Source organism: Xenopus laevis, chromosome 6L (assembly GCF_017654675.1).
Source record: "Xenopus laevis strain J_2021 chromosome 6L, Xenopus_laevis_v10.1, whole genome shotgun sequence".
Lineage (NCBI taxonomy): Eukaryota > Metazoa > Chordata > Amphibia > Anura > Pipidae > Xenopus > Xenopus laevis.
Window position 1 is genome coordinate 46,842,906 of NC_054381.1, and position 288,358 is coordinate 47,131,263.

The 288,358-nt window shown below is 36.7% G+C and overlaps 1 protein-coding gene across 2 annotated transcripts; it reads left to right on the forward strand.

The window, feature by feature from the left end:
* The first annotated feature begins 24,629 nt into the window (after window positions 1-24,629).
* LOC108718920 (potassium voltage-gated channel subfamily H member 8) lies at window positions 24,630-194,222 on the forward strand. 2 transcript variants are annotated; one of them, XM_041565998.1, is made up of 17 exons: window positions 24,630-24,846; window positions 113,323-113,556; window positions 125,191-125,322; window positions 130,632-130,759; window positions 137,212-137,461; window positions 142,277-142,437; window positions 146,081-146,089; window positions 147,829-148,033; window positions 158,209-158,406; window positions 159,250-159,449; window positions 162,009-162,258; window positions 163,276-163,490; window positions 169,429-169,467; window positions 178,086-178,429; window positions 183,283-183,389; window positions 189,638-189,717; window positions 191,289-194,222. In XM_041565998.1, exons 1-17 carry the CDS (start codon window positions 24,771-24,773, stop codon window positions 192,012-192,014), a joined length of 3,354 nt encoding a protein of 1,117 aa, XP_041421932.1. In that variant the 5' UTR covers window positions 24,630-24,770; the 3' UTR covers window positions 192,015-194,222. The 2 variants fall into 2 exon arrangements, with proteins under 2 accessions (XP_041421932.1, XP_041421933.1); XM_041565999.1 differs by having other exon boundaries at window positions 142,280-142,437.
* The last annotated feature ends 94,136 nt before the right edge of the window (window positions 194,223-288,358 follow it).

Genomic DNA, 288,358 nt, shown 5'->3' on the forward strand with positions numbered 1-288,358 from the left:
GGATTCCAATTACTACTATGAAGGGTCTGACTTCAGCTTCATATACACAAATGCATCTTTAGAGTGTGAAGGCTGATGGTCTCCCCAAGGAAATGATTTATGCAATGCCTCCACAATTGGACTGTCTTACAGCTTCTTCAGTTGACACCATGCTGCTCTATGTACTGTACACTGTAAATCTCACAGCTTGAAAGCAGACAGCTTCCTAAAAAAGACCTTATCGACTGCTGATAAACGAGAGGCTATTTTTATACACAGGCCATCACCCTGCTAGCCTTTTGTGTATGTATTTTTTCCCATATTCTTCAAAAGAAGGACCTTACGAACACTTTTGTTGAACAAAAACAATGCACATTTTCTATGCAAAATGAAGTGTGGGTCTTAGACATAGATTCATATGTCATATATAAAGGTAAATGATGATTAGACCAATGAGGGGCATTCAGGTGAGTTACAGAATGATACCAGCAAATATTTTCATAGTGTGTATGCATTTTGATTGTAATCTAATCCCAGTAACATACCAACAATGAAGCCTATTTGATAATATAATGGGACTACCATAGTCTATAAACAGTTACACATTTACATTTAAGTCTACTAAAGCAGAGATGAATGGTCTAGCATGGCAAATGATACACAGTGTATTAGTCAGTAGTAGTAGTAACTGAGATATCATCCCTGATGTGAGGGTCCTCCGAGCGTTCTCTGAGGGATTCTACTCTAACTTGATTTTATCCGTATTAAACACCTCCAGTGGTAGAATGCACATTTAATTGTAACTCTTCTGCTATGTTTGTTGAAGTATCGTACTGTTCTCATAACTTCTATCTTATTATACCTAAGTCTCACTCATAGGGGCAGATTTATCAAAGGTCGAGGTGAATTTTCGAACGAAAAAAATTTGAATTTCAAGCAATTATTTTGTGTAGTTCGACTAGGGAATAGTCCAAAGTTGATTTGAATTTAAAAAACAAATTGGAAAATTTGAATATCGAAATTTATCATGTACTGTTACTTTAAATATTCGACTTTGACCATTCGCCATCTAAAACCTGCCTGTCCTTTGGGGGACCTCCTAGAACCTATTTGGAGTTAAAGTCAAGGTCTTTTTTTGGGAAAAACTTTGAATCGAATTCGATCAATGCGTTATTAATTCGATTCAAATTCAGCCGAATACGGACCTATTCGATCGAAAACTGACCTATTCGGCCAAAAAAAAAACTTCGACTTAATTTCGGTTGGTCTTTTTGAATTCGAATTTCGAAGTTTTTCAAATTTAAAATTCGACCCTTTATAAATATTACCCTTAGGCTTTACACTTCCCACAGGACATGCCTACACCTCCAACACTTTTCCTTTCACCCAAACTTAGCACTTAAAGGAGAAATAAAGCTTAACTAAAGAAGTAGGCTAGAAATGTTATAACTTGTGTTTCAGGCTTCTGTACCAGCCCAAGGCAACCAAGTTCTGTGCCTCCAAAGATGCCCCTGCAGCTCCCCATTTTCTTTTCTGCTGATTCACTGCACATGCTCTGTGCTGCTGTCACTTACTGAGTTTAGGGACCCACTCACAATATACAGTACACATAGAATATAAATGTCACAATATAAGACTGATTAGCATAACTACTACATGGCAGCACAGAAACCAGTGCAACTAACATGATAATTTAATAATCAGACTTGTAGCATCAGCTTATATTACAGGCCAGCCTCATTTTCTGCTGGATAATTTGTGACATCCCCTTATCTTAGCTTCTCAACAGCTGCTCAGAGCCCACTGAGCATGTGAGTGTCACAGACACATACCAAGATGGTGACCCCCTGTGACAAGTTTGAAGTCCTGGATCATTGCTGCTATTGACAAACTGAAACTTTAGGCTGGTGCAATAAGTTCAGTATATAAAATATGACAATATCTTTTTTATGATTTAGTTCTCCTTTAAGTAATCCTCTATATAAGGCTATAGAGCTGAGTGGCGAAGTGGTAACCATAACCCCCTACTCTCCTACACCTACACAGTTCCATACTGTTCACATGTTGCAGAACATTCGTTATAAAATACAAATACACATTATGGACAATCCTTGACAGGCGGTCACAGACCAATAGAAAAGAATTCAGCACTCCTACTCCTCTCCCAACATAAACATGTGCAAAAGCCACACGTCTCGATTATGATTGTTTAGTTGCTAGACAAGATTCTTTTATATAGTCACCTATTAAATGGTCCCATGGCTTTACTTTTTGTTGAAAATGACTACCACTGTAAACATGTTTAATACTCCTTCCAACCAATCCTGTGAACTTATATTTTCAGTTCCTGGGTCAGCATGCACACAGAACTGTCATGGATGTATTTTGTACAGCATTGCACAGCTGGGAACAGAAACTAAGCTTAAACCACATAACTGACATTTCATATTACAGATTCCTCTGGGTCAAGTGGGTCATGTAGTTATTGCACAAGGTTCCACAGGAACAGAAAGCTTGTGAATATCAGATCAATCAGCTATGGAACATAATCATTATTTTGCTCTATGTTGTAAAAAAAAAAACATAGCTACAGCTTGAAATGTTAAATTAACAATTAATTGGATTTTTGCAGAGAAATTCAACAAACTGTACATTTAGCACTGAGATCAATTGGTGTCCTTTTGATTTTACAAGGTATCCAGAGGATATTACATTTGTTATAAAACAACAGGATTCTCTAAAGACATCCATTCGTATAAAATATTCATCTGGGACACAAAATGAAAGATACAGTGCTGTAGGAATAGGAAATTAATGTTACAGAAGTTCCTTATTAGCGATGGGCGGATAAATTCGGCAGGCACGGATTTGCCGAAATTTCCACCTTTCGCCGCCAATAAATAAATTCGATAAACTGTGGCGAAAATTAGACGGCACAAAAATCCACCAAGATATAAAAAATTACGATTGCGTCAAAATTGTTGCGCATCAAAATTATTTTGACGCCCATTGACTTCAAAGCGTTTTGCGAATTCTTTGCTAAATTCACAAATTTTTCGGCAAATTCGAAAACCCACATGTTTACAATGAGGAACAGTAATGAGCAAATTTGTGGCTTTTGCTTCGCAGAAAAATTTGCGAAGCAAAAGCCACAAATTTGCTCATTACTATTCCTCATTGTAAACATGTGGGTTTTCTCCTCCAGAATTTTGCCCAAGAAAAAGTTAAAGGAATGTGACTGCCCTACCAGCCTGAGAAAGCGGTGATATCAAAGTAGACTGAGATTCTGGGTTTTGCATCTTTTTTTTATTGGGCTTGTGTCCCTGATTTCTAAGCTGGCTTTTAGCACCATATTTTATTAATTATACGTCTTTAAAGGAGCACCTCACAGTACCATTGAATTTTCATCTTCTACAATATAATATTTGTTTCTATGTCAACGTTACCATTTTATATGCTGGTTGAAAATGCAAAACATGTTGAACAAAATATCTACAAATGCATTTGAGGTATTCAACAATTAAAAAATGAAGTGCTTGGCTGCCAACGTGCCTGATTCCAATGAGGTTCACAAAGAAACTTAAAATATATGGCATCTGGCATTCAATTCCCTAATGGGGGACAAAGGTTTTATTATATGTGGCAGGCAAATGGTTAAATGATAAATTTGTCCCGTAAAGGGGTGGTTCACCTTTCAGTTCATTTTTAGTATGTTAAAGAATGGGCAATTCTAAGCAACTTTCAATTGGTCTTCGTTATTTATTTTTTATAGTTTTTTTAAATTATTTGCCTTTTTTTTGGATTCATTCCAGCTTTCAAATTAAAAAATGTTTTATTACTACAGAGAAAAAGGAAATCATTATATTATTTAGATAAAATGAAGTCTATGGGATATGGCCTTTCCATAATTCAGAGAGTTCTGGATAATGGGTTTGCGGGTAACGGATTCCATATCACTTTACTTTAGCTCTTTAAAGAGATCAAAATATGTGCTGCAGTATGATACATTGCTTTTAAATGATAAATTGCTTTTAAGTACCAGCATATTTTTTTTTCCCTTTTCTAAGGGGACCCAATTAAAGTATTCGTTGTGACTCTCCATAACTAACAAGGGGTCTGACCTATAGGTTAACAAACCCCAATCTATTGCTCTGATTCTGTAACAGCTGGTAGGTAGCTCTCAATCAGAATGTGTCATCTGTGTTCTTGTTACCCTGAAACTGAGCAAATATATAGAAGATATATTTACACGGAAACTTAAAATATATTGCATCTCAAACTCAATTCCTTGATTAATGGTTCAAAAGGTTTTATTATATGTGGCAGGCAAAGGGTCAAAGGATAAAATTGTCCCTTTATTATTTTCTTGGAAGGAACATTTATTCCCATATATAAATTTAGTTCCATCCACAGTCTCTACTAAATAGTACTCTATCTCCATCTTAATCGCCAGGAAAGACTCTTTAAAATCCAATGGCTATACATATTTAAAAAGATCAGTGGGTTCTTTCCCTATAAATATTCTAAAATCCTATTAGTTGAATTGCCAACTTCAGGCTGTCGAAAACCATTCGCTTCTGTAGTTCAGATAAAAAGGACTACAAAATACAAATACAGGTATGCGACCTGTTATCCAGAATGTGTAGGACCTGGGTTTTCCAGACAATGGACCTTGTTTCAATTTGTATCTTCATACCTTAAGTCTACTAGAAAATCATGTAAACATTAAATAAACCCAATAGGCTGGTTATTGCTTCTACTAAGGATTAATTATATATATTAGTTTGGATCAGTACAAGGTACTGTTTTATTATTACAGAGAAAAAGAAAATAATTTCTAGTATTTGGATGAAATGGAGTCTATTGGAGATGGCCTTTCTGTAATTTGCAGGGCTTTCTGGATAACGGTTGTCCGGATAATGGATCCCATACCTGTATATCACTTTACTTTAGCTCAAAAAATCAGGTGCAGTACAATAAACTGCTTTTAAGTACCAGTAGATTCATTTATTCCTTTTCTAAGGGGACCCAATTTAAGCTGCAAGACCATTTCACAGTATTCATTGTGACTCTCCATAACTAACAAGGGGTCTGACCTATAGGTTAACAAACCCCAATCTATTGCTCTGATTCTGCAACAGCTGGTAGGTAGCTCTTAAGGACAATCAGAGTGTGTCATCTGTGTTCCTGCTAGTTACCCTGAAACTGAGCAAATATATAGAAGATGTGGGACTATAGCAGTGCTTGTAGTTACTGGTACGGGATTGCACTTTCAAGTATCCTCATTCCCCAACTCTATTAAGACAGAATGCAACATACTAATGGGTTTGATGCATTATTGTGTCATTGCAGGGTCTAGAATATCATTCATAAAACTGTATACGTACTTTTTTTTTGTCTCTATATTTCACATAGGTAAATGCACATTACTGATGTTCTGTTTTCTATGCTATAAATCTAAGGGGATTATTTATCAATGTCCGATTTTATCTCGATATTTTCTGCTACAAACTCCAATCAAATCCACTCTGTTTTTTTACGCTTATTTATTATTAAATAATTTTCCCGAAAATTAGCTTTGAGGCAAAAAATCTGATTTTTTAAAAGTCAGATTTTATTAAAAAAAAAAAAATCACAAAATTTTTGGGATGTTTGCATTCAGAGTTTAGTAAATAACTATATATTACTTCATAACTGTTTAATTAAACTACTTAATTTTTGTAGTATTTAGAATCCAGTGGTGTAACTATAGAGGATGCAGACCCCGTGTCTGCAGGGGGGCCTGGACTGCAAGGTCGGCTCCCTCTCTATAGTCTTTCCATACCTGGTTTGAGTGGTCAGGGCTAGTGTTGGGCGAATTTATTCGGCAGGCGCGAATTTGTTGCAATTCCAGCGATTTGCCGCTGTTGAATAAATTCGCGAAACCGCTGCAAAAATTTGCCAGGGACAATTTGCTGGCATCATCAAAAATGAGACGCCGTCGCCGTTTCGCAAATTTCATTTTTCTGCGAAACGCCCATCACTAGTCGGGGTGCAAGCGGTGCAAGATGGCAGGCGGTGGAAAGAGGGCCTGAGAAGGAGCTACTATATGCCAAGCTGCTCCTATGAATTTTTTTTTTTGGGGGGGGTGACACTGCATTGTAATACTACTGTTAGAAGCCACACATTTTTAATTTAATTTTTAATATACTGAAACATTTCCTTGATTTCATATTCTAGAATTTGCCTTTATACCAGATCTTTACTAACTACTAACTTACTAACAATATTATTATTATTACTACTAACTTGTATTTATTAAGCACCAACATATTCCTCAGGACTGTACAGGTATAGGACCTATTATCCAGAACACTCAGTGCCTGGAGTTTTCCAGATAACAGATGTTTCTCTAGTTTGGATCTTCATACCTTAAGTCTACTAGAAAATCAGAAACGTTAAATGAACCCAATAGGCTGGTTTTGCTTCCAATAAGGATTGCTTATATCTTAGTTTGGATCAAGTAATATAGTTATATATTACTGTTACTGAGAAAAAAAATCATTTTTAAAAATTTGTATTATTTGAATAAAATTAAGTGTATGGGAAATAACCTTCTTGTAATTCGGAGCCTTCTGGATAATGGGTGTCTGGAAAATGGATCCCACACCTGTACAACAAATGGGTTTATACATAAACATACAGATTTACTTACAAAGCACATTCAAAAAGAATTCACTGGCACTCCAAGGCAATTACAAGCAGGGACAGCCCTTGCGTGTTTATTAGCAGAAAACAGCAACGTTTCAGGGATAAAACCGGTTTTATCCCCGAAACTTTGCTGTTTTCTGCTAATATACACGCAAGGGTTGTCCCTGCTTGTAATTGCCTTGGAGTGCCAGTGAATTCTTTTTGAATATACTTTGGAGGTTGCCGATCCCTCCATCACCTGTGCATCAGGCTTTCATTTATAAGGCCAGGGTGTGTGAGCGGTTCTTAATATCCTGGATTTACTTACAAAGCAACCAATAACAGAGGAGTTGAAAAGGGGTAATGTTCAAAAGAGCGTACAATCTAAAAATGATGCTTGTAATTGTTGCTGCAGAGTGGCTGCATGTGTTAATGAGAATGCTGATTAACTACTAGAATTCATTAAAAAGAGTATATGAGGTATGGGCATCAGGGGTGCTCCTTGCCCCTCTGCCGCCTGAGGCAGCAGCAGTTGCTGCTGCCCCCCCTCCCCCTGAAATTTGCTCTTAAAGTACCAGGAGCAGCATTTTTGCTGCCCCTGGTACCTAGTGGGGCGCTGCCACCTGAGGCGACAGCCTCAACTCGCCTCATTGGCGAAGCACCCCTGATGGGCATGGCCAAGCAGCTTCAAGCTGATTTGCACCACTAAACAGGTAGCATTTGCATTGCAGTTGTGCAACTATATTTCTGTCCTCTTATAAAAATAAGTAAAGCTATATAATTTTCAGCTGTACATTTCTTATTTAATAAGGAATCTCTCAATATTATATGATTATACATACAATACAATGACATCTAAATATACAGTAATTACTACAACCCTACTAATTGTTTTTTTCAAAGGTATCTTTATGTCCCCTGTGGCTATTGCTTAGTTGTTATTGTCTAAATTACATTTCTCAGCATGTCTTGGGTAATTAACTTGAGAAAGGTCTCCTGTGAGAGAGGAGGCACAGATGTATACGTCACTGTCCCATTTAAGACTAAGGTTGGATAGATAATGCACTGCTGGAGCTCTATCCGCATGTTCATGTGCAGCGGTCTGTATAGGTAAGGGGGGGTTGTATAATGGTCTTCAAGAGTACTAGTGGCTACGAAAAGGCAAATGGGTCCCAGGGGAATTATAATGTACTAGGGTACTGAACAGAGTGATACAGGAGAACTGGGGTGTGCAATTCACTTAGCAAAACATGAATGAGTAGTATGCAAGAGAGTTAAGCAATATTTAGCAGTTTTACCAATAGCTGTAAAATATAGTATTTGTACCCTTCATCATGCATGTACCAGAGTTCTGGGGTCCATGCAATGGTTTACTGTGTGTGAGGAAGTACAGTATGATGTACTGGAGATCTGGGAAGTATACACATCAGTAAAAAACCTGGTGGCAGCCCCGGTGGACCCCAATGATCCAGTCCGACCCTGTCTGCAAGGACTTTGAAATGCACTGCACACACTGCACATCTACAGTTGTGTGCAACGACCAGATTTTACAGTGTGCCACTAATACTTTATCTCACTGAGTAAACTTCCAAAACCAAGGCAGCCACATAAAGTGCTATAGATATGCCTTGACTAACTAAGTGATGGTAGCTGCAGTTTTATGCTCTTCTGATTCTATTCTACTTTTGCCATGTTAGGTGCTAAAGTAATCTTGTAGATAGAAGATGAGTATTGGACATACAATGTTGTTTGATGAAGAGATTTGTCATCTGCAGTTAAATCTTTCCTGCCACAGGTGGTTTATGTCTCTCACTATGCAATTAACACTACTATCTTGATAAAGAGCTCTTTAGCCACACTGGTCACCCCAACCTTATATCTCACACTCCCTTTTAGATTGTAAGCTCTAGTGAACAGGGTACTCCTCTTGTTGTCTCTTAACTATATGCAATATGTAACAGTGTGCATCTACTCTGGTGAATTGTTATGCCTTGTGTTTATTTCTTTACTCTGTTACAGTGTTATAACTACCTCCCTACAGGCCCAAATGTGAATTTAGGCAAACTTAGGCAAAAGTTTGTTTTTAAGATGACAACTTCAGAGATCTAGGGGTTACAGTCGGGAGAGTGTTAGGGGAGGTTTATAGTATTACCCATTTATGAAATATATTGAGTTGATGTTTTACTAATGAACCCTAGAACAACATACATATTTTATATTGTACTCTCTTTGAACTAGTCGAAAAGAGGCTTGATATTCGATATATCAGCGATTCAACCATTGCCAGTCTTTGGGCCTTTCATTACATTATACTCAACATGCCATTGTATTGTCTGATAAAAGTTTTTGGATCGCAATTGCTAAATTTGGAAAAGCCTTTGTCATCACTTGATTCTGAAATTACACAGTATTTAGGATTTTCTCTCTAATATAAAAGAAGACATATCTCCCTAACGATATTATCCATAATCCGTCACAAAGGTGTAACTAATGAGACGTGTCTGAAAAAGACCCTGCAAGCTCATTAGAAATAATTATGTAAGGAAATGGCTTCAGTTGCCCTAGATAATTCAGGGGTGGGAAACACAAAAGATTCTTTTGGAGGCCTGCTAGGCTTTGTCTGCAGCTTACAAAAATCTCTGATGAGAACATGTTACTGTATGAAAAATGGCTAAATGAAACAGAAAAGGTCTCCATGTTCTGACTGCTATCACCTATCCCAGCTGCTGTCCTGGCCAGCCCCTCTCCCTCTGTCAGCTCCTCTGCCTTTGTGTTGCACCGTGAAGCCACTGCATGCAGGAATCTTCTTTTCTTTGCTTGTGCATAAATCTATATTTAGCTCCCTGGGAGGTTACGAAGCTGCACAATATTAGAGTATCGTTTTCCAGGTACAGTAATGAAAGAGCAATCAACAGAGGGTTTATAAAAAGGTTATGAAAAGAGCCAGCGAGGCTATTCCTTTGTATTGATCACCTCACACCCACTCTTCGTCGGAGAATAAAAATGATTGTGTTATTGTTCGTGGAGATTTATTGCACTGGGGGAATGATAGTACGGTAACTTTGGCTTATTAATATAAACACAGAGGTATTTTGCGGAGATTACAATAATCCATTGCATGGGTTTGGCAAGCTGGCCGGGGAAGGTCACAGCTGTGCAACAGCATTTAGGATAAAACTGACTTGTGGTGGATAATCAGGAGTCACTGGTGGTGTAGAGCCAAAGTCTGTATCCTCACAGAGCCTGTTTCAGGGCAGCCTCACAGGCGGGGTTTTCTTATGTGAACGAGCAAGGATGACTGCAAGGTCCTAGTTTAGAAAGACAACGTGGGCTTGTTATGGGAGCTACTGAAATGTATTCAAATACTCAGCACAGTGTTCTGAAACATGGATCTTCAAGTTGTTTAGCTTTCCCCTTGCAGTTTGATTGAGAGGATTATTCATTGAAACAACTCCATCATATGGATTAAGAAGAATTGTGCACCTGTAGCCCTGTTCTGCTACTGCAAGAAATCCTGTACTCATTTCCTTATTTTTTGGTGCTACAGAAGACCTAGGTCTCTGCTACATAGGAGAGCAGTTAAACTTTAATTTGGCATGCCTCCACCCAAGGTCAGGACAGACTTGACTGACCTTGGAACTTCTCTGATCCACAATCACACACAGAGGAAAGGATGGTAGATTTATTTGCAGGACACTGTGCATTGATAACATCGGGGGTGAGGCAGTGATGTAGGAACAGACATGATGACATCAGAGGTGGGCACAATGATGTTGGTGGAGTTATGACACCAGGGCAAGGTTATTGCATCACTTAGATGCAACTGGTTGGATTTCTATCCAATGTTTTAAAGTGTTGATGCCCAGTTCAAAACCACACAGATGGCAACCCTATATTCTGTTTGATGATTAAACCCAATCTTTTAATTGCAGGTATGAGATCTATTATATAGAAATCAGTTATCCAGAAAGCTCTGAAATACAGCAATGCTAATTTAGAAAAAAAGCATTCTTATTTTTGCTTGATTTGCTTTTTTCTGTTATAATAAGAAAGGCGAGTATCTTAGTATTTAAATGCTTTTCGTGTACAGTATTGGCCAGATAATTGTTTGGATTTCATAAGGCTGAAAACCGAACAAAAAGTTCAGACCCGAACAGGCCTTACAATAACCGAACTGTTCGGGTCAAAACCAAACAGATGGCAACCCTAGAAACCCTAGAAACAGCACTGAGGCAGAAACAGGATCATAGCCTCCCTTATGCACCCTTAAAAGAAAGGGCTGTGTTCGTGTATTAGCTACCACCTCTATTTCCATTTCCCTAAAGAACAAGGAAAGGCTACTTCATGGGGATGGGGGGGGGGTAGTTGGGCAACATGATGTTAGACACCCTTCTGTGAATTAAACAGCAAAGTGTTTCCCTGGGTTGGTGCTTCTTTTCATAAAAATACACTGTCCTAGATATCTTTCTAATGAAGCACTGCCCTTACATAGTAACATAGTAAGTAAGGTGGAAAAAAGACACACGTCCATCAAGTTGAACCTTTTAACTTTTTTTTAACCTGCCTAACTGCCAGTTAAAAAAACCCCATCTGAAGCCTCTCCAATTTGCCTCAGAGGGGGAAAAATTCCTTCCTGACTCCAAAATGGCAATCGGACCAGTCCCTGGATCAACTTGTACTATGAGCTATCTTTCATAACCCTGTATTCCCTCACTTGCTAAAAAGCCATCCAACCCCTTCTTAAAGCTATCTAATGTATCAGCCAGTACAACTGATTCAGGGAGAGAATTCCACATCTTCACAGCTCTCACTGTAAAAAAAAAATTAAGATGGCAGAGCATCTATTCCTTAGTGGCTGATTGGTTGCTCTTGCACTTGTGCAATTTAGCACCTATGTCCAAGAGAGGGACCAATTACTAAGAGGGCTTAGTATAATGCAACCCCTCCCTCATATTGTTCTATTTGGAAGCCATGGATTCCAGGATTTGATGTTTCTCATAGAGGGTGGTGCATAAACTTCAAGTTTTAGAATCCACCACGTCACAATGCAATGAGGTCAGGGAGGGATTGCATAACACTGTGAGCTTAAAGTAGAACTATAGTCTACCTAGCAACAAAAGCCTGCCCTTAACTGCCTGCCAACGGCCCCCTCCTCTCTCCCCCCCAGCACTGTGCATTAAAAAAAACCTGACTCTAAAATGCAGAGCAGCGCAGCAGAATTCCTGGGCACCATCTTCTGCCCGTTGCATTCCCTTCCAGTTTCATCACCGACACAAAACCTGTGGGAGCATGCACAGAAGCAGGAATCAGCTTCAACTGCGCATGCTCCTGCAGGCTTAGGGGGTTATTTATCAGAGTCCGAATTTATCTCAATAATTACTGCTACAAACACTGATCAAATCTGCTCAGGTTTTTTACACTTATTTATTATTACATTTTCCTGAAAATTAGCTTTTTCACGATTTTTTTTGGATTTTTTCATCCGATTTTCATAAATGTCACTATTTTTTTCAGAATTTTCGCCAGAAAAACTTTAGGGTATTGCACGAAATCCAGCGCACATTAAAAAAATCATTAGGACTTCTACCATTGACTTATATGCAACCTCGACAGGTCTGAGGTGCCAGGTTTTCAGATTCTGACTTTTCCATCCTCAGGGTTTAATAAATTCTGAAAAATGTGTGATTTTCTAAAAGCCTGATGTTATATATAAAAAATCACAAATGTTGCATGATTTTTGCATTTGGAGTTTAGTAAATAACCCCTGTAGTGTCAGTGGTGAGACTGGAAGAGAATGCGGTTGTGGAGAAGATGGTGCCCACTGCTCTGTTTTTTTTATGGAGCACCTTTTTGACTAATGCACAGTGTGGGGATGGAAAGGGCAGTGGGGCAATGGTAGGCAGTTAAGGCGGGCTTTTGTTACTGGGGGCTTTCGTTCTTGTTATTATCATTATTCAGTATAAAAATAAAAACTGAGTAAATAGATAGGCTGTGCAAAATAAAAATGTTCTAATATAGTTAGTTAGCCAAAAATGTAATGTATAAAGGCTGGAGTGAGTGTATGTCTAAAAGAATAGCCAGAACACTACTTCCTGCTTTGCAGCTCTCTTGGTTTCCACTGATTGGTTACCAGGCAGTAACCAATCAGAGCCTTGGGGGGGCACATGGATCATAAACATGGGTCATAACTGTTGCTTTTAAATCTGAGCTGAATGCTGAGGATCAATCAGCGTCAGACTGGGCCGGCGGGACACTGGGAAAAAACCCGGTGGGCCCCAGCCCTCATGGGCCCTGCCGGCCCAGACAGGACCATTAGACATAGCTGGCGATCCTGACCTCCCCCCGCCCGATCGCATAAGAAAGGCACGATACTTGAAGCAGGTACGCACCGGCGGGGAGGGAGGGACAGAGGGAGCCTGGCGGGGAGCCCTGCCACTCGGAGGGGGGAGTGGCGGGGGCCCAGCTACTGGGGCCATGGTGGGTCTTTGATGTGTCAACCCTGGTGGGCTCTGACCCTCCACAGTCCGACCCTGGGCCCAGCTCTGCTAGCCAGTGCTCCTGACCTCCCTCCACCCGTTCGCGTAAGGAAGGCATGATGCGCAAAGCAGATACGTGCCGGCGGGGGAGTCCAGAGATTGGGGCAGCGCATGGCCCTGTCACTGGGGAGAAGTGGCGCTGGCCTGCTACGGGGGCTCGGTGGGGGTCACTGCTACTGGGCGGGTGGCGGCAGGGCCCTGATGTGTCAGCCCGGTGGGCCTTGTACTTGATCCCAACTAAGATATCATTAATGCTTATTGGAAGCAAATTCAGCCTATTGGGTTTATTTATTTAAATGAATTTCTAGTAGACTTAAGGCATGAAGACCCAATTACGGAAAGATCCGTTATCCGGTAAACCCCAGGTCCCGAGCATTCTGGATAACAGGTCCCATACCTGTACAAAGTTGCTTTAAGTATGCATACCTATGGCTGTTGGACTACATTTCCCATCATGCTTTAACTCTTGATAACATGCTGCAGAAGATGGAAGGTTTGTGTTCTCTGTAAATAAAGATAGAACTTTGCTTGACAGATAATACTTCCTATTACAGATATAGTGCATATTATTCCTAAGTCCTGTCGAAAAAATGTCAGCTATACAATGTACTTCACATCTTACTGTGACATAGTTCATAGTTTGACATAGTTCCTACCATCCAATTATTTTTTTTGTTGCAAATATTTTCGTCCTATCACACATAGCGGGTTATTTATCAAGGTCTGAATTACGAACCTCGAAAGATTTTTTCGTAATTTAATAAAGTCCGATCTGAAAACAATTTGGAGCTCTGAAGTTTGGCCGACCCTATTTTTTCAGGCTTTTTTCTTCATAAATATGGTCTATTCTGGCAATCGGAGTTGCCCTCCGTGGGCTTACTTTCTATGCTCCCTGGCTCATCTGTCAGAGCAGTAATACCCTGTCATTGGAGGTCCTCTACTACCCATACTGTTACCGAATGGATGACGGAAATGGGTTTTATCAAGAGAATAAAAGAACTATTGAGTTACGCACAGGGAAAGCAAGATTTATTTGTTAAAACGTGGTCTCCCTGGGTTATTTTGATGGAGTCCGAATCTTATTCCCACTATTCAACGGACTAGGAGCTATTCTACCATGTTCTTGTCTAGTCCTATAATTTACTGTTAAGACCTGCTGGAATGTTAACCCTACTTGTAAGTATAATGATGTCTGGTAAGGCATCTCGGAACGACTGAGCACCCCTTTTTCTTTTCCTTTCTCTCTTTTATTGATCTTTTAGATTATTTTACTTTTGAAGTGAAAAAGCTGACTCTATCGTGCTTTATTACTTCCTGTTTCTTCCATTTTTATTAATGATACTTAGGGGCAGATTTATCAAGGGTCGAATTTCGAAGTTAAAAAAACTTCAAAATTCGACCATCGAATTGGGCAAATTCAATAGTCGAACTTTTCTTTTTGAATTTTTTGGCCGTTTTCGATCGTCCGATCGATCGTAGCAATTGTTCGAATCAAACGATTCGAAAATTTTCAAAAATAAAACTTCGACTTTTTAAAACTTAGCCAAATTTTTTTTTTAATCGATCGATCCAACGATTTTCAAAAATAAAACTTCGACTTTTTAAAACTTAGCCAAATTTTGGTTCTAGGTTCTAGGAGGTCCCCATTGGCTAACCTGCTATTCGGCAGGTTTAAAGTGGCGAAGTGTCGAAGTCGAAGTTTTTTAAAGAGGCAGTACTTAGATTTTCGAATGGTCGAATATTCAAAGTATTTTCGAATCGAAGTCGAATTTGGCCTATTCGATGGTGGAAGTACCCAAAAATTACTTCGAAATTCAACGTTTTTTAATTCGAAAATTCACTTCAACCTTTGATAAATCTGCCCCTTATAAAAGCAAAAAGCATTTATAGAGATAGAGATTTATAAATGGTGTAAGGATTGCACAAGTATTCGCTAGTATAATAAACACTCAACTAGATGACTGTATATCTATGTACTTGGCAACATTTGGAACCAGACACAGTTGATATTGTTTTTATGAGAACCTATGTTTGTTATAGGATATAATTCTATACTACTGTGGATTCTATTTTCTTACTTCATGCTGGTCATGTGCACAAGAATTGCTTTTTGTACTGGTTAAATAAATAATATATTTAAAAAAAAAGGTGGAATACATCGGCATAACGTTTGGGGGCCAGCCCCCCTCACAAGAAAATCTTCCAGGCCCCTAGATGGAGAGGTTGCCTTTTAGTTATCTTTTAGTATGTTATAGAATAGCTAATTCTAAGCAACTTTTCAATTGGTCTTCATTATTTATTTTTTATAGTTTTTGAAATGTTTGCCTTCTTTTTCTGATTCTTTCCAGCTTTTAAATGAGGGTCACCATCTAAAGAACAAATGTTCTGTAAGGCTACAAATGATTTGTTATTGCTACTTTTTATTACTCATTTTCTATTCAGGCCTCTCTTATTCATATTCCAGTCTCTTATTCAAATCAATGCATAGCTTGTTGGGTCATGTGGACAATAACAACCAGATTGCTAAAACTGGAGAGCTGCTGAATAAAATGTTAAATCACTCTAAAACCACAAATAATAAAAAAATCAATTTCTAAATTGTCTCAGAATATCGATCTCTCCATCATACTAAAAGTTGATTTAAAGGTGAACAACCTCTTTAAAATTCATTATAATTATTGAATGTGAATTTCTTGCATCTATAATTTAATATATAATATAAGTTTTCTGTCCGTAGAATTCTTATTGATGAATTGTTATCCATGTGGATTTCATTCATTTCTATAGAGAACTAGGGGGCGCTGTAGGACAGCTCTACACTTTTAGTGACCCTTTAAGGGGGGTTGTAAAGATTGTTAGTCAACCAAATTTTATAGACGACAAATATCAACAGTTTGCTGGGAGTTGTAGCCCAGCAGCATCAGGGTTGTATAGTATTCTTGAATCAACTTTGTCTGTTCACTTAAAAAAGATGTTTATTTTAAAGGTGTGAAATTTAATAGAGAGATCTTGACATGAAACCAGCATAGTCTGAAATATGAACGTCTTTCTCATAAAACCAACAATTATGCATCCTAAATCTACACCGGGAATGTTTTTATGCATGTCTTTAATGGCTTTTTATCTTTAGGCACGTTTTAAATAATGTAGGCATGAGCCTCATTTCAAGCCTCTTGAGAATCTCAAGAGAACAGAGCAGCTTGGAGGCCCTCATTTACTAACATGTTGCAACCGGTGCAATAAATCATTCAGACCATCCAGACATTCGCATTCAGTAGTTTAACTGCGCTACAATAATTATAGATAATATCTAATTGGTTGTTATGCATTGCACTGGAGGAAATACACAAAGAATGGCTAATGACTGCTACTACAAAATTAAAGAGAAGGCTAGTATGATACTTTGGTACTGCAAATAGATAGTTATTTATGGGAGAATACAACAGGCCACTTTTTTAAAGGAGAAGGAAAGCTTCAATACAAGGGGGTGCCAAATGTTAGGGCACCCACCAAGGATTGTAATCACTTACCTGATACTCTGGTATAGAGACCTGCGCGGGTCCATTTTTTGGAACCCGACCCATACCCGCAACCTGTCATCTGCAACCCGGATTCTTAATCACATTCAAACCCGCTTTGACCCGCTATCTGACCCACAAGTACCTTATCCGCAACCCAGACCCGCGACCCGCTAACCATCAAGAATCAGGAAGTGCTGTCATTGTAAACCAGAAGTGACATCATCGGAAGTAGGCGTGATCAGAAAAATTCAGTAAAACAGGAAGTGCTGTAATTGTAAAGCGGAAGTGACCTCATCGGAAGTAGAAATGAACAGAAAATAGGAGTAAAAATCACTATTGAGAAGACCTGCGGTGCCAACAATTTTTTTTCCACAAATCTCAAAAAATGTGTGTTTTTAAAAACCACAATTTTGCCAGGTAAAAGTTGTCGAGGTCCTATAGAAGTCAATAGAAGCTGTGCTGATCATATTGGATCATTTTTAATCAATTTGGGCTTTTAGAGGTTTTCTCATTTTTTTTCAGTTCGTTCAGAGCTTTTTTCATTCGTGCTTTTTAAACTGAGATCTTTTAATACATTTCATGACATTAGTGGTTTTAGAAAAAGTGAGTTTAGTCATGGTTTCAAAAATCTCAAAAACCACAAAAATGAGACTGACGATAAATAGGCCTCCAGATCTTACTTGTTCTCATTATTAATATCTTCTGACTTGCTTCTTAATTATTCTTATGATTGACATCCCTTGGCCTCTCACTGTTCTTGTGCTTTTTTTTACATGCACCATTTTTTACATGCAGCCATTCGCATCAAGTGTTTCCTGTATTACCCTGTTTGTGCTTACTTTCTCTCAGCTCTTTTATTTCTATTCTTTTAGTGGAACACCTTTTCTTTTAAAACTACAGCATATTCATTTCTTACTTGAACATACCACCGGGGAGCATTATTAGCATGTGTCTGTATTTCATTCATACTGAAACAACATATGGAGGCAGATGTGAATTGCTTCCAAATGCAGTGCCAAAAGTGCATATAAAATGTGCCCTGCTCTGCCTGTGGAACATAAGTCTGGTATTTGTTCTTGGGGTTTAATAGCATTTGAAAATAAATTATTATTAGGGGTCCCTAAGGTGTTTAATCATATGCTGGGGGTGCTGTGTTATTCACAGGGAAGATGAAGCATATTGATTTAAAGGTATGTCTTTAAATCAATATTATACCAACCATTTGGTTTTTTTGGTGTGCTACCACAATTAATGTGGACGTGGTCTTGTGGCAACATGGCTGTGTTTTAAAGTGGGTGTGGTTTAAAACAAAGGGAGTGGTCAACACTGGCTTCCATTATCGGCCCTCCACTATGTAGGCCAGAAACCTTTCGGCCCTCGGTACCACAGAAGTTGGACAGCACTGGTTTATAGTATTTTTCTGAGTAGGGGCCCAAACACATTCACTTTTATTGTAATGTCACCTCAGCATTACCATGGATAAACCTTTTCAAGCACATTGCATTTGTAGAGATATAACAGGGCACTAACAAATAATATGTATATTCATTTAATATAACAATTACTTTTGACCATATGGTGGCCACTTTGGCACTGTTCCTTAAACGAAAAACTGCTGTTTCCCGTTGCAAACCAGACAGATATTTCCTTTTAACATTGAACTACACAAGGCTGATGAAGGATAATTGCTGACTGACTACTCTGGGTTACTGCACTGGGGAAACATTTTACTATATAAGTGAGCTTTCCTAACAGCAGCACTTACCTACTTGCACAAAGCCAATTATCTGCAATGCTGTTTTAGAGGCTGGTGAAACTAGAATCTTCATGCCCATGAGGAAAAGGGAAATAAGCTTGAAATATCCTACCGTTATGTCTGCTATCACAATGGGATAAATTATTTCTCATTTTACTTCAAATGGTTATGGGCATCCTTGATGATTGATTAAATGTGTCTTGTGCAAACTAGTTAATAAACTACTATAAAATAGCATTACAAAGGGTATCTAGATTCACAGAGGAAACAATATACTTATCAGAGCAGGCTCATCCAAATGTAATAGTTAAGTAGTACAAAGGGTTGTTCAACTTCTAGTAAACTTTTAGGGGCACATTTACTTAGCTCGAGTGAATGAATAGAAGGAAAAATACTTTGAATTTCTAACTTTTTTTGGCTACTTCGACCATCGAATTGGCTACTTCGACCTTCGACTACAACTTCGACTCCGAATCGAACGATTCAAAGTAAAAATCGTTCGACTATTCGACCATTCGATAGTCGAAGTACTGTCTCTTTAAAAAAAACTTTGAAGGTCCCCATAGGCTTTCTAACAAATTTCTGATCGAAGGAAAATCATTTGATCGATGGATTAAATCGAATAGCGGTAAATCCTTCCACTTCGATATTCGAAGTCGAAGGATTTTGCTTCGACGGTCGAATATCGAGGGTTAATTAACCCTCGATATTCGACCCTAAGTAAATTTGTGTAATGTAGAGGGATATTCGAAGACAATTTGCAATTAGATTTCTTTAAGTTAACTTAAAGATGAACCAGCCCTGTAGCAACATTATCATTGCAATGGATGACAAGTTGCTTGCAAGGGATAAAGGTTTGACTATAAGGATATGTGCTCTATAGTTGCGTTTCCCAATGTGGCCACAACTCTGGTAAGACTGTTCCAAGTGTGCTATTCATAAGGCTTAGATCAGTCATCAAAATAAACCATGACCATCGAGAACAAAAGCTGATACCGGGACCAAAGAAACACTGATAGGCAGTACCTGCCAGTAACCTAGAAGAAGTGCTTAGACCAATGGTCATTGCTATATTGAGAACAATGTAAAATAATATTTTAATAAGGAGATGCAAATATATATATACACTATTCATCATTTGCAAAACAGGTGATTGAGTGACAATTATTGAACAACTGTTTAAAATAAAAGGAGGTTCTGCAAGTCTTATACTATAGATCATAATGGTAGAAGCAACTTCTTAATAACCCCCTCCTAAAGTGGCATGAAGGCTTATATGATTAAGGGAGATTTTGTTGCCCCCAAGCCAGGCGGCATTGTGTTGATTAAATATTGGTAAAGATGAGTGAGTTGGTAGGGATTTGATTTGCTCAGCAAATGAACTAAATTGCAGTGATTAAAATTTAGTGTGAACATGCAAAATGTAGTTTTCTTAGTTTTTCTAATAGATAACTAATAAAAAGGCTGTAATATATAAGTAGTCATGAGAACCCAAATGTTATTTCATAGGGACTTTCCATGGTTCCCAACATATTAAGACCCATTATGCATTCAGCTGTCTATTCCATTTGGAAGTGTTTGCTATACCCTATATTTCCCAGGCAGCAATGCTTGAGACTGCTAATTCCTCTGTATGAATTTAGCAGCCAAAACATGGTGGAGTTAAAAATAAAGATAAAAATGTTTCACAGTCTTCTGTAATTATTGTTAATTTGATATACCAGCTACCAATTTACTCACTCAAGAGGAGAAATGATCCAACACACTGTAGCAATCAAGACAAATTGTTACTCAATGTTTGAGAAATAATTTATCTATATATCTCTTTACACCTTTCTTGCTAAAAAGGATATATGGCTCCTCGACAGGAAATCACCCATTATTATCTCTCTGGGTAGGGAATTCCATAACTTGACTGCTAATATGTTAAGTAATTCTCTTACCTTGTTAAGCATCCTTTCCTTTATTTTTGTGGACGTCTTTTCGTTGGTTTCACCATCTTCTGGAAACAATACTTTCTATGGACATTTTACATATTGTTTGTTATGCAGCTATAGGACCTATTACCCAGAATGCTGGGTACATGGTTTTTCAGATAAGGAAACTTTCCATAATTTGGATGACCATATCTTAAGTCTGCTAAAAAAACATTTAAACATTAATTTAACCCAATAGAATTGTTTTGCCACCAATATGTATTAATGCAGCTTAGTTATCGTCAATTACAAGGGAAAAAAAGGTACAGGTATAGAACCTGTTATCCAGAATGCTCGGGACCTGGGGTTCTCCGGATAATGGATCTTTCCATAATTTGGATCTTATAAACAGTAAATAAACCAAGCAGGCTGGTTTTGCCTCCAATAGGTATTAATTATATCTTAGTTTGGATAAAGTACATGGTACTGGTTTATTATTACAGAGAAAAAGGAAATCATTTTTAAAATTTTGAATTATTTGGATAAAATGGAGTCTGTGGGAGACGGCCTTTCCGAAATTCAGAACTTTCTGGATAACGGATCCCATACCTGTAATGATTTGTTTAAAAAATGTCATTATTTGCTTAAAATGGACTTTTATGGCAGACAACTCTACCGTAATTCAGAGCTTTCTGGATAGTGGGTTTTTTGGAATCTCATATCAGTATTTAATTGTAGTAGTTCCATGTCTTACAGTTACTAGAAAACAATGACGTTTTACATAAAAAAAGAAAACCCTGGATGGCTTTGCCATCAATATGGAGTCATGCTAGCTTAGGTAAATGTTTGTGCATAGTACTGTCCAATTATAACAGAGAAAATGCAAATCAGTAAAAAAGAAGGCTTGTATAAATAGGACTCTATGGCAAATGGCATGTTTCCAGCTTTCTCGATTAGGGGTTCTTGGCCTGCTGTTCCATAGTTCTTTCATAAAGCCAGCAAATGCAGAAACCTACAGCTTGGAGACAATCTCCCATAGAGTCCATTTTAAAGGGGTTGTTCACCTTTGAGTTAACTTTAGCTTTTTATTCAGCAGCTCTCCTGCTGGTGCTTTCAGCATTCTGGTTACTAGGATCCTAATTATCCTAGCAACCATCCATTGGTTTGAATAAGAGACTGGAATATGATAAGTGGTCTTAAATAAAAATATGAATCTTAAAAAGTAGCAATAACAATACATTTATAGCCTTGCAGAGAATTATTTTTTGTTTTTCAGATCTGGGTCAGACCCCCATTTGAAAGCTCGAAAGAGTCAAAAGAAAAAGGCAAATAAATAAAAAAACTATAAAAAAATTAAGACCAATTGAAAAGTTGCTTAGAATTGCCTATTCTATAACATGCTAAAAGTTAACTTAAAGGTGAACCAATCCTTTAAGCAAATAATTCTATTTTTCTTTAATTACTTTCTTTTTCTCTGTAATAATAAAAAGTGCTTTCTACTTGATGGTTACTAAGCTGCATGTATTCATGTTGGAGGCAAAACAATCCTATCATTTTATTTAATGCTTAAATGATTTTTAGTAGATTTAAGGCATGAAATCCATAGCTACACTGGAATCCATTACTTGGCATCTCTGGATCGACATTTGATTGTTGCTTTGTGAACATTTGGTGCCAAAAACAGATGTGCAAACAAACCAGGATGTCACATGACTGCTAAATGTGCCATGTTTGGGATGAATCTAGTAATCTAGTAACAATGCAAATCATTATTGTATAGTTGTAATAAGGGTGTGGCTGTATATGGCAGTTGCTTTAATAAAAGTTTGACTATATATGGAAGTTACTGAATTCTGTACTATCTGTTGGGAACTGCCTTCATACAGTTAATACTGCCTTAATACATGAGTGTTAAGGTCAGAGAAAGCAGGTAACATTACAGCACTGTCAGCTGGGCTGCAAAAGAGAATTTGCTGTTAAAGTAGTTGTTTACGTTCCAACACTTCAGTTCAGTTGGTTTCAGATAGTTCACCAGAAACAAAGACTTTTTTCCAATTACTTCCTATTTTCTATGTATGACCGTTTTTCTAATATTGAAGTGTAAGTCTTATTTTTTACCTTTCCAAATCAGCTCTGGGAGGGGGGGTCGCTGACTCTCTAAACTGTTCTAAATTGATACATTAGTTGATAAATTTCTTATCTTTGTCCCTGCTGAGCAGAATCCCTGAGCTTCATTACAGGCAGCTATTAGAATTGATACAATAGTTGTTAATATTCCACAGATACTGCTAAGAAACTAAATGTTGCAAAATTGTAACAGTTCAGAATCTGCACCTGAATTACTGAGCTGCCAGACTGGAACACCAGAAACAGGAACGTTAAACTTTAAACTTTAGATTTTGGAAAAATGGTAAAAAAAAAAAAAAGGAAAGCAATTGAAATAATTCTTTATTTTTGGAGAACAATCTGAAAACAACTGAACTGAAAAAAAGAATGCTAAAGACCTGTGGTTTTCCTGATAATGTTTTTTTTTCCGAAATTTGGATCTTCGTACCTTAAGGCTACTAGAAAATAATTTCCACATGAAATAAACTCAATAGACTTGTTTTGCTTCCAATTAGGATTACTTACATGTATATCTTAGTTTGGGTCAAGTACAAGGTACATTTTTATTATTACAGAGAAAAGGAAATCTTTTTCAAAAATGTGGATTATTTGGATAAAATGGAGTCTAAAGATGGCCTTCTTGTAATTCTGATCTTTCTGGATAACAGGTTTCTGGATAATGGATCCCATATCTTGAGTATGTCATGAAGAGCAAAGGCTTCAATTTGTACATCCGATGATTATATGTCTTTCTCAGCTTTCAGAGAGGAGTCAATTTGGGAAATTATGTTGATTTAGAATTGCACAAAAGTTATGGAAACCAATACCATCAGCAATGGAATAGAATGTAGGATTTATCAAGGGTTTAACCATCAGGTGTGCCATTTTAACCATTCAAAATTATTGACTGCCACTCACTCTCTTTAGAGGAGCACTGTATTTGGGAGTTGCTAAGTATATGCATTAATGCAAAGCATAATTAAACTTGGAACCAAACAAGTTCCAGCAACTGAGTAAATTGTAATTGAGGAATGAGAGTTTTATAGAGCTTCTTATGCGAGAAAACAGAGATTACCCAGCAGACAGCTGTAACAAAATGGGAAACCAATTTTGTGACTGCATTTTCAAAGTTTATTCCCTACAAGCTATATTTTGTAAATGGTTGTATATCCCAAGATGGGTTCAATTGAGTAACACTTGTAAATAGGATTATATATATTGCACTTAAAGGGATACTGTCATGGGAAAAAACTTTTTTTCAAAATGAATCAGTTAATAGTGCTGATCCAGCAGAATTCTGCACTGAAATCCATTTCTCAAAAGAGCAAACAGATTTTTTTATATTCAATTTTGACATCTGACATGGGGCTAGACATATTGTCAATTTCCCAGCTGCCCCAAGTCATGTGACTTGTGCTCTGATAAACTTCAATCACTCTTTACTGCTGTACTGCAAGTTGGAGTGATATCACCCCCCCTCCCTTTCCCGCCCCCAGCAGCCAAACAAAAGAACAATGGGAAGGTAACCAGATAGCAGCTCCCTTACACAAGATAACAGCTGCCTGGTAGATCTAAGAACAACACTCAATAGTAAAAACCCATGTCCCACTGAGACACATTCAGTTACATTGAGAAGAAAAAACAGCAGCCTGCCAAAACAGCATTTCTCTCCTAAAGTGCAGGTGCAAGTCACATGACTGGGGGCAGCTGGGAAATTGACAAAATGTCTAGCCCCATGTCAGATTTCAAAATTGAATATAAAAAAAAAATCTGTTTGCTCTTTTGAGAAATGGATTTCAGTGCAGAATTCTACTGGAGCAGCACTATTAACTGATGCATTTTGAAAAAAACATGTTTTTCGAAGACAGTATCCCTTTAAGTAAATACAAATTTATAAAATTGTAATAACCTTTATTCTCACTAAATGGTTAAAAATGCAAACAATGAGCTTGAAAAAGTTAAGCAATAAAATGGCTTGCTTGGAAAAAATGGGGTTAAAGGTAATGCTCAACACACACACAGCAAAAATGTCTTTCAGCAGCTTCAGAATAAAAACAAGCCTTTCTCCTTTGAATTAGGACCATGCAGCTCTGCCTGCTCGTGCACAGCACAAAACCACACCTATAAGGCTGTCCAGACACAGAATCTGTCAGGATACAGACTTTGGCAACACTGCCACTTCACCCACCACCTCCTCTTCCTCATTTCATCCCTCCCCCACTGCACTTTCTCCCAAAACATCCTTGTCTATAAACTTTGATGGAGAATTACACACTGAGCTGGAAAAATGCCTGTTATGAAAGGATTATTAGCACCCCAGAACACCTTCCTAGATACAATAGCAACTAGATTCGATGGGACACGTAAGTCTGCACTTTTTATCTACCTTATTCATTCAAATCTAAATTGCAGTTATATTTCAGTGTTGGTATTTATGGAGAGATTTCCCTGAAATGTGATTTTTTGCAGTAGAAGTATCCATGGGAAAAGCAGCATGCTTGTATCATGTTTTCTCTATATTCTGGTAACTTTTTGTTAGTATAAAGTGCTGCCTTTTGCATTTCATCTTTCTATATGGTTTTTTTTCCGTAATAGGTGCTTGGAATATTCACTGTACTGTACTACAACCATCACGTTATTGCATTTCAGCACCATGGAGAGTTCTCAACTTTCACTGATTGTAGCTTCCCAGATGCTGCTACAGTATATCCATGCCCGTATGGTCATTCATTCAAATAAATCTGCTGGAGATTAAAAGATTATTTAACATTATGTTTTGAGGACAGTTTTGGGAAAGACTCTGCTTCTGAATTCTGCTTTTCTCACATTAGTTGTATTTCATTCTACCACCTAAGTGATGCTAGTCTGACTAAAGAAAAGCACACTGCTTCTAATTATTGTGTCAACCAAAGTCTTTGAAGGTGTAGGTGCAGCAGCATGCTGATGGTTACTTTGATATTCATCTGACTAAGAGAAAATCTGAATTGCTAAACATACCTGGTTGTGAAAGAATCTCTAAGAAACCTTTCAATTACAGTTCTCCCAGTAACATATGTAATGTATAATTGGCTTTCTAGCATAACCTATTTTCTGTTTATAATGCAATGCATTTATGTAGTTGCATTTGTTTGCGCCTCGTGCTTGATCATAAAATTATAATGCTTACTCCCGTTTGATAAATTAATCAAATGTCCCTGCTGCTCTCCCCCTCTTTTGTCCAACAATTCTGTGCAGTGGAAAGCCTTACTGTAAGTCTCTTTGCCTCTATTTATCCTCGGAACTCTGCACTAATAACCATCCTCATGACTGACTGAGCAGTGGTCTAGATAGAGAATGAGGTTATTTAAGCAGGTATATTGTAATATTTTTCTGCAAAGGAAAAACATATTCTCAATAGTTTGTGCCTTTATCACATTTCGCTTTATAAAACAGGAACCTGTTATGAAATGTTACTTTTCTCTGTGGATGCCCATTAAGTTCCAGTAACTAAATCCTCATTTCTCTAGGAATAAGCTTAGTGGTTCAGTAAAGCAGATTGAAGGGAACATATTTAATAATGATAATCCCAAGACAAATATTTTGAGGTATGGTAACATAAACATCCAGTTAAGTTTAATATTAGCAATGCTGAAGCAGTGTGACAGTTTAGTGCATACTTCATGTCTAATAAAAGAACACGTCATTATTTGTACAAATATTTAGGGCAGACTGAGGCTGAGCAATTTCTGATTTATTATATGATTTATTATGTTATGTTATTTATTTATTAGGTGAGGGCATTTATTTTGACTATAAATGATGGCAGTTATAAAGGTAATGTGACTATTATGTTGACAAATAAATATGAATTGAAAATGAAAACATTGCGGACAGCAAAAGAAACATGAATTTCCCTTTTAATTTCAAAACCTTGAGTTCATTTGAAATATTAGGTTTAAATAGAAATAGAAAACGGTTTTAAACATCTTGTGATTGTCTCCTAAAGTATAACTTTTCCATTTTATTGTGATTATGTACTCTGTTCTCTTTACCAAATCCAGCACTGGAAATTGCTGCTCATAGATTTATTTATTTATTTTTTTTAATTTACACTGGGGGAATGATGTATGCTGTCATCAGTGATAGACTAATCCACAACAGAGTCTCTAATCCAGCGAGAATTAATTATAATTCCACCCAACAGAGCAGGGAAAAAAAAGGATCTCAGATTTTCTCAATAAAAATACAAGCAAAATGCATAATGAAGTTCCTCTTAAAAAGTATTATGGACACTGAAATTATGCATACATAAAAGAAAAGAAAATACTTCAAAGCCAAGAAAAGCCTTGGTTTAGATATGACATAGGACAGAAACCCTTTTTTTGTGTTTCCAAAACATACTGCACATTGTCCTTCTGCAAGTGTTCATGCAGTGTCCTACCTTAGGGTGCAAAATACTAGATTTGTATATGTATCAGTACAACTGGCATAACTATAGAGGAAGCAGACCCTGCAGTTGCTGGGGTCCTGCTTCCTCTATAGATATTTAAGGGCAAAGTAATCCCCCATCTCCCCAGCCCAGCTCCTACTTGCATCCAGGGAGTAGGGGAAGTAGGTGTGGGGGACACCAGCAGGGGGCAGATGGGGGACATCAGTGGGGGGGGGCAGAGAGTGGGAGGCAGTTATAGCTAGGCATTGCTGTGTTCTGGGCAGAGGTGGGGGGAAAGAGGGCAATTAATAAGAATCAGAATAGGTATGCCTGGGCAACATAACCAATTTCAGCATCATAAGGCTGCTAACAATGGAAAGCAACAGACCAATATCCTATAGCCTATATCCTATAGCTATTAATGTAAAACAATACTGAAATGGGGCATTAGTTGCCAATCGTTTTTTTTTTTTGTCTCTTAACATGACACACAAGAAATATAGACTAAAGATATATTTTATGTGTTTATAAGTAGGAGACTGGCCCCATCGCGCAGCATCTGATTATTCTACCACTGGGAGGCGCACTCTTTATTAAAGTTGCTGTTGGTTAGTCCATAATTCCAGTTGCCCTAAATGAATAACATTTAAAGTTAACCTTACATAAACCTTAGCAGAATTATTAAGCCACAACAGCATTCAAATTGGGACCTATCAACCCATAAATTAGGTATGGTTTCTGAAAAACAATAATTATCTATAATCAATATCTATTTTTTTTAAAAATTGCCACCATTTGGTCACTTATCTACATTATGCCCCTATAAGTAAAACTGTTTATGCATGCAAATGCTTAAAAACAAATCCTGATTGAACATAATTAACTAGACGCTAATAACCGCCTGAGTACAAACAGCATTCTCTGCCATGTTATAATTCATTATGCCAGTATATGAAAAGTCACTCATTATGATTTTTCTGTACCCAGCTACTAATCCCCCCCCATAAATGCACTATATACAAATGAAACCAAATACAGCTTTGTTGTCGTGAAAGTTTGGTAATTGCTTGTATATGAATAAAAATTCTGCATATTTTTCTTTCTTATTACATACTGTATAAAGAAAGGTAGAACTTTAGAGTTAGTCAATGTAAATGTATGCAGGTGATATAACAATTGACTCAATAATCATTGCAATTGTATAATAAGGTATAGAGGGCAAGATAATGAGAGTTTCCATCTTAAAGTTCTTTTCCAAAATTGAAGCTAAAGGCATTAGCATTCTATTGTAATATAATTTCTCGGTGTCAAAACAAAAATACTTATTCATCACCGAACACACAATGCATTAATGCATATAAAATGTCATATGCTTATTCCCGAAGTGGCTCAGATACATAAGGGATTGTACCAAGCTAAGGGCAATACCATATTTACATATGGAAAACAATATTGAGGCATGCTAATAAGGAGTTTATAATATACTCGAATAAGCTCTGCTCACATGCACTGGTGCAGGAATGAAATCCAGGCAGCATAAAATGCACATAAAGCCATATATCAGTCAAATTTCTCTACGCCAGTGAACAGCCACTGAGTTCATTTCTCATGCTGTCTTCTATTGTTTGCATTAGCCACAGTATAATCTACTTTCTATTGTATTTCATGCATACACAGGGAGACAGAATCAAATGACACATCCATGGGCAAACACAGACACATGCACACCCATATATAGAGAGAGAAAGAGACGGTGAAGAGAAGTCAATGCACACAGGGAATACCTTTTATTATTATTTTTTATTGCATAAATGTGTTGGTCCTCCTAGGGGACTTTAGTATAATATAGTGCAAATATTGTCTACCATAAGGAATTTCATAAAGATTGCAATAGTAAGAAATGACTTCATGTCCAAACTCCTAACTAAAAATAGGATCTGAAGATGATTGTATGTGTCAATAAATACTGCACTGTAATAATAAGTACACTGAGGACAAAAATGCTTTAAAATATAATATAGGTTGAATTTCAAATTTCCTATAAATTTTTTTGGCCATCTGTACTAAAACATCTAGATGTGTTGACTTTTTTTTTTAAATAACACAATTTACCTCTATAAGCAGGACTGTACTGGTATAGTGATTATTTTAGTATTTCTAGGTAGCAGAATGCAATAGACAGTTTACTTTACTTTAAGACAGATTTTGGAACGAATTCCATATTGAAGAAAAAAAGAAAGACATGCTATTACTGTATATGCTTAATTCAGTACTTTGTATTCAATTTTTCTTTTGTACAGTGACTTTTTCTTACTTTCGTTTTGGTGTATGTCAAGGTAAAAAATACATTTTCGCTGACCGTGTGGAAAAATGTTCACTTACAGATGTATTTTAATAATTTAACCATAGGTTGTTTTAGGCATGGTGGTTTAATGTGCATATCCCTATGGAACCCAGTGGACACTTATGACTACCTCATGGTGGGCAGGTTTGAATACTTGACCCGAAAAAATATATAATGGATCTTTATTGGTCCTAGTGTTAGAAGTGCTGACAGCACGTGTTTTTTTTTGTCCTACCATACTGTACAAAATTGTAGTTATTGGTACTGGGATATAGCATTACCATGGACAACCCCAAAGGGGCCATAATAATAAAAGGTGTAAAGTTTGCAACTGATCTAGTTACTAGGGATGCACCGAATCCACTATTTTGGATTCGGCCAACCCCCTGAATCATTCGCGAAAGATTCGGCCGAATACCAAAGCGGATCCAAATCCTAATTTGCATATGCAAATTAGGGGTGGGAAGGGGAAAACTTTTTTTACTTCCTTGTTTTGTGGAAAAAAGTTATGCAATTTCCCTCTCTTAGAAACAATGTAAGCAATGGATGCCAGATAGCAGGCCACAGTTCCACACAGTACAATAAATAAAAGAGGTAGTTCGCCTTCAATTAAATAATGGTACATTGATAACCAACAAGGAGTGAGGTTTGAGGCCCAGTCCGAGGACACCCTGATGATTTACAGCTAAAGCACACTGAATTCTTATGAACATCCCTTCACCCCCCAATAACAGCACACACAGTGACATAACACTAATCAGCTCAAGCTCAACAACCCCCAGTCACAGCACAGTCACTATATTGCATTACCTGAGGCCCAGATAACCAGATAGACTTAATAAATGTGCCAGCTGCTATCAATCAGCCACATAAAATTAGCCCCCTTCTACATTGCCCCCATTTATTAGTGCCAGCACCATATCATATGGCTATATGTACCTGTGCCAACAGCAAAATCCATCATATTATTACCTCCAATGTGTATCTATGCCAGCAGCGGCTAAAAATCCATCATACTGGCCCCAATTATCTGTGTACCTATGCCAGCAGCAGCCAAAATATAGCCCCAAATTTGTATCTGTGCTAACAGCAGCTAAAATATTGCCTCCACATCTGTGCCAACAGCAACCAAAATATTGCCCCTCAAATCTGTGCCTGTGTTAGAGCAGCAGCCCAAATATTGCCCCCCAAATCTGTGCCAACAGCAGACAAAATATTCCCCCCAAATTGGTACCTGTGCCTGCAGCAGTCAAAATATTGCCCCAAATCAGTGCCAATCTCCAAAATATTGCCCCCAAATCTGTGCCAACAGCAGTCAAATATTGCCCCTCAACCTGTACCTCTGCCAGTCAGCAGGCAAAATACTGCCCCCAAATCTGTACCTGTGCCAGGAGCCAAAATATTGCCCCTAAATCCGTACCTGTGCCAGCAGCAGTGAAAATATTGCCCCAAATCGGTACCAGTGCAAGCCAGCAGCCAAACTGTTGCCCCAAATTCTGTACCTGTGCTAGCCTCCAAAATATTGCCCCCAATAACTCTGCCAGCCAGCAGGCAAAATACTGCCCCCAAATCTGTACCTGTGCCAGTCAGCAGCCAAATATTGCCTTATATCTGCGCCAGCAAAATATTGCCCCCAAAATTTATGCCAGGCCAGCACCAACAGCAAAAATATTGAACTAGATCTGTATCTGTGCCAGCAGCCAGCATCAGAAAATAAGCCCAGTAGTCGGGTTTTCTCTGTGCGCAGCAGTAGCTCTCTTCGATGTGTGGAACACCAATGCGCCAGGCCAGCAATCTGCCTCTCTCTGCTGCCCACTTCTGTTTCAACGTTGCGTGATGTTGACGTTGGCACGCCTCCTACATCGCATGCGCATTATGAAGGAGTGCAGGAGACTCCAATGTCAGCAAGTAAGAGGGGGTGGGGAGCGTTGCCAGAACCGCAGCGCTACAGTCTTCAAATAAAAAAATCACACAAACATGGCCGGTCAGTGTATTAAATCTATATACAATTAAACCAGGGTTTATTAACAAAAAATTAAAAAATCAAAAAAAAATCCCCTTAAAAGTGCGCCCCTTATGATTGCGCCCTAGGAAGGTGCCTACTCTGTCTACCCCTAGTTCTGGCCCTGCCAGTTGCACTTAGCAGCCAAACAGGTCTTTGCTTTAATTTTCCAACTTGTCATCAACCTTATAAAACAAATTTCTAATTGGTTCTACCTTACTCTACTTTGTACCACCTTGATGTACTCATTTCCTACATTATGAATAATGAATAGGTACAGGTACAACTGTGTTAATCCATGAAACACTGCAGTGTACATTGAGCTTTTTTTGCTTGTTTTTTAATTGGACATGTAACTCACTGCTGTATAATCCTTGCAAGAGATGCTAATGGAATTTTATGCATGCTGGGACATAAGAAGATTATAAAAGGTTATGCATTGTAGTTGACAATTTGTCCCTATTGTAATATATGATCTTCTCTGGCCTTATCTTATTTTGTGATAGAAAGATAGAAAGATATTCCTTTCTAAGAGATTTGCCCAAGGAGATGTCACAAGTACTTTAGCAAATGACTTGTAATTGATATCTTGGGCCTTATGTGCTATTAACAAGTACAAAGTCAGGCTTAAGATCATGCAAACACCAACACACACCCTATAAAAAGCCCTAATGTCTATCCTTTCTTGCACTAAGCTATTTTATAACCATTGTTATAAAGCACAAGGTAGAATCTTGTGTGGTTCAGTTGAGCCGATGCATGCCCAAACTAGACCAGCTGATCAGCAATCTGGACCAACACCCCACTATGCCTCCCTACCCAGACCCGCTGCCTGATCCGCAATGAATCAACTTATCTTCCCTACCAAGGGCAAAACCAGAATTGACATTACTCCAGAGGTTCATCAACTGGATAAGGATACAAAAATAGCTGTATCCTCTGGGGGTGGTGGGGAATATCACTCCTGCACTTTAGCTGGGTGCCCACAAAGGTTACCCATGGACTGGCCACATTCCGCAGATGCAGAGTGGAGAGGTTTATTTGCAGGAAAGGGTAAATACATACAGTCAGGAAAATTATAAACATACAGGCAAAAATTACTTTGCACAGGCATTCATCTTATTTGATCCATGGGTAACACCCACTGGCTGAATAGACCAAACTCGCCTGCACACCTTGGCCCCCCTTAGTAGTTGTTGCTAGGTGCTCAGTCCTTGGGGGATACGGCTCTCCCCACGAGTAAAGGATTCTTCAAACGAAGTACTGGCACACAATAGCTTTGCAAAGGGGCGATTCCCCTAAGTGTTTATAACGTCAAACAAAAGTTGGGGAATCACCCCTTTGCAAAGCTATTGTGTGCCAGTACTTCATTTGAAGGATCCTAACACCGCCTGGCTGGCAATTTCTTCTGATTTCCTTTAGGTTTATGTGCCTTGAAAAAGAGCACACTTTGATCTTCAGAGCCCTGAGAAGAGCTCCAATTGTTTCTGCGCTCTGAAAGGGCTCAATTTCCAACCACTTATTTACTGTACAAATTCATTGATATCAGGCACCTTACAGAATCATTCCTCTCTGCATGATTCTCCTTCTAGCACCTCCTCTTCCCCTGCAAGTCTTGCTTCCTGTCACCTCACAGTGATTGTGGATTCTTCCCATCTTCACAGAGACAAAAGAGACAATGTAAAATCTTGATTTTGCATATAGGTAAATCAGTCACTCACTTTGTAAATACAGGCAAGGAATCAGCTACCCTATTTTTATAAGTTTTACTTGCTGAATAGACCTTCTTACCATAACTTACCAAGTCGAAAGTTTGAATGTCAGTGCTGAGCTCTACTGAGCCTGCTTAGGGTCATTTGATTACTCACTTCCTAGATCATAATCAACATCATCATCATTTAATTTTATAATTTGCCAGTAAGTTATACAGTGCTTTAAATAAATTTGAAACAAACTAGGGTCTCACAATAATTGAACAAATATTATTTAAGCAAGCTTCTTCTTACATCAGCTGTATTTGAATATATCCATCATCTTCACCATGTAGTGAAGAGTCTCATTATCACTACTGGGTTAAGAAAAGCACCTACCCCTTAGGCTAGTATTAAGTGGTCAAACAACTCAAGGGAACACATTATTAAGCACTAAAATGAGCTGAAGGAAACAGAGCACAACTGCTGGCATAGTGGCAATTAACTAGCTGATTCCATAACTTTTGTGCAATTCTAAATCAACATAATTTCCCAAATTAACTCCTCTCTGAAAGCTGAGAAAGACATATAATCATTCGATGTACAAATTGAAGCCTTAGCTCTTCATGACATAGGTATAGGATCCGTTATCCGGAAACCCATTATCCAGAAATTAAGGAAGGCCATCTCACATAGACTAAATTTTAATCAAATAATTACATTTCTAAAAAATTATTTCTCTGTTGTAATATCAGATTACCTTGTACTTGATCCCAATTTAGATATCAGTAATCCTTATTGGAGGCAAATTTATCCTATTAAGTTTATTTAGGGGCCGATTCACTAACTTCGAGTGAAGGATTCGAAGTAAAAAAACTTTGAATTTCGAAGTGTTTTTTGGGCTACTTTCGACCTTCGACTACGACTTCGACTTCGAATCGAAGGATTCGAACAAAAAAACCCTCGACTATTCGACCATTCGATAGTCGAAGTACTGTCTCTTTAAGAAAAACCTTCGACCCCCTAGTTCGCCATCTAAAACCTACCGAGCTCAATGTTAGCCTATGGGGAAGGTCCCCATAGGCTTGCCTAAGTTTTTTTGGTCGAAGGATAATCCTTCAATCGTTGGATTAAAATCCTTCGAATTGTTCAATTCGAAGGATTTAATCGTTCGATCGAACGATTTCGGTAAAATCCTTAGACTTCGATATTCGAAGTCGAAGGATTTTAATTCCCAGTCGAATATCGAGGGTTAACTAACCCTCGATATTCAACCCTTGGTGAATCGCCCCCTTAATGTTTAATAGATTTTTTAGTAGGCTTAAATTACGAAGATCGATATTATGGAAAGACACATTATCTGGAAACCCCCAGGTCCCGAGCATTCTGCATAGCAGGTTCCTGTATCTGCAAACTGAAAGTTCCCTATATTTTTTTCATCTTATTTCAGATTGTGTCTCAAAACATATTACTTTACATTTATTTAAATGTTTACAAGTCTTACCTATTTATATATAAAGTTCCATTTTTTAATTTGCTATTGTTTTTGTATTTATGAGATGACAGTGGATTCATAGTGACAAATTTAAACACCATAAACCTTTTTACAGATAATGAGCACACAGTACACAAAGTACTCCTGTAGCGATGATGGTTAAAAATTAGAACCACCCACACTTTTGGTAACCTTGGTAAGGAAAGGCGTATTGTCATAAGTTTTCTTTAAGCAGGCAATACTCGCTTCTTTTGGATGCTCAAAATAAGATTTTCTTTTTTATATTCAACACCTGAATACATGCTGAGCCCGGAGGCAAGAGGTAAAAGGATCAGGATAACAATAGACATTTAAGTGAGCTTCACAATTTGTATTGAACAATGTGTGCTATCTATGTTGGGGATCATGGACGTTTTATTGTGCACAGTCAATGGTTGGCATTAAAATTGACAGTGCTAAACAACATCTGTTGTGAAAGTTGTATCATTTTTGCAAAGACTTTAAAAGCTGCTATCAATATATTGTTCTTTATGTCTGGAGAAAGAGATTTAGATGCAGGATTACAACAGTATGTTGAAAAGCAAGTGACTGTCATAGTAAAAGGCTATTTTTCCATTTCAAATTCAACATCAGATTAATATAAGTATTTTTAATGTCCTCATCGTGTAGGCAATGCAAGAATGTGATGGGAAAGGGATTAAAACAAATAAACAAATACAAAAACTATTTTGGTAAAAACAGAAGCAAGTGAAGCTTAACAAAATTAGGATACCTTGAATACATCTAGGGGGTTATTTATTAAATTCGGATTTTTTGCACCTTAAAAAAAATCTTTCAGAATTCATTAAAGTCCGATGGTATGAAAACTCTGAATCCGAAAACCCGGCATCCCAAAGCTCTCGGGGTTGTGTATTAGTCAATGGGGAAGGTCCCAGTGTCTGCGTTGCTCTCAGTACTGATATCCGGATTTTGGGCCAAAAAGTCAGAAAACTTTGCCCGAACATATTTTTTCAAATGATAAATAAGGCCCATTCAGGAATCGGAGTTGCTCAGATTTTTATCTTAGAAATACTGAGATAAATTCAGAACTTGATAAATAACCAGTAAAACATAGAGAGGGTCTCCACACAGAAAAAGAGTTTACTCATCACATTAGGGAAGTGGTCCAGGTGCACTGCCCTGAGCCCTCAGCATAGGGAGCGGACAAACGAAAAGATGAATCTGGAGCAGGCACTCAAAAGAAGGCAGTCTTGTACCAAATTGTCAAAACAGAGCAAAATTGATTGTGTCCTGCGGCTTACGCGTTTCGGGTTTTCAACACTTAATAATAGGCTGATAAATAACCCCCTTAATCTTTGCAAATAAAGTGATAGAATAGTTTTTAGTGGTAGAATAGTTTTTAGTGCATTACAAATTTCAGACTGCTGAATCCTGGAATCAGACAGTAATAGCAGAAGTCTGCCTATAGCCTCCCTAGTATTTTATTGTTGATAAAGTCACAAATAAGTTGTTAAATAAAAAAACTGATTTAAGAACAAAATACTACACACTATTCATGAATCATATTTATTAAACATCCATTTCAAATAACAGAGAATAGTGATGGGCGAATTTATTCGCCAGGCGCGAATTTCGCCGGCGTCGGAAAAAACGGACGCCGGCGCCGTTGCGCGAATTGTACGCCGTTGCGCGAATTTCGCTAATTTTTCTGCAAAACGGCGCAAATTCGCCCATCAATAACAGAGAGCATCAGAAATAGTATGAGAAAAAAAATCTTGAGAAGCGGCATGTAGCAAACTTAGGTTATAGAATCAACATTTTAATGGTTTTTTGCAACCACCATTAAACTCACAAACTCTAAGGCGCAGATTTACATAAATTACTATTCAGCTGCTGCAATCTATAAGGGCCTGTCAAAAAAGGGCCAAAAGATACTGGAATATAGCCCCCAACTCCAAAGGGCACCCAAGTCAAAAATCAAAGACATATTCCAAATCATTCTCTCAAAGTTAAAAAGTCACTCTTTATTCAACATAAATATTAAAAAGTAGGCATACAGACCAATTGATGCTCCGCCTTACGCGTTTCGCGCCCACAGGCACTTATTCATTGACAGATTTACATATGGTCGAATATCGAGGGTTAATTAACCCTCGATATTCGACTGCCGAAAGCAAATCCTTCGACTTCGAATATCGAAGTAGAAGGATTTACCGCAAATAGTTTGATCGAACGATGCACTAAAAAAAAGTGTGATTATGGATTCTGGAGTATTGGTAATGGGCTAATTGGTTGCATGCCAAATAACTGTTCCACGCCTTTTACCCGCTGTCTAGTTTTAGAAGGTCATTATTTTTTTAAATACTTGAAAACTTTAGCATCCAGAGTCATGTATTTCTTTACATCTAATCCTGAAAGCAGGTTAAATTATTAGGGGATCATTTGTGATTATGTGCTTTTTTCTTCAGTCTATAGACAATAGTGATGGGTGAATTTGCGCTGTTTTGCTTCGCAGGAAAATTTGTGAATTTCGTGAGTCTCGTTTTTGACAACGGCGCCCGTTTTTTGAAGCCGGCGGCTGTTTTTTGATGCCGGCGGCCGTTTTTGACGTCGGCGGTCGTATTTTTCCGACGTCGGCGAATTTTTTCGGGCGAATTTTCGCGGGTGTTTCGTGAATTTATTCTCTGGCGGCGAATCGCGCAAAATTTGCCGCGAATTCGCGCCTGCCGAATAAATTCGCCCATCACTAATCGACAATACTGCCCGATAGTATGCATACAATCTATTAGTAAATGCCATGCCTTTGTTTTGCTTAAACCTATGAATAATGTATACATATGCAGAATATATGCAGAATATGCATATAGCATAGGCATAATATAATGTTTATTGTTGGAGAGAGACCCATTTCAAACTATACAAATCCATGTAATGGATGTCAAGGGTAGAGTTACTAGGATTGCTCCAAACTAATATTTAATTGTAGTTTAGCTGATATTATTTGTTACAACTATATTAGTTTTAGTGATTAGTGATGGGCGAATTTATTCGGCAGGCGCGAATTCGCGGCGAATTTGCGCGATTCGCCGCCAGCGAATAAATTCGCGAAACTCCCGCGAAAATTCGCGGAAAAAAATTCGCCGGCGTCAAAATTTTTTTTCGAAAAACGGACGCCGGCGTCAAAAACGGGCGCCGGCGTCGGGAAAACGGGCGCCGGCGTCAAAAACGGGCGCCGGCGTCAAAAACGAGACGCCGGCGCCGTTTCGCGAATTTTTCGCCGTTTCGCGAAATTCGCGAATTTTTCGGCGAAGCGAAACGGCGCAAATTCGCCCATCACTGTTAGTGATATAAATATTTTCAGTGCACTGATTCATCCTATCCCAGATAAGTTTGTTTAAATAAGGTCTGTTTTTAATTTGTCAGTTCGTTCGCTCCCAAGTACAGGAGAGCCATTTACCAGAGAATACATTTTAAGCAAATATTTAAAAATGTTTTTGAATGATTTCTTTTATATCTGTAATAATAAAACTGTACATTAGGGTAACTCAGCTGCATAGATCCATATTGGCGACAAAACAATCCTTTTAGGTTTTGTTAGCAGACTTAATGGTGACCCAAATTACAGTTCCCTTATCTGGAAAACCCCAGGTCCCAAGCATTCCGGATAGTAGGTCCCTATACCTATATTGCAGTTATTCTTGTTTATGTTTTTCTTGTATGTGTACATGTGTTTTTTTTGTAATAAAACAGTAAAAGACCTTTCCAAAATTCTGTAATAGTTGTAACAATCAATCTTGATTTTTGTAAGATATGCCATTATATTCACCATATACTAGCCATATCATTGGCAAATCTCTGATGGGTCCCACTGGAATACTGAAAAACCATCAAATGATTTACTTTCATCAAGTAAAAGGACAAGAATAGACAGCCTATCACTATATCTCAGGATCTATCCAGCAAGTTTAAACCACACACAACCCTTGTTTAATCAATATCAATTAATTCTACAATCAGGTCTTACAGGCAAAGGCTAGAAGTTTGGAAAAGGTTATTTATGCTACTACAAATCAAAACAATCTATAGTCTACATAATATGTTTTGTAATTGGCTTTGAAAACATTAGTACATGTGTAATAAAAACAGATGCATCTTTGAGAGGAATAAATAATTTTGTATGGTTAATTATGGAATTATGATATGTAAGTACACTTACAGTATATAACATAGGCAGCTTGTAAAACAACCAAGTCTTTATCAGAATGATACATTCTTGTTTAAAATCTCTTGTAGAATGAAGGTGTTGAATGTGTCAAATACAGGTACATGTATATAATCTAAATGATGTACCTTATATGTAAAGTAATTAATCTCAAATGTGAAATGCTAATCGTTAATTACATATGTCTACTCTAATTTAACATATACAAGATGCTATTCAACCAAACCTTGTCAAAAGAATTGTGCTGAAATGTGCACCAGCTTCAAAACACATACAGTAGATATTTGTGCGCCTAAAATGTATGTTTAGGTCTTTATACAGGTATGGTATCCGTTATCTTGAAACCCATTATGCAGTAAGCTACGAATTACAGGAAGGCCGTCACCCATAGACTCCATTTTATCCAAATAATCCACATTTTTAAAAATTACTTATTTTTCTCTGTAATAATAAATCAGTACTTTGTAATTGATCCCAACTAAGATATAATTAATCCTTATTGGAAGCAAAGCCAGTCTATTGTGTTTATTTAATGGTTACATGATTTTCTAGTAGACTTAAGGTATGAAGAGCCAAATTATGGAAAGATCTGTTATCCAGAAAATACCAGGTCCTGAGCATTCTGCATAACAGATAAATACCTGTAAAACAAATTTCTAGATCATGTTCAGGTATTATTTTCAACCTTTTGAAATAGTTATCCTGCTCAGATTTAAGCCTGGTGCTTCCATACTACCAAATTAAAGTGTCTTCTATACATCTATAGGCAATGGTCCCTGAAAACTAAAATTAAAAAAATAAAAGCTACAGTAATACCATTTTAATATATTTTAATTGATGCATGGTTTTAAATGATGTACCTTGGCATTATAGTATTAATGTTTATTGCATTGATAAAATATGAATATCATTTTTAGTTTACATTGCTCTGGACAGAAGCAGGCAAGAAAGGTAGATGACATGGTGTTGCTTGTACAACATTTGTGCCATGCTACCCAGGTCAGTGCATTGAAGGGGATGGAAGGATGCAGAGTAGTGATGGGCGAATTTATTCGCCAGGCGCGAATTCGCTGCGAATTTGCGCGATTCGCCGCCAGCGAATAAATTCGCGAAACGCCCGCAAAAATTCGCGGCAAAAATTCGCCGGCATCAAAAAAAAAATTCCAGAAAAAGGGACGATGGCGTCAAAAACGAGACGCCGGCGCTGTTCTGCGAATTTTTCGCCGTTTCATGAATTTCGCCCATCACTAATGCAGAGGCATGCCAGGTAGTGAAAGGCTAATTTATTCGCCAGGCGCAAATTCGTGGCAAATTCCTGTGATTCGCCGCCGGCGGATAAATTTGCGAAACTGGAGTGAAAGTTCGCCAGCGAACATTTTTTTGGACACCAGCGCAATTTCGCCAAAAACGGATGCCGGCGTCCAAAAATCGGAAATTTGGAAATTCGAGAATTTTTTGGTGAAGCGAAACTCTGCAAATTCACCCATCACTAATGGCAGGAAATAGTAGGATATCAAGTAGGAATCTACTAATTTAGGATTCAACCAAATCCATCGTGAAAGTTTCAGCTAAATACCAAACTAAATCCGAACCCTAATTCGTATATGTAAATTAGGGAAACTAGGGGAAAGAGAACCGCATGCTGAGTGTGGCGTTAAAGCATTTTTGACTTTCTTCTTTGCGTGATAAAAAGTCACTTGATTTTTTGGATTCGGATTCAGTTCGGCCAGGAATTTGGTTTAGGTGCATCCCTAATATTTGGGGGCACATTTACTTAGGGTCGAATATCGAGGGTTAATTAACCCCACCATCGAAGTTAAATCCTTCGACTACGAATATCGAAGTCGAAGGATTTAGCGTTATTCGTTCGATCAAATGATCGAACGATTAAATCCTTCGATCGAGCGATTAAATCCTTCGAATCGAACGATTCGAAGGATTTTAATCCATCGATCAAACGATTTTCCTTCGATCACAAATTGGCTAGAAAGCCTATGGGGACCTTCCCCATAGGCTAACATTGATGCTCGGTAGGTTTTTGGTGGCGAAGTAGGTGGTCAAAGTTTTTTTTAAAGAGACAGTACTTCGACTATCGAATAGTCGAACGATTTTTACTTCGAAATGTTGGATTCAAAGTTGAAGTCGTAGTCGAAGTAGCCAATTCGATGGTCGAAGTAGCCAAAAAAATACTTCGAAATTCGTAGTATTTTTTATTCTTTTCCTTCACTCGAGCTAAATATATGTGCCCCATAGTGTATAACTTTTAAATTTACTATAAATAAAGTTATCTCCATTTTGTTGGCAAATGCCCTAATATTTTTGCAGCACTGCAAAGAAGAAGAATTACATTGGTTTCAAGCATAAGTAAAGTGTTTTTGTTTGAAGAAAGCGTTCTTAAAACAGATTTCCATACCATGCACTGTATCCCCCACAAATTACTTGTGCTTAATCACTATGAACCAAGAAACAAAATAAGTGGGACAGCATGTGAATTTTTTTACCAAATAACTGAATTTCATTATTGAGGAGAAATAGAATCTACAGAATCTACAGATTTATTTACAAATCTTAACAGCAGTAATGTTGAAACTTGCTAGATAGAGCTTCAAAGAGTTTCACAAAAAGTTGCAGGGACATTAAAGTAATTGTTGGGTTAGTACCCTTATTTCAAAAGCATTTTCATTACTTTGACAAAACTATAGATACACAGGAAATCATTTTACCAGGCCAACGATCTTCATTTATTTAGGAAAAATAGAATGTTGGGCATGTGTGTAGAAGTGGAACTGCACCTCTAGAGAATGTCAGTCAGCATCCACTAAAGCTAAAAAAGTACTTTCTTGAAAAAACAAAAGACACGGAGTGACAAAAAATAAATTTTTCCACTTTACAGCTCCCTGTTAAGACCTTGTCTTGAACAATTAAACTACAGGCATGGAATCCATTATACCCATTATCGACCCATTATCCAAAAAATCCAAATTACATCATGTTTACATCATCAAATTACATCATGTTCATCTCCTATAGACTAAATTTTTATCTAAGAATTACATTTTTTTATTTTTTCAAAATTAACACATTCTCTCTGTAGTAATAAAACAGTGCCTTGGACTTATACATATATATATATATATATATATATATATATATATATATATATATATATATATATATATATATATATATATTTAATCAATATTGGAAGCAAAACAATCCTATTGGGTTTAATTAATGTTTCAATTATTTTTAGTAGACTTAAGGCCTGGATATACAAATTGCTCCTTATCCGGAGCATTCTGGATAACAGGTCCCATACCTGGACCAGAAAAGAATAACAGATTTCTAGAGAAGAGACCTTTGTGGAAAGATAGAAGGGAATACATTTTAATGCAGAAATACTAAAGGACAAGATGACTCCTCATAACACTTAAGGAATAACATTTTACCCGAAAAATACTCTTGGGCTGATTCTATTTCATTTTTCCATTTTTCTATTTTCTATGTTTAACATATAACCTTATAGAGGCCCTTCAATTTAAATACAGAACATTTTGCATTTATTTTATTAAATGATTAAGAGGCCATAGACATGTAAAGAAATGTGCAATCATTACACCAAGCTACACGGAAACCACAGGGGATATTCTGAAGTAGATAAATCATTTATAGCAGGTACAATTGTTGTCTAAGATCAAGCATCCGCGTCCCTACAGTAAACTAATCAAGTCAATCTTTTCTCTATCAAAAGATTTTCTGTTTTACAGCCCTATCTATTATTTTTATACGCCAACAAATTGTTTACGTTTCCTACCTCGAATGGACCCAACAAATAATACAGATACAAAGGCAGATTTATGCATTTTTGTCTTAATGGTTCTCAAAGAAAATTAAAATAAAGATATTTATTCTTTTTCAAAAGCCCTCTGACATTTTATGAATAGAATGTGATGAATCATAATTGACACTATCTGTAAATGTCATAATACAAGATCAATAAAGGAGAAAGATTCAGATTTAGAACATATTACAGGGGAATTAAACCCCTTACACACATGGGTTACATACAATGGCAGATTGTCTGCAATATATTGATTTCAACACGGTGTTAACCAAGATACATTTTCTACAAATGTAATAACTGTGTAAATAACTCTGTAGTAGAGAGTCATATATATAGATCCATTATGCTGATAAAGGTCTTTAATGCGCATTCTTTATTTTACAATACACAAAATTGTTATTTATTGCCATGCCCCGAAGGCTTTGTGGCCAATGGCCAAAGTCATTAGAGGACTAGAGCAGTATGTTAATTATATTGATGGAGAATGTTAGAGGCTTGAGTAATGTAACAAAATTGCTGCATAGAGCATGGCTTTTTGGCCTCAATTTACATACATGTGGGAGTTATTATAATTGCTATTCACAATTCTGTACCTTTTTAACTAATTATGCAATGGGATTTTGAACTTGCTTGCAGTGCTCTACAGTTGAATAGTTTTAGCTGGATTAATTTGGCAGATGTGAAATGTTGCCTTCTGAACCAAGAAAGATGAACCTATTTTTTCAGACCAATTAAGTTGTTTTAGTCTATGTTGGTATTCAGAAGCAGGAAAACTATACCACAGTAAAATGACTGTATCTGTTGGTCTTCTAAAACTCTATATTTCTTTCATGCTTTTAAAGTACATTATTATTATACAGCATCTTTATTCTTTCTGTGCATTTGAGCAGGCAAGTCATGGAATACTGAATTTGTGCATTTGTTTAAAGTTATATTAAAATAGAAAATAATTATTTGTAATGTAATGATCTGAATAGATAACGTATATTCTCATAATTTAAGATATTATACTTTATACAGCTCATGAAATAAATGGTAGCAAAGCATAAAAACAAAGCTTTTATTCAATAGGCTCTACCTAAATTCTAACCTCTTAATTTATTGCTGCTGGATTTTCTTTTACTGGGAAGAGCTTTCTATGCCCAGCGCATGTTCTTACATAGATAGCCCTCTCTTTAATAACTAATAATTTTGAGAACAAGGACTTATGTGAAAGAATTTATATTCTGAAACATATCTCCTCTAATCAAGTGGTTGAGCAAACAGCTTCCATAATTTAGACTTCCACTGTCTAAACAGGATTGGATGCACTTCTGGATCTAAGGCTTGTCTCAAATCCAGTCAAACAATGGAAGCATCCCTGGTGGGTTTTTTTTCATCTAAATATATCCTGGGGTTAATCAACCTCTGCTTTAATATAATTCTATCTGTAATTAATCCTTTTAGAGGGGATATTATGTATTCATGTAGTCAAACCACCTTCCTTTACCCCACAATTTACCACTTTGCAAAGGGTGGGAGGTGATATCTATGCCATATTGAAGCTGATAATATAACAGCTATAGCTAAAATTCATGTTTTAAATAACCACTGTGTATAGAATGTACACTGTACTGTCCTTGCGGTATGTACCTTTCTTTTCTCCATGACTTTATTATTAGTGGTATAAAATGTATGCTATGTAGCATTCAAAGCACAGTGTAGGAATATAGCCTTGAATGGCCACTACCATTTCTTTCTATAGCTGGCCATCACTGGGTTGTTACTGTGTTACTGCCTGGGCAGACAAGGGAACCAAACATGAACTAGAAGAATGGGGAACAAGGAGTGTGGTCAATGGACAGGTCGAGTCGATTTCAATCTGGCAGAGCAATACACAATCAAAACATAAGAACGTAGTCAAGGTCACAGGCTCGGTCAAAAAGCAACAGTTTTGCAGTACAAAATAAGAATCTGAGAGAATGCTCTATAAACAGGCAGAGGTCAGGACAGGCAGCAAAGTAGGAATGGTCAGGAATATGCTAGGTCAGGAACAGACAAGACAGACTAGAAATCTCACCCAGGAGCTATTGAGAATAATCTTACATTGGTCAATCAATAATTGGCTGTGGGCCCTTTAAATATTAGAATTTTGGTCCAAGCATGATCCGACACACGCAGACACTCGCCGAAACCCAGAAGTGGCACGAGCGCGAGTCAAAGAGAATCGGCACGCAAGGGGAAAAGAAGCAGCAACCTCCCCCGCCGAGAGCGTGGCGGGCTCCAAGAGAATACACTGGGAGTTGTAGATGAGTGGGAATGAGCAGAGTGTTCTTCTGAACACATATACAATTTACAATGCTAATATTGTTAAAGGATCAGTAACATCAAAAAAAAATTTTTTTAAAAAATTGTTTGTACAGTACAAACAAAAACCACCAACACATATTAAACTTTAAAATCACAAAGTCTTTATTTAGAAATAACTTACCGAAACTCCACTTGCGCTCCTCTTCAGAAAAGGCGACAGGGAGAAGATCCATCGCGAGGCGCTCAATTTCTCCTCCCTGGCTATCTCCTATAAGAGAGGCAGGGAGGAGAAATCGAGCACAGCACAATGGATCACCTGATTGCCAATCAAATTTTTATAATTTTTTTTGATGTTACTTGTTCTTTAATGTGAAACACAAGTACTCCATTCTGTACTCTCTGGGTGACTGGCCAGACAGAACCACAATTATGTAGTGTAGAACTGCTTGGTCCTATTGACCTTATCACAATGCGCAGAAGAGCAAAGGTGCTGCCATCTCTACCACTCTTTGAAATGGGTGCCATGTCTGACCAGCGGTTGCTAGGAATACAATTAAGATTAAGTGGTTTGATTTCCTGTAGAGAAAAGAACATTTGTCTTAAATTGTACGCAGTTTATAGAGTTATATATTCTGATGCAGTTACAAAGTTGAAACAGTCAAACAGACATTCACTGAAATGCACAGATAGAGCTGATATATAATAGACGCAATTAGTGGACAAATGTCTTGATCAAATTTAAATGTGTATATAATAATGTTTTCCTGGGGGATTTCTCTGAAGCACAATAAACAATAAAGGTTCCCAGGTGCAGCTGTGTCCTTATGCAGTAAGCAAATTAAATATTTGCATTTGTTACTTAATGATGCAGATTGATAGACTCAAATGTGCTATACATAGCACACCACGCACGCAAACATACTGTGTATGCATCAACAATAATTCTTTTCTTTCCACTTTACTGGGACTATAAATCAGAACTATTTGTAGTACATGGAATGATATGCCATTTGCGATATTTTCAGCCAATTGAATTATTATTATTTTCATATTGGGGTCTCCACAAATTTACGGAAAGGTCATCTCCCATAGACTCCATTTTATCCAAATAATCCAAACTTTTAAAAATGATTTCCTTTTCTCTGTAATAATAAAACAGTACCTTGTAGTTGATCCCAACTAAGATATAATTAATCCTTATAGGAACAAAAAACAGCCTATTGGGTATACATGATTTTCTAGTTTACTTAAGTAATGAAGATCCACATTATGGAAAGATCCATTATCCAGGAAAACCCCAGGTCCCGAGCATTCTGGATAACAGGTCCCATACCTGTACTTTGTATAGGAGTATGAAACTGCTGACAAGACCCCCTTCTATTCATAGTTATGATGGTTCATTCTTGTGTTTAATACATGTGGGAGGTGCTGCAATGTTGAAGCTGTGAGGGGATTTCAAGTTAATTTTTATGTAGCCGACCCGAGGGTATGCTAGAGAAGTGTAGTTTGTAGTGTGACTTGCTACCAGTGTATCCTGGATACCCTTAGGCCGTGGGCAACTCCCGGCAGTGTGTAGTGGCCTCTTTTAGCACTTTACCCTCAGGTGAATCCTGAGTGTTTCCTGGTGCACAGATGAACCAGGTTGAAAATAGCAGCAGTCCAGTGGGTTGCTTCAAACAAATCAAATTTATTGAACAAGGCAGTAAATCTTGGTCACCGCATTCAGGCAGTATAAATCTTCAGATACATTCAAGATAATCAGTGGAAAACCTTCATACGTTGAAATATTGCTGCCTCTTAGGGGGTAGTGCAGCCTGTCTTGGTGATTTTCACTAGGGGTACCATGGGGCGCGCCGGGCCAACCCGGGCAGGCGCCCTAGGCTGCCTGGCCAGGCATAACGCCCACAGACGTGCATGCGCAGAAATACTAAATGTGCGCATGCGCGGAAATACCGGATGCTCGCATGCGAGAAAAAACTGAATGTGCGAAAAGCCAACGCAGTGCGCATGTGCTAAAAAGCATACACATGCCGGATTCATCTGCAAGCAGGGACCAGACTAGGGGTAGGAGAAGCAGAGAAGGTGCGTGCCTGGCGCCCCCCCCAACTTTGTGCCCTAGGCACGTGCCTGCTCTGCCTACCCCTAGTTCCGGCCCTGACCATGGGGTATCTTGTTCCTTGGCACTTTCTCTGCTCCTGAGCTCACCCACTCATGTCATCATTTGGTGGCTTAATCAAAAGTGCTAACCCCAACTACTCTTTGCATTGTAGCAAGGAAGCTGCTCACTAGCTAAACTGCAACTAATGTTCGCTCCTAGAGAGACTGTAACATAAACTCCTATCACTAGATAATACTGTCCCTATTTAGGGCCTGCCACCAGCTCAGACCCAGTCCTGTACCCACCTTCCCACAAGGTGCGATCCAGGAAAAGAGCCCTGAGCATTGTGCTCTCCCTTTTAAGCTTTTGAACAATGCCATCTACTGGGCAAGTATGAACCAGATCAGAATACTTTTATTCACAGACAAGAGAAGAGCCGCCTAGGGTGAACAACTTGTGTTCAAACTGAAAAGGGGACTGCCTGAGTAAAATACCTACCCTCAGGGTTTCTACATTTAAAAACTACAATTAAAGGGAAAAAATACCCCCTTTTTGGCATAAGCTCATTCATTAAAAAAAAAAATGCATAAACACAATCTGAACTGGCAAAAATATTTTTTTTTTTGCCTTGGTGACTTTTTTGTCTCAGCTACTTTATTTTGTCAAGATGCAGTAAAGTCAATGGGTGCTTTTTCTTATGGTGACCTTCTTGTCTCTGCGACTTTTTTTTCACCCTGAAATTCACTGCAGATTTTTGCTGCAGTTTGCTAAAGAAATCGCAGATGGGGTAGTGCTTAATTTCACCTCTAATCTATGCCTGGCAAAAAATATTTGCTCATCACTATTAGAGAGGGAAACACCCTGTGTTTTTGTTACAGCCAAATAGTGACAAGGGTTCTGTTTTATTTTGATATTGTACCAGATTTGTGTGGAACGTTATATAATAAAGGTGGATTTTTTCTTGCTAATGAGCTGTTTCTTTGTCTAATTCTCAAAATAGACATGAAAAAGCAAACCATGAAAGTCCACCTCTGACCAAGCAAACCATGAAAGTCCACCTCTGACCAAGCAAACCATGAAAGTCCACCTCTGACCAAGCAAACCATGATAGTCCACCAGGGACATTTCACCACCCCCTTAGGATGTCAGAAAGTAATTCAACTTCTCCCTAAAGCTGGCCATAGACGCAAAGATCCGATCGTACGAATCGTGGATTCGTACGATTTTCGGACCGTGTGTGGAGAGTCCCGACATTTTTCGTCCGTCGGAGATCGGTCGTTTGGTCGATCGGACAGGTTAGAAAATTTCTGTCGCCTGCCGATAATATCTCTGCGTGTATTGCCGATCGTACGATTTTCAGAGGGAGACTGTCACTAGTGTTGTCAGACATAAGTATCATACGATTGCTGTCAGGGGCAGAACATTGGGTGATCTGTTCTTATTTGATCGGAATGGTAAGACTTTGATCTGAATGGTTAGTGGAGGGTCGGGAGATGGGAAAGTCCGATCGTACGTTGATTCGTACGATCGGATCTTTGCGTCTATGGCCAGCTTTACCTTGTGTCATATTGAAATAATGGATTCTGAGACCTGAAGTCTCTCTGCCTTTCAAATAATCTGTGCACCACTAACAATGTATTGCAGAGGTACTGAGAGTTGCAGAATCTATCACTTCATTATGCAACAAGGTGAGGGAGGAGTTAAATACAAGCCATTGAAGGGAAAGGTCCCTATGCACCAGGGGAATGCGGAATTCTTCAAACAAGAGAACCTTTACTCCCCCCTCTGTTATGGAGTGCAAAAACTTGAGATCTGTGTTCTGCAGTACTGTATGCATGAGTGCTGTTCCTTAGTGGTCTGAACCTCTTCCTCTGATCTTGGTGAATGAGCTCTATTATCTACAAAATGGAGGTATTTCTACATTCTGTAAAAAAAATATCCTGGAGTTAAGTAATGTTTGTCCATAAATGTGATTTGTAAACACTGCATGTTTCTAAAAGCATTTTAGCTATTCGGAATTCAGTCACAGAATTGAAAAATGTGAACATCAGGATGGAATGAAATGGTCACTAACTAGCAATGCCAGAAACAAAATTTACAGCACATTTCATATATCTCATTTAGGAAAGCAGAGATCTTTCAAGGCAGACCAAGTAAATACAATTAAATGTAGAAGGATGAATCTAAATGCAAGTCCATGACTGATAGACCAAAAATAATAAAGATCTCCAAAATAATAGAAAGAACATTTTTATTGTACATTGGAAATAAAGTGTCCAGAATTAGATTTAATTGAAACTGCAAGTTTCATACTAATTATCTTCAATTAAGAGAAATTAAATGTCGAAAAATCACTAATGAATCAAAAAAAGTGGTGCGAATTACTGTGTTAAAATGTCTGTGCATGGTAGATGTTTATTAAGAACTGTAGATGGATCAGTCACTCATTCAGAAAGAATACCCCCTCCCATTTGCTAGCAGAAAGCTATTAGACTTACAAAAAGCTGCTATCCACACCCAATAAGCTCCTCTAAAGCTTACAAGGGTAAATCAATTACCGTCCATACTATTGTAACCTACATTTGAATCCAAGATACTCTCGTTTTTGCATTATGCCTAGTTTTTTTGTAGAAATAAAATCTTAAAATATTTTATTTTATAAATGCCATTTTCTAGGCTGAAATCCAGCTGTTTAACAGTCCTTCTCTTTCTGCATCATTTGAAATCCTGGCAGGGAAGGAGGGACTAAAGCTGGCCATAGACGCAAAGATTTCCCTGTAATATCGGATGAATGATCGTACGTCCTCATCTCCCGACCTACCACTAACCATTCAGATCAAACAAAGCAGTAAATCGTAGCAATCGTAGGAAAGTATTTGTCCGACAAAGCTGACAGATATGATCGTCAGCCAACAGAAATCTTTTAACCTGTCCGATCAACTGAACGACTGATCGGCATGGCAAGATAAATGTCGGGACACTCCACACATGATCCGAAAATCGTACGAATCGAGGATTCTTACAATTGGATGTTTGCGTCTATGGCCAGCTTAAAACACTGATGTTACAAATTACAACGCCACAGCTTACAGACAGCATGCAGGAACTACATAACCCAAAATGCATTGCACTGTGATGGTCCATTACTTATTTAAATCACGTGTGCAGGGAATTGTGGGCTTTGGAGGATGCAGGCAAAGGACAGTTGGCTGTTGATACAAAGTAACAGTAGTCAGCCAGCTCAGCAAAGTAGTAGAGATCAGCAGGAGAGCAGGGGGCGAGGCTTAGGGAAATGTCAGAAACCATTAAAAATCATGAAAAATCTGCATATTTTTTAAATGATGTATATTGCAAAGTTGCTTGTAATTAGGTTTACTTTTCAAAAAGCTTAAGTTATGTTTATGTGGTGTTCCCCTTTAATGATAGATTTTACCATAGCTCTCTGAATTGCTTCAAGACTAGCTTGTCTATACAGATTCTTTGTTACAAAGGAAACATCAGTGCTGCAAAGACTTAAGCATATCTCTTAAGCATATTTAGACACTGGCTGCTTTTGTACAGTTATAGACAATGCTCCCTCTACAGTAATCAAACCAGTGGTGGAAGAGTTAAGAGAACATAATTATGGGAAAAACTGATTTGGCTGTGTGTCATTGTAAGAACATGTACAATGAAACTCTGCCAAATAGATTTTTAACACTGAAGTCCTTGATTTACTGTTTCACTGCCAGTTTGCTGACTACTGATAGAGCAGATATAGAAAACCCTATTTTACCTTTTTTACACTTAGCAAAAGGAGGTGGATGGGTGCAATAAAAAGCATGTAAGCCTAGGAAAACTAGAGGGGGCAAAGTAATAAGAATAAGAAAAAGTACAAGGCTATACAAAACTAATTGTATACTTCTGCATTAGTGAATGGAAAAAAGTGAAAAATTAGTGGAATTAAAACAAAGAATGAGAACCAGGTAGAAGCACAATAGAGAAATAGGCTTCCTTGTTTTATTATCATTAGGTTATTATTTTGGTTTCCGTTGTTTTACATGGTATTCTAATACTATTTATAGGTTTATGTAATAAAAAGCATTACATTTGCCCAGGAGAAGTAACCCATAGCAACCAATCAGCAGGAAGTATTTGCTAGTCACTTGTTTAAAAACAAACATCCTATTGGTTGCTATGGGTTACTGGGCAAACATAATGCCTTTTATAACATAACTATAACAGCTAATGCACAATGTTAAAGATGCAAAACTATGCTTCAGACCTTGTATTAGCTCTTAATGAAGCACAGAATGTAAGCTGTTTCCAAGGTACAATTTATGTGCAATTATCTTTAAAAATCACAGTTATAAAAATATTATATTCTGGGAGTAATTCATCTACCTATCTATAATATTATGTATTCTTATTATTATATTATGTTATATATTGGCAAAAATAATGTAACAATTCAAAGTAAAAGCTGTCACAAAATAAAAGGAAAATAACTTGTATTGACCCTCATTACAAGAAATAATAGAAACTGTACGCTCAGTAGATATTCAGATATCTATATTTTTGCATTAAACCACTTTGTTTCATGCTGACCCTTATTCTGGAATATAAGTAGAAAATTTAAGACCTGCTCTGAAATTTTGAAATGTGGTGGGTGCAATGCTTACTTCATGGAGTATTGGTTTGTTGGAGTTTAATAAATTACTCAAAAGCATTAAGATGGATCAGATTAGTGTGTGTGGCATTAGAAAACTAAAGTGAGTAGACATATTCAATTCTATATGATAAATGTATATTAGTTCCAGATTTTCCTATAGATTTCAGTGGAGTTTTTCATGAGATAAACTAAGAGATATTTTTCTCATGAAATTGAATATCAGAGAGCATTACCATTTGAATGATAGTGATTTCAGTGAAAATGATATTTTTAATGACATATACACTACATAATTTACACGTATGATGGCAAAGCCCCTGAGGCAACTTTGCTGCTGCAATTTTGGTTTATTGATCTACAAATATTTATTTTATGTATGAATTTGAAATGATGATGAATCATTCTGCCACTCTACATGACCCCTTTTTCACACGGAAGTCCCAAGATCTTCTTATTTAAGCCTAAAATACCAGGCGCCAGATTGACTTTAATTACATCCTCCAGGGACAGCATGGGCACTAAGAAATGCAAGTTAGCAAATGTAGATATACACATATGTAATCCAATAGCAATATTTATCTGGCCATACCCATTTTCATTGTGAATTTGTAGTTATAAACCCTTATACTTGTGTTATAAGACGACTGTAAAAAGTAAAGTGGCTCATAGAAAGAGTTATGGACTTTTAAACATGCTGCCCTGTTCTATTGTGCCCCTTAAATCAAACAATTGCTTTATACTAGTCAACCATCTGCAGTTTACCAAATGCACATACATAATATCAATATTCCATCCTGATATGCAGTTCTCAGGGAAGAAGCATTTGATAGTTTTCAAGTAAGGGTGGTAAACCTGTAAGCTTGTAGCACACTCCTATAGACGATGTCCAATGAATCTAGATGTGTCTTCCCAGTTTAATTCTACTAATCATTAAAATACAATTTAAGCTAAAAAAAAGTCATGAATTATGTAGTGCACCTATTGATAGGGATGTCGCGGACTGTTCGCCCGCGAACTAATTCGCGCGAACATCGACTATTCGCGTTCGGCGAATGTTCGCGAACGTCGCGCGACGTTCGCCAATTTGGGTTCGCCTTAGCTGGCGCTTATTTTTGCCCTCTCACCCCAGACCAGCAGATACATGGCAGCCAATCAGGAAGCTCTCCCTCCTGGACCACCCCCACACCCCCTGGATCACTCCCCTTCCATATATAAACTGAAGCCCTGCAGCGTTTTTTCATTCTGCCTGTGTGTGCTTGGAAGAGCTAGTGTAGGGAGAGAGCTGTTAGTGATTTGAGGGACAGTTGATAGTAACTTTGCTGGCTAGTAATCTACTTGATACTGCTCTGTATTGTAGGGACAGAACTCTGCAGGGATTTGAGGGACATTTTAGGTTAGGTAGCTTTGCTGGCTAGTAATCTACCTTCTACTGCAGTGCTCTGTATGTAGCTGCTGTGGGCAGCTGTCCTGCTGCTGATCTCTCATCTGCATCTGTTCTTCAAACAACTGCCACCTAGCTGTGTGATCTTTTTCACATTCTGTCTAAATATCAATAATAATACCGTCTCCAGAAACACCACCTGAGTGACGTTTTCCAAGCAGCAATAATATATTCCGTATCCACTGCTGTAGTGTATACGTTGCCCTTGCAGGCATTGTTTGCCCAGTCTTTAACCAAGTGCCACCTAGCTGTGTGAGCTTTTTCACATTCCGTGTCCAGAAACATCACCTGAGTGACGTAGTGTGATTTCTGCCCTTTACAGCACAAAACGCAGCGCTGTGTCAACAATGGATTTTTCAGATACATTTTTGCCCTTGATCCCCCTCTGGCATGCCACTGTCCAGGCCGTTGCACCCTTTAAACAACTTTAAAATCATTTTTCTGGCCAGAAATGTCTTTTCTAGCTTTTAAAATTCGCCTTCCCATTGAAGTCTATGGGGTTCGCGACGTTCGCGAACTATTCGCATGTTTTGTCGCAAGTTCGCGAATATGTTCGCGAACATTTTTTCCGCCGTTCGCTACATCCCTACCTATTGACACTAGCTCCTCCAAGTATTTGATGCAGTGCAGTAGTACAGGAGTTTATGTATATTGTATATACAGGGAAAAGAAAGCTTCCATTGCTAGTGGTAAGCGAGAGAGAGTGATAAAGAAAGCTGCATGCTCACTCATATGCATAAGCAATAAAATGATGCCACTGATAAAAAATAAATCATCATATAATGCTCTCATAGGATAAGTAAAGTTACTGTTTATATCCTTCACATACATCACATACATGAAGAAGATCAAACAAAATGCCTACGAAACTCTCTACCATAGAAAAAAGGTCACAGAGTTAATAATACCATCATATAAAGTAAATGAGACCACAAAGATCAAATGCATTATCTCACAGACAACACTATAACTTAAAGAGAAAACACTAGGGGTTTTGTGGATAACAAACATTTATAGGCTACTAAAAACCCCAAAAATGCTCCGTTATAAATACGGACAAGGTTATGTCTTCTTATTAAAGGAAAAAGCTAAGCTGTCAAAAATAAAGAACTGTTTGTTTAAATAGAGGAGTGTATGAAAACTGGTAATCCAATATTTCAGAGCCTTTGGAGTATGGGTCAATGCATCTCATGTCTGTATAGCAAAAGGTTTTAAAAATTGCTATGAAACTCAAAACAAAAGAAACAAGTCCTAAACAAGAATAAATATTATTATATATGTCATGTCTCTGGTGTATAGTCTATAGTTCTGTTCAGAACAACAAACAGCAAGAAATAATAATTAAGCACCATTATAAAGATAACGTATGGCTAATAAACATATGTTCAATGGGGAATATGATGTACATAGCTCCATATTTTATACAAATCTAATATTGGTACATATATTATAGAATATATTGAGACAGTATCAGGTTTACACCTCAGGGAACCCCCCCCCCCCTTTCTCCTAGTTGTCGGGTAATAAAGCATCATAATATCATAGATGTTTGAAAGCTTAAGCCAACAGAGTAATAAGAAGACTATAAGGGGTAGATTTATCGATATTCAAATTAGATGTTTGTGATTAAACTTGTTTGCATTAAATTCTGCAAATTTGAGTTTTCAAAACTCCGATTTTTTGAGATTTATTATGTGTAAAAACCTTGTAAACTCAGTGTACAATTTCAGTTTTTGAGAATAATTCAAAATTTGTAAATAATGGGTAGAAAGTTTCACTGTGTTCAAGTTGCTTTTTCACATTTGTACACCACCAAGTTTTTTAGATTCAAGTTGTTTAATAAACAAGCACACATTTAAGATTTTTACATTCCAAAGCTTTTTCCAATTAGAAAAAAAACTTGAATATCTGAAAATTTAATTTTTGATAAACCGGCCTCCCCAGGTTTGCATTTGGCAACTAAAATTTTAACATTTGCCTAGGTCTTGTTACAGTGGCAACAGTACAGTAAAGTAGCAGTGGCAACAACATATTGGAAGGCCATAGATGTTATATACTATACAAATCAACTACATGATGATTCTTATTAAGGGCCAGATTTATCAAAGGACAAGTTTTGTTTTCCCAAAAAAATGTAGTTTTTCTAGGGTAATTTTCAGTCTAACATTTTTGGGTTTTAAAAAAACAAATTTTTCAAGATTTATTATACCCAAAAGCTGGAAATAGCTTGAATTCGAAAATACTCCAGCTAAAACCTCTCATGGTCATGTAGAAGTCAATGGCTCAGGTCTCTTGAACCATTTGAAGATGTAAATAGCCTTCATGATGTTTGGTTTTTTTGGTGGATTTCGCTTGCAAACCCCTATTAATTTGAGTAATTTGTGGTTTTTTTCCACGAGAACCTCAATTAATTTGATTGTTCTGTTTTTTTACCCATAATTCACCGATTCGAGTTTTTTACATACGAGTTTGGTCATAAATTATAAAACATTCCAGTTGTGAGTTCATTCGAGGTATAAAAAACCTCACAAATCTCCCAAACTCGACCATTGATAAATAACCCCCTAAGTGTTTTTAATATTGATGATTAAATATGAATATATAAATGTAAATATGATTAAATTAGAAAAATATTATATAATTCTGTAATTGTGGCTGCTGTTTGTGCAAGATTCCAGTGGCTAATATTTTTTTTCAAGCTACAGGTGTTGTGTTACTGCTTCAGTATTTATGGGTCTTCTGCTTTGTCTTCCATTCTAGAGCCCAGTGTGAGAATAACACCATCTTCTTTTTATACACTGGAAAAATATAGTATAGAATATAGAAAACAAAAAAAAAACAGATTACACAAGGAGAACATAAAAATGTATAGGTTAAACATGGAAAGCTAAAATTGTTACTATGGATACAGAGGCCAGTTGACAAAAGAGGAAGAGCAAAATAGTAAGAAAAAATATGCAGCTTAACGCAGCTGAACAGTGGAGGAACGGGGTGAGAGGTTTGGTGGCAATAAATAAAATGTAGGGCCAGAATGATGGGATTCTGGCCAGATAAGTACAAATAACCTTTTACAGAGAACAGAAAGAATCTCTGACAGACAGAATAGCCAATAATAGAATGATTCATAAAGTAAAGATAAACTTAGTCTAACCTCCTTTGCAAAGCTTAGAGACATTTATATTATAAAGTCTATCTGTTATTAGTATTTTCTTTTCTATAAATGATTTTTTCTATAGAGCTGTGCAATAATAATGCTGACAGGTCAGAAAAAATGTCACTTGTAAAGAAAATCAATCGAAAAAAAAAAGTCAGCATTGTTAAAGTATACAAATACACAGTTTTTTCCATGCTTGTTTTGAGCTTAAACTGAAGGTTACATTTGCAGCTGCCCCTTTATATTGCAAGGTCTATATTTTTCAGTTACAAGAAAATTACTGTTTTAATATAACAGTGTCAGCATATTCCCAGACTTTCAAAGCTTTTATGTTCATACTGTGCAACCGTAGCTTCACAAGGCCAGTGGTAAAAGGGAAACCGAATAAAATGACCTTTATTTTGTGTACAGCTATAAGAGAGGAGGCAATTATTTTTTGAAAGGCAAGCAAGAGCTGAAGATATTGTTCAGAAGCCAAACTTTATTAACAAACAGCAAGTAATAATTTCCAAACCCTACAAAAAAAGTACTGTGCATATATAACTCACAGCTCAATTGACATTTTAGATTGAAACATTTAATTAATTATTGAAGTATACATCATGATCTTGTATATGTCTATTTACTTTTTTTGTACAGTGTATCTTTTGTCCCTTCTGAAAAAAAAAAGAAATGAGAGAAATCACTTTCATTAAGTGGTGTCCAGAGACTATATTAAGAAATTCCAAGTCGTGGTAGATAAGCAGGCAGAAAATCCTGTTGCAAATTGATGGGTTTTGGACCTAAATATTTGATACTTTTTCTATATTGAATTAATACGTGTGTCTGCATAGGTGCTCGCCTTATCACTTCAAAGGTGCAATAGATATTGGTATGAAATGTGATAGATAGATAGATAGATAGATAGATAGATAATAGATAGATAGATAGATAGATAGATAGATGATCGATAGATAGATAGATAGATGATAGATAATAGATAGATGATAGATAGATAATAGATGGATGATGATAGATACTGTAGATAGATAGATAGATAGATAATATATAGAAAGTTAGATAGATAGATAGATAGATTTACAGATTGAACCATCACTCACTAGATGGTTAATTAAGGGTATTGTGTGTGTTCTTTAATCCTTGTTCTGTTATAAAGAAAGACAGGTCATTAGTTATGAGAGCATATCCTTATTACAGATGTTTAGACGCCCCCTTTGGTATTATACTGGAAGCCAGCCAATATATAGAATATGTTGGTGAAAGCAGATTTGGGGCCCTCTTTGTGCAGAAAACGTTAACACCAATTAAGAATGATATGTATGCATGTTTTACATGGGCTCACTGCATCACTGCTACTAAATGTGGTAATTTTCACATCCCTACACAGCTAAAATTTATACCTTTAAGATTCTATACATATGTACAAGTTCATACGTGGAGGCCTATTTATTGGTGGTCGAATTTTAGTGGTTTTAGAGGTTTTTGAAGCCACAATTAAACTCCACAAATGTCACTCATTTATCAAAAGATCCGAACTGAAAAAGCACTAACAAAAGTTGCAGAAAAGTTGTGAAAATTACTTTTTTGACTTGTCGCACGATAAGTGTGACTTTTTCAAATTGTCGAGCAAAAGCCAGCATCAAAAACAGCTGAAAACCTCATAAACTGAGAAGCAAACAAAGATCATCCAGTTGTAAATTAGACACTTGCCTTTGATTCCTACATGATTTCTGTAGTTTTAGCCAGAGTATTTTCGGATTAGGAATTGTCGAAGTTTTGTCACATAATAAATCCAGAAAAAGTTGTGCTCTTTAGTGATGGGCAAATTTCGCCATTTTGCTTCGCTGAAAATTTGCGAAACGGCAAAAAATTTGCTAAATGGCGCCAGCGTCTCGTTTTTGATGCTGTCGTCTGTGTTTTACGCCAGTGTCTGTTTTTTTGGACAGCGGCATCCATTTTTTTTTACGCCGGTGAATTTTCGCAACCATTTTTATTCGCCAGCAGCGAATCGCACAAATTCGCTGCGAATTCACTCCTGCCGAATAAATTTGCCCATCACTGCTCTTTTTTCCTACTACTTTTTTGTGTTTTTGGCCCAAAAACCCAATTAAATGTATTTGTGTGCATTTACATATCACGGCATCGGTTCAGGGTACATAATGGCATTACAAAATTACCAATTCAGAAACATTTTGTAGTTGCAGGTCATACTACTTCACAATAGAGATATATGGTAATAGATTCTGTAACGGCTTTGAAAAGTGCTGGTAATAGATACGTTTTTGAAAAAAAAAAAAAAAAAGAGCAGCCTTTGGATACACATATTACAGACTTTAAATCCAGAAGGTTAAAATCATGACTAACATTAATATGATTTTATTTTATTTTATAATGAGATGCTTATGTTATTTTTTTAAAACTTTGGGAACTCAGAGCCAGCAGTAAAGAGAAGGAGTAAAGATGAGAGATTAATAATTTTGGGAATCCTAAAACATCACTTCAATGTTTTTCTCATGCCATGCACGTGGTGTCACCCTGTGTACATTCAGCCTTCATTTACTTGAATACTAAAACAAATACAATTGCAGAGGTTAATAAATCTTCCCCTGCTCCAGAGACGTAAACAACAACTATTTATTGGTCTGTGCAAGGAAAGGGTAGGGGAAGACTATGTTTACACTAAGGCAATATAAATCAACTTGATCCCATCTCATTTTGTCTGAGAGTTTGATTGTAATGTCTTTATAAACCCCTGCAGACTAAGAACACCCTACAGCTACTCCTGCTATAAAATTTGCTTTTGACAGAGTTCTCAATTTCTAGATTCTGCTGAATTCTACATAAAAAAAATGTGTCTTTTTTGTTTTATTGCACTTTGAAGACACATGACATGAGGAGGCAGAATTATTAGTTTTCAAGCTTGAGGAAAAAAAGTTGCACTTGTAACTCTTGTAAATGCTACCTGATGATTAGTTGTTGTGGGATATAAGACCTGTATCAAACATTGTCTCTTATGTATATGGCTAAAATAGTATCTTGCAAAGACAGAACCATACTCTGTATTCCCTAGTTAATATCAGGTTTCCTTGATCTATGAATGTTTTCAATGTGTGGCTGTATTTGAAAATGCACAATTAATTGCAATATGAGGGCAAATTCTGATGACCCTTTACAACAACATGATCAAAGTTGACTTGAGATATTTTGCTCTGCAGTTACAAGTTAGTTATAGCTAATATTTTTGTCCTTGTGTTCAAGCTGAGACATATGCACTTTGCTGTCCTGAAGGGAACCTCCCTGTTTTGTGTATTAGTTTCTCATACGTCAGTAGCAGGCATAATATTTGTATTCACTATATTGCTAGCATGTATCAGCTATAAAAACAAATCTGAATTGAACACTCTCAACGTGAGTTTCTAAAATAACATGACATATGAATTTTGTAGACACACTAAAAAAGCAAAAACAGGGGTCCAGTTGCACCAGCCCCAAGACCCTCAGCATAGGGTATTCTGTAAATGACAACAACACCGGCTTATAGGCACTCAGAAGTAGGGATGTCGCGGACTGTTCGCCGGCGAACTTGTTCGCGCGAACATCGGCTGTTCGCGTCCGCCGCAAGTTCGCGAACGTTGCGCGACGTTCGCCATTTTGGGTTCGCCTTACCTGGCGCTTTTTTTTGACCTCTCACCCCAGACCAGCAGATACATGGCAGCCAATCAGGAAGCTCTCCCTCCTGGACCACCCCCACACCCCCTGGACCACTCCCCTTCCATATATAAACTGAAGCCCTGCAGCGTTTTTTCATTCTGCCTGTGTGTGCTTGGAAGAGCTAGTGTAGGGAGAGAGCTGCTAGTGATTTCACTGATTTGAGGGACAGTTGTAGAGATGTCGCGAACTGTTCGCCGGCGAACTTGTTCGCGCGAACATCGGGTGTTCGCGCTCGCCGGAAGTTCGCGAACGTCGCGCGACGTTCGCCATTTTGGGTTCGCCATTGTTGGCGCTTTTTTTTGCCCTCTCACCCCAGACCAGCAGGTACATGGCAGCCAATCAGGAAGCTCTCCCCTGGACCACTCCCCTTCCCTATAAAAACCGAAGCCCTGCAGCGTTTTTTCACTCTGCCTGTGTGTGCTGAAGAGATAGTGTAGGGAGAGAGCTGCTGCCTGTTAGTGATTTCAGGGACAGTTGAAAGTTTGCTGGCTAGTAATCGTTTTGATACTGCTCTGTTATTGGAGGGACAGAAGTCTGCAGGGGTTTGAGGGACATTTTAGCTTAGGTAGCTTTGCTGGCTAGTAATCTACCTTCTACTGCAGTGCTCTGTATGTAGCTGCAGTGGGCAGCTGTCCTGCTTCTGATCTCATCTGCTGACTGCTGCAATAACAGTAGTCCTTGTAAGGACTGCTTTTATTTATTTTTTTGTTGTTTTACTACTACTACTACTACTACTACTATAAGAGCCCAGTGCTATTAGTCTAGCAGTGTTGGGGAGTGGGACTGGTGTGCTAATCTGCTGCTCCTAGTAGTTCAGCAGCACCAACTTTAATTTTTTTTTTTTAATATTCATTTTTTTTTTATTTTACTTTTTTTTATTTTACTACCGCTGTAGTAGTGTATAAGTTGACCTTTTAGGCATTATTTGCCCTGTAGGCATTATTTGCACACTGTTTTCTTCAACCCGCCATCGAGCTGTGTGACCTTGTTCCCATTCTGTCTAAATATCCATAATATTACCGTCTCCAGAAAAAACACCGGAGTCACTTTTTTCAAGCAGCATTCATATATTTTACGTAATCCGTATCCACCGCTGTAGTAGTGTATACGTTGGCCTTGTAGGCATTATTTGCACACTGTTTTCTTCAACCCGCCATCGAGCTGTGTGACCTTGTTCCCATTCTGTCTAAATATCCATAATATTACCGTCTCCAGAAAAAACACCGGAGTCACTTTTTTCAAGCAGCCATAATATATTTTACGTAATCCGTATCCACCGCTGTAGTAGTGTATACGTTGGCCTTGTAGGCATTATTTGCACACTGTTTTCTTCAACCCGCCATCGAGCTGTGTGACCTTGTTCCCATTCTGTCTAAATATCCATAATATTACCGTCTCCAGAAAAAACACCGGAGTCACTTTTTTCAAGCAGCCATAATATATTTTACGTAATCCGTATCCACCGCTGTAGTAGTGTATACGTTGGCCTTGTAGGCATTATTTGCACACTGTTTTCTTCAACCCGCCATCGAGCTGTGTGACCTTGTTCCCATTCTGTCTAAATATCCATAATATTACCGTCTCCAGAAAAAACACCGGAGTCACTTTTTTCAAGCAGCCATAATATATTTTACGTAATCCGTATCCACCGCTGTAGTAGTGTATACGTTGGCCTTGTAGGCATTATTTGCACACTGTTTTCTTCAACCCGCCATCGAGCTGTGTGACCTTGTTCCCATTCTGTCTAAATATCCATAATATTACCGTCTCCAGAAAAAACACCGGAGTCACTTTTTTCAAGCAGCATTCATATATTTTACGTAATCCGTATCCACCGCTGTAGTAGTGTATACGTTGATCTTGTGGGCAGTATTTGCACAGTGTTTTCTTCAAACCGCCATCTAGCTGTGTGAGCTTGTTCACATTTTGTCTAAATATTGATAATATTATCGTCTCTAGAAAAACCACTTGAGTTACTTTTTTTCAAGCAGCATTCATATATTTTACGTAATCCGTATCCACCGCTGTAGTAGTGTATACGTTGACCTTGTAGGCATTATTTGCACAGTGTTTTCTTCAAACCGCCATCTAGCTGTGTGAGCTTGTTCACATTTTGTCTAAATATTGATAATATTATCGTCTCTAGAAAAACCACTTGAGTTACTTTTTTTCAAGCAGCATTCATATATTTTACGTAATCCGTATCCACCGCTGTAGTAGTGTATACGTTGACCTTGTAGGCATTGTTTGCCCAGTTTTTTTGGCCGCAGCCACTGAAGCACAGAGGCCAGAAAAAATATGCCATATAAATGCTGAAAATACTCATTTTTTGCCATACGTTGACTCAACGTATATGGCAAAAAATTACTATTTTCAGCATTTATATGGCATATTTTTTCTGGCAACTGTGCTTCAGTGGCTGCGACCAAAAAAGCTGGGCAAACAATGCCTACAAGGTCAACGTATGGCAAAAAATGACTATTTTCAGCATTTATATGGCATATTTTTTCTGGCAACTGTGCTTCAGTGGCTGCAACCAAAAAAACTGGGCAAACAATGTCTACAAGGTCAACGTATGGCGAAAAATTACTATTTTCAGCATTTATATGGCATATTTTTTCTGGCAACTGTGCTTCAGTGGCTGCGTCCAAAAAAACTGGGCAAACAATGCCTACAAGGTCAACGTATGGCAGTTGTTTAAAGAGAACAGTAGATTACTAGCCAGCAAAGCTACCTAAGCTAAAATGTCCCTCAAATCCCTGCAGACTTCTGTCCCTCCAATACAGAGCAGTATCAAGCAGATTACTAGCCAGCAAACTTACTATCATCTGTCCCTGAAATCACTAACAGCTCTCCCCCTACACTATCTCTTCCAAGCACACACAGGCAGATTTTTCAGATACATTTTTGCCCTTGATCCCCCTCTGGCATGCCACTGTCCAGGTCGTTGCACCCTTTAAACAACTTTAAAATCATTTTTCTGGCCAGAAATGTCTTTTCTAGATGTTAAAGTTCGCCTTCCCATTGAAGTCTATGGGGTTCGCGAACCGTTCGCGAACCGCTCGCATTTTTGCGCAAGTTCGCGAATATGTTCGCGAACTTTTTTTCCGACGTTCGCTACATCCCTAGACAGTTGATAGTAAGTTTGCTGGCTAGTAATCTACTTGATACTGCTCTGTATTGGAGGGACAGAAGTCTGCAGGGATTTGAGGGACATTTTAGGGTAGCTTTGCTGGCTAGTAATCTACCTTCTACTGCAGTGCTCTGTATGTAGCTGCCTGCTGTGGGCACTGATCTCTTCTGATCTCATCTGCTGACTGCTGTAATAACCCAATAGTCCTTGTAAGGACTGCTTTTATTTTCTTTTTTGTTGTTTTACTTTGCTACTTTAACAGCCAAGTGCTATTAGTCTAGCAGTGTTGGGGAGTGGGACTGGTGTGCTACTGTGCTGCTCCTAGTAGTTCAGCAGCACCAACCCGAGAATATTTTTTTTTTTTTAATATACATATAATTTTTTTTTTTATTTTACTTATCTTACTGTTCTTTAAGGTGTCCAGTGCTGTTTGCTGTTCTTCATAGTAGTGCACCAATAGTAGTGCACTTGCAGGCATTATTTGCCCAGTGGCCATCTAGCTGTGTAAGCTTGTTCACATTCTGTCTAAATATCAATAATAATACCGTCTCCAGAAACACCACCTGAGTGACGTTTTTCAAGCAGCAATAATATATTCCGTATCCACCACTGCTGTAGTGTATACGTTGACCTTGTAGGCATTATTTGCCCAGTGTGTTCTTCATTTTCAAACCACTGCCACTTAGCTGTGTGAGCTTGTTCACATTCTGTCTAAATATCAATAATAATACCGTCTCCAGAAACACCACCTGAGTGACGTTTTTCAAGCAGCAATAATATATTCCGTATCCACCACTGCTGTAGTGTATACGTTGACCTTGTAGGCATTATTTGCCCAGTGTGTTCTTCATTTTCAAACCACTGCCACTTAGCTGTGTGAGCTTGTTCACATTCTGTCTAAATATCAATAATAATACCGTCTCCAGAAACACCACCTGAGTGACGTTTTTCAAGCAGCAATAATATATTCCGTATCCACCACTGCTGTAGTGTATACGTTGACCTTGTAGGCATTATTTGCCCAGTGTGTTCTTCATTTTCAAACCACTGCCACTTAGCTGTGTGAGCTTGTTCACATTCTGTCTAAATATCAATAATAATACCGTCTCCAGAAACACCACCTGAGTGACGTTTTTCAAGCAGCAATAATATATTCCGTATCCACCACTGCTGTAGTGTATACGTTGACCTTGTAGGCATTATTTGCCCAGTGTGTTCTTCATTTTCAAACCACTGCCACTTAGCTGTGTGAGCTTGTTCACATTCTGTCTAAATATCAAGAATAATACCGTCTCCAGAAACACCACCTGAGTGACGTTTTTCAAGCAGCAATAATATATTCCGTATCCACCACTGCTGTAGTGTATACGTTGACCTTGTAGGCATTATTTGCCCAGTGTGTTCTTCATTTTCAAACCACTGCCACTTAGCTGTGTGAGCTTGTTCACATTCTGTCTAAATATCAATAATAATACCGTCTCCAGAAACACCACCTGAGTGACGTTTTTCAAGCAGCAATAATATATTCCGTATCCACCACTGCTGTAGTGTATACGTTGACCTTGTAGGCATTATTTGCCCAGTGTGTTCTTCATTTTCAAACCACTGCCACTTAGCTGTGTGAGCTTGTTCACATTCTGTCTAAATATCAAGAATAATACCGTCTCCAGAAACACCACCTGAGTGACGTTTTTCAAGCAGCAATAATATATTCCGTATCCACCACTGCTGTAGTGTATACGTTGACCTTGTAGGCATTATTTGCCCAGTGTGTTCTTCATTTTCAAACCACTGCCACTTAGCTGTGTGAGCTTGTTCACATTCTGTCTAAATATCAATAATAATACCGTCTCCAGAAACACCACCTGAGTGACGTTTTTCAAGCAGCAATAATATATTCCGTATCCACCACTGCTGTAGTGTATACGTTGACCTTGTAGGCATTATTTGCCCAGTGTGTTCTTCATTTTCAAACCACTGCCACTTAGCTGTGTGAGCTTGTTCACATTCTGTCTAAATATCAATAATAATACCGTCTCCAGAAACACCACCTGAGTGACGTTTTTCAAGCAGCAATAATATATTCCGTATCCACCACCGCTGTAGTGTATACGTTGACCTTGTAGGCATTATTTGCCCAGTGTGTTCTTCATTTTCAAACCACTGCCACTTAGCTGTGTGAGCTTGTTCACATTCTGTCTAAATATCAATAATAATACCGTCTCCAGAAACACCACCTGAGTGACGTTTTTCAAGCAGCAATAATATATTCCGTATCCACTGCTGTAGTAGTGTATACGTTGACCTTGTAGGCCTTGTTTGCCCAGTGTGTTCTTCATCTTCATTTTCAAACAACTCCCATCTAGCTCTGTGAGCTTGTTCACATTCTGTCTAAATATCAATAATAATACCGTCTCCAGAAACACCACCCGAGTGACGTTTTTCAGGCAGCAATAATATATTCCGTATCCACTGCTGTAGTAGTGTATACGTTGACCTTGTAGGCCTTGTTTGCCCAGTGTGTTCTTCTTCTTCTTCATTTTCAAACAACTCCCATCTAGCTCTGTGAGCTTGTTCACATTCTGTCTAAATATCAATAATAATACCGTCTCCAGAAACACCACCTGAGTTGTTGTTGTTTTTGTTTTAAAAATAATGCCAGGCAAAGGCAGGCCGCCACGCAGAGGCACTAGGGGCCGTGCTGCTATGCTATCCTGTGGCCCTAGGAAATTGCCCAGTTTTAAAAAGGCAATGACCCTGAACTCCCAAAATGCTGAATAGGTAGTTGACTGGCTTACACAGCACACCCCATCCTCTACCGTTTCTAACTTTACCACAACATCCTCATCCTCCACTGCTATGGGCACCCCACGTAACACTTCCTCCACCACCGGCGCCCCTTCTTCACTGGAGTCAGAGGAGTTATTTTCACATGAGTTTCTTGAACTGAGTGATGCGCAACCATTATTGGCAGAAGAAGATGAAGGAGATGAGGACGTTACACCAGATTTAATTCTGGCAGAGAACACAACAGAGATGGACATAATGAGTGATGACGAGGAGGTCCCCGCTGCTGCTTCCTTCTGTGAGCTGTTAGAAGAAATTGATGCATCTGAGGAGAATGATGATGAGGAGATTGATGTTTTGTGGGTGCCCAGTAGAAGAGAGCAAGAGGAGGATAGTTCAGATGGAGAGACGGAGAGTCAGAGAGGCAGGAGGAGAATAAGACTTAGAAGAAGCAGGGAGGACAGCTCGCAGGGAACAGTAGGGCAACAACATGTATCGGCACCTGTGGTCAGCCGGCCAACGCACCCGCCATTGCCGCCAACGCCGCCGACTTCTACTTTTACCCCCAGATTGCCAGCCTCAAAAAGGTCAGCAGTGTGGGATTTTTTTAATGTGTGTGCCTCTGACAAAAGCGTTGTAATTTGCAATGAGTGCAGTCAGAAACTGAGTCTTGGGAAGCCCAACAGCCACATAGGTACAACTTCTATGCGAAGGCACATGAACGGCAAGCACAAAGCACTTTGGGAGCAACACCTCAAAGGCAACAGGCAAACTAAAAGCCACCCTCCTTCTGGTCCAGCATCTTACTGCTCTACCTCTGCTGTCCTTGACCCGTCTGAACCACCCTCCACTCCGCCTTCCACCTTGACCACCAGTTCCCATTCCCAGTCATCTGCCCCCAGCCAAGTTTCTGTGAGGGCCATGTTTGAGCGTAAGAAGCCAATGTCTGCGAGTCACCCCCTTGCCCGACGTCTGACAGCTGGCTTGTCTGCACTCTTAGCCCGCCAGCTTTTACCATACCAGCTGGTGGACTCTGAGGCCTTCCGCAAATTTGTAGCATTTGGGACACCGCAGTGGAAGGTACCCAGCCGCAATTTTTTTTCAAAAAAGGGAATACCACACCTGTACCACCATGTGCAGAGCCAAGTCACCGCATCTCTGTCACTTAGTGTTGGGCCAAAGGTCCATATGACTACTGACGCATGGTCCTCCAAGCATGGTCAGGGCAGGTATGTCACCTACACTGCCCACTGGGTGAACTTGGTCATGGCTGGGAAGCAGGAAATGTGTGGCTCAACAACGACAGTGGAGTTGGTGTCACCGCCACGGATTGCACGCGGTTCTGCCACCACCTCTACTCCTCCTTCGCTCTCTACCTCGTCTTCTTCCTCTTCTTCGTCCTCTGCTGCTGGGTCCTCCTCCTCCTCCACACCTGTGCACCCCCAGCTCCCCCTAGGCTATTCAACGTGCCAGGTACGCCGTTGTCATGCTGTCTTGGGGATGACGTGCCTGGAAAGCAAAAACCATACCGGATCTGTACTCCTGTCATCTCTGCAGTCACAGGCCGATCGGTGGCTGACCCCACACCAACTGAAGATCGGAAAAGTGGTGTGTGACAATGGAAGCAATCTGTTGGCAGCACTGAGACTGGGCAATTTAACACATGTGCCCTGCATGGCACATGTTCTGAATTTAATAGTACAACGTTTTGTCTCAAAGTACCCAGGATTCCAGGACGTTCTCAGGCAGTCCAGGAAGGTGTCGGCCCATTTCAGACGTTCCTATACAGCCATGGCACGCCTTGCTGACATTCAGCAGCGGTACAACATGCCAGTCAGGCGTTTGATTTGCGACAGCCAGACTCGCTGGAATTCAACGCTCCTCGTGTTGGAACGTCTGCTGCAACAACAAAGAGCCGTCAACGAATACCTGTTTGAACTGGGTGGTAGGACTGGATCTGCAGAGCTGGGGATTTTTTTCCCCCGTTACTGGGTGCTTATGCGCGATGCCTGCAGGCTCATGCGCCCTTTTGAAGAGGTTACAAATATGGTCAGTCGCACTGAAGGCACCATCAGCGACCTAATACCCTTTGCTTTCTTCCTGGAGCGTGCCGTGCGACGAGTGACAGATGAGGCTGTAGACCAGCGTGACGAGGAGCAGGAAGCGCACGATTTCTGGTCGGAATCACCAGAACGAACCCAGGCACCTGCTGCAACGCAGGGAGAGGTGTCAGAAGTGGAGTCAGAGGAGGAAGGTGGCTTTGTGGAGGAGGAGGACCAACAGGAGCAGGCTTCCCAGGGGGCTGGTGGTGACCTTTTGGGGACCCCTGGTCTTGTACGTGGCTGGGGGGAGGAGACCGTGGATGATGCAGTCCTTGATAACGAGGAAGCGGAGATGGATACCTCTGCATCCAACCTTGTGAGAATGGGGTCTTTCATGCTGTCATGCCTGTTGAAGGACCCCCGTATCAAGAGGCTTAAGGAGAAGGACCTGTACTGGGTCGCGACTCTACTAGACACTAGACTCGGTACAAGCATAAAGTGGCAGAAATGTTACCAACATACCACAAGTCTGAAAGGATGCTGCATTTACAAACCAGCCTGCAAAACATGTTGTACAATGCTTTTAAGGGTGATGTCACTTCAGGAACTCATCAACATTCCAGGGGCAGAGGTGCCAGTAATCCTGCCACGAGCGCACCTGCAAGGACAAAGCACTTTGGCCACTCTGTAATGTCAGACATGCAAATGTTTTTCAGCCCAAGGCAGCGGCAGAACCCTTCGGGATCCACCCTCAAAGAACGCCTCGACCGGCAGGTAGCGGACTACCTGGCATTAACTGCAGATATCGACACTCTGAGGAGCGATGAACCCCTGGACTACTGGGTGCGCAGGCTTGATCTGTGGCCAGAGCTGTCACAATTTGCCATGAACCTCTTGTCTTGCCCCGCCTCAAGTGTCCTCTCAGAAAGGACCTTCAGTGCAGCAGGAGGGATTGTAACTGAGAAGAGAACTCGCCTAGGTCACAAAAGTGTGGATTACCTGACCTTTATTAAAATGAATGAGGGGTGGATCTCGGAGGGTTACTGCACGCCGGAAGACTTGTTCTGAGTTTCTGATTCTGACTCCCCATGCAGCTGTCCTTCTCTGCACGCCTCATGACTCCACATACAGCTGTCCTTTAGCGTCCTCCTCCCTCCACCACCGTTACAAACTAGGGTGCAAACCCTACTGGTTTAATTTGAATCCAGGTAAATCCTGAGTTTTTCTGGCCTCTGTGCTTCAGTGGCTGCGACCAAAAAAAACAGAATATTTTCAGCATTTATATGGCATATTTTTTCTGGCCTCTGTGCTTCAGTGGCTGCGACTAAAAAAAACAGAATATTTTCAGCATTTATATGGCATATTTTTCCTGGCCTCTGTGCTTCAGTCCCTGCGACCAAAAAATTGAATATTTTCAGCATTTATATGGCATATTTTTTCTGGCCTCTGTGCTTCAGTGGCTGCGACTAAAAAAAACAGAATATTTTCAGCATTTATATGGCATATTTTTCCTGGCCTCTGTGCTTCAGTGGCTGCGACCAAAAAAATTGAATATTTTCAGCATTTATATGGCATATTTTTTCTGGCCTCTGTGCTTCAGTGGCTGCGACCAAAAAAACAGAATATTTTCAGCATTTATATGGCATATTTTTCCTGGCCTCTGTGCTTCAGTGGCTGCGACCAAAAAAATTGAATATTTTCAGCATTTATATGGCATATTTTTTCTGGCCTCTGTGCTTCAGTGGCTGCGACAAAAATAAATGAATATTTTCAGCATTTATATGGCATATTTTTTCTGGCCTCTGTGCTTCAGTGGCTGTGACAAAAAAATGAATATTTTCAGCATTTATATGGCATATTTTTTCTGGCCTCTGTGCTTCAGTGGCTGCGACTAAAAAAACAGAATATTTTCAGCATTTATATGGCATATTTTTTCTGGCCTCTGTGCTGCAGTGGCTGCGACCAAAAAAAACAGAATATTTTAAGCATTTATATGGCATATTTTTTCTGGCCTCTGTGCTTCAGTGGCTGCGACAAAAATAAATGAATATTTTCAGCATTTATATGGCATATTTTTTCTGGCCTCTGTGCTTCAGTGGCTGTGACAAAAAAATGAATATTTTCAGCATTTATATGGCATATTTTTTCTGGCCTCTGTGCTTCAGTGGCTGCGACTAAAAAAAACAGAATATTTTCAGCATTTATATGACATATTTTTTCTGGCCTCTGTGCTGCAGTGGCTGCGACCAAAAAAAACAGAATATTTTAAGCATTTATATGGCATATTTTTTCTGGCCTCTGTGCTTCAGTGGCTGCGACTAAAAAAAACAGAATATTTTCAGCATTTATATGGCATATTTTTCCTGGCCTCTGTGCTTCAGTGGCTGCGACCAAAAAAATTGAATATTTTCAGCATTTATATGGCATATTTTTTTCTGGCCTCTGTGCTTCAGTGTCTGCGACAAAAATTTTTTATATTGTTAACATTTATATGGCATATTTTTCCTGGCCTCTGTGCTGCAGTGGCTGCGACAAAAAAAAAATTAATATTGTTTGCATTTATATGGCATATTTTTTCTGGCCTCTGTGCTGCAGTGGCTGCGACAAAAAAAAATTAATATTGTTTGCATTTATATGGCATATTTTTTCTGGCCTCTGTGCTGCAGTGGCTGCCACAAAAAGCTCTTTGCGTCTTTTTGCGTTGCAGTAAGCACCGCGTTTCGTCTTTGCGTGTGAACAGGCTGTAACTTTTACACGACTTGATTGGCATGTAGACGCCGGACCTTTTAAAGCATTTTATTACACAGGTTTAGAAATGTAGTGTGATTTCTGCCCTTTACAGCACAAAACGCAGCGCTGTGTCAACAATGGATTTTTTAGAAACATTTTTGCCCTTGATCCCCCTCTGGCATGGCACTGTCCAGGTCGTTGCACCCTTTAAACAACTTTAAAATCATTTTTCTGGCCAGAAATGTCTTTTCTAGCTTTTAAAATTCGCCTTCCCATTGAAGTCTATGGGGTTCGCGACGTTCGCGAACCGTTCGCATTTTTGACGCAAGTTCGCGAATATGTTCGCGAACTTTTTTTCCGACGTTCGCTACATCCCTACTCAGAAGAACCCACAAGGGCCACAAAAAGTGGAAAAAGTAAGTTGCCCATAACACACAAACAAATGAAGATGTGTAACTTTTTAATGTAGCTCTGAATATTCTACTTTTTGTGGTCCTTGTGGTTTGTTTTGAGTGCCTATAAGCCCAAGTTGTTGCTGTTTGTGTAACTGCATCAGCCACATAAAGGACAAAGTTATTATGTGTCAAGGCGATGACGATCCTGAAAACATACACCTAACAAACAAAACTGTTAAGGAAGAAAGGAAAAAGAAACACCAGTCAAGCTCTTTATTATGACTAGACAGTCAAAATGATAATGGATAAAACAATAATTTATCAACATTAAATTTTCTGTATTGCTGAATCTGCACCGTTATGACCCACTTTCAGTAAAAAAAAAAGGTATGTCGTAAACACCATAATGCTGTATTTATGTCTGTTTTGTCATTTAGAAGCAACTTTTAACCAAATTAGTTCAAATTGAACAAAATCACAGGCTATAATCTTGCCTAAATGGCAAGATTAAAGATTGCAGAAAGTTTGCATCTTCAAGATACTGTATTTTCACATTTCAAGGCAGTTATGACCCACATACTCAGCCCGAAGCATTCAGTGTTTTTGAGTATGTCGAATAATTTATAGTTTTTTTTCAAACAACTAGAGACTTTCTTTACAGTGGCCCCATATCCATCTAGAATGTTTTTAGTACTGTATTCCAAGTATGCCTAAAGCTGCTGTTAAAGGCAAATAGGATCTCTGCATGTACAATAAATAATGCCAACCTCCATTTTTATGTACCCCAAAATAAATCCATATAAAGGAGAACATATGACTCTTTTATATATACTTTAATATTTTGGAATCATGGTGTAAGATCAGAATGCTTTAATTCTTTTCTGAATACAAATTATAAAAACATTTCTTAAAAAAACATTTTTAATCCCTTAAATCTTTTAATAAAGCTAAATCTGCTGTTTAATAGCAGTCCTTTCAAGTAAATATTTTGTCTTTCTAGTCTACTTTAATCACATTTGTTGCAATAATTTTGTTAATCTGAAGTTATTTGCATAGTTTACAAAATGAAGCTAATATACTAATTTTAAAAAGTGATTAGTTGTTAATTACAATAAACTGCACACAGAGAAATTAGTATTTGCTGTTAAAACAGTTCTGTTGCAGAATAATTGACATCTTGTTAAAACCCTTGATGACAATTACATTTGTAGATATATGCTTTTTTGGTTAATAATTTATACCTATGGGGTTATTTATAAAGGGTCAAGTTGTGTTTTCTCAAAAAATATACGTTTTTGAAGGTTAGTTTCACTAAAAAACTAGAAAAACAACAAAAAAACTAGAATTTTTCGAGATTTATTATGTCCTGAAACTGCTAAATGTCAAAATCAGAAAATACTCCAACTAAAACCTGTCGAATTCATGTAAATGTCAATGTCAGCAGTCCCTTTAACCATTTGAAGATGTTTTTTGCCTTTAAGATTTTTGTGTGTTTTGCTTTCAAAAAGGTATTAAGGTATTCAAGGTTTTGTAGCCTATAAACTTGATAAATTTGAGGGATTTTTCGAGGGATTTTTCCTCAATTGCATTGGACTGAGTTTTTTTAGAAAAAAAACCTCACAAACTCGACCTTTAATAAATAACCCCCAGTGTATGAATTCTACTCATAAATAATAACAGTATTTGAATACTTCCAGATACTTAGATAAAGCAGCATATAGCTAAGTATGTATCTTTATTGTTATTGGGGTTGCATTGAATTCTGGTTTAGGTTTGGGAAGAATTTGGGCTATTTCAGAAGGTGTGAAATCCAAATGCCTGGCTGAACCCAAAATTACATGACTTTTCATTGCACAAACATAGAGATTCAATTTCTTTTCCATCCGTTGTCCTGTTTAACACTTCCTTGCCATAATTTGCATATGAAAATTAGGGTTCAGATTAGGTTTGTGATCTGGCCGGATCCTACATGAAAGATTCAGGATTTGGAGACCCAAAATAGTGGATTCAGTGCATTTCCAATTGTTATTCTCTCTTAAGGCTGAGTAATTGGAATTGATTCTGTTTGAATAATGTTAGATTGACTGACAAATATGTTTACAGAAATGCCCTTAAGAGATGACAATTCCTGCTTGAGGTGGGTAGGAAGACATCTTGTTGAACATTTCTAGTGATACTGTTGAACATCCTACAGGACAAAACTGGGGTCATTTAAAAAGACCACCCACACTTGCACCTGTGCAGTAACTCATGACAACCAATCAGATGTTTGCTACTTGCAGCTTGCTATGGGTAACTGCCCAGGTGCAAATTTGCCCAGTATTTACAAAAATACAGTGTTGGTAAGCCAACATCTTAATAGCCCTATTCAACCTAAAAACAGCACATCTATTAAATATCTATCTGGAGCCAACCAAAGCTTTAACGTTTTCCAGATTTCATAAATGTATTTCATGCTAACAATTGATATGTGTTTTATTCTTTGTTTTAACAAAAAAAAAACTGAATAAATAAATTAAATATAAAAAAAAAACAATTGAGTCATCTTCCCCATATGTTTTATTATCCTAGGAACTTTGGGCAATAAAACTAAAACAACATTGTTTTGCTACAAATAGAGATTTTGTTAAGTTCACTTAACTAGAGACATTACTAAACTGGAATGTCTGCATATTTATGAAAATACTCAAATATAATAAAACTCAATAAAATGAAAACATGAAAAATCTAATTATTTTTCATGGGTCTACCAACTATCAACAGTTTTTAAAAAATAAATAAAATTTAAACTTCTATACAAATTCACTAGCATTTTGATTTGTAGTTTTTACATTGGAGTTTTTTGAGTTTTTGTGCTTAATTCATTTTTAAAATTCAAATTTTGAAACCTTTTTTTTAAATATGCTATTGCTCTGCTCCTGATACTGCATCTCATAAGGAAAAACTACAGTAGGTCCATGTTGGTGACAATATCTTTTACATGTCTAGAACATGTCTAAGACCCTCATGTCCATATTTTCCTAGATCTGGATTTTATTTGTTTGTTTTTGGTAGTTCTTAGGTGGCTAGCTTTTTATATTTTGGAAAAGGAAGAAAAAAATGCTAATTATGCTTATCCCAGTGTATGAATCATAAGACGTTGATCCCTTTGTGTTTGTCTAATGGACATGTTAGATTATTTACTAAATAGCTATAATTGTTTAACCAAATAAATATCTGTTCCATTATAATGGAAGTTACAAGTTTATAATGTATATCATACCATAATATATTAATTACATTTTTAAATATAAAAAAAAAAAGACTTTCATACAACTAAGATGTCAATCTTGTAGTGATGCAGAACTGCTTTTTGATTGTGAAAATCCATATGCTCCCTTTTGTATACGTTAGTGCAAAGTTATAAAGGGTATAACAATAAGAAAAAGGTCCCAGGAGCATAAAAAATCGTCTGGGGTCCTGACTTCTGATGTTTCCCAATTTGGCGGAAAAAAAACCCCTGTTACAACCCTGTTAAAATTCAGTTAAAACTCCAGTCCAGAGCATTCTAGATAATTCTGCATAGGCAATTTCTTCATGACAGTAGGTTTTCTTATGTTTAATCACATCATTTTTACACATATAACTACAATTACACAATTGATTATTCCCAGAGTAAAGCTTTTAATAAAGGGAAACATTTTTTTACATTTATATTATTGTCATAGGAAACCTCAATCATCGATTGAGAACAGTGCTATGACTGCAAGAAAATTGCTCTAGAAGCTGTTCTTTCTGTAACAAAACACATGCTCATGTATGTAATTTATCAGCACTTTCACAACATGACCCACTTCTTTAGAATTTAATTGCAGCGACTGGATAAAGTACCATGGGTACGCAATAGCATTACATGGATCATGAGAAATAATCCTTCTCTTATGACAACCTTTTCCAAAGCTAAAATGAGAAATTACTTTATATATCATCTTATTCGGTATATAAGGCATTCAATTTATTACTAACATATTTCATGAGTACGATTACTGTGTTAATCTTTTTAATGTTTTCATATATTATTTTGCTTATCCAAAGTACAGTATTTTCTATTCATGTTGCCTATACTAATAATGCTTTTCAGAATATTTCCCTGTAAAACAGCTTAAGAGCAAGTGGCTTTTAATAGAAATATCAAATGATTATTCAAGTCGAAGGATTTAACTTCGACAGTCGAATATCGAGGGTTAATTAACCCTCGATATTCGACCCTAAGTAAATGTGCCCCTTCTGTGTTGTAGTTATCTTTGTCCTGACAGATAATTTTTATCCAAATCTATATTTTATTTGGATGATAGAGGCACATGCAGACATGGAATGTTTAGCTCTCTGTTGTGTGAATTATAGGTTTGGGATCTGTGTTAGTTAGTATATTGTTGAGGAGAATGAGCTATGTTTCCATTTTTATTAATAATTAAGGGGTAGATTTATCAAGGGTCGAATTTCAAAGTAATGGGAGTTTTTTTGAACTCCCATAACTTCGAAATTCGAATAAAAAAAGACCAACCGGAATTTATTGAATAAATCCAAAAAATATTTGCGGGTGAATAGGCCGTGTTTGATTGTTCGCATCGAAGTAAGATCGTATTCGATCAAATTCAATTCGAAGTATTTTTTTTTTTTAAAGAAATGATTTTTCAAAGTTTCAAAGATTTTTTTCTTTACTTTGAATTTTCAATTTGACTTTTGATAAATCTGCCCCTAAGTATTTGTGCAAGTGCTTACATTTTTAATCATCTGATTGGTTGTCAGGGGTTACTGCCCAGCTGCAAATTTTCCCAGTATTTATAAATGACCCCCAATGTTTTGGTCAGAAAAAATGGCTTCCTCACAGCCTCCCTGGAAGAGATTCTCCCTGGAAGAGATTTTATAGGAGAGAAATCTCCAAGACCAACAACCATTTACAAAGCTAGTACAATGCAACTACATAGAGAGGCCCATTTATTAAAGGTCAAATGTTAGTGGTAATAGAAATTTTTGAAACCACAATTAAACTCTATCACTCTAAAACCACAAATGCCATGAAAGTTTTTTTTATAGATTCGATTATAAAAAGCACAAGCGAAAATAACTGCTGAGTAATCCGAAAAAAAAAATCCAAAAACCTAAACATTTTTTGAACAGCTTTTACACTTGATAAATAATGAAAACCTTGTGGATTAACGATCTATCAGAAAAATATGGTTGTGCTAAAAAGTAAGAATCAGAGAAACGAAAGTTGCCAGAACATTTTTAAATTGGCTCCAGAGTGTGTTCTTTGTTTTGATAGCATACTGTATGTTTTCAAAATCTGGCATGACCTTAACATAAAATCATTTAACAAACTCGTATTAATGATATTTTTGTTTATTTATTTTTTTAATTTAACCCTTCCATGTATGGATGCATGAGCCAATGTATCTGTCGTGTTAATAAAAAAAACATAAGGAAATAGTGGGGCTCATAATAAACTTCGCACAAGGCAGATTGGTTCGCAAAGTGAATATATTTGCCCTGAGCATGGTTATATTTATAAAGCTGTATAAGTGTGGTGCAAACAGAATTGTGATTTTTTTTTCACAATGTGAATGTTTATGAGAGCTTTTTAAATATGTCAAAAATCGCAAAATAGCGAATATTTATTTTCACACTCTGCAATTGAATTAAGCCACAACTTCGGTGATGGAGAAAATATATGCAAAACAGTTTTGCAAAGTGCGAAATGACCTCCACTGTCAACCCTATTTTTGTGCACAACAACTTTGCAAATTTGGTGCGCTCACGCAAACTCCCGTCTTATTTGCGAAAATTTATTCACAACGCGAATTCACAAAAACCGGAAAGGCAGGCACAGCAGTGCAATATTTTAGCGCTCCTGAAATTGGCATGGGCAATACAACCATTTGGGAATTAAAATGGGCTGCGCAAACTTTATAAATGACCCCCAATGTGTGACTGGGAGAGAGGGAATCTTCAATAGCTGTGTAAACAACCCTGTTCAGCATAAGGGTTCAAATAATATATATTCAGTAGGAGTAGTGTTTGCAGACATCTTAGTAAAATGATGCACTTTTAAAACAACAATAATATACAGTGTAATTGAAATAATGTTTCATGTTTAACAATTCATTGATCGCTGCTAGAAAGGACTGAGCATGACACCAACTCCTCCTGGAGCCCCTCCCATGGCTTCCCACCCAGTTCTCCTGCCATGAAAGCAGTGGTGTTAGATAGTGTTGGCTCTTGACGGTACCTTAGAGGTACCTTATAGATGTTGTCAGGATCGTCAGAGTCTATTAGGTGAAGAGTCCAAGCAACGATGGCTACTAAAGTGTAGGCAGAGATTTGAAGAGAATAGTAAGCGTAGTCAAGGACAGGCAGAGGTCGGTAGGTAGGCTGATGTTAGACGTAGTCGGGGACAGGCAGAGATCAGTAGGCAGGCTGAAGTCAAATGTAGTCAGGGACAGGCAGAGGTCGGTAGGCAGGCAGAAGATCAGATGTATCCCGGGGCAAGCTGAGTCAAAGAAGAAATAGTTTACAAGTTCAGGAACACAAGCTAGGAAATAACCAAGGGCCGTTTACTTCCTTAAACGTCTATTTATAGGGACAATTTTGCCGCCAAATGTCAGGGCGCAGCTTGATGACGCTGTGCGTCAAACATAGCGTGTCCGCGTCTGACGCAATGCACGGGCGTCCAAATAAACGGTTGCACACGCGACACTCGCGCACAGGCAACAAGCGCCAAGAATGTATAGAAGTCTGCACACCCCTGTGCCTTTGCTCAAGCAAAGACTTTACTGCATCCAATGGTGCCTTACAGATGTTGAGCCAAATTCAGGGATCCTTCAATTTAACATTTAGGGGGTTATTTATTAAAATCTTGAAAAATTTTTGGTTTTTTACTAGAAAACTCGAATTTTTAGAGAATAAAACTTGAATTTTTTGAGATTTATTATATCATGATGATGCAAAAAGCCTGAATCCAAAACTTTGCCACCTCAGACCTGTTGAGGTCCTGTATAAGTCGATGGGAGAGGCACCTATCTCAATTTGAAGTTATTGTGGTCTGTGCTGGCTTAGCCCGGGCAAAATCTCTAAAAATTCAAGCTTTTCAGAAAAAAAAGCCAGAAAAATTTGAGCAATTCAGTAAAAAGCCAGCGAAATTTTAGCGATTTGGGTCTTGTTTGAGTTTTTCCGTGATCTGAATAAATAAGCTTGGTTTTTTTTAAATAAACTATGAGATTAATTCAGATTTTAGTAAATAACCCCCTTAGTTTACACGTTTTACTGCATTCTTAAAATGTATGGTATATGCCCCCTTTAAATTAACTGTTTTTGAACACATGTAGAATATATGTTAAAGTTTGCTAAACAATCTGTGCACTGTGTTGGCTGTTCCTCCCAAAGTAGTAGGTAAGCAGTTCTGGAACTGCAAAATAGGTTGTCTGAAAAGTTATCAACAAATGATGTTCTTATACTGGTGGTAACCTGCTTCAGTTACTAGATTTCCTTACAGTCTCAAATCTGTATTCCATATATCTTGTTTCTATAATTTCTACCTAATGTAGAACTGCATCTGTGACAATGTGGTGATGGCAACTTTCTCTTTATCTACTGTATGGGGCACTGTATGGGGCACATTTATTATGGATTGAATTGAAAATTTGAATTTTCTATTTTTTTCTATGGTCAAAACTGTCAAATTCGACTAGGGAGTTATCCAAACTCGATTAGAGGTTTTTTTTAAACATTTGAATTAGAATTTTGAGATTTATCACACTCTGGCCCTTTAAGAATTCAAAGTCAACTATTCGCCACCTAAAACCTGCCAAATTACTGCTTAAGTCAATGGGAGAGGTCCAGGGATCAATTTGAAGTTTGCAGCCTTCCTGACATTCAAGGTTTTTTTTGGAGAAAAAACTTAAGTCGACTTGTTTTGAGTTTTCTGGTCTTTTACATCCATCCGAGTTGTATTAATTCATTTTTATTAATAAATTTCAACATGTCGAATTTAAAATTTATGGGAGTTTTAAATAAACTCACATGAATTTGAAATTCGACCCTTGATGTATGTGCCTCCCCGTGTTTTGCTCAGTGTTTACCTGTATCCCAGTTTCTTGTTAAAGATTCAACTTTTTTAATATGTTATAGAATGGCTAAAACTAAGAAACTTTCAATTGGCCTTCATTTTTTCTCTTTTATAGTTTTCGAAATGTTTGCCTTCTTCTTCTGACTCCACTGATCCCATCTAGAAAACAAATGCTCTGTAAAGCTAAAAAAAATATTGTTATTGCTACTTTTTTTTACTCATCTTTCTATTAAGTCCCTCTGCTATTCATATTTAAGTCTATTATTTAAATCAATGCATGTTGCTAGGGTAATTTGGACCCTAGCATCCAGATAAGAAAAAGCTAAACAACTCTAAAACCACAAATAATTCTAAATTAAACCCAATTGCAAATTGTCTCAGAATATCTTACTAAAAGTACATTTAAAGCTGTATCCTTCAATTAAGGATTAGCTTTTACAAAATGTGAGATTAGAGCTCACCACATAAAAACTCACCCACTTTCTGTTCATTCATTGCTATGGGATTTTAAGAATTGTATTTATCAAATGGTGAACTCTGACTTTCACCCATTGATAAATACACTTTTAAAAATCCCATAGGTAGGAATAGAAAGTTTTTCTGTTGTGAGCTCTAATCTCACATTTTGATCAATATGTCCCTAATTGTCTTCTATCTGGTGGCTAATGGAGGAATAGTACTGGTATTCTAGCCTACTGTATATCTGCTAGTACTTGTGGAGAGAAAAACTTTATTAAAAATATAACATACTTACATATGTTCAGCACCAGTGCAATTCTACACCTTGCACCACCCTGAAACCGTCCCACCCCCATGTTCATACTTTTTCTGTGCTTTGACAAGGGATGATAGGGGGCACATTACTAGTGCAAAGAGTGCAGTTATGTTCTCTGCACTAGAGGAGTCAACTTTCCTATTTAAAAATAGCATTTCGACTCTTAGGGGCAGATTTATCAAGGGTCGAATTTCGAAATTCGACCATCGAATTAAAATACTTCAACTTCGAATATCGAAGTCAAAGAATTTTTCACCGATTTTGGCCATTGAAAAACCAAAGTAAATCGAACGATTCGAACGATTTTAGCGTACGATCGAACGATTTTACTTCGATGTGTAAAGACTTAGAAAATGGTTGTAGAAGGTCCCCATAGGCTAACATAGCACTTCGGCAGCTGTAATTTGGTATTAAAGTATTAAAGTCGAAGTTTTTTTTAAAGAGACAGTACTTTGATTATCGAATATTCAAACTATTTTACTTCGAATTCAAAGTAAATTCAAGTCTTAGTATCCTATTCGATGGTCGAAGTATCCAAAAAAAATATTTTGAATTTTCAATTTTTTTTACTTTGAAAATTCCCTTGAATTCACTTCGACCCTTGATAAATCTGCCCCTTACAGTTACAAGGGGTGCCTTTTTACTGCCTCATGGCAGGAGCTGTCCCGTGCAGCACAGAAACATTGAGAAACACACCATATTTATCCTTGCTGTTCTACAGTAATGTTATAACTATACATCAGAGTTTTTTAATAATGGGCTAAGCACCAATTTTTTACTTTTTGTTCAAGGTAGCCTACAAGTGACCCTGCCTAAGGCAAAAACACATAGCATACAGATTTCCCCAAATGAATTTTGCTTTAACAGAGCCATCTGTAAAACTGCTACAAGGTATCTGAAATGGGAATTTTTAGTTTAATAGTCTGCCTAAAGCAAACTGTTGTCGGATATCTGTTTCTTATAATTAATGCACTTCATCATTTGGCTAAATAAATAAAATCAGTCACTTCATTTGATTGACAGCGCAAAAAGTATTCACTGATGTTGTTTCAACTTCAACAAAAGTTTAAATACATTTTCACAGTCACGGCTATTCAGTTCATTTCTTGAAGCAACACTTCCCATTGTTGTGCTATTTGCTTTATTTATTTCAATATAATTTTAGATTATGTATGATTTATGATTTGTTTTAAAGTTCTATAGTATAGTATAGTTGTACTGCTATATTTCTGGCTTGAGAAGTTATCCTTAGTTAGGTTTTGCACCTTTACTGTGGAAGAAGAATTATAATATAACTACATTAAAAAATGTGATGGTGTGGCAATGGGGTGAGACAATAAAGTAATTTAGACATAAGATATAATATGACAATTATACGATATGATATGACAGTTGTGGGAGATGAATGTAACCATCGTCAGTAAAGCACACATCTTCATGGCAGCTGTCCTTTTTTGTATTATAGTTTGTCTTAATTCTGAATTACAGCAGTCAATCGAAATGGTCCCATAGGCATACGTGTCATGGTTTTGCAGTACTGTGGACATTAGAAGCATCAGAATCATCAAAGATTTGTTTTTCTTTGGTCGTGGTGCACTTTATACAGTGATTCCTTGGCTTGATTGCTATTTCTTTATAACCAAAAATCACCTACTCTAGGATGATACTGTAGCTCTATTTTCTGCCAGTGAATGGTTAACTTAAAGGTGACACACTCTGACTCTGCAGCTATTGTACTAGGAGCTATGGCAACTTCCTTACTCAGCAGTAAGTGGATGTTACTTGCTGCTCCTTTCAGATTTGAGAGCCCTAGGACCTCAATTGCGACTTCTAATAAGACGTTGAGGATACAACCAACTTTTTACAGTAGGGTATTTCTGTTTTTGACCATCTGGCAGGACATATTGCTGCATGCTGCTGCCCTAAGTCTCTCCCCCTGTGTACTGCTTTCCTGTCTCCTCCCCCGCATTGATTGACTTATTTCAAGGGTACTGTATTATTTTTCAGCCATATCTCCATTAATATAATGCATATAAACATGAATGCATGGTACTTGACAAGTTATTTGTTTTATCTATTATCATGAACCTGAAAAAAACACAGTGAATTTGGTAGTTCTCCTTTTACTGATGCTTTACGGTAACTTAGAAAAAAACAAATATATATCAGATAATTGGAATACATCTGGATAACACTGACCATTTTTCATGTATAACCTACATGAAAGATATTGTAATTCTTTTTCCTGATTTTATCAAGGTTGTATGAACAATATTTTGGTACTAAACTAAAGCATATCCTGGTCTTCTAACCATAAACATTTCCTTCCTTGCACTACCTAGGGCCAGATTTATTTAAAAATGTGAGACTAGAGCTTACCATAGAAAAATTCCTCCATTTATATGGGATTTTTATAAACATATTTATGAAATGGTGAACTCTAAGGGGGTTATTTACTAAACTCTGAATGGAAAAAACATGAAAATTTGTGAGGGTTTTTTTTTAGTATAAAATTAGAATTTTTAGTGGAAAAAAATCACAAATTTATTATACCTGAGCATGGAAAAAGTCAGAATCTTAAAATCCAGCATCTCAGACCGATTGAGCATGCATATAAATCAATGGGAGAAGATTTTTTGATTTTGGTTTTCAGACAAAAATCCGAAAAAAATCTAAATTTTCAGGTGGAAATTCTGAAAAATCCTTAAAATTCGTATTTTTCAAGACTTTTTTGGATTTTTTCTTGCAAAGGGAAAACTCAGCTGTCCTTCTACACCTAAAAGACAAGGGACGCTCCTTTGAAGATAGCAAGGTCCAAATCTTGGATAAAGAAGACCGCTGATTTGAACAAGGTGTGAAAGAGGCGATTCATGTCAAGGTAGAGAAACCACCTTCTACACCACTTGTCTGCTACATACAATGCTGTTCTAACATCTGTACCCCAGCGGATTCAGAATACTTCACAGATCCATTCATGCAACTCCCACAAGTAACACCTCTTTCTAGGAGTTGCATGACACATTGGATAATCCATAGCAAAACAAGAAACCTGTGGCACAACTGATGCGGTTGATTCAGTGATCAGTGTTTTATTCATCTGAATAAAACACTGATCACTGAATCAACCGCATCAGTTGTGCCACAGGTTTCTTGTTTTGCTATGTACAGTTCTTGGGCTTTGGGCAGCTTTGGGCCCGATACCTGACGGCACCTGACACCAATCTGGTGTTTCAGACCTGGAGCAGCACTCCATTGTTGGGATTGACATTGGATAATCCACTCACAGTAAATACACAGAATCTACACCTCTGTGTACTTTTAACCATACACAATATTTATAGGACTGGATCAATTTCACGTGCAGTAAAACTCTTTTAGACAATGGGAGAATATATAAACCCCACATAGCTTGTACCCTGGTCAGAATCAAACCTCAGACCCCCTCAGTATAAGGCAACCATCTTTCTGGTGGCAGTGTTAATGACTGTGCCATTCACATTTTTTTATTTTAGAGATTGTAAAGAAATGGTGCTTTCAGTATAAACATGCTATATAATCATTACAAAAAAAATGTTTTTCCAACCACACCACTGATCATCTGCTACATTTTTGAAATGTCTATTTAACATCAGTTATTTCTTCAGAGGAGGCAAACATTTTATTGATTCACCATAGCTCAACATGATAATATGATATTAAACCTGTAAACAAAAAAATATAGCCATTCCATTGTTGAAGCCATGCATCTTCAGCATTTTTGCAAAGCTGAAAATGCACATTTTTCAAAATAATCCCAGGTTATGCCTTCTGCCTCTAGAAGAGCTTTGCCATAAATATTATGCATAGAGGTTATTGTATTGACCCTTTACATATTAATTTAAATAATAATAATAATTTAATAAACATTCTCATCCCTCATGCCATTAATATGTTTGCCCTTTCATTAGACTCTTTTTAGTCCATTATATCTTATTTGTATATCAGACCAGAAATACTTAGCTCCCCTTTGAAGGTTTCAGAAAGAAAGAAGAAATTCCTTGATTGACTCCTTATATTATACATCCTTGAACTTTGCTTGCTTTAACTGTCACACATGCACTTTGATTACAAATCATATTATTACTGAGATGCATGATTTTACAACTGAACCCATACTCCCCTTTTGTTCATTTAGTACATAAGGGCTTACAGTAATACACTTTGTTACAGACTATATTTACCGGTTCATATACTGTCATTCAGGGCCACCATTAGAAATCACGGGGCCCCGTACAACAAAAATGATGGGGCCCCACCACCCCAAGCCCCACCCACCCCAGACCCTAAGCCCCACCCACCCCAGACCCCAAGCCCCACCCCAGACCGCAAGCCCCACCCCACATCCCTCCAACACCGCATTTAAAAGACCATACAGACATCAACGCTAAAAACAGTAACCCCCCCACACACAAGTTAGAAAAAAATCGTGGCGCCATGGCCCCCCATAAATCTTTTTTAAAAAAAAAATACTAGTTAAAAAAAATTGATGACCAGGGTCCCCCTAGAAGTTAAAAAAAAACATTGGTGCCAGGCTCCCCTTATAAGTTAAAAAAAATTGGGGCCCCAGAGAATATTTTTTAAAAAAACATTGGTGCCAGGGCCCCCTATAAAAGTTTTTTAAAAAAAAACATTGGTGCCAGGGCCCCCCTTACAAGTTAAAAAAATTGGGGCCCCAGAGCATTTTTAAAAAAAAAACATTGGTGCCAGGTGCCTATAGACTATTAAAATAATACATTGGTGGCAAGGGGTTTAAAAAATATAAAAAAACATGCATTGGTGTTCAGTAGAATTGAAGTAGTGGCTTTTTTCGGCTCCTTTCATGACTTCTGGTCTTTTCACCGCTTCAGGACTTCAACTTCAACTCGAGACTTTGGGTCTTTTCGTCTAGGCCTGTATTCAATATTTCACTTTATGCATTCACCCTTTCAAACAGCCAAGAAGACTAAAACTTTGCAGCATAATAATACAAAAAACTTTCATTTTCTCACAGAATTTAAGCAAATCAACAATTACTCTGGTTTCTGCATAAAGAGCTGGTTATATTGCACACATGCAACCTATCATTTAGCTGTGTAAGGGAAAATAACATATTTGATGAAGCTGCATCAGTACATTATAATTTGGAAAATATCATACAGACTTCACTGACAAGTATGCTGATGTTCCACCAGTGATTATCTTCCTCTGCAAAATCTTCAGGTATTGAAATGTATTCATTTCATGGGTTATTTTCTTAGAAGTAAGTTAATTGTAGCAGGAAAAACACAAGAGCTGAGCAGCTCCTTACATTTCAAAGAAATGGCATAGAGCTTGAGAGACTGCTCTTTCATGTTCAAATGGCCAGTCTGAGTTATAGTTTTATAGGGAGTCCAATCATTTGCCAAGCAGTATTATTTAATAATGATTGCTATATTTCTAGGCTAATATTCAGAAAAAGTAATTTAGGCTTTGCAGTAAGTGTTTTTCTGTCTTCTATGATGGCTTATATAACTGTACTCAAAAATTCAAAATGAAATATTACTTTTCTCAGGTTAATATTGTTATGATAATTGCAATGCAAGAAATGTGATTTCATTGCAAATATTACATTTGCATTTAGCTTCAAAACCTGCTGAAAGGTAATGTTTTTTTTTCCACCAAAATTGACTTTCAGATTTATCAAAGTATGAAGTTAGAGCTCACTACAGTAAAATTCCACCACTCTCTATTGGTTCCTATTCTTTATTAATCATTAATAAATACACTTCTAAAAACCCCCCTTGGAATGAATAGATAGTGGCTGAATTTAACTGTGGCGAACTCTAATTTCACACTTAAAGGGGCAGATGTAAGAAGGGTCGAATATCGAGGGTTAATTAACCCTCGATATTCGACTCGGAACTAAAATCGTTCGACTTCGAATATCGAAGTCGAACGATTTAGCGCAAATCCTGCGATCGAACGATCGAAGGATTATTCGTTCGATCGAACGATTAAATCCTTCGTATCGAACGATTCGAAGGATTTTAATACAACGATCGAAGGAGTATCCTTCGATCAAAAAATCACAGGCAAGCCTATGGGGACCTTCCCCATAGGCTAACATTGACTTCGGTAGCTTTTAGCTGCCGAAGTAGGGGGTCGAAGTTTTTCTTAAAGAGACAGTACTTTGACTATCGAATGGTCGAATAGTCGAACGATTTTTAGTTCGAATCGTTCAATTCGAAGTCGAAGTAGTAGTCGAAGGTCGAAATAGCCCATTCGATGGTCGAAGTAGCCCAAAAAACACTTCGAAATTCGAAGTTTTTTTAATTCGAATCCTTCACTCGAGCTTTGTAAATGTGCCCCTTAAATAAATGTGCCACGAAGAATAAAATGTGTTATTACATACTTTGGCACAGCGTATCAGCTGACTGATATGTCAATAAATAACTTTTCCAGATAGATTAAACTGTAATATAAAAATAAAAAATATGCAAAAAAAAAATTCCTTTGAAACCACATTCATTATATTCTTTATGTCCTTAACAATGACCTATCTTAATTAATAGATTACCACTTCTCAAGTAGCACTAATTGGAGATTTATTTAAATTACACTGGTTAGATTTTGTATAGATGAAGTTTCTCTAACAGCTTCAGAAAGAAAACAAATCTCTTGAGATCCATTAGCTGGCCATACCATGTAAAGTATTATAAAATCCTCTAATGCCATCTGATATCTTGGATTTCTATATCAACAAACAGTGGACATATAGACATGGTGCACCATGTAGAATAATTAAAATTAGGAAAACAGTGAGCTCACCAAACAATGGGCCACTTTCCAGAATTTATGGACTTGCTAAACAGGTTGAGATTTGGAACTTGAATGCATGTAACATGCATGAGCATAGACATACAGCTACATATGTGAGGTTTGAAAGATAGGATGCAACATACAGTAGTTGCTGAGACCTGCTACCAAAATAAGAAATAAGCACGTTAATACTCCAGTCCCAACTGTTAAATAACTAATTCAAGGATACACAATTTCCCCTCTTATATTGTGCTTGGGGAGCCTAGCATTGGATAACATATACAATATATAGAGCATATAGCTATTGGTCTCTTATTTTGAATTTTTTATTTGAATAAACTCAAATATTTACCAAACTCGAATGTTTGCTTATTTATTAAAAAATTTGAATCCAAAATCTTGATTGATTGAATAAAACCATGACAAAAACGTCAATGCTTCAAATTCATATTCTACTCATCATTTTCAATGGGTATACAAACTGTCAAACGATTTAACAAATTTGAAAAACTTGAATTTAAAAAAAGTTTACATTTTGTGTAGGACAATTGCCATTGACTGCTACATGAAATTGCAAGCTTTTAGATGCTTACATTTTACATTCTAGGTTTTTTTTAAACTTTTTTGCACTTAAATATTGAACATTCCTGTTTTGGAAACCCTGATTCCAATTTAGCTAAAAAAAATTGAACAGTGGTAAAATTCCAAATTGGAAAGTTAATAAATCAGCCCCTAAGCCTTACTAAATCCTCATTATTCTTTGCCTATGGGTAGAGTATTGTAAGTCTGTTCTTGTCTGTTTCAGCACATAAAAGTAGAAATTTCTGAATGCCACTTGTTTATTCACCAGCGCAAATTCACGTCGAATTCCCCCGATTTGCCGCCGGTGAATAAATTTGCGAAACCATTGCAAAAATTCGCCAGGTGTAAAAAAATGGACGCCGGCGCAATGTCACCAAAAATGGACGCTGACGTCCAAAAAAACGAATGCCAGCATCAAAAACGAACGTCGGCGTCAAAAATGAGACGCCGGTGCCGTTTTGCAAATTTTTTGCCGTTTTGCAAATTTCGCTGGAAATCACAAATTCGTCCCTTAACTACTAGTATGAATAGACTATTGCAGCTTCTAACTAGTAGTAGTAGACTGTTGCTGATGTTCTACTATTTCTTACTGCATTGAACATGTATTAGAATATAATTGCCAAGTTTTTTTAGTTCTACTGAAAGAAGAAACAAAATTTTTTTCATAGTCTTTTTCGAGAAACACTGGGAAGAGTTATCAAATATTGAAATTCCATTTTCAAAGCTGAATGGCACCATGCAAATTGTATTTGCAAGCACAAACAAAAATTGATTTTTATTACATTTTTTTCAGGAAAATGAATAAATCTCCTCCCTAGTGTATTGTAACAATTTAACATTTGTAATAAAAAGCACACTTTCTGCAGCCATTTGTTCTATTTTAAAATTCCTAGAAGGAACGCAAATTACACTGAACATTATTTAAATTTAAAAAAAATTGTTTAACAGCATTGTACATAGTTTATTGAATTAGGACAGTAAAGGAAAAAGATGATTGACCTTGACATCTTCTCTGCGTAAATGTCCTGTCATATAATTCTAGCTTAATTTCACCCAGAAACTGAAATACCACCCACCCATTGATTTGTTTGTACAGCATGATTTCAGGGCCTTTTTAATTTCCATTCTCTCGATATCCTGCAAAGCAAGAGTTGGGGATTATCATTTTTTCAACACATTATACCCGGTACATATATAATTTGGTTGTACCTTCTCAAGAATTAGCTTACTACCAATATGAGAAAACAAAGGCCACAATTCACAACTTGTCATCTAGTAAAGGAAATTCTTTAACAATGCAAGACAGCTTGGTTGACACAGGTCAGTTGTCAGCATTTCAGGGTGATGTTCACTTAGTTCAGAAATGAAATGTGTTACTGGAAAATGTTCTGTGCAGAATGTATAACTAATGCAAAATAATGGACCCAGAGAAAGAGGCAAAGAGCATATGTGATTCTCTAGGATCAAAAAATAGTTGCCTAAATGTACTGTACCTTTCTTTTATGGTGTACTCTATGGGGATCATTTACAAAAAATGTGTGGTTTTCCTATATTTCTATAAAGCTCTAAAAAAAATTGAGATTTATTAAGTGAAAAAAATCACCAAATTCATCAGAATTTTAGTGTTTTTTGGATTTGTTTTTGCTATGAATTGTCCAAAAAACTTGAATTTTTAGAGATTTAGAGGTATTTATATCTTTTTTTTGGATTGTTCAAGCTTTTTTTTTAATTAATACTTTTTTTATAAATTCAATGACAATCCTTTAGAGTTTAGTCGTGGTTTCAAAAACCTCAAAAACCATTAAAATCTGATTTTCAACATTGGTTTCATAAGCCTTTTCTAAAAGGCAATCCAGAGTCAGCTACATTTTAACAAGTGGGAACTGGATATTCCCTAGCCCCAATCCCCATATTGTCACTGCTACATTTGAGTGAACATTTATGGTAAATTGGTGATTCAGCAAAATCAAAAATATTGGTGGTAACTCTAATAACTGACAGAGCAATTCCAAATGAATTTTGCATGAAACTACTGATGTCACCGGTATATTGATTGTAATGTGCTTTTTTCTTGTGTGCTTTTGCCTTCTTTTTCTGCTTTAGTTGAAAATGTGATTATATATTTTGTAATTTGACATGCTCCCAAATAGAGGTTGATTTACATACTCACCTAATAAAACAATCGCAAAGTGATTTTTACTTTTTCCGATGCGACTACCATAACATGGAGCTGCCTTTGGCTCTCTATAAATAGGTCTCAATAATTCATCAAAATACTCCAACACACCTTAATTTAATAAAATTCTGTATGAAATCTACACAAGTTACTGAGATAAGATTTCAAGTGTATCAGAAATTAAATCGCTCCACCTGTTTGACTGTTCATAAGCACAGCTGTGTAGCAGTAAGAAAGCTGATCACTGTTAAGAGAGATTTTAAACTACTATGCACTGCAATATTTTTCCTTTACTACCCATGTAATAAGAAGAAAGAAATTAATTAATAAAACAAGTCAATGATTTAAGCAATATGAGAACACTCATACAAACAATAGGTTCTCATTTAAAAATGATATACCTCTGGGTTTTACTAGAACAAATATAGTTACATAGTTACATAGTTAAATTGGGTTGAAAAAAGACAAAGTCCATCAAGTTCAACCCCTCCAAATGAAAACCCAGCATCCATACACACACCTCTCTACTTTTAATTAAATTCTATATACCCATACCTATACTAGCTATAGAGTTTAGTATCACAATAGCCTTTGATATTATGTCTGTCCAAAAAATCATCCAAGCCATTCTTAAAGGCATTAACTGAATCAGCCATCACAACATCACCCGGCAGTGCATTCCACAACCTCACTGTCCTGACTGTGAAGAACCCCCTACGTTGCTTCAAATGAAAGTTCTTTTCTTCTAGTCTAAAGGGGAGGCCTCTGGTACGGTGATCCACTTTATGGGTAAAAAGGTCCCCTGCCATTTGTCTATAATGTCCTCTAATGTACTTGTAAAGTGTAATCATGTCCCCTCGCAAGCGCCTTTTTTCCAGAGAAAACAACCCCAACCTTGACATTCTACCCTCATAATTTAAGTCTTCCGTCCCTCTAACCAATTTAGTTGCACGTCTCTGCACTCTCTCCAGCTCATTTATATCCCTCTTAAGGACTGGAGTCCAAAACTGAACTGCATACTCCAGATGAGGCCTCACCAGGGACCTATAAAGAGGCAGAATTATGTTTTCATCCCTTGCGTTAATGCCCTTTTTTATGTAAGACACAACTTTATTTGCTTTAGTAGCCACAGAATGACACTGCCCAGAATTAAATAGATTGGCTGTTAAACAGTGCCTGATTAATAAAATGGTGAAATAGTATCACCCTTACCAGAAATCATTAGGTGTGACTGATCTTCAATCCTTTCATTTCCTCTGAGAGAATTAAACTCTGTACAAACCAATAATTCATAGCAAAGTGACCAGCCATTAGCATGCTTTACTATTCCAATTAAGTAGCAGAAACAATGATGCACAACAACTGATTGCAAAAAAAGAAACTAAAAAACATGAATATAATTGTATTCATTTATTACCACACTGAGAAATAAATAAATAGAACAGTTATTACAAATCATGTGAAAGTATAAGGCTTCATTTATACTCCTTCTCATCTGGGTATTAACAATCCTTACAGCTATGTCAGTCAATATTATTTATCTGCCTGATGTTGTGTACCAGCGCAATCAGCCAAAATCACTCAGACGAGGTCAAGATGTATAATCCCATATTTACAGTAACTAATAGGAAACAAGTCAGAACTACCAAATCTCAGAAGTTGGCTCAGGTGTAGACCAAATCTGTACTTTAAAGTGGTTGTTCACCTTCAAACAACTAGTTGTTTTCAGATAGATCACCAGAAATAATGACTTTTTCCAATTACTTTCTATTTTCTATGTGTCAATGTTTTACTAATAATTAAGTGTAATTTTTCACCTTCTAAAGCAGCTCTGGGAGGGGGGTCGCCGACCCTGTAAACTGTTCTAAATTGATACATTTCTTATCTTTGTCCCTGCTGAGCAGAATCTCTGGGTTTCATTTCAGGCAGCTGTTAGAATTGATACAATAGTTGCTAATACTCCAGAGAGGCTTCTCAGAAATGTATCAACTAAATGTTGCAAAATTGTAACAGTTTAGAGTGCGCCTGAATTACTGAGCTGTCAGACTCAAACACCAGAGACACGTACATTCAACTTTAAACTTTTGGAAAATTTAGGAAAAACAGTAAAAAAGAAAAAATGGAAAGTAATTGAAAAAAGTCTTTATTTCTGGGGAACAATCTGAAAACAACTCAACTGAAAAAAGTGTTTGGAAGGTGAAGAACCCCTTTAAGGCAGAATCCACACATCAAACTTCTTAAACATCACCTGGAGTCATATACTTGAAACAACCTGAGGTGTTTCACACACACAAAAAAAAATTATCAAAAACACAGAATACCTAGGGGCAGATTTATCAAGGGTCAAAGTGAATTCGAGGGAATTTTCGAAGTAAAAAAATCGAAGTAATTTTTTGGATACTTCGACCATCGAATAACATACTATGACTTTGAATTTACTTCGAATTAGATTCAAAGTAAAAATCATTCGAATATTCAGATATTCGATAATCTAAGTACTGTCTCTTTAAAAAAACTTCGACATCAATAGTTGGCCAAATTAAACCCGTCAAAGTGCTATGTTAGCCTATGGGGACCTTCTAGACCATTTTTTCGATGTGTCTTTACACATCGAAGTAAAATCGTTCAATCTTACACTAAAATCGTTCGATCAAACAATTTTACTTTGATCGTTCGATGGCCAAATTCGGGGAAAAATACTTCGACTTCGATATTCGAAGTCAAAGTATTTTAATTAGATGGTCAAATTTCAAAGTATTTTTTACTTAGAAATTCGACCCTTGATAAATCTGCCCCCTAATGTCCCAGACCAGAATTAACCCCATTGAATAGTAAACATTTTCAACTGAATGAACTAAGAAATATAAAAAAAAAAAAATTAGCTGCCAAACTAAATTTATGTAACTAAGTACATTTGTGGTGGCCACAAATCTACAGATATTACAAGATTTGCTGTATTGTAGTCCCCCTTAGCATTGTCCCAATACGACTCCTCCAGTTACATTGAGTAGGAGAAACAACAGATTATCTGAAAGCAGTTCCATTATGAAGTGCTAGCTCTTTCTGAAAGCATTGGATCAGGCACACCAATATTACAACTAAAAAAATTAATTTGTTGGTTCAGGAATAAAATTTTATGTTAGAGTAAATTTAATTGTAATGTAAACAGTGTAATTTAGTAATTAAAAATTACACCATAAAAATCATGACAGAATCCCTTTAAGGAAAATGCTAGAAAATGCCATGTCCCAAGCATTCTTTAACAGATCGCATACCTGTATGTATTATGCTCATATACTATCGAAATATCTAGTTCAATCACCAGTAATATATATTATATATTTTAAATTCTATTGTGTGTTACATTCCATTTCTTAAAGTTTAAAATAAGTGTTAAAAGACAAAACAACAACAACAAGTGAGGCAGAACAAAAGATAAAATCTAAAAGTAAAAGTACTTAAAGAACAACTGCAAAGTGTCACGGCCGGCACCCAATACCAGAACAGGTGCCAAGTACCCTGGTCTCGGCTCGGCTTCACCAGTAGTGTGACCACCGTTGGGCTTCGGGAGGAGCCCTCAGCTTACTTGGGTGCCACCTGGACTTAACGAGGGGTACAAGGCGAGATGTTCTGGCTAGCAGAGGGGCACGGCAGGTAGATAGTCTTTTAGGCCGAAGGTCACGGTACAAATGGAGCAGGCAAGAGAATCGTCAGACAGGCAGGATCGAGGCAGGCAGATATCAAGAATCGTCAGGCAGGCAAGGGTCAAACTGGGTAATCAAACAGATGGGGTCAGGCAAAAAGAGTAGTCGAGATGCAGGCAAAGGTCAGGATTCGGATAACAGAATAGTCAGGAACAGGCAGGGATCAAAACCGGAATAGCAGATACAAAATACACAGGAACAGACAGCACAAGGCTTCAGGAACCACCAGAATCAAGATTCTATCACGGGCACTGGCTGGGGGTCAGAATGGGCTTTATATACATTCGAAATTGGCGCCAAAACGAGCGTCAATACGTGCTGGCGCAATCACGCCAGCGCGCCTGTAGCTTTAAGAGGCGCGCAGGCGCGCCGTGCGCGCCCTAGAAGAATCAAGATGGCGCCGGACCAGGAGCGCGGCAGCGTGGCGGCCGTCCACGCCACCGCACACCAGGTAATTTTATTACACAAAGCTATTTGGATATTTGTTATTCAAAACTTTTTTATTGGAGCCCAACCTTTAATCCCACCACTGAACTCAACCTGATCAATGATAATGTAAGGCTGGGAAGGTAAAACTGGAACATAACATTTACATGCAGAAAGGAAGTTGATTGGACTTAAATGTGAAACACATAACATGATCCTAGAAGTATATATTGGTAGAGTTCTTTAAAATATTTCAATGTTATTATGACTTTGAAAGGTAGAGGGCAATACATGGTTTTGTTACTGGACTGAAGTACTGTAACATGATTTATTAGTGTTGTATAATTTATTATAATATAACAGCTAGCATTTATAAACATATCTTTTAATAAAATCTAAAGCTATTTTACTGCCAGATCAGTTGTTTTAATGTAAAAGCAATGAAGCAATTTACCATTAGCTACAATTCAAAAAACACAGATGTGTCAAACATATGGTTTCATGCTAATTATTTAAGCATTTTGATATTAAATTTAGCAATTTTTTAAACTAGTAAATAATTATGCAAGGGATTAAGCAAAAGTCTACATATTGGGGTGCCTATATAAAACAGATACAACAAATATAAATCAGTGAAAGATGGTTCAAAAATTTCAGTTCAATAAAACAGGTGATATGAATGCAAATAAAGAAAACATACAAAGGGGTTTAATATTGTTCTACAACATTTTTACAGTATATACACAAATGGAAAAAGAGACAGTACAATAAGAACAAATGAGAGACAGTCCGAAAAATGTTTCCTTGTAACTTCAACAGGGCTCACAGGCGATTAATCTAACAGCTCTTTTAAAGAAGCTTAATTACACACGGAAAGTAATTTGCCAACAAGTCATTTTAATTATTTAAAATTTTTAATTATAAAATATTAGAGTTATGTATAAACTGCAGCTGCAATGTACTTGCTTAGCCACTAATATTGCTTTACATATTTCTCATTATCATCGAAGGTACATGGATATATACAGTACATGGATAAATATCCCTAGAATGTGAATTAACCTTTACATTAAAGGGGATGAAAAGGCAAAAAAAAAATCCCATTTTTACTTTCTTCAATGAAAAAGAACTCTATCTCCAATATACTTTAATTAAAAAATATGTACCATTTTTATAAAACTGTATACAGTGAAATTCCCCCTTCGTTTTACTTGCTCTGTCTGCTGCAGATAGATGGCCCCTAACTGCTCTGCAGGGAAATGATCTTACTTTCAAACAGCTGGGGGGAGCCCCTACCACCTTACTTCCTATAACTCGAGCAGCTTTGTTTGTTTCCCTGTAAAGCAGCCAGCGACTGTGTAAAGATTTTTATCTGTAGACCCAGTGCAGTCTTGCTGTATCGCTTCTATGGCAGAAATTATTTGACTTCTGCTGTTTTGATAATTTATGACGATCCCTAAGCTTACCCTCCCAACAGCAGCCCAGACCACACTGAGCATGTGCATGGTCTTGGTCTTGCAAAGATGTTTAACATGGTAACAAGATGATGACCCCCTGCGGCCAACTTTAAAAGCATAAATCATTTTTTAATTGGGTTTCTGGTGCAGTAATTCATGTTTATGTTTAGTATACAAAATACAGCATTTCTAGCATTATTCTATTTTAAGAGGTGATGGGTGATACTGTATCACATCTGCAGCTTCATTGCTGTAGTAATGTTCACTCTTGTTAATCAGGTAGAAGACAATACTTTTGGTAAGCTCTTCAGACATGGATTCAGTTTGAATCTTATGAATCTTTGAATCTTATGTCTTGTACGTGTTTGGCCTCATTTACAACAGCATTTGCAATCATGCAAAAATAGATGCAGTCCTTTTACACATTGATGCTATTTATTGAAGGTACTTGCATTCACAAATGTTCCTTGAACATCCTTATAGTTGAGTTTGGCATCAGTGTCTCTGTCCTTCCTCCTGTCTCAAATTGTGTGCAAGTGCACCTACTGATGCAGGAGAACCCTGAAACTGGCTGTAATTTAAAGGTTCCCACTGCAGGTCTGCATCAATCGGTGCAATAGACTTGTGCCTAAAGTAACAAAAGCTGTTGCAATATTGATGCTGAGCCCAAGAAATGATGCAAGTTTGACTGCAGATATTCATTGCGTTCACGTTGAGAAAACGTGTACATGCAATTGTGCATCTGTCACAATTACGTCAGATGCAACTCCCCCTCTTGACCACAATTAAATTTGGAAAAATTTCTGCATTGTAGGTAAAAAATCCCAGCTAACTGTGACCAAACTTGCATTTTGCACAGGGCACTTGCATTTGTAAATGAATGTTATGGTATTTTTTTATCCAATGTAGTAACATCTATTATCTAATTTTATGTTTTTCGTTTAGCTTGGCCATTTGAGTTTTTTTAGCACACCAATATAATCTTATTTTTACTCTGTGTACACTGTCTATCTACAGTATCTATCTATCTATCTATCTATCTATCTATCTATCTATCATCTATCTATCTATCTATCTATCTATCTATCTATCTATCTATCTATCTATCTATCTATCTATCATCTATCTATCTATCTATCTATCTATCATCTATCTATCCATCTATCTATCTATCTATCTATCTAGGCCCATACTGTTTTATTACTAGAACACCAGTGTAATTTTAAGGAACATTTCAGGTTAAATTTTTTCATAAAGATCCAATAACATCAAGCCTCTCCTGAAATAGTGACCCTGTGCATCCTCCATAAACTGTAGTGTATTGTGGTGTAGTGCTGTCAGCAAAGATCAGTAATCAGCTGGGTCTTAAATGAGAACAGGTCTTCAGTGGTTTAAGAAGCATTAATATCACTTCTAGCAGGAAGATTGTTTATTAGACATGACATTTAGAAAATAATGAATAGAGAAAGAGCACTAGAAACTGTTGTCTTAGCAGCCATACGTATACATGTATCCAGGAGTTCAGTTTAATAAGCACATCTAAAATTCCTTTTAGTTTATTAATCTAACTGTATATATAATAAATCTTGATATTGTTGGAACTACATTAGAAACCTTCAAGAAATCCCAGGAAATGTATAAGATTAGGTACAGTATAGAGGTTGTGCACCAATATTCTGTAAGTGCTTTCTCCGGATTACTGAATTGTTCAGTGCATCTCTGCTTGAAATGTTCATCACAAAACCATACTGTACATTCCTCCACTCCTACCACTTGGGTCACTTGACAAAAGCAGAGGCTTGCCTAAAATATAATTGTTTGCAGCTAATCTGGAGTTTTCCACTGTTTGTCTATATTATGATAGAAGGTCTCATTGGCAGGACAAGGTCTCATTCTTATAATGTCAAGCAATTTGGGTACTTATACAAGGGGTTAAAGATAGAGTATCCAACCAACACAGTGCATGTTGAAAGTAAATACTTTAAATTTAGAAACATGTCTACCTACAAACCTGTGCATGGTCCTCTTCAAGGGGCCTATGTATGGTTGGGTAGGGTTTTGAAGCACATCCAAGGTAGATACTGATTATATACCAGCTTCTCCCTCCTTAGGGTTCCTTTCCAGGATTCTATCTTTTTTAAATAAGTTGGGGCTTTGGTTCCCGTTCCCTTGCTTAAAATATGCAATTTCCCCTCCATAAGAAATGGGTGCAACCAGTCTATATAAATCTGTCAGCAACTACAATGGCTGGGTTTGAAACAAAAGTACACATGCTTTGGGTATTTATAGAAAGAGGAAAACTTTAACATAAAATGCATTTTCTATGAAAAAAAACCAAAACAAATTATTTCAGTTGTGTTCTTAAATTAATTGTTGACTTACTCTGTATATGGTGAGTGGCAAATAAAGTATGCTGCTGGATTTTATTAGGGATCACTGCCCCCACCTTGCAGAAGGGGGAAGTTCAGCTACTGTAGGACCAATTTTGTATATCTAATTATGTCTTTATTTTTTAGATAGGGGGCATGTGGTTTTCTATTTCTGTTCATCTGCCTTCTTCTTTTTATGAATGTGCTTGCTTCTTTGTAGTCTCTTGTACATTTTTCCGCATAACAGAATGATTAATGCGATGTACAATAATATTGTTACAGTCTTACAGGTATGGCATACTGTGCCATCTGTGATATTATGATTATATTGTCTAAAGGAAATTGTATTAGTATTATCATATTACTGGAAATCAATTGACTATTAAATTAGCCTTGAACTGTTGTATGTCTCACTGCTACAGCCAGTATAACAATGCAGAAACAAGAGGATATTCTAATGTATTATGTACAGCACAAAAAAAGCTAAAATATAAATAAAATAAAAAAATAAAATAAATTAAAGGAATTTGTTTAATGGTATATAATGGACACATTTTCATCTGAATTGTGAGTGTAACATTTTTTAGTAACAACCTCTTATGTAAACTTGATTTTCCCCCTACGGACTGATTGCTGAAGCTAACATGAGAAATAGGGGTAATAAATATCTATACAGCAAATTCTGTTTTCTGTGGATTCTTCTGGATTTTTTTTACCTGTACTTTACAGTTGACATACCAAGTTGTGTTGTCATTTTTCCCATCTTTCTGATGATTATACTTGGTATGCATGTCATCATACTAACTTCCCAGAATCTGTTTAGAAAATACAAATGGAATGAACTCTATTTTGACTGTTAATTTTAAGAAGTGCAATTAGTGAAGCAGCTTCTTTAAATACACACACAGTATCTGCTCTCTAATGTTTTTTAAGCATCACACAGTTAACTGCGGTAACCAAAACACCCCTAATGTGATTTCATTTTATGTGCACTCTGATTTAATTATTATGCGATGTTTCATCTGCGGCACTGATGCATATTAAAGGAACCTTCATTTTAGAGTCCCCATAGGATTAGTTGTTTTTGTAAAGAGAGCAAGGGGGGAAAATAATTGCAAGAGGACAATACGACTGGCCACTGGAGAAACTACAAGGATTTCTAGTTAATTACTGTATTGCACATAGTGTCCCTTTATTATGCAGATAAGATAATTCTGTAGGCAGGTGTAGGTAATTGGCAGCCTTTAAGTTTTTGTTCCCTAATTCAAGGACATTTTTATTATTTCAGTTAAAGGCATGCTCATTAACGCTCATTAATACACGTGCCTATACCTGCTCCCAAAGCCTGCCACATTTGCTTAGTAATATCAAGATCTATCCCATCTTCTCTACCTAACTACTAAGATGATCCTGGATTCCTTTATCCTATCATATACAGAAGACCATTTATCAAAGGTTGAATTTTAGTGGTTTTTGAAACCACGACTAAACTCACTAAAATCTAAAACCACGAATGTCATGAAAGTTATTAAAATATCTGAATATAAAAGGCAAAAAAGGTAAAAAAATGCTGGAAAATGCACTAAAAAATATGAAAACCTCGAAAAAAAATAGAGTTTTCAGACAATTCCTAGCAAAAAAAAAAAGATTAGTGCAGCTCCCTCTGACATCTATAGGACCTTGACAGTTCTTGTAGCAGAAAGTATCAGCGTGGTGAATGGCGGAGCTCACCCATACGTCTGTGCCCCAGTGGTCGCTGCGCTACCGCAAGATCCCGGTATCTTCCTTACTGGCTTCTACAACAAATCAATAACCCCGCTTCTGAGCGCTGATCCAGAACAGAGGAGACTTAGGAAATATCAATGTCGGCTTCTTTATTTAAGCACACATATCCAAAATTACAGCAGTGGGGTGCATGAACTAACGCATTTCGTGCCTGCAACTCGGCACTTCCTCTGCACTTCCTCTGAGAAAAAACACAATATTAGAAATTCAAATAAAAAATAGAAGTTCAAATTAATAAATCGGCCTCATAGCAACTGCTTTGAGTATTTATATTTATTACCATTCATTGGTAAGATAGTATGTGTTGTTCTTCTCACTAATAATAATGACAAGCTATTCATGGCAACATCAAGTTTTTATGACGTGACTTTTTAAAATAAAGTGGCGAAAATGTTCCCATTAAAGGAAACACAGTTCAGTGTAAAAATGAAACTGGGCAAATAGATAGGCTGGGTGAAATAAAAAATGTTTCTAAACAGTTAGCCAAAAATGTAATGTATAAAGGGGGAGTGAACAGATGCCTAATATAATAGCCAGAACACTACTTCCTCCTTTGCAGCTCTCCAAACTTTTAGTTAGTTTAAAGGGGGACCACATGGGACATAACTGTTCAGTTAGTTTGCTTTTAAGCCTCAGAATGCAGGGCAGATTCAAAAGCAAACAACATAACAATTATGTCCAATATGCCCCCCCCTTCAAGTCACTGATTGGTTAGTGACTGGTACTGGTGCAAAGCAGGGAATGTTCTGGCTAATATGTTAGACATCCCATCACTCCAGTCTTTATACATTGCATTTGGTTAACTATATTGAAAACATTTTTAATTTTGCACATCCTATTTACCTAATTTTTACACTGAACTGTTCCTTTAATGGGGATTTTCGATGAAACATTTCATCATAATCATTTAGAAGTTGCCCAGTGTGCTATAACATGATCGGTGACAAATGACAACAATTTATGAAAATTTTAAGCAGTGGTCCTAGAACTGTGAGGTAGCCTTCAAAGGGAGCCAGGAGTTGTGGAGGGGATTGTGGTTTAATCCAGTTATGGTGGCCACACACTGCCAGACCTTAAAGGAGAACTAAAGCTTAACTAAAGAAGTAGCTAGAAATGTTGTACATTATGGGGGTTATTTATCAAAGTCCGAATTTATCTCAAAATCTTCGAACAAATCCGCACAGGTTTTTTGGGCTTATTTATTAATGCACATTGCCGAAAATTTTCTTTGCGGGAAAAAATCTTAAAAATATGGGGTATTGCCAAAAACCCAGCGCACAAGCGCACATCAAAAAATCATTGGGACTTCTTCCATTGACTTATATGCAACCTTGACAGATCTGAGATGCCGGATTTTCTGATTCAGACTTTTCCATCCTCTGGGTTTAATAAATTCCTAAAAATTCGTGATTTTTTTTAAAAGTCAGATTTTATAAAAAATAAACACAAATTTTTCGTGATTTTTGCATTCGAAGTTTAGTAAATAATCCCCTATGTATTGGGCTTCTGAACCAGCAAACACATGCCCTTTAGCAAGGAAGATCTGTGTCTCCAAAGATGCCCCAGTAGCTCCCCATCTTCTTTTCTACTGATTCACTGCACATGCTCTGTTCTGCTGTCACTTACTGAGGTTAAGGACCTACTCACTGAAGTATCAGCAGATTACATTTTAAATTTACATCAGCTGTAATCTCATAGAATCACATAATAGTAAAGATTCAAATTATAGAAAGTCACCTTATCCGGAATATCCTAGGACCTGTATTAAAGTAGTTTTATAAAATATGATGGTGACATTCTCCTCTGTGGCAAAGTTTGCTATGTATATATCCAAAAGTTTTCTGAAGATTTCTAATGTAACCTCCAAGTATAAATGGGAGTTGTAGCAGTCACCATAGCTTTAAAGTAACACATTTGAGTTTTTAACTGTGCCCAGTGCAGAGGCAATGTTCATGTTCTTTCAGAGTTGTCTTGTCCTAGTTGCCTGCTGTTAGTTGATCAGTGTTTATGAAATCATGTTTTGATCATTTTCTGGTTTTATGTATAGTTTAAGCAACACTAAAGACAAAAAAAGGATCAAACTTAACTGCACCCGATTTGAACATTCTAAAGGCCTTTCTATGGTAACTATTTCTAGTTAAAAACAAGTTTATTCGCTGTAAAGTCTGCAAAAAGATCTAACTTAACAAAGGGGGTAGCATTTTCTGTGTTGTCATTTGTCCTTTATATAACCTAAAGCAGATCTGTAAAAGCGCAGTGGGCAACTTGCATTTTTCCCTGTAGTCAGCTGAGTCTAAAACCACTTTTGTAGTTGTGTTTTGCGCTGTTCAGTCCTTCCTGTCTTTGTTCCAAAAATGCCGGAGAACCCTGGAACTACTGCAACCTTCTGACTAGGTGGTAGCTCCAGGGTTCCCTTTACACCGAGCATTAGGGATGAGCAAAATATCTTGCAGCATTTTTCCAATAAAAATATTCCCATAGACTATAATGGATAGTAAAAAAAGTTGTTGCGCGGTTTGAAAAATTGTTGGGTGAAAAAACGACCATTGACTTGAATGTGTTTGGCAACTTTTTTTGCAGTTTCACAAATTTTTGCAGAAGCAAAATGGGCCAGATTCACCCATCACTGCCCAGCATCAATCAATGCAACACACGTGTGCCTAAAGAAGCGTGCACAGACGTCACTTGCATCATGAACCCTATTTTCATAGCTTGAATAATCTACTGTATATTATATAAACACAGTTAAGTAACTATTATAGACAATCTCAATACAATGTCAGGTTTATCAAAGGTCGAAGTGAAAATTTTAATGAAAAAATTTCGAGCTAATTTTTGTGTACTTCGACTAGGGAATAGTCCAAATTTGAAATTTGAAATTTATCATGTATTGTCATGTATTGTCTCTTTAAAAATTTGACTTTGGCCATTCGCGATCTAAAACCTGGCGAATTACTGTTTTAGCCTATGGGGGAACTTCTAGGACCTTTTTGGAAAAACTTTGATTCGAATTCGATTGAATGCATGTTACTTTGATTCGTATGATTTAAATTAGATCGAAAATGGACCTAATCACCCACTTAAATTGTTTGGTAAATTTCAATTGGTCTTTTTTCATTCGAATTTCGAAGTTATGCGAGTTCAAAAAAACTCCCATTACTTCAAAATTCAACCCTTGATAAATATGCCCCTTAGGGGCATATTTACTAAGGGTCCAATTTCAAAGTACATATAACTTCAAAATTTGACCATGGAATTAAAAAACTACTCTTTGGCTTCTCTCAGTTGTATTGTACAGTCATTTCTGCTCAGGTTTACAAAACAAGCATGACTGGGTATGGCCATATGGACAATACAGTTTATATTTGTAAGACTAGAATGTTCAAGTCCACTTTAGTGCAAAATCAGATTGCAATCTATGCCATATCCAGATTTCTATGAATGGAATCTGATTTTTAGAAGTGAAATCAACTAAAAAAATTGTGAAATTAAGTTTAAATTTACAATTCATAAAGAATCCACAAATGCATATAACAAGTCACTGTGCAGAATAACATCTCAAAGCATACAACCTCTTCAAAACCCCAACAGAAATACTGATGTAAGTGTAAAGCTAATGTAGCGCACCAAAGGGGTCAGCACATTTATTTCCGTTTAGTAAGCCCTGAGTAGTAACCTATGCTCTGTAGTAGGGAGCTATTCCAATTGGTCCAGGGTTATTTCAGTAGTTCTTGGTTCCCTTGTGTCTAAAGAGGGAGGAAACATGTACAGTTCAATTACAATTACAAATTAAAACTACTTTTTAGATATTTTTTAAAATCCATAAATATCATTATGGTATTAAAGAACAAAAAATGCGGTCATTCATAATTCAAGTGTGCAGTGGCCCTGATGTGAACTAGATATCCATGAAGCATACATTGTTTATGTTGCAGAGAGATTTGTTTCTGTAAAGAAAATTGCCATTGCAAGCAAAGCCACATCTTTGATTTGCTAAACATCTGTTGCACTGAATAAGTTGTGTGGTGTCAGAACTTCTCTCTGTTAGGATTGTAGAACTGAAATGGGCAACAATTCCAAGCACAATTATGTTGTCTGCTAAATGCTGAAATTTGTACAAAATAAATCTCTGCTCTTACAATGTTTGTCAAGAGAATAAATAAAAGGATTGTGTGGATCATATGCAGTATTTATGGATACCATAAAGCATAATATTGTCCAAGCAAAACACAATTAGACATTTAGGGGGTTATTTATCAAGGTCTGAATTTATCTCAGTATTTCTAAGTTAGAAACTCCGATTGCCCAAATGGACCTTATTTATGAAAAAAAAGCCAGAAAAAATAGGGTCGGGCAACTTCGGAGCTTTCCCCGAAAACTCAGAATTGTTCGGAGTTTTGCAAAAAAACTAAGATTTTTTCGTAGTTTTCTTCGTTTTTTGCGCAGAAACCACAAACTCATTGGATATCGGTACAGACATCAGCGCAGACACTGGAACCTTCCCCATTGACTTATACAGGACCTCGAGAGTTTTTAGATGCCGGGGTTTCAGATTCCGAGTTTTTAGACAATTTAATAAATCTCTAAAAATTCATAGTTTTTTTTTTCTCTGAAAACTACGAATTATTCGATGTTCGGATATTCGGACCTTGATCAATAACCCCCTTAGATTCAGTAGTTTTTAAAGTAGAACTAAAATGCTACACCTTATGCTTTGAGCTTTTGCCTCAGAGGGCCACAGTGATGTTTATTTCTTACAGCTTGAAAGATTCTGTGAAGAGCACTGTGCATCATTTATATCACAAAGTCTAAAGGTGATGATACTGTAATGCTGCCCAACCACACCCACATTGGTTCAAAAACACTGGAGATGCGCTGGAGATACAATCATTTTTTAAATTTCCCATGCGCCAATCCCCATTGCTCCTGTCCTGATGATGAAAATTTGCATGAATAAAGGGGAGGGGACAGGGCCGACGAACGGCAGTGGGCCTAGGGGCGCCCACAAAGTAAATCTGGCCCTGTTGATCGAGTGAGATAGTCCATAGCAACCATTTGAAAATTATTTGGAAACTCTATGCTCTTCAAGGTTTTGTCAGTGGCCTAATAACCAAATGCCATTAAGAGTAGTCAAAAGGGACATGTTGATTCCCAATTAGAGATGTAAGTAGTGGAAAGCTCCCATGACCTTCTCCTATAATAAAGTAATAAAGCAAACAAAAGAAAATAGGCTTTATTGGATTTATATATGAATTTCTTACAGAAACTTTGCAGTCCCTCAGTTAGTTAAATAAGTACATTTCTAGTTTTATGTATACATAAGAGTAGCCCATAACTGATATTTTACTGTTATACTGTCTATATATGGACTTTAAAAATATTGACTTGATACTAAGTGTACTGCCCCTTTCATACTACAGGTATGGGACCTGTTATCCAGAATGCTCGGGATCTGGGATTTTCCAGATAACGGATCTTTCCGTAATTTGGGTCTTCATGCCTTAAGTCTTCTAGAAATTAATTTAAACATTAAATAAACCCGATAGGCTGGTTTTGCCTCCAATAAGGATTAATTATATCTTAGTTGGGATCAAGTACAAGCTACTGTTTTATTATTACAGAGAAAAAGGTAATCATTTTTAAAAATGTGGATTATTTGGATAAAATGGAGTCCATGGGAGCTTTCTGGATATCGGGTTTCCGGATAAGGGATTCTATACCTGTAGTTATAATCACCTAAGATATATGGGGCAGATTAACCAACTGGCTTTGCACCCATCGCTACAATTCGCCAGGCGAAAATTCGCTCAGACAACAATTATTCACTAAAATGTGGGGTTTCGCCGTGGGCACCGTAAGCTGGTGACTTTTCGCTAGCATTACTTCACCAATGCGAGGAATTAAAAGCGAGGATGCACTAGCAATCATTTCTGCCTATCGCAATGTTATGCTTTTTCCAGTAAAGAATATAATGTAAGTAACAGAAGATTGAGGAAGATCTATTCACCCCACTGCACTTCGCCTGGTCTGAGCTGGAAAAGGCAAGTCTGGTGAAAGAGGTAAAGAGTAAAATCCGCATTTTAGTGAATTTGCAGAGTAACGTCCATTCACAAGAGTGAATTGTTGCCTGGTGATAGAGTGCGAATAAAAGCTAGCGTCTATCTCTTTCGAATTGTCACCAGCATTTGCCACTTCGTCCTTTAGTAAATCTGCCCCATACACTGTATCTAAGCAATGTAATCAACATCTGTTTTGCATCTTATAATCTAGAAATACTAATTTAGCAAGATATTGGAAAAAACTGAGATTTTGCTAAGTGAGTCAAATAACAAGGTTTACTAAAGAAAGTCTTAATAATGCAAATAAAAAAACCACATGACAGTTTTCACGTTCAGCTTGAAAAATTAAATTGACCCAATTTACTCAGGAACACACAGTAGAAATTAATATATTCAAATAGATACTGTGCAACATCAATTTATGTGCACAAACATATACAAATTCGAATTTCACAAGTACAAATTAACTATCAACTGAAGGTGGGTGGAAAAACATAGTTTATTGTCTACTCCTTACTGACTTGCCATAGGATAAAGATAGCAAAATCATTGCCGATGCATCAATTCAGTTTGGAATTGACTTTTTTGTTCTCTCAGTGAATTTTTATACAATTGTAATTTATTTACAAGGGCATTATAAACCTAACTCAGCATGAGACATACAGATAAATATTCTACCTACTGTATATTTTCCCTATATCTGACAGCCTCCTGGAATCTGCAGAGTATTTGTGGAGGAGATGGTTGTATTTAAACCCCACTATTACTCTCAGGCAGTGGAAATGAGATCTGAATTCATTAAGCAAAAGAATATAGTCTGACAAGTCTAGGAGGATATAGTATTGATCATGTCTAGGATTAATTTCCTCAAAAGAAGAATGGCTGGATTTGTAGATATTTTATCCAGCTCGTCTGTTAACCTATTTAAAGGATGCAAGTACTTTTAAAAGTATGTCAAACCTATAAAAGCTTTAGTTGAGTAGCCTACAATTGATATTTTACTATAGAGAACAAAACAATTGGTCTTTATTTACTTGCTTCAGTCCCCTATGAAATAAAATTATACATAGGTAAAATATTTTTAAGGTTGTACATGGAGGCAGCAAAAAATGTAGTTTTTTCTGACATTTAAAAAAATGTGAACATCTTCAATGTGTACTTTTTTAGTGAAAAATCAAAGTTTGTTACATTAAAAATATAAAAAACAGATTGGCGCTGTAAATTTACATTCAACCCTTCATTTTCAATGAGTCTGCCATTAACTTCTTCATAAACGTGCAAGATTTTAGATGCCAAAGTTTGAGTTTCTTGCACTTAATAGTTTCTGGAAAATTGATTTCACAATATTTGCACTGAAAAAACTTGAAATAGTAGTAAAACCTCAAATTCAAATGTATATAAATCTACAACCTCATGTGCCTCCCTTGTAAATGAATAGTAATTCTCACCTATAGATTTTTTTGGGAACTTAATCTGATCTCATGCAGTTTACTCCTGCACTTGAGTGTAGGGCTAGCTTGTATGATGCTATTATGTGTACACAAGCAGGAAAACCATGACAATGACAGGACAAAGCAGAAGTTCTCAACCTGTGGGCCGCAACCCCTTTGGGGGGTCGAACATCACTTTCACAGGGGTCACCAGAGTAGGCTCCCACCTAGGGTGCAGTCATAGGGGGGCGCACTTTCAAAAGGAAAGAATTTTGTTTTTCATTTTTTTTTTAATTTCTTTTTGTTTGAAGGTTCTCCCATGCTCCAGCAAAGTTCCGCTCTGCTCCCCACTTCCCTCTTACTTTCCCTTTGCCCTGGGTCTGATTGCGCATCTCTGGCTCTCTCCCTCCAGTTTGTAAAGACAGTTCTCCAACACAGCGGTCAGGATGTGCATGCTCTGTATGAAGCGCCGCATGGTGACGTCACTCTGCATAGAGAGCTGTACTGGCCTGGCGCGTTGGTGTTTGGCTGTGTGCATTGAAGAGAGCCAGATCAGCCAGCTGAAGCTGGCTGCCTGGTGTTGGAGAATAGTGAGCACTGAGCAGAGAGGTACAGTCAGATCTGGGGCAATATTTTTGTGCATTGTTGGCACAAGAGGTACAGACTTGGGAGGGAGGAATATGCTGGTGGCACAAGAGGTACAGACTTGGGGGGCAATATGCTGGAACTTGGCACAACAGGTACAGACTTGGGGGCAATATTTTTGGTATTGCTAGCACCTGTATAGTTTTGGGGGCAATATTTTGGCTGTTATCTGGCACAGGTACAGATTTGGGGATAATATTTTGGCTGCTGGCTGACACAGGTACAGACTGGGGGCAATATTTTGACTGAAATGGTCCTACAGAACGGGGGGGGCGCTGATTGAAGCCCTTGCCTAGGGTGCCAGACTACCTTGGCCTGGCTCTGCGCCCACATACGAGTACCCGGTGTGATGACATCATCCCGCCAACCTCACAAATACAAGTGTATGTGACAGGGTTGGCGCCATAATGTACTTATGAGGACCAGTCACGCGTGTAGAGAGCAGCTACTGCAAAATTACAGTTATGAAGTAGCAACAAAAATAATTTTATGGTTGGGGGTCACCACAACATGAGGGAGCTGTATTAAAGGGTCGCGGCATTAGGAAGGTTGAGAACCACTGGGACAAAGCAATTAAAAATTATATGGCAAGATGTATATGTAGTGTACAGGTAATTTAAACTTACGTTTACAGGTGCCACAAACTAAGGTTCAAAACAATGATGGCCTTATACAGTATCTAGTTTAGTAATCCTGCTTAAGAAGTTTATTCAACTGCTTAATTGTACCTCCTGTCACAAGATTTGCTCAGTCCTAGAAGAATTCAATTTAACCCCACCAGTGCAAAAGGCATGTTTTTCCTTGATATATAGCTTGATAAGTCTTTGTGGTTATGTGCTGTCACACCATCCCCATGCAGAGTCTTCCACCCCCTTGTTCCTTCAGATGTAGGACAAAGTGTGCAAGACAACTCGACAGATGTGTTACTTTTCCATAGCTCCTGATGCAGATACTGTGCTTTTTTTGTGCCAGTTTCTGAGTCTTTGTGTGCTGGTTAGTGATTGGCGAATCTGTGTCGTGAATTTACCTCAAAATTCGCAAAACGGCGAAAAATTCAGTGAAGTCAAAGGGCGTCAAAATATATACGCCACTATTTGGTCCAAATGCATTAAAGCCAACGGGCGTCCGAATAATTTTGTTTTCGATGCGGCATTGACGTGCAGTTTTGCGAATTAATTCACTTGCAGAGAAGCGCAGACAATTTGCTGCAAATTTGTGTCTGGTGAATTTATTCGCACATCACCAGTGCGGGTCTTAATAATACTATTGGTTTCCAGATAGCAGTCAGAATAGTGTTTGTTGCTGTTTAGTTTCTATACAGGTGTCATAATTTTACAGTTTCTAATGATGTTTTATTAATGTTGCCATGCCCATTTCAAAGACTGATTGCATTGTACAATGTTGTACTCCTTTCCACTGAATGCTTAATCCCAGAGACAGACCAAGACTGCAACACTTGCGCATAAACAAGTTTGTGAAGTCTGCCCAATTGCTGTACCACCCGACTTTCTCCAAACCTTTCTGCTTTCAAGAAATCTCTTAAAACGCACTTCTTTCGAGAAGCCTACCCTCACTCTACTTAACTACCAAACGCAACACCACATACAGTACCACATTTCTCACCCACTTAATTCAATCTTGCCCACTCCCACACCTTGTGTATTACTCACTTCCCTTTAGAGTGTATGCTCTTTCTGCATAGGGCCTTCCTCACCTTTTGTAACGGTATTGATTGTAATGTATGTAACTCCATATGTTCTATGTATAATTCATGTGATTTAGTTGTATAATCACATTTACTTTAAAGCGCTACGCAAAATGTTGGCGCTATATAAATACTGTACATGGTAATAATAATAGCAAGGCAAAATTGTACAGGTTGGTATATTTATGGGATACCTTATATACTTGAGTATAAGCCAAGTTTTTCAGCCCCCAAAATATGCTGAAAAACTCCCTCGGCTTATACTCAGGTCAAGCGCAAAAAAGGTCGCCCGCGTCTAAGAATAGTCGCCTGCGTCTAAGAATAGTCTCCAAGAATATTTGCCGGCGTCCAAGAATGGTCGCCGGCATCCAAAAACGAGACTCCGGCACCTCCAATGGGAGCAGAAACCCTCAATTTTTTATTGAAACTTACCAGAAGCTGCTGTATTTCTCACCCTAGGCTTATACTCGAGTCAATAAGCTTTCCCAGTTTTTGGAGGTAAAATTAGGTACCTCGGCTTATACTCGGGACGGCTTATATGCGAGTATATACGGTAGGTTTGTTTCTAATATATATTTTTCAGTGAGTGCATAAAGAAAGACATTTTATTCCATGCAGCTAGTTAGCAGCAATTGGATTTCATTGTGACAACCACTCAAATCAACAATAGTTCCAAGGTCAATTTGGTTCCTCTTTAATTTATTGCAAAATAGTCATTATAGTATATATTATAGTAATTATTGCAAAATAGTCAGTTAGTTTCCAGACTTTAGGTAGAGGTCTATAAATGAATAAATAACCAGACAGAAAATCTCAAATAAAAACAGGAGGACATGAAAACAATGAATATAACTATTATAGTTTAGTATACAGTGAAAATAAATACTTTGAGAAAGGCCTAGGATAAGGCCGAAACGTTAGTCGCAAGCTGTTTTATGAATAAAAACCTTTTTTATTACTTTAAGTCCTGAGAATGCTGTTCTATATGGGATGGATTTATATATATATATATATATATATATATATATATATATATATATATATATATATATATATATATTTATATATATATATACATATATATATATATATAGACATATACTGTATATATATATATATATATATATATATATATATATATATATATATCTTATATATTTGTGTAATAGAAAGAACACTCAAGAAAGAATAAAGAAAAAAAGTAGATTTGTGAACAATTTATTATAAATTGTGTCATAAATCTCAGATTAATAGGGTATTTTAAAAGGCTTTTTTCAAGTATGCTTAGAGGCCTATTTATCAAAATTCAAATTTGCAAATTTGCGATTTTTTTTTTAATTTGAACAATCCCAAAATTTTACCAATTTCTAATGTTTGCGTATTTATTTAAAAATTCAATATCTAAAAAGCTTTAACTTGCATGTATCAAATTCCTGTTCTACTAATCATTATTAATGTGTTAAACCTTTAAAAACATTTTGAAAATTTTGAAAAAAAAAATGGCTTACATTTTGAAGAAGATAATTGACTTCTGCACATACTTGCAAGCTTTTAGTTGTTAAAAAAATTAATAAATAGGGTAAAAATGCAGACAAAAAAAAATCATAAGACATTGCAATGAAAAATTAAATTTGAATGCTGATAAATCAGCCCCTAAATGGGGTTATTTCTAAACAAGCAAATTGCAATATTATTAAGGAATAGACATTTCAATGTGTTTGTTACTGAATCAGTAGCTAAATATGTGTTCTTTTCTGTGTAATGGCTTTTGTAGCAACAGTACAGCCCTATCTCTCTTGTGTGTACAGCAGGAAATGTTGCTTATTTACCTCTCAAAACTAACAATGACTCCTGCCAGTCATACAGCAAATGCTGTGCAGAGTATTGAGACAGCCCATGCTGCTTCTGCACTCTACATAGCAGATAAAGAAGGGTGGCCATTTAAACAATAATGTTAAACTGAAGTGTGTTGCATTTGGTAGATATGTGGAAAATTTCTACAAGTAATATGACAGGAAAATGCAAGTACAGATCCTACATGTGTCCAGAGCATTTGTGACAACCATGGGCTATGGTTTCAGTTGACATCTGTTGTATTATTTTAATTTCAGGACACAATATTATCTCCCCTTCCCCCACACTTGCTGATTAGAGATCTTTATTATTGTCTGTTTTAAAGATTGTAGCAATGTATTCTGTTGCCACACTCCAAACAGTTGCTGGGATCCTGTTATTCATTGAACCAGTGCCAGGCCTCGGGGAGATGCCAGGAAATCTCAAAGGTCATATTTGAGCCCAATACTACCAGTGAATAGTCTTAGTTTGTGAGTGTTATAATGTTATAGTTTTACAAACATCAAGTTATAATTGTTGATAATAATGAGATAATTATGTGTGATGGATGTCACTGAAACATTCATTTAGTGAGTCATTGAAATTCGGTTTTTTTCCCAAAATACCTGAGAGATTTAGTCAGATTTGAAAAACTGCAGTGCTTTATTTCTGTAGAAGTCCCATTAAATGTACTTTCAGGAATCTCTTTTTCCTGAGAATGTCAGCGTTTCCTTATATCAAAAATATAACACTAAACTATATGTTGCTGATCACTACTCCTTGTACTTTAGTTTTATTAAAAAAGTCCTTTTTACTTTTATTGCAGCTCTAGATCATGCCACAAACACTCTGTAAAGGCTCTCATGGGTGTTATTACTAAGTTGCAGAGTTTGGCTATTTAGCTTTTTACTCATAAAATGCACACATTCTGTAGTTTAGCCAGGCTACAAAATAGCAGAGGTGCTTGTGTTTGGCTTTGAGATACAACTTTGATTAATTTTGCAGTGTGTTTATAATGCAGTATTTTGGCACATGGCCCCTAGGAACTATAAGCCAACATGACTTCAACTAAGGTTAAACAACATGGCCACTTTCTCTAGGTAAAAGATGGCAGCATGAACCTGAACAGTCCATATTTCCTTATGAAGTGCAAAGAGGTAAAATCTTACCTTATGGGGCCAAGTTTGCATCAAGATACAGTATGGTCAATGATCTGGATCCCATTGTAACGTACTAGTTAGTTGGAACCTTTAAAAACCTTTAAAAACCTTGGGTACACTTGGATGCACAGAACACCCCTGTGGATTCCGGTGTTTACCGACACCCTTTTGGTGCCCCGTGCTAACTGCTGCAGAATCTACAAGGAGTAGTGTGTAATTTAGTAAGAAGTCCAAAAATGAGGTACCGTCAAGGGTTTAGGCAAGACGTAGTCAAAGATCAGGCAAAAGGGTCAAGGCAGGCGTCAGGAATCGAAGTCAAAAAATCAAGCAGGAGTCAAAAAACCAGGAATAAACGCTTCAGCAGGATCTGAAAACAGAAGCCAGCTTGGGCACTTTCAAAATGAAGAGTTGACTTTTTAAAGGAAACTTGGTTTCAAAGTTTAAAATCCGTACCAATTAATGACGTCATGATGATCGGCGTCAAGCCGCAAGCGTTGTGACGCTCAAAACGCCAGCGAAGTGACTCTGGCATCAATTCAAAGCACGTGAAGTTAGCGCTGGGTGCCTGCGCCCCCACAGACAAGCAGAGACGCGCTGGGAGGCAAGAATATGGGAGGATCTCCAGGCGCATCTTACACCCATCCCTTCTTTTGTCCTTATACTTAACCATAGCAGGAAGCTTTATTGATTTAGTTCTCTATAATACAGTACATATTCATTCTATTTTTATACCAGGATAATTTTCTGATGACTGTAACACTTACATTATCTTATATATCATCAAACAAACATAATGATCATATTATAATCTATATTTTATCACTGGCCTTTCATCATTCAAAGTAATCAGATTATGAATGATTGATCATTTAATTATAGAGTGAGGGGCCTGTTTAAGATTGCTCATGCTTTTCTGCATGAAAAGGACTTTTGGAATGAAGAAAAACATTGGCAGCTTTTAGGTGCTGAAGTTTTTATTTGTCCAAAAGCCTGTTCGGGTAAAATTATGGAAAATTGCAGCTCAAAACCCATCCCTACCCATTTCCTTAAATATTACTTGTTTGTTTGTTTTGTTTGTTACTGTCAAACACCTACAGTTCTCCTTTAAATATTTTTTTGTGAGGAGCAAATACTATTGGTTGTCATCGATACCCTGATGGAAAAAAAGCAATGCACTTTCCAAGACTTCCCATGAGAGAGCATAATGTTCCATTAAACCAGTGATAAGATTATCATTCATGCCTAGCCAGCAACATAGTGATGGTTGTTTCTCATGGATGCATGAACACATTTTATCATGGGAATAATAGTACAAAAATAACATAATGTTACATAAATTAACCTGTTATTTATTTTTACACTTTGCATTTTTACAGATAGCAACTTCATCCTTGCAAATGCTCAGGTTGCCAAGGGATTCCCAATAGTTTACTGTTCAGATGGATTCTGCGAACTTGCTGGATTTGCCCGAACGGAAGTCATGCAGAAAAGTTGCAGCTGTAAATTTCTATATGGTGCTGAAACAAATGAACAGACAACACTTGAAATTGAAATGTCACTAGAGGAAAAGAGCGAATTCAAGGGGGAAATCATGTTCTACAAAAAGAATGGTAAGTGCATCTTCCAGGGTCTGACAGAGTCTTTTTATTTCTATTGGCCTGTTGATATGTAAATGTTATGAATCATTATGAGCGGGATGCAATATCAACTGAGGGATGCTTTCTTTTTATTAACGTGCAAAGCAATTATTTCATTTTAATTAGTGGTATGCAAACAAAAAAAATGGAAAGGTCATGGCTGGTATATCCATTTACTGTATATCCTTACATAAAATGTATTATTTAATAAAGGGTTATTTATTGAACCTGCTAGCCATGAGGATAAAATAAACACAATTTTCATTGGCTTTTGCAATAGATGACATGCTGCCTAGATAGATATATGCATCAATTATCTTTTTCTGAGTAATATACTGTAGAAAAATGGATGAAAATTAAAATTAACCAATATGATTGCTGTATTTACTTTGTAGAATCCTAAGTACTCTTTTTAAAGTTACAGTCCATAGGTTGATAAAGGAATTCCTCCACGGGACACAGATTTAGTCAGGTTGATGTTTCTTGCAAGGCTGCACAGAATACATTTTATGAAGAGTACTTGTAAAGGGTCAATATGATTTGTGTATTTATATTTGTTGTATGTTCCAAGCACTAGATTTCACTTAAGAACAAGGATAACATATTCTAGAGGTAAGCAGTCCTCGGTGATCAAGAAAGAGGGGATTGCCATTAAAAGAAGTAAGTAGTTAGTGCAAACATCTTTGGCTGATGAAAGGGAGAACTGATGATGCCAAGGACCTGAGGACCAAATCCTCAGATAATAGCCCAGATGAACATCTTACCCTCCAACATATTTTAGACAGACTAGCTATTTTTAGGGCAGCTTCTGTGGAATCACCTTAGCTGCTGAGAAGTAAGATTAGACAAGCGAGTTAAGTAGCAGAGAAGGAAGGAAGGGAATAGTAACCGCGGCAGTATTTGCCAGTTTGGTGGGTTGTTACCCTGCTAGAAAGGGGACATGGTTGAATTTTAGTGGAATTAAGCTGGTCATAGAAGTACAGATACAATTTTAGGACTGTGTGTGTAGTGTTCTGACATTTTTCGTGCCATGACGATCGATCACTCAGTCGATCGGACAGGTTAGAAAATTTCTGTGGGCCACTGATAATATCTCTGCATGTATTGTGGATCTGACGATTTTCAGTGGGAGACTTTCACCAGCTTTTGTCGGACATAAACGTTCGTACGATTGCTTTCAGGGGCAGAACATCAGCTGATCTGTTCTTTTACTACTTCATTTAAACTGAAGGTTAGTGGGAGATCGGGACATGGGGACGTCCGTTTGTGCATCTGATATTGCAGGTAAACCTGCACGTCTATGGCCACCTTTAGAGCTTTTTGAAGCCACAATTAAACTTAAAAAGTGTGAACTGAAAAAAGTGCAGAAAAAATACCAATATCTCTAAAAATTTTAGTTTTTTGGATAATTACTAGCGAAAAAAGAATTCAAAAACCTCTAAAAGTCTGAATGGCTAAAAAAAGTCCAATAGGATCAGCACAGTTCCCATTGACTTCTATGGGGCCTCAACTCCTTTTACTTGAAGAAGTTTTGTATTGAAGTTTTTTGTGGTTTTTACACTTAATAAATCTTGATGTTTTAGAGAAATTTTTTAAAAACTCAAATTTTTATGATTTGCGAGAAAAAGCAAATCTGAATCTTGGTAAATAGTTCCCTTAACGTATGTTTCAAACCAGACCAGACAGCTTTGCCAGTGCAATCCCCTCAGCCACAGTACTGCCCCATACGTTATAGCCTGCTTATATCTACATTGATTTATTGCTATTTTATCTTTTTTTAATCACTCTACTGCTTTATATATTTCTTGTGGTAAATAATTTACAAGTCTTCTATTATGATTCCTAAAGTAGACCCATAAGAGCTACATTCATAACAGTTGACCCAGAATTAATATTAAAGTATGTAAAAAACCCTTGTATGCTTTGGTAGCCTTGCAAGAAGGATATTAAATGACTCCTGCTAATGAACTGCTTCAGTGTGCGGCAGGAAATAAACATGTGAGAAAAGCTCACATCCAGCTGCGTATATCTTCACAGAGAAGTCAGCTTGCAACACGTTTTCCAAAAACAGTTGTACTCCTGATGAAATAGAGATTACCTAAGTAGAGACAGATTTAGAAGAGTTTAGAATGGATTAACTACAAGTAGAGACTATTTGTTGTCAACAGAATTAACTGTTTCCAAATAATAAGACCCCAGAAGACTCTTTTTTTCCATTGGGCAGCTAAATAACAAATATGAATCATTTCTAACAAATGCAAACTCATTTAAATGGCAATTAAACCTCTTTTTTGTTTCAAAATACAATGCACACTGCTGCTCTACAAATTCCCACAATTAGCAGCTCTGTGTCCTGAATATTTTGCCCTTGCCGCCAATCACTCAGTAATCGCTGGTCATTCTATATATATATATACAGTATATCTCACAAATTCATAATAACTCTACAAACAGAAGACTGTTTCATTTTTCAGTATTCTATAATGTAGTACACAACATATGCGAGTTCTAGTGACAGACAATTAATTGTCTTGTCCCCATATGTTATTAAAGGCGCACATTTTCTGCAGATGCTACAACCCATAGCAAATCATCAGATAATATCCTTTAAATAGGTGACCACTAAATATCATATGCTGGTTGGTTGTTGTATGTGATTGGCAGGGCCGCCATTAGAAATCACGGCTTCTAAAATCAAGGAACATAAAATCAGAGTATATATATATATATCTTTTATATCCTTTTTATATCCTTTTAAATGATCACAGTTTTATTAAAGGTCCATAAGGAAGTCGTACATTTCGGTCACAACAATGTCCCTGATTAAGGTCACATTATTGTTGTAATCTAAAATTAGTACAGGTGTGGAGTTTCATATCCTGAAGCCCGATATACAGAAAGCTCTTAAAGGAGAAGGAAAGCTACTGAAGCAGTTTATTGCCAATAGATTAGCTACAATAGTGCAAGCTATGACACTATATTTATTCTGCAGAATGTTTTACCATACATGAGTAAACAACTCTTGAAGTGTTCTCTGTTTGTTTAGGATAGCAACTGTCATATTGGCTTGGTGTGACATCACTTCCTGCCTCAGTCTCTCCCTGCTCGCTCATAGCTCTGGGCTCAGATTACAGCAGGGATGGGAGGAGGGAGGGGGAGAGGAGCAAACTGAACATGCTCAAGGCCGTGCCCTGGAGGTTTAAGCTGAAAACAGGAAGTCTGATACAGAAGCCCATGTGTACACAATAGAAGGAAAGAAATGTGGTTTCTTTTGACAGAGGACTCCGAGCAGCATTACTTTGAGGGTTTACTGGTGTATTTAAATAGACCTTTCTAATAAAGCTTACTTAATTTTAGCCTTTCCTTCTCCTTTAATAACAGGTAGCCCGTCTCCCACAGAGTATATATTTGTGTTATATATTTAAAAAAAGGATCATTCAGAATTTTATTAAAAAAAAAAAGATTTCTTGCATTTTCTCATTAATCAAAAGAAGTACATTTGCCATGCAATAGAACCCTGATAATGTTGTTGCAGAAGTGGATCTAGAAGGAACAGCATCAATAAAATTTGAGCCCACTAAAGTCTCTCTAAAGTCTGGGCACCTCTGATGTCTGTCTGAGAGATGCATTTTAGATTTCAGTCACTACCTGGCAGAAACTTTGGATTGCGTCACCTTCTTCTCTTTTCTCTTGGGTAGTGGCACCTTGACCTCTGCTCCTATTCTTCCCTTGCCTTCTGCTGTTTCTGCTCTGCTTTCTTGGCTGAGCATTTCAGTAGCAGTAACTGCATTGAAGGAAATATCAATTGGATAATATATTTTGCTTCACCTAAACACCAACTATTAGAATATATGTTTATTCACATCAATGTATACAAAATAGAATTCTATCTAATAAGACCTGCGCATGTGTGCAAATGGTTTTTGTCTTTGAAATATTTGTTTTTCAATGGAAATTATTACATCTTTATTGATTGTGCCAAAAACACTGTCTATTTGTTTTCCTGTTATGCAAGAGCTTCTGTTCTCTGATTTAATACCATATAAATAAGCAATAAAATAATAAGAAATCATGTTTTCCTCATTTCTCCTACATCCTTACTACTAGGAAAAAGGTAATATAATGAGCATAATATTTTGTGAGGACTTGTCACCGCATGACATCTCACTGATACAGACCTAGTTATAGCTTGAGGGAACCTTGCAGAATCAAAATGATATTGGTGCGGTGGCCTTGCTTGAACCACAAAATTAATGATTCTACATTCTTCTTTGATTTCCTTTTCCCTTCCAGACTGCTCACTTTTTTTTACTTGGTCCAGACCAGTTTCTAAGTTGCTAATGAAGCTTGGGGTCTTCTAGTTTCATTGTCAATTACACACATACAATAGTCATAATTTATGAATTTGTATGAAAACACATACTAATAGAGCAGTTTTAATTTATTTAGCAAAAGGGGCTAAAGGTCTACAGAAACTTTCCAAATCAGGAGAATCTTGTGCGTCAGCCTCTAAGCTCAGTAACTGAAAGCAGCACAGTATGCTCAGTGAATCAGAATAAAAGAAGATGGGGAGCTATTGGGGTAACTTTGGAGGCACAGATCTTCCCTGCTAAAGGGCTGTGGTTGCTTTGGGTTGGTATAAAGGCCCAAAACATATTGTACAACATTTCTACCAATTTTCTTTGGTTAAGCTTTAGTTCTCCTTTAAAAGAAAGATACAGCAGCAGTAGCCATATCTGTATGGAATTGTTGTATCAGGTTTATTACTTAATATTTAAATAATTTTAACTCTCAGAATTGTATTTTATTATGGTTTAAAGAGATGTTTTTCTAGATAAGCAGCATGGTACAGGTACCCTGTATCTGATCTATTATTCAGAGTGCTTTGGATCTGGAATAAGGGATATCTCTGTAATTTGGACCTTAAGTCTGCTAAAAATCATTTAAAGGGACAGTAGCCCTTTAGTTGCTCAAAGTAGCCTTTGAGCAACTCATTACCGGGGGACTTCTCAGTTTACCAGTAATTCGTTTTATCAGCCCTACTTGTGCTCTGCAGGACCATGAAGTGTACAATGTACTGCTTTATTATTACAGAAAAAAAGGAAATAGTTTTTAAAAATTAGATTTTATTTGCTTCAAATGGAATTCATTAGGAGATATCTGGATAACAGGTTTCTGATAAGAAATCTCATACCTGCGCTATCAAATTATTCCAAGTTGTTTTGTTGATCATGTTTTGTAGAACGAAGGGAAATTCAATGCTGGTCCTAAAGATACCACAAACAATATTTTTTATTCTTTGCTTTATTTTTTTTCTTTCTTAGGGGCACATTTACTAAGGGTCGAATTTCGTGTAATTGTTGCGCATGCAAGTCAACTTGCTGTGTTTGTAGTTGGTGTTCTGCAATAACTAATGGGTATTTTAAGAACTGTTAGAGGAGACATGGGCCTTTCATGTTGCTTTTCCCAAGGATTAAAATTCCCAAGAAGTGTTGTTCTTCCGAAATGTCGGAGTACATTTCCCAATATTTTCCAGGATTTCCAGAAATCCAGAATTGTTATTTCTTGAGTTAAGCTGGACAAACAGGGAAATTGACGCTACTCCATTGTTCTTGTAAGGTAGATAATTAGATTACCTCCCTTCCTACTACTGTTTTGATAATAATACCCATTATTTAAGGGTATTTTTTGTGCACTGATAATCTCATATCTAACTTGCAATAACCAAATACGGACTCATTTCGATTTCCCTGTTTGTCCTGCTTAACTTAAGAAAAAAATATGCTTTTTCAAACAGTAGGCAAAATTTATGTTCAGCACAGGCCCTATTCTTTGCACTCATGTTGAACAAGAGGTACAGTCCCCATTAAATGAAGGTTTATATCCTATCTTAGCTGTTATCCAGTAAAGCATTCATTTATATAATATATGAATATATAATCAAAAGTTGCAATCACAAATTCTGCCTTGAAATGAAACTCCCTGTATTCAAGTGTATTGTGGTGAATGCCTTTTCATTCTACTGTTTTATTTCAAGAGAAAAATAATATTAACTGGATCAATAAATAATCACCGAACATTCTCTTCTTAAAGGGCTGTTCACCTTTGAGATAGGGTTTAGTAAGATGTAGAGAGTGATATTTTGCGATCATTTGCAACTGGTGTTCATTTATTATTTGTGATTTTTGAGTTATTTCGCTTTTTATGCAGTAGATCTCCAGTTTGCAATTGCAGCAATCTGGTTGCTAGGGTTCAAATTACCATAGCAACCATTCACTGATTTAAATAAGTGACTGGAATATGAATAGGAGAGGGCCTCAATAGAAAGATGAGTAATAAAAAATAGCAATACAACATATTTTGTAGTCTTACAGAACATTTGGAGTCGGAAGGAAAAGGTAAATCATCAAAAAAGCTATAACAAAGAAATAATGTAGACCAATTGAAATGTTGTTTAGAATTGGGCATTCTATGAAATACTAAAAATTTGTTCGATCGAACGATTAAATCCTTCGAATCGAATGATTCGAAGGATTTTAATCCATTGATCGAACGATTTTCCTTCGATCACAAATTGGCTAGAAAGCCTATGGGGACTTTTCCCATACGCTAACATTGGTGCTCGGTAGGTTTTAGGTGGCGAAGTAGGTGGTCGAAGTTTATTTTAAAGAGACAGTACTTCGACTATCGAATGGTCAAATAGTCGAACGATTTTTTGTTCGAAGTTGTAGTCGAAGGTCGAAGTAGCCAATTCGATGGTCGAAGTAGCCAAAAAAATACTTCGAAATTCAAAGTATTTTTCCTTCTAATCCTTCACTCGTGCTAAGTAAATGTGCCCCCAAATGTATACTATGCAAAATGGGGGAGTAGCAGGATGGAGGGTCACATATGTGGTCCAGGGGCAGCCCAAAAATATGTATTGCTGGGGGACTAAGGAGGCCAATGTACACTCTTAAAACCTGTATCAATGTTTTCTTTTATTTTGAATTATGAAGCTCTGTCAAGAACACAAAGAAAGCATCTTACAGATTTTATTGATGAACCAGCTATGGAACAGGTGTTCCAAATGTTTTACTTACATCCCAGCATATGGACAACCTTAAGATATTTTTTTCTGTATGAAGAAAATATATGTATGCCTTTTACCCAAGACTTTGTATTCCATAGGCCATTATTGGATGCAGGTGTCATTTCTTCTTTTGTCTTCATGACCAACCCAAAATACAATGGGCAACTAAAGAAAAAAAATAAAATTGTTCTCAAAATAAACTGATACCATGTAAAATATCAAACATGCAAGATGACCATTTTGAAATACATAGAAATCAGGTTATACTGAGCCCTTTCTTTTCCTGTGGGTGCTGGAATAGGTCATGAACCCTAGCAATGACAGGAAGATGGGGATATAAGGAAAAGGAACATGTTTAAGAACTAAAGTGAGAATCTGTAGGAGAAAATTAGCTGTTTGTTTAGAGGCATTACACTTTATTACTTCCGCTCTCGCACTCTTCCCATAAATATATGTGTTGCAATGTTTTACTTTACTTTTAATTACTTTAATTCTGTATTCCACAAATACCAACTTATCATTGATAAGGTAGGGAAATGTAGCTGCTTTCAATGGCAGATGGATGTTGAGGGATTTGGACTCTTTGTATAGCTCACCATCCTCATTACTTAAGGTGGACAAAGTGAATGCTAAAGGTCCCTAGCAAATTATTACTACCTGTCAACTATCTCAATGGCCATGGTGATAGGGTGGTGAGGAATTCTATTTATAATAGATTCTCCATTTTGTTTTACACCCTGCCCCTGGGCAATATGAAAGGAGATGGGGGACTCAAGTAAGATCAGTTCAGTTTGGCCATTCGTGCATGTGGCCTTATTGCAGCAATATCAGACGAACGGTCGGATATGCCACATCTTGTCTGCATCATGCTTAATTGTGCAAATATATAATATAAAAGACAAACAACCCTGTATTACATTTCTGTAATATATATAAAAACAATCTTGCTTTTTGATGAATGAAATTACTAATCCTAAAGTAGAAGCAACCTCTAAGGAGGTTCCGATGAATAAAACACTAAATAAATTGTCATTTAGCTGCTGATGAGGCTGGTTTTCAGAGAGTTGGTCAGTTTGTATCAAGTTCATATATCTAAAATCGTATCTACATAGTTGAGAATTGGATTACAGCTATTAATCTTGTCTATACAGCGCACAGATTTTGAACAAGAGGAAAGATTTATCATGGTTTGAGTGCAATGAAAAAGAGTGATGATTAAAGAGTTTGTAGTTTTTCAGTCTGAAAATTAATGAAATATGTTTTAAGAATTCCCCCAAACATTTTTCCATATTTGTACAAAGCAGCAATTCAACTAAAGTCTCTAGACCTTCCAGTAAATATATACCTATATAAATAGAGAGAGACATTAACGATTGAGATAGAGAGAGGGAAATAAGAGGATGTGGCGGATTAAAGAATAAGCAAACATTTCTTTATTTTAAAAAGCCCCCAGAATAAAATTCCTTTCTACCTGCATTCAGATTTATTTTGTTTCTCTATTACAGCCATTTCAACTACAACTTTGTTAGTTACTTCCTTGTCTACTGTGAAGCTCTGCCCCTTTTTCTTTCTAAGCATTCCTTCTCTCTCCAACTATGAAGGTTGCAAAGAGGTGCCTATTGCACATGCCTGATTTCCACTGGAGAGAAAAGGAGAGCAGAGAAAGCAAAAGTGAGTGGAGCTTCATGTTAGACAAGGAAGTAACTAAAAGAGCTGCTGTTGAACTGGCTGTAGTAGAGAAACTAAATAAACCTGAATGCAGGGAGAAAGGTATGTTTTTCTCAGGGGTGTTTAGTGTAATACAGGAATTCTAAAATAAAATACTTACTTATCTATTAAAGATAAGGTAACACATTTTTAATACTTTTTAGGGGTCACTTGCTATGGACAGGGGGTAAAAGTGGTGGAGTGTTGAAGGGTAAAAAATGTGCTCCTTACCATATGCACCCTTGCCCACTGCAAATGCAGACTGCACCTTGCAACAGACTGAAAAACAAAAAAAAACAGCACTCAAGCTCCTATGTATTCTGCACCTAATGCTTTCTCTGGGCAGTCTTCAAGTATAATTCTCTGGGGTACCTTACAACCTCTGGCTCTCCTTCCTTGAACATCATCTATGACACACAAGAAAGGACAAGGTCAAGGAAGACCGTGTCCTGTCCAAGTGACCTCCTGTATGCAGTGTTGAGGTGCAACTACAGTATTTGTAGTCTAGGAAAGCAAACAATTTGTACCTATGACTGGAAGGCACAATGCATAAATAAAATATGGACCATTTAAAGGAAAACCACAAACCGTAATTGAAAAGAACAAGAACAATTACACTTGCTGCTTTGATAACTACTACAGATGAAGCCACTTGGATTTGTGAGTTAAATGCGTCATGACTCAGAGTTAATTGAAGAAACTGTGTTATCTAAAGTTATCTTAACTCATTTAATGCATTTAACCTTTTCATTAGCATACCAAAGCACCATTGTTCACAATGGTGAATGCTTTAATTAGATGGGATGTTGTGTCACAGTTTTCTGTGTTAAATGAGATAAATGGGATATCTGTGTTTAGTTATTCTGTGTCAAACAGACAAACCAAAGTGGCTGCATCTGTACTTGTGGAGGCAATTAAAATGCACACAAAGCTATCACATTTTCAAATGAAACGGAAGTGACTGGGTGGAGAATGTCACCATGTGTGCCATAGCCCTTAAAATTTTTTACTACCTTTGATTATAAGTGATGGGCGAATAAATTCGCCTGGAGCATACATTTGCGAAACTCCAGCATCAACAAATTTTGGACATCCGTCCGAAAAGTTGCTTGCGTCAAAATTGCTGCTCGTCAACACTATTCAGATGTCCATTGACTTTAACAAGGCACTCATTTAGAGTTTCACCAATTTTTGCGAATTTCGTGGGAAATTTGTTCCTGTTTCGCCGAATAGAAACAGGAGAAATTCGCCAATCACTGTTAATTATTTGTAAAATGTTTATGCTTGATTTGGAAACTTGAATTGTTTGTATCCACCAACGTTGTAAGCATTTTGGCAGCTAGTAGAGATAAAAGCAAGGTCAACTATGTTAATACATAATCTGCATTTGATATTGTCCTTTATTGTTTCCTGCAGTCATATAGACTCTTGTCTAGAAAGTGAGATGACAAAGAATATTAGATCCCTGCCTGCTAGAAAACAATATACAGATGTACTGTAGCCAACGTTATCCCAAAGTTATATTTCAGGGTATCTCATTTATCTCTGCAGTCATTTGCTAAGCTGCCATTATCCCAAAAGGAATCTGAGCCATCTTCTTCTAATTACATCTAATGAAGATTCCTTCATTAGAGGGTGATAGCTTAAGATAGAATGATTTCCTTTTGGGATAATATTGAATGAATATTTATATCACAATTTTGTTATAAATGGGGATAAAATGTAAGTGTATGCCGAATATGCAGCATATAATTCTGCTGTAGCAGCGTTGTTTGAACATTTTGGACTTAAGTCTTTTCTGAATGTGTGTAATAAATTCAATAGAGTAAGAATTTCATTTAACCAATTTCATAGAAAATCTCTATTTCAAATATCTTTCCAGTCTGTTGGATAACTTCTCTAGCTGGATGATAATTGAGCTATTCAAAATATTGTCATGATATAAAATGTGCTGCTAAAGATTACGATCACTCTATTACAGTGAATTGCTGCCTAAGTGATAAATGCTTTATGCATTTTTGTGTGCAAAACATTCTTGGTTATTTAGCACAATGCAGCTCCGGTAGATATAACACATCTAATTAGAGCTTCCCAACCTTATTTTATTTTAGCACGACTTTACTACATCAATACAATGTAGGTTTTCATTCTGTATACAAATAGCATAGGCATGTTTTCATTTAACTCAAAGAGATTGCTATACAGATTAAGCTGCTTTCGTAAAGTAGATGGGAGCTTAAATCTGAAAGCTTGTTATCTTTCTGAATTTACTTATTGCAGCAAAGGTTTTAGATACTAGATATATACTTAAGCATTTTAAAAGAGGTAACTTAAAATTGTAGTCAAGCTTGTTGTAGCTCTTCATATTCATAAATGAATATACAGGAAATATCTTGCATGATCGAATAGAAAATGGTATTGCTGATAATTAAAGTAGAAGGAGATGTTCCACTGTAAATAGCAATCCTCAGATGTCCTGTGCAACTCACTGGGAAATATTCTATAGAAATAAGAAGAGTTATGATCAATAGGAAGTTCAAAAGAAAATTTTGATCTAGAAAATACAAGAACTTTCATTGAGGCATGCTAATGATCCTACTAGATACATTTTGCATTTAAATCAATGCTTTACTCCAAAAGGGAAAAAAAAGCCATGCTAAGCTCCAGCCGATGAAACGAAAAGATTTGCATATGCCGAACAGCTGCGGTTTCTCGACTATTAACCTCTCCAATAAGATTTGGTTGAAATGGCATTAGTTGCAGCTCTTAGAATTTGGATTTGTACTTTTCTTGATGTTACCATGTGCTGATATCATGCTTTGCACTTTTAGGTACTTCTTTCTGGTGCCTACTGGATATCGTTCCCATAAAAAATGAAAAAGGAGATGTGGTCCTGTTTTTGGCTTCATTTAAGGACATCACTGACATGAAAGTGAAGATTGAAAAAGAAGATAAAAAAGAAGGTTTGTAGTAATTTTTGTTTACAATGCAGGATGCAAAGGTCAACAAATGAAAATAAAACAGGACAATTAAGTCCCAAATAAAATAGAATTTAGTGTGTCTCAATAATATTTTGTATATATCTACCATTAATGGTACTGAAACAGAAATGCTTATATACTGATATACTGTATTCACATTTTAATTATATTAAACACATATTAACACAATACTGAGCAAAAGTTCTATGTCAGTGAATTTAAAAGCATAATGGGTAACAAGGTCACCATAAAAGTGCAACTGGGAAACCTTGGTTTCTCAAAACACTTGAATGCAGTAGATACTGCTTTAGGAATCACAGCAGAATGTGATATTCTGAATCTGATACACAAGCTATTTAATGTCAGTGATATATTTTGTATACTGCAGCTATCAGTGTTTATTTAAATTGATAAAGGCATTGACAAGCAAAAAGAAATATGGGGCAGAGCTATCAAAGTGTGAAATTAGAGCTCAGCACAGAAAAACTCACCCCCATACTATTCATTTGAAGCCTTTTTACTCATTTTTGAGGTTGAGGAAAAAATACCACGAGCATTGTAAGAAAAACATGACAGACCTCACCAAACTTCTATCCTTGAATGCTAGCTTATTTAAGAAAAATTGCAAAAAATATTCCTGTGTGCGTTTTTCCTCCTAAAAAAGTCACACACTAGCGAGAATCCCAATGTTCCATTAATTTTAATGAGGCTAAAAAACTCAATGTATTAATGAACTGGGAAAACAAATAAAAAAATTTGTTAGAGACAATTCCTATTGACGTCTATTGAACCTCACTAGCTTTTATTTGCCGTTTTTTGGCAACTTTTCTCAGTTTTTCCATTAATAAATGCTGACTATTGGTGGTTTCTTAAAATACTCATGTGTATTTTTCATGTCCGTATTTCTTTCTCATTTTCACGAATGGTGACAAAACACGGACTCAATATTTAATCAGCCCCATTCCTATGGGTTTTTTTAGAAGCGTATCAATGTGTGAAAGTCCACCATTTGATAAATACACTTCTAAAAATCCTATAGGAATTAATAGAATGTGAGTGTGTTTTTCTGTGCTGTGTTCTAATTCCACACTTTGACAAATCTTTCCATAGATGCTGCAAGTGCCTTAAAGGAATAGTTCAGTGTGAAAATAAAAACTGTGTAAATAGATAGGCTGTGCAAAATAAAAAATGTTTCTAATATAGTTAGTTAGCCAAATATGTAATATATAAAGGCTGGAGTGAACAGATGTCTAATAAAACAGCCAGAATCCAACTTCCTGCTTTTCAGCTCTATAACTCTGAGTTAGTCAGCGACTTGAAGGGGGGCCACATGGTACATTTCTGTTCAGTGAGTTTGTAATTGATCCTCAGCATTCAGCTCAGATTCAAAAGCAACAGATATGACCCATGTGGCCCCCCCTCAAGTCTCTGATTGGTTACTGCCTGGTAGCCAGTCAGTGTAAACCAAGAGCGCTGAAAAGCAGGAAGTAGTGTATAGACTGACTGGTTATACATCAAATCACTCCAGTCTTTATACATTACATTTTTGGCTAACTAACTATATTAGAAACATGTTTTATTTTGCACAGACTATCTATTTACCCAGTTTTTATTTTTACACTGTACAATTCCTTTAATAAGATATGCACTTAGTAATGGCTACTAATACTGTTAATAATCTCACTACTCCTGCTCACATGATATATAATGATATAGCCTATCCATAAACTCAGGAGATTGCCCTAAGACATGATCTGACCACCTATCTATAAAATGTTCAGTAACTGGGGTGCAGTATAGTGGGTCTCTAGGTCTCAGCTGTAGTTAGTCTAGTAACATCAAAGAACTAATAGTTCTACACAATTCAGAAGTAAGCTCTGATCCATATGGCTGGGTTGTTTTCCCACTGCAAAGAGCTCAACCATGCTGCTAACTCTTGCTGCTAACTCATGCTGGTATCAGTCGGTTTGAGCATGCGAAATGAATTCAAGGAAATCTGATTGCATTGGTTTAACTAAGAGGATTACAAAAAATCTGCTGTGTGCCCTTGCCCAAGGGGTATAGAGGTCTATGCAATCGCAAAGTGCATTCCTTATTATAATTCAATATGCTATCAAGTTGCAATGAAGTTCTACCTTGCATTCTTATTATGTTTTGAGTGATGTATCTTCCTGTCAGAACCAACATTTGCTCTTTTCAAGACTTTTTTTGGCTGACAGTAACATTTTTTTAAATCTTCTATATATTTGGCATGCTATTAAATTTTTTTACAACATGACAATTCTCACCTCTTAAACATTTATAGAACAAATGTGTAAGTGTCAGTCAACTCCAAAAACACAACATTACTTTTGTCATATATCATATTGCCTTCTCAGCTCATGCTCTGTCGCATATTTTCTTGTATCCTTTGCATTTTTCATTTCTTCCTGCAATAACAAAACTCCATGGTCACAGGACCAAAGGAAAGTTAGAAAAACAAAGTTGAAAAATAGAAGATACTGTTGAGTGAAATGCACTTAGGGCATATTTATCAAAATGTGAGATTAAAGCTCACCACAGAAAAACTCGCCCACTTTCTCTTCATATGGGACTCCTAAAATGCCATAGGAATTCATAGAAAGAGTTTTTTTCTATGACAAACTTTAATCTCACATTTTGGTAACTTTTTGGACGATATATTATGCAGTCCAAAGGGAGCCATCAGCAGAGGGGGGCAGGCATATTTGCTGTCATAGATTCTACAGGAATTACAGCAGTAAACTGCAGAAGAAACTTATTTTTTATAATGTGTATATAATTACTGGGACTCCCAGGGGCACATTTACTTAGCTCGAGTGAATGATTCGAATGCAAAAAACGTTGAATTTCGAAGTGTTTTTTTGGCTACTTCGACCATCGAATTGGCTACTTCGACCATTCGAACTAAAAATCGTTCGACTATTCGACCATTCGATAGTCGAAGTACAGTCTCTTTAAAAAAAACTTCGACCCCCTACTTCGCCAACTAAAACCTACCGAACATCAAAGGTCCCCATAGGCTTTCTAACAAAGTTCTGATCGATGGAAAACCGTTCGATCGATGTATCCTTTGATCGGTCAATCGAACGAATTGCGGTAAATCCTTCGACTTCGATATTCGAAGTCAAAGGATTTAACTTCGACAGTCGAATATTGAGGGTTTATTAACCCTCGATATTCGACCCTAAGTAAATGTGCCCCTTAATGTCCAGGTTTGTTGTTGTAGCTTATAGTCTAGTAAATAGAGTAGTATAGTATATTATAGTGCTTCGGTTTAGATCTTCTCATATCTCTTTTCTGCTCTGCCTAGTGATGAGCAAAATTTTTCTAAAAGTTTAGCCTTGAAAATGACGACCCATATACTTTAATGGGTGAAAAAATTGTTGTGCACGAAAAAATTTGTTGCACAGTTTGTTGTGTATCAAAAAAAATTATTGCCCATAGACTGCAATTCATTTTTGCGACTTTTCTCAGTTTTGCAGATTTTTTGGTGTAGCGAAATGGGTCAGATTCACCCATCACTAGTTCTGACTTCTAAACATCTGTCTGGTTGTTAAGGTTATTAATTCCTAGCAAACAGAAAGCAGTTAAAATTCTAAGACAGACAAAAAATTATTTTACATTTTCAAAAACTGCAACAATAAAAAAAACACTGCTTCCAAATCATCTAATAATACCATTGCCTACATTATACTAAAAGATAATGTTAAGGTCAACTACCCCTCTTAAAAAAGTATTTTGAGCATCAATGTATTTTGTCAAAATGGTATAATGATAACCAACAGAGATCTGTTTATTACTGTGAGTTGGAATGCTTTAAAGTCTAAAATAATCAATAAAAAAATCTGTAAATCTTTAAATATTTAAAAATGTAAATTGCTCTTAAGTTGCTCTTAATTTTCTATAAAAGGCATTTACTAAATGACACAAGTAGATTTTTGGCTTAATTTGCTTAATTTTAAAGAAATATATCCATGCAAATATATGAGTGAATCAGCAGTCCCAACATTTATAATGAGGGCAACAAAAATTAAAAAGAGACGACATTATGGAAATTTTGGAAAGTAGTATTGAAAAACAGATCTATTTAGCTAGCAATATATTAGGTTATTGCAATAAATTCAGTTAATGTAATTAACATATCTATTGTATGCCCAACTGTTGCCCATGAAAACATGGAAAGTGGTGCATAAAATTAGGACTTGGGAAATTATTGAAGAGACAGACTATAGTTGTGTTATATGTACTGTATATAAGTGTATTTGATTGGACTAAAGATTCCTCACTCCACATAAGGCCAGAGTTGGGCTTGGTCTTGTTTAATGCTTTGATTATTATTTCATTAATAGTATTGTTGATGTTGGTGAGTATCATCTTGATATCTAAAGATCATGTACGAAACCTATTGAATACAGGCAGAACACAGGAAAATGTAGACACTGTGGCAGACGAAAAATAACAATAATAAAAACAAGCAGAATGTGTAAAATACTATTTTAAAGTATACTGACACTTGCTACCATAATGCACCTAAGCAATCAACAGGACCCTTGTCTTTGAGAGTCTATTCTAAAGCAAAACCAATGGTGAAAGCAAGGAGTTCGGATGTTTGTAGAGGCAGCAAACAAAGGTGGAACATGGGCACAATGTATTGACAAGTTTAAGCATTGGTTTAAACCAAACCATTAATAAGGGCTTATGTTTATAAAAAGATTTAAATGGTTATTAAAAAAGTTCAAAAAGGACAATTTTCATTTGCAAGATTAGGGTGTAGATTGTTAACCATGCCAACACCACCAGCCTGTATTCTTATGCACCTATAGAAAAAAAAGGAAAACAGTTGAACGCACAGGAACAGGTACAGCAAACGGCTCATTTTCACAGGTACAGACCATTTATTAACTCATCCAGCCAGTAATACATCATTAGGTTTTTACATGGATTTTCCCTTTTTAACTTCAAAGTATGAAATCTGATGTAACTATTCATATTACAGTGATTCAAATATGTTTCATTTTGATAATAATTCTTCAGTATCTGCAGTTAAAATTAGGATCCTAAGAAACCGCTGTAGTTGATACATTTTTAAGGACTGTTGTCTTTTCTTCTCATGCTCAATACTGATCATTTGATCTTTAATTCTATACTGCAAGTATTGAAATCTATCATTATATTTTATTATATTTTATTGTGGGTCATAGAAGATCAGTTTGAAAAAGGTTAAAGTTGTATGTGGTAGTATTTAATTGCTTGTTACTTTTGTTATACAGAAAAACTCAAAGGCAGAGGAAAGGCAGGGTCACATTTTGATGCAGCAAAAAGACGAAGTCGGGCTGTCCTTTATCACATCTCCGGTCACCTACAAAGAAGAGAGAAGAACAAATTAAAGCTCAATAATGTAAGAACTGAATATAAAGTATGAATCAAAATTCCTGCCATGGTCTTCTTAGAGTCTAGTGGGAGATAGAATTGCTCATTTTGCATTTCTTTTTTTTTTGTATTTTGCTTAAAACCAGATTTATGCCTAAAAAAGATTTTAAAAATGTGAATTTATGAATAATATAAACATGATATGTGTCATATAAAGTTCATTAAACTATGTATGTCCAGTAACCATTCACAAATACCTTCACATAATACATGTATTTATTTTGATTTAGAAATTATATAACGTTACATTATTTTAGTCTGATCATTAAATAGAGGCTTTGAACTTCCCAACAGTAGAACAAACAGAAAATAATAATATATTAGTGATATTTTACATTCTATGATATTGACTTTTTTCATATAGAAAAGAAATGTTTCAAATGTTTTAAAGGTGTAATATTAACCTGTTGTCACAGTGCATAGGGCTAGTACTGAGTGTTTTCTGTCTAATCTTAATGCTTGACTTTCGCAACATGGACTAATGATCATGATTTTGATGTTATCGCAATTTCCTGCCTCAGAATCTGCAGTGTTTGTTTAAAGAGAGATTATAACCTCTGTCTAGGCTTAGAAAGAGGGAGTAGATCATTATAACAGGGGTTTAATAGATAGGGAGAGGATGATTAAATACTTTGTTCTTCGTGCCCAATTACTGCAAATATTCAGCTAGGGTGCCTTAAATTGCTATCTTCTGCATTGTTAAGTGCAAGAAATTACAAAACAAGTCATAATATATTTTCGCTACAAGCCCATTTATTAGACTAATGAACACAGGTGCATCAAGGATAGATAAAAAGTAATTAATAAGGAACACTACATTATCTGTTCTAAAATGACTGCTCACAGTGCTATTCAGAATTTCTAATGCAGAGGGATGATTTTCCATTACCTGGTCCACATGTTTCAGGGATGGATTTTGATAAAATGAAAGTATACTGAGTAATTATGGAAACTGTTCAAGCCCCACTTAAGGTGCAGCATCTCATTGGTGGTCATGCATAACGGTGTAGCAAATTATACAACAGAACCCTTTGCAAACTTTTGGTTGTTGTTAATCTACTTATAAGTAAAATTAATTGTGTGACATTTGTTTACAACCTCCCAATTGCTATTTCAGCACATCTTTATATTAAAAATACATTTTCTGTATGCATCCAATAATTTATCACCTCATCACAAGATTTCTGAGACACCAACATTACTATATATATGTTCCAAAAGGGTAGTTCACCTTAAAGCTAACTTTTAGGGGGTTATTTATCAAAGTCTGAATTTATCTCAATATTTTCTGCTACAAACTCTGATCAAATCCGCTCGGGTTTTTTACGCTTATTTATTATTACATTTTCCTGAAAAATTCCGAAAATGTTTCCTACGGTTTTCACGATTTTTTCGTAATTTCACCAGAAAACTCTGAAAACTTTGGGGTATTGCCCGAAACCCAGCACACATCAAAAAATCATTGGGACTTCTCCCATTCACTTATATGCAACCTCGACAGGTCTGAGATTCTGACTTTTCCATCCTCTGGGTTTAATAAATTCCGAAAAATTTGTGATTTTTTTTTATCAAATCTGAATTTTTCGTGATTTTTGCATTCAGAGTTTAGTAAATAACCCCCTTAGTATATTATAGATTGGCTAATTCTAATTAATTTTTCAATTGGCCTTTATTGTTTATTTTTTTATATTTTTTGAATGATTTGACTTCTTCTTCTGACTTTTTCCATCTTTCAAATGGGGGTCACTGATCCCATATAAAAAAAAATATTTTCTCTTTAAGGCTACACATTTATTGATATTGCTACTTTTTGTTACTCAACTTTCTATTCAGGCCCTCTCCTATTCATATTGCAGTCTCTTATTTAAATCAATGTATGGTTGCTAAGGAAATTTGGACCCTAGCAACCAGATTGGTGAAATTGCAAACTGGACAGCTGCAATAACTCAAGCTAAATAACAGATTTTTTTATATTGAATTTTGAAATTCCGCATGGAGCTAGACATTTCTTAGTTTCCCAGGTGCCCTTAGCCATGTTTTTTTTTTTTTTATAAATTCTTTATTTTCCATTTGCACATCTTCATATCACATCCAGCATGTAATTGTACATGTTTGTTCTTCTGTATTATGTATCATTATTGCAGTATATCAATACATATACAAAGATACAGTTCTGTGTCGTGTGTATGAGTAACAAGAAAAATAACATGAAAATATAAGAACATAAGCAAATAAAAGAATTATGCCGTTTGTTTAACAATATGTGATTCTATATACTTTTGCATTAAGAAAGTTGAAGGTGAGCATAGGAGAGAGATAAGAACGTATCCATATATATTATGTGGCATGAAGGGGAGGCCCGTCGGGTCCACAGTGAAGCCCCAGATAATTGAGATTAGATTAATACAAAGGCATTAATACTGAGATTGAAACCTGCCTAGGCCCTTAGTCGTGTTACTTGTGCTCTGATGAACTTCAGTCACTCTTTACTGCTTCACTGCAAGTTTGAGTGATATCACCTCCCCTTCCCTTCCCCCACAGCAACCTAACAACAAAACAATATGAAAATAACCAAATAACAGCTAATTGATACCCGCATTGCTAAAAATGCATATGAAAAGAGCACTTAACTTAAGGGCTCTTACAGACGAGCGTTTTTACCTGCGCTCCCCTGCGTTCCGTTTTTCTGTGTTCAGCCGCAGGGGAGCGCAGGGATAGACGCATTACATTTTTTACAATGGGGCTGTACTCACACAGGCGCGTGTAGGCGCCGAATGCAGGAAAAATGCAGCATGTTGCGTCTCAACCTGCGTTCGGCGCCTACACGCGCCTGTGTGAGTACAGCTCCATTGGAAAAAATGTAATGCGTCTATCCCTGCGGCTGAACGCAGAAAAACGGAGCGCAGGTAAAAACGCTCGTCTGTAAGAGCCCTAATAGTAAAACTCTCACTTATTAGTTCAAGAATAACATTTTAAATGGTAGTATGAATTACTTGCAATGTACACAGTGTAATTTAGTGATAAAAACGATGCCATAAAAATCATGGCAGAATCCCTTTAACATTCCAGTCCATTTCATTAACTGACTAATAATGATCAAAATGATGAATGGGTATTATGAAAGCCACAAGGGGGCAATCACCAGAATATTGTAGTTTAATTGAGCATATATAAGATATATATATATATATATAAAAACACACAACCTAGCCAGACACATACAGATATAGGGGGGAACATAATAGGAAAGCAGCAATTAAAATGCATCTATGCAGCTCCTATACAGCACTAAGTAAAAGGACAAATATGCTCCACACATTGTATATGGATTTCTTGCCAAATAACATATTTTCTGCAGTTGTTTAAACGTCAGTGACTTTGTAGATGTTTAATGTAACTAGAAAAGGAGAGACATTCAGATAGCATTAGATAAATAAAGCAAGTAATGACTGGGTAATTTCCAGTTTTAAATCTAAGGTTAATCTGTGTCAATGGCTCTATGCCCTCAGTCACGGGAAAGATTCTTAGAAATGTCAGTGGATATTACATTACATGTGAGGGAAATACCATTTTTCAAAGAAAGACTAAAATACAGTTTAGTTAAAGTGTTATTGACTATATATTATTTTTCGAACTGGAATTTCATTTAAACAGCTGGCTATTAATATTTTGGGGCAATGTTTAGAAAAGCCACTTACCCCCATATGTAATATAAGGCTCTAAGTTTGCCCAGGAGCAGTAACCAATAGCAACCAATAAGATGTTTGCATTTAAACAGGTGACCAGTAAATGCTACCTGCTGATTGGCTGCTATAGGTTACTGCACCTGGGCAAACTTTTATTTGCCTTTTATTACATAACCGCCCTAGGTATCAGACCTAAACACGGGCCGACGTTGTGCGCCGGCCCGCTGATATCACGCTTCGCACGCGGTGATGTCACAGGCCGTGCGTGCTGTTGTGACATCAACAATCAGTGCTTTTCAATGCAGACTTGCATGCTTATGATCAAAAGTAAACTAACTGAACAGCTATGTCCCATGTGGACTGACTAAGAGGTTAGAGAGATGCAGAGGAGGAAGTAGTGTTCGGTCTATTACGTTAGACATCTGCTCACTCTAGCCTTTATACATTACATTTTTGGCTACTATCTATATTATAAAAAAAAAATTGTCTTTTCATCTGCCCAGTTTTATTTTTACACTGAAATGTCTTGCCTGGAATTAAGCTGCTTACTGAAACCTTGTTTTATTAGTACATGTAGTCAGAATTGCAGAGCAATAATAATCATTTTTTTTTAAGGTTAGCCATGCTCATCAAAGTTGTTCATTGTCCAAATAATTATCTACAATACATCACCATTAATTTCAGCAGGATGTATAAAACCATAATAGTAATCAAGTCAGCTTCTGAAAAGAGCTAAATATAATTTTAACTATTTATAGGTTTAACCTGTAATGATTTAAGCATTAAGTTAATGGAAGTCTTTTCTGTTCCTATCTCCTCCATTTAAAAGGCTGATAAATTTACTAAGTACATAGATATCAGGGATAAGCATTTTAATCTCTTTTAAGTCCCCATTTACTATGAGCTAGCCAGCTTTACTTCATATGAAATGAAGGTTTGAGTGTGTGTTTCTATAAATGGAAAATATAAAATTAAGTAGGATTACCATGGCAGGGATCACTGGTTCAGTACCACTCTCAGTTATGTCACAGGCATAGACAACATATTGGGATTCTGCCAGTCACAGTATAATTAGCTTGCTCTACCTTTTCAGAGAAAATTCTATTTATAAGTCAATTTGTCTGTATAGTATGAAGAAGATTTTTATTCCGCTTCATTTTATTTTATTGAGATTAAATTGCTATGGAATTGTTGTATCAGTTTTTATGAATACTGTTATGTTGTAGATGAAGTATCTTTACAGAGATACTATCATGAAAAAAGGCCTTTGTTTTATGCATGAAAAAATTGTGAACGTGTATTGGTTAGTAGATTAGATAATGATGGAGAACAGAACCGGGCCAACCCGGCCAGGCGCCCTAGGCAGCCTGGCAGGCCACGGTGCCGGTTCAGTGCGCGCTCGACTGCGCATGGGCAAAACTTCGCTCCAGCGCGCATGCGCGAAATGTGTGTGCGCATGTGCAGAAGCGCATTTACACAGAAGACACCAGTGCCAGTAGGGGAGAGGCGGGACCGGACACGGGGTAGGCGACAGAGCAGGTACGTGCCCGGCGCCCCCTCAGCTTTGCGCCCTAGGCACGTGCCTACTCTGCCTACCCCTAGTTCCGGCCCTGATGGAGAAAGACCCATTTTATGAATTTTTAAAATATTATAGTCACTTTTTATAAGCATTTGGGAATATAATGCATTCTGTTGGTGTCTATATCTACACATATCTAAATCACTAAATGAATAATAATAATTATACAGGTATAGGATCCATTATCTGGAAACCTGTTTTTGAGAAAGCTCAAATTAATCCTTACAGGAGGCAAAACCAGACTGCAGGCAGTCCCTGGGTTACGTACGAGATAGGGTCTGTAGGTTTGTCCTTAAGTTGAATTTGTATATAAGTTGAAACATATACATTGTTTATTAAATGCAACAAGACAGATGTTTGTCTTAAGATAGTATTTATTTTTACCTGTGCTCTGCAGTAGACAACACATGCCAGAGGGAATTTGGGCAGGTGGTTTTATGAGTTGTATGTAAGTTGGGTGTATGTAACTCCAGGACTCCCTGTAATGTTTAATTGATTTTTTAGCAGACTTAGCAGTTTTAATATGGAAACATCCCTTATCTGGGAAACCCCAGATTCTGGATAACAGGTCCCATACCTGTATCAGTCTGACCTAGTGAGCTTACAATCCCAATGTTTCCTATCACATTAACTAGGGTCAGCTTTATCAAAAGCCAGTCAATCTACATGTGCATTAAAAAGACTTGACTTCATGTGGGAAGAAACTCGGATGAAAACCACAAAGACAAAAACGTATTGCACAGTGAGAATTCAGGATCCAAGAACTACAAGGCAGCAGGGCTAACCATAAGATTAATATGCCACATATTTTTGATGTCATGCTCTGTAAAGCCTTTACACACATTAAGAGGATTTCTTTTTCACTTGCTTGTTTCATTTTTAGAGCCATGTATGTCTGGCTATGGTGATGCCTCTATAATTAAGAAGATTAAGGGAAATAGAAATAGAACAAAGCAGAGACTAGACAGGGTAGTGCCAGAAAAAAAAAAAAAAAAACTTGGAAAGTTGCAAAATAAACATATAACAAAACATGAATTCATATTTCAATTAGAATTATAACAATTTATTTTAAATCTACCCTATTACCTCAAATTACTGTGGAAATTTGTCATTAATGCTTTTTTCTTCTTTCTCCCTCTTTCTCATCTCTTGCAGAATGTTTTTGTAGATAAACCAGCATTACCAGAGTACAAAGTTCAAGACGCAAAAAAAACAAAGTTCATCATTTTACATTTTAGCGCTTTTAAAGCTGCCTGGGACTGGCTTATATTATTAGCAACGTTTTATGTTGCTGTTACTGTACCTTACAATGTTTCATTTGTGGACAATGATGAAAAAGATGACCTCTCATCAACAAGAAGCACAATTGTCAGTGATATTTCCGTGGAAATTCTTTTCATTACTGGTAAGGCTTACTTCCCATATTATTATCTAATACACCATCCATTAAAAACCTGAACCTGCAAGCATTCAGGCTTGGTTAGTCTGGAGTGCATAAAACATTTGACCTTGTAGGAGCTCCTTCGATTCTGGATAGGGAAATAGTATCTCCTTTAATTTATGATCACAGAAGTTACTATAGATTGATGTATAATTAGGATATAATTAGTAAGTTACCAGTGCAGAGGAAAACTCGATTCAAATTCGATTCAAATTTGTGGGTTGTTTGTATTCGATCAAATATTAGACGTTCAAGTTTTTTCATAAATAATCTCCCATTACAGTTGTGAGTGAATTCAAATTTATTAGAGTTCACATAACTTCTAAATTCGACCTTTGATAAATCTGCCCCTTAGTTTCAAAGGTTTCAGCTGGACCAGCCCATTGAGTTGATGGGGATTCACTCCTGGTTTTGGAATCTCATAGTAGCCCTGGTGGTGTGGGAGTTAGAAGCATCTCATAATTTTTTTTTTTTTGTAAACAACCCTCATGACTTAAATCTGCTTAGAGATAATGAGATAATGTACAAGCCTGATTCCAAAGTCTCTTAGAATGATTTCTCCTACAATGTTGCTCAAACTTGTTTTGTGATTATATCTGGAGGGAATATGCAGTTTGCTAAGGGCTTGGAAGGTTAGGCAAAGATATAGTAACACATCCATGAGTAACAAGAACTTTATTTAGTTTGCATGGATCAGGGGGATTTATCTGATGTGCACATTATGGGGCAGATTTATTAAGGGTTGAATCGAAATTTCAAATTAAAATTTTCAGGGTTTTTTTATTGTCAAAACTCTCAAATTGTGATTGTGAATTATCCAAACTCAATTCGAATTTTAATTTGAATTATAATTTTGAGATTTATCAAACTCTGGCCCTTTAAAAATTCAAATTCAACTATTCACCACCTAAAACCTGCCGAGTTCATGTATAAGTCAATGGGAGCGGTCCAGGGACCAATTAGACATGTTACTAGCCTTCCTGATAATCAAGTTTTTTTTGGAGAAAAACTCAAATCGAGTTTAGTTACATTTGATTCAAGTTTTCGAGTCTGTAAAATTAGTGGGAGTTTTAGATTTTTTTATGAAATAACCCCCCAATCGAATTTTGATTATATTCGAATTATTGGAATTAAAAAAAACTCACATGAATTTGAAATTTGACTTTTGTGCCTCTAAATGTAAGCAATAAGCAACATCTTCATGGTTGTTACTTTTCTGAGATCTTTACTTGCAGATTTAGGGGCCGATTCACTAACTTCGAGTGAAGGATTCGAAGTAAAAAAACTTTGAATTTCGAAGTGTTTTTTGGGCTACTTCGACCATCAAATGGGCTACTACAACTTTCGACTACGACTTCAACTTCGAATCAATCGAATCAATCGAATCAATCGATCTATTCGACCATTCGATAGTCGGAAGTACTGTCTCTTTTGATCGAAGGATATTCCTTCGATCGTTGGATTTAAATCCTTCGAATCGTTCGTTTCGAAGGATTTTATCGTTCGATCGAAGGAATAATCCTTCGATCGTTCGATCACACTATTTGCGCTAAAATCCTTCGACTTCGATATTCGAAGGATTTTAATTCCCAGTCGAATATCGAGGGTTAATTAACCCTCGATATTCGACCCTTTGTGAATTGGCCCCTTAATGTATTACTACATCTTTGATTATAAATGCTGTAGACATATTTTGTGTTTCTTGTTCTTTAAACAAAAAAAGCACAAGAAGAATAATCATTCAACTGACCATAACTAGTCGGCATAGTGCCCTTCTAAAGGTCTACTCCATATTGTTTTTTCTGGCTTTGACTGAAAGAAAGAGCTATGTGTATACAGAACTAATTTTAAATTAGCTTTAATGGCTTAACTTTCAGTTATAAATAAATAAAAGAACAAGAGGGGCACACTCCCATAGCATAAAATATACGGTACAATTTTATTCAAATATAAAATGCACTTACAGTGTTTAATAGTACATTCAGCTCATTGAAAGTATTGGCCCAAAGCGTTTTAACTGGGAATATATAATGTGACTTGTAATATGAGTAAAATTTTCCTGTACAAAACAGGTTTATCTAGATTCTAGACTTATATTGGAGTATGTAGCAGAGAGTGAACCATTTGTGGTTGTTTTGTTTTAACTGTCATATAGAGAATAAATAGGTTGAGAAATATAATTATAATTGGAATGTTAAATTAGATATTTGCTCAGCTGCTCTGTCTCAGTCAGTAACTAAATATCATAAGATATGTGCATAGAGAGCATTATGAGGTTATTGCCTTTTATCAAAAGCTGTTAAGTGAAATCCAGAGCTAATTTATTTTGACAATAGAATCTAAAGCATGGCTATGATTTTAACAAGTTAATAAAGCAGGTTTGCCAAACATTACAAATAATGTAGCAAGGTTTGAGGACTTAATGAAACACATTAGTTTGGTTAAGGATTGTGACATCTCTGAAGTTGAAAGCAACCTGTCAGCAGTTTGTATGTTTGGCTTTGATAAAAAACACAAAAACATTCATGAAAATAGTAACAGTTTTGAATTTACAAAAGTTTCAACTGAATTAGAAAAACTTTAATTTCTAAATTATTAGACACAATGTTTTAATGTAGCTAAAACTTTAGAGGGCATATTCATTATGCTGCGTAAAAACAGCGGGTTAATACACCACACATTGCCAGGCTTTGCCATGTAATAAAACGGTATACAATTTGTTTATTCTATGGGGCCGATTCACTAACTTCGAGTGAAGGATTCGAAGTAAAAAAACTTCAAATTTCGAAAGTGTTTTTTGGGCTACTTCGACCATCGAATTGGCTACTACGACCTTCGACTACGACTTCAAATCGAACTATTCAAACTAAAAATCGTTTGACTATTCGACTATTCGATAGTCGAAGTACTGTCTCTTTAAGAAAAAACTTCGACCCCCTAGTTCGCCATCTAAAAGCTACCGAACTCAATGTTAGCCCATAGGCTTTCCTAGGTTTTTTTGATCGAAGGATATTCCTTTGATTGTTAGATTAAAATCCTTCAAATCGTTCGATTCAAAGGATTTTATCGTTCGATCGAAGGAATAATCCTTTGATCGTTCGATCGCACTATTTGCGCTAAAATTCTTCGACTTCGATATTAGAAGTCGAAGGATTTTAATTCCCAGTCGAATATCGAGGGTTAATTAACCCTTTGTGAATTGGCCCCTTAGAGTGACTTCCGCCGAAGCAATGTAAAATAACGGTGGCAAATCTGGTGTTCGCATGGTGGAATATCAAACACCTTTTACACTGCTGACTGTTTTTTCGGGGGAATTAAGTTTTACACAGCATATTAAATGTGCCCCTATAAGTAAGTAGCAGTTGTTTTCTATACAAACATAACTTGGTAGTCATGCCCCTCCCTCGCCAAAAAAACTACTAATAGGGCCCAGCAAGAACAGTCCTCCTTCCTGACCCCCATCCCGACCCACTTGTGCCGCAACTGTTGGGCCAGAACCGCACCACTATTTTAAGGTAATATTAAGTGGTCTACTGTATAGGTTGTTACTAAACAAATTCAATTCAATCAACCATTTCAATGATAGAAAAAAGCCATCAGTTGTGTATACTTCACTGCTAAGGTCCTAAATATACAATTATGAACAAACAATCAAAATTAGAGGTATCACATACAACAACATATATTGTTTATAAATAGATAATTTAAAATATCAAAAGTGTGGATACCATAACAAATGACACAAAGGTGTATCCTAGTGCCAATTGGTCCCCATGCTCTGCCCTTCTTATGTGTTTGATGTTCGCCATCCACTGATGAAGTTTCAATGGCATGAAATGCATAAGGAGTTTTTGTATGTGACACTGCTAATTTGATCTACCATCTACAAAATATTTAAAATGAGTGTAGGAGATTGTCAAATCCATTTTAAAGCTTTCTTTTTAAATTTTAAGTTTTTGCTTTAAATTTGCTAATTCTGACCATTATCAAATACTAATGTTTGACTTTTCAATAACAAGATATTTTGTACTTGTTTTTGAACTCAGAATAAAGACCTATTGGTACTAAATGATTGTTGTGTGGCATTTACAGGTTAAAGAAGCTTAATCCTACATACTGAACATACTAACTTCAGAAACCCCTTGCCTTGCTAGAGATGATAAATGATAAATAATTTAATGCCAGTATTCCCCTATACACATGAAAAACATTTATGATTCTACTAAAATGTGACTTTTGTCTATTATATTTATAATTATCCCCTTTTCCTCTTTTCTACATGACAGTTTATGATCTTGGAATGCTCTGTTTATAAATCTTCAAAAATGTTTTCTTGAAATTGTAGGGGTCTCTAAACAGCACTGAATAAATGTTGGTTAAAATGTTACTGAAATCTCATTAATTCAATGGGATTTAATGATTTTGAGAAGATTGTTAGGAATGACATTGAGGGCATTCATGGGCTCTTATTTTGCCCAAAAAAGTTCCTTATGTTTCCACAGGAAACTTCAGTTCTTTAGAAGTGATACATTTGAATCTTTACATTTTTAACAATAGACAAAAAGTAAAAATATTTTCCAATTTGGATTATGAAGAAGACCTCTACAAGGCTGATATTACAAAATGTCTTCATTACAATCTACATTTAATTTATATTTACATTCTTTGAAATTGCACATTTATAGAAACGTTGTTATAATTATACTGTTGTATTGATGAATAAAGTAATATGCATCCGTAAATAAACAATTAATATTGTTTCTTTTTCTCTTTGCAAAGCAGATATTATTTTAAATTTCCGAACAACCTATGTCAGCGAATCTGGCCAAGTTATATTCAAATCAAGATCCATTTGTATCCATTATGTAACAACTTGGTTCGTCATTGATTTAATTGCTGCTCTTCCGTTTGATCTCCTTTACGCTTTTAATGTCACTGTGGTGAGTACCAGATATTTTCTTTTACATACAGTACCTGGATCCAGCACGTGAAAAAACTAAAATAAGAGAACCGTAAAAGCACATATTGCTATAGGGAGGGAATTTTGAATAGGTAATTAAAGTGGTAACTTACCTTCACATGGTTAATAATGCAAAACAAATACATTTCAGTTGTTTGTTGTTTGTTTGTATTTTTTCCAACGTTCTTTAAAATGTTCGTTTTAAAAATGGAGTCATTTTGTTTCCACCACCACACCCTACTGTTTCTACATAGCAGTTAAGCAAGGTTAAGTAAATAATTTACTTTAACTCTCTAAAGTGAGCGTAGGGAAAACATATTAAAATCAGATTTAGAAACTGGTAAAATAGAAAAAAATTAAGCTATTATTTGTATATTATATAAAAAGGACACATTGGGGCAGATTTATCAAGGGTTGAATTTCGAAGTGGAAAATACTTCGAAATTCGACCATTGAATAGAATCCTCCGACATTCGAATTCGAAGTCTGAGGAATTTATTCATCGTACGCTTGTATTACGATCGTAGTACGATCGTACTCGGAACGTACTTCGAATCGTACGATTTGAACAATTTTATCGTATGATCGTACGATTTTCCTTCGAATATAAAAAACTTTGCAAATTGCTCTGGAAGGTCCCCATAGGCTAACATAGCACTTCGGCAGGTTTAAGTTGGCGAAGTATTGAAGTCAAAGTTTTTTTTAAAGAGACAGTACTTCGATTATCGAATATTCGATTTTCCTTCGAATATAAAAAACTTTGCAAATTGCTCTGGAAGGTCCCCATAGGCTAACATAGCACTTCGGCAGGTTTAAGTTGGCGAAGTATTGAAGTCAAAGTTTTTTTTAAAGAGACAGTACTTCGATTATCGAATGGTCGAATGGTCGAATAGTCGAATGGTTTTTACTTTGAGTCTAAGTAAATTCGAAGTCATAGTATCCTATTCGATGGTCGAAGTATTCAGAAAATTACTTAGAATTTTGAATTTTTTAACTTCGAAAATTCCCTCGAATTCACTTTGACTCTTGATAAATCTGCCCCATTGTATTAAAAGTAAATTACTTTTACTAACTACTTTCTAATGTTAACTAATTCTAGCTAAACATGTGACAGTGTCAATTGATAAATTATAAAGTACTGCCAAATATTTATAAGCTGTTGTTTGCGGTTGTTTTTTCTTAAGCTTTAAAGAGAAAAATATATTTATACTAGGGGGGGCAAACCCCTCACCATCTCACCATGCCTTTAGAAATTCTTTTTGGGTTTGTTTTTGTTTGATTAATTCATAAGATACATGCAACATGTAAAGGTTGTTTTTAATCCTATAGACCCGTAGGGGCAGATGTATGAAGGGTCGAATATCGAGGGTTAATTAACCCTCGATATTCGACTAGGAACTAAAATCGTTCGACTTCGAATATCGAAGTTGAACGATTTAGCGCAAATCCTGCGATCGAACGATCGAAGGATTATTCTTTCGATCGAAAGATTAAATCCTTCGAATCGAACGATTCGAAGGATTTTAATCCAACGATCGAAGGAATATCCTTCGATCAAAAAATCTCAGGCAAGCCTATGGGGACCTTCCCCATAGGCTAACATTGACTTCGGTAGCTTTTAGCTGCCGAAGTAGGGGGTCGAAGTTTTTCTTAAAGAGACAGTACTTCGACTATCGAATGGTCGAATAGTCGAACGATTTTTAGTTTGAATCGTTTGATTCGAAGTCGAAGTAGTAGTCGAAGGTCGAAGTAGCCCATTCGATGGTCGAAGTAGCCCAAAAAACACTTCGAAATTCGAAGTTTTTTTAATTCGAATCCTTCACTCGAGCTTCATGAATCGGCCCCGTAATGTTTTATATAACAACACATAACAATGATAAGGCGTATTTACATAAACAAGGCTATGTGCAAAATGAAGTGCAAAAATGCCATATTTGATGCCTATGCCTTGCTCCATGGTTTTTGGAGCCTCTCCAAAGCTTGAGCTGTATTCTGGAGGCTCAAAGATTTCCACCTAAAAAAGAAATAGTGTCTTGCACTGGATACAATAAACAAAGGTGGAATTGGTGAAAGTGTGCAGCATCAGGGGTAGAACACTGATGTTAGCAGTTTTCCAGCAATTTGTATACCAGTGCTTGTGTGTTATCATGAAGCAGCAACTTAATAATCAGGAAATGGTTAAACACCCTTTTGTATTTGGCTTAGAATAAAAGCACCCCAGGTTTTATTACCCTCATTTGTGTCCATATGCTTAAAGGCAAGACATGAAAGTATTCCTAGAGTTACATTATATTGTAAGCCTATTATTTAACACCTCTTCTAGCACACCACTGTAGTGCTTGCTGGCAGCTTAGCTAACTGACATAAGCAATGGTATGTAAAATGCATTCCCTTAAAACGTCAAAGTTAATTTAAGATTTGCATAGTACGTTATCTAATCTGCATATTGCTGGGCTTTGTCCTCTCTGATTGCACAGTAACCTTACCTATCCACTAAAATTACCTTTGTTTGGCTTATCTATAGGCAAGAAAGAAACCTGTACTACTGCACCTACAGTTGTTCTGTCTAAAAAGTTAATTTCAAATGCAAAAAAAATGTATCATTGGGAATGCTGCTTACCAGCTTTGTGTCAGTCATCTTGCTATTGTCTTACATATGGAGATGGTTGTGAAAGCTTACCTTCTTGATATTTACACTGTAATGAAAAGGAGGGAGGACATACTGCTGTTTAATTGTTCTGTGGCTACGTTTATAGCTTCAAGTTTGTCTTTGTTTACATTCTTTTTTTCTATAGGAAAGACATAAAATGTTTTCCTACTTTTTAATGTAAACAACAATTGGTAAATCCTTCTGCTGGTGCAAAACCATCTTGGCCTATACTATACCTCAACAAACTTAGCCAGAAACGCATTAAATTCTACATACAAGGGTAAAATGCTTCTCATTTAAATTTCAGTGACCCAATTATTGTATTTTTCAACCCTTCCTCACAGTCATTAAGCTGGAACATATTGTGCTAGAGGAAAATAATGCTGTGCAACAAAACAATCATGCTTCACTTGTGATGATACCTATAACACGTTAAAAGCACACTATGCCTTGACTGAATTGGGTGTTCAGATAATCATGGCTCATTAATGCCCTTTCTACATCCACAGAAATACATTGAAACAAATCTTCCATTTTCTCTGTGCATGTTTTATAAACATCAATTTGACATTTTTATGAAAACATTATATTATTATTATAACCATTACCCTATACTGTGGGGAATTCATAAACTAAACATAAATAAAACATTTTAACTGTAGTTGACATGTATTTAATAAAACATTTTTGCTGTTTCTGAACTATAGCAAACTATCTGAAAACATAACTTCTAAATTCTCTAAAAAGATCATGCAGCAGAATAGGAGGTACTGCCTGCTGTGTGGTTTCTACGGTTTGCACCTGTTAACATTACCTTCTTAAATAGAAGGTAATTTAATTAGTTGTTGTTTTTGTATTAATTGACAACAATCAACAAGTCACATATTTTCATTTTTTTGTTTTCTGTTTTCTTTTTTACATTATGCTTCCAATGCTGCTTCCTACAAATGACGTTGGCTTATGCTTACAAAAGGATAACCTGGTATGCACCAAAGAATGAATGCCAAATGTTAGTCTTTTATCCGCTAAAAACCAATTGGCCACTCACTTTATTGAAAATAAATTCCATTATACTATTCTCTCTCTACTATTGCATATAACAGTCACATTGGCACAATCACAATGCTCATTTTGTTATGGGTAATATATTTAAGACTGCCAGCCAGTTATATTTACTGGTTTGAAATCTATTGAAATCTAAAAAAAAACTATTTTAACTAATGGCTTTTATTAAAGTGAGATGGCTTTTTTTTAAGTGTTTAAGGTTCTATTCTTCCAAAAAAAATCATTTTTGTACAAATACAGGATAGGAAAAGGGAAAAGCTATTGCAAAATCAAATCAATCATTTTCAATGTTTGGTGTTAGTGTTCCTCTTTTCTGTGAAAATGAAAATGTTCTTAACATAGAGGCAGAGTTATCAAAATGTGAGATTGGGCTTTTTAGAATCATATTTATCAGTGGGTGAAAGTTATTTATTTGTACAATTCTGAAAAATCCCATAGAAAGTCAGTGATTTTTTTTGTGGTGAGCTCTTCTTACATTTTCATAAATCTGCCCTATAGTGAAATTATAGTCATTTATTAATATATACTTCTTAGCGTGTTGTCGATGTTCTCTTTGTTGTATTGTGTCCTTTGCATTCTGTTGTTTACTTGCTTTGAGCCTCATACATCACATGTTCTAGTAGCCCCACATTCTCATGTCACACTCTAAGGGGTAGATTTATCAAAATGTGAGTTTAGAGCTTAATAAATACAAACTCGCCCATGTTTTCATTCCTATGGGACTTGTCGAAGTGTATTTATCAAATGGTGAGTTCTAACTTTCATTGATAAACACTATTCTAAAAATCCCCTATGAATGAGGATGCGTTTTTAATTATTAAGCTCTAAACTCACATTTTGATAAATCTGCCCCTAGTTGTCAACTACTGTATCATACCTTTTTCTGCCGTAATGTACCCATGGATAATTAATGCATGACATGCACATGGAAATATAAAATGTCATTTTCAAAATATACTCTCCTAATTATTAGGAATGACATTGTTTTAGAAACATAAATATCTAAAATTGTGTTTTATACAACTGAATTCTTCATTTTATGTCCATTATTTATCCTGGGTGGTATGTGTAGTGTGTACAGTATCTCTGCATATTGCTTTCTGAACACAAAATCACTTCTTTTAAAATAGATTAATCAGCTTGTGATATAGATGAATTGATCTATGTTAAGGAAACATATTCTAATTTGGAAACAAATACAATTAAAACATTTTATATTAGTGCTGAAAAGCTTGGAATCAGCCATAAATGTTTAGTACTTGTATTCACTAAAGTAGCATTATATTGATCAGAAGTTACAGTTAATATATTAATATATCATAATATTCCTTTTGTTTCATTCAAACTTTACTTTCATCGAAGAATCCTCCACTTTCCACAATTCAAGCTTTGCATTCTAGCTGTCAGTTTTTGAATAAATGTGCCGACCAGTCTATTAAAAACAACACTCCATTTTCCTGTTTCTTCCCCAAATAGATTAGAAGCATGCTTTGGATTATTATGCTGCTGCATGATGCAACTGGCTCTAACTACAGAGGTTGGCACACCATAAAAAAAACCTTTCTTAGTGATTTCAAACTTTTTGACACTACTGTTTATATTATTCAATATATAGGTTAAATTTACCTAATTTTTGTAATTTCTGTTTATTTGTAGGTTTCCCTTGTTCATCTTCTTAAAACCATTCGATTGTTACGCCTTTTGCGGCTTCTTCAGAAGTTGGACCGTTATTCTCAGCATAGCACTATAGTGCTTACCTTACTTATGTCTATGTTTGCTCTCTTGGCACATTGGATGGCATGCATTTGGTATGTCATTGGAAAGAAGGAAATGGATAACAATCCCATTACTTGGGATATTGGTAAGATATCTCTTTTTATTGTGTTTTATTCAACATTTTAGCATTTGCTTTGATTTTATGTACATTTTCACAATCTGTGAGGTAAGGGGATTAAACACCCCACCAAGTAGGGCTGTTGAGTAATGGATTTATCTGATATATGTCTATTAAAACCAACAAGAAAAGATGTCAAGAGCTCAGACTATTGTCAGAAGATCTATTGTACAATATATATCATACATGTACAATGCATTACCCAAAGGGGTGTGTAGCTCTTACTGACAAACCACCACACACGTTTAAAGAATCCAGGACAGCAATGAAGTATGCGCGACACTTTGACTTCAGAGAGTGGACCCACTTGCCGGACTAGGGGTAGGTTCAATGTGAGGTACTTGCCTGGCGCCCACCAATCTTTACGCCCTAGGCATGTGCCTCTTCTGCCTGCCCCTAGTTCCAGCCCTGAGTACTGGGGGAACTTCAGTCAGATGTCCTGTGGCACAGGGGGCCTCAAGAGATTTGTGGACCATAACGGGTTGGTGCCATTGCTTCTATGATGAATGTTCTAATGGATAGTAAGATTTTAGTAAAATAACTTTTCAATTTCTTCTCCATACTAGAAACCCCAAAATACTGATCATTATTATGTATACAGAACTGGTCTGGGTGAATCACTGCACAATGGCACATTAAGTGACTAGCTATTATGAATATTTTCTTGAATATCCATAGAGCTCCATTCAGTTATTTTAGTCCATGTTAAATGTCATTGCACATGAAGATTACATTTTGCTTTCAGTGTGCTAAGTATTTTATTTATTTAAGTAATGTTTTCTCAAATTAAAAATTGAAGTAATCCAATCATATGTTATATTGTGGTGATTGAGTACCATTGTAGTATAAAAAAGACAATCGACTTGATCATATTAGGCAAACTATACAATATAAATTAGATTTAAAAAATAACCTTTGTAGTACACCAGAGGGTGGTTAACACATTTCTATTGTACTTAAATATTCTACTCTTGGGCTGTTTACTGAAGTAACTGCAGATGACAGACACATGATTTTACATTTTCTCTAATAATCCATCTTTTTCATTAATATAATATCCCATTCCTATTCAACCCTTTTTGCACACCTCTGTGAAAAAAATCAACAATATAGTTGGCATATTTTATTTTATGCTGTATCCTGCATTTATATGCCAGTGCCTGTACATCAGGTTTTATGTGTACAGCTGCTCACTATCTTTCAACATCTTTTACTTGTCGCTTTATTTTTGTTACCTCAATAAATTTGTTATGATCATACTTCTCGTGCTATGTCACCATGTCATGCATAAACAGTATGTTTCTCTTTCATATCATTTTAAGGAGGAAGTTATTAATGGTGCTGTTAACAGTTTAATAGACTAGAACCTACCTGCATGATTGAATTGCCAATCTGTAAAGCAGTGGTTCTCAAAAGATGGAGATGGCCCTTTAGCTGGGCTTAAAGAAGTGAAATGTAGAGAACATGTTTATTTGTTGTACAAAATGTCTGCAAAACCACTGCTGTAGAGGAAATCCTAAATGTAGTTCTCAACTCTGTGATGGGATGATAGATCTTATGACAGTTAACTATCATGTGTCATATTCATATGCTTATATTTACATATAATACACAAAAGCCATGAATATCTTGTAAATGATATCCTTATAAATGGTGAGTACTGATGTCATCAGTTATAAACGGTGAGTAGTGATGTCATCTCTGTCACATGACTCACTGAAACTTGTGTATTATAATAAATAAAGTACCCCCTGTTGCAAAGTATGAGGATATTAGAAGTTACAGTACCTCGGAGTTCCATGACCTGTGTAAAAACATTCGGCCTTGTGTTTTTATATGGTTATGAAACTCCTCTGTAACTTCTAATATCCATATAATTCACAAGAGGGGGTACTTTATTCACTATATATTATTAATATATTTTATTTAAACTGCTTCATGAGCAGTTATTTAAACTGCATTAAATGTATTGCTGTGTCATCAGAAAACATTCTTATTTCAACGGCACATGCAAATTTACAGTTTCAAAGGTAGAATTGAAATTACAGATGGATCTGGTGATGGCAAAGACTAACCTCTGCACTCTTTACCGGGAAATGCAAGTATCCTCCACACCATATGAGCCTTCTAAAACCACTTCATATACACTTAAATAAATATGTGGAGATGCCAGTTGTAAACTTCACAAAATATTTATGGGTTGTTTCCTTCGAAAGGTTTACTATGAAACTAACTAAAAAAGGGGTGCCACAAAATTCACTAAATGGGTTGAGGTGTAATGGATGTTCTTTCCCCCGTGTCATATGGCAAATGATAAGAAAGCAACGGAAATCAAAATATATGTGTAGTATTATGTGTATTTGTATTGTTTCTCTGTTGCACTGCTGATACCGTGCATCATTAATCATATTATGTCTACTAGTCTAGAAAGTATTACTGGTCTGTTAGCTATTTTGGGAAATTAATGGGAAACAATAGTTTCCTAAACTGATACCCACCACTCTAAAGCACTTTCCAGATTTGTCTGCTATTGATGACTAATATTTGGGGACTTTTACTCTACATTCATAGGAAGCTTTTCTCAAACATGTTTTGTCTTAACTGCTAATGGTTAACTTTGTGATTTCCACTTAATTTCTTACACTGCTGTTTTGTGTTTCCTTATTAAGCCAGTGAGGTTATTTGTCCACTGCACCTCAGTATTATAAATTATGCATTGTAACAAGTACTGAATAACATGTACCAAATATCTGTTGATAAAAGAAAGTTCCTTGTAGATTTCCAAGAACTTTTTGGAGGGTATGGAGGTGTAATCACTTGATAGATTTAATATAAAAAGGAGAAGGAAAATAGTTTAACTTCGAACCTTTTGATTTGAATCCATCTTTTGGATACTCTATATTATAACTATTGAGCCTTTCCAGAACCACATTTAACCCTCTTCATTCTCTTTTTATCATTTGGCACTAAAGGATTCGTGGTCTTATAAGGAATTTTAGTTTCTCAACTGAAGATAGGAAGGACATCATTGTGACCACAGTTCCCAGTGTCCTACTTTCTCCCAGTGTGGGGTCCCAGGGACTTCTCCACCTCTTTACTATTTTCATTTACTTACTTACATTTCTTAATTTCTTAAATTCTTTAAAGTTCTGGTTGTATGAATTTTTAAAGAAACATGAACTTACTTTTTATACCTATTTATCACTAGCACTTTGAAAATCAATTCTAATTAATCTATAGAGGTTGTTATAGAATTTTGCACAAGCATTTTAATTAATTTACCTATTTCATCGGTTTGTAATTTACACTTTTTTAAATCTTTTAAAAATATTTGTTTAATTGATAACTACGTGGCACAGAACTGAAGTCAGCAGGAAGAATGACAATAGTGATTGTGTGAGTGCATGTAAAGTATTATACAATATATACTGTACAGACTTGACATGAAATATAGATGTATTTGATTAAAAAAAGCTTAGATGGGGAAGGTCCCCATATGCTAACATTGCAGCTCGGTAGGTTTAAAGTGGTCAAATATGAAGTCAAAGTATTTCGTAGTACTTCGACTATCGAATGGTCGAATAGTCGAACATTTTTTACTTTGAATCATTCGAATCATTCGATTCGATCGAATTTGACCCATTCGATGGTCGAAGTACCCAAAAAAATACTTCGAAATTCGAATTTTTTTTCATTCGAATTCTTCACTCGAGCTTAGTAAATCTGCCCTTATAAATGAACAAGGTTGCCAGTCAAATGCAACTCAGAAGGGATCCTCTTTTCAATTTTTTTGTCACTTAGTTCCATGCTTCTTCAGGGAAGATATTTTTCTAGGGAAAAGGTAAGTTCTGCTATCCAAAGATTTGGCTTTGGTATTTGTATATCAGCAACAAAAAAATAAGTAAAGTGTGATTGCAGTGATTAAATCCCAATTAACTATATACACTGTAGATATAGTACATTTCTATCCCTTTTTATAGCACTGGACTCCATAGTACACAACTGTATTCTTGGTAGTCTGATTTATTGGTATAAGAAATGACATCATATTTTTAAGAATATTTCTTTATTTGAAAACAAAGGCACCATGTGAAAGTGACTAGATTATCATCTGTTCCCAGAAATCAAGGCTAAACCTGGCTGTCTGCTGGCTGGTATGCTGATATAGGCTAAAGCATGTTGCCTTTATCTCTTAATATATATTCATAGGCAGAAAGACAAGCATGTTTTGCATAATTAAAAAAATCACCATTCTAGGGGGCACATTTACTAAGCTCGAGTGAAGGATTCGAATGAAAAAAACGTCAAATTTCAAAGTATTTTTTTGGGTACTTCAACCATCGAATAGGTTACTACGACCTTCGACTTTGATTTGAACGATTCAAACTAAAAATCCTACGACTATTCGACCATTCGATAGTCGAAGTACTGTCTCTTTAAAAAATACTTCGACTACATACTTCGGCAGTTTAAACCTACAGAGGTACAATGTTAGCCTATGGGGACCTTCCCCAGCACTTTTCTTAGATTTTTTTGATCAAAGGAAAATCCTTAAAAACGTTCGATTCGATGGATTTTATCGTTCGATAGAACGATTTTTACTTTGATCGATCGATCGATCTAAGGATTTGCGCTAAATCCTTTGAATTCGATATTTGAATTCGAAGGATTTAACTTCAAGGGTCGAATTCGAGGGTTTATTAACCCTCGAAATTCGACCCTTGATAAATGTGCCTCTAAATATCATTTGTTAATGTTGATAAGCTTGTGCATAATAAAAATCCACCATCCCTAAATATCTTTTGTGATATTTAGACAAACGTTTACATGCTTGATTTTATATAATATCTTTTATATTGTTAATTTTAATTCTGTAATAATTGATACATAATAAATCAGAGATGATCTAGAAAGCTAAGTCAGAAGTTAAGAAGCAAGCTAAGTTAGAAATAAATCCAATTAGAATTCACACTCATCTTGGGATAAGTGCAGAAGCTGAATTGGCAACAAAGAAAAGTCATATGCACAATATTAATTTTGGGGTCCCTAAAGACCATATACTTTGGCAAATCTATGCATAATGTTTAAAGGAACAGTTCAGTGTAAAAATAAAAATGCTTGGAATATGGGGATAAGGGAGCTTTTAGTAATCTGGATAACTATCAAAAAAAATTATTTAAACATTAAATAAACTTAAAAATTAAATAAACCCAATAGAATTGTTTTGCCACAAAAATGGCTTAATGCAGCTTAGTTACCATCAAGTATTGTTTTATTATTATAGAGGAAAAAGTAAATAATTTTTTAAAAATTTGAATTATTTGCTTAAAATGCTGTTTTTTTTATATGACCTTCCCCTAATTCAGAGCTTTCTGTATACTAGGCTTCTAGAAAGGCTTACATGCCTGTATAATGAAAGGCAGCAAGAATTAGGAGTAAATAAGATGAATGCATTTCATTGTGTCTGTGCAGAATGCTGTGTTTGTAGCCTTCCCTTTTCCTTTTAGCCTGCTCCTAAATATATTAAGTCTGTACAGTGACGTGATAGCATATGTAAAATGTGTTAGCCATTTACTTAAAGCATTTTAGAAAACATTAATTTTCATTTAATTACATTTTATTTAAAGGGGCTGTTCACCTTTAAGTTAGCTTTTAGTATGTTATATAATGGCATATTCTAAGCAACTTTTCCATTGGTCTTCATTATTTATTTTAAATATTTATTTAAATATTTGCCCTTTTCTTCTGACTCTTTCACGAACTCCATCTAAAAGCAAATGCTCTGTAAGGCTACAAATGTATTGTTATTGCTACTTTTTATTACTCCTCTTTCTATTCAGGCCCTCTCATAATCATATTTGAGTAATTTTGGGTAATTTGGACCCTAGCAACCAGATTGCTACATTTGAGGAGCTACTGAATAAAAAGCAAAATAAATAAAAAACCACAAGTAATAAAAAATGAAAATCAATTACAAGTTGTCTCAGAATATCACTCTCTACATCATACTAAATGTTAATCTAAAGGTGAAAAAAACCCTTGTAAATCTTATACTTTACTAAAAATGTATCCAGGGCAAAACAAAAAGAAGATTTCTATGATCCAGTTAACTAGTAGCTCTAGCCAGATGTTTTTTTCTCTTGATTTTTTTTCATAGTATAAGTATGGGACCTGTTATCCAGAATGCTCGGGACCTGGGATTTTCCAGATAATTGATCTTTCTGTAATTTGGATCAGCATACCTTAAGTCTTCTAGAAAATCAAGTAAACATTAAATAAACCCAATGATCTGGTTTTGCTTCCAATTAGGATTAATTGTATCTAAGTTTGGATTAATACAAGGCACTGTTTAATGATTACAGAGAAAAAGGAAATAGTTTTTACAAATTTGGATTATTTGGATAAAATGGAGTCTATGGGAGACGGCCTTTCCATAATTCGGAGCTTTCTGGATAATGGATTTCCTGGGTAACAGATCCTATACATGTACTACTATGAGAAGTGAAGTTCTGTAATACACTAACTGAGAAGATCACACTAAAGAAATAGTAGATTGCATGAATAAAGTGCTGTATTCCCATTCATTGTTTTTTTATTTTTTTATTTTACTCATATTGATCTTGATTAATATATGTGTTTTTATTGAACCTCAAATCTAAAGAGTAATACTGATGCAGGTGGAATTTGGATTAGCTTTCAAGGAGCCAATACTAGTTTCCTGCTAGAGATATACTGTATATTACATGAACAACAGCATCAACAGAATGTGCATCAAGAAACAAACAGACAACTAGACAACCCACCTATCTAGGCGGGCCCCATATATTCTGTTTTGAAAAGGTTTAAATAGTAGACATGGTTTAAAAAAACATGATATGCTTTTGGTTAAATAAATGTAATATGAATTCATAACAATATTTTACATGGCATGTTTTAATGAGGGCCAGATTTTAAATGTGTGTGCCCGTGGCACTTTATTTAGGCAACACATTTATTTTTATTTAAATATGGAGCTGGATAACATAATCCTACGTATTTTGTTTACTATTAGCACATTCTTCTGGGATCAAAGAAAAGAACAGTCATTTTATATAATATGTTAAATAGAATGTTTTGATTACTTGCTACTGTTGCCTAGAATTAGACTCCATTTAAGTACTTATTTTCTAGTAATCTCATTAAAATGCCCTGGAATGAAATTTCTGCATCGTTATTTGTAAGCAACATATGCAACTGCTTGGTTTCAAGTGAAAACTGTCTCCCTGCAGCAAACAGTAATTAAGCTGACAAACAAGCAATACACAAGGCAATTTCATACTTATATAGCTGGTAGTAATCTACAGTAAATTTTGTGGTATGAATAATATAGGCCTCTGAGCCATTAGAGAGGATGTAATAAAATTAGCTTTTTCCAGCAATAAAGCTAATTCTCCAGTGCAAATAACATACTTTCTGTGCTTCATTTTATGGAACAGAATTCCATCTAGAAATGCATGTAAAAATATTCTTTGCTAAGTGATTGTGGCCCGTTTAAAAAAATAATAAAATAAAGGACCATGTTTTTGCAATACAGAGCTACTTAAACCTAAACTGCTTAGACACCAACACTCATACTGAAATTAATTGATTGGTTACTTGTTTTATTACATGTGGGAAAGAAACAACTATATGGCAATACAGCTTCCATACTGCTCACCTTGCCATAAACTTAAAGTGACAGTAACACCAGGAAATGGGTATGAATGTGTACTAACTAAGAGCTGAGGCAAATGTAGAATCTCCACTTCATGTAATTGGTGCCAGTGTAAGTAGCAGTGGTCAATAGTGATGGGCGAATTTATTTGGCAGGTGCGAATTCGCGGCGAATTTGCGCGATTCGCCGCCAGCGAATAAATTCGTGAAACGCCCGCGAAGATTCGCGGCAAAAATTCACCGGCGTCAAAAAATGTTTTTTCGAAAAAACGGACGCCGGCGTCAAAAACGGGCGCCGGCGTCGAAAAAACGGACGCCGGCGTCAAAAACGGGCGCCGGCGTCAAAAACGAGACGCCGGCGCCGTTTCGCGAATTTTTCGCCGTTTCGCCGTACGCCGCAAATTCGCCCATCACTAGTGGTCAAATGCTGTGTGTGCCATGTCCCTAAGCCTACAATAAGCACAACAGACCAGATGTGGTTTATTTAAACAACAGAAACAACAGGAAAAAGAATGCTACACATAACAGACTTAGTAGCAACCACAAACAACCTAAAGAAACATAAATTCTGCTTCAAAAACATTTTCATGTACAGTACATAAATAACTGAAACACGTTTAATATTCCCATTTTTTAAATTCTGTCTTTGCAACACTGTTATTGGCTTGTTGATACACTGTCTCAATACATGGGTGGCAATAGTTGAGTTCAGATTGAGAAGGAAGGGGTAGATAAAGTGGTTTCACTTTCAGTCAGCTTTATCGAGAAGTGTACTAGCTTTAGTCATCATCTGCCTTTCTACCCTCTATCCATTAACCTTTATTTCACTGGTGATTTATTTATAGAAACAAAATGAATGCAAATCTCTGACTAAAAGCAAAACTAATAGACAGGAAAGAGAGCCAAAGTGTAAAAATAATTGAGAGAGAGGGGAAAAAAGAGATTGAAGAATGAATAGAAAAGGGGAGTCAAACATATATGTATACCGTTTGTCTTTAAAGCCTAAAATTTATAATCCCACAAATCCTAGTTGCCAAGCACTCCAGATCATAGTTCCCATAACCGTATACAGTATGTATATACCTAGAATTAATAGCTTGCTATTTCTACAATGATAGTTCAGTATCATATATATATATCTGTAACACTAAGGGGAATTTTTTTTATCAAAGACGAATTTTAGAGCTTAGTCAGCTTTTTTAGACCTCCAATGAACTCACAACTTGAATGATGTCTAATTTAAGAAAAAACTCCAATGGAAAAAACTTGAATCAGTGGATCCAGGGTGAGAAACCCGAAAACTCTAAATAATCGCGTTTTTGGCATAAAAAAACTAGAAATGCTGTAACAGATTTAGTTTTTTACCCATCAAAAAAAACTCCAAACTCCAGGTTTGGAGTATAATAATATAATTTTTTTCCATAAAAAACAACTCGACCTCTGATAAATAACCCCAAAATGTTATAATAATGGACACATTATTCTGTTACAAGTTGTATTGCGCTATGTTTAATTGTAAGGTTTATTTATATTGTCCACTGTTTTTTTTAGAACTAAGTTAATTTCTTTACTACACATGACAGCATATTTACTCAAAGATTACCTGCAAAGACATGAGTTTTAAAAAATCTGATTCCAGGAAGTGCCTGCCTTTTTATATTGAATTGATTGATTATTTGGCATTCATGACCAGACGATGCATTTTCCCATATTTTATAAGATATAAATATTAAATAATAATTTCACGAATATTTCTTTCTATGCAGTTTTTTGTCTGAATTATGTTATTACATTGGATACACATTGATAAGCTAATTAAAGAGGTTATTCATCTTTAAATTAACTTTTAGTAGAGTGATACCCTGAGACAGCTTTTTATTCAGATCCGTACCTCCCAACATTTTGGAAATAGAAAGAGGGAGAAAAACATGTGCCACGCGGAGTGCTGCAAATTTTTTTACCATGTTCCTTTTACAAAATTTGGCAGGTTATGATCACATTTCTGTGGTTTTTGTGTTATTACAGTTTTGATAATATAATAATAATAATAAAGGTGAATTGCAAGTCACAGCTTCCCCAAGAGACCTGCTTATCTTAAATTGTTACAATTGTTTCTTTGCTTATCTTAAATTGTTACAAAAGTAACAATTTACACCTGGCACAAATTCTGGAACATAAGTCAGGACATTTCAGTACAAATTCGGGACTGCGGGTTGAGTTGTCAAAATCGGGACTGTTCCGCAATAAACTGTAAGGCGAACTACCCCTTTAATATGGAACCAATGTTCTTCTAAGCATGGCAATCAGTTATTTTATTTATACTGTCCTTTTCGTTTTTCAATTTACACGGAGTTTAAAAAGTTTATTTTTATATGGACTAGTGAATCACCATTTTACGCAATGCTGTTTTGTAATCTATGAACCTAATTGTTCATGTTATTCAATTTTAGGTTGGCTCCATGAGCTTGGAAAAAGACTGGAATCTCCTTTCCACAGCAATGATACACAAGGAGGTCCTGCACTCAGAAGTACCTACATTGCTTCCCTATATTTCACTCTTAGCAGTCTAACCAGTGTTGGGTTTGGAAATGTTTCAGCTAACACTGATATAGAAAAGATCTTCTCCATTTGCATAATGCTGATTGGAGGTATGCATACCACTCTTTCCTTTAGCTGATTATCATTTCAATGAGTAAATTGAAGAATGCCTTGTACACAAGTAAATTGTATAGATTGGTGTTTTTTCACCTTCCTCTTCTGAAGGATAAAGTTGATAATAATACTAATACCCTTTAGATACTTTTGTTACTTGGTGATATACTTAAAAATATATCATATTTTTTCTTTTAATCTTGCAGGGCAGGGCCAGAAATGCAAGTTATCTATCATTTTCTCTTTTGGTTATCAAATGAAACTATTGTAATCCAATGGCAAACAAACTGAACAAAGACTTGCCCAGGAAAATTTTTCTGCAGTTAAAGTCTTCTCATATCTGTATTAGAGGAAACAGATATTTAACTACTTCTAATTATACAATTTCCTTTCCCTTTCTTTTTTTTTTTGTTAAAAGAACTTTTATAATAGAGAAAAACAATGGCATAGAATAGGGAAAATCAATTTTAGAAATTGCTTAACTGCTAATAAAAGTTTCAGAAACTAGAATACTGTGAAGATGATAGAACACCTAATTAAAATCCTTTAAATTATCTCCTTGTCATTTCTGAGCAATTTCCATTCAGCAACACATTTCTCTTCTGTTACCTATTTTAGAAGAAAACTTTCTTTCAAAACAGATTTTTTTTTTAAATTTGATATTATTTCATGTTTGTGTCTAAATCTTCTGAAAATAACAAGATTTCACAATGACTTTTTAAAATATTTGTTAGGAACATTATTTTCGTGTGAATTATACATAAAGCATGCTTATGTTGATTTATATATTTTATTATATATATATGTATTGATATATTTCTCTTGATGTCTAATTATAGCCTTGATGCATGCTTTGGTGTTTGGCAATGTAACTGCTATAATACAGCGCATGTACTCCAGATGGTCTCTTTATCATACAAGAACTAAAGATCTAAAAGATTTTATACGGGTTCATCATCTACCACAACAACTGAAGCAAAGAATGCTTGAATATTTTCAAACCAACTGGTCAGTCAATAATGGAATTGATTCTCATGAGGTAACCACATGCTTTCTTTTATTCTATATTATATTAACATGGTCAGTATTAAATCTTTCAAGTAGGATTTACTGAAATGAAGCATATTATGGCATCTGGGTAGTGATGGGTGAATCTGTGCCATTTCGCTTAGCCAAAAAATGAGCGAATTTACAGAAAAATTCATAAAACACATTGAAGTCAAAGGGCATCAAAATAATTTTGATGTGCAACAATTTTTATGCGAGTGATAATTTTTATACGCACAGCTATTTTGTCCAAATGCATTAAAATCAATGGGTGTACGAATAATTTTGATGCGCAACAATTTTATGCGTGCGACTATTCAGATGCACGACAATTTTTTTTTTTTTTGGGACAGCGGATTTTTCAACAGCAACTTTTTGCTGCAGTTTTGCGAATTTATTCACTGGCGAATTCGCCGCAAATTTGTGCCTGGCGAATTAATTCGCTAATGACTACATCTAGGATTTCCAGCTTTATAAGAAATTGCAGTAAACTCTGAATTTCTGAAGATCTCGTCATCTGCATTGTTCACAATGAACACAATACTATGTTTATAAAATATTCCTGTGATATTTTTACATTTATAGATTGCAATATTTTATTTGAAATATTATTACATTAAGACCATCTAAAAAGTTCAACCTTTTCTAAATTCTGTTCTTTTATTTTTCCATTATGAAAAAAATGAAATGTTAATTAATATAAAGACGTTTCAGCTACAACCAACATAAACAATTGGATTTGGATTTTCATTAAAAGCCTCTATTTCCCTTATTAATTTAATTTGTCATTGGCAGTCTCTTGTCTTCGTGTGTGCTTTATAAACTCTTTTCATGACTTTTCACATGGTAAACCTTTTTCTCGCTGAATTGAATCTAGCCCATAGTACCAAACATAGAGAACTTAATACACGTAACTTTCTAAGGCAAGTAAAGCCTCATTTATGCGTATCATTCATTAGTTCCTGTTTTTTTAAAGGAAAACTATACTCCTCAAACAATGCAGGTCTCTATAAAAACCTATTGCATAAAACAGTTCATATGTAAAACCCTGCTTCATGTAAATAAACCATTTTCATAATAATATACTTTTCTAGTAGTATGTGCCATTGGGTAATCATAAATAGAAAACTGCCATTTTAAAAAATAAGGGCCACCCCCCGGGGATCATATGATTCACGGTGCACACAAACATACCAAAAATACTATACTTGTTAGGTCACATGAGCCAATTAACAGACAGAGTTCTATCTTTTGCTTCCACACTTCTTCCTGTTACAGTTACAGTTGTTGTATTTCTGGTCAGGTGATCTCTGAGGCAACACACAGACAATCACGAAATGTTGGTTCAAGGCACGAGATGTAAAAGGCCAATATTTACTTAAAGGGATACTGTCATGGGAAAAATTTTTTTTTCCAAAATGAATCAGTTAATAGTGCTGCTCCAGCAGAATTCTGCACTGAAATCCATTTTTCAAAAGAGCAAACAGATTTTTTTTATATTCAATTTTGAAATCTGACATGGGGCTAGACATAGTGTCAATTTCCCAGCTGCCCCAAGTCATGTGACTTGTGCTCTGATAAACTTCAATCACTCTTTACTGCTGTACTGCAAGTTGGAGTGATATCACCCCCTCCCTTTCCTACCCTGCAGCCAAACAAAAGAACAATGGGAAGGTAACCAGATAACAGCTCCCTAACACAAGATAACAACTGCCTAGTAGATCTAAGAACAAAACTCAATAGTAAAAACCCATGTCCCACTGAGACTCCTTCAGTTACATTGAGAAGGAAAAACAGCAGCCTGCCAGAAAGCATTTCTCTCCTAAAGTTCAGGCACATGACCAGGGGCAGCTGGGAAATTGACAAAATGTCTAGCCCCATATCAGATTTCAAAATTGAATATAAAAAAATCTGTTTGCTCTTTTGAGAAATGGATTTCAGTGCAGAATTCTGCTGGAGTAGCACTATTTTTGAAAAAAACATGTTTTCCGATGACAGTATTCCTTTTCCTTTAAATATATATACCAGTTTAGTAAGATTCTTTAATATGCCACTTAATTTGATATTGCTCAAATATTCATTTTGCGGGTATGGTTTTCCCTTAACAAAATTAAATAAATATGGCTACATGTGGAATGGTAAATAGAGGTGTATTGTTTTGTGTATTATACTAAGTATTAAACTAGTAGTATGTAAATAAATATTATCTAAATACGCAGCCCAGTCATGTTTCATTCACCCAGATCATATTAATCAGATTTTTCAGGTTTTATCATATTCAAGGACCATACAATGATAAGTCAACCCATTTATAACCCATGATAAGTCAACCCATTTATCATCCATTAATGATGTTCAGCCACATATAGGCTTCTAATAAAGAAGTAACTTTTTTGGGTGGATTTATTAAAGCACGGTATTTCATTAAAATGATACAGTACAGTGAGACGTATTCTGAGGTTATCTTTTGAAACATGTACATAACATGCTTCATTTATTTGCGCATGAAAGTTTTTCTGAATTTCATTAATTCAATTGCTGTTTTTCACAGCTTTTGAAAGATTTTCCAGATGAGCTGCGCTCAGATATCACCATGTACTTGAACAAGGAGATCCTACAACTATCCCTTTTTGAAAGCGCTAGTCGCGGATGCCTCAGGTCTTTGTCTCTACATATCAAAACCTCCTTTTGTGCTCCTGGAGAGTACCTTCTACGGCAGGGAGATGCTTTGCAGGCAATTTATTTGGTGTGCTCAGGTTCTATGGAAGTGTTAAAGGACGGAATGGTGCTGGCAATTCTAGGTATAACAGCTTGTCAAAGGACTTTGTGAAAATCATTGTTTTCCTGAAAAATATATCTAGTTCTTTTGGTAGAGACACTAAATGATTCTGTTAGAAATTAATAGGGATGCACCGAATCCAGGATTCGGTTCGGGATTCGGCCAGGATTCTGCCTTTTTCTGTCCAGCCGAAACAAATCCGAATCCTAATTTGCATATGCAAATTAGTGGTGGGAGGGAAATTGCTCGACTTTTTGTCACAAAAGAAGGAAGTAAAAAATGTCCTTATATGCAAATTAGGATTTGGTTCGGTATTCGGCCGAATCTTTCACGAAGGATTCAGCCGAATCCAAAAAAATGGATTCGGTGCATCCCTAGAAATTACTGCATATTTGTTTGACAATATGTACTGCATACAGTGCAGCATTTAGTTTTTACATATATGATAAATATTACAAAATGCATTTATTAATGAATGTGTATTTTGAATGATTTTAATAAAATATTTTATAATAAAATATTATTTTTTATAAAGCACCCTGTTTAGTAGTAGCCTTCCTTTACAAGGAACCAAGGGAGTGACCCCATGTGGCGAGGGGCTGTATACAGACAAACAGGGCCATCGATGGCACACACATTTGCAAGGATATCCTTGGATTTTGTTATCCTGTAGTGGGAGAGGTATTCCCCGGTAGTAAGCACAGTTCTGCTGAAAAATGCTACAGTGAACAGCAAAACCCCTTCAAGAAAGACAATCATAGCTGGTATTTTTTTTATTCTTGTTATTGCCTTTTATGATTGTGTTTTTATTTATGTAGTTACGTATATTAAAACCCATGATATAATTGTGGTCACTCAATATTCTCTTGTAGGGTACAGTTCAGTGTATCATAAATTACCAATAAAATTAGGTTTTTAATTGTACTTAAAACAACAAACAGTCCAATAACTGACTCGATCCATTAAATGCCTTCAGGTACCTTTTGTTAAATCTGTTTTGTCAGTTAATAAGTGGTTGTTTTCTTTATATTTCTTACAGGAAAAGGTGACCTTATTGGAGCAAACTTATCAATTAAAGATCAAGTCATCAAAACAAATGCAGATGTAAAGGCTCTGACCTACTGTGACCTCCAATGTATTATTCTTAAAGGCCTTTATGAAGTGTTGGACTTTTATCCTGAATATGCACATACATTTGTGGAACACATACAGCAAGATCTTACGTACAATCTGAGGGAAGGCCATGAAAGTGATGTGAGTACATGTTTATTAAAAGTAAAAAATATGGAAATGATTATGGAAATATTATTAGACCAACAGTAGGCCAAGACTATTAAGCTAGACACTATCTGTGTAATTAATTAGAATTGTTGTTTTGAAATCCATGCAATGACTTTTGCAAATCAGTTTTTTTTGGGCAACCATCAAACTATTTAGAATTTCCAAACCTTGCCAAATAATTTGACTCATCTGTATCTGGATCATAAAAAATACAAAACCATAGCACTAGGTTAACATTTTAGCAAATTATCTGAGGAGAGAAATAAAGCACAAATATATCTAACCCCAACTGATTAAACATATTAAAATGACATAGGTTAGCACATAGTAATGTATATATAGCAACTTATTATTGCTATCAACAGCATTGATAGTCAAGTTGATAGCAAAATATTTATAAGTTTCTAGAACAGAACATTTCCGCTATTAACACTAAACCAGTTTTAAAATTGGCCTATATACTGTTCATTCTGTATTAGGTACAGAGATAAATTGTTATCCATGCCATATTGTAGCTTTTTATGGAAAGCCATCCAGCATCTTCACATTTTCAGAAATACAGCACAGTATAACAGAATTTAATTAGGTTAAATCTAGCTGCTGCTCTAATGCTTATGGGCTCATGTTTCTATGGTAACCTGTCATTATGGGTGCACTTGTAAAGCTTGTCATATTCTGGACTGCAAACCTAAGGATTTGAAGGCATCATGGAACTGAAAGCCATTCTGGACTCAAAAAAAATTGGGGTAATTTATGACCACAAGTGCAGAAATGTTATGGCAACCATAACATTTTCAGAGCAATTGTGCACGATTTGCGGTGAAATGCAGCTGCATAAATTGTAACGTATCTTCTGAAATTGCTTTACCCTGGTGAACCCCTACCAACAAAAAATGGTAGCAGTATACTTCACATCTTTGATGCTAACCTTTGCCCCATGTGCAGCTTTTGCCCTTACCCTGTGCACCTGAGCACCATGTGCTATCATTGCCACTATAGTGTGATCCATGTGCACCCTTTCTCTCATACCATGGGGCAGATTTACTAAAGGGCAAAGTGGCCGTCACTAGTGAAAATTCACCAGAAATCTCATCCGCAGGGACATCACCAATTTTAACAGGTTCAGAGGACAATTCGCTAGTGAAAGAGACCATCGCTAGTGCAGTTTTGCGCGCTATTGCCAGCCAAATTTTCGCTCAGGCGAACACTAAAGTTCACTAAAGTGAATTTTACAGAATGCCAGTCTCATTCGCCACCTTATACCAGGCAAACTGATGAGATGAAGCTACATCCTCCTCAATCTTACGCTGCGTTTTTTCATTTTTTAAAGCGGGATTTCCTTCAAAAGTCCTAATTATTAAAGATTTTGGTGTTTACATTTCTTTCCCAACCATTTGAGGGGCATGCCACATTTGTTTTAGGTCAGGCTCATGTTTAGAGCATTAGAGGATGTATTTTGTCTTTATTATGCTTCCTTGGACATTTGTAATAAAAAGTGGCCACTTCAAGCATTTGCCCCAACATCTCTAATAAAGACGTCCATACGACCTATAAGTACCCGCCCTATTCAAATGGACCTAAGCATAGGTGTACTAACAAAGTTTTGCTAGGCAGAAATGAACGCTAGCAAAAGATCGATATGAAAGGGTCACGGTGACAAATTAACGCTAGTGAAACTTTGCCAGCCTTCAGCTGCCCAGACGCAACTACGAATTTTAGTGAATAAGCGTAGTGGTAGCGAATTTTCATCTGGCGAAGTGTGGCAGATCGTTCACTGATGAAAATTTGCCCCCATGTATCTCCATGTAAACTCAAAATGCAGTTTTGCCTCCCACCATTTGCCCTTTGTGCATCCTGTGCTCCAATTGCTTATTTTGCTATAACCCTATGTCAATTTTGTATCCTGTGCACCTTGTACACTGTGCTCCATCTGTAGTCGATGCTTGCTCCAACCCTTTGGTTTAACTTTGCCTCTCACACTATGCACACCTTTTCCCCCAAGCTTCTTCTCCTTTTTGCAAACTTTACTCCCTGCCCTGTGCTCCATATTGGCATTTTCCCCTTGACCTGCACCATATGTTCTCATTATGACCCCATGTTGTGCCCCACTGTACCCCTCTGCCTCATATCCTATGCTCATATGCATCTTTACCCAAAACCCTGTGCCCCCTGATATTGATTACATTTTTCAAATCCTTGTTTCACAAGGATATGTTAATGCAGTTTTTAAAACCCATGTTTGTTATACGTGTCTTCATAAGAATTATTATCTAACATCTATATATATAATCCATTCCTAAATAATAAAATGCTATTTCCATTTTAGGATATTAAACGTTTTACTCTAAATTAGCATCCTAGGAGAAAGCAAATCAGGCTCATGGGATCACTACTTAGAACTGTCATCCTGCAATGCATAATGAAGTCTGAAGGGAAAACATAACGCTGATTCAGATGAATGTTTTGCCTTCTTTTAACATCAATAAATGTCAGATCTTTAGAAAGAGCTTGTTTAAAGATTTGGGGAGTTATGTTTTCAGGGAAGACGATGCTCTTTAACATAGAAATAGAGCTCATTATTTTCTTCATTGTGTATAGCTGTGTTTTTTTTTTTTAAGATTTTATTTAAACTTTGAAATGTAAGATACAAGAGACTTGTTTACTGCAAACGCCAAGAGTATGTTTTTCTATTTATATAGGCATCCATTGTCCTAGATCTGAAGACATTTATCTCTTTAAGTGTGTTTGATGCTAAAGATTCTATTTAAAACTATATAGAAAATAATGATAGAAAGTTCACAGATGCTGTGCTTTCCAATCCTCAATTATCTTGACTTCAGAGCTGCATAGAAAAATCCCCAAAATACGAAGGCTAGATGGTTTGTAAAACAGAGAAAGCAGGATTTTAAACCTGATGAAGAAAGAATAAAAATATATAACAAAAATGCAATAAAGGGGAAATATATTGTTGTATATACAAACTGTAATTGTTGAACTTGAGGGGCAGATGTATCAAGGGTCGAATATCGAGGGTTAATTAACCCTCGATATTCGACTGCCGAATTAAAATCCTTCCACTTCGAATATCGAAGTGGAAGGATTTTGCCCAATTCGTTATATCGAATGATCGAAGGAATTATCGTTCGATTAAATCCTTCGAATCGAACTATTCGAAGGATTTTAATCCATCGATCGAAGGATTATACTTCGATCAGAAAATTGTTAGCATGCCTATGGGGACCTTCTAACATTTGCCTCAGTAGGTTTTAGGTGGCGAAAACATTTTTAAGAAAATTTTTAAGAGACAGTACTTCGACTATCGAATAGTCGAATAGTCAAACGATTTTTAGTTCGAATCGATTCGAAGTCGAAGGTTGTAGTCGAAGGTCGAAGTAGCCAATTCGATGGTCGAAGTAGCCAAAAAAAACATTCGAGATTCGAACTATTTTTCCTCTATTCCTTCACTCGAACTTAGTGAATGGGCCCCTTAGTATCTTTCAGTATGAACATCATAATACACTTATTCATCTCATTCATTCCACCAAGCTCAAGTCATCAGGGATGCTAATGACCCATCGGGACACTGTAGACGATAGGGAGATACTTTCCAATGGTTTTTTTACAGTTTTCATGTATTTTGTATTTGTATTTAAAGAAGACATTCTTATGATTCTGTATGGAATAGAATAAAGATATTCCTCTGTGCAAACATTAGGCAGAGAGGAAACTGTTTATTCAATTTTGAATGATTTGATTTAGATCCGGTAACACAGAAATGGATGAAAAAAATGGCAATTGAATCTCCTCGTATTGTACCACAGTATGTGTCACTTCGGTTTCCCAAGGGTCCTGGTGTAAAAATCAGGACAGAGGATACCCCAGGGCTATTTATACAGCAGTGCAGTGTCAATTTTTCCAGCACTGTGCTCTTTTTTTTCTGTATCTGTAATGGGTATGCTACCAGATGCATAGATTCATTTATCTGTCAACTTGTTTCATAAAAATGAATACAGTGTAATATAAATTATGATTCTCCTTGTATCCAGGTGAGTTAGGAGCTCATGCCCTTGATCTCAATTTGAATTGGCGTCACAGTGGAGTTCCTGCCCTTCAATAGGCTTTGGGGAGATTTGATTTTGTTGCTGTACGATTTCTTTTTTGCAATTTTCTTTTTCTCCTTGACACACTCTGTTTTAGCACTGTGCTAGGTATTTGCCTACATCTTTGATTTCCATAACCTGCTTTATTAAACTTTACATTCTAATTAATAGTTATAATAAGCTGTAACTAAACAGCATTCCCTTTCATGCTCACTTGCCAGGCTAGGGGACATTTACAAATGGCATTTGAGCCAGAACATGCATATAAGTGGTAATATTTGAGATTCTCATTTATGAATATGTGCATTAAATATAACTAGTTTTTTACTTGCTTTAAAATGTCATATTTGGCAAAGGTCTCTAGAGGTTTTTTTTTTCTCGCCTAAAAGTGCTGTTTGGCTCTAAGATGGCAAAAATTATAATAAATGGGGAATGGGTTGAAAATGGATTTTAAATGACTGAACAAATGCAGCATGCAAATATTTGATACAAAGAACACGTATATGCTCGGAGAATTTTTTCGTTTTTGCTCATTACTCCAATAATAGACAAGAAAATCAAGAGAGAAATTAAGAAAATTAAATAGGGAAATGACGTTTCACTAGATAAAATAAGCTAAAAGTCAAATGTATTTCCAAAACTACAGTGTACAGTGTCCCACTGCACCAAAAAACTTTGGGGGGACGGCGCACAGAGTGCGTGGCCTCTGCCTATCGACTTTCCGCCTTCCAACTCCCTGACTCCCATCGCCCCAATCCCTCCCACTGGCATCTTAAAATCACTGCGTCCTCCCTCCCAGCTTGCAATTAGGAAATCAGATGGGAAGGGTAGAGTTTTTTATGCTTCCTCCATAGTTACACCATTGTAAAAATAAGTAACTCTACACTTGAATATATAATAGTGCACTTTGTTGATGCAATACTAATTGCCACAATGATACCACCAAATCTGAATACTAACAATGGCACTGAACATTCAAGCAATAAGTATACCATGGTACAGAGCTTCTCCATTCCAATCTGAAAAGTATTATCCAACAAACTGCCGCATTCCCGGGTAGTTATGCATTTGTTTCCCCCATATAGAGCAATACATGTGAATCCATGCCGCTCAGATCCTCAAACTCACTTTGAATATGCCTAGTGCGGGGGAGGAATACAGTAAGTGGAAAGTGTCCAATAGATAGGAATAAAAAGAGCCAGTAATTGATAGGTGGAAATAATTGATGCAGCAAATGTAAAGCTATCAAGGGATGTCTTAGCACAAATAAAATGATGGATTTTTAAAGCACAAAAGCCTGCAATCAGCACATTTCATATCAGTATATCTGATAATAAGCCGAATATAAAGCAGTAAAGAGAGGCGTAGAGCTGTATTAGAGCCCGCAATCATATAACAGGGAATTATTTCTTGCTCTTTAAAATTGCAATAGACATTTCAGGTTCAAGCTAATCAGGTTGGATCTGGCAGCTCCCATTTGAGCAGTTTAGAGCAATTTTCTCAGTATATGTAGAATATAATGCAGATCTGATGAAATGCATCCGAAGGAATGCTAAAAAGTGACACATAAATGTAACACTTGCCATATATTGACTGCAAATACGATGCAAAGTCTGTGGCTCAGGTTTGCCCCGACTGACACTATATTGTAACCTATAAATGTACATGTTAATAGGATCATACTGCTTTATACTATAGTATTTATCATCAGGACCTCCACACACCCATCTATGAAATGATAGACTTTTCTGAATAGCTTCATTTCAATAAGATATGCTGACATAGGGTTTTTGTTTGTTTTCGTTGTTTAGAGAATGTCAAGACTCTCCTGCAAGTCGACATTGTCACAGGTACAGTGTATTTTATAATTATTATCTACAGCATAAGGATTTAACAAACATAGTCTCAGACATTTTACTGCAATCCTGTTTTAGGCTAATTGCCATTTGATTCCATATAATGGACTTCCACAGATAGATCAATGGCACAGGTAAAGTTTTTCTTTTGGCGTGTCCCACCTGATGGAGATATTCCACACAATATTAGAGTGCTCAACCTAGTGCAAAATCCTTGAGGACCAGGTGCTCAGCAGTAATTAACCCAACCTGCCACGGGTCAAGAGAATTCGATACAGAGTCCAATAACTGCAGCACACTGTTAGTTATAGTTCACTTTCAACGTTGTGGTTTTATCAGCTCAATTGTGCAGGTAGGCAAAATAAGAGGCAACGTTTCGGGCCTCACAGGGCCCTTTCTCAAGCCTATAGTATTACATACTGTTCAGTGTTAAATAGTGTTACAAGTGGGTGGGGTAAGGTTAGGGGAGGTACTGGACGGGAATGCCTGTGACAATTCGTGAATTACTTCATGCTTAATGATCATATACACTCACTGTTATAAATATAAAAATTCCAAAAGTCAATAAAATTGAATAAAAACCGTGTAACAGTCCGTGTAACGTGTAAAAAATTTGTGTTCCATCTTCATTAATAAAAAGTGTCCAAATTCATGGTAATTGTCCATCTTTAAAAATTTTAATTATTACCACACAATAAGGGGCCGATTCACAAAGGGTCGAATATCGAGGGTTAATTAACCCTCGATATTCGACTGGGAATTAAAATCCTTCGACTTCGAATATCGAAGTCGAAGGATTTTAGCGCAAATAGTGCGATCGAGCGATCGAAGGATTATTCCTTCGATCGAACGATAAAATCCTTCGAATCGAACGATTCGAAGGATTTTAATCCAACGATCGAAGGAATATCCTTCGATCAAAAAAAGTTAGCCAAGCCTATGGGGACCTTCCCCATAGGCTAACATTGACTTCGGTAGCTTTTAGATGGCGAACTAGGGGGTCGAAGTTTTTTCTTAAAGAGACAGTACTTCGACTATCGAATGGTCGAACGATTTTTAGTTCGAATAGTTCGTTTCGAAGTCGTAGTCGAAGGTCGTAGTAGCCCATTCGATGGTCGAAGTAGCCCAAAAAAACACTTTGAAATTCGAAGTTTTTTTACTTCGAATCCTTCACTCGAAGTTAGTGAATCGGCCCCTAAATATCAGGACTCAATGGTACCTCAAATTTATGCATCTGTGTAAAAAAACATAAATTTTATACTCTGGGAATTAGATCCCAAAGGTCCAGAAAATCAAAAGAATCTGAGATGCTTATATATACCTTTTTATTGAATCATGATTTATGTTCCCTCTTTAACCTCACTGTGTCTGTAGAAGGTAATAGCTGCTCTCCGATTTCCGTTCCCCATTCAATAACCTTAATAAAATAGAAATAGAATAACGTTGTTTGTTATGATTAGAGGACAGTAAATTACTTATTTGTCTACATGCTTACTGGAATATAAACTTGGCTGGAGTATAATCTTTGTTCAACCCCCTTGGCCAAATTGTATCTAATCTATTGATCCATTGCATTTCAAGTTTATGCAGAAGTGCCATCCTATTGCCTCCTCTCCTCTCCTCTCCAACAGAGTCTATTACCTGAAACTTTAATTTAATCCACTATTCCGTAGTGCATACCAATAAAGCTTTAATACCAGTGTATTTTAACAGATATAGGTTAGAGGTAAAAAAATAGCTTATTCTTAAATCTCCTTTGAAATTCTGTCCAGACTATGCCACTGTCACCATACAATGCAATTTACTGCCATAAGAAGGTTTCTTTGGTCTCTGTGTCCCCACTCTGAAATCAGTTTCTAGGACCAATGGAGAGGCTGAAAATACCTTTTTTTCTGAGCTTTCAGTAGAATGAAAGGAAATAAGTTCAATGGCTCTCTTAGGTTATAAAACCATCCAAATGCAGGGAAAATAAGAAAATAGTTACATATAGTTACATAGTTACATCGGGTTGAAAAAAGACAAAATCCATCAAGTTCAACCCCTCCAAATGAAAACCCAGCATCCATACACACACCCTTCCCTACTTTCATATAAATTCTATATACCCATATCTATACTAACTATAGAGTTTACTATCACAATAGCCTTTGATATTATGTCTGTTTAAAAAATCATCCAAGACATTCTAAAAGGCATTAACTGAATCAGCCATCCCAACATCACCCGGCAGTGCATTCCACAACCTCACTGTCCTGACTGTGAAGAACCCCCTACGTTGCTTCAAATGAAAGTTCTTTTCTTCTAGTCTAAAGGGGTGGCCTCTGGTACGGTGATCCTCTTTATGGGTAAAAAGGTCCCCTGCCATTTGTCTATAATGTCCTCTAATGTACTTGTAAAGTGTAACAAACAAGGGAAAGTTGCGCTCAACACTAATTTTTAAAAACATTAGGCAGGGGTGCAATGAGGCTGTGACCACAAAATACATATAGACAAATACAAGAGTCCTCTGCACTCAACCCATTATCAATATATTTAAGACAGAGACATTTTGTGCATACTGCTACTAAAAAATGCCTTACCCTTTAAACAAAACAGGGATTGTTTGTCCATATATTGCAATATATTTAAGCTGGCCAACTACGTCAAAGTCATCACATATCTGGCCAGTCCTACACTCAATTTTCATTTGATTCATTAAGAATTCAATTGCTTAATTATATATTTTACAAAGGGACTACGTTTTACCTGCAACTTACTTGCTGCTTTCAAAGTAAAACTCCCAAACTTGGCTGCCCTTTTATTAGACACCAGTGGGATCACCTGACTATAGCTGGGAAGGGTGGGAGCTACAACATAGAGCTGGTCACTGCTCCTGTAGAACTATAACAAACAAGGGAAAGTTGTGCTCACCACTAATTTTTAAAAACATTAGGCGGGGGTGCAATGAGGCTGTGACCACAAAATACATATAGACATGTAAAGTGTAATCATGTCCCCTCACAAGGACAAGAAAACAACCCCAACCTTGACAGTCTACCCTCATAATTTAAGTCTTTCATTCCACTAACCAATATAGTTACACGTCTCTGCACTCTCTCCAGCTCATTTATATCCCTGTTAAGGACTGGAGTCCAAAACTGCACTGCATACTCCAGATGAGGCCTTGCCAGGGACCTATAAAGAGGCATAATTATGTTTTCATCCCTTGAGTTAATGCCCTTTTTTATGCAAGACAGAACTTTATTTGCTTTAGTAGCCACAGAATGACACTGCCCAGAATTAGACAACTTTTTACAGTATCTACATAAACTCATAGATCCTTCTCATATAAGGAAACTCCCAACACACTGCCATTTAGTGTATAACTTGCATTTATATTATTTTTGCCAAAGTGCATAACCTTGCATTTATCAACATTGAACAAACTCATGAGACCTCATTATTTTATGTGTAATATACCAGATGGTTTAGAATGTACTTACTAGAAGTATAAGATATGCAAAGAATTCTGTTGTCCATCTATCCTTAATTGTATAACACTAGTGATGGGTGAATTTATTTGCCAGGTGTGAATTTGATGCGAATTTCCGTTTCGGCGCCAGCGAATAACTTCTAGAAATTGGAGTGAAAATTCACCGGCAACAATTCCAACACCGGCAAAAATTAATAGGCGCCCATTGACCTTAATGCGCGTCAGCATTGTCGCTGGAGTCGGAATTGTAGCCGGCATCAAAACTCACGTTTTGTGAATTTTTCACATTTCACGAATTTCCCGTGAAATTTGCAAATTTTTCAGCGCAGCGGAATTCGTCCATCACTGTATAACACTTGTTATTTGCAATCTCAAATGTATATACTATTAAAAATTAAAAAAATTGACTCTTCCTCAAAACATTCACTTGGGCACCAGCAATGTGTGTACTTTAAAATCTCCTATATTTGCTTTATAAATGTACATATTGAATTGATCCTTTTAAGGCCTTTTTATAGCAGATACATCTGGTGAGCCTGACCCCAAAGTATTGATGGAGAGTTTCCTGGATCAGAGAATACTGTTTATTAAAAAAAAATTGATTTCTTGCTACAATAGTATGAAATAAATCACTGCCTGCTACCAAATCCCAATGAATCCAATGAGGAGGGAGCCATCCTTGTGCTTAGTGTGAAACTCTTATTTATGTTCAATGAATGTCAACAGGAATTCCTTGGAAATACATACTTGTTGCATGAATTATTGAATCAAACTTGTATAAATACATTTTTAGAACACAGATTAGGCAACTCTTTATAGTTCAGAAAGCACTCTTATACTGGCACATTGTTTCTGAAATCCTATTTGGAAGCTGACAGTTTGCAATTGGATAATCCAAGGTATCTGGGGAATTCTACTTTAAAGGAAAACTATACCCCCCAAACAATGTAGGTCTCTATTAAAAGATACTGAGTAAAACAGCTCATGTGTAAAACCCTGCTTCATGTAAATGAACCATTATCATAATAATATACTTTTCTAGTAGTATGTGCCATTGGGTAATCATAAATAGAAAATTGCCATTTTAAAAAATAAGGGCCGCCCCCTGAGATCGTAAGATTCACTGTGCACGCATACAAACCACATGTAAGGTCACATGAGCCAATTAACAGACAGAGTTCTGTCTTTTGCTTCCTCACTTCTTCCTGTTACAGTTAGTGTTGTAGTATTTCTGGTCAGGTGATCTCTGAGGCAGCACAGATAGAGTCACAAAATGGTGGTTCACGGCAAGAGATGTAAAAGGGCAATATTTATGTAAATATATATTCCATTTTGGTAAGATTCTTTAATATGTCATTCAATTTGATATAAACTATCTGTTGCTTAAGTATTCATTTTGGGGGTATAGTTTTCCTTTAAGTAGCTTCTGTTTAAACCATCACAGTTATTAAGGCACTCAATTGAGTTGCCTTTTTTTCTTGATTCATGGAAAAATGCAAAAACACACACTAGGGAGCATTAATGTGAGATTAGAGCTCACCACAGAAAAACTCACCTAACCAATTCATTTTTAGAGGCGTATTTATCAATGGGTGAAATTTAGAGTTACAGAGTTTGATAAAAACACTTCTAAAAATCACATAGGAATAAATAGAAAGTGGGTGAGTTTTTCTGGGGCGAGCTGTTACTGACACTTTGACAAATCTGCTCAAAGACTTAGGACTTATTTAAGAAAAAAGCTGCAAAAAGTAGTCAGGAAAAAATCTAAAAGAAGATTGTGAAAGTACAAAAATGCAACTACAGAAAGTAGTGTTCCAACTGCAACTCATTTGTATACACAGCGTTCTCAGTGTGCACAGTAAGTAATCCCACTTTGCTGTTCAGTGGGAAATAAATTTGATGGGAGCCCTAATTTTGCTTTGTTTTAACCTAGGTGTTTTGCTTTCATAAACCTAGCTACATAGGCTGGCTAAAGTATGTGCTCTTAGCAACCAAGAGGTGATTGGTTTCAGGATCTTAAAGAAATAAATGAACTGTTCACAATGACTTTTACAGAATATTGACTAAATCTTTGAAAATTAATTTTTCAATCGATTTACAATAGTCTTTGCCCCCATGGAGTTCATTACTCATCTAAATCAATTTGCATAAATAATAAGCAAATGCAGACCAGTTCTGGACTTTGTGATGATCTAGTATTTCGTTAGTCTTAATTTCAGTCTTGTAGTTCTGTCTAAAGACAATAAGGTTACTTTTTTGTCTCTCTGTGTTTGTCTCTCTGTGTTATATGTATATATATATATATATATATATATATATATATGTATATATATATATGTATATATATATATATATATATATATATATATATATATATATATATATATACTGTATATATATATATATATATATATACTGTATATATATATATATATATATATATATATATATATATATATATATATATACAGTACACATATATGGAACAATATTTTTTTCTCTAGGTCAATTTAGGGGCAGATTTATCAAGGGTCGAATTGAAAATTAGAATTTTTAAATTTGAATTTCGAGTTTATTTTAGTGTAATTCGACTAGGGAATAGTCCAAATTTGATTCAAGTTGAAAAAAATTAGAAATTCGAATTTTGAAATTTATCATTTACTGTCCCCTTAAGAATTTGAATTCGACTATTCGCCATCTAAGACCTGCCAAATTGGCGTTTTATGGGGGACCTCCTACAATCAATTTGTGGTCGTTTGTAGACTTTTGAGAATTTTTTTTTTTTGCAGGTCAATTCTATTCACCCTAATTTAAAAAGATCGATACATTTGGATTGGTCATGTTCTTTTAGAATTTTGAGCTTATGGGGGTTTAGGGGAGTTTTTATAAACTCCCATAAACTCTAAATTCAACCCTTGATAAATAAGCCTCTTAAACTTAAGCTGGTGCACATGGTCCCTTATTGCAAAGTAGGTGGCCCACTCTAAGTTTCCAATTCAAGTTCTTTGGTTTCCAATTAAGGTACCTTCTTGATTATTAGGCTACAGAAATGTATGGGTGGTTTTCCCTAATTAAAAGGAGGAGGGTTTCTCTGCTAAAAAAATAACCATGGGCCAATATCTCATGGTGATGATGGACAAGACCCATATATTAGATGTTATGCTGGAGTGAGCTGTGAAGCCCACAATCCACATGCCTGAACTTGTAACAATATATATAAATTATATATATGAACACAAATGCACACAGTCACAAACATATATAGTGAGTCGTGTAGCCCTACTGTAAAATTTAAGGATATTATAATTCACTGAGGAATTCTATGACCATATAAAACCATGAGCCATACAAGTTTCAGTGAGTCATGTGACAGAAATTACATCACTAAGCGCTGACTGTAACTGATGACATCACTAAGCACTATTTATAAGGATATAATTTACAGGCTATGCATACAGTATATATATATATACAGTATATATATATGTGTGTCTGTGTGTTCATATGTAAAATAACAGATCACAAGTCTCTGTAAAGTAGTTGTATTTAAATACATTGTAGACTGACATTCCAAAGAATTTCATCATTAGTGAAACATTAATAAGAAATCATTCACACCCACTCTTGCAACAGATCTGATTTAGTCTTCTATGCAAAATAGGCACTTCACACAATGCTATTCAGCTGCCAGCAGGTTGCCCTGCTCTCAGTCTGATCTCATCACATTACATACAGGTCTACAGTGCAAATAAACGGTAAGAAGATAAACTGTGATTATCTGAAGTGTTACCATAACAGTATGAAAACAGGATGCTCAATATACGTTAGACAATGGGAATAAAACTCTCCTAGTCAAGGTATGGCAAGATTTTAATAACAGATAAATAGCTTAGTAAAAACACAGTATAGAATGCAAAGTATCTTATTGAAATAAACAATTCACATCTTTTTTTCTATTATTTTTCTCTATGACACTATTCAGTATCTTACAGTATTTTACAGTACATTAAGGGGCAGATTTATCAAGGGTTGCATTGAAAATTCGAATTTCCGATTTTTTTTATGGTCAAAACTGTCAAATTCAAGTACGGAGTTATCCAAATTCGATTCGAGTTTTTAAAAAACATCAAAATAGATTTTCGAGATTTATCATACTCTGGTCATTTCAGAATTTGCATTTGACTATCCATCACCTAAAACCTGCCAAATTGCTGTTTAAGTCAATGGGAGAGGTCCAGGGATCAATTTGGAGATGTTTGCAGGCTTCCTGACATTCAAATTTTTTTCAGAGAAAAAACTTAAATAGAGTTTGATCAAATTCAAATTTTTGGGTTGTTTAAATTCGTCCAAGTTTTAAAAAATGATTTTATTAATACATTTCGATAGTCAAATTTTAAATTTATGGGAGTTTAAGGGAGTTTAAAACATGAATTCAAAATTTGACCCTTGATAAATGTGCCTCCCCATGAACTTAGGTAGTATAAATCCCATCAAAACCTGCCAAATTGCTGTTTTAGCCTATGAGGGACCTCCTAGAACTTATTTGGAGTCAATTGGTGCATACGATTCAAATGTGCAATTACTTAGATTCATACGATTCGAATTCGGACTAATTTGAACGAATGCAGACTATTCATCTGCAAAAATGTTGAGGTTTTTTTAATAAATTTCGGTTGGTCTTTTTTAATTAGAATTTTCATGTTTTTCAGATTCAAAATATCGACCCTTGATAAATCTGCCCCTAAGTGTATAGTGTACTGCTTTTTATAACATCCTATAAATTGACTATTCCCTAGTCGAAGTACACAAAAATTAGCTTGAAATTCAAATTTTTTTCATTCGAATTTTCACTTTGACCTTTGATAAATCTGCCCATTATAGTTCAGTACACAAACCTTTTGAATATGACCTCAAAGAAAACCACACAAATCTGCATCATATAGTGCAGAACTGGTAACAAATGTAGCACAGATAGCGAGAGAGTTCTATAGCCATCAATAAAGAGGTGTATTTATCTCAGTAAATTATAACAATTGTTTTTGTATAGTTGTAATGCCCAATGTGTATAAAAACAAATTACAACATAATTCATTTCCGCTTAGTTTGCCATTCTATACTTTTTATTTTTTTTTTCTTTCAGACAGATCTTCGGGGTAATGGCAGTATAAATAATAGACTATCGTCAATTGTGGAAGATGAATACGACAGTGGAGAGGAAGAGCCTTCATCCCCCTCTCCAATTCATACTCGGAATACAACCGCAAAGTATAAGAAATCTGCCTCCAATAATAGTTCTCTAGGGATTCATTTAAAGTCCTTCCCAGGAACAGTTCCATTTAAGTCCCCATTAAGAACATGCAATCCAAGTTCAACAAAGACATGGCAGGAAAATGAACCTAACCTTAACAGCAGAAAACAAGAGAAGAACTTAATGCTTAATCTGCCAACTGTCACAAGCCTTGGCCCTCCAGATTTAAGTCCCAGGTGATTTAAGTGTTCTTGTTCTGTGAAAATGTGAATCAATATTTCCGGTACAGTAATTTAGGCAAAGGCAAACAGCAGTCCTGAGAAATCATTACTTTATTTGGCTTTGCCCTGGACCTGTAGAATAATATGGGTGTCTATTCTGTTCCTCACAGAGTTACCACTTTTTTTATCCAAATACCTCGAATTTGGAATTTGAATCTGCTTTCAAATTTTATTCTATTTTTCATTTTCTTACCACTGAAATTCCATCCATATCTTCCCCCATCAAACCTAGATTCATTTTTTTTTCGGAATGTCAGCGTAGAGTTCAATATAGTCTATTGGGAATGACTAGACTTCCTATCATTCCCTATCCTTTTGTAGTATTTTTTTTAAAATCGTTCGATTAGAGCGATTTAATCGAACAATCGAACGATTTTATCTTCGAAAGAAAAAAATACTTCGCCTATCGAAGTATCAAATTCGATGGTCGAATTTCGAAGTTTTTTGACTTCGAAATTCGACCCTTAGTAAATGTGCCCCATAATAACCTTAACATCAATTTCATTGTTGTGGGGTGTTTTCCATAGCAGTATTTGGCTTTTCATCTCATTTTTTTATGTGTAATAGGCACAAGATGAACTGCTTCTAATAATAGTGCTGTCTCATCTGTTAAGATGCTCCCTGTGCCTTGGTATATTAGAAACAGATATAGTGACCTGGTTACTCTGCCTACGGCAATTACACAAAAATGGTGCCGGTTTCTTATGACTGACAACTTTCACAAAGAAAAGGCTAGCTGAAAACATCAACTTAAACGGAAATGCAGTTAGCAGTGGGGACAAAACTGTCACAGTATATAAGACAAGCATCATTTAGTTTTGGAATCATCATGTACTGCATTACAGTTTAAATATTCAGCTGTGTGCCTTGATGTTGCCTGAAGCTGTAAAATAATTACAGAGGCACCACTCATAAAGACTAACATACTTGCAAAACATTGTGATACTTTTGTCAATTGTCCTTTCTTTGATTCATACATTTGCACAGGTAGCTGGAGTACGGTGTCACATTAAAGTGAAATATTTATTTAAAATAGAAAAAGCCCCATTTTCGTACTGACGACCACGAAGTAGGTCCCAACATGGAGAGAAAAATCTGCTACTAATTGGGTTTCTTTGCCTAAGAGTTGAAGCTGGAGTTGTGAGCTGGAGAAAGTGCAGAGACCTGCAACTGAACTGGTTAGAGGGATGGAAGACTTAAATTATGAGGGTTGACTGTCAAGGTAGCGGTTGGTTTCTCTGGAAAAAAGGCGCTTGCGAGGGGACATGATTACACTTTACAAGTACATTAAAGGACATTATAGACAAATAGCAGGGGACCTTTTTACCCATAAAGTGGATCACCGTACCAGAGGCCACCCCTTTAGACTAGAAGAAAAGAACTTTCATTTGATGCAACGTAGGGGGTTCTTCACAGTCAGGACAGTGAGGTTGTGGAATGCACTGCCGGGTGATGTTGTGATGGCTGATTCTGCTAATGCTTTTAAGAATGGCTTGGATGATTTCTTGGGCAGATATAATATAAAAGGCTATTGTGATACTAAATTCTATATTTAGGGGGTTGTTTATCAAGGTCCGAATTTATCTCAGTATTTCTAATATCAAACTTCGAGCAACTCCAAATTCCCAAATGGACCTTATTGATGAAGAAAAAAGCTGAAAAAATAGGGTGAGGCAAACTTTGGAGTTTTCCGTAGAAAGATTTTTTCAAATTTTTTGGCACCAACACCCCGAAATCATCAGATATCGGACATCAGCGCAGACACTGGGACCTTCCCCATTGACTTATACAGGACCTCGAGAGCTTTTAGATGCCAGGGTTTCAGCTTTTAGACCACCGAACATAAATATTGAAAAATGTATAGTTTTTTTTTGTTCCAAAAACTACGAATTATTTGAGGTTCGATATATTCGGACCTTGATAAATAACCCCCTTAGTATAGATATGGGTATATATAATTTATGTGAGGGTATGGAGAGGTGTGTGTATGGATGCTGGGTTTTAATGTGGAGGGGTTGAACTTGATGGTCTTTGTCTTTTTGCAACCCAATTTAACTATGTAACTATGTAACAATGGGTGCATGATACTCACAAGTAGTGATGGGCGAATTTATTCAAAAACGAGACGCCGGCGCCGTTTCGCGATTTTTTCGCCGTTTCGCGAAATTCGCAAATTTTTCGGCGAAGCGAAACGGCGCAAATTCGCCCATCACTACTCACAAGCTGTGTTTTTGTTATTTACTATAAGTAATAAGCATCTGCTGAAATTCTTTGCTTACAATACCTGTACCATGTAACATTAACATGTCCTATGGCCTCCTAAATGATGAATGGAGGAGGCTGAAGTATTTAAGCAAATTGATATTAAGTATGGCAGAGAGCTTTCTCAGTGATCAGTGTGTATGCTATTTGTATTGTATATGGGTTAGTTGGGGTACAATCAGGATATCTTTCTATACAGAGTGATATATTTTACTATTATATTGGATCCATAATGGTCTATTCAGCTTTTGATTATACTACAAAAAGTGCAAGGAACTATTTCTCAAAGCTTCTTGCTTTGGACTTTTATTCCTGCTTTCCTTTTGATGCACTAATATTACCTTATTGGGTGTTATTCATCGGGTACATACATGTGTTTATATATATATATATATATATATATATATATATATATATATATATATATATATATATATATATATATATATATATATATATATGGAGGGTTATCTCTTTGTGGAAGGACAAATCAGCATATGTTAATGTATATTTTGCTTTTTATGGTTTATTGATTTATTGAATTGTTAGTGAGGATGAGTAGAAGGCATAGTATAATGCCTTTGCACGTGATTAGAGAATATTGTGGCCAGATATATCATTGCCACTAAATGTAAATGTATTCTAGACTCGAGTATGTTTTTTTATCTATTGTTGTTTTTGAAAAGGTTGGTTGATACACTTAGGGGCAACTTTTTCAAAATGTGAAAGTAAAGCTCACTGCAGTAGAATTCCACTATTCATTCCTATGGGCCTTTTTATTAAATGGTAACTTCTAACTTTCACCCATTGATAAATACAGCTCTAAAAATCAATAGAAATTACTAGAGATGGAAGAGATTTTACTGTGGTGAGTTCTAATTTAACACTTATAATGGGTGTTGATCCCACTTAAAATCATTTGAATGTCCATGCAAAATTTTGCTGATTCAGGAATGAATTTTTATATTGTAGAGTGAATTATTTGCAATGTAAACTGTGTAATTTAGAAATAAAAACTACCCCATAAAATCATGACAAAATCCCTTGAAGGAAATTTCCTTTTATAAATAAAGGTTGTTAAAAGGGTAGTGATGGGCGAATTTATTCTCCAAGGTGTGAATTTGCTGTGAATTTGCGTCATTTTCGTCACTGGTGACAATTTCGCCGCGGGCGAAATTATTAATGTGCGGCAATTGTCTCCGTGTCGAAATTGTTACCATCGTCAATTTTATAAATCTTTTTTTGTGAATTTCGCTGGAAACTCAGGAATTTCGTGGCCAAGCGAAACGGGACAAATTTGCCCATCACTAAAAAAGATCTTAAGAGCACAGTTTAAAATGATGCAAGGATATGAATATGGTATTTTCTAACTTTAGTTATAGTTTGGAGTATTAAGAAAAAGCTCATTCCCAGCAGTTTCTCTTAATTATCCCAATCTGCAAAATGCTTCTCTGACCTCACAGAAAAGATAATAAACAAAATAGCGTGGCTGTATAGTAATATTTTAGGAGAACTAACATTTAATGAAAGAAGCAGGGCAGAGATGTTGTGAATTGTGTTTTGGGCTTCTACACCAGCCCAAGGCAACCACAGCCCTAAAGATCTATGCCTTGCAAGATGCCAACTCCCATTTACCTTTTTCCTGATTCACTGCATATATTCTTTGCTGCTGTCACTTACTGATCTTAGGGAACGATGAACAATATACTGAATATATATAACACTGTATAAGTGTCACAATAATAATTCAGATTATTAGTACATGGCACCACAGAAACCAGCACAGTTAGCACCCAAATTTAATAATCAGCTCTGTAGCATCAGCTAATGACATGTGATCATCATCTTTGCTTGATGATTTCGGACAACCCCTAAACTTACAGTAGCGCTTAAACAGCTCTTAAAGAACCAGTAACATAAAAAAAAGTCAAACATTTTTTGTACATAATGAAAAAATCAAGACACATTTAAACTTACCAATACTCAGCTTGCGCTCCTCTTCAGAAAAGGCGACAGGACAACAATCCATTGTGCGGCGCTCGATTTCTCCTCCCTAGCTATCTCCTAAAGAAGGCAGGGAGGAGAAATAAAGCGCCGCACGATGGATCGTCGCCCTATCGCCTTTTCTGAAGAGGAGTGCAAGCGGAATATAGGTAAATTATTTCTTAATAAAGACTTTGTGAATTTAAAGTTAAATGTGTCTTGGAGTTTTTTTTTACGTTATGTACAAACAAATTTAAAACTGGTCCTTTAAACAGCTGCTCAAAACACACAGTATGTGCATGTCTCAGACACTCCTAACAAATTCCAAAATAGGAAAACATTATAGGTTCTAAGCCATTAGGCTGGTATAAGTATATAAAATATGGCATTTCTAGCCTAATCATTTTTGGGGTTTAGTTCTCCTTTAATATAATTGGATACAACATTTTCTTCTGTGTGTGTGTGTATATATATATATATATATATTTTTTTTTATTTATTTTTTTTAAATAAATTATAAGGCAATTAATAACCCTTATTTGTGTGTTTCTTTCTGTTGGCAGAGTTGTGGATGGAATTGAAGATAAAAATAGCAATGATGAAGGACAAGCTTTTGATTTTGAAGCTTATCGGCTAAGACAAGAAGCTCGATTAGGGCAACCAACAAGAGGTATTGTTCTCTATGAATGTTATTTGATTGTGTAGCACTTCATACAGTATATACTGTTTGGATTGTACAGTTCTCCAAAGCTACTGAATCTATGAACTTCTATGACTAATTACTCCAACCACGTAGAAGGATCACCGGCGCACAGGAGTTTGGTTAAGCAGGGCAAGCCCTTGCAATTTTATTAATGCAGTGCAACGTTTCGGGACAGGCCCCTTTGTCAAGCAAAGGGGCGTGCCCCGAAACGTTGCACTGCATTAATAAAATTGCAAGGGCTTGCCCTGCTTAACCAAACTCCTGTGTGCCAGTGATCCTTCTACGTACCTTGGCTGGGCGGTTGACGATTCCCCTACCACTGAGCACAAGGAAACTCTGCTTGGGTTTGTGAGGTGTGCGGTTTCTCCAAATTGGCTAATTACTCCAACCATCCAGATGGTACAATATGGCTGCAATGAACACTTCCAAATAAAGATTATGGAAATAGAGGCCCTGGCCACTCAAAATAAAAGGCCTTTTTGTAAGGCCTTGAGTAATACACTGTAACTACAGTGTATTACTCAAGTGGGCCTTCGCTTAGTATTAGAAAAAATGGGTTGCCACGCGTAAGTGTATCCAATTTGTTTATAGGTCTGGATCTGTAAAACTCTATATAATACATCATATTTATAGTAAAGGTGTTGTGAAATATTTATCAGTATTTTTTTTTAATTTTGATTAAACCTACTTATATGCTTATATTAACAAGTTCATTTATGGTTTCTAATTATCAGTATCTTGCAGATAGACCAGGCATTATTTGCTCACAATTAATACTTGACCTGGCACTAAAAAACACTTTTTGAAACTGAATTTCTTTAGTTCCATGTGCAGGAGATGAAATGACTGAATCAGAACAAGAATATAATCTTTAAATACTATTGCTGACAGACCACATATATATATATAGATGGGGTACTTAGAGCTGATCAGTTTTGTCCAGCTCACAGCTACCAAAGGAGGGGCTCCTGCCACTGTCAGGGAAGCCTATTCACTGTGAGTTCATGTTTCATTGAGAAGGGTATTCAGATACACAATAACTAAATGGTGCATTCAACTCTAGCAGTCAGTCATATATGGTCTTAGCACTCACTTTTACCCATCATTTTTACATTACTTTGAAAAATTCTGGAAAGAATACTTTGGTTTAATTGGTAGAAGTATTAGTGATGCAAGGACAAGAGACAAACCATTTAGTTTACACATTTTAATGGAACCTCTGTAGGCAAATAGAAGCTGGTTTGGCTGCTTTTTGCTTATCTGATACCTAGGAAATATCTGTGGGTTTTGTTTCTTACTTTTAACAGGGCAAAATAAAGCCAATATACTTCCTAATCCCAAAGAGTAAAGTCAAAAAAATTAGTAGCCAACTGCGATGCTGCGGAACATGCCATCTCCCATAGGGGCAGATTTACTAAGTGCCGAATTTGCGCTAGCGTCCGATTCGCTCACATTGCAACACTTCGCCAGGTGTAGATCCGTCAGGACAACGCTAAAATCCGAAGTTGCGTCCAGGGTGCCAAGCGCTGGCGAAGTAGCGTTTGTGTTACTGCGGCAAGTGAATCGAAGTTGCACTAGTGTTGGCTAATTTGCAAAAATGGGAAGTCAAAGTTAAATGGATGTATATGTTGCAGCCAATACATTACACTACACAAGCCAGGGAAACCTGGAGTTGTTATATTGCCCTACACATGATCCCAGTGTATTGTTTATGTGCCATATGTTGGGAAAAGTAGAGAGGGAAAGCCAGGTACCCCTTACCAGGAAAACTGCAGGTCTCAATCATTCAGGAAAATAGATCATATACCTGTATTATCCTTTCTGTGTTTTTAGAGGCCTATTTATTAACGTTTCAATTTGTGAATCTTTAATTTTTTTGAAACCTTTATTCCTTAAACTCCACAGTATAATCACATTCTACTCATCATTTTAAACTTTCACTTGAATAATTCAAATTGAAAAAATTGCTTGGATTTTGCTAGAACAACTCCAATTGACTTTTCCATGTACTCTCCAGCTTTTAGATAGCGAATGTTTACGTTTGAGTTTTTCCATATTTATTGCTTTTAATAAATCTCAAATATTCAAGTTTCAGAAAACCCTAATTCGAATTTGTAAATCAGCTAATTGTAAATTGGAAATCTGCTTATTTGTTGGATCCATTTATGTGAATAGTGGGGGATCTGCAGGCTGAAGGCAGAAGGTAGAATTCCTTCGGTATGGAGGTAAATGTTTTTAGTGTTTGGTGTTCAGTTAGTAGTAGAAGGGAATATGCCCCATTCTGAGTCCAAATATTTATTTGAAGAGAGGGCATTTCCATTGTGATTGTATCCAGCGGTAAGAGTGAAGATGGATATGGTGAAATATGTTTAGAGTTACATATCAGTCACCAGTTCTTTATAATCCACCAAAGATGTTGTGGGATGGTTCTTGGGTTACAGAATTTAGTTGGTCTGTTAGAGGTGAAAATTTGAGTTGGGGTCCAAGGGTATAGATGTAAATTTTCAATGTTGACCTAGTGTTTGGATCCTAGAGGCAGGTTTAATTGTGCTAACTGACCCAGTATTGTTGCTTTATGATATAGTATAATGCCAGGGGAAGCTAATCCACCTTTTTTTAGTTCTTGTTGTAGGATATGTTGTGATAAGTGGGGTTTCTTTGAGTTCCATATGAAGGATGTAAAACGTTGTTGTAATTTAAAGTATGGTCATGATAAAGCAATTGGCGCAACTCGCACCAAGCTTTCAACACTTTAGGTAGACATATCATTTTCAAGGCTTGTATCCTACAATTCAAAGATATAAATATAATTTTCCATGAGGCAATTTCCTCTCTAATTTTTTGTATTAATGGAACAAAGTTATCTTGGATAGGGATGTAGCGAACGTCGGAAAAAAAGTTCGCGAACATATTCGCAAACTTGCGCAAAAATGCGAGCGGTTCGCGAACGGTTCGCGAACCCCATAGACTTCAATGGGAAGGCGAACTTTAACATCTAAAAAAGACATTTCTGGCCAGAAAAATGATTTTAAAGTTGTTTAAAGGGTGCAACGACCTGGACAGTGGCATGCCAGAGGGGGATCAAGGGCAAAAATGTATCTGAAAAATCTGCCTGTGTGTGCTTGGAAGAGATAGTGTAGGGGGAGAGCTGTTAGTGATTTCAGGGACAGATGATAGTAAGTTTGCTGGCTAGTAATCTGCTTGATACTGCTCTGTATTGGAGGGACAGAAGTCTGCAGGGATTTGAGGGACATTTTAGCTTAGGTAGCTTTGCTGGCTAGTAATCTACTGTTCTCTTTAAACAACTGCCATACGTTGACCTTGTAGGCATTGTTTGCCCAGTTTTTTTGGACGCAGCCACTGAAGCACAGTTGCCAGAAAAAATATGCCATATAAATGCTGAAAATAGTAATTTTTCGCCATACGTTGACCTTGTAGACATTGTTTGCCCAGTTTTTTTGGTTGCAGCCACTGAAGCACAGTTGCCAGAAAAAATATGCCATATAAATGCTGAAAATAGTCATTTTTTGCCATACGTTGACCTTGTAGGCATTGTTTGCCCAGTTTTTTTGGTCGCAGCCACTGAAGCACAGTTGCCAGAAAAAATATGCCATATAAATGCTGAAAATAGTAATTTTTTGCCATATACGTTGAGTCAACGTATGGCAAAAAATGACTATTTTCAGCATTTATATGGCATATTTTTTCTGGCCTCTGTGCTTCAGTGGCTGCGGCCAAAAAAACTGGGCAAATAATGCCTAAAAGGTCAATTTATACACTAATACAGCGATGGATACGGATTACGTAAAATATATTATGGCTGCTTGAAAAAAGTCACTCCGGTGTTTTTTCTGGAGACGGTAATATTATGGATATTTAGACAGAATGTGAACAAGGTCACACAGCTAGATGGCAGTTGGTTGAATAACACACTGGGCAAAAAATGCCTACAGGGCAAATAATGCCTAAAAGGTCAACTTATACACTACTACAGCGATGGATACGGATTACGTAAAATATATTATGGCTGCTTGAAAAAAGTCACTCCGGTGTTTTTTCTGGAGACGGTAATATTATGGATATTTAGACAGAATGTGAACAAGGTCACACAGCTAGATGGCAGTTGGTTGAATAACACACTGGGCAAAAAATGCCTACAGGGCAAATAATGCCTAAAAGGTCAACTTATACACTACTACAGCGGTAGTAAAATAAAAAAAGTAAAATAAAAAAAAAATGAATATTAAAAAAAAAAATTAAAGTTGGTGCTGCTGAACTACTAGGAGCAGCAGATTAGCACACCAGTCCCACTCCCCAACACTGCTAGACTAATAGCACTGGGCTCTTATAGTAGTAGTAGTAGTAGTAGTAAAACAACAAAAAAATAAATAAAAGCAGTCCTTACAAGGACTACTGTTATTGCAGCAGTCAACAGATGAGATCAGAAGCAGGACAGCTGCCCACTGCAGCTACATACAGAGCACTGCAGTAGAAGGTAGATTACTAGCCAGCAAAGCTACCTAAGCTTAAATGTCCCTCAAACCCCTGCAGACTTCTGTCCCTCCAATAACAGAGCAGTATCAAAACGATTACTAGCCAGCAAACTTTCAACTGTCCCTGAAATCACTAACAGGCAGCAGCTCTCTCCCTACACTATCTCTTCAGCACACACAGGCAGAGTGAAAAAACGCTGCAGGGCTTCGGTTTTTATAGGGAAGGGGAGTGGTCCAGGGGAGAGCTTCCTGATTGGCTGCCATGTACCTGCTGGTCTGGGGTGAGAGGGCAAAAAAAAGCGCCAACAATGGCGAACCCAAAATGGCGAACGTCGCGCGACGTTCGCGAACTTCCGGCGAGCGCGAACACCCGATGTTCGCGCGAACAAGTTCGCCGGCGAACAGTTCGCGCCATCTCTAATCTTGGAGTAGATTTTTCGTAGAATATAAGTGCATACCCAAATATGTAATCTCTTTCTGTTTCCATTCAAATGGATAGGCATTTTTTAACTGCACTATAATGTTTCCAGGGATATTTACTCCCATAGCTTGGGTTTTAGATTAATTCAACTTGGTTAGTGATATGCTGCTAAAACCTTCTAGAATTTGCAGTAGATTTTGGGTTGGTGAGGGAAAGGATTATGTCATCAGCGTACAATTTTATGGGTTAAAATGGCTATGGTCACGCCTTGCAAGGCAGGATTGTCTCTAATTGTCTAAGCCAATGGTTCCATAGCTATTGTAAAAATAAGGGAGGAGAGAGGGCAGCCCTGTTGAGTTTCATTTGTTCTGCAAAAGCTTTCAGATAGGTTACCTCCCACATTTACTTGGGCTGCTGGTTCTGTATACAAGGCCATGACTGCTGTAGTGAAATAGGAGGGGAAATCAAATTTCGCTAGGACTTTTTGGATGTATCCCCAATGTATGCGTTTAAAAGCCTTTTGCACGTCAAGTGATAAAATTAGAGAGGGGATTTTGAGGTTTCTGAGTGATGTTTGATGTTAATGCATCTATGGGTACAATCGTAGGTTTGTCTCTATTTGAGGAAGCCCATCTGGTCTTTATGTACAAGTTGGGGTAAAATATCTTGCAATCGGAGAGCTAATATTTTCTCATATATTTTTAAATCAGCGTTTAAGAATGCAATCGAACTATAATTTTGACACATTGCTAGATATTTCCCTGGTTTGGGGATAGTTGTAATTATTAATAGCAGCATTTCTCTGGGGAATTTACGTGTGTTAACTATCTCATTGTATAGTTTTGTGAGGGGGTCTAAAAGTACTTCATTGTATGTCTTGTAGTAAAAGTGCAGGAAATGATTTCCCTCTGTGTTATAGGGGAGCTTAAATTATCTTTGTCCACAATTGGTCATTTTTAATTTCTTGGAATAAAGTAATCTAATCCATGGTGTAAAACTAACTTTATCCAAAGTGCAATGTTGCTTGGTTTAAGGCAATTTAAGCAAAAGTTTCTAGACTGTGTCAGGTCTGGTAAAATAGGAAGAGCAAAAATGATTCAGCAGCACATGGGTTCTTCATACTTTCTCCTATTAAAAAAAACAAACACCAGTTTCAAAATAATTTAAGTCTGTACTATACTATAAACCAGAGAAAATAACATGTTTTAGTTTATCTATAAAATACTCTTTCTGTAAAAAGATTGTACTTTTTATATTTTGTTTGTAAAGTTGTTTTCAACATTTGGTTCTCTTCTTTACAGAGGTTTCTGACTTTAATCCAGCAATACTATTTACTACTGCAGAGGAAACGAAACAACAGATATGCCGATTAAACCATGAGGTAAAGTGTTTGTAACCTTTGTTAATTATTCCAAGACACATTCCATAGCTTAAATGTAAAATTATTTACACAATTCTTTATTTCATTTTCATAAAGGGACACAGCTTGAAATGAAATGTGACCAAACTGGTATTCCATAACACAATGTTATGTGTATCAGGAGCATAATATCGGGGAACAATCAAAGCATATGAGGTTTCTCTGTATTTTTGAAAGATTAGCGGTAGAGGAAAAAGATAGTTCATAAAAAATATTGTTAGCAAATATTTATTTGGGCACGGTATCAAACTTTGGCAAAATCGAAATAGATCACAGCTGCCGCCCCCCCCACTCTCCAGCTTTGTCTGACCCCAATCCTATTAAATATTAAAATATAGCCAAAATCCTGAAACATTTGCATAAAATATTTTTGGATTTAGTATGTCTGAACAATATGTAATCATCCAAATCTGAATGAAACCAAAAAAATGGTTGGGATTCAGCTAAATCCAAAACTGAATCTTGTATTGGGTCCATAACTGCTGTTTATACTACTGTCCTGTCATATCCACCATCTACTATAAAGAAAATGATATTACTTTGGGGCTGACATAAAATCCAAGCGAACCCTATTAAATCAAGCCTGCCATTTTATAATAAATACAAATCATAATTAAATTGATTGAATAACATGATAACGTTTGTAAGAGGCAAAGAGTTTTGGATTCTATTTAAAAGACCCTTTTTAATGTACAAATTACATTTAACGTTATCCAATTTTTTCTTTATTAGTGTGAATAAAGCCAAGTATTCTTTCTGGGGAGTAAAATTACATTTTATGCAGTTTTCTTGTTAAGGGTAGTTTATGCCATGTGCTATGAGTAAATGGTTCATTAGCAAGAACATTATTCTATATATTGAATTCATTAAAATAAGTGCACGCAATGTCAATCCAAAAGTTAAATGGATTACAACTAATGTGAAAATGCATTATTCAAGTTAAAGGAAAAATTACTGCTGAGATATAACAAAAAAAAAATGTTCACCTAAATGTGGCAAATTCATGACCAGAACAAACTTAAATATAGTGTATTATATATATATATTATATATATATATATATATCTATATATATATACAGTATATATATATACAGTATATATTTATATATATATATATATATATATATATTTATATATATATATATATATATATATATATATATATATATATATATATATATATATATATAGCAGTCTGGAATATCTTTTTTAATGTGTTCAAATTTTTTACACTTACAAGATCCAACACTGTGATTACACCCACAAAAGTGTAAAAGATATTAAAAATCCTGAGAGGTCTATTATGCATGAAGTATGCTATGCTTAGTCAATTCAGAACAAATTAGCTTTCCTTTACATGTGATTTTAGGCATGCTGGCAATAACCACTACAAGGTCTTACTCTATTATTTCTATTATATGCAACATTTCACACTAAATTTATACTTTTTTCTTATTATGTTTTATCTTTACTGCTCATTACCCCATCTCCCTATGTAGTAATATAATGCTAAGTGCTTTGTTTCCCTAGGTCAATTCATTAACACAAAATATTTCACAGCTGGGTAAGGATATGAAGAGTGTTATGAATATATTAGAGAATTTATTGGCAGTACAAAGACCGGTTGGATATTATTCAACGTATGGCACTGTTTTGGATGCAATCAGAACTACTATAGGGTCCCCAATGGATCAATTACAAAGTAGAATGGCATGGACAACAAATCAAACTTGCACGCAAAGACCAGCAGAGACATTGGTTGGCACACCAACACAGCTTTGTCAAGATACCGTTGTGTCCGATCTTTGGAATATGGATCCTTCATCAGTAGGAAGCAGCCCACAAAGGAATGGATCAAATATTCCAAACTCTTTAGATGGTGAATATTATTACACTTCCAACCTTGGATATTCTCCATCACATTATCAAGTGATTCAAGCAGACCACTTCCCATTTTTAAAGTCTTCATCACCACATTCAGACTCTACATTAACTCCCCTTCAGTCTATCTCTGCAACTCTTTCTCCATCTCTTGGTTCCTCATCTGAGACTTCTTTACATCTTGTTCTGCCTAGTAGATCTGAAGAAGGCTTCAGTCAAGGTGCAATTAGTTCACTTAGCCTTGAAAATTTGCCTGGTTCATGGGACTTAGAGAGCACAGCAGGCATTTCAAGACTTTCTGGAGAAGAATATGCCCATGAGATTGTGACAAGTACAATAGATTTTAAAGATGACAAAGCCATAAATGTAAAATGATCATGTCTTAGATAGTCTGACAGCAGGAAGTGGTTTCTATAATTGCATGAAAGGGCAATAGCCTTTAAAAGCTGGCAGAGGGGATAAGATGTATTGAAACTGGAAAATGTAAGAATTATAACAGAAAACATCTTACTGTATATCTTGAAGCATGGTGGGTGTATTACTTATGTAACCTATTGGTCCATGTGCCAGACTTTTTTTGTAGACTGAAGACCCAAAGGGTCAAAGCTGCACATTTAAAAGAACACATGATCATAAGTCGTAGGGAGTTATTGTATTTAAAAGCAACAGTTTTTTTCCTGAGTGCCTGATTGTTATTTGAAAACAATAATGCTGTCAATGCTTGCTTCAGGTGACTAAGACTCCTGCTGGTCTATTTGTCAGTTCAGAGAAGACATAAGGACAATTATCGCTGCATGTCATCTCCTAGACAATCAACCAAATAGAGTTGGTAGATGGTGGTTAGTTGTTGCACGTTATTTGTCATTTTAATGAAACCTCCTAATTTATTTATCAAATAAATGCTATTTTTATATACTTGCTATGAAATATGTATTTAACTATTTAAAATATTTATAACTCAATGTCTTTTTTGGTAAGAGCTTGCGGTTTTCAAGAGAAATGCACAATTCTTATGCATATTGAATTAAACCATTTATTAAGCAAATGTGTATGTAATTAAAATTATAGCCCCCACTGCATGCAGGTTGAATGAATGTATGCAATAGATAAACTAAAACATAAATCAAATACCAAAAATATGGAATGTCATAGTATAGTAATAAAAGATTATATGGATGTTTTAATAAACATTGATTTCCAGAAAGGAAAAACTTTGGATTACTGGTAAATCTATTTTCCTCCTTTTAACACAAATGAAGCAATACTGTCTTTTTTTTTCTTTATATTTTGCCATGCTACGTATTATTGAGGATGTAAGACTGTTACAAATGTAAATCTTTTTTATAATATGTTCAACATTGTCCATAGATTTACTACATTGCCAATCTGGGACCAAAGAAATCCAGCACTCTTCTTCAACTCAATTCTTTAGTTTAGTTGATGGTGTTCAGCATATCCCAGTTAAGAAATTGTATCGAAAATTCAGTGAGGTTCTTACAAATAGTTTATCATGAGTCTGCACAAGGTGCTTCCTTTTACAATTTTGTAAAACATAAAAAATACTCAAATGATATTGGTCATTTTTACCAAAGACGCATAAAGGACAGAAAATAAAAGTGGAATCACTGAAGCACAAACCTTTTTTTAAAATGAAAGCTATATTTGTAGGGTTGAATTCCAAGTAAAGCTTAACTGTAAGACCGAAGATCTATCAAACTGCTGACATAAAAAAACAAATAGTTATATAGAACACCATTTTGCAAGATAAGTCTTTTTAGTGGCAAACATTCTGAAATTTATTTCAATATTTTTGACAAATAAGAGATGAAAATAAATTTGTAAGAATTCAAATTCTCTTAAGGATTACTAGAGATGAGTCCAACAATAATTGCATAACATACATGAGTATATTCAGTTTTTTTATTTACACTTTTTTTAGACTACAATGTGATTTATCAAACAAAAATTAAGCTTTTGTATCTACTAGAGCCAATAAAGTTGACTGCTACTCCTATCCATTCTATAGATGAGACATCTAAACTTTGCTAGATTTTCTATACATCTTTGAATTATTTCATCAGCTACTTGCACAGTTGTCACCATTGATAATATTGTCTTCCTATACATCTTCTGTACTATTCTTCCAAACAAGTCACTTTTCATGTATCATTTTATAAAAAGCAGCTTGCCGTTTTGAAAGTTTACAGAATTAAATTTGTCCATGCTGCTTTGATAATATACAGTACCTGTACATGGTATTTGTTAATTTCCATATCTTTATAAAACTGTTTATAACCATTTAATTTTTTGTGACAGCTGTCTTCTACTATTTATTCTTCATGTCCACAATATTTTATATAAATGCCAGACAAAGAAACATTTCAATAAAGAGAAATATAACTGATTCAAAGGCGTTGGCCAACCCAAAAGGTGATATATTAAAGATTTACATATAGAACTATACACTTTTGACTGACTGAAACATACTGTATATCTCTTGTTGTGAATGTTCAGAGAATAAAGTTATTTTAAAAAAGCATGTAAGTATTTATTTAAGCAATAAATGTTTTCATTTTAAATATGGCAGTTTTTTGGATTAAATTAATTAAATGCATGATTTCAATTGGAATACTTATAATGAAAGATAAAAGTAGTGATGTGCAAGCTGTCCCAAAGCCTTGCAGACAAAATTTGCTGGGCATGGACGCCGGACTTATATATTTTTATATACTCGTGCCAGCGTGTCCTGCCCTTTTCCGTGACATCACAGCTGGTATATAAATAGGAGTGCACGGGTGGGTTAGAGTTGGGTGTGGGTTCTAAGGGGTCAGGTGTGGGTTCTCGGGGGGTTGGTGCAGGTTGAGTTTGCCGGTGAAAAATCCGCCACAACAGAAAAAAATCTTGCGAGTCAGAATTGTCGTGCGCATAAAATTGTTGCGAGTCAAAATTATTCGGACACCCATTGACTTTTATGCATTTGGACAAAATAGTCGCACGTATAAATTGACTTCAATGCGTTTTGCCACAGATTCGCCCATCACTAGTCACCAGTGAGAAACTAGTACATATATTTTATATTCAGCTGCCTAGATAAAGTGTACTTAGGACCATGTCAGAAGTTAATATTGTCCCAAATGTTTTTTTAATTATTCAGCAGAATTTTTTTAAGTGCTTGCTAAAATTAGTACAGAGAACACCAAGAAAAACACGATTCATGTATTTCTGTTTTCATATATTTTTCAGAAGCAAAGGCAGTTTTAAGTTTTAATGCTCACATAGCTGCACATCTCGCACTTATAAAATTCATATGCTGATGAACAGGAACGTTATAAGAAGCAAAATATACATTAGTCATAGTTTTTCCCCCAGCAAATACATTTCTTAAAATAAAAAATGTTTTAGATTTAAAATAAATGAATTCAATTTAAATTAGTTTTCTTTTTTATCAAGAAAAAAAAGGACACTATTTTTAGATTACTGTTAATACTGGGTAAGTAGCCACTTATGCCAGAAATTTACTTTTGATTTGGGATTAAAATATACAGGTAAAAAAATAAAATCAGTACTTGATTGCACTTGATTATACCTTCACTGCATGATTACAGATTATTAGCAAAACTGTCCTACTGTGTGTGTATAGTGGGCAGGTTGTATTCTGTATGCCAATCAAAAGATGTCTGCAGCTATCATTTAAAGCAGGAAAGAGGCCTTTCCATCTATTTAGCTAAAGCTTTGGGTCTTAGGTCTTAAAATAATGAAGGGTTGTTTTGTATGCATGATTTTGGGAGAGACATCCATAAAAATGATTCACATGACAAACCACATACAGTATTTCTATTAGAACTTTTGTTATGTGCACTGAACAGATGCACTGAATCCAGGATTTGGTTTGGGATTCAGCCAAGATTTGGACTTTTTAAGCCGGATTCGGATTCAGCCAGCTGAACTGAATCCAAATCCAAAAAATTACGTGAATTTTCATCACACGAACAAGTCAAAATTTCAGCACTTTCTCCCATATTTCCATAATTTTCATATGCAAATTAGGGCTCAGATTCAGTTTGGTATTTGGCCAATTCTTTCACAAAGCATTTGGTATTCTGCCAAATCCTAAAACAAAATCACTTTTCTCCAGCGTTGCCACTCGCAGGCGCCAATTCGCTAGCGAAACAGATCGTCGCTAGCGGTCATTCGCACATTAGCACATAACATTATAGTTTAAATACACTAATATTTTGGTTACCAACAATTAAAACTAAATGCTAGGCAAGGAAACAAAAGGTAACAAAGTAGCAAATATATTTTCCAAAAGCTACTATAGAATTCAAGGTTGGAGGGTGAGGAAAGTGAAAAAGCCATACCTGGAAAAAGGAAACATGTTACATGTATTACAAAATGTATGCCAAATGACACATTTCACTTCAATCACATGGTGTTATAGTACTAAACTGAATACCCATTTTTCTTTTGGAGTAACTTGTCCTCCATGTTTCCTCCACATTGAGAAGATGAGCAACAACTATATATATTTAAAAGTAGGCAAAGGATGTTTCCAAAATGTTTAGGGACAGATACATCTTCTGAACCAGAAGGCAGTGCAGCCATTGGCTGAAAAGCTACTATTACTGTTGATTGTAGTTCAGGCACGGTTGCACTGGACTCTGGCTTGGGAGATTTGAATACTGTAGTACCTTATGGCTCAAATGGCATTTTGTTTTGTTGTGCTTTTTTTCTATACGTGTGAGTGTTTGGTGTTGATTTAACTTGTAGAAAGATAAGTAATAAAAAGTAGCAATAACAACATATTTTGTAGTCTTACAGAACATTTGTTTTTAGATGGGGTCAGTGACCCCCATTTAAAAACTTGAAAGAGTCAGAAGGAAAAGGTAAATTATTAAAAAAAACTATAACAAACAAATAATTGAAATGTTGCTTAGAATTGGTCTAACTAACTATGGGGGTTATTTACTAAAATCTGAATTTATATCATATTTTATTTTTAAGAAACCACAACCAAACTCCCATTTAGCCTTATTTATTAATAAAATAATCCGAATTAATTGGATCGTGGAAAAACTCGATAAAATTAACTGAAATCCCAAAACTCTCAAATTTTTCGGTCTTATTTCCCAAATCTCTCCTTTTTTTTTTGTTTTGTTTTTTTGAGTTTTGGCCCAAAACCCCAGATTTTCAAAATAAACCCAGCACAGAGCACAATAATTTGAGATTAAGATTAGTGCCTCTCCCATTGTCTTTTACAGGACTTCGACAGGTCTGAGATGGTGGTTTTTGGGATTCTGTATTTTTGTGTCATTGGGGTATAAAAAAATTACTAAATAACCTCCCTAAAAGTTAACTTGAAGAAGAACCACCCTTTAATGTGTATAAGTTGTGTGGTTACATACACACTATCAACATTTATTAACTGGAATTGCTCATGTATTATAGAATGTAGGAACTGTAGGCAATTATCATAGGACTGTGACTGCTAAACGTATCTGATCTATATAGTGGATTCAATTAATAAAGACAACTTTCAAGATCTTTTATGACTTTCTGGCATCCTCCAGTCTTCCTTGTGTCATAACAATGCTCTTCATGCTAAAGCTTTTATAAACGCTTTTCTGCTTATTATTTCAGATATAAATAAGTTCATGCGTTATTGAATTGTTTGTTTGTTTGATTTAGGAAATGTCTTAAATGTATCTGAAAAAAAATTGCATATAACCTTTTCTACGGTCTATTAAAATACATGTGATAAATCAAACGTTTAGAAAAAAACGTCAGCTTAATCAGCTCCATTCATTTATTATTCCTTGAAAGCTATTTATCATGTGGAGAGCTTGTTTTAGGCACTGAAACAGCTCAGAGATATTTAAAGAAATGTAGGCTAAACTGTGTCATTTCAATGACTCAATGCTTTGGGTTTTGCCTTATGAAAAACTAAATAAAGCTAACATAGTTAGCAGTTTAACCCTTTCTTAAGGAATATTGCAATATAAAATTGTGCACAATTTACAAGTTCCATGCAGGATGTCGCTGCTTTGCAGGGAGCTTTGACTAAATTGGTGAAATGGGCAGCAAATTGGCAAACTATAATTGGGGAAGATTTACTAAGGTTCGAATGGTAAATTTGAGTTCGAATTTAGATTTTTATGTTGGTGGTCAAAACTCACAATTTCAAGTTTAAAAACCACCAACTCTAATTCAAATCCAAGATTTATCATCCCCCTACCCTGGAAATAACACAAATTCGATAGGTCGCCACCTAAAACCTGCCAAATTCATTTCAAAGTCATTGCTAGAGGTCCGTTGAGCCATTTGAAGATGTTAATAGCCTTCCTGACATTCAAGCGTTTTTTTTTTGTCGGAAAACTCTATTCAAATTGCGTTCAAATTGCGTTCAAATTCGATTCAAGTTTTCGGGTCGTTAACATTCAATTGAATTTTAGACGTTTAAGTTTTTTCATAAATAAGCCCCCATTCGAGTTGTGAGTAAATTCTAGTTTATCAAGAGTAAAAGAAAATTTGCATAACTCTAAAATTCGACCTTTGATACATAACCTCCTAAATGTTAATAAATGCAAGGTTACACACTTGGTTAAAAAAACATAAATACATAAATAATAATAATAAATTATGGATATGCAAGGTATATATTACATTGAAATGTGTCAGTGGCTTCCTAAATTTAGAAGGAATTGGGGATTTATGTAGATAGCAGCCTGCAACTCTAGGCAATGATAGTCAGTGGCTAATAAAGTACTTATTAGACAATGCAAACCTTCCAATGTACAGTAAGTCTACCTGCAGTTGTATGTCTTCTATGTTTATTTTGTTCTCTTTAATAAAGAGAACAAAAATTCTCTTTTGTTTTATATATATATATATATATATATATATATATATATATATATATATATATATATATATTTCTCTCTGATACCAGCACTCTCGACAACAATAGTAGATGTGCCTGGGTGCAGAGAAAGCAAATTAATCCCAATATCTCAGGAAGAATCCGCACTCACAGGTCTTACAAATGAAAGTATATGTTTTATTTTAAAACCACGATCTACATTAGATAGATTGTGGTTTTAAAATAAAAATATACTTTCATTTGTAAGACCTGTGAGTGCGGATTCTTCTGGAGATTTGAATTACAGAAAGGCTCTCTTCCATAGACTCCATTTTAATCATATAATTCAAATTTTAAAAAAGTATTTCCTTTTTCACTGTAGTAATAAAACAGTACATTGTACTTAGTCCCAACTAAGATAAAATTAAATCTTATTGAAGGCAAAACAACCCTGTTGGTTTTAATTAATGTTTAAATGAATTTTTAATAGTTAGATATGGAGATATGGAGATCGAAATTATGGAATGATGCCCATATATATATGAATTTATAAATTAATAAATATATATATTTATATAAAATGTAGAGAAATGCTGATGCACACCAGGATTATATTAAAAAATAAGGACTTAATTATTGGATCGACATTTCGACACAAATAACAGTTTATATATAGGGGGTTATTTACCAAGATCCGAATACCCGAAATTCCCCGAAATCCGAAAAATTTGTGATTTTTTTGTGTTGTAATAGGCTTAAAAAAATCACCAGTTTTTCAGAATTTATTAAACCCCGAGGGCTTAAAAGCCCGAATATAAAAACACAGCATCTCAAACCTGTCGAGGTTGCATAAAAGTCAATTGGAACAGTCACATTGATTTTTGGTTGTGTCGAGGGTTTCGGGCAATTTCACAATGTTTTCTGAGCTTTCATTAAACCTCGAGGGTGGAAAAGTCAGAATCAGGAAATCCAGCATCTCAGACCTGTCAAGGTTGCATATAAGTCAATGGGAGAAGCCTCAATGATTTTTTGATGTGCGCTGGGTTTCATGCAATACCCCATAGTTTATGGGCAAAAATATAAGTTTTCAGGTGAAAAATCCGAAGAAATTGTGGAAATCGGATGAAAAATTGGGTATAATCTGGAAAATCAGGTTTTTTTCCGCAAAGAAAATTTTTGGAATTTTTTTTATAAATATGCGCAAAAAAAACAGAGCGGATTTGATTGGAGTTTGACGCAGAAAATATTGAGATAAATTCGGACTTTGATAAATAACCCCCTAAGTGTTGTAGGTAATTTAGTCTGTGGACACTCTAGATGGGTTTTATAACTTTTTAGGGGATTTGTGTATATTGCACTATTGAACTTTACTTGGTATAATATTTTGTAACTTATATCAGCATATGTTAGTTGACTCTATGATTTTATATATATATATATATATATATATATAAAGATAAAAAAGACCAGCAACACCAGGTTTTTTTGCAAGTAGAAAAAGTGTTATTGCATATGTAACCGACGTTACGTTTCGGTCCCTTTTGGGACCTTTCTCAAGGTGACCTTGAGAAAGGTCCCAAAAGGGACCGAAACGTAACGTCGGTTACATATGCAATAACACTTTTTCTACTTGCAAAAAAACCTGGTGTTGCTGGTCTTTTTTATCTTTATATACTGGTCTTACCGAGCACCCAGGCAAAGGACTTGGAACGGAGTGCTGTCCACTACTATAAGATATATATATATATATATATATAAATATATATATATACACACACACACACAGGGGGTTATTTAGAGGGGTCGAACTAAATGGACTTTTGTCTTTTTCTGACCTTAATGAACTAATTAACTATATAGTTACACTTTGATTTTGACCCAAGTAACCCTGAGCGAACATTCTGATTGATTTCAGTCACAAGCATGTTCAATATCAGTCAGATAACCCACAACTTTGGTGATAGGAATCTGAGACGTCAGTAAAGGTTTTCATTCATCTAGGTTTTAATATAGAGTGAGCTGCTTGGATGAGTCGTGAAAACATTTGCAAGATTTCTATGCACATCCAGTTGCTTAGACTTATCTCTTCTAGATAAGGCTTGATCTTAATAACACACAGGAAAACAAAGACAGATAAGGAAAATGTCAAGATCAGGGAAAGGATACCATAGAAATAAAGTAAAGTTTAGCAGAGAAATTCAGAGAGAGGGTACAAGAGATTATCTTTATGATATGCTGATATTTACCATTTCCAACAAAGGACATATTACAGACAGTGGCTGTGGCCATAGGTCTCTTCACTGCAAAAACTGTTGTTACCCAGTAGTTCTCTCCTTCTGTTCATTGTGCTGCAATATTTTTTTTCTATTGTTCACAGCAATCAAAATGTAAACGCTCTTTCATATAGTTCACAACTATAGTGAGAAAACAATTGTAGCTAGCGTTCTAATACGATAATTTACTAAAATGCATTATATAGTGAACAAAGTACCCCCCTATTGTAAAATATAAGGCTATTATAAGTCACTGAGGAGTTCCATGACCATATAAAATGTATACAGGTCATGGAACTCAGAGGTTACATCTAATATCATCATATTTTCCAACAAGGGGTACTTTATTTATTATAATACATAAGTTTTAGTTAAAAATTACATCACTACTCACCATTTATAACTGACGACATCACTAGTCACCATTTATAAGAATATAATTTACAAGATATTCATGGCTTTTGTGTATTATATAGTGGATAATGTACCCCCTACTGTAATTTATAAAGATATTATAAATCACAGAGGAGTTATGTGACCATATAAAAGCACAAGGCCGCAGGCCGAGTGCTTTTATACAGGTCACATAACTCCTCGGTGACATCTGATATCTTTATAAATTTCTAGTAGGGGGTACATTATGCATTATAATCTACATTTTGTCGGGGGGTCGGAAGGGTCGGCGTCCAAATTTTGGTCACCGGTGTCAAATTTTGGTCACTGGTGTCCAATTTGGGTGCGCTTGCTTCCGTTTCAGATGCGTGGCATCAAATTCCAATGCGCTGCGTCAAATTCGGCGGCCTGGGGGGCCCTGTTATAAACGGTGTTTTCTGATGTCAGAACGCGCCGTTTATAAGGATATAATTTACATTCTGGAGATTATATGTGTATTAGAGGCCCATGTATCAACATTTTTGTTTTTCTAGTGGTTTTGGAGGTATTTGAGACCAGTTTATTTTTAATAAAATATATTCTATTTTTTAAAACCATGTAGTCAATTTTGCTTACATTTATTATGCACTCTGCAAGGAAATCTTGGGAATAGAATTTTCCCTTAAAGGGACTCACAGAAGAACAAAGTCAGCCAAGGTTAAAGGAATACATACTTTTAATAGAGCTATCAACCTACAGGAGAGAAAATCAGTGAGGACATATAGCGCAAAAGGGTTTGACAAGTGTGTTGCATGACTGTGAGAGATATATACACCCAATGGAGCAGACTGTGGGGACACTATAAGCTTGCACAAAAGCATTTTCAGACCTCTACTGTTCCATTTTTGGATGGTTTTTCCTCATTATAAAGCAGCTTCATTACACCTTGACTTTTTTACTTTAATGTTAGGTTTGGCATAATTTGTGCTATTTTAGCTGCTGCTATTAAATAAATGCTGTTATTAGAATTGCAGGGGTCTCTTTCACCCATTGCTATTCCTGGTAGGTATAGGATCTATTATCTAAAATGCTCAGGACCTGGGGTTTTATGTATAAGTGGTCTTTCTGTAATTTGGATCTCCATACCTTAAATTAATGAAGAAATAATTTAAACATTAATTAAACCCAATAATTAATTTGCCTCCAATAAGGATTACTTATTTCCTAGAGGCCCATTTATAAAAGGTTAAATTTCAGTGTTATTATAGCTTTTTGAAACCATGATTAAACTCATTTTCTTTAAAACTACTAATTCCATGAAAGTTATTAAAAGATCCGAAAATAATAGTGGGAACGAAAAGAAACCAAAAACCTCTAAAAATGTCATCCTTTCAGACAATTACTTGTGATAAAACTTCTGAACACCTCTAAACATCTGAATGATAAAAAAAAAGGTCCAATAGGATCGGAGCAGTTCCTGTTGACTTCTATAGGACCTTGACTGCTTTTACTCGCCGAAGTTTTGTATATTTTTGTGGTTTTTACACAAAGTTTCGTGTGTTTTTGTGGTCTTTATACTTTATAAATGTGTAGTTTTTAGAGTTTTAGAGAAATTAATATAAACCATGAATTTTTATAGAAAAATGAATATTTGTAAAAATGTAAATTGACCCCTTAGTATTCAGTACTAGGTACTGTTTTATTATTACAAAGAAAATCATTTTTAAAAATTGTAATTACTTGATTTAGTAATTACTTGAAGTATATTAGAGATGAGCTTCCTGTAATTCAAAGCTTTCTGGATAATGTTTTTTTTTGTAAAACAGATCCTATACCTGTCCTGACCTGTACTGAATCACATATGCTGCTGCTCATGTGGCTAACTTATTTCTCCTCACTCTCTGAGTAAAAACAACCAACCTTTGGATACTATGGGGCAAATTGCGAAGTGGCTAACGCTGGCGAAAATTTGCCTGCGTGACATCATTTTGCCACATCGCAAATTTACTATCAGTGACCCTGGCGAAAATTCGCCAGCGAAGTGGATAGCCTAGCGCAACTTCGCACCCTAACGCTGACGAAGTTGCACTCTGGCGAAGGGGGCGAAACAATGCAAATTTACTACGATTTTTTTTTTTTTTGTGAACGTTACCTCCTTCGCCAGAGTTTACTTCACCAGGTCAGAGCAGGCGAAGTTCAATAGAGTAGATAGGAGTTTGTAAATAAAAAGTTGTAAAAAGTCCCAAAAATGTTGACATTTTTTTCTAAGTCCCAAAAAAACGCTGTCGTTTTTTGGGTGATAGGCTGAAAAAGTGCATAAATTTTTTTTAGGGTGCCCACTTCCCCCCAAAATTTGTTAACATATGGCACCTTGCATATACTGTGGGCACATGTGTAGGGCATTAGAACACCTATATACATTTTATTAAGTTTCCCTGGACTTGCGTAGTGTGATGTATGCGCTGCTGCATACAAGTCCATTCAAATTTAAATTTGGCATCGTATGTAAATTAGCCTTCACTAGCGCAACTTCGCTTAGCCTGACAAATTAACGCTAGCGCAACTTCGCTACCTTTTGCCTCCTGAGCGCAACTTCGGGTTTTCGTGAATTAGCGGCGGCCTGGCGAAAATTCGCCAGGCGAAGTGCGGCGAAGTGAATTTGCCCCTATGACTGGAGGTAAATAGTTATGGGGTTATGGGGGATATGGGGCATATAACCCCTGTTTTTGTAAATATGTGCACTTGCATAGATATTAAATTACTAATTTGACTGGACCAGGGAATGTGCATTAACCAATTCCCCCTCTTGATTGTGTGATACCACACCGGATTGCCTCCCTAACTGAAATGAATAGTAACTTGGTAAAGTATGGATGCCAAGATGTAGGTGGACTGCCTGGATTGCAAAGTAATTAAAACCTCAGTCTCTTGCAATACCTCACACCTACAGTCATACAGTCATCTGAGTAGTAAAGAAAAAAGATGCAATTTGCTGTGGTTCTGTTATCAAACTGGATATACAATATGTTAGTAGCGATGAGTGAATTTTTCCACCAGCCATGGATTCCCTGTGAAATTCCGCATTTCTAACCCTGAGAGTTTTGTCACAAAACTGCAGCAGAAATTTGCCAGGGAAAAATTTGCAGAGAAAAAAAAGTCGCCTCAAGAAAAAACTTCCATTGACTTTAAAAGGAGAAGGAAAGGCTTGCAGCACTTGGGGTGGCAAATATTAGGCACCCCCAAGTGATTGTAGTTACTTACCTGAAGCCCCGGGCTGGTGCTCCTATCAGCAGAAAACTGCACCGGCCCAGGGTTATACCAGTGAGCACCACGGATATAGATAATAGTAGATGTCTTGGGTTCAACAGAGGTTTTGCTCTATTCTACGTCTTTGCAAATTTATTAAGCCCATATGCTTTTTTTGCATATGGGCTTGATAAATTTCCATTTTTGAACACTATTGCAACCTTATTCAGTGTGCTGCTGGCATTTTTTCTGGACATTGATTTGACCCGGCGACAGGAAGGGGTCTCTCAGTACAGCACCTGACACTAAAATAGTGGGATTTGGGGAGGTGAGCGCTCCATATAAGTCTATTCTACATCTTTTGACACAGATGGACACTGAATGATTCTTTTTTGCTAGAATGACTATTGGTAACAACTGGATTCTGTGGAAGTCAGTGATTAATGATTTCCTGAACTAAGGCACTGTGATATAAATATTATATAATAATATATTGTAGGGAGAATATGGTGATGTTCTATAAAATCTGAATATTTTTTATGACCTCTATTTAATACTTGTAGCTTTAAATGGTATGGGACTGAACATATATGGTATAAATATTAAGTTGTCCTTTTCTTATCATTCTTCCAAGTGCACTTATATGTATTCTTAATCCAGATGTTCATAAAGTTTTCTGCACTATAAGGCTTCCTCCCCCTCTCTTTCCATTGTCTTACTATATTAGTGACACTTAGGGGCACATTTACTTAGTTCAAGTGAAGGAATAGAAGAAAAAAAATTCGAATTTCAAATGTTTTTTTTGGCTACTTCGACCATCGAATTGGCTACTTCGACCCTGGACTACGACTTCGACTTTGAATCGAACGATTCAAACTTAAAATCGTTCGACTATTTGACCATTCGATAGTCGAAGTACTGTCTCTTTAAAAAAAACTTAGACCCCCTACTTCGGCAAGTAAAACCTACCGAGGTGCAATGTTAGCCTATGGGGAAGGTCCCCAAAGGCTTTCAAACTATTTTCTGCCCGAAGAAAAATTGTTTGATCGATGGATTAAAATCCTTCGGATCATTCGATTCGAAGGATTTAATCGATCGAACGAATTGCGGTAAATCCTTCAACTTCGATATTCTAAATCGAAGGATTTAACTTCGACAGTCGAATATCGAGGGTTAAAAAATACTTCGAAATTCGACCATCGAATTTAAATACTTCGTATTTGAATATCAAATTCAAACTTTTTTCATCGAATTTGGGTATTCTGCGGTCGAACGATTTTAGCGTACGATTGAACGATTTTACTTCGATGTGTAAAGACTTAGAAAAATGGTGGTCTAGAAGGTTCCCATTGGCTAACATAGCACTTCGGCAGGTTTCATTTGGCGAACTAATGAAGACAAAGTTTTTTTTAAGAGACAGTACTTTGATTATTGAATAGTCTAATATTCGAACTATTTTACTTTGAATCGAATTCAAAGTCGTAGTATCCTATTCGATGGTTGAAGTATACAAAAAATTACTTTGAATTCCGAATTTTTTTACTACGAAAAGTCCCTCGAATTCACTTCGACCCTTGATAAATCTGCCCCTTAAGATGGTTTTTCTTCTTCTTCGTATTTGTATTGAGAACAACCTACAAAAAATAAAATAAAAAATACACTAATGATCATTTTCAATTGTTATAGCATATCACAATTCTCATGAGGTACTCATATTTCACAAATCTGTTAAAGGGGTTGTTCACCTTCAAACAGCTAGTTGGTTTCAGATACATCACCAGAAATAATGACTTTTTCCAACTGCTCTCTATTTTCTATGTGTCCCCGTTTTTGTAATATTGAAGCATTAAGTGTCATTTTTCACCTTCTAAAGCAGCTCTGGGTGAGGGGGTCGCCGACCCTGTAAATTGTTCTAAATTGATACATTCAGTTGATACATTTCTGAGCAGAATCCCTGAGTTTCATTACAGGCAGCTGTTAGAATTGATACAATAGTTGCTAATACTCCACAGATGCTGCTGAGAAATGTATCAACTAAAAAAATTGTAACAGTTTAGAGTCTGCACCTGAATTACTGAGCTGCCAGACTGAAACACCAGAGACACAAACATTCAACTCTTAACTTAGATTTTGGAAAAACAGTAAAAAATAAATAATGGAAAGTAATTTAAAAAAGTCCTTATTTCTGGGGAACAATTTGAAGACAACTAAACTGAAAATAGTGTTTGGAAGCTAAACAACCCCTTTAAGGGACAGATTTATCAAGGGTCGAAGTGAAAATTCGAATTAAAAAAAATTGAATTTCAAGCTATTTTTTGTGTACTTCAACTAGGGAATAGTCCAAATTAGATTCGAATTTGAAAAAAATTTGAATATCGAAATGTATCATGTATTGTCTGTTTAAAAATTTGACTTCGACCATTCGCCATCTAAAACCAGCCTTAAATCTGTTTTAGCCTATTGGGGGCCTCCTAGAACCTATTTGGAGTCAATTGGATTCAATTGGGGTTTTTTTTTAGAAAAAACTTCAAATCGAATTCGATCAAATACAATGTTACTTCGAATTTTGATTGAAAACTGCCTATTCCCTCGGGGAAAAAAACAGTGAATTTTTTTATTAGATTTTGGCTGGTCTTTTTTTATTCGAATTTCGAAGTTTTTTTATTCGAAATTCAACCCTTGATAAATCTGCCCCTAAGTATTTTCACAAATCTGTTAAGTAATGACTATAGGCTTTGTTCCCTATGCATCCATATTCAACTTTGGTTACAAGAGTTCATCTAAAATACATTTTATAGGGCCTTTATGACATTATTTCTCGGATGACTGAATATGTGGAAGATGTCTTGGACATTTCAGGATCATCAGCATATATTGTTCGTTATCCATGACATTTCCAGTTTTATCTCTTGGCTATCTCTTAAGCTAATGTTTTTTTTTAATTTATTCATATGAATATTTATAGCCAGCTCACTTTGCCTATACTTCTTTCTGTCTGATTTGATTCCCTCTCTGTTCCAGTGTCTAGCAGTTTCCATCTGGCCTTTAACATTCTGGTTGTGTCTGTAGATGACTAAAGATGAATACAGTTATTTTCATATAGAAGAAAGCTAGTCATATAGTACATATATTGGCTAACTTGCATTTGTTTTATTTTCAAACCAATTAAAACTTCAATCTATTCTGGACACCGGTCAGACCCTTAATACAGTGAATTTATTTTTAGCAGAATCAAAAGCAATATCTTAAAACTGCTCTGTGCCTCTATACCTCATAAATGTAATCCCCACTATCAGAATTACTGCTACAGTAAATCACCTCTTGCTGGCAGATGCTGTCACAGCAGTAAGCCCTAGGATGCGCAATGAATATTTGGGATGACAAATTGTCTGCCAAATTCACCAAGAATTATATGAGCCAATGACCCTGGGATACCTCAAGCATTGTTTTAGGACTGGGATTTGCATATTTAAATACGCATTAATAAATGGTATCATAATTGTACTCTGATGATTTAAGATGTTATTCTTTATAATATACCATTTGTGCACATTAAAAGCTAAGGCACAACTAAAAAAACACAAAATAGATATATTTGAAAAATTACAAACCCCAACTATGTTAAAAATTGCTTCTTTTTCTTGTTTTTTTTTAACAAGCGAAAAAACTATAAACTTTTTGAAACTTGTTTGGCTTCATGTACCCTTAAATGTATTTGAAATGATAATATTTTTTGTTCTGTTTAGTGATAAGTAAGCAACCTTTTGTTTCGCTAAGCTGGTTTTATAAGTCTCAATAATGAGGACATAATCAGGTGCTATTTTGAGTGCATTTATAACAAATTTGGGCTAGGTGAAAAGTATTTGGCCCAATGACACAAGGGAGCCCTGAAATTAACACCTGCTTTTAGAGGGTCCTTCCATGTATTTTTTTAGTTTGTTGCATCTGTCATATTATACCCCATATGCAATAACAGTTTGCCCAGAAGCAGTAACCCATAGTAACCAATATGATTTTTGCTTTTAAACATGTGACCAGGAAATTATACCTGCTGATTGGTTGCTATAGGTAACTGCCTCTGGGCAAACTTAGTGCCTTTAATTACATAACACCCATGGCGTTTTATTGAACCATTTTCTCAACTTCTATGGAAAGAAGAAAAGTGGGTAAAGAGTGGGAATAAGTTCACACTCTTCCAGTAACTAGTATAGTGTGATGTAATTATTAGGAATGCAGGATTCAGGCAGGATTCTGCCTTTTTCAGCATGATTCTGATTCGCTGAATCCTTCTGGCTGGCCAACCGAATAAGAATCCAAATTTGCCTATGCAAATTAGGGATCGGGAGGGAAATTGTGTGACTTTTTGTCACAAAACAAGGAAGCAAAAAATGTTTCCCCTTCCCACCCCTAATTTGCATATGTAAATTAGGATTCGGATTCAGTTCAGCATTTTGCCAAATCTTTCATGAAGGATTCTGGAGGTCGGCCGAATCCAGAATAGTGGATTCGGTGCATCCCTAGCAATTATGCAAGGTATAAGCCAATCAGTATATTGCATGCCCATCCATATATGCACTTACTATCTGTCAAGTCATTAATGTGTGGCATTCTTAAAGTAAAACCTGATGTCTGCCAGGGTTCCAGGTATCCATACACATCTTGCTCAATAAACCTTGTTTGATGGGAACCCACTACTACCCTGGAATTCTGGGGGAAATGCTGCATTGAGGATAAAAAAAATGTGATTCGCATCTATTACATCTTTTATACACTGACTTCGTCTAGGATTGCCACTTTTTCTGATAGGAATCTCCAGGCAGGGGGCGGGATGGATGACATTGTGAATAATGTGAGGGGCGGGTGCCAATTCAGCATGGGGCGAGTGACAATTTGGAGTGGATCTATTTTGTCAGGGGTGGGGTTATGACGGGCGGTCAGTGATTGGCTGATCACCATGTCATTGACTTCCGGCTTTTCTAATTTGGAAATTCAGACAGACAGCTTTCACCCAGACAGCTATTCCAAAAACCAAAAACTGGGCTGTCCTGGTGAAAACCAAACAGATGACAACCCTACTTTTGTCTTTTGTCATAATAAAGATAAAGAAACAGCAAACCAGTATAGTCTAAAGAAGCACAGAACCACAATAAATTCAACTGATAGGATAGATTTACAAAGTAAAGAAGGAATGGATCTGGGATACAGAAAAGCAGCCGGGCACATTTGACATATACCTTGTGATTTGCGGAATGTGGAAACCTTCCAGATTTTAGAATATTATTTCTACACGTAAATAAGAAAACGTACTAATCATATCACCATCCTTGTTAAATCCCCATGAAGTTCTTGTTTTGATGTTTAACTTTAGCACTGCTGACTGGTCCCATATGTTTATAATGTATGCATCCTTTGAAACGACTTCCTAATGGGACATAAAAGGCTTAGTGGCTGTGATCCCCCCAACTGCTACCGCCTGTTTTAGTAATCTGTGCTCAGTGGCACATCATTCCTCAAAGCAAATGCAGTGCCAGTAATGTGTTTTTTTCCCCCTTTCTGAAGCAACTTTTATACAATCAGCACAAATGGAAGTGTATGCAGCATGTGCAGAAATCTGATGTTATTTCCCAAACAATATGCTATGAGCATTTCTGTTAGTAAATGAGCTCTGTTGATCAGCACACTGCTTTTTACGATAAGTGAATACCTTTACATCAAGGATTATCATCTGATCATATTTAGAATGCAAGTCATTTAACTGATCGTTAGCCTAGTGGTATATCTTATAGCTGAGATACGTCAAACGATCAAAGACTATGCGATTATATAGGACTAGTATGTGGTGGATTTACATATTATAACATGAAACAGAAATCCCCAAAAGGTAGAAATGTCAGTTGGATCTTCTGTTGAGCACTGTGGCACAGTGACATCACAGAGTTATTTACTAAACTCCGAATTTATCTGGAATTTATTAAACCCCGAGGATGGAAATCCGGCATCTCAGACCTGTCGAGGTTGTATATAAGTCAATGGGAGAAGTCCCAATGATTTTTTTGATGTGCGACGGGTTTCGTGCAATACTACGAAGTTTTCGGGTGAAAATTCCGAAAAAATTGTGAAAATCTGATTTTTTTTCCAGCAAACAAAAATTTTGGGAAAATGTAATAATAAATAAGCGTTAAAACGCCAAGTGGATTTTATTGGAGTTTGTATCAGAATAACCCCCCAACTGTGACTATAGGTCTATAATGCAATAATTCCTGTCCCACACTCTCTTTAATAATAAGTGTGATATAACATAACAAAAAAGCAGACATTTAAAAAAACTAACTTCAGTATTTGATAAATTGGCAGAAAAGCTTTGTAGCAATTCCAGTAGCCTCACATAATAACATCCATCTAAATCCAGCAGAGTCTGTGAGCAAAATGTGTACCGCAAGACTACAGATCCCAGTACTAAGGATGTAATAAATCATATACAATTATCATATAAATCATATAACTGGACTAGAACAGCCAATAATGGAAATATGGAAAGGATCCAACTGGATGATTCGGACAAATGTGGAGGGCAGAAGATTACAGAGCAAAGAAAAAGTCATATAAATTCCAGAGCAGAGATGTGTTTACAGTGCCTTGTAAGTTGTAAAGGTATTTAGATCCTTGACCAGTTCCCTCATTTTATTAAATAACAAACTTCATGAGATCCATTATCCTGAAAACCATTACCCAGAAAGCTCCAAATTACGGGAAAACCATCTTCCATAAACTTCATATAAATGAAATAATTCTGATTTTTAAAAATGATTTCCTTTTTCTCTGTAATAATAAATAAGTGCATTGTACTTGATCCTAACTAATATATCATTAATCTATATTGGTGACAAATCAATTCTTCTGGGTTTATTCGATGTTTCAATGATTTTTAGTAGATTTAGGGGGTTATTTATCAAAGTCCAAATTTATCTCAATATTTTGTGCTACAAACTCCGATCAAATCCGCTTGTTTTTTTTTCGCTTATTTATTATTAGATTTTCCAGAAAATTTGCTTTGAGGGAAAAAAAACAGATTTTCACGATTTTCAGATTTTTCATCCAATTTTCACAATTGTTTCTTATTTTTCACCTGAAAACTCAGATTTTTGGCCGAAAACTCTGAAAACTTCGGGATATTGGAAACTTTAAAAAATTATTGGGACTTCTCCCATTGACCTATATGTAGCCTCGACAGGTCTGAGATGCCTGATTTTTCTAATTTTCTAATTCAGACTTTTCCATCATCGGATTTAAAAGTGAGATTTTATAATGAAAAAAAATCACAAATTTTCTTGATTTTTGAATTCGGAGTTTAGTAAATAACTCCCTAAAAGTATGGAGATCCAAATTACAAAAAAATCCCTTATCTGGAAAACCCCATGTCCAGATAATAGATGATATACCTTTATCTGTAATATTTTTGTTTCAAAGTAAGGAAACACAGAATTTGTTTTCAATGTTCTATTTTTAAATATTCTGTTTGCACAGGATTGATGTTATAATGGGTTCTCCAGAGATGAAAGCCCTGAGATTAAAGGGGGTGTAGATCCAGAAGTAACCCTGTCCCACAGCGCCCCCTAGTATTCTATAGAAGTTGCCAAAAATGTAATTATAGATGCAAGAAAATTCACCAGTGAGAATTCTATTGATCATAAACTTAATTATAAATGCAAAAGAACTGACCAATAAGAATGCTGATACCGAACACCATGTCAGGCATCTCGCTGTTTTCTTATATATAGAGATACCTATGTCATTCTTTTTCTTCATTATATTACACTGGAATCAGACATGGGGATAAAGGACAGACTTGTTCAGTGCTGTGAAATTGTGCTTTAAGTTTCCAACTCCAGTTGCAATAACAAAGCACATGGAGCCAGATTCTTACAGGTCAGCTGGGATACTCATTGGAGGATTTTTTTTTATTCTTTTGCATTAATACAGTCGCAGGCTGTGGAGATTTGGGGAAACGTTTTATTGTGTAATATTGCTTAAAGAATACAACCCTGCTGTGCTGGACTACAGCTCCCAGCATGCCCCAGCTTTCATTATATGTGACATTATTCTGGGATTTGTAGTCCAGCAAGAACTAAGTAAAGTTTGGTTGAGCAGTGCAGTAGGGTTTACTACCTCTTTAAAACCAGTTCAGACAGGAAATCCAGGGTCCACTTTTGTCAGTGGTTGAACTGTTGTTGTTTTATTCACCAGGGCAGCCTCCGGTAGAAAATTTAAAGGAGCATTTTTAGCTTTAAGTACTTTTCTGAATAGCAACAATGCAGCCTCAAATTTGCCTCCAAAATAGCACTTTGTACTGAAAGACTTTAAGGGGCACATTTACTATGGGTCGAATATCGAGGGTTAATTAACCCTCGATATTCGACCATCGAAGTTAAATCCTTCAACTTCGAATATCGAAGTCGAAGGATTTACCGCAATTTGTTCGATCAAAAGGAAAAATCTTCGATCGAAAGATTAAATCCTTCGAATCGAACAATTCGAAGAATTTTAATCCATCGATCGAACAAATTTCCTTCGATCAGAAATTGCTAGGAAAGCCTATGGGGACCTTCCCCATAGGCTAACATTGGTGCTCGGTAGGTTTTAGGTGGCGAAGTAGGTGGTGGAAGTTTTTTTAAAGAGACAGTACTTCGACTATTGAATGGTCGAATAGTCGAACGATTTTTATTTCGAATCGTTCGATCCGAAGTCGTAGTCGTAGGTCGAAGTAGCCAAAAAAATACTTCGAAATTCGAAGTATTTTTTATTCTAATCCTTCACTCAAGCTTAGTAAATGTGCCCCTAAAAGTCACCTTTTTCACCTATATTCAGACATTCCCCAAAGATATCTGTCCCTGTTCTTCAGAGCAATTAAACACCATTCTGAACCCCTTGTATAAATCCTTGCTCCCCGTTTCACGGCGCATATGGAGAGAAAGTATTCTGATGATTATTTCCCAAACTGATTATAGCATGACAAATAAGTTCAATCTGAAACATTAGGTCATGTTTTACTGAGCAGGAATGATTGTTACCAACAGAAAGTGCCAAGCGCTGACAAATCAAGGCCTTAGACTTAACTAGATACTGAAGTATTTTCCATTATTTGCACCATCCATCTAGCTGTGTGTTTGCTTAGTGAAGGTTCATTTTAGTACCTGATGCACCTTCTGCTGAACAGAGCCCAATCATGAAGATTCATTATGTAACAATGAGATGAATGAAAAAACACACTGTCCTTTTTCATGTAATTACAGCCCTGGTATGATAAATGTGGCACGGTGTCTTTATAGGCTGAAAAATGTGGCCTGATATTTCTCTGAGTGTAATAAATCATTTCTAATAAACGCAGTTTTTTGCTCTTTTATGTGGACAAAATGGCTTCTGTTGGAATAAACCACAGCGTTCATTATGATTTTCCATGATCTATTAGAGTGTGAATACCATGAATTTAATATTGTCAGAATGTGGGATGTAAGAAGTTATAAAAGGCATCCTCCTTTCTTTTCCAGCGTGTCTGTCACTTTCTTGAAGCATGGTTCCATCTTGATTTAATCCACTGTTCATCTGAGCATGGAACGTGTTATTATAGCCAATCTTCGTAAAAAAGCTTCTTACACAAACCTTGATCAGAGGCAATCCTTTACCCTCAGAAACTGCCTGTTAGGAAAGACTTTCTATAATGAGCACAAAAAATGTTTCAGCATAATGTTATTTTTAACTCATTAAAGTGGATATTCACCTTGAATTAATGTTCAGCTTAACTTAGAATTTACGAGTGAGACACTCATGAAATATTGGAATTCGTTTTTGGACCAGTTTGGCTTTTGCTATATGCCCTTTCTACAAGCTATACCTGCTTTTTAAAAGGGGTCCCCCACCCAATAACTGTAAACAAATGGAATTTTAAACAGCTTTCCAAAATACATTGATTAAATATTTTTAACAGTTTCAAAAATGTTTGTAAATTATTTCTATAGAAAGCAATATATGTTTGAATGTTTATATTTCCTGGCTCTGACTCCTAAAACCAAAGTTGCAACATATTGTAGCTGATAAAAGCGGAGTTAAAGCCTGAAGGAAACCTGACTCCTAGTACATTGTTTTAAAGAGGTAATTCACCTTAAAGTTAACTTTTAGTAGGCTATAGAATGGCTAATTATAAGCGACTTTTAAATTGGATTTTGTTTTTTTTTGTCGTTTTTGATTTATTTACCTTCTTCTTCTGATTATTTGCCTTCTTCTGACTCTTTGGTTACTGACCCCATCTAAAACAAATGCTCTGTAAGGCTACAAATGTATTGTTATTGTTACTTTTTATTACTCATCTTTCTTTTCAGGCCCTCTCCTATTCATATTCTAGTCTCTTATTAATATTGGTGTGTGGTTGCTATGGTAATTTGGACCCTAGCAACAAGATTGCTAAAATTGCAAACTGGAGCTCAAAAACTACAAATAATAAAAAATGAACAAATTGTCTCTGAATATTGCTCTCTATAATCTACATCATACTAAAAGTTAATTTAAAGAAGAACTAAAGCTTAACTAAAGAAGTAGGGTAGAAATGTTGTACATTATGTTTTGTGCTTCTGTACCAGCCCAAGGCAATGACAACCCTTTAGCAGTAAAGATCTGTGTCTCCAAAGATGCCCCAGTAGCTCCCCATCTTCTTTTCTGCTGATTCACTGCACATGCTCTGTGCTGCTGTCACTCACTGAGCTTAGGAACCCACTCACAAAACAGTGTATATACAGAATACAAATATAATATGAAGCTGATTAGTACTTAATACAGATAATTATTAAATGGCAGCTCAGAAACCAGTGCAATTAGCATCAGAATTTAATAATCAGCCCTGTAGCATCAGCTTATATTACAGACAACACTCATTTTCTGCTGGATAATTTGCGACAACCCCTAAGCTTAGCTTCTCAACAGCTGCTCAGAGCCCACTGAGCATGTGAGTGTCACAGACACTTTTCAAGATGGTGACCCCCTGTGACAAGTTTGAAGTCCTGGATCATTGCTGCTATTGACAAACTTTAGACTGGTGCAATAAGTTCAATATATAAAATATGTCACTTTTAACCATAGTCATTTTTAGGGCTTAGTTCTCTTTTAAAGATGAACAATCCCTTTAAGTTTAATATTGCTGCTTATATTATAGAGATCCAAAATCACCCTCTCCTCTCCGTTTTCCGTGCTCTTCTTTTTTCCTCCATTTATTGTATATTTCTGTTTTTCTGTTGCCATTATATTGTGCTGCCCCTGCTTTTTCATGCTGGCTTCCATGTTCACCTCCTTCCTCTGTAAAGTATGCTCACCTTTTTTCTTTTAAGTTGTATTCTGCTATTATTATTAAAGTAGGACACCTTATTTCACTTGATCAATGCAGTCGTTCCTGTGCATCATTGAAGACATCATGCTTTGTGTGAACAGCTTTGCAAATTTCTGTAGGCTGTGTTCAATTTCTTCACAAAGAGATTGATAGCGCAGAAGTGCCAGAGAACAAAGAAGCCATAAGTCATAGAGCAGAAGTGGGAGATTCAAGCACTTGTCAACATAATCAATTCCCTTGCTGCTCATATTTTGTTGGTGTATTTGTACTTTCAGTTTCCAAGAATTTCAAGCAGCAATTCCTCTTTGTTCCTCCACCACTCACCCAAATTCCACCCATCTCCTTAATGCACTTAATATACAATTAGTCCCCACACTTCAGATCTCTCTTTACTCACTGCTCACTCCTTAGGGTAGGGACACACTGGGCGATTTGGTGAGATTTAGTCGCCTGGCGACTAATCGCAGAGACTTTTCTCCCCGAATGCCTCCCCTCACTCTGCGCCTGGATAAAATGAAAAGTCACCGGCGCTAATCACACACGGCGATTCGTTTTCCGAAATCGCCCGAAGTTGCCTCACGAGGAAACTTCGGGCGACTTCGGAAAACAAATCGCCGCGTGAGATTAGCGCAGGCGATTTTTCATTTTAGCCAGGCGCAGAGCGAGGGGAGGCATTCGGGGAAGATTGGTCGTGGAAAGTCGCGGCGATTAGTCGCCAGGCGACTAAATCTCCCCAAATCGCCCAGTGTGTCCCTACCCTTAGTCCTTTATTCACAACACCTTCTCATTTCAACTCTAACTTTCCACACTCAGTCCTAAGACAAACATTTCTAACTGCATCCATCCCATTGCACTTTGAGGCCATTTGTAGAGGTTTATTGCTGCCCCATGAACAGATACAAAAAATAATTTTGCCCGTTTATTATTTTTTTTTACGTTTTTCGAAATTGCAAGACAATTCATGAATGTGGTGCCAAACTCAATTTTGCAAGCATTAAGCAGAGATTCAATAATTTGAATAAATATTCCTGTTTTTCAATTTTTCTTTCAACACACAGAGCAAGATGGTGGTTGACTGCTGAAAGCAATTCAACACTTTCTAAGAATAGATCTTTGACAACTTTAATAAATGTATCAATTTGTTCAAAATTCTCATAACTGTCAGAGAAATGTTCCCCAGTTTCAGCCCCTTAGGGACAGATTTATCAAAGTGTGAAATTAGAATTCACCACAGTTACATTCCACAATTCTCAATTCATTCCCATGGGATATTTAGAGGCATATTTATTAAATAGTGAACTCTAACCCACTGATAAATACGCCTCTAAAAATCTTAAAGAAATTAAAAGAAAGTGGTGGAGTTTTACTGCCTGAGTTCTAATTTTACACTCTGATAAACCTGTCCTTTAAAGTAAATTTGTAGAAACCAGGGGGCAAATTCCCTGAAGGGTGAATTTTCGGCAGCGACCACTTTGCCACACTTTGCCAGAAGCAAATTCGTTACCACTACGCTAATTCGATAAAATGCAAAGTTGTAACTTGGCAGCCGAATGCAAATATTTATTAGTGATTTTGTACTTTTGAAGGCAATCCCGCTTTAAAAAAGTCACCAGCTTTTTTTACAAATTTAATGAAGGATATGATGTCAAGACATAAGATTGAGAAAGATATCAGTTCACCTGGTCTGAGATAGCGAAGTAAACTCTGGCAAAAAGTTGCCTGGCCTGACGCCTGTTCGCCTGTTCACTAGTGAATTGTCCTCTATACCTGTTAGTGAATTGGCAATGTCCCTGTGGATGGGATTTCTGGCGAATTGTCACTAGCGTTGGCCACTTCGCCCTTTAGTGAATGTGCCCCCAGGAAAAAAAGGCTCACATGCAAACTATATATTTTGGAAATTTATCAAAAATGTTCTCAGTTCCAGTTTTTGGTGATGCAAAGGGGCCAATTTACTAAAAAAAAATTCAAAATCATATATTTTCTCTAAAAATTCAAATTGTTAAATATTTCTCTAAAACAAAAATTCAAGATTTATTAAGTGTAAAAACCACAAAAAACTCTAATACAAAAATTCACCAAATAAAAGCAGTTGAGGTCCTATAGAAGTCAATGGGAGGGGCCCTGATCCTATTGGACCCTTTTTTTTAGCCATTCAGCCATTCAGAGGTTTTCAGATTTTTGTTTCCACTAGTAATTGTCTGAAAAACTCACATTTTTTAGCACACTGTTCAGCCTTTTTTCTGTTTATATTATGATCTTTTAATAATTTTCATGGCATTTGTGGTTTGAGAGAAAATAAGTAGTTTCAAAAGAAAAATGTCACTAAAGTTCAACCTCAAAGTCCTGTAAACAGGCCCGGATTTCCTTTTTCGGCGCCCCTAGACACCAAGGTCCTAGCACCGACCCACTGTCACACACACAACCAACCCCTCCCCCCTGTTCTTAGGCACAAGAGCTGCAGCTCCCCAGTGCTCCTTGGAATGCAGCTGGGTGGTATGCCGCCCCTTAAATTTTGCTTTCCTAGGCCACGGCCTTGGTGGCCTCACTACAAATCTAGGCCTGGATGTAAACTCTCCTAAAGAACAACAACTACTGAGGACAAATGAAATATATTATCTTGCTTTGGTTTATTAAACAGGACAATAAATCAGCCAAGATAAATGTTATTGTTTTTCATCACTCAGATTACATTAAAAAGACACTTTTGAGAAGGCGTTGCTGCTGTGTGTGGTCACATTGCCATTGCACTTAGGTTCTAAAATGGATGTCTAGTTTCAGATGCTAAAATAAAAGCCAGAGAAGGAGGCTTGACAGATGCTGACTGGAAGGGCAGGATTATGGAACGTGTATGGTCATTTGAGTATTAATGTGTAAGCACTTCTGTAAATTCATCACATCAGTCTGAGCATCAGTTTTATTCGTTGAAACAAGATGCTGACAGTTTATAACCTTCCAGCGCATCTTGTCAGAAGTGATGTTTATGTGACAAATACTTCACACGTATATTATGATATGCCACGACAATGACTTATGGCCTTTTTCTGATGTTCAAGACTACTTGGTATATACCCAGTGCACAGCAACTTTAACAATCGTGCAGGGATTCAAACAGTTAAACACAAATACAGATATTTCTGAGAAAGATCACTAACTGTTCCGCCAGCTCTAAAAACCAGCAGATTTTGACAGGATATACTTAAAACGCACATCACATGACAAGACTGCTGTGCTAGCAGAGCAAAAGGAGCCTCCAGGTCACATACAATAGTAACTGATTAGGCTCACATTCGGAGACATATCTATGGTTAGAGGTACAGCAAGATAATAATGACTTGTCATAAATGAACAGACTGTCAACATGAGGTTCGTCTAGATAAAGCAGAACAGATACAATATCACAAACTTACAAGATGACATTGAATCAGAGAAGACTGCGTAAAAAAAATTCTCATTTGAGATTTTATTGATTTAATACAGACAATGAATCATCATTATAAAAAGGTGGATCCCCAGATGCATATATGCTAGAAGGGAAATGTATAATACAGGTATGTGACCTGATATCCAGAATGATTGGGACCTGGGGTTTTCCGGATAACGGATCTTTCATTAATTTTAATCTTCAAACCTAAAGTCTACTAGAAAATCATGTTAACATTAAGGGGGTCATTTATCAAGCTCCGAATTTATCTCAGTATTTCTAATATCCAACTCCGAGCAACTCCAATTCCCGAATGGACCTTATTTATGAAGAAAAAAGCCCGAAAAAATAGGGTCGGGCAAACTTCTGAACTTTCCCTGAAAACTAAGAATTGTTCAGAGTTTTGCACAAAAACTACGATTTTTTTGTTGTTTTCAGAGTTTTTTGTGCAGAAACCCCGAACTCATCGGATATCGGTGCGGACATCAGCACAGACACTGGGACCTTCCCCATTGACTTATACAGGACCTTGAAAGCTTTTATATGCCAGGGTTTCTGATTCAGAGTTTTTAGACCTTCAGACTTTAATAAATCTCGAAAAATTTGTCATTTGTTTTTCCTCCGAAAACTAGGAATTATTCGAGGTTCAGCTATTCAGAGCTTGATAATTAACCCCCTAAATAAACCCAGTAGACTGGTTTTGCTTCCAATAAGGATTAATTATATCTTAGTTTGGATCAAGTACAATGTACTTTTTTGTTATTACAGAGAAAAAGGAAATCCTTTAGGATATAGCCTTTCCGTAATTCAGAGCTTTATGGATAATGTAGATAAAAGTAGTGCTAGGTGCGCTGGACAGCAGTGTTAGGGTCTCCCAACCTATAAAGAGAAAGCAATCCCAATGGTATAGTATGTTTGTGCCAGGACCTATTATATTTAATAAATAAAACTACTCACAAAGGTCTAGCAGTTGTCAAGCCCGTAGGTGTTTAAATTCGGTAATAGCTTGCATCAAAATTTCTTTCCTAGAGGGAAGAAGCTCCAATAGTGCAGTATGGTAAGTATAATAATATAATATGTGAACGGTTGACACCGTCCGCGCTTACCCCACAGTAGCTCAGTGATTGCGAATCAGTCAGGTTGTCTATCGGAAGTCACAGAGTTGTGTTCTCATTCAGCGCCGTATCTCCTCGTGCACGCTGGGGTTAAGAGCAGTTCTTACGATCGTACGGCGTCCCTGCAGGGAAGAGGTCTGCCTCATAGGAGAAGTTGTTGCGAAGTTGTTACAAAGTTGCGGTAAGCGGGTCCGTCGCTAACTTCAAATCCGATCTTTGGGTCTGCCTTTCTCTGCGGTCCCCTCGTACAAATATGCCGGACTCTGGAGCGGACACTCTCGAAAATGGGGAGAGTCGGTTCAATCCTAATTTTGCTCTGACCTGGTGGCTGATGGGGTAATCGTCTCGTATAGAGACAGGTATTAGGCACTATTGGTCCGTATAGGATAGTAAGGAGAATTAAACAATGTGTAAATATATAATTGACTTTATTTAAGATTAATACAGCACCAACGCGTTTCGTATTCAGAAATACTTCCTCAGGGGCAAAGGTTAATTCACACTTTCCGGTAGCCTTTTATTCGGCTGGTGGGTGGTTCTCTCAATTAACACGGTTGATAATTAAAGAGTCTAAAACTTTACATACATCAAATTTCCAATTATAAAAACAATTAGTCAATTAAAAAACATTTAAGATCAATGTCAATGTTTAACCCTCTAGGTGCAAGTGTCTTTAGTTTGTGGATCCAGACTGTTTCTTCCTGAGAAATAGATTTAATTATATCACTCCCTCTCCAGTGGGTTCTTTTTTGAATAATTCCTGCAAAGGTTAATAGGGATGGATCGGAGTTGTGATGACTCTTAAAATGAGCGGACACACTGTGTGTTAATACACCTTTTTTAATGTTATTCATGTGTTCTCCTATCCTTGTCTTAAGGCACCTGCCTGTCCTTCCTATATATTGCAAGTTACATGGACATTGTAGCAAATATATAACATTGGTGCTGTTACAAGTGATCACTTGGAGGATGCAGGCTGAGGACTAGTGATGGGCGAATTTATTCGCCAGGCGCGAATTCGCAGCGAATTTGCGCGATTCGCCGCCAGAGAATAAAAAACGCTCGGAAAAATTCGGCGTCAAAAACTGGCGCCGGCGTCAAAAACGAGATGTCGGCGCAGTTTCGCAAATTTTTCAGCGAAACGGCGCAAATTTGCCCATCACTACTGAGGACAGTTGACTGTTGATACAAAGTAACAATAGTCAGCCAGCTCAGCAAAGTAGTCAGACAGATCAGCAGGAGAGCAGGGGGCTAGGCTTAGGGAATTGTCAGAAACCATTAAAAATCATGAAAAGTCTGCATATTTTTTAATTGAAGTATATTGCAAATTTGCTTGAAATTATGTTTCCTTTTTAAAAAGCTTAAAGGAAAACAATACAGCTCTAACAATGTAGGTCTTTATAAAATATAGTGCATAAAACTGCTCATGTATAAAACCCTGCTTCATGTAAATAAACCATTTTCATATTAATATACTTTTTTAGTAGTATGTGCCATTGAGTAATCATAAATTGAAAATTACCATTTTAAAAAATAAGGGCCGCCCCCTGGGATCATATGATTCACGATGCACACAAACATACCAAACAGGCTATACTTGTTAGGTCACATTAGGCTATTAACAGACAGATTTCTGTCTTTTGCTTCCACACTTCTTCCTGTTACAGAGTTGCAGTATTTCTGGTCAGGTGATCTCTGAGGCAGCACAGAGACCATCACGTAATGGTGGTTCCCCTTTAACTATAGGGCATAACCCATTTATAACCTGCCTTCAGTAAATTTACCTTCAGTAAAAGTGAATAAACAGCATCCAAATCTATGAGTGTACATGGATTTTCCTTGCTTTCTATGTTATGTGCCTTCATTTTTGTATGTTTGCCCAAGTTATGTCTTAGAAATAGGAAGTATCAAAAAAAAACAACCCAACATGATGAAAGAACTGCATTACTGGAAATAAAGGTGAGAAAATAAAGCAATACACAAAGCATCTAGACAAATGAGCTTTCAAAAAGACATTGACAAATTTAGTAGTTTGTTGTGTCTGGAATGAATTATGAGAACAGAATCCACTAAAATAGAAAGGGAAGACAGCAAGAGACAGCAGGTAGAGATGGAGAATAGAAAGTGGGGGTTGTACCTGTTATTCATATAGTAATCTTAAGTGTGCCAGTCTTCTCTGTATGAGATCAGATTGTATTCTTTAATTATTTATATTGCTCCAGGTAGTTAATAATGAGATATAGAGTAATGGTATAGGACAGGTATGTTGGTTGTTCTTACAATAGAATATACTCTTGTGTTCTGGTCTTTAGTCTGGTATGTTTTCTGCAAAAGCAATGCAGCTTCTCATTGAAATAGAATGAAATAGAATCTATTGTTATGGCTTATTACTCTGCTAAGAATAGATATATGATTAAACTGAATCAGGATCCTGATCTTTCTCCATGTCATATGGCAGTGATATACTGGATAGATCTATGAAGGTTCTGTGCTCTCTGCTATTAGGCTGGGGGTCTTTAGATTCTCATTGCTGTAAACTCTCACCTAAACTTTCCACAGCCTCTACCAATCTTTATATTATCCTCATTATTCATGGAAAAATGGCTCCTTTCTGACCCTCCTCATTATATGGACAGGTAGGGGGCAATAGCAAAAAAACCACCTTAAGAAGACACTTGGACAATTTTTATATTGATTTGTTTTTTTCAAATTCCGAGGAAAATTGATTTATAAATCATTTAACCAAATTGTAAAGAGGCAGAAATAATTGTACCTACTGTCTCTATACCAACACCCCATAGACCTTCATTAGTAAATTCAAATTTTTTTTTGCAACTTTACAAATCATCTCAGTGATATAATGAGTCAGATTCAATTTGATAAGAAAAGCAAGCCTTGTTCAATTACTGATTTCAATGAGAAAAACATATCTCACTCTTTATCACATGAAAACTCTATTGAAGTCTATGGGGGGGAAAACTGGAACAGGTTTAGGACCCATTATTATTAATTAACAGGAAGGCCATCTCCCATAGACTCAATTTAAATAAATAATTTCAATTGTAAAAATATTTTCTTTTTGTCTGTAATAATAAAACAGTAGCTTGTACTTGATCCCAGCTAAGATATAATTAATCCTTATTGGAGGCAAAACCAGCCTATTGGGTTTATTTTATTTAATTATGAAGATCCAAAGTGGAAAGACCCCCTATCTGGAAAACCACAGGTCCCGAGTATTTTGGAATAGACGTCCTATACCTATATTAGGAGAAACGTTTTTCTTGCTCTTATGTTTTCACAGGGTAAAACAAAAAATAATATTTTGGCTTTGATTTGAATTTGCCCCAATATTATAAAAATATTTGTTCATCAGTAGGGGAACCAGTGAACCTGTACTCATGCCCTTTGATTATCTGTCTGTTTAACAAAAAACATTTGTTTTTGCAGCATTACAGTTTCCATAAAGGGTGTAAGGAGCCCCGTCAGTCAGATGCAGTTCCCTATTTAGGCTGAATAATACAGGATCAAGATCTTTCACTACAGTCAGTTTGGCTGATGCCTTCAGATTGATGACTCAAGAACTGGACATTTCGATAAGAACAAATTGGCATACTACTTGGGCTGTTGTCGAGGAGTTATGAATACTGAAAAATACAAAACAAAGATGTTTTAGTGTGCGCCACATACTAAAGCTCATCAGTCTTAATTGTGGGACCTGCAGCTTGAAGAGAATAAACACTATCAAACATTTTTTCTGGCAGGCACTGCTTTTTTATGCCCACACTGTTGTTAGCAGACCCCACAATCCCAGGGTGTCTGGACAAGTGCTTCCTCTATAGTTGTAAAGAAATTCCCCCATATTAAGCCACTCTCCTACATGAGTGTGGGATGCAGGTGGGTGGGTAGGAATTGCTGTGCTCCATGCACCTATGTTGATTTTTTGGCCACTGCATGCCCAAATGAAATTTTCATATTTTGTGATTTACTCGATATAGAATAGGCTGCTTTTAAAAACTTTTAGCACTGAGGTTTTCCAGTTTAGCCTTCCCCAATGTTCGTTGGGGAAGTATATTGTTAAAAGGGGGTTTTCACCTTCCAAAATAGTTTAATTGTTTTCAAATTGTTCCACAGAAATAAAGAATTTTTTCAATTACTTTCCAGGAGGAGACTAAACTTTTAAATTTTTTTAGTTGATACATTTTTCAGCAGCATCTCTGGCGTATTATCAACTATTGTATCAATGCTAACAGTTGCCTTTAATGAAACTCAGGGATCCATGTATCAAACAGTTTACAGGGTCAGCGACCCCCCTCCCAGAGCTGATTAAGAAGGTGGAAATTAAACTTTACACTTTAATATTAGATAAATTGTCACACATATAAAATAGCAAGTAATTGGAAAAAGTCTTTGTTTCTGGTGAACTATCTGAAACCAACTGAACTGAAAAAAATTGTTGGCAGGTGAACAACCCCTTTCAGGGCAGATTCATCATTCATCGATGCTTGAGGTTGGAAAACAATGATTACAGAAAAGGCAAGAAACTTCCAGAACTCACTCCTGTTTTCTGCAATTGATTGCTTAGGTTTTTTTACTGCAGAAAATGTGGTGGATGAGTTTAAGAAGATGATAAATCAGCCTCAAAATGTATATGTTTAGTATAATGTTACATAAATAATGTAAATCAGTAAAATGTAAATAATTAATAAATTCATTTTTTATATTGATATTTTTTATTTCATTTGTTTTATTTGTGATCTCATTCTTAATTCATTTGGCAACAGTGACCAATTGTAATAGTACTGTATCAATAATGTAAGGTAATGTAATGTAAATGCAAATTGCATTTGAGAAGAAAAGATTAGGATAAATGTTTCTAGGGAGAAATATGAATTGCTAAATGAAAAAGAATTGTTAAATTCGTTTGGTGAATCAACCCATTAATGTTTAAATATAGTGATGGATGAATAAATTCGCCAGACACAAATTTGTGGTGAATTTACATGTTTTGGCACAAGCAAATTAATTAGTAAAACCGCTACGACAATTCTCGGGTGTAAAATTTGTTGCGGCAAAAAAAAAAATTTGTTGTGCGTCAAAATTGTCGGGCGCATAAAAAGTATTCGGACGCCCATTGACTTTAATGCATTTGGACCCGATGTATCAGGAGGCTCATCTGCTGTATGGTGTTTTTTTCCTTTCTTTTGTTGCTTAAGAAAGAGAGATATTTCCTTGAAATAATCAAATTTTAATTTGGCAGCTTGAAACTAATCAGGACATCATTTAAGATGCATCAGGATTATGAATAAATTATACAGCATAATCAGTGATTTTCTACAGACACTGGTACATTTTTCAAAATCAAGGTAATACCTTTCATATAACCTTCTAATAATGGATTGACTGAAAGCAGTCAGTATGTATCATGGCTATTAAATAGCATCAAATAAGACATTCTTTAGCCATGTCATTTTCACATCCTTGACAAACATTTACCAATCTCTACAACAACCTGTTGAAACTTTCTAAAAAAAATCTTCAAGTAGGCCCATCACAAGGGAACTGTAAAGAGACATTAAAAATCACTCTCCAATTATAAGGTGTGAAGGTGGTTCCCTCTTCAACGCTAAGTGATTCCGTCATACCCTACACTTGTGTAAAGACCGATGCAACTTGAGGCATGACGGACACAACCTGAGTCAAGGTTGGCATGCACAATGAGCTTAAATAGATGCCAAGGCCTCACTTCCTTGTGATACCTTGTGTCCACTGTGATAATAAGCCTTTTCCTGCTACTGAACCTGTTGCTGAACTCTCCTTCCATGTGTATGAACCTTGCTGCCTGCTAGTGATGGGCAAATCTGTGCCGTTTCGATACCTTAAAAATTAGCGAAGTCAATGAGTGTCAAAATAATTTTGCGTCAAATTGACGGGAGCGACATTTTTTCCATGCGGAACTATTTGGTCTAAATGCATTAGTCAATGGGCATCCAAATATTTTTTATGTGCCGGACAATTTTGACGTGCGACGTTTTTTTTTTGCCGAGGTGTACTTTTCGTCAGTGAATTAATTCGCTTGCAGCAAACAGTGTCGGACACAGGGATACAAGGAAAACTCCCGGTGGGCCCAAGTGTCTGTGTGCCCTTGTGCCGCTAAACATTTGCCTATTTCATGGCCATTCCCTATTTCTTTGAGAGCAAAAAGGCTAAATAGATGGAATAATAGATTATAGTATGTAAAGAATAGAGACTAGGAGAATAGAGGTTGAGTGAGGAGAAGAAGAATAATAGTACTGAGAGTGGACCCTTGGTCTATGGTTCTTTGGTGGGCCCCTGTTCTAAGGTTTTTGGGTGGGCCCCTGGTGTCCCAGTCCAACACTGGTGGAGAAAAGCGTAAATTCACTGCATGTTCGACCTTGGCCCGACTGTCCAATTTTCCTCTCATCTTCGGAACTCCATTGGGATTGTCTGCATATTTTCACAGCACTTCTGTAACTCCTCCACATGGCCAGTCCTTTTACACCCTCAGGTGATGTTATTGTGGGAGGTGCAAGAGAGGCTTTCCTTCAGTCATGTGTAACTTGTCCCATAAATATTTCATTTGTGGGACAGCAAAGTCTATTAAATAACATTCTATTATACTGGTAAACATTAGTCCATTAAAGGGGACCTGTCACCCAGACACAAAAATCTGTATAATAAAAGTCCTTTTCAAATTAAACATGAAATCCAATTTCTATTTTTTATTAAAGCATTCATAGCTGTTGTAAGCTCATTTAAGAATCTCAGCTGTCAATCAAATATTGTCTGACCCTCCTCTATGCCCGTGGCATAGAGGCGGAGCAGACAATTACTTTCACTTTCAATTCAGCACTTCCCAGATGTCACTGCTCTCCCCACACATTTCCCCGTTCTCTTTACCATTTAATTGTGTAACCAGGGCATGGGGATGGACATCAGGTCCCCCATTCTGGTGCACAAACATGATTCTGAGATGATACAAGGCTTGTCTTAATAACAGTGTCCACAAAATGGCTCCTGCCTGCTTGCTATAATTTTGAAATCCCAGACCAAAGGAAACAAGATTCAAATAATTTATATAGTGTAATTAAAGTTAATTCTCCTTGTCTAATCTGATAAAATAGGATTTTGAATAATTTTTTTGGGTGACGGGTCCCCTTTAAGTTACATATTTCATTCAAATAAATCCAACTTTCCCCTTCTTTTTAAGCTAGACAAATAACTCTCCTGATTGTGTGGTAGTTGTGGTAATCACTATTTCCATAGAATCAATAGTGCTTGTATTAAAATATGTCCTTTGTCAAAATAATACCATAGACCAGTTTGATTGATTAGATATATATACGGTATATATATCGATCAATACTGATCTGTCATTTTCTGAGACTTGAGAATGTGATACGTCTGACTTGTCAAATCTCATAGGAAGCTAGGAGCAATTAGCTATTTTATTGATATTATTCAACATTTTTTGCATTACTAAATTCATGATGGACTAATATGAATTAGATGTATTCATTCTAAATTTAATTTGATCACATTTTTTAGTTTCAAAAATAAATCCATTATGGATAAATCAGAATTGATCAATACGTAACAATATTTTGTCAAGCCTTAACAATTATACTAGTGTAAATATAAATGTTTTTTGGTACATCAAACAACTAAATTCACCTTTTATTAATACAAATCTAAATTTGATTTTATTTTTCAAAAGCTTTCACATCAGTTCTGTTATGTATGAGAACAATATTATCTGACAGATACATGGACACATATAATATCATTTGAAGTGATATTTAAACATGCCAAATATACCCTTTAAATCAAGAAATATTGATTTCTCTATCCTCTGGAGTGTTTTTGTTTTGTTTTTTGTTTCACTGCACTAATTTGCCATTTATTTTATGACTGGTTTTGAAAATATTTATAAGACCATTAGGGGCATATTTATCAAGGGTCGAATTTAGAATTCTATGGGAGTTTATAAAAACTCTTATAAACTCCCATAGACTCGAAGAAAAAAACAAGCAATCAAACTTCAAAATCAAATTTATTTTTTACATTCGGTGAATAGGATCGACCCCCAAACTCGAATCGAATTCGATCAAATTCGATTTGAGTTGTTTTTTTTTAAAAAACAATTCGATTTTCAAAAGTCCACCAAACGACTCCTAATTGATTGAAAGAAGTCCCCCATATGCTAGAACACCAACTCAGAAGGTTTTAGATGGCAAATAGCCAAAATTTCAATTCTTAAAGGGACAGTACATGATACATTTCAAAATTCGAATTTCAAATTTTTTTTAAACTCAAATTGAATTTGGACTATTCCCTAGATTAATTACACTAAAATAAACTCGAAATTTTAATTTTGAATTTCGAATTTTCAATTAGATTCTTGATAAATCTAGCATTTAGAGTACAATTTATAAGTATTTTATAAGAATTTTTCGTCCCATCTAAATATTATAGATAGTTCATGTGTTGTGGGGGTTTTATTAAAACCGTAGTTACTCTTGAGGCCATAAGAGCATCCATTATTTCCCTGTATGATACAGAAATATGTGACATACAAAATGAAATGCCATGACAGTAGTTCTATCTGAAGGTGTAGGTATTAAATGATACTCCTTGAGGTATGGATGTTTTTTTTAGAAAGGGAAAAATACACAACTACTGAAGGTAGCCCCTAAAATAAAGCTGTTCTGAAATCTTGTCCAGTGGACTTTTGGAATCAAGACAGAATTTTGTTTCCCTTTGATGCATATTTAAATGGGGTCTCATGCTGTCTGCTAGATCAACTAGGAGTTATGCAGGTTTACCTTAAAAGGTTGAACTTGATAGACATATTTTAAGCTTCAATAATTTTTTTTATTGTCAATTGGGTTGTATCTTGAACAATGAAAAATAAAAAGGTTTTCATCCTAAACCTAGCTAGTTTCTTATCTGAGATTGTTTTAAAGGGGTGGCCCACCTTTAAAGGAGAACAAAACCCTAAAAAATTAATGTGGTTAAAGTGCCATTTTTTATATACTGAACTTATTGCACCAGCCTAAAGTTTCAGTTTCTCAATAGCATCAATGATCCAGGACTTCAGACTTGTCAAAGGGGGTCACCATCTTGTGGGCTCTGAGCAGCTGTTGACAAGCTAAGGTTAAGGGGTCGTCACAAATTATCAAGCAGAAAATGAGGCTGGCCTGTAATATAAACTGATGCTACAAGGCTGATTATTAAATTCTGATGCTAATTGCACTGGTTTCTGTGCTGCCAGATAGTAATTATCTATATTAATTACTAATCAGCCTTATATTGTGACATTTCTATTCTATTTGTACTGTATATTGTGAGTTGGTCCCTAAGCTCAGTGTCACGGTCTGCACCCAACACCAGAACAAACACCAGGCACCCTGGTCTCGGCTCGTGCTTCACCAGTAGTGTGACCGCCTTTGGGCATCCGGAGGAGCCCTCGGCTTACTTGGATGCCACCTGCACTTAAACGAGAGGTGCAAGATGAGGGTTCTGGATAGGCAGAGGGGCACGACTGTAGATAGAGTCTTTAAGGATAGGCAAATTCGTGGTCAGACAGGCAGAATCGAGGCAGGTAGATAGCAGGATCGTCAGGCAGGCAAGGGTCAAAACCGGGTAATCAATCAGATGGGATGAGGCAGAATCTGAATCAAACAACAGGCAGGAGTCAAACCGGGAAGTCAATCAGGAGGGACAGACGGAATCAGAGTCGGTTTCAGGCAAGGGTCAGGTTACGGAAGTCAGAGAAGTCAAAAGCCAGGCCGGGTCAAAACACAAATTACAGTGTAATGGCCCTTTAAATACCCATAAGGCCTTGACGTCAGCGCGCCTGCGCCTTTAAAAGGAACAGAGGCGTGCTGCATGCGCCATAAACAGAAAGGCGCATCAAGGGGAAGACCAGCGTGGTGGGCGTCCCCGCCGAGAGCGCGGCGGGCGTGCCCGCCGGCCCGCTAGACCACCAGGGTAAGTTACTGTTACACTCAGTAAGTGACAGCAGCACATGGGTTTTTACTATTGAGTGTTGTTCTTAGATCTACCAGGCAGCTATTATCTTGTGTTAGGGAGCTGCTATCTGGTTACCTTCCCATTGTTCTTTTGTTTGGCTGCTGGGGGGGGAAAGGGAGGGGTGTGATATCACTCCAACTTGCAGTACGGCAGTAAAGAGTGATTGAAGTTTACCAGAGCACAAGTCACATGACTTGGGGCAGCTGGGAAATTGACAACATGTCTAGCCCCATGTCAGATTGCAAAATTGAATATAAAAAAATCTGTTTGCTCTTTTGAGAAATGGATTTCAGTGCAGAATTCTGCTGGAGCAGCACTATTAACTGATTCATTTTGAAAAAAAATTTTTTCCCCATGACAGTATCCCTTTAAGAAAGAGTCAAACATACATAGTTCTGGGTTCTGTATTACATTTCACTTACACAGTTCTTATATTACAGAATAGCATGTCAGTATCATTTTACTCTAGCTCTATTATATGTCATTTGATTTAAAGTATAGAACCACATCTTTGGCAGACTTTTTCTCTGCCTCATTTACCTGTCAAACGTTAAACACACTAAAATGAAGTAACTGACATTCTGTCATATACCCATATAGACACAAGAAACTGAAGTAAATGGAGAATTGGATTGATTTCACTTATGTATGTAGTACATGATTTATACACCCTGTAAGAGCTTTTTCATTGGATGTTAAGAATAATTACTACTCAATAACAGAAATCTTGACAAATGCTTCTATGGCCCAAAGTAATCTTTTTGACATCTTACTAAAATAGTTACAGTATGTACTGTGCTCCTTTCTTTTTCAACCTGTTTACTGGTGGCTGAAATAAAAGCCTTTTTTCTTTAAAAGACTTTCTGAAGTCCTGATACTTACACTGTGAGAACCTGCCATAGAAGGCCATTTCTCATAGATTCCATTTTAATCAAATAATTAGAATTACAAAAAATAATAACTGTAATAATAAAACAGTACTTTGCACTTGATCCTAATTAAAGGAATTCTGTCATGATTTTTATGGTGTAGTTTTTATTTTGAAATTACATTGTTTACACTGCAAATAATTCACTCTACAATATAAAATGTCATTCCTGAACCAACAAGTGTACTTTTTTTTAGCTGTAATATTGGTGTGTAGGTGCATCTCAGGCTATTTTGCCTGGTCATGTGCTTTCAGAAAGAGCCAGCACTTTAGGATGGAACTGATTTCTGGCAGGCTGTTGTTTCTCCTACTCAATGTAACTGAATATGTAGTAGTGGGACCTGGATTTTACTATTGAGTGTTGTTCTTAGATGTACCAGGCAACTGTTGGGGGGGTGATATCACTCCAACGTGCAGTACAGCAGTAAAGAGTGACTGAAGTTTAAATGAGCACAAGTTACATGACTGGGGGCAGCTGAGAAACTGACAATATGTCTAGCCCCCATGTCAGATTTCAAAATTAAATATTAAAAAATATGTTTGCTCTTTTGAGAATTGGATTTCAGAGCAGAATTCTGCTGGAACAGTACTATTAACTGATGCATTTTGGAGAAATTTTTTTTTCCCATGACAGTGTCCCTTTAAGATTTAAATAATTATTTTTGGAGGCAAAACAATCCTGTGGGGTTTGTTTAATATTTAACTGACTTTTTAGTTGACTTAAAGCAAGGAGATTCATATTATGGAAAGACCCCTTATCCAGAAAAAAAAAACAAGGTCTTGAGAATTTTGGATAACTATTCCTATATGTGTAGATATTTTCCTTTAAAGGAGAAGGAAAGGTTAAATCACTGGGGAGTGGCAAGTTGTTAGGCACCTTTTAACCTGGGCTGGTGCTCCTCTTCTTCAAAAAATGTACCAACCATTGTACTGCCTGTGGGGGGGTCTGACTGAGGAAAAACCCCGGTTGGCCCCCAGCCCTTGTTTGTCCCGCCAGTCCAAAACCTCTTGTGCGCCTGGCAGAGCCGCTTCCTTCTTAGTCTGCCCCCACTCGACCGCAGCACAAATCAGTGTGCAAAGAAGGTACATGAGGGGGGTAAAGGGGGACAGAGGGGAATTTGCCCTGGGTGTAGCTTGGGGGGGCGGGCCATTAAGAGGGGGTTTGCAGGCCCCTGATGCGGCAGCCCCAGTGTGCCCACATCCCTCCAGTCCAGCTCTATTGTGGGGTGGCTCAACATCTGTTTTCTAGGGCTTCTTTTATGCAATTCTGTAGAATGCATGTGCAGAACAGAGATCTTGGGAAAAATTCTGTACAGGTATATTTATATCCATAAAGCTCCAAATTTTGGGAAAATCACCTCAAATAGACTCAAATTTTTTAAAATAATTCTCCTTTGCAATAATAAAGCAGTACCTTGTACTTGATCCCAACTAAAATGTAACTAATCCTTACTTAATCCTATTGGGTTTAATTAATATTTAAATGATTTTATAGTAGACAAAGGTATGGTGATCCAGTTTATGAAAAGATCCCTTATCCTGAAAACCCCAGGCCTTCGAGCATTCTGGATACCAGGTGCCATACCTGCACTGCGACTGAAGGAGGATCAGGCCTGTATTTTCAAGTACTGCATTGAGGAAAGGGGGGTGGATCGATTGAATTGTTTTCATAATTTCCCAAATAAACCAACAGGGTTTAGCACTTGTTGCACATTTGCAGCATTGATGGCAATTCCTTTGCCCCATTTCTGCATCTCTGAATATTAAGGTTGCTGCAGCTTCAAAAAGAAAGTGATTTTGACAAAAGTCTCAACACCAGTATCTGAAATATTTCATATTCATGTAATACTAATGAACATTTTAGTTTTGCACTTGTAACCTGTCAAACATCTCAAAGTATAGCGACGCAGAGTATGTGCTATGTATTTACAAATTTTAAATGTGAGAAGTAACATTATTTAGCGCATTGTTGAGCTTTATTAGATCTGTAAAGTTGAGTTCTCAAGAGTTCTCAAGATTAGCCTAATCATTACCCAATTCCACTGCCACAAATTTACATAACGTCCCCTACTTCATCAAGAAAAATGTTATTGTCTGTTATAAGGTCCTGACAATCCTGCTGATATGACTGGTGATGATTCAATCAGCCACTGGACTATTTTTCTAAATGCACTTTTGACTACCACTGATGTATAGTATAGAGCAACTGACAGATCTGTGTCCAATTGCTTGTGATTGTAGATAGGACGTGCTTGGCATACAGTTATTTTTTCAAGATCCTGCAACTAGAACTGTTGCAGCAGCTTCAGATTTTAACCTTTTCATCTGTAAAATGTCTTCTTGGAGAAATTAGATTTTTCTCCCTTTCTTGCATCAACATATCTTCAACCTGAATGCCAACTTTTATGGACAGTGTCTAAAATATATTCTTCCCAGAGAACTTTTGTAATTTTCAATATGATGTATTTTTTGGAAAAATACGTTTTAACCTTTTGAAGTCTTTTGTATAGCTTGCATTCCATCTCCCCCTTCTGGCATGCCACTATACTGTTCCATGAGTCCAGCTCAACAATGACATGGCAATGAGAAGGGTTGTAAAGGAAACCGTATGCAGGCCTATGCAGGATTTAAATCCTGGGATACCAGCCCTGAAGAGATCCAGATATCAAGGAACAGTTAGATTAAAACGAACAATTAAAGCCTCTTTTTCTCAAAAATAGGTCAGTGTGCCCATCAGTGGTGTAACAAGACTGCTCTGCCCCCCCAAAAAAATCTGGGGCCCAACTCCTACCCAGCCCCCCATCCAGCCACCTGCCCACATGGCTAGGGAGGTTTGACTTTAAACAACTATAAATTAAATTGACCATGCCCCCCCAACAGTGGAGTCTGTTTCTTCTACAGTTATACCACTGGTGCCCATAAAAAAGGAAGTAGACACTCTTATTATGAGACACAACTGACAATTGGGGGGTGGGAATTTATTCTCCTTTTCAGCCAAGTGCCAAGATGTAGATCAGCATGCTCCTTTGGGGAAAAATGGGTGCACCAAAAAGGGGAAAAAAATGCAATAGTAAAACCAGAGTAAAACCAAAGTTTAACCCTACTTTGGCTTGAAAAGTCAATAACTAACTAGTAGTGTAGACAATGGGCTACACTGAACCCTCTTTCAGCAGGATGGGCCTTCCCTAAGGGGAAGGTGAGGGTGTTGATTAGCTACACCTCTATATTGATGTCTAAAGATGTAATATTAAAGAAATCGGATGCCAAGGGTTCTATGTAATATAAAGCGCCATAGGGTTGAGAATACTCACAGCAAATGAGGTAGTCAGAATAATGTCAGGTACAATAAAAGATGTAGCAGACCATAGACGACAGAAGAAATAGTTGTGAGAGTTGAAGTATGCACCTTCCAGGTTGTCAGTACCTCATGTTGTCTGGATCCCTACAACAGACATGGGACAGGGATAGAAGAAAAACCAGTTTCCCTTGGCAGTACTGCGGCCCCTTCACTACAGACAAGCAGGACCTGGGGGCCAGGGCTACTACCAGTCTATCCTTCTTGATGGAGCTTAAAGCTGCTCTTGCTAGCTAATGCTCACTGACTCACTCTTTTAGAGAGTGATATAACAGTATTTTACTATAAAATCCAAATTTTTAGTGGAAAAAAACGAAACTTTTTCGGGAGAGACTGATGCTGCAAAGAGTCAGAATCTGAAAATCCGGCATCTCAGACCTGCCGAGGTTGTATATAAGTCAATGGGACAGGTCCCTATCCTAAATGGAATTTTCTTGTGGTCTTTGCTGGAATTTGTCCGAACTTTTCTGTCAAAAACCCGAAAAAAACTTACGATTCGGGTTTTCGCTCAATTTTATCGAGTTTGTCCCCAATCCGATTTAATCATGCTTTTTAAATACTAAATAAGGACACATTGTGGATTTTAGTTTGGTCAGACATTTTTATTTTAAAAAATCTGAAAAAATCGTATTTTAATGAATAACCCCCTAAAAGTTTAGATCATTCTAGACCTAGCGTAACCAAATGGCAAAATAGTACATTACCAGGAGCTAATGACGCTGTTTATATACATGGGAATTTTAGGTGCAGATTTATCAAAATGTGAGTATAGCGCTTAAAGGAGAACTATCGTGAAAATTTAATATAAGATTTAGTATACTGAAATAATAAACTTTCTAGATACAATCAATTAAAAATTCTGTACCATTTATGAAATAATCAAGTGTATCATTACTATGTCTCTCTCAGCATCTGTTTCTCTTCATTCTGTCTTCATGCAGCAGTTGGGTGTCAGATAATTATTGACAGTTAGATCCAATATCTTATAGGGGGGCTCCTTTTGCCTAGAAGATGTATTACAGCTCACTCTATTAACTGATTCCAGTGCAAACAAAATAACTGCCTTTTTGTTTAGGGCGCTGCCCGTGCCCCCTCCCAAGAAAGACCTGGAGAAACTGCAACAGCAGATGTTCGATTTTATTTGGCAGTATAAACGACACAGGATAAATAAAAAAATTTGTTATCAATCCACCACTCGAGGTGGACTAGCCTTTCCACACTTAGAGAAATACAGGAAAGCAGCTACATTGGCTCAAATAACTAAGTGGCACTCAGACCCTAACGATTGCAGATGGGTAGAACTAGAAAACCAACTAACTGCTCCCAACGCAGCAGCAGATTTACTATGGCTAGAACATAAATATCGCCCTAGACACGGTATGAGGAATGTGTTTATTAAGTATTCAGTGACTGCATGGGATAAAGTTCACTCAACCATGCCGTCTCAGACGCCCTCCTCTCCCCTTACTCCACTGTTTCACAATCCTGCTTTTCCTCCGGGGCTTAACTCCACAACATTCACATGGTGGATTAATAATGGCTTCTCCAGAGTTCAGAATTTGTTCATTCATTCTAAACCCATTTCTTGGGATACATTACGATCGAAATTTCATATACCACTGAAAGAACATTATAGGTTCCAACAGCTCCATCATTACGCTTCGGGGCTGATGGGTCGCACATATCCTGATGCCTCCTCCTTTGAATTTTTATGTAATCATCCCTTACGCAAACATAAAATCAGTGTTTTATACTCTGGACTTATGGAAGCCACATATACACAAGGGAAAACGGCTACTATGCTGAAATGGGAACAGAGACTAGGGGTGCCCATAGAAATGGAGGAATGGGAGAATATTCATAAGGTCATGGCGAAAGCTTCCATTAATACCCTTATTAAAGAGAATGCGTATAAAATTTATCATGACTAGTACTACACTCCTAAGAAGTTACATAAATGGTTTAATTCTTCTGATCTTTGCCCACGGGGGTGTGGGGAAGTGGCGGATGAAATGCACATGTGGTGGACATGTCCCACAATATACAGGTTATGGGAAGATGTCTTTAAAATGATAAATGACACTTTGGCGACATCAATGCCACCTGACCCTTGGTTAGCTCTCCTGCTACGTAAACCTGAACAGCTAACATTCAATGAACATAAATTATGTGTTCAATTCTGCCTGATCACTAGAGGTTTAATAGCTAAAAGATGGAAGGGCCCACCTCCAACTATGCAGGAAATTCGAAACAAATTGTGGTGGTCTATCGAAATGGAGAAGCTTACTGCTATTCTGAACAATAGGCTCAGTAAATTTGAGGATGTATGGAATATCTGGTTATATAGAGAAGGACTGTTGCTATGACAAATATAAACCTCAACCATAAGGAGATTTCACTCACCCCCTTCCCCCCACCTTTTTCCCCCTTTCCTTTTCCTTGTTTGTTAGGAATTGTTATAAATTTGTTAACACATCACTGGATTTGTAATAGTGAATAACACAATAAGCGAAGAATGTATGTCAGAAAAAGTTTATTGATCAATGTGTTAACAGGAAATGGCAAGTGCATTCTGTTGAATTACTGTGTTAACTTCAATAAACAGAAAGTTGAAAAAAAAAAAAAAATAACTGCCTTTTGCACAAATTCTGCATAATAAATAAAAACTCAAATAGCCGAATCTGAGTGCCTGGCCAAACTGAATCCAAACCCTAATTATCATGTGACTGAATGTTTTCCCCATAAACATTTCTTGCCTGCAGCAAACAGCTCAAGCATTCTGTTTGGCAGTGGGCCATGCAAAACTGCTGACTTGTGCTGGAATCTGTCACTGATACATTTTCACATTTTCTCTTAACCTAAAAATAATTAATCACTTACTCCCACTATCTGTCTTGGACTCACAGAATGACGGTGGGGCCAATTTATCAATGTCTGAATTTTCTCATCATGCATTTAGGAAGCTTACCACTTGGTAACGAGAATATTGGGTATTAAATATATTTTTCCCATGGCTAATAGCTTCATTATATTGTGGAAGAAGAATTATCCACATGTTAAATGCACTGAGAAGGATTTAGGCAGGTGAACAGTGCAGTACTGCCACCCCATAGATCAGAACGGCAAGGCACTTGACACATTCTGACAATCTTATGCATCAGCTTTGATAAATCTGTCAATTCATGAAAAACTTTATTGGCTGTCAGAAAAACATTATGCATAAAGAGGGGCAAGGTAAATTTAATAACAGATGTGTTTAATGTTTTGATGCTAATTGGCCTCTTAATTAAACCTTGACAGTGCATGCAATTAAACTACTTATTCATTATTTGCTATATTGGTCCTCAGAGAGAGGCTCACATTTGCACTGCTCTAAAAGTGGTACCATATTATTTTTTTTACTTAGAAATAAAGCTATCTCTTGTGTTATATTTATATAACAACTAACAAATGGAGAGAAAGGACAGTTTTTCTTCACTGAAATAAACCTTGGGCTATGGGCAACTATATACAGTATATACAGATATGGGACATATCCAGAAAACCTTGTTTTTACGGATAAGGGGTCATTCGGTAATTTGAGTCTCCATACCTTCAGTCCACTAAAAAAAATGTAATCATTAATTAAACCCAATAGGATTGTTCTGTCTTCAATAAGGATTAATCACATCTTAGTTGGTACAAGGTACTGTTTTATTACTACAGAGAAAAAGGCAAAAACATTTTTTAACTATTTAATTAAAATAGAGTCTTTCTGGATAATGCTTTTCCAGATAACACAGTAATAATATTTTTTTCAAATTAGATTAATTTTTTTCCTGTTTGTGTTGAAAAAATGAAATACCCTATATTTATCAAACATACTGTAGCATGTCTGTATTAATATTTGTCAACGTTGTTGATGAAATCCATGTTTCATCAGCTTCCTATGTACAAAGGAACATTTCTACTTTCAAAGCCATAAAAGCAAAAGGGGCTGCAGTTACTGCACTTCTCAATTATTCGGTGATAAAAAAAATCAATGTGCTTTTGAGGATAAAAACAAGCTGAGTTTCTACAAATAGAAAATACATGTGGATATTAAACATTGTTCAGTGCCACAGTCGATTGCTCTCTGAACTGTCAGAACTAGACTCTTTCCACCTTTGGACTCTAGAGGAGCACAGAATATCTAACAAGGCTCATCAAAATGTTTCCATTGCAGAATAAAACAGGTTCTGCCTATTGGATGTAACTAAATCCATGCCCAACAAGCCAAAGCATCTCATCAAAGTTCTGGAGTCAATGACAAAGATTGATTTTTCAAAAGCAAATCTTTAAAGTTTGCTCTTCTAACTGATGAGTTGACAAAATAATTGTAAATCACTCTTGTTTCCTTATTGTAGAGCCGGCTAATAATAGACATTGGTTGGCTTGGAGACAACTGACTGAGCAGTAAATTAAATTCTCTTGAGTAAAATCCACATATCTAAAATCGTGTATGTACCGCATCACTGTCACCATAACAAGCCAAGGGGATGACTTGTCAAGAGCCAAAATATTGTGGCGCTTGTTAGTTCAGCCAATTATCCCTTTTCTGTAACCTCTCAGCAATGAAATATTGTAAACAATTTATTTTCTATATTCCCAAATAGATATATAATTAAGCTCCCGAAGTTTCCTATGCATTGGCAGTTCCAAGGGTAAACTGTCCATCTTCTGTGCATGTTTTATTTGAACTTTTAATTCACACTTATTGGCATATATTAATAATGGGTTCATGTAATAGATTGAACATTTATAAATAAGCCCACTCAGTTTCTGCTGAGAGATGAAAATCAGGGAATAACGGATATAATGTATAAAAATAGGGGTGTGGAAGCACTCTAAAGGCTAAGTAATAGTATATTTAAGTATAATGGAAGTGCTAGTTTTAATGCACATTCCCTGGGCCCCTGTCTCAAAAGTAAGTTTACAAAACAGGGGTTTTTAGTTACAAAGTTATGATCATAAAGTTGAAAAGCCATCATACCTCGTCAAGGTAAACCCCACATGGCGGTCCCTAGTATAAAAAGTCTTACTGCATAGTAGCATTCAGTGTAATCAGTGTCTGTTGAACCTTGGTTTCAGTGAAAAGGATCTATCCTCCCCCGCCAGTATGCGGCTTTTAAGGGAGAGGCATTGTCCAACCAACGCCCATTTTTAAAAGTATAGGGCCCCATTAGTTTAAGGGGGGGTATGGGGTGCTATTAAAAACCACATGAAGCTCAGCCACAGCTTCTGGCAACAATACAATGTATAAAAATAGGGGTGTGGAAGCACTCTAAAGGCTAAGTAATAGTATATTTAAGTATAATGGAAGTGCTAGTTTTAATGCACATTCCCTGGGCCCCTGTCTCAAAAGTAAGTTTACAAAACAGGGGTTTTTAGTTACAAAGTTATGATCATAAAGTTGAAAAGCCACCATACCTCGTCAAGGTAAACCCCACATGGCATTAAAACTAGCACTTCCATTATACTTAAATATACTATTACTTAGCCTTTAGAGTGCTTCCACACCCCTATTTTTATACATTGTATTGTTGCCAGAAGCTGTGGCTGAGCTTCATGTGGTTTTTAATAGCACCCCATACCCCCCCTTAAACTAATGGGGCCCTATACTTTTAAAAATGGGCGCTGGTTGGACAATGCCTCTCCCTTAAAAGCCGCATACTGGCGGGGGAGGATAGATCCTTTTCACTGAAACCAAGGTTCAACAGACACTGATTACACTGAATGCTACTATGCAGTAAGACTTTTTATACTATGGCCAAAAGGCAAACAAGTTAGGGACCGCCATGTGGGGTTTACCGTAACGTGGTATGGTGGCTTTTCAACTTTATGATCATAACTTTGTAACTAAAAACCCCTGTTTTGTAAACTTACTTTTGAGACAGGGGCCCAGGGAATGTGCATTAAAACTAGCACTTCCATTATACTTAAATATACTATTACTTAGCCTTTAGAGTGCTTCCACACCCCTATTTTTATACATAATAACGGATATAATAACATTTCCTCCTTCACATCAGATTAAAGGATATCCAACCAATTGTCGCCTGCAATGATTCATTAAGTACAGGTATGGTACCTGTTATCCAGAATGCTCGGGACCTGGGGTTTTCCGGATAAGGGATCTTTCCATAAATTGGATCTCCATGCCTTAAGACTATTAAAAAAGCTTTTAAAACTATACCCCCAAAATGAACACTTAAGCAACAGATAGTTTACATCATATTAAGTGGCATATTAAAGAATCTTACTAAACTGATCTATAGATTTAAGTAAATCTTGCCCTTTTACATCTCTTGCCTTGAGCCACCATTTTGTGATGGTCTCTGTGCTGGCTCAGAGATCACCTGACCAGAAATACTGCAACTCTAAGGGGGTTATTTATCAAAGTCTGAATTTATCTCAATATTTTCTGAAGAAAACTCCAACCAAATTGGGCTTATTTATTAATACACTTTCCTGAAGATTTTGTTTGCGGGAAAAAATTGGAAAAAAATTTGGATTTTTCATATTTTTCACCCATAAACTCAGAATTTTGCCCGAAACGCCGAAAACTTCGGGGTATTGCACAAAAACCCAGCACACATCAAAAAATCATTGGGACTTCTCCCATTGACTTATATGCAACCTCGACAGGTCTGAGATGCCGGATTTTCAGATTCTGATTTTTTCCATCCTCTGGGTTTAATAAATTCCGAAAAATTCATAATTTTTTTAAAAGTTCGATTTTATTAAAAAAAAATATTTTTTTTCATGATTGTAGCATTCAGAGTTTAGTAAATCACCTCCTAACTGTAACAGGAAGAAGTGTTAAAGCAAAAGACAGAACTCTGTCTGTTAATTGGTAGGGATGTAGCGAACGTCGGAAAAAAAGTTCGCGAACATATTCGCGAACTTGCGCAAAAATGCGAGCGGTTCGCGAACGGTTCGCGAACCCCATAGACTTCAATGGGAAGGCGAACTTTAACATCTAGAAAAGACATTTCTGGCCAGAAAAATGATTTTAAAGTTGTTTAAAGGGTGCAACGACCTGGACAGTGGCATGCCAGAGGGGGATCAAGGGCAAAAATGTATCTGAAAAATCTGCCTGTGTGTGCTTGGAAGAGATAGTGTAGGGGGAGAGCTGTTAGTGATTTCAGGGACAGATGATAGTAAGTTTGCTGGCTAGTAATCTGCTTGATACTGCTCTGTATTGGAGGGACAGAAGTCTGCAGGGATTTGAGGGACATTTTAGCTTAGGTAGCTTTGCTGGCTAGTAATCTACTGTTCTCTTTAAACAACTGCCATACGTTGACCTTGCCCAGTTTTTTTGGACGCAGCCACTGAAGCACAGTTGCCATAAAAAATATGCCATATAAATGCTGAAAATAGTAATTTTTCGCCATACGTTGACCTTGTAGACATTGTTTGCCCAGTTTTTTTGGTTGCAGCCACTGAAGCACAGTTGCCAGAAAAAATATGCCATATAAATGCTGAAAATAGTCATTTTTTGCCATACGTTGACCTTGTAGGCATTGTTTGCCCAGTTTTTTTGGTCGCAGCCACTGAAGCACAGTTGCCAGAAAAAATATGCCATATAAATGCTGAAAATAGTAATTTTTTGCCATATACGTTGAGTCAACGTATGGCAAAAAATGACTATTTTCAGCATTTATATGGCATATTTTTTCTGGCCTCTGTGCTTCAGTGGCTGCGGCCAAAAAAACTGGGCAAACAATGCCTACAAGGTCAACGTCGTTGACCTTGTAGGCATTGTTTGCCCAGTTTTTTTGGCCGCAGCCACTGAAGCACAGAGGCCAGAAAAAATATGCCATATAAATGCTGAAAATAGTCATTTTTTTGGTCGCAGCCACTGAAGTACAGTTGCCAGAAAAATTATGCCATATAAATGCTGAAAATATGCATTTTTTTGGTTGCAGCCACTGAAGCACAGAGGCCAGAAAAATTATGCCATATAAATGCTGAAAATATAAATTTTTTTGGTTGCAGCCACTGAAGCACAGAGGCCAGAAAAATTATGCCATATAAATGCTGAAAATATGCATTTTTTTGGTCGCAGCCACTGAAGCACAGTTGCCAGAAAAATTATGCCATATAAATGCTGAAAATATGCATTTTTTTGGTTGCAGCCACTGAAGCACAGAGGCCAGAAAAATTATGCCATATAAATGCTGAAAATATAAATTTTTTTGGTTGCAGCCACTGAAGCACAGAGGCCAGAAAAATTATGCCATATAAATGCAGAAAATATGCATTTTTTTGGTCGCAGCCACTGAAGCACAGTTGCCAGAAAAATTATGCCATATAAATGCTGAAAATATAAATTTTTTTGGTTGCAGCCACTGAAGCACAGAGGCCAGAAAAATTATGCCATATAAATGCTGAAAATATGCATTTTTTGGACGCAGCCACTGAAGCACAGTTGCCAGAAAAAATATGCCATATAAATGCTGAAAATAGTCATTTTTTGCCATACGTTGACCTTGTAGACATTGTTTGCCCAGTTTTTTTGGTTGCAGCCACTGAAGCACAGAGGCCAGAAAAAATTAAACCAGTAGGGTTTGCACCCTAGTTTGTAACGGTGGCGGAGGGAGGAGGAGGACGCTAAAGGACAGCTGTGTGTGGAGTCATGAGGCTTGAAGAGAAGGACAGCTGCATAGAAGTCAGAACAAGTCTTCCGGCGTGCAGTAACCCTCCGAGATCCACCCCTCATTCATTTTAATAAAGGTCAGGTAATCGACACTTTTGTGACCTAGGCGAGTTCTCTTCTCAGTTACAATCCCTCCTGCTGCACTGAAGGTCCTTTCTGAGAGCACACTTGAGGCTGGGCAAGACAAGAGGTTCATGGCAAATTGTGACAGCTCTGGCCACAGATCAAGCCTGCGCACCCAGTAGTCCAGGGGTTCATCGCTCCTCAGAGTGTCGATATCTGCAGTTAATGCCAGGTAGTCCGCTACCTGCCGGTCGAGGCGTTCTTTGAGGGTGGATCCAGAAGGGTTGTGGCGCTGCCTTGGACAGAAAAACATTTGAATGTCTGACGTTACAGACTGGCCAAAGGGCTTTGTCCTTGCAGGTGTGCTCGTGGCAGGATTACTGGCACCTCTGCCCCTGGAATGTTGATGAGTTCCTGAAGTGACATCACCCTTAAAAGCATTGTACAACATGTTTTGCAGGCTGGTTTGTAAATGCCGCATCTTTTCGGACTTGTGGTATGTTGGTAACATTTCTGACACTTTATGCTTGTACCGAGGGTCTAGTAGCGTTGCGACCCAGTACAGGTCCTTCTCCTTAAGCCTCTTGATACGGGGGTCCTTCAACAGGCATGACAGCATGAAAGACCCCATTCTCACAAGGTTGGATGCAGAGCTATCCATCTCCGCTTCCTCATTATCAAGGACTTCATCATCCACGGTCTCCTCCCCCCAGCCACGTACAAGACCAGGGGTCCCCAAAAGGTCACCACTAGCCCCCTGGGAAGCCTGCTCCTGTTGGTCCTCCTCCTCCTCCTCCACAAAGCCACCTTCCTCCTCTGACTCCACTTCTGGCACCTCTCCCTGCGTTGCAGCAGGTGCCTGGGTTCGTTCTGGTGATTCCGACCAGAAATCGTGCGCTTCCATCTCCTCGTCACGCTGGTCTACAGCCTCATCTGTCACTCGTCGCACGGCACGCTCCAGGAAGAAAGCGAAGGGTATTAGGTCGCTGATGGTGCCTTCGGTGCGACTGACCATATTTGTCACCTCTTCAAAAGGTCGCATGAGCCTGCAGGCATCGCGCATAAGCACCCAGTAACGGGGGAAAAAAATCCCCAGCTGTGCAGATCCAGTCCTACCACCCAGTTCAAAAAGGTACTCGTTGACGGCCCTTTGTTGTTGCAGCAGACGTTCCAACATAAGGAGCGTTGAATTCCAGCGAGTCTGGCTGTCAGAAATCAAACGCCTGACTGGCATGTTGTAGCGCTGCTGAATGTCAGCAAGGCGTGCCATGGCTGTGTAGGAACGTCTGAAATGGGCCGACACCTTTCTGGACTGGGTGAGAACGTCCTGGAATCCTGGGTACTTGGAGACAAAACGTTGGACTATTAAATTTAACACATGTGCCATGCAGGGCACATGTGTTAAATTGCCTAGTCTCAACGCTGCCAACAGATTGCTTCCATTGTCACACACCACTTTTCCGATCTGCAGTTGGTGTGGGGTCAGCCACCGATCGGCCTGTGACTGCAGAGATGACAGGAGTACAGATCCGGTATGGTTTTTGCTTTCCAGGCATGTCATCCCCAAGACAGCGTGACAACGGCGTACCTGGCACGTCGAATAGCCTAGGGGGAGCTGGGGGTGCACAGGTGTGGAGGAGGAGAAGGAGGACCCAGCAGCAGAGTAAGAAGAAGAAGAAGACGAGGTAGAGAGCGATGGAGGAGTAGAGGTGGTGGCAGAACCGCGTGCAATCCGTGGCGGTGACACCAACTCCACTGTTGTTGTTGAGCTACCCATTCCCTGCTTCCCAGCCATTACCAAGTTCACCCAGTGGGCAGTGTAGGTGACATACCTGCCCTGACCATGCTTGGAGGACCATGCGTCAGTAGTCATATGGACCTTTGGCCCAACACTAAGTGACAGAGATGCGGTAACTTGGCTCTGCACATGTTGGTACAGGTGTGGTATTCCCTTTTTAGAAAAAAAATTGCGGCTGGGTACCTTCCACTGCGGTGTCCCAATTGCTACAAATTTGCGGAAGGCCTCAGAGTCCACCAGCTGGTATGGTAAAAGCTGGCGGGCTAAGAGTGCAGACAAGCCAGCTGTCAGACGCCGGGCAAGGGGGTGACAGTCAGACATTGGCTTCTTACGCTCAAACATGGCCTTCACAGAAACTTGGCTGGTGGCAGATGACTGGGAATGGGAACAGGTGGTCAAGGTGGAAGGCGGAGTAGAGGGTGGTTCAGACGGGTCAAGGAGAGCAGAGGTAGAGCAGTAAGATGCTGGACCAGAAGGAGTGTGGCTTTTAGTTTGCCTGTTGCCTTTGAGGTGTTGCTCCCAAAGTGCTTTGTGCTTGCCGCTCATGTGCCTTCGCATAGAAGTTGTACCTATGTGGCTGTTGGGCTTACCAAGGCTCAGTTTCTGACTGCACTCATTGCAAATTACAATGCTTTTGTCAGAGGCACACACATTAAAAAAATCCCACACTGCTGACTTTTGGAAGTGTGCGATCTGGCGGTAACAGTAGAAGTTGGCGGCATTGGCGGCAATGGCGGGTGCGTTGGCCGGCTGAACACAGGTGCCGATACATGTTGTTGCCCTACTGATCCCTGCGGGCTGTCCTCCCTGCTTCTTCTAAGTCTTATTCTCCTACTGCCTCTCTGACTCTCCGTCTCTCCATCTGAACTACCCTCCTCTTGCTCTCTTCTACTAGGCACCCACAAAACATCAATCTCCTCATCATCATTCTCCTCAGATGCATCAATTTCTTCTGACACATCACAGAAGGAAGCAGCAGCGGGGACCTCCTCCTCATCACTCATTATGTCCATCTCTATCGTGTTCTCTGCCAGAATTAAATCTGGTGTAAGGTCCTCATCTCCTTCATCTTCTTCTGGCAATAATGGTTGCGCATTACTCAGTTCAAGAAACTCATGGGAAAATAACTCCTCTGACCCCAGTGAAGAAGGGGCACCGGTGGTGGAGGAAGTGTTACGTGGGGTGGCCATAGCAGTGGAGGATGAGGAGGATGTTGTGGTAAAGTTAGAAACGGTAGAGGATGGGGTGTGCTGTGTAAGCCAGTCAACTACCTCTTCAGCATTTTGGGAGTTCAGGGTCATTGGCTTTTTAAAACTGGGCAATTTGCTAGGGCCACAGGATTGCATAGCAGCACGGCCCCTAGCATGGCCTCTGCGTGGCGGCCTGCCTTTGCCTGGCATTATTTTTAAAAAAACAACAACAACAACAAAAACTCAGTTGGTTTTTCTGGAAACGATAATACACACAGCTAGATGGCGGGTTGAAGAAAACAGTGTGCAAATAATGCCTACAAGGTCAACGTATACACTACTACAGCGGTGGATACGGATTACGTAAAATATATGAATGCTGCTTGAAAAAAAGTAACTCAAGTGGTTTTTCTAGAGACGATAATATTATCAATATTTAGACAAAATGTGAACAAGCTCACACAGCTAGATGGCGGGTTGAAGAAAACAGTGTGCAAATAATGCCTACAAGGTCAACGTATACACTACTACAGCGGTGGATACGGATTACGTAAAATATATGAATGCTGCTTGAAAAAAAGTAACTCAAGTGGTTTTTCTAGAGACGATAATATTATCAATATTTAGACAAAATGTGAACAAGCTCACACAGCTAGATGGCGGGTTGAAGAAAACAGTGTGCAAATAATGCCTACAAGGTCAACGTATACACTACTACAGCGGTGGATACGGATTACGTAAAATATATGAATGCTGCTTGAAAAAAGTAACTCAAGTGGTTTTTCTAGAGACGATAATATTATCAATATTTAGACAAAATGTGAACAAGCTCACACAGCTAGATGGCGGGTTGAAGAAAACAGTGTGCAAATAATGCCTACAAGGTCAACGTATACACTACTACAGCGGTGGATACGGATTACGTAAAATATATGAATGCTGCTTGAAAAAAAGTAACTCAAGTGGTTTTTCTAGAGACGATAATATTATCAATATTTAGACAAAATGTGAACAAGCTCACACAGCTAGATGGCGGGTTGAAGAAAACAGTGTGCAAATAATGCCTACAAGGTCAACGTATACACTACTACAGCGGTGGATACGGATTACGTAAAATATATGAATGCTGCTTGAAAAAAAGTAACTCAAGTGGTTTTTCTAGAGACGATAATATTATCAATATTTAGACAAAATGTGAACAAGCTCACACAGCTAGATGGCGGGTTGAAGAAAACAGTGTGCAAATAATGCCTACAAGGTCAACGTATACACTACTACAGCGGTGGATACGGATTACGTAAAATATATGAATGCTGCTTGAAAAAAGTCACTCCGGTGTTTTTTCTGGAGACGGTAATATTATGGATATTTAGACAGAATGTGAACAAGGTCACACAGCTAGATGGCGGGTTGAAGAAAACAGTGTGCAAATAATGCCTACAAGGTCAACGTATACACTACTACAGCGGTGGATACGGATTACGTAAAATATATGAATGCTGCTTGAAAAAAGTCACTCCGGTGTTTTTTCTGGAGACGGTAATATTATGGATATTTAGACAGAATGTGAACAAGGTCACACAGCTAGATGGCGGGTTGAAGAAAACAGTGTGCAAATAATGCCTACAAGGTCAACGTATACACTACAACAGCGGTGGATACGGATTACGTAAAATATATTATGGCTGCTTGAAAAAAGTCACTCCGGTGTTTTTTCTGGAGACGGTAATATTATGGATATTTAGACAGAATGTGAACAAGGTCACACAGCTAGATGGCGGGTTGAAGAAAACAGTGTGCAAATAATGCCTACAGGGCAAATAATGCCTAAAAGGTCAACTTATACACTACTACAGCGGTAGTAAAATAAAAAAAAGTAAAATAAAAAAAAATGAATATTAAAAAAAAAAAATTAAAGTTGGTGCTGCTGAACTACTAGGAGCAGCAGATTAGCACACCAGTCCCACTCCCCAACACTGCTAGACTAATAGCACTGGGCTCTTATAGTAGTAGTAGTAGTAGTAGTAAAACAACAAAAAAATAAATAAAAGCAGTCCTTACAAGGACTACTGTTATTGCAGCAGTCAGCAGATGAGATCAGAAGCAGGACAGCTGCCCACTGCAGCTACATACAGAGCACTGCAGTAGAAGGTAGATTACTAGCCAGCAAAGCTACCTAAGCTTAAATGTCCCTCAAACCCCTGCAGACTTCTGTCCCTCCAATAACAGAGCAGTATCAAAACGATTACTAGCCAGCAAACTTTCAACTGTCCCTGAAATCACTAACAGGCAGCAGCTCTCTCCCTACACTATCTCTTCAGCACACACAGGCAGAGTGAAAAAACGCTGCAGGGCTTCGGTTTTTATAGGGAAGGGGAGTGGTCCAGGGGAGAGCTTCCTGATTGGCTGCCATGTACCTGCTGGTCTGGGGTGAGAGGGCAAAAAAAAGCGCCAACAATGGCGAACCCAAAATGGCGAACGTCGCGCGACGTTCGCGAACTTCCGGCGAGCGCGAACACCCGATGTTCGCGCGAACAAGTTCGCCGGCGAACAGTTCGCGACATCTCTATTAATTGGCTCATGTGACCTAAACAATTATGGTTCGTTGGTATGTTTGTTTGCAAAGTGAATCGTACGATCCCAGGGGGCGGCGCTTATTTTTTAAAATGGCAATTTTCTATTTATGATTACCCAATGGCACATGCTACTAGAAAAATATATTATCATGGAAAAGGTTTGTTTACATGAAGCCGGGTTTTACATGTGAGCTATTTTATGCAATATCTTTTTATAGAGACCTACATTGTTTGGGGGGTATAGTTTTCCATTAAATTAAACCAAACAGGATTGCTTTGCCTCCAATAAGGATTAATTATATCTTAGTTGGGATCAATGTACAAGGTATTGTTTTATTATTACAGAGAAAAAGGAAATCATTTTTCAAATTTTTAATTATTTCATTAAAATGAAGTCCATGGAAGACGGCCTTCCCTTAATTCTGAGCTTTTCGGATAACGGTTTTCCAGATAACAGATCCCATACCTGCAGTAGTTGTGTAAAGGTGGCCACTGTTTAGACACAAATTGCCCAAATGATATAACAAATTTGTGTGTGTATCCATTATCTGTGAGTTCCATTTGGGTCCCTGTGCAACTACCTAATTAAAGCTGGACATAGAAGCAAAGATTTGATCGTACGAATCTTCGAATGGCAAACGGTCGTTTAGATGATCGAACAGGTTAGAAAATTTCTGTCGGCTGCCGATAATATCTCTGCATGTGTTGCCAATCTGACGATATCAGTGGGAGACTGTCACCAGCTTTTGTCGGACATAACTTTCATACCATTGCTGTCAGGGGCAGAACATCGGCTGATCTGTTCTTTTACTACTTTATTTGATCTAAAATGGTTAGTGGCAGGTCGGGAGATAGCACCGAACGAAGTTCGTCCGATATGAAGGTAAATCTACATGTCTATGGCCAGCTTAAGGCACCTCTTTGACATACAAAAAAAGGGCTTTGCAGGAACAAAAATTGTCCAGTATAAAGGTGGCCATAGACATGCAGACCTGCCACTAACCATTCAGATCAAATAAAGTAGTAAAAGAACAGATCAGCCGATGTTGTGCCCCTGACAGCAATCGTACGAAAGTTATGTCCGACAAAGCTGGTGACAGTCTCCCACTGATATTGTCAGATCAACAATACATGCAGAGATATTATCGGCAGCCAACAGAAATTTGCTAACCTGTCCGATTGTCTAAATGATCTATCACCATGGCACAAAAAATGTCGGGACACTCCACACACGGCCCGAAAATCGTACAAAACGGAGATTCGTGCAATCAAATCTTTGCGTCTATGACCAGCTTAAGTGTAAACACCTGAGCTACCTGAAAACTGACATCACAAGAAAGTTTTTACAAATCATTAACACATTCTATCATAACCAATATGCCTCACAGGGAATACCATAATGCAAGTTCTCTCACAGCAAACAAACTTTGTACATTTCTGATTATAATGACTCTTATTTTGACCTCTTATGTATTTGAAAGTGTAAGTACTTTGATGCCAAATTTCAAATCCCGATGGATTACAGTTTTCTGTGATCTATTTTATTGTATTATCCATTCTATGCACTAATGCCTGCACTGTATAGAGCAATTGGAGTCCTACATGTATGATTTGGTGACTCAAGTAAGGTCATCAAGAAAGAGTTGTGAAAATTATTCTTGGCGTTAAGAAAACCAAAAGGAAAATTGTGGAATATGTGTAATGTACAATATACAAGAACTGTGTGTAAATTCACGTATGTGTCAATAAAACTGATTAAAAAAAAAAAAGAAAACCAAAAGGACATAAATACATTTGTAATATACCTTAAAGGGGTGTTTCCGTGCCCACTAATATCTCTGATATACAGTAGCTAAAATAACCTATACTGTATGTTATAGCTCAACTAGAAGGCTACTTTTATTAAAATTTACTATTTGGAGTGTGTGAGTAAAAAAACTAAAATCTGACTCTCTTTACCAGTGCCAAATTGTCTTGTTGAAATATAATACAGGTGTGGGACCTAGGGTTTTCCAGATAACAGATTTTTCTGTAATTTGGATCTTCTTACCTTAAGCCTACTAAAAAATCATTTAAACTTTAAGGGGGTTATTTATCAAGGGACAAATTTTAGAGTTTTTTTAAACCTCGTATAAACTCACAACTAGAATGATTTCTAATTTAAGGAAAAACTCAAACTCAGCGAATTCAGGATTAACAACCCAAAAACTCAATTTAATCGAGTTTTTGGCGGAAAAAAAAAACTTGACTTGCTGAAATACAATCATGGTACAGTATACCTTGCATGAACTTTGTGTCAACAAAACATATTTGTATAGGTTATTCTGCACAATGTGGCTTTCATATCTACTTAGACATCTAAGAGGGAGCTAACATAGTGTTTTGAAGAATACTTTAAAAACAGCAGTAGATAACAGTAGATAAACAGTGCCCTCAATACTGATCTAGGCGTTCCTTAAACATGGGTCTTACTCTTGAGGGGTTATTTATCAAGGTCTGAATTTATCTCAATATCGGCTGCTACAAACTCCGATCTAACCCGCTCGGGTTTTTAACGCTTATTTATTATTACATTGCCCAAAAATTTGCGAGAAAATCTCTGATTTTCACGATTTTTTCATGAATTTTCCACGAAATCTCAGAATTTTTTGGAGTTTTCACCCGAAAGCTCAGAAAACATAGTGAAATTGCCCGAAACCCAGACACAACCGAAAATCAATGGGACTGTTCCCATTGACTTTTATACAACCTCGACATGTTTGAGATGCCGTGGTTTTATATTTGGGCTTTTTAGCCCTCGGGGTTTAATAAATTCTGAAAAATTTGTGATTTTTTTAAAAGTCCGATTTTTTTAAAAAAATCATGAATTTTTCAGATTTGGGGAATTTCGGGTATTCGGAGCTTAGTAAATAACCCCCTTGGTGTATTAAGTAAGAAAACCAGAACAAAATACATGAATAACAGCAAGAATAGTAATTTTATTCTAACATTTTTTAAAATTTATCAATATTATAATTTGTAGAAAGAATGCCTAAAATAAAAATTTTGATTGGAAAATTACTTTTTTATTATGTGCTCCTAATACTTAACACTTTGACAATGACATTAAAATGAAGAAAAATGGTCACTTTATAGAAGAAAGCTTTGTAATGAAACTTTCTACAGAGATACCATGGGGAAATAGATTACCATATGAAACCAAGAAATGCGCTAATGATTTTCATAAATTTAGAACGTTCAAAGCTTGAACAGTAAAATATATTTTGTTAAATAGTAATGGGCAAGTTGAGCTTAGTATAATATCTGTTACTTATAGATAGGCAACAGTCAGCCTGCCTGAATACTCTGGGGAAGAACAAGATATTCATTCATGACTTGAACATGTACAACTGTCACTGCTGTGAAGGATTTTGGCTGGGGGTTACACTAAAAGGCATTTCAGACCTGCCAAGACCTAAAGGCAATTAAAATTTTAATTTCTAATCATTTTCTCATTAATGGATGTTTAAACAAGAAAAAAAAATCTTTTTGCTGCCTTCACAGGACAAAAGTCAAGTCATTTCCCTACAAATTCAGAGCTTTGTTTGCCTTGATCATCAAATTTAGGGCAATTAAACTATAAAGAAATCTGCACAAAGAATGCAGCAATTCATGGAATATATTGATGTCTATTGCGCATTCTCTTGATTATTGCAATTTCAGAGTTTCCATAGTTTTACATATTGTCAATTTCATTTCAACAGTACATTGCTGCTTGTTTTCTCTTTGTCTTCCTCACTGTTACCTAATTCTGAACTTTCTCTCGATTGCCATAATCTTTCTTTTTTCATTATTGCAACCAGCTGAGTAAGCCTTGCAATTTGCAATTTAAATATTTTCACTACTATGAAAATGTGTCTCTCTCCTACATAATACTGTACAGTGAATTTCTCAAAACAGTGAGTAAATATACAGTTTTGGTTCCCACTAAGTTTGTAATACTCTAGGACCATTAAAGGAAAACTAAACCCTAAAAATGAATATGACTAAAATGCCATATTTTATATACTGAATTAATTACACCAGCCTAATGTTTCAGCTTCTCAATAGCAGCAATGATCCAGGAATTGTCACAGGGGGGTCACCATCTTGGAAAGTGTCTGCGACACTCACATGCTCAGTGGGCTCTGAGCAGCTGTTGAGAAGCTAAGCTTAGGGGTTGTTGCAAATTATCAAGCAGAAAATGAGGTTTGTCTGTAATATAAACTGATAATTAAATTCTGATGCTAATTGCATGTGCTGTCATTAAGTAATTATCTGTATTAATTGCTAATCACCCTTGTATTGTGACATATATATATATATTTTCAGTATATTGTGTGTTGTCCCTAAGCTCAGTAAGTGACAGCAGCACAGAGAGTGCAGTGTATGAGCAGAGAAGAAGTTTGGGAGCTACTGGGGCATCTTTGGAGGCACAGATCTTCCCTGTTAAACGCCTATTGTTGCCTTTTGCTGGTACAGAAGCCTGAAACATATTGTACAACATTTCTAGCCTACATTAGTTAAGCTTTAGTTCTTCTTTAAGTTCCAGTGTATTTGAACGTATATAAAGACATTGCACAGTTATTTCCTACCTATATAACACACACTTAGGGGGATATTTATCAACAGCCCATTTTTCTTTTTCTTTTTTTTTTACACAATTCAAATCTTATTGCACTACAAATCATAATTGTGAATAATGGTTTAAAAAAAAAAAATATTTTTCATATTTCTTAAGTGAAAAAAACATGAAAACTTCTAATATAAAACTCTGGCATCTATTGATGAAGTCAATGGGAGCTGTCCTAGTCAAAACTGAAACTATTTATGCAATTAGAGTTTTTCAAGTATTTTCTAACTTGTAGACTTAAAATGATGAGTAACATAAATTCAATGTATTTAAGTATTTTTCAATGACAATTCAAGCTGTTTTAAGGGATTCTGTCATGATTTTACTTTTTATTTCTAAATTACACTGTTTACATTACAAATAATTCCCTCTACCATTTAAATGTTATTCTTAAACCGACAAATTAATTTTTTTTAGCTGTAATATTGGTGTGGAGGCCTTCTCAGGTCATTGTATCTGATCCTGAGCTTTAAGAAGAAGCCAGCAATTCAGGATGGAACTGCGTTAAGACAACTATTGTTTCTTCCGTTCCCATTATATTTTACCACAACCTAGGTCAGGCTTCCGAGCCCCATCTAGTGGTAGACATAAAAATAGCACCCAAGCAGGAAAAAGCCGGGTTTTTCCTGTTGTGATTCTATTCTCATGTGTAGCAATGCAAACAAATCCCTCAGCAGAGGTGTCAGGTAGCTGCTATCTGGTTAGCTATCCATGGTTCTGTTGATAGGCAGCTGATGGGCTGCTGGGGAGGGAAGGGAGGGGGTGTTATCACTCCAGCTTTGCATATGTCTAGCCCCATGCCAAATTTCAACAGTATCCCTTTAAATTGGTATCCCTTTAAAAATAAGTTTATTTAAAATAGAAAAAAACTCTAAAATTACACAAATTCAAATCTTGATAAATAATTCCCTTAACTTTTAAATTAGAAACGAATGTCATTATCACTGCTGTTTTTCTCTCTGAAGTAGCCAATCATGTTTTGAGTTTTACAACATTCGGGGATTCCCATTTATCAGCACTCTCATATTAGTGGTTTTAGAGGTTTTAAAAACCACAATTAAACTCATTCCCCCATATGTTATATAAGGCACTACGTTTGCCCAGGAAAAGTAACCCATAGCAACCAATAAGATGTTTTCTTTTAAACAGACGACCAGTAAATCTACCTGCTAATTGGTTGCTATGGGTTACTGCTACAGGGCAAAATTAGGGGCAAATTCCCTAAGCGGCGCAAATTCACTAGCGACCGATTCGCCCACTTCGCAACACTTCGCCAGGCATGAATTCATCAGGACAGCGCTAATTCCATAAGATGCGAAGTTGTGGCCGATTGCTGGCGTTTCTTCGGCAAGCAAAGCATGTTGCCCTAGCGTTGGCTAATTTGCATACGGCGGGAAGTGTTGCAGCAAATACATTACATTACACAAGCCCAGAGAACCTTAATAAAATAAAATAGAGTTGTTATATTGCCCTACACATGAGCCCAGTGTATAGTTTATGTGCCATATTTTAGAAAATGTAGAAAATGCAAAAAAAAATTACGGTCTTTTGCAGGCTTTCATTTAGAAAAAAAGGAAAAGACGCCAGCCTTTTTTGAAAAATTTTCAGCAAAACATTGAGTCCTATCCACTCCATTGCACTTCGCCTGGTCTGAGGTGGCGAAGGCAAGTCGTTGCACAAGAAGTAACGTTCAATAAAATCCACATCTTATTGAATTTGCTGAGTTACGTCCGTTCGACAGAGCAAAAATTTAGCTGGCATTAGAATGCGAAGCAACGCTAGCGTCTATTTCCTTCACCAGCGAAGTGACGCCTGCGCCCGTTAGGGAATCGGCGTAGTTACGAAATGACATCACGCTGGCCCCTTAGTGTCTTATATTACATAAACCCCATATTTTTTTAAAATCACGAATTCCAAGTAATTTATTAAAACAACCTAATATAAAAAGCACAAACGAATAAAAATGTGGAACTAATGCAAATACTAATACAGAAGCCTCAAATTACATTTTTCATGCAGTTAATAAAGAAAAAAACTCTAAAACAGTTTTGTATTTTTGTTTTGTGTGAATTTTACGTTTAATAAATACCAAATTTTCTGTGGCTTAAAGTAATTAGTATAATTCACAATTATAGTGCGAAAAACTATGATTCAGGGAAACAAATGAAATATGAACGTTGGTAAATGGGCCCCTAAGTTAACAACTTACCAGTAAAATGCCATGCCTTGCCGATGGTTCTTTTAGTATAACTGAAGGGACACTGGCCTTGTTTTTTATTTTTAATTCTTCTTCTAGAAGGAAGGAGCTCTGTAAATTTCTGGCTATGGGTTTCCCATGGTGCACCCTTCTGTAGTCCTTTTCCAGGATTCTTACTTTTCAAGGCAGGCTAGCAATCAGTTAAATACAGTGATTCCACTACAATTTTTTTTCCTGCCACACATCCATTCCAGTACTTAAGAAGCACCCCATACCATTTGCCAGTGCTATGGACATAAGAGTTCTAAAACAGAGGCATAAAATTGCAATCCATAGGGCCCAAAGTATTGGTTGGTTCAGTCTCAGTTCTTGCACTGCATTAAGGTGCAGAGAGCAGAAATAGGGAAATGAACCCCTGTTCTTGCATCCCTTATTGCTCCCAAGGTTGTGCTTTGACATACAGCCTAGAGGTCATTCAAAGCAGCACTGAATTACGACATTTTTATATTGCATTCTAGAAGTATGCAAGCATGCAAGAAGCAATGTATAGTGAAAAGTGCAAAAACACCTTGCCCCAAAATGGTAAATGAATCCTTATGTATTATAGTACTAACCGAGATGAGTGAATAGTGGATGCTGTATTGTAATGCTCTCTTATTTATGGTTAGCCTTAGGTGCTAAACAGGACACTGACAATATCCACGGGCAAAAAAAACGACTCCGTTCATATACACATACATTTTTATTCTGCAAAAAAATACCCACAAACATAACTAGGGTAAAGATTCACAGTAATTGTTTTTATAATTAGTACAAAATAGATGTGCTTTGCATATATCACTTGACTACAGAAGGCACAAAGCAGCAGTGTCAAGTAACAAAGTATGATTTATGGCTAGTCCGTAGTTTCTGCTCCTAAATTTAGTTCCTTCAAATAGCACTATGACAAGGAAAAATACACTCTGGTATAGTTTATGTTTGATCTAATTTTCTTACCTAAGAGCCAGCATTTCTCAATCAGTCTTATATGACAAGTAAAATGTGTACCTCATCTCAGGGGAGTGTATATATATAATAGACTCATTTTGAAGGTGAAGAAATGCTTGCGTTAATAATGCTGTTCTCAAAGCTACTCTGGCCACTGCTATGATTCCTTCCAAATCTTTACTGTTTTTATGAATACTGACAGCAGGGAAGCCTCTTGCTCATAACTTAAAGGGACAGTAACAGACATACAACTGTATATACAACCGAATATACTTGATTCCAGCACAAGTAAAGCAATTATAGCTTGGCATAGTCATACAGTAACATACATGCCATATAAAGTAAGCTAAGGACACTACCTACTCTGATGTATTTTATGTCTAGTCATGTGGATCTCCATTTGAACTCTAGTTTGAGCTCTCAGTACTACCAGTTATTACTAAGACTTCACTGTTCAAAGTCTGAGTAGATTTATAAATACATCTTCTATGTTTGTTTGCTCTTGAACTTCTACACCTTTTCCTTTACATTTTGTTACTGTCTACGAGGCTTCTACCTTGTCATCTATGTTTAAGAAGTCCATAATTTGATCCATAAGACTTTCCCCAGCTTTTACTGTTTTTAAAAAGATCCCTGTAAATCAATTTCTCTGTCGTCTCTGGGGGACACAGGGAACTGTAGGGGCTAAACTCCACCCTCCAGGAGGCAGGACACTTTGTAAATGAATTCAAGGGTGCGTGACTGGAGGTCCAGCTTAACTACCCCTCACTGTTCTCAGTCAGTTTTTTAAGTGTCCTGCACCTAGGAGGATGGACAGCACTACAGAGAAGATGTTTTCTTTTCTTTCAGAGTTTTTTCAATGGATTTTGGGGCAGCACCAAGAACAGGGATACCTGTGTCCTAGAGTGCTGCTCTCCTACAAGGGATTGTTTCACCAGGGGGGTATTTAGCCCCAAAAAAGGGCAAACAATGGACCCCACAGACATACTTGCTCCTCACCGGGGCAAAAGGTCTCACCGCTGAACAGAGATGGAGGAAAAGCAGTGCTCTGGGTCAGGCAAGAACCTCCATACACTCCTCCATACACTCAGCCAGAAGAGATTGCCTTAACACTCTCGGGCTCACCAACAGTGCCAGCCATGTCAGTAGGGGGGGAGCGCAGTTTTTTATTCAACATTGCTCCTGTCACAGACTGCACAGTGGGGTCTCCTATTATATACCCCCAGGGCCGCTGAAGGAGAGCGCTGACTAAAGTCTACCACCACACATTTGCCGGTGCACTCACGGGACCACAGTTTTTTCCGCATGGAAACCCAGAGCCATTTTGAGGGTGGGCAGACCTGCCTGCGTGGTGCCATTTTGGAAGAGCACGAGTGGCGGGTAGACACCATTTTCTTAGCGCAAGGCGGCAGAGACACATCGCTACGGAGTGCTCCACTTCTCCCCTCTCTCACTCACGCTTATACTCTCCCAATAAAAAGGAGAATAAGAACCTGGTTCTCAGATCTAAAAGACATGTCGATAGATCATCCAGTACATCTATCACCCTGAGCCGACCTTCTCTGCCAGGGACCCATAGCCAACCACAACCCGGGGCTGTTCCTTTTGACGGGGTGGCTGTTGAGACAAGGTTTTTCGGAAGACGTCATCACCACAATGCTGAAGGCTCAAAACCAACATCATCCAAAGCCTACCATAGAGTTTAAATCATACCAAAGTTGGTGTACCGAGTCGGGACTACCATTTCTTGAACTAAACATCCCAAGAGTTCTATCATTTCTCCAGAGGGGCATTCATCTGAATCTCATTCATCTGAAAGTTCAAATTTCGGCATTGTCAGTGTTATTCCAGACAAGATTGATATTAGATGATTACATTCGGACATTCATCCAGGGCGTGAAACATATACGTCCTCCATTCCGCTCTCCTGTCCCAGGATGGAAGCTGAACTTAGTGCTTGAGGCATTACTGGACCCACCATTTGAACCTTTTGCTTTTTAATGATTTATGGTGCAAAAATAAACTATTGATAAATAGCCACCTTAAACTACATTCTGGGACAGCAGTCCCCTTAAAATCGGGACTGTCGCACAAAAAGTGGGACAGATTGGAGGGATGGATTTTGGATGTCTACCCCAAATGTCCTTTTGTGCTGTAGTATAATTATATCGATAAGTGCCCAGCCGCATCCCTAAGGAGCACTGGGGACTCAAAGCTCCCCAGTGCTCCGGTGCTTCAAAGTGTGCTCATGCGGGGCCAGCGCTAGGACCATGGAGCGGGGCCGGCGATTGGACCAAGCGGCGGCAGCGGCAGGGGATGGCGCACAAGAAGGGGCTAGCACCTGGGCCATGCAAACTTGGGGCGCAGCTTCTTGAAATCCGGCCCTGTGTGTAGAAATGTTTTTGTTCCACCGTTGGCTACTAGTTTATACAGGAATAGCTGCCAGCTTATTACTGTATCTCCCATCATAACGATCAGTCATATGATCTCTGTGGTGCCCACTATGAAGAACAACAATATGAGTGAAAAACTGTGTTATATAGTGAATAAAGTACCCCCTATTGTAAAACATAAGGATACTATAAGCCACAGAGGAGTTCCATGACCAGATAAAAGCACGACGCTGAAGGCTGAGTGCTTTTATACAGGTCATGGAACTCCGAGGTTACTTCTAATACCCTCACATTTTACAACAAGGGGTACTTTATTTATTATAATACACAAGTTTTAGTGAGTCGTGTGACAAAAATTACATCACTACTCACCATTTATAACTGATTAAATCACTACTCGCCGTTTATAAGGATATAATTTATAGGGATGCTACTATTCACTATTTTGGATTCGGACTGAACCCCCCAATCCTTCATGTAAGATTTGGCCGAATACCGAACCAACCCCTAATTTGCATATGCAAATTAGGGATGGGAAAAACATTTTTTATTTCCTTGTATTGTGACAAAAAGGCCACGCAATTTCCCTCCCAGACCCTAATTTGAAAATGCAAATTAGGATTTGGTTCAGCCAGGCAGAAGGATTCGGCCGAATCCGAATCCTGCTGAAAAGGCCGAATCCTGGACGAATTCCGAACGGAATCCTGGATTCGGTGCATCTCTAATAATTTACAAGATATTCATGGCTTTTGTGTATTATATTAAGATTAACAGATTGTATAAAAAATCAGGGATGGTTTTGGAAATTGCAACCAGAAGGTGTAAACTTGCAAATTGCATTTAAAGTAAGAGCACTTAGTTTCCAAGTATAGCCCAGAATATAACATTGTACACCACAAGGGCTTGCTATGAACCAACTGCCACTGTTGGTCCAGGTTCATCGCCTTGCTTTTCTGCCTCCAGGAGAAAGCCAAGTTGCACTTTCTATAGCACTTGGATGACATTTCCCACCCCAGTTGGCATGGACCTCTGTAGAGGCTGCCACAAGAAGCCCATCCAGGTTAATTTAATTTTATCTGTACTGATTTCCCCTAATCCCAGTTCAAATAAGTTAAACCTTATTTAAAGTAGTTGTGTCCAATTTGGTCTGTGGACTTGTGACTGTATCAGTAAAGTCAGTTTCCAAGCAGCCATGATATGTTTACAAATAAAATGGGTCATATATCCCATGGGAAGAGCGCTTCCCAGAAAATCATTTCCAGCACTGTAATGTTTTCATGCCTGAAGAAACTGTTCTGTATTTCTGTATTCAAGTAACCATAGAGGATCAGATTATGCAAATCTATTTCTGTTGTATTTCTAAGAAAATCTTAGCAAGTCCTGCCTTGCAATGACATATGGTCAATTATAGACAATTACCTGCTAAGGATTCTCTGTCATTGGCTAAATATTCTTCTGCATACAAAGAATATGTGTGTGACATTAAGTGCAATTCAAAAGTAACAGTAGTGATGTCCAAAAGATTGTAAATTCTTACATAAATAGCACTAGATAATATACATACTGTAAGTGTATGACTTTCAATACCATCTTGTTAAATCTTCACCAAAGATGAGTGTACTTTTTTTTGTTGTTGTTAGAAACGCAATATATCCTATTGCAACAAATGTGTGCACTGACTTATGGCTAGTTTATAGCAATGTAGATGCTAAATCATATTCTAGGCATGCACCGAATCCAGGATTCGGTTTGGGATTCGGCCAGGATTCAGCCTTTTTCAGCAGGATTTGGATTCGGCAGAATCCTTCTGCCCAGCCGAACCGAATCCGTATTCTAATTTGCATATGCGTGACTTTTTGTCAGAAAACAAGGAAGTAACAAATGTTTTCCCCTTCCCACCCCTAATTTGCATATGCAAATTAGGGTTCGGATTCGATTCGGCCGAATCTTTTGTGAAGGATTTGGGGTTTCTGCCGAATCCAAAATAGTGGATTTGGTGCATCCCTATCATATTTTGAATTATTCTTCACCTGTTGGAGTATAAAAATTGTACCTTGATTGCTTTGGGTAGAGGCAGGAAGCAGATGGATTACATTAATTTAATCTGATTAATTAATTCCAAGCTTTAAGGAAGGACAATTGCTCTATTAAAAAATGTCCATTCACTGAGTATGGTGTTACGCAGAAACTAAAATAACACATATCTTAATGTAGTGAATCTTGAAACTTAATTGCATAAAAATGTGAAAAAAACTCAAAACTCAACTTTCAAGAACTCAAAAAAAAAACCTTGAATTTAAAAAATAGCTTGAATTTTGCTCAGACATTGACTTCTCCATAAGTTATACATTTTGCTGTGTAATATGTCTGACAGCCTTTTTTAAAAAAATCATCAGGTGCAGCCATTTACCCATAAGTTTGCATTTTTGTTATTATTCTGAGAAATATGGGCCAAATTCAATTCAGTGAGAAAAAGGTTTATCACATGAAAAGTCATGGACAAGATTCAATTTAAGATGCAATTTAATTCAGAAAAAAATATTTCATGGTTTATAACATGAAGACTATTGGAAAAAGACTGGAACAGAATTGAATGCCGTCCATAAGTATTCACGTGATAAGCCATGAGATACCTTTTCTCACTCAATTGAATCTGGCTCTATGTTTGCCCTTAATTGGGTAAAAACAGATAACAACACCTGTGGATAGGACTGACGTTTGCAAAAAAAAACTACTTAGCCCATGATTCTAAAAAAATAAATATTAAAAAAATATTCAAATTATTTTAAATCTTGATTTCATGTTATATGGGGAACCCAACACATTTTGTCCCCAGGTAAAGGGGACTTCATCAGGTGCCCCTAATAGGACCCCATTGCATTGGGTTGAAATGCGTTGGGTTCATGTATGATATGAAATAAAGATTTTTTTAATCATTTTTATATTGGAGTGACTTTCAGGCATCCCCCTCACAGTGATCACCCCTCACAAAAGGAAATATTAAACCAATCCAAAAACGCTTGCATGATCAAAAACAAACGATTGGGGACAATCAGAGTACAAGAGAAACCCGAAGTGACAACTTCCAACAGATTTACAAAACTGCTGTTCTGTGAATGTGCAGTGGAATCCTGCACACGTCCTGAGTAGGCTGAGATTTTTCAGCAAAATGGGTCAAAAGTTTTTCAAAGCAGAGAGATCCACACAGCCTCTATATCCAAGACATGTACAGCCATTTACTAGTGATGGGCAAATCTGTGCCGTTTTGCAGAAAAATTTGCGAAAAATTTGGATTGAAGTCAATGGGAGTCAGAAAATTTTTGACTCTCATCAATTTTTATGCGCGTGACTATTTTGTCCAAATGCATTAAAGTCAATGGGTGTCCAAATAATTTTGACGAGCCACAATTTTGACGTGCAACAATTTTTTTTGATGCGGTGGATTTTTTGCTGACGAATTTTCACTGCAGTTTTGTTCAATTTATTCACTGGCGGCGAAACTTAATTAGTCGCAAAGTCATGCCTGGCGAATGTATTCGCCCATCACTGTTATTAATCTATATTCATATTTAATTTCAATGTATGTTTCAACCTTAAAGGGGACCGGTCACCCTAAGAAATAATTTCAAATTCTTTTCTATCATGTTAGTTGAGCAAAATAAACTTTACTTACACTGTATTTATTATTTAAATTTTGTTTCCTTCTGTTTTGGAATTATACAATCACAGCAAGCAGGAAGCTGCCATTTTGTGGACACGGTTATTAAGGGAAATTGTGTATCACCCCAAAATCTTGTGTATGAACCAGAATGAGGGACCTAATGTCCATGTGCAGTGTCCTACACAATTATAGAGCCTGAGGAGGGAAGGGGGAATGTGAGGAAAGCAGTAACATGTAGGAAGTGCTGAATGGAAAGTGAAAGTAATTGACTGCCCCTCCTCTATGCCACGGGCATACAGGCGAGGCAGGTAATATTTGATTGACAGTTTCGATATTTAAACACCTTTATAACAGGTATGGATGTTTTAATGAAAAAAAAATTTGGGGTTCCATATTTAATTTGGAAAGGACTTTCATTATGCAGTTTTTTATGTGTAGGTGACAGGTCCACTTTAACACACTTTCAAAATAAAGCAAAAAATAACAAAGATCAAATTAAAAAAATTTGATTGAAATGTAATTGGCAGCTAAGAAAGTATTCCCTTTACTTCAGCCATAACCAGAAGGTATAATTCACCTACTCCCAACACGGAATCTCTCGCTGTATCAGATCAACATTGTCTGTATTATTCAGAATAGGTTGAGTTTATCCCACTGAGCTCTATACTAAAACCCACCCACTTATATAGTTTTGTAAAGTCTCCGGTGAGAATCATTTTTGGTAAAGTATGATTCAGTTTTATAAGAGCTTGTGGTGTGAGTAGGACGCAGAGAAATGCAAACATCCCGAAATGCTACTATAATAACTACAGACTAAAAATAAACCTCTGCATATTACTCTTCATTATGCCAGATTTGTTTTTAATGCCTAAACCCAGTTTAGTTCTATTCCATAACTGACAGGATATAAGATTTTAATATGTGGTTTAAAACATTTTTCAATTCCTGTTGAAAAAAAGGCACCATTATCTGCCATTATCTGACAATTAATAAATGTTATATTGAGATGCTTAAGAAGCACATCCAAATAGATGCTTAAGGAAGAGCATATGCAGAACTAGTTGATGAAAAGTGTTTAAAGCTTTATTAAAGGGGTTGTTCACCCATGAATTAACTTTTAGTATGATGTAGAGACTGATATTCTGACACAATTTGTAGTTGGTTTTCATTTTTTATTTGTAGTTTTTGAGTTATTAAGCGTTTTATTTCAGCAAACTGGTTGAAATTACCCTAGCAACTATGCATTGATTTGAATAAGAGACTGGAATATCAATTGGAGAGAAAAATGAAGGCCAACTGAAAAGTTGCATAGAATTAGCCTTTCTAGAACATACTAAGGGGCAGATTTATCAAGTGAAAATGCAAACTTGAATTTAAAAATTTGACAAGGGAATAGTTCCAAATTTGAAATTCGAATTTCAAAATGTATCATGTACTGGACCTTTAAGAATTTAAATTTACATTTGACTATTTGCCACTTTAAACCTGGTGAATTGCTGTTTTAGCTTATGGGGGACATCCTGGAATCAATTAATAGAGATGTTTGGTGGCATCCTGAAAATCTAGTTTTTTTCAGTGAAAAAACTTGAATCAAATTCCATTTGAGTTTGAGGGTCTTTCCTATTCGTCCGATTTGAAAAAAATTAATTTTTAAATTTCAATTGGTCATTTTTAACTCAAAAATTGAGTTTATGGGAGTTTTATAAACTCCCATAAACTCTAAATTGCACCCTTGAGAAATCTGCCCCTAAATGTTAACTAGAAGGTGAACCTCCCATTTAAAGAAGAACTAAAACCTTATGTTTTGGGCTTCTATACCAGTCCAAGGGTACCAATGTCCTTTAGCAGTGAAAAGCTGGAGCCTATTCCTTTAGATAACTAGATTGATAAAAGAAATGCAAGAATTAAACTATGTTAAGGTTGGAGTTGTTTTCTCTAGCGATAAGGTGCTTGTAATGGGACATAATTAATCTTTGCAAGTACATTAGAAGACATTATGTAGAGATAGTAGTGAGGGCAGTGATATTGTAGAATGCCCTGCCACGTGATTTTATGATTGTAGATTCTATTTATGCCTGTAAGAGTGGCTTGGATGATTTCTTGAACAAGTATAATATTGAAGGATAGTATAGATTAGTCTGTATAGGTGTGTGTATATATGTGCACTAGGGTTCATTTGAACATGATTGACTTTTTTTAAATTAACTATGCAACTATGAATTAAACAGACAAGAACCGGTCAAGGCAGGGCTGTGGCAGAAATCTAGACAAGACAGCATATAATGCTAAAGCTGGAAGTGGTGAGAGCCAGAGTCAAGTCTCAGTGCACTGATTTCAACTCTCAGAACCCAAAATAGAGAAAAGACAGGTCTTATATAAGGAGAATTCAGCTGTGATGAGCTGAGTCTAAATTACAGGTAAGGGTGCTGTGATTTACAAATAAATTGTGGAAGGCAGATGATAACTCCAGATTAAGGAAAGTTAGCCAGAGCTGTGAGGTTCCTGTTATAAACTCCAGCAGGGTTTTACACTAATTTACATGTGTGTAATAAATCTAATTGTTGATTGGTTCTATGGGTTACCTCACTAGTGCAGTTTAAGACCAGTAAATGGTACCTTGCATTTCTAATTTTCAGGGGTCCGGGTAGTATATATATATATATATATATATATATATATATATATATATATATGGTTATATATATATATAAATATATATATATATATATATATATATATATTAAAATTGAAAGCACTAGTTGGTGTGTACAGCAAACATTTACCTGCCATCAGTTTATTGATATTTGACATATTTGAAAATGATATGTGATTTAGAAGACAATATAATTAAATATCAGAATAAATTCTAAAACTGCTAAATGAAACAAAAAAAGTCTATTCAAGGGTTTATTATCCATTTCATTTTAATGCTTGGAGGAACATTTCATAAATTCGAATATATTCTAAAGACGGCTGGCTAATCATTTATAAAAAAAAATAGAATATCTAAAACTCAGACAAATTTTACTGACTCGAAAACGTGAATCAAATTCGAACTAAATTAGACTAAACTCAATTCGAGTTTTTTGATCGAATTTTAGGAAGGCTACTAACCTGTCCAAATTGGTCCCTGGACGTCTCCCATTGACTTATACATGAACTCGGCAAGTTTTAGGTGGTGAATAGTCGACTTTGAGTTGTTAAAGGGCCAGAGCATGATAAATATAGAAATTTGAATTAAAACTTGAATTGTGTTTAGATAATTCCCAATTCGAATTTGAGAGTTTTCACCATAAAAAAAATTTGAAAATTAGAATTAGAATTTTCAATTCGACCCTTAATAAATCTGCACCTAAATGTCCCAACATCTGCTGTGAACACCCATTCCGCATTGCTTAATTTTCCAGATTTAATTTAAGTGATGGCTAGTTATTGAAGGATTTTACATGCAAAAACACACTAACAACCATAATACAGAAAATCCACATCCATATTATATTCACCAGGACACAACTATGAAGAGGATATGTTAGAAGTGAACTAACATGATTATTGTTATGTAGTCATTCTTATGAATTCAATACAAAAATTAGAAGTTGTTACATATTCAGGTTGAAAGAGTAGAAGTAAAATTTAACTAAGAAGTAGGCTAGAAATGTTGTACATTATGTTTTAGGCTTCTGTATTAGCCTAAGGCAACCACAGCCCTTTAGCAGTAAAGACCGTAAAACACGTTTGAAATCCTGGATCATTGCTGCTATTTAGAAGTTGAAACTTTAGGCTGGTGCAATAATTGCAGAATATAAAATATGGCATTTTTAGCCAAATTCATTTTTAGGCTGTAGTTCTCCTTTAAGCAAGGACTGATCTGGATATCAACTGCATTGGGAGAAGGCCACAGGTAACATGTCCCACATCACCAATTCCAACTGGTCGAGTAGAATATTGCAGCACCATTCTAATGGAATCTATGTATCGTTTTGTGTCCCGTCTGGGATTTAAATGGTGGACACAAAGGAAAATTGACCTTTACCATGCAATGGAAGGATTTATCATTTCTATTGTTATTTTAATTCAAAATTGAAGAGAATAGATTTGGGAGCTGCAATTTATTCCTTTGGAATACATTTTAATAAGCATCCCATTTTAATAGGCTTCTATAATTCAATCTCAGACTAGAAGAAAAGATGTGCATCTTAAGCACGGTAATTTGGAAATTCAAATAATGATATCAGTGAACATTTATCAACATTTCTCTAAGTCTCTCAGACACTAAACTCGAAGTATTTTTGTTCAAAGGGCATCTTAGACGAGGAAATCATTTCAGCTAACCAATCATTATACTGTATATTGTGCATGCAAAAACTGCAATACAAGGACATATTCTCCTACAATATATCATGCTGACATGTCCCTTATTATTTTTGTTTGTATAGGAATGTGGCAGTATAACTTATCTGTTTTTAAAAAAATCAGAGATTCTCAATATACAAAATCTTTGGATAAAATCACATAAAAAGTCATGTTGATACTATTCTTTTTAGGTATTTGCTTTCTAATACTAGATGCCAACAACCAGGACCTCTCAACATACATATAGTATACTGCACATGACATACAGAAATTCTAACATGAAAATTATTTTCAATAATATTAATACCAGTGGCTGTCTATTCATTATAATTATATAGCTGTATATGTGATTCTGCAGCGTGTGTATATACTTTGAATTATGCACGCTATAGAGAAGATGAGTGCAGGTATGGGACCTGTTAGTACCTGGATTTTCCAGATAATATATCTTTCTTTAATTTGGATCTTTAGACCTACTAGAAAATCATTTAAACATTAAATAAACCCAGTTGGAATGTTTTGCTTCCAATAAGGATTAATTATATCTTAGTTTGGATCAAGTACAAGGTACTGTTTTATTATTACAGAGAAAAAGGAAATAATTTAAAAAAATTTGGATTATTTGGATAAAATGAAGTTTATGAGAGACAGCCATCTCATAGGGTTATCCGGTTTCCGGATAACAAATCCCATACCTGTACAAATAACCTGGGCCACATCATGTATTAATGTACAGTATAGTAACCAAGGGTGTAACAATAGAGACAGAAGACTCAGTGGTTGTTGAGAAGCACAAGTGCAGTGTTTGAGTTGTGTGTGATACAAATATCTTCCTTTGAAACTTATTAGGGCTCCAGTCTACCATACTACTCCAAGGTAACAACATTGTAAGACCCATAAGGCCTCAGAAAGTTTCAAAATTCTCTGACAAAAATTCTTTACAATTTGTGTATTGGCATTGGTCCTAGATTTTAGCATTCCCTTCAGTGTATATTTTTAAGTTCATCTTTTACTGCATCTTCCCTTGATTAACATTTCAAAGACTCTTATACTGTGTCTTATACTGTATCTGCAAAAGGTCAGAAAAAACATTCCTAGGGCCAGATTTTGAGGTCATTTCGACTGTAGTAGGACAACTGATATTACAAAGTTGGATTATTAATGTCTAATATTTATACATTTAATTTATACTCACTCAAGAAAATACATCATTTCAGAGATGAAAACAGTAATAAGGCTGTAATGTCTGATGTTTGCCAGGGAGAGAGTTTTTATAAGGCTCTGTCTAGCAAACTTGCCCAATTATGCCTTTACACTACAAAGAAACTTCTCTAACAGCTAGTATCATTACAGCTAGACTGCCTAACGGGAATAAACTAATTTTTGAAAATGTTGAAATGTGAATCACCTACAGTATATATCTTCTCTCTCTCTTTTTCCTTATATACGCTATATCTCATTCGGTACACTGAAAATGTAACTTAATTAAACTTAAAATATGAAATATGATCACCCTTTCAGTGAAAAAAAAATATAGATAAATATAGTCTTACTAAAGAAATTATAATCACAGATGAATATGTATGGTATTATAGACAATGTTGCTATTGTTTAAATATAGTCATAGTCAAGTCTTGACAAACACTGCAGTTGGAATTGTATATCTATAATGCACAAGAGCCTTAACAATCTTGTAAAGCCTATCCTTATAAATGATGCTTAGCGATGTGATCTCTTATAATTGGTGCTTACTGATGTAATTTCTGTCACTTGAAACTTGTGAATCATAATATTATATAAGACATCCTTATATTTTATAATAAGGAGTATATTATTTGCCATATCTGCTACATATCCTCCAATCCTATTCCATAAGACCCATTGAGGATCAATTACCCTTTATCTGAAAGGCTCATTTATTGCCATATTGCCTGGAGATATCAATATCAAACACCTTTACAAATAACTATTGAAACTGTTTAACTATATATTGGAAAGTTTCTTAGAATTACATTTTCTTTTATTATACAAAAACAGTTTTTGGGTGGAGCTCAATTTTGGGTAGACATTTGAATAGTTTTTAGTTCTTTAACTATAGAGGCATTTGCTGGGGGAGCTTTTAGTTTACTTAGAAAAACTATACATTGTATGTTTGTATTTTATTTTCTTCAAGCCAAAGTGCGCTTTCTAAATCTGCCTGAAGTTTTATGTAATTCCTCTTTTGTAACACGATATATGAATATCTAACAAATGAAAAACAACCTATTTTTATAACGGAGTTGCAAAGCCCTTGTTCCAAATACGCATGAGTTGCATGCCAATATAGTTCCAAATATGTTCAGTGTTATGCAGATTCCTGGAAAAACACCGAACAGTACAAAACCAAAGCCCAAAAGATTCCACATTTAACCCCAGGAAACATATACAATTGATAAATATATATTCCAAAATACTGAAAATTGATAAATTTGTCTTCCTATACAAAATGTTGGTAACGTTAGAGCAGTTTATGAGTTTTCTAAAAACTGGTTCAAAACTCACACCTTACAGAATTGTATCTGCCATATGTTTAAAATGTTTAAACATTATAATCTGAACAGATTCATAACACGTATAGAATTACAAAACTATGTGGCATGTAGTGACACTGAAATGAAAATTTTGCACAGAAAAGTAACAATACAGAATGCAATATCACAAAACTCCATCAAGTTCAATCAAAGCGATAAAAAATGCATGGCACAATGAGATGGTTGGACAAAATCCCTGTTCCAGTGACTAGCCTTGCTGTGCAATGAATATTCATGGTGCAACAACAGCAATATAATCTACATATGTAGACTAAAATCACAAGAACAGTCTGGCATGGATCCCAGTCCTGATTTCAACCAAGGACTCCAAATCCAGTCAAATCTCTTTTGGTGCCACTGGCTTTATAGGTGAGTTTGATTAGAGAAATGGCTTTATTTATTAATCAGATAAATGACTTCTGGGCATGTGAACATGGTCCATTCAGTACATTATTACACTTTTTTCTATAGTATCAGGAATCTCACCCTTGTGTAATTAGGTATAACACCATCCAGGATTCCAAAAAGGCAGAGGGTGGGAGAAAGTATGCGTAAGAATTCTCATTCTCATTCCCATGTTTTGTGACCAGTAGTCAGCAGTTATAGGATAGTTCCGTATAAAGAATAAAAAATTGTCAGCGTCATTACCACATCTGGGATAGTGGACATTAGTTTACTATAGCTTTGAATTTCACTGGGGTTACATAGAGTTGGTGGAAAGATGATAGTGAACTAGCCTGTCCCTGAAATATTAGTTGTACAGCCTGTGTGGGCTGTCAGAAAGAGTTTGGGAAGTTCAATTACAGTAATTTGGCTGCCAGTTCTTGGAATTTTCTGCACAAAGGGTAACTTACAGGTTAGTATGGGTCATAGTAATGGAGAGAGCTACAAATTTAGACCAGAAAAAGTATCTGATCTGGATGTATACAAACAAGATACAGGGTTTTGACTTAGTTTCCCCTGCAGGTATTTGTGGGAAGTACGGCTGAGTCCTGACTAAGATCTTAGATGTATTTGAGGTTGTGGGATGGCAAAAATGTGTGCAAAAGTTTGGAAATTTCTGGATGTTTTTCCTGATACATTTTAGAGTGACAGTCCAAGTTCTGTGTGGTGTACTTATGGTTGCAGGGATTGGCTATATATCCTTCAGCAGGCTCTGGCAAATGTCAAAGGGGCTGCTATAAGCAGGGGTGTTGTGCCAATGAGACAAATTAAATAACTTGCCTCAGGTGGCAGTGCTGAGCAGGTAATCAGGTGTGGCAAAAAGGCACACTAATGCTGCAGCCCCCCTGGACCCCCACACAGCAAAGGTAAGCAGGCAAGGGGAGTGACATTGCAGGAGCCGTCTCAGGCAGCTCCTGCCTCAGAAACGCCACTAGCTAAGTTGCCATTGACAATCACTATTTATTGGGCTGGTGGGTGACTGTGTGCCTGAAATGCCAGGTGCTTCAATGTATGATAGGGGAGGCTTTTGTAGGCCTTCCCATGAATTAACCAGTAGGGCTGGGTGGATCCACCAATGAAGATATAGATAATATACCCAAAAGGCAATATGGTAGCAAAAAAAGTGGGAGAAAGCTAATCCTCCATCAACACAGGGCAAGGTCAAATGTCAATATTCTTAGTAAGGAAATGTATGCCAAAGGCATTTCAACCTTCCTGGGCAGCTCTGTGAAGTCGCAAATTACTATATATCTTTAATCATTAGATACAAATAACTATGCAGTGTTAAATTATATCTAGTTTCTGTGGAAGAAAATTAAGTGTTGAATGCCTGGCCATGCAGTTGATTTTGCTGATCAGGGATTGGCAAGTGGCTGTGGATAGAATAGTGCTTTATACCCAGCAAAGCTTTCCTTAAATCAGAACTTTCGTGTGTAGGGGAGAGGGGCTGCCTTTAGTGATTAAATGCCCCGTTCAATGACTGTTTTGCCATGATGACAGCTTTTTTAAGTCCCAAAGAAGCATTTATTAACTAAGAATAAAGACAATGCAAACTCGGTTTTGCATCCATTGCATTAAACTTGTTTAAATAATGCAAAGTGCAATATATAAATTCCCCGATTATACCCACAATCTAACGTTCTCCCAGCATCCCAGAATAATTGTGCATGTGCAAATTATTTGCAATTCAAGCTTAAATGTGATTTGAAAGGAAATTGTGCACTGTTATTATACACAAAGCACAGTTTGGTGGAGTTAATGTGGCATCAATAATATCAGTGGGTTGTAATATAACTGGTGCAAGCATTAGTCCCTATAGGAGCAACAAACAAAAAGTAAAGGACTCCTTTGCAACTTAAGAACTATTTTGCAAAGCTGGTACAACCAGAATATTGTTACATTATGCAATTAAAGAAGTGCATAAGTAGAAACAAGCACTTTAGTAGTTTTTACTGGTACAATTATGTGCCTATTTTGCACCTAGTCCTGCACTTTGTGATAATAAATGGGCCCTATGTTGTCACTTAAAATAGCAGCTGCCCCCATTACCCCACCCAGTCGCACACAAGGAAAGTGTCTGCGAGTTACCCACAAACTTATTCTGAACATTGGGTGATTGGCTTCAAAATGCTATAAAATCCACAGACCTAAGATGACCTAATGAGGGTAGAAGAGGTAGAGGAGAATTTGTAGACGTAGCTAGGATGTAAATCCCTGGTACATTTCTATGATAAGATGAAAAGTGAAAATTATTGTGCATCTGAAGATTATTATGAAGTCGGACTTTTAACAGACGGAAGCATAGCACCTCATGAATAGCAGTGACCTCTTTTCTGTATTTGCTAACATCACTTTTATCATTTGAAAATGTACAAAGGCTTGATAATATAGTCTTTTTGATACCAGTCAGGCACAAAATTGGAGTCATTTCTATGGTTGCCAAATAAGCAGACACAAAAAGGCTTAAAATACTCTTTTCAAATCATCTATAAGAATAGCTAGCTGTATTGGAAGTAAAATATTCTCCTTTTGAAATTACATTTCTAATATAAGGGCAGAAAATGAAATGTACAAGTTTTATCTTAAAAAAAAAAAAGAGACTGTGATTAGTAAGTAACTGGACTGGTCTCATTTATTGCTAACACATATATACGGTGAAACATTCCAAATGAATGGCTTTGCATAAATGTATAAGGGCTCTAACATTAAGCAGAGAGAAATGTGTTTTCACCTATTAGGGCATTATTATATTGTACCATTTTTGTGCAGTGGATTACAGTCCCATGATATTTTTAGGAATAAATGAAGGGTGAATGGATTAGAATATATTTTTTGAACTCAAGAGCAGAACAAAGTCCTTCTTTTTTTACAATCACTAATAGGAAGAATTTTAGAGGTATAGGAGGCTTCAAACTGTGCCCCAAATTGGGGAGCTATTTATAGGATGTGTTACCATACACTAAGAGAACAGTGCTTTAGTAATACAGTATGTTTTACAGATAATGGCAAATGATTCTTTCTCTGCAAGATCTGAATAAAAATGTTAGTATTACACGTAAGCTTATTTTTTTATTATCGCTGACATTTTGTCAGTGAGTCAGCCTTTATGTCCTTTCATTTAAGGTATGTTCTCCTACAGCATAAAGGTGTGTATTTGTTATATTATACGTCGGATTCTATAACAATAAATTTTCTAGTATCCTTCACAGATCTTAAGTTCTTACAAAAAACACAAGGGCATTTGATTAAGGAGGGATGCACATAAACAGCACTAAAAGTTGATGGCCAGCCATTTGGGGCGGTGTATATTACTGAATAGATGGCACATGCCAAAAAGTAAACTTACAGTACGTGTGCCAACCAGGAAGAAGACTGCATGCGTCAACTAGGAAGAAGACTGAGGGCATTCCTGCTGCCTTTCAGGAACAGTATTCACAGATTACCTACCCCCCCCCAGACAGGGCTACCGGACCCCTAGGCTTAATTTTGCATTAAACTATTGTATAAGACCATGAGCCTGATGAGGACCAGAATGAGCCCTTTTGGAGAAAAATCTTGGGGGGGTGGGGGTTGAAACCGCATGACCTAAACAGATCTCCCCAGACCTGCTGACCTCTTAGGACAGGTGTAACAAAAATGTCCTTTATCCCCACAATAAAGGCATAACCCATTAGCATGTCTACGAACCTTTTCTTCATAGGACGAGTAAAGCCCAATTGCATGGGTTCCGCTGTAGGCCTAGGGGCTGAGACTTCAGGTTCAGGTGCCAACACTAATTAAAATTCTAGTTTTTTCACTAGAAAACTTGAACTTTTAGAGGGAAAAAAACTAAAATTTTTCAAGATTTAGCATACCCCAATGCCAAAAGCCTGAATCTGAAATCCACCATATCAGACCTGTCGAGGTCCTGTATAAGTCAATGGGAGAGGCACATGTCGGAATATGACATTTTCGTGGACTGAACTTGGTTTTCTGGCAAAAACTCTAAAAATTCAAGCAATTCGGGGGGAAAATGCCTGAAAATTTTGAGCAATTACTAATAAATAAATAAATAATAGCCATGGCCTCAAAGAAGGCATTGAGAGAGACGGGCTGGATCAGAATTGATTAGCAATGAGTATGACAGGCAGACAAATTAGTTGACAGTTGCCTCCCCCCGCCACCTCCATTGAATCCTGGGCTGACTAACACACCCAGCACTGGATCCACAGCCCATGTATAGGTCACTTATTTAATCAGGAGAAATATTAAAAGATATTAAAAGATATTAGACACTGATGGTATTTACCTAAGGGTACTAAAGAAGCTTAGTTTTGTTGGTTGTCAGATCACTTAGTATATAACACATGTTTTGATAAGCATAAAAAATTACCATTCTGCCTGGTGCTCTTCTCTGCTCAAGCACTAAGTGGGAAAGACACCACCACCCTAGAGAAGTGGTTTCCAAACTGTGTGGCTGCCTCACATGGAGGGACCTTGAGCTGGGACTGGGAGGTCAAGCTGAAGTCAGACTAGACCATTAAGGTCTAGATTTGGGGAGAATGCCTATTTACTTTTCTAGACACTTCTGGAAGCTTAGCAGGAAGGTCAAATATAGTGGGATTTGGGGCTTAATGGGTGGCTGATATAGTAATGTATGCTCTGCATGTTATAAGATAAGGAGAGCCCACACCAAAGGTGTGACCACCAAGAGGGACTGAAACCAGAAAAAATTGAAAACACTGTCCTAGAGTTTAAGAAAATGCAAACTAACTAAACTTGTTAGTGCCTCCTCTGTGCCCCTTTTTCTCACACCTACAAAAAAAAGCGTTAAAAAAAGAAACTGCTAAATATAATTTTGGTATTATTCAATCATGCTGTATGACAGTGATCCCCAACCAATGATCCCCAACAACATGTTGCTATCTGACCCCTTGGCTGTTGCTCCCACTGGCCTCAAAGCAGATGTTTCTTTTTGAATTCCAGGCTTGAAGGCAAGCTTTAGTTGTATAAAAACTAGGTTTACGGCCAAACAGCGCCTCCTGTAGGCTGACAGTCCACATAGGGACTACCAATAGCCAATCAGAGCCCGTATTTGTCGCCCAGGGACTTTTTGCATGCTTGTGTTGCTCTCCAACCTTTATTTACAGTTGAATGTAGCTCATGGGTAAAAAAAAGGTTGCGGACCCCTGCTGTATGATGATTAAATGATTAATTGATGAAAGTAACTTTTTAGGGTGGTTTATGTCTGGTTCAGATTATCCAATAATGATAAGCGCCCTAAGGCTGGCAAAGGAGTAAAACAATAAAAAAAGGGAAATAATGAAAAAATGTATAGTGTAGTATTTATGTTTAAACGTAATCACCACTTGTGCTACTTAAAGTGAAGTGTATCACCAGATTTTTGAGTTTGCCCTTTAAACACACAGACCACGAACATGATGTATAAGGATTAATTAAAGCAAACCGTGTCAGGCAAGAACATCACTTCCAGGAACAGCTGAAGCAGGCTACTGAATCACCACAAGCAAGACATCTTACAGCCCAGCATGAAGCAATCATTTTTTAGTACAGTTGTAAGTGCATCAATTTTATTAAAGTTTTACACTATGGGCGATGCCCCTCTGTCCTCTTAACTTCATTATTAGGAATTTTACAGCAACCAAGAAAAATCTCTGGAGGGCACTGGGAGAAAGTAAGAATTTATGAGTAGGCACTCCTGACATACAAATTTGTGAAAAAGCACATTGTGGAGACAAAACTTTAACTAAACCTTATACACCAATGCTCATGGTTTGTGTGTTTAAAGGGCAACTAAACTCAAAAGTCTGGTGATATACTACACTTTCACTGTACTAAGCATAACCTCTGGCAGATAAGAACAGCGGGGGGAAACTAGTTTAAATTTAAAAAAATCTGTGAGGGTAGTGAAGGAAAGGGGAATAAACAAGTGTATGGTAGAGACAAAGAATTGGAAAACTGTAGAAGAAGAAAGGAACTGGAATAAAAACAATGTAGGGGCACATTTACTAAGCTCGAGTGAAGGATTCGAGTAAAAAAAATTTGAATTTCAACGTTTTTTTTGGGTACTTCGACCATCGAATAGGCTACTACGACCTTCAACGACGACTTCGATTCGAACTAAAAATCGTTCGACTATTCGACCATTTGATAGTCGAAGTACTGTCTCTTTAAAAAAAACTTTGACTACTTACTTCACCACTTTAAACCTACCGAGCTTCAATGTTAGCCTATGGGGGACCTTCCCCATAAGGTTTCTAAGCTTTTTTTGATCGAAGGAAAATTCTTCGATTGATGGATTAAAATCCTTCGAATCGTTCGATTCGAATGATTTAATCGTTCGATTTTTCCTTTGATCGTTCGATCAAAGTATTTGTGGTAAATCCTTCGACGTCGATATTCGAAGTTGAAGGATTTTACTTTGAGGGTCGAATATCGAGGGTTAATTAACCCTTGATATTCGACCCTTAGTAAATGTGCCCCGTAATGTAGAGAGCTAGGAGGAAATAAGTCGAGTTTAATAAAAGAGAGTGTAACATTACACAGGAGGGGAATAAGGTAGAAGAAATGAAAGTGAATAATAAAAGGGGATGTTGGGAGGCTGGGAAGAGAAAAGAAGAAGAAAATAAAGCAGTTAAGCAGAAGTTATGTAGTCAGTGTAGAAGAGCTAGGTTTTGAATAAATACATGGATTTGAGGGATGATTAATGCAGTAACAAACTCGACACCTAGAATGAAAGTAGTAGAGAGGGGGGTCATTGATCAAAGTTTTACATGAACATTCTCAAAGAACTTCTACACAAAGTTCTCAAAATCAATTGGAGCACTTGAGTATGTTTCAATACATTTTGTGAAAACATGATCAGTGCACATTGTTTGATTACTAAGTCAGTGTAGCAAATTTCTAAGGATGTGGAGCAGAAGGAAAAAGAACAGAATGAGTTCCAGACAGCACATAAACAACAGTACAAAGAAAATACAGAATTGTCTGCCGCTATTTCATGCTGACGGGTATATCAAATACACAATGCTTTGTTGTGTCTGAAAAATATTTGCTGCTTTCAAAGCACAGTTTTATTATGTTGCAAAGGGTAATATTAAAACTTCCTAAATGTCAACTTCTTAGGGTGCAATCTCAGTAAAAATCCTCCTAAAGCCTGTGACCTAAAACTTCCATAAAGTGTACTTTATGTCATTGTACTGTATTCGAGGCACCATATACTACAGTATAAATGTTACTTTAAGCAACATAATAATGTTATGGTAGCTGCATTAACCCATTGTTACAATGAAGTAAATATTTTCACACTGACATGTAAAACCTTAAAACTGGATGTAAAACAGGAATAGGATTAATCTGAAGCTACTCCCTTTTAAATAACATAAATTATTTACCTTCGTATACTGAAAAGCTGAATAATATTTTACTAAGGTTAAATCATACAAAAATGAAATTATATTATTCACACTGTAATGAAAAGGTATCCTTTTTATTATTTGCCCAGGGATCCTTTCTGACTGTACGGATGTCAATATAATTAGCAATTTGGAAATACTAAAGTGTTTGTGTGTATCCTGGGTCTGGAGCTGTCATGGTGACTTTGCTACTATTGTAAGAAGGTGTAGCACAGGATCTACTTCCTCTATAGTTTTTAGAAAGTCCCCTCTCCCCAATTGCTGTCTTACCTACTTTGGCGTGAGTGGGGGGGAGTGGGGAACGCAAGTGGGTGGGTAAGTGGAGGGAGGGTCGGTTGGTGTTGCTAAGCACGCCGAGCCCTTCTGAAGAATTTTTTGTAGGAGGACCTTACCATCATTTGGAGCTTTCTGTATAAGGGATCCCATACATGTACCTACAAATCATATTATTAATCAGCCACAGAATTCTTTAAAAAATTAGATAATCTCTGCACAAATATTCTTTTGAAAAAAGTACCTGGTGGTCTGTGGACGGGACGCCCGCAACATCCTCCTTCCCATCCCCCTTCCCACACATCAAACTGCAAATAACATGCTCTTCCACAACTTCCAGGTTTGACAAAAGAGCTATGTCTGATGTCATTGTGGTTGGTGCAAATTCAAATATTTTAAGGCGCCATGTACCTTTTTCAAGTTGCCCAACGTAGGTCTATTTTCATAATTCCTGGGTGAGTGTTCTGACCTGTTCGTGACCCTACCTGTCAGGATGCTTGAGAAAGGGGCGTGTCCCCGAAACGTTGCACTTCTGCACTTTTGAATTAAAGCAAGGGTTTACCTGCAAGCAAGCCTTGTGTGCCGGTATCTTTGTTTCTTGACTCAATTTGGAGGTTGCCGTACCCTCTATTACTGAGCACCAGGCGTTATCTTCAGGAGGTTGCCGTGGGTGTGCGCCTGCTCTATCTTGTTCCTGACCTTACCTGTCCCAGACCTTGTCTAGTCCACTGCCTGTCCTGAAATTTTTCCCATGTACTGACTATTCTATCGGATCCTGCTTTGTACTGCGGTATTGGTGTGTTTGACTCAGCCTGTGAAATTGACTACTCTATTGTCTCTGGAATCTATACTGCTTCTCTCGATTGGTGTCGACCCAGCCTGTCCCTTGACCACGTTCCTTGTTCTCCGTTCCAGTAATGCAGTAATGTTTCCTTGCCTGCCCAGAACCCTCTCCCTGGTCCTCACGTTAAGACCTGGTGGCACCCGAGTAGTGGAGGGCTCCTCCTGAAGGTGGCTGTTATAGGCGGAAACGTGAGTCACGACCAGGACCTTGGGGCTAGTGCTGTGTTTGGGACTCTGTTCATAACAATTCTTTTTTTTTGCCACCTGCAGTTTTCCACTATACTTGGATTCATACCAGGCACTCACAATTGCAATGCAAGCGCAGCTCACTGTTATTACTGCCTGCTAATTCCAGGGTTCCATATAACTGTGAAAGAGACTTTTCTGAGGCGGGAAAAAATCAAATCTCTGTTTACATACATTTGAATTAGAATATGAAATGTAGAAAATAATTGATTTCCTTGGATTTTCATTAGCACCAATGAATTATGCTGTGCTTCATCCTGTATAAATATTTCAATTCAAATTGAATCTGGAGCAAGAGTGTACAAGCTGAATACACAAAACCAGAGACAAATATGTATAATATATACTTGAAAAAGTATTTCATGATAATCAATTTTAGATCTCTAAAATTGAAACTGTGAGCAGTTGATCCTCATTGGAAAGATAAAAACTTTGAAATGGACCTGGGAATCTGAATTACAGCTAAGTCTGTCAGAGGATGAATGGGAGAAAATCTTCAGACTATTAGCGAAATGTTCTATAAATAACAGATTTCAGGAAAACACCTATAAAACATTATCGTATTGGTATAGAACGCCTACTAAATTATTCCAAATGCATCTGACACCGGATAACCTATGTTGGAGATGTCATAAGGAAGTAGGGAATATTTCTCATATCTGGTTTTTCTGTGAGAAGTTACAACCGTTTTGGGACAACATAAAACAGGCATGTCGGGAGATTCTGGGCTATCAGGTTGATCTCACACCTCAATTACTCCTTTTGCTTCATACTTAGATCCCAGAACATACATTCAAGTATAGTCTGCTTATAACTAGCGGCAAAAATACTAATCCCAAGACACTGGAGAGAGGTCACTCCCCCGACTTTAGAGGAATGGGTTGCCAATGTCAGGGATATTTATCTTATGGAAGAATTGACATCATATCTAACGGAGAAAAAAGATAACTTTATATCGACCTGGCAGCCCTGGATCTCCTACTTACATGCACATGACAAACTGTAAAAATATAGTAATATGCAGGAACGTTAGCCTTCAGGCTCTACCCCCAATACCTACCCCCCTCCCATCCTTTTCTTTCTTTTCTACTTTCTTCTTCCTGTGACATTATTGGTAATAGTTGATTTTCAGAAATGTAATCCTGTAGCTGTTTATGCTTACATGTCTGAATGTTGATCAGATATGATTTTTTCATATGTGTTTAATGTACACTTACCTATTCTTCATGAATAAAATTTTCTTGAAATACAAAAAAAAAAACTTTGAAATGTAGAATATATTGCACTAACTTGACAGTCAGCACTGTACATTCTACAGTGGAGGTCCCAACCTTGTGAGCCAGTGGTTGAGGCTCACTGTTCTAAAGCAAGCAAATGGTTAATAAAGACAGACTGTACATAAAGGATGATTTTATGTTAGAAATCAAATCCTTCCATTATTTTATATGTGTCAGTGTTACTGTCACTGTAAGAGTGACAGGCAGTGTATAAACTGTGATATAGTCAAGAGTACATGAGCTCTTGTAACCATTGTAGGAGTGCAATATCAAAGGTTAATACTGGCTTGCCTTTTGTTTATTACAAAACCATGACAGAAGAGCTGATAAACAGCCTGGCTCTATGTTACTTCTGCTAAAGGTGATGACACACATGCAATGTCATAATAATGGGGTCAATACTTATTATTATCAATATATGGTGTAATAGAAAGGTCAATGGTGAGGTTGGTAATAAAAAAACTTTTTTTTAAGTCTTTAAAGTTAGCTGGAACAGCTGAAATTTTTATTAGATACAATAAAGCATGCAAATGCATTCAGACAAGCTGAAATAGCAAATAAAAGGCTAGTGGAGTGTGGTGCGAAATGGTTCCAAAATAATTTTTTAAATGTATATAGTAAAACAATTAAGCAAAAAGAGGTGGAACCCTTGTAAGCCACGAAACCACGACTAAGCTCACTTTCTCTCAAACCGTGAATGTTATAACATTTATTAAAAAAAACATGAATGTAAAATAATGCTGAACAATGCGCTAAAAAATGTAAGTAACTCTAAAACCTCTAAAAAGTCTAGTTTATTGGACAATTTCTAGCGGAAAAAAAAATCTGAAAACCAAATTAACTGAATTGATTTAAAACGGTTCAATAGGATCAGCTCAGCTCTCTTTGACTTCTGTAGGATCTCAACAACTTTTACCTGGCAAAGTTTTTGTCGTTTTCACACTTAATAGATCTCAAATTTTTAGAGCTTTTAAAAAGTCAGGAAAACCACAAATTTTTAGAAACTTTTAGAAAAAAAATTGAAATTCAATAGTTAGTAAATGGGCCCCATAGTATCAGAGGATGGTCAATTTATTGATGAGAGCAGGGAAAAAGCAGCGATTCTGAACTTATATATTATATGTTTAAACAACTGAGGAACCAGCTAATAAAGGCTTCCTCTTTTTAAAAAACCCAATTCATATACTGTAACTATTGATGCATCTAGGAACCAACTGTATTCATCCCAGCTCTGTGATTGCCAAACTTTATTTTTCTAAAATTTTTTGGTATCTGGCATGGTGCTGAGGTACTAGAGAATGTCTAATGTGGCGCAAGTATTTCATTCTCAGACTTGAAACTATAGGAATGTTAGTTTGACATCAGTGGTAGGAAACCTGTTTAAGGACTAAGATACTTGAAAACATTGTAAATGACAATAGGACTAAGATATTTGAAAACATTGTAGATAACAATACAGGTATGGAACTTGTTATCCAGAATGATCGTGACCTGGGGTTTTCCAGATAAGAGGTCTTTCCATAATTTGGATTATCATACTTTAGGGCTACTAAGAATTTATTTTAGCATTTAATAAACCCAATAAGACTGTTTTGCCTCAAATTAATCAATTACTTTTAGTTGGGATCAAGAAAAAGGTACCGTTTTATTATTACAGAAAAAAAGGAAATATGTTTTAAAATGCTGAATTATTTGATTAAAATGGAGCTTTCTGGATAACGGACCCCATACCTTTACTACGAGTTTGTGAAGTACACTACAGGACATATAGACACTTGTGAAGTACACTACAGGAAATATAGAGAGATAGCAATGGATTTTTTTCCTATAGAAAAGATCAAAAGCCACCCCTTTAGAATAGGAACAGAACTTTCATTTGAAGCAATGTAGGTGTGAGGACAGTGAGGGTGTGGAATGGTTTCTATTAATGCCTTTAAGAGGGGCTTGGATGATTCCTTCAACAATATAATATCAAATGCTATTGTGATATTTGATTTGCAGTTAGTTCAGTATAGTTGTCAGTATACATAGTTATCAGTATACATAGTTATATATATATATATATATATATATATACGTGCACTTGGTGTCATTTGGATGGGTATTATTAATTATACTGCCAAAAGGTCCACGTGTTGCTTATTTTCCAGGCCACAGGTACTCTATTAATCTAATTTCCCCAGGGGAATCTAGGCCATTTCAACATCAGCCTTTACCCATGCGCCAGTAACTCTCCAGCCCTATTTACACAACTGCATCTCAAGATGAGGTATCTATCACAGTTGTGGAAATAGTAACCATAACTACTTACTTTTTGAAATATTTACAAATAATCTTAAAATGTCATTAATCAAGATATTTTGTTTACCAAAGAAGAGAGTTTGTAGCAACCAAAGTCTATGCCAAAAGAGAAAAAAGCGTCTCCTCTAAAATATTGCATGATGTATTTTTGGCACTAGGCTCTCAGCAATAAATTATCCTTATATTTAGGTCAGATAAATCTTCTGTGCTGTGCCGCACACTTTCCTGTGTTAACCATAGCTAAAAAAAACAGCATTAAAAATGCACGATGAGCATTACGGAGCATAGAAGCAAGAGTTAATTCATCCTCTCAGGTGAGATACATATTCACTGATGCCCTTCTACTAGCTTGCTTTTAAAAAAAAGAATTCAATAATTAATTCCCTGCCTATTTATTATACATCACTACTAAAGGTTATGGGGCTTTACTGCCTACTAAAGAATGTAAGAAACAAAAGAAGGGTAGAAAATGTGTCTTTTATGTGTTATTTAACAGTAAATGACATATTGAATAATTTATGGCTGTTTAAGGAGGCAGATTTCCTAATAGCATATTTTCAACTCATGCCTGCTTGTCAGCTCCCATAAGCAATAGGCATTTTCCGGTCCCTAGCAACACTGATTTTGATGGGTCGCATCTCAAAAGCTCATTGATGACATCACCACAAACAGAATTGTCAGTTCGGAGATAAAGGTGCATCTGTCACCTTCATTTGGAAGATGAAAAGAACTCTAGGAAACAACTGTTCCATTGAAATAAAGTGTCAGAAACATGACCATGGCTAATAGCAACCTGTTTCTTTTCACTGCTGACAGCATCAGTGGTAAAATCTGTAATAGCTATGATATTCCCTGCTAATATAACTTAGGATCTGCCTAAAATACACAATCAACAGGTTACTAATTGAGCTATTTATAAAATGTATTTATTTTCAACCCATCACCCGTGCTCTTTTGTAATATTTTATTAGCTATAAAAAAAAGTGGAAATATACCTGACAATCGAGGAAAAGAATTCTTCTTAAGTCTTCGATCTAACAAATAATTTCACTGATTCCAAAATAAGCAGTCTAATGCTTTAGCATGGCAATCCTGTGGTGCCCCCTTGTGGTAAATCAATAAAGGGTGACATTTCTGGAATCCTGCTCAGAGGAAAAAAAAAAGAGTTCTCTAAATGAAGCATGCAAGGTTTTCAACTTCAAAATTATATGCATGACTTAAAGCATAATTATATATATAAAGATAAAAGATTGTTTGTGCCTTTGTATTTCTTGATGCTTTTGAACACAGTATGACCAAATGCAACAAAACGACTCCAGGAGATGATGAACCAAAATGTATCTCTAAAAAACAGCAGGCCCAATTTATTTTGTCACATATGATTCATTTCGAGACAGAATGCAACAAAACTGTTTTAAGGACTGTCCTTTCATCCAACCAGTTTACCAGGAAAGAGTGGGCCTCTTGCTTCTAATCATTTGGCTTATTTCATGGTCATTCCCTATTTATTTATTTATTTATTGGAACAAAAAGGCTTAATAATGGAAGAATAGAGTATAGTATGTAGAGAAAAGAGACTAGGAGAATAAAGAAGTTGAGTGAGGAGGTATAATAGTTTGGAAAGTGGGCCCTCAGCCTAAGGTTTTCTGGTGGGCCCAATCCAACACTCGCTGTTATAATAAAAAGACAAACAGAAAATGTGCAGGACCCACCAGAACAGTGTGTGGGGGGGCATCCAGTCCAGCCATTTGTTATCAATTTAATATGAAGTCTTACCCAGAATTTGATGATCTCTTAGTGACTAGAATAGCTCTACACCTTTCCCAGCTACTCCCATCAGCATAGGCCATTTTTAAATTGGCTGCCATTAGTTTCAAGTTCACCCCACTTGAAAGCTGGACTATCACAAATGTCTCTAGGGGCTGAGATTCCCTTGCCCTGCTGGTGCTGTAAGCAGCCCTGAAAATGCAGAGTGTTCTTTTTTTTTTAATTCTATTTTAAAGATGTAACATCAAATTTCCCAGGAAACACTGGGTACCTTAGCTATTCCATTTATAAAGCTTGTATTGTGAGCAACACTTAAAATATATAAGGAATAGAAAGAGGTACTAAAACTATGGTAAACATAGAAAAGAATTCCATACCAATTAGCTGATAATTAAGGACAAGTTGTAGCAGTGGCAGTGACTGAGAAACACGGAAATCGCCCACGGGAAAAAGCCCAATACTAAACAGAGCTCCTTTGGGACCAGGAATCAATGGTCGATAAGCTGGAAAATAATAAAATAGCAACAATGGCTTACTAAGTCTAAATAGGATTGCACTGTTTCACTGGAAGTTCATTAAAATCAGTAGTGGGGAAAATGACTGAGATCAGCCACCCTCAGCCTCCTGAGACTGCAGCAATTGCCATCAGCCGTGGAAACTGTAGCATAAGCAGTGAAAACTGAAATTCTGTGGAAGAAACTGGCATTCAACAGAATCAGTTTTAATGAACATCCAGAAACTCATTATCCAGAAAGCTCTACATTACTGAAATGTTGTCTCCCATCGACTCCATTTTATCCAATTTTCTCTGTGATAATAAAACAGTAAAAAATCTACGATATAATTAATCCTTATGGGAGGCAAACCCAGCCTGTTGGGTTTATTTACTGTTTAAATGATTTTCTAGTAGGCTTAATATATGAAGATCCCACCACTTAGGTGGGGAGGTCTAGGAGCCCCTGATATTCCTAAATACTACTTGGCAGCACAGCTGTGACCAGCAGTGGCCTGATCTGACAAGTCTCACTGTGGTAAATGGGTCACAATAGAAAATGATACAATGTTTCCATACTGTAGCCTTTCTATTACGGGATATAAACAAAGCAATTTCCACAAAGGACATTATACTCAACTCTGTGAAACTGACCCTTGCCATATGGAACTACTCTAGGATATGATATAATACAGTTAAGGGTCCCTACAGAGTGACCGCTATCTTTGGCAACCCCAATTTGCCCCAGGTCTGTCCACCACATTTGCCCAACCCTGGCAGAGAACGGGTCTAACGCAGCTAAGAAACTTCTACAATCCACTGAACCTCAGAATCTATACTTTTCAGGAATTGCAGACTAAACATGAGGGCCTGAGCAATACTATTTTCTACCAACACCTGCAGATTCGGCACTACGCATTAAGGGTTATAGGTCCCAAACTACCTGTGAACCATACACCACTGGACACTATTATGGCTACTAGATCCAGCAGAAAGGGTCTGATATCAGATATTTATGGGATTCTTACAATGGACACAGAGCTCTCATTTGTCACGCACAGATACATGTTACTATGTGAGCAATCATTAGGAGTAGAGCTTACTCTTCGCAATTGGATTTCAAAATGGGAAAATCTCAGAAAAGCCTCAACATGTGTCACACATAAGGAGATAAATTACATTTACATGACACCCGCTAAACTGCACTCAATATATCCAGTTACTACAGCATCATGCTGGAGACAATGTGGTGAGGAAGGCACACTATACCACATTTTCTGGACTTGCCCCCTTTTGGATGATTATTGGAAAGAGGTGATGGCTTTATTAGAGCCCCTGCTGGGGCAATCTCTCCACTTGGATCCACAAACATTCCTCTTAGGGAAACCATTTCCCAGACTTAAGAGGTATGTACAGAAACAGGTCAATCTCATATTGACTGCAGCTAAATGTCTCATAGCTCGTAACTGGAAGAAACCAGGGCCTCCTACAGGTAATGAGCTGAAAGCAGCTATTCAGGATATCAGACGGATGGAGTAACTAGCAGCTTTACATCTTTCCCAGCTTTCGAACTTTGATAAAGTATGGTCACAGTGGGACTTATTGAACCCTACATCTAACTAGAATCCTTTTCACTTAAGATGACTACCCCTTTCGAAACAAGGCTAAAAAATGAGGGAGCAGTCCCTCTCTCCATTCTAAGAGTATACAAGGGCTAAGACTAAGATTCCCCCAGGCTCAAATGGTTTAAAATTAAAATCTCTTATACTGTTAAATTACATATGACTTATGTTAATAGCTTCTAAATGATCGTACAAGCTAAGTGGTCTATATATCCGGTCACTAATCCATAGGATTAAAATGTATAACAGTACATAATGCACCAATGTACCACCCAATATGATGTGATTAACAATACTGATGTGTAATTTCATGCAATAACAATTACAAAAATCTTAGATAAAGAGTTCTAGAAAAAGATATGAAGATCCAAATTGCGGAAAGATCCATTATCTGGAAAATCCCCGGAGCCGAACATTCTGGATAAATGGTCCTATACCTGTAAGCTAACCATGCAGGAAGAAATGGACCAGTGTTCTCAAACTATCAGGCCAGTCTCACTTGGGAACCCCAGCTTCAAATATGGGAGGCCTTAGTTGGATCTGCAAAGACTGGAGTAATTGCAGGGAGATAAAGGGTTGACGCTGATTATTTTGGGAAGAATGTAAAGGCCGGGGGAAGAGTTCATTGGATCATCTGTTGGGCTAAAACAATGAGCTGCTTCTGCTTTAAGCCTGAATTAGATGTTGGCCTTCTTTTCAGCTCATATTCAAAATTTTATACTAGAATGTCAAATTCACAATTTAAATTACTACCATAAAACTTTCAATTCAGTACTGGGTATGCCTTTTCTGTAGTGGCATATAAATATATATATATATATATATATATATATATATATATATATATATATATATATATATATATATATATATATATATATATATATTTGAACTAAACTAGTAAAAGAGGATATTATACTGCCATGGGAAAAGTCAAAAATCCTAGGCACATTGAGCTTTAAATAGCAAAACCGTTTGCCTCTAACCCCCTCTAACAGAGATAAACAATCAATCTCACAGCTATTCAGCATTTAACACAAAAGGTGCTCTTTAAAAGCTGAAATGCTTGCGTGGAAAGGTATACATTGGAAAAACAAATCAAACTTTCAGAGGAATGGAGAGTTAGCACAGATCTGTCAACAACTCTAATTGGGCAAACAAACTATATTGCATAAGTGAATAACCCCTTTACAAGGTTCAGTTACACAGCAGTGCAGTTGGCATGGGTAATGAGGTGATGTCTAACTACTCATTTGAACTGGATGCTTTATCCAGCCACACAGAAGCCAATGAGCTTTCTCTATACAGGTACTTTCATATTACTTTGATACTACAATAAAACTGTTACGATAATTCGATTTTCTCATCTGTTCATAAGTCAGACTATATGTTTTCCTATATGTTGACACATTTCAGTTACAATTACATGGTTAATTTGGTTTGCAAAAAATAAAGTGCAACTCTTCAGTGTAACTCCCAGTATTACATGGTCTCTAGTAATCACTGTACCTATGTAACATGTTTTAAGAATAAATTATAGGAACTCACCATTTGAATTGGCCTTTGTAACTTGTTTGTCTGTAGACCAGGGAAACAGGGACGATTGGTTGCTTAAACAGGCATCTCATTCTGCAGCAGAATGTGGCTGCGATACTCTGTGATCTTGAGTCACAATTGTTTCAGTTTTTTGTTTCAAATCGCCATAGCCACTTCCCTGCCTAGTTGATCAGGAAGGTTTATAAATTCCATTGGGAGAGGGTTGAATTGGCTTCTTACAGTGTGCATAGTATTATCTGTCAGTCCAGGTGCCAAATGATTTGGTCATCCCATTTGGCCCAACATGTGGGTGGCCAAGTCAGGCCCCTCGCCTCACTGAATAAACAGATTATGCCATGGATGTCTTTTTTATTTTTGCAGTATGTATGA

Excerpts from the sequence above, each read along its gene's own strand:
- LOC108718920 (XM_041565998.1), top strand. The coding sequence starts at position 24,771 with ATGCCTGTTATGAAAGGATTATTAGCACCCCAGAACACCTTCCTAGAT. Across the intron at positions 158,407-159,249 it reads TTGCATAATGCTGATTGGAG|CCTTGATGCATGCTTTGGTG; the intron begins GTATGCATACCA and ends GTCTAATTATAG. Across the intron at positions 169,468-178,085 it reads GCAAGTCGACATTGTCACAG|ACAGATCTTCGGGGTAATGG; the intron begins GTACAGTGTATT and ends TTTTTCTTTCAG.